The sequence below is a fragment of the Melitaea cinxia genome, chromosome 25, assembly GCF_905220565.1.
Source record: "Melitaea cinxia chromosome 25, ilMelCinx1.1, whole genome shotgun sequence".
Taxonomy (NCBI): Eukaryota; Metazoa; Arthropoda; class Insecta; order Lepidoptera; family Nymphalidae; genus Melitaea; species Melitaea cinxia.
The window spans coordinates 2,845,223-3,092,694 of NC_059418.1; the positions used below are offsets into that span (position 1 = coordinate 2,845,223).

The 247,472-nt window shown below is 35.4% G+C and overlaps 21 protein-coding genes, 3 long non-coding RNA genes and 1 pseudogene across 25 annotated transcripts; 14 read left to right on the top strand and 11 right to left on the bottom strand.

The window, feature by feature from the left end:
• The first annotated feature begins 27,433 nt into the window (after positions 1–27,433).
• Positions 27,434–27,842, top strand: LOC123665893. Its single transcript, XM_045600124.1, has one exon. It carries the CDS (start codon positions 27,434–27,436, stop codon positions 27,836–27,838), a length of 405 nt encoding a protein of 134 aa, XP_045456080.1. The 3' UTR covers positions 27,839–27,842.
• Positions 27,843–36,516: 8,674 nt separating this feature from the next.
• On the top strand, positions 36,517–45,625 carry LOC123666208. Its single transcript, XM_045600403.1, has 6 exons — positions 36,517–36,717; positions 36,794–37,009; positions 37,140–37,223; positions 39,860–39,939; positions 40,228–40,310; positions 44,753–45,625. The coding sequence occupies exons 1-5, from the start codon at positions 36,675–36,677 to the stop codon at positions 40,294–40,296; spliced, it is 492 nt and encodes a 163-aa protein (XP_045456359.1). The 5' UTR covers positions 36,517–36,674; the 3' UTR covers positions 40,297–40,310; positions 44,753–45,625.
• Positions 40,849–44,524, bottom strand: LOC123666182. Its single transcript, XM_045600380.1, has 2 exons — positions 44,465–44,524; positions 40,849–43,953 (listed from the first exon to the last, which is right to left on the bottom strand). The coding sequence occupies exon 2, from the start codon at positions 43,947–43,949 to the stop codon at positions 41,649–41,651; it is 2,301 nt and encodes a 766-aa protein (XP_045456336.1). The 5' UTR covers positions 43,950–43,953; positions 44,465–44,524; the 3' UTR covers positions 40,849–41,648.
• A 20,373-nt stretch (positions 45,626–65,998) lies between the features above and the next one.
• On the bottom strand, positions 65,999–67,232 carry LOC123666193. The gene has a single exon (XM_045600390.1). It carries the CDS (start codon positions 67,043–67,045, stop codon positions 66,293–66,295), a length of 753 nt encoding a protein of 250 aa, XP_045456346.1. The 5' UTR covers positions 67,046–67,232; the 3' UTR covers positions 65,999–66,292.
• Positions 67,233–75,139: 7,907 nt separating this feature from the next.
• LOC123666184 lies at positions 75,140–77,360 on the bottom strand. The gene is made up of 2 exons (XM_045600383.1): positions 77,191–77,360; positions 75,140–77,085 (listed from the first exon to the last, which is right to left on the bottom strand). The coding sequence occupies exons 1-2, from the start codon at positions 77,280–77,282 to the stop codon at positions 75,345–75,347; spliced, it is 1,833 nt and encodes a 610-aa protein (XP_045456339.1). The 5' UTR covers positions 77,283–77,360; the 3' UTR covers positions 75,140–75,344.
• A 2,727-nt stretch (positions 77,361–80,087) lies between these two features.
• Positions 80,088–89,706, top strand: LOC123666197 (putative nuclease HARBI1). 2 transcript variants are annotated; one of them, XM_045600394.1, is made up of 4 exons: positions 80,088–80,263; positions 80,388–80,669; positions 80,824–81,117; positions 89,551–89,706. In XM_045600394.1, exons 1-4 carry the CDS (start codon positions 80,150–80,152, stop codon positions 89,620–89,622), a joined length of 762 nt encoding a protein of 253 aa, XP_045456350.1. In that variant the 5' UTR covers positions 80,088–80,149; the 3' UTR covers positions 89,623–89,706. The 2 variants fall into 2 exon arrangements, 1 of the variants encoding a protein (XP_045456350.1); XR_006745167.1 differs by lacking the exons at positions 80,088–80,263; positions 80,388–80,669; positions 80,824–81,117 and adding an exon at positions 88,873–89,359.
• Positions 89,707–104,730: 15,024 nt separating this feature from the next.
• LOC123665894 lies at positions 104,731–105,825 on the bottom strand. Its single transcript, XM_045600125.1, has one exon. It carries the CDS (start codon positions 105,823–105,825, stop codon positions 104,731–104,733), a length of 1,095 nt encoding a protein of 364 aa, XP_045456081.1.
• A 1,823-nt stretch (positions 105,826–107,648) lies between these two features.
• On the top strand, positions 107,649–108,659 carry LOC123666198. The gene is made up of 2 exons (XM_045600395.1): positions 107,649–107,954; positions 108,075–108,659. The coding sequence occupies exons 1-2, from the start codon at positions 107,789–107,791 to the stop codon at positions 108,623–108,625; spliced, it is 717 nt and encodes a 238-aa protein (XP_045456351.1). The 5' UTR covers positions 107,649–107,788; the 3' UTR covers positions 108,626–108,659.
• A 19,928-nt stretch (positions 108,660–128,587) lies between these two features.
• LOC123666188 lies at positions 128,588–130,993 on the bottom strand. The gene is made up of 6 exons (XM_045600387.1): positions 130,318–130,993; positions 129,982–130,151; positions 129,694–129,904; positions 129,327–129,610; positions 128,913–129,150; positions 128,588–128,836 (listed from the first exon to the last, which is right to left on the bottom strand). The coding sequence occupies exons 1-6, from the start codon at positions 130,472–130,474 to the stop codon at positions 128,703–128,705; spliced, it is 1,194 nt and encodes a 397-aa protein (XP_045456343.1). The 5' UTR covers positions 130,475–130,993; the 3' UTR covers positions 128,588–128,702.
• A 3,496-nt stretch (positions 130,994–134,489) lies between these two features.
• Positions 134,490–136,445, top strand: LOC123665896. Its single transcript, XM_045600127.1, has 2 exons — positions 134,490–134,756; positions 134,961–136,445. The coding sequence occupies exon 2, from the start codon at positions 134,970–134,972 to the stop codon at positions 136,443–136,445; it is 1,476 nt and encodes a 491-aa protein (XP_045456083.1). The 5' UTR covers positions 134,490–134,756; positions 134,961–134,969.
• Positions 136,446–136,687: 242 nt separating this feature from the next.
• On the top strand, positions 136,688–140,007 carry LOC123665897 (histone-lysine N-methyltransferase SETD1B-like). Its single transcript, XM_045600128.1, has 3 exons — positions 136,688–136,953; positions 138,104–138,509; positions 139,708–140,007. Exons 1-3 carry the CDS (start codon positions 136,688–136,690, stop codon positions 140,005–140,007), a joined length of 972 nt encoding a protein of 323 aa, XP_045456084.1.
• A 4,495-nt stretch (positions 140,008–144,502) lies between these two features.
• On the top strand, positions 144,503–145,282 carry LOC123666224. The gene is made up of 2 exons (XR_006745178.1): positions 144,503–145,000; positions 145,069–145,282. It is a non-coding gene; the product is annotated as an uncharacterized LOC123666224 (long non-coding RNA).
• LOC123666227 lies at positions 145,165–146,069 on the bottom strand. Its single transcript, XR_006745181.1, has 2 exons — positions 145,360–146,069; positions 145,165–145,194 (listed from the first exon to the last, which is right to left on the bottom strand). It is a non-coding gene; the product is annotated as an uncharacterized LOC123666227 (long non-coding RNA).
• A 6,881-nt stretch (positions 146,070–152,950) lies between these two features.
• LOC123666181 lies at positions 152,951–158,205 on the bottom strand. Its single transcript, XM_045600379.1, has 6 exons — positions 157,757–158,205; positions 157,160–157,343; positions 155,159–156,031; positions 154,576–154,822; positions 154,294–154,482; positions 152,951–154,182 (listed from the first exon to the last, which is right to left on the bottom strand). The coding sequence occupies exons 1-6, from the start codon at positions 157,876–157,878 to the stop codon at positions 153,101–153,103; spliced, it is 2,697 nt and encodes an 898-aa protein (XP_045456335.1). The 5' UTR covers positions 157,879–158,205; the 3' UTR covers positions 152,951–153,100.
• A 7,912-nt stretch (positions 158,206–166,117) lies between these two features.
• LOC123666211 (protein ALP1-like) lies at positions 166,118–167,269 on the bottom strand. Its single transcript, XM_045600406.1, has one exon. The coding sequence runs from the start codon at positions 167,141–167,143 to the stop codon at positions 166,370–166,372; it is 774 nt and encodes a 257-aa protein (XP_045456362.1). The 5' UTR covers positions 167,144–167,269; the 3' UTR covers positions 166,118–166,369.
• A 2,205-nt stretch (positions 167,270–169,474) lies between these two features.
• LOC123665899 (putative nuclease HARBI1) lies at positions 169,475–170,108 on the top strand. The gene is given in 2 exon segments (XM_045600129.1): positions 169,475–169,792; positions 169,872–170,108. Coding segments are annotated over 2 exon segments (555 nt in total).
• A 9,028-nt stretch (positions 170,109–179,136) lies between these two features.
• LOC123665900 lies at positions 179,137–188,047 on the top strand. Its single transcript, XM_045600130.1, has 6 exons — positions 179,137–179,544; positions 179,821–179,937; positions 180,379–183,815; positions 184,965–185,125; positions 185,418–185,986; positions 187,832–188,047. The coding sequence occupies exons 1-6, from the start codon at positions 179,137–179,139 to the stop codon at positions 188,045–188,047; spliced, it is 4,908 nt and encodes a 1,635-aa protein (XP_045456086.1).
• A 7,479-nt stretch (positions 188,048–195,526) lies between these two features.
• Positions 195,527–196,990, top strand: LOC123665901. The gene is made up of 2 exons (XM_045600131.1): positions 195,527–195,586; positions 195,671–196,990. The coding sequence occupies exons 1-2, from the start codon at positions 195,527–195,529 to the stop codon at positions 196,988–196,990; spliced, it is 1,380 nt and encodes a 459-aa protein (XP_045456087.1).
• Positions 196,991–201,772: 4,782 nt separating this feature from the next.
• LOC123665902 (piggyBac transposable element-derived protein 3-like) lies at positions 201,773–204,747 on the top strand. Its single transcript, XM_045600133.1, has 5 exons — positions 201,773–201,986; positions 202,065–202,761; positions 203,441–203,445; positions 204,296–204,369; positions 204,610–204,747. The coding sequence occupies exons 1-5, from the start codon at positions 201,773–201,775 to the stop codon at positions 204,745–204,747; spliced, it is 1,128 nt and encodes a 375-aa protein (XP_045456089.1).
• An 11,519-nt stretch (positions 204,748–216,266) lies between these two features.
• Positions 216,267–219,910, top strand: LOC123665903. The gene is made up of 2 exons (XM_045600134.1): positions 216,267–216,634; positions 219,780–219,910. The coding sequence occupies exons 1-2, from the start codon at positions 216,367–216,369 to the stop codon at positions 219,908–219,910; spliced, it is 399 nt and encodes a 132-aa protein (XP_045456090.1). The 5' UTR covers positions 216,267–216,366.
• On the bottom strand, positions 218,416–219,668 carry LOC123666201. The gene is made up of 2 exons (XM_045600398.1): positions 219,194–219,668; positions 218,416–218,929 (listed from the first exon to the last, which is right to left on the bottom strand). Exons 1-2 carry the CDS (start codon positions 219,375–219,377, stop codon positions 218,520–218,522), a joined length of 594 nt encoding a protein of 197 aa, XP_045456354.1. The 5' UTR covers positions 219,378–219,668; the 3' UTR covers positions 218,416–218,519.
• Positions 219,911–224,950: 5,040 nt separating the features above from the next.
• On the top strand, positions 224,951–226,114 carry LOC123665904 (annotated as a pseudogene).
• Positions 226,115–231,489: 5,375 nt separating this feature from the next.
• Positions 231,490–232,758, bottom strand: LOC123666228. Its single transcript, XR_006745182.1, has 2 exons — positions 232,246–232,758; positions 231,490–232,016 (listed from the first exon to the last, which is right to left on the bottom strand). It is a non-coding gene; the product is annotated as an uncharacterized LOC123666228 (long non-coding RNA).
• A 941-nt stretch (positions 232,759–233,699) lies between these two features.
• LOC123666192 lies at positions 233,700–241,686 on the top strand. The gene is made up of 4 exons (XM_045600389.1): positions 233,700–233,711; positions 238,010–238,012; positions 239,406–239,933; positions 240,895–241,686. The coding sequence occupies exons 3-4, from the start codon at positions 239,604–239,606 to the stop codon at positions 241,528–241,530; spliced, it is 966 nt and encodes a 321-aa protein (XP_045456345.1). The 5' UTR covers positions 233,700–233,711; positions 238,010–238,012; positions 239,406–239,603; the 3' UTR covers positions 241,531–241,686.
• A 46-nt stretch (positions 241,687–241,732) lies between these two features.
• LOC123665905 lies at positions 241,733–243,343 on the bottom strand. The gene is made up of 2 exons (XM_045600135.1): positions 242,665–243,343; positions 241,733–242,530 (listed from the first exon to the last, which is right to left on the bottom strand). The coding sequence occupies exons 1-2, from the start codon at positions 243,100–243,102 to the stop codon at positions 241,733–241,735; spliced, it is 1,236 nt and encodes a 411-aa protein (XP_045456091.1). The 5' UTR covers positions 243,103–243,343.
• Positions 243,344–247,472: the final 4,129 nt, after the last annotated feature.

The following is a 247,472-nucleotide window of genomic DNA, read 5'->3' on the forward strand; positions in this document are numbered from 1 at the left end:
CTGATAAATGGAGATCTATAGAAAGCGAAAAACTCCGCGTAAAATTGGAAAAAGAAGAAGATATAAAAAAAAAGAAAAGAAGAAAGAGAAAAAGAGAAATTAGAAGCAAAAACTAAACAGACAGAACGAAAGGTACCAGCGGTTAAATTGAAAATTAAGAAGCAACACGAAAGAATAAATGCAGATGTGAAGAAATTTGCGCCACCTGAAAAGTTGGATACCGTAGATATCTCATTGATACCACCTATAAATGTAGATTGTACACCGGTTGAAAAACAATAAGATAAGGAAAATTAGATCGACGATATTAAGATTAATAAATAAAACAAATTAATATACACTGATGCTGAAAGAAGAGAAGTTTTAACTAAATTTGATACCTCTGACATTTAAGTTATTGTGTAAGATAAGGATGCCTATTATGAGATAGGCGCTTAATATGAGATAGCAAGGTATTGGTCAAACTATTCACGTCAGCCATTTGGCGCTAGTGTCGCTCGAATCAAAACAGCACCGCCGCTAAACGTCTGCCAGTACGCGCCGGCCACCAGCGATCGAAGAACGTGTACGTGTAGGTTTATTACATTATCGTTAAAACCAAATATTTTTCGTCAAATGTTGGCAAGGTACAGTATTGTTCGAATTAATGTGAACACATCAACATTTTTCACAATTTAACTTTTTTTCACAGTTGGCAATACTTTTATGTCAAAGGAGCGGCCATTTTGTTTTACTGTTTTGTCAGTCAGTAATTGGTCAGTAAGTAATAGCATATAACAAGGTACAGACGCGTTGCATTTGTTGTTTTTGCGAATTATTGTATTTTGAGTGAACTAAGGCTTTATTTGCTTTTTATTTGTGAAGATGGATATTACTCCCAAAAAGCGTACTAAAATTGTGACTTTGAATGAACACACCTCCATGACTCAAAGAGATATTGCCAAGGAGTGTGGTGTAAGTTTAGGAGCTGTCAACAAAATTTTGCAACAGAAAAGGGACACTGGGACGATTGAAGTAAACAGAAAAGGGAAATGTGGAAGGAAAAGAAAGACAACAGCAAGGGACGAAGTTTTTTTAATTAGAGAAAGTAAATTAAACCCTAGGAAAACCAGCCAAGACCTTCAGCAAGACTTAGCACACGCTGGAGTTATTATTCATGACTCCACCGTACGAAAACGACTCATTGAAGGGGGAAGAAAAACAATTAGACCTCAAAAAAAACAGTTACTGACTGCTGCTATGATGAAAAAACGATATGATTGGGCAAAGAAATATGTGAGCTGGACTGTTGAAGATTGGAGAAAAGTGTTGTTCTCAGATGAGAGCCATTTTTTGGTACAAGGACAGCGATCTCGTTTCGTTAGAAAAAGTGACAACGAAAAGATTACGGCAGCTCATATTGATCAAGCTGTTAAACATCCATTAAAGAAGATGTTTTGGGGCTGCTTTTCTTATAAAGGTACCGGATGCCTTGTGCCAATTGAAGGGATGATGAACTCGCAAAAATACAGAGACTTGCTAGAACAAAGATTGGAAGTTGAACTAAGAAAAGTTGATGCTAACGGTCAAGAAGTTTTTCAACAAGATTCGGCTCCATGCCACGTGTCCAAGATCATGAAGAAATATTTCAAGGACAACAATATATCATGCCTTGAATGGCCAGGGAACTCGCCGGACCTTAATCCCATTGAAAATCTGTGGGCTATTGTAAAAGCTAGACTTCGTAAAATGGATTGCACAACAAAAACAAAACTAATTGAGGCTGTAATCCATACATGGTTTCGAGACCAGCAAATAAAAGAAAACTGTAAAAAACTTGTCGATTCCATGCCAAAACGTGTTGAAGAAGTTATAAAAGCCAAAGGGGGACACATTTTCTATTAAAACAATTTAAATTGTATTCATTTCTCTATTTTTTTTGTCTTATGACTAATAAATGTTGATTTTTTCAAATTATCATTTGTGTTCACATTAATTCGAACAATACTGTATGTAACAACTTTATTATTACGTTAAAAGCTCTTAATATATATTTAGTTTGTAACTTATATGATCAGTTTTAAGGTGTAAATGCAGTTTCATTGTGTTTTCTTTTGAAACAAAAAAAAGCATCCATTTTGTAAAATTGTGTTCTTCCTAATATGAGATATGCTGGGGTTCCCAAAATGAGATATCTCATATTGTGGTACTTAAAAAGAGCAATTATTATAGGTATTGGGTTAAACCCTATATTTTTTGTTTTAGATGCCTCCCATCAAAAGGAAAACCTGGGACAACAATGCCATGATACAAGCTGTGGATGTAGTTCGAAGAAACGAAATGGGATACTTAAGAGTTGCAAAACGATTTGGTGTTCCTAAAGGTACCCTTGAGCGCTATGTAAAAAAGGATATCCGTGCAGAAGATCTTGTCCAGGTTCGTATGGGTAGACGACCAGCCTTACCCATAGATTTAGAAGCTGGAAAGTTATTGCAAAGAAATAGATCGACGATTTTATGGCTTACGCCTACAGGATATCAAATACATGGCGTTTCAATTGGCTATTAAAAACAATCTAAGGCATCCTTTCAGTGTGACTAAAGCCTCTGCTGGTAAAAAATGGTTACGTGGATTTTTGATGAGACATCCTACATTATCAATTAGGACACCTGAAGCAGTTTCTGCCGCCAGAGTGAAAGGATTTAATCAGGTTGCGGTCGTCAACTTTTTTGATTTATATGAACCTGAACTTAAGCTAAGATAAAATCCTCTCCACACAGGATCTACAACGTTGATGAGACAGGAATAACAGTAGTTCAATATAAACGTTCCAAAGTTGTCAGTATGAAAGGCAAAAAACAGGTTGGTGCGTTGACATCCCTGGAAAGAGGAAAACTCATGACCATAGTGACCTGTATGAACACTTGTGGTACCTACGTGCCTCCATTAATAGTTTTCCCAAGGAAAAATATGGCTCAAGAACTAATGGATGGTGCACCAGCAGGATCAATTGGCGATCCCTCAGGCTCATCCCTCAGGCTGGATCCAGTCACATTTATTCACAAAGTGGTTTCAGCATTTTATCAACTTTACAAAACCAAGTAAAGATGATCCAATTTTATTGGTTTTAGATGGTTACTACACACATACACGAAACATCGATGTGATAAATTTAGCTCGAGAGAATAACGTGATAATTATTTGCTTGCCACCACATTGCATATAATGCAGCCAATGGATGTCGCATTTATGAAGCCACTAAAAGCTTATTACTCACAAGAAATTGAGACGTGGCTGCGTAATAATCCGGGACGGACACTATCAAACAAATATGTGGCAAGATTATTTGGTATGCCTTATGAAAAAGCTGCTACCATGACCAACTCTGTAAATGGTTTTCGCAAAACTGGCTTGTTTCCCTGCAATCGACACATTTTTACAGACAAAGACTTTTCAATATTTGATGAAGAGGCTCTAGAGCAAGAGATATTCAATGACGGGAACACAAATCCGGAGAATACAAGTTGTGTGCCTCCTTCGATTGAAAACCAATTAGAGCCAACTGAAGTGTTAAACCAATAGCGGAAATTCAGATGAAAATCAGAGAAAGCAAAGCGGCTTAGTAGATGAAAATTTTCCTGATGAGCCTTAAGGATTGGCATCTTCTAAGGCATTACCAAGAGTTAGTGTTTATGATAATCCAATACCTAGTACATCATCATGTGTCTCGCCTTTCGTTCTTAACCCAGTGCCTAGGCTACATAAAAATAATTCTTCTTCTAAGAAAACTGGAGCAGCTTCTATAATTACGGGTTCTCCATATAAGAACTCACTAGTAGAATCCCTTAATAAAAAGCAAGTAAAAGAAAATAAGAAAACACAGAAGAAACGGTCAAATAAAAAACTGCAGACAAGAAAAAGAAAAACGTTGCAGAAGTTAGTTCCAGTTCCGAAGACGATGACATGCCTGAGCTCGCAGATAGCAGTGGGGATGAATATGATGCTGAATGTCCCTTCTGCAACGGAAACTTTTCACAAGATACAAGAGAAGAAAAATGGGCTAAGTGTCAAGTCTGTTTTCGATGGGCTCATGAGGATTGTGGAGAAGTAGCATCGGATAGTTTTTTGTGTTCTTTATGCTTAGATATGTAAGACATGATAAGACTTAGAATATTTTAAAAGAGATTTTGATTTTTATTACTACTTTTGTAACTTTTCTTTCGATATTTGTATTAAAAATGCTAAATAAGATTATAATAAGTGAGCAAAGCTCGAATCTTTGTTTTAAAGACTGATGCTAGTCTATAGTTTTACTATAGCTTTATGATTAAAGTAACAAAATATAAAGACTAATGTTTGTCTATATTATTTCATTAATAAGTAAAAATAAAAATGTGATTATAATGACATTAATATTGTTTATTTTGTTTGTTTACCCCTAAAATTTTAAGGAACCTAATATGAGGAACCTGATATGATCTTATATTAGAAACCCCTAATATCTCATGATAGGAGACCATTTGCCTTGGGCTTGTTTTCTGATATTTTTCACTTTTTACAGCATAGCCAGAAAAATGTTGTATTTAGCCCTAAATAGCTATTACACATTTAAAGTACATTAAATTTCTAAATCTAAAATTATATCTCAGAATGCTTCAAATGTGACAGTTTTGTTTTTACAGTCAAAAATAGAAATGGTATCTCATAATTGGCATCCTTACCCTAATTATAGCGATAATTTTATATTGCTTTTTCTTTTTCTAAAAGTTAACGTTGTCCTCTATAGACAATTTTCCTTTATTTACTGATTAATCCAAAATGCCAATAAACGGACTAGGCCCATGCAGATAATTGGCCACAGTATGCCAGTAATTGGGAAAATCGTGTTATTTGGCATACATATAAAAATAAAATATAAAAGCGCTGAAATAGTTGACGTTTCGTTTATTGAAAACGAAAAAGAACTCTTATTCTTTAATTTTGATACAATTATTTTATTGGCAATTCTCCATACAGATAGTTTTCACGATTTAAGTGAAAAGTGAAGTGCCAATAATTGGGTTAACAGTGTTGCTCGATGCACTGTAATTTACAGTGGATCTACTGTATTTTCAAGCTGTCTAATGTACACTGTATTGTTATAAATACAGTGTATGGAGAGCACTGTATTTTTTAGGAAACAAGTTTCATTAATTTCTTTAAAATGAACGCCACTGTAATTGAAAATTTTAAAATTATGAACGCGTCATCGCAAAAGTACGAGAAGGTATGTAATGTAGGGGAACCCCCATTCAGTCATTCTTAGTCGTTCTTCTTGAAGGAAAGAACACCTTAGCAACTACAGTTTGATGTAAATAGTGTATCTTTCAAATTAGTTACGTTTTAGAGGATCGGCGAGGGCAGTATTATTTTTAGTTGTTATACGTACGTTCAAGCGTGTAAAAAAAAAGATTTAAGTTATTAATCTGATTAAAACTTCTAAATTAACCATGAGTTCTTTGGAAGACAATAATAGTGGACCGTCAACCCCCAACAAAAGTTAAGAAACGGCACTATACACAAAAATTCCGAGTTGAGTGACCCCCCCCCCCCCCCCCCTTATCGTGCAATTTGTGTGTTATACAAAAATATTAACTGACAGAATTGCTATAAAAAAGGCATGGTGAAGGAAATAAGCATTAAAAAAATCTAGACCATTGTAATCACAGCCATCAATTGCTACAGTGTTTGAAAAGGAGGTATTAAAATCGGAAGATAAACGAAAAACGGCTGAAATCAAATTGGCGGCATTCATGGCGGAATACAAAGTCTCATTCTACGTAATGGATCATTTGGTTGATTCAATATCTGAAAATATTCCCGATTCGGAAGTTGCCAAAAACTTAAAAATTACGAGGACGAAACTTCAAGCCCTTATAAATAATGTGATAGGCTCAGCTGAAAAAGAAGTTGTGTGGATTTAAAGAAACAAAAATTTTATATCATGATTGACGAAAGTACTGACAGAGGAACTATTAAAGCCATATGTGTGGTAGTTAGATATTATTGCTTACCTAAAGGCAGAATTGTGAGTAGGTTTTGGGACTTGATTCAGTTATACGGAGAGGATAAAAGTAGTGACATTAATGCGTCTTCAGCTACAGCTGAACAACTTTTTGAAGCGGTATTGAAATCATTTGAAGACAATTCAAACAATAGCGACACTGATTAATTTACTTTGTGAGGTTGATTTAGAATAACCTACTTGTTTCGTTGTATTGCTTGTTGTTGTTTGTATTTATTGTTGTTTGAAAAGTTGGAGATAAATGAAAGATTTGAGAGAATAGATTACTGTATTACAAAATTACATTGTTTAGCAAACACTTCGCACGACGAGAAGAAATATGGGAAAGAGAGTTTAAATGTCAAATTATTGTCTTATATAGCTAACGTTCTGTCACACCACTGATTGTCTATTGCACTCACAGTTTATAAACACTTCACACCGATGACCGGTAAATTAAGTGCGGACCACACGATGTGAACCAAGAGTTGCAACGCAAGATGTGAGACGTTCCTTAACATACTCCCCCCGTTGAAGAATCCAGATTCTTCAACTCTGTGTCTTCATCGTTGTATGATTTGCTTGAGACGTGCGTAGCGTTTTAATTGTGGTTCCCTCATGTTTCGTTGTATTGCTTGTTGCTTGTATTTTTAATATGATGTTTTACCGGTCACACCGGCCTCCCATATGTCGCCGAAGTGAGGAGCGTAAGACAGAATGAATTTAAATTTTGATGCTTTGCTGAGCTGTAAATTCAGTTAACGCGATGTTTTGTATATCGGTGAATTTACTGAGCTCTCTTGCCGCTCCTACAAAATTGCGTTTGCTACCGGAATAGATCTCTGCTGGCCTAAACTTTGATATTCTCTTATGAAATGTATGTATTGAGATTTTAATGAAGTATATTTTTTGAAACGTTTTTCTAAATTGAATAATCGCCTTTTTGCTAAGTTATATGTTTCACCTAGACAATCAGGTGAATTGCGTAGTGGAAGTCTGACACTAGACCTGCCAGAAGGAAGCCGTGAAGTGTGAGACCGAAAGTGGTTCTCACAGGCTAATTCCTTTTCGCTTAGAATAGTTTTTTGGTGAAGCTCTTCTAGCTTCCTAAATTTTGCTAGTAAATTGTTAATTTTGTTTTTCTTTGGGAGGTTATCATTGATAACTGAATGATTGCAAATTACTTGTTTAGCTTGATATGAAATAGGACCACCAATCAACCAACCGAAACTGGAATATTGTAATGTAGGCTTGTTTGCACCTAAAGAAATACGTTCGTTTTTTAAGAGTTGCCAGAAAAGATCGGCTCCTATTAGTATATCAATAGGAGCTGGCTGATTGAAATCGGGGTCAGCTAAATGCAAGTGCGATGGTATGTTTAATTGTTGTATATTTATAGGTGCCTTAGGCAGATTCCCAATCAGCCTATCAAGCACAAGACAATTTAATTTAGTCTTATAATTATTGTGAATGGATTTTAATTGGATCACACAGCTTTCTTTTGTTTGGTTATCTGAGTGACCGATACCAATAACATTAGTAGAAATTGGATTTGAATGAATTGCAAGTTTCTGTTGAAGAGATTTTGAAATGAAGGATGACTGACTGCCTGAATCCAACAAGGCCCGTACCTTAAGAGGCTCTTTAGTGATTGGATTCAAAATGTATACTTAGGCAGTAGACAATAAAACTTGATTTGAATTTTTGTTTGAAAAGTTTACTACAGTTTCAGAGACCTCGCCAGAGGCACTGTTGACCTTTGGTGCGTCAACTGGATGCAATAGAGTATTGTGTCGTTTCTTACACATTTTGCATGGCCCTAATCGACATTCGACTAAAGAGTGACCCTGCCTTAAACAATTAATACATAATTTGTACTTTGAAATATCGTTTAGTTTGTCCTTTCTGGACTTTGATTTGAATAATTGGCAATCATAAATCCTATGATTTTGATTGCAGACAACACACCTAGACAAAGTGCTATTGTCGTTTTGATTAGTAGTAATAAATGAATTTGAAATTGGTCGATCACGCTTAATATGATGATTATAATGATAATTGACAGGCCTTGAATGTTGCATTTTGCTATTGTTATTTGTTGATATGTTATTATGGAAACTAGAACCTTGATCATTCTTATTGTGACGCGTACATTCAAGAACATAAGCCCTATCAATCAAAAATTTATTGAATTCAGTTAAACTAGGGATTTCACCTAAACTATTGCGTTGCTCTTCCCATTTAACCAGTGTTTGCGTATCGAGTTTAGATGAAACCAAATGTATAATTAACGTGTCCCAGTGATCAGTAGGTTGACCTAGGTTAGCCAAAGCGCGTAAATTTTTTGAAACATGATCGACTAAAGAGCGTAATGAAGTGTCCGATTCGCGGTTTATTTTTTCAATATTGAATAATGATTTAATATGATAATTTACAAGTAATCTTTTATTATTGTAACGTTCATAAAGTAACTGATAAGCGCTATTATAGTTGGCTGCGGAAACCTCAATGTTTGAAATTACCCGAGCTGCATCGCCTTCCAAATAAGAAATTAAATAATGAAACTTTTGAATTAATGAAATGCGGCTATTGTTGTGAACTAAATTATTAAAAGTATCTCGAAATTCTAACCAACGGAAGAACGAACCATCAAACTTAGCAATTTGTATTTGCGGCAAGGTTATACAATTTTCATTATTATGATCGCGACCACATTGAGCATCCTGGAATAAGGACTCACGGCGTCTCTTATCCTGTTCTAAATTCTTTAATTCATTTTGTTCTTCAATGATATTTTTTGCCATCGCGGTACATAATATGAAATCTTGCTCAATGCGTTCACGCTCATCGAGCTCTTCGTCTAAATTGTCAGAATTTATTAGTTCAATTTGAGTTTGCAGCTCATCGTATTTAGCGGACAGATTCTCAAAGCGACTGAGCTTCAGTGAAAGCTCAGCGACTTCGATACCCGTCAGTTGAGATTGCCTTGTAATCTTGTCTAAATAGTTTTTGAATTTAGTAATTTGTCCCTTTATGGAACTGCGCTTTACAATTAAAACCTTTATCCCGGATTCTTTGTTCATAGTTGATACTGAAGGTTCGGACATTGTGAAAAATATAGATAGAAAATATTTTATGTAATTATTGAAAATAGAAAACTGTATGAACTAGAATAATACTAAAATTATTTGTATATGAATAATATTAAAGTTATTTGTATTTGTATATGAATATGAACTGGATTAATACTAAAGTAATTTGAATTTGAATATGAATATGAACTAGAATAATATAAACTACAATTGAATTTAAGTGAATTAATTACAAGACACCTCAAAAAAGAAAGAAAATAAAATAAAATGAAATGATGCAAATGTCTTAGCTGAAGCTCCTCAATCGACGACACATAGAAGACCGGCGCGGAGCGGCAAGACAAGATGGCAGAAGCCCCAACCACGTTGGTGCGCTTCATGTACCGCAACGCTGAAATAGTCGGCCAAATCGTCTAAGCATCGCACAATAAATAGGATTGAGGCTCAATATTGCCTTTAGAATTGAATTAATTTTGAAATGAATTGAACCAACTTTGAAATGAATTGAATTATGTTGATAAGTTAATGTTGTATCAAGTAAGGGAATTTAGATAAAGTTAAATGTAATTAAATTGAATTAAGTGTTGTATAAACATTTGTATTATTGTAGTTGTATAAAAAATTTGATGCTGTTGACTCGAAATCTAATATAATAAAATATTAAGTTTAATTTGTATTAAGTAATGGAATTTAAAAAAAGTTAAACGTAATTAAATTGAATGAAGTATTGAATAAACATTTGTATTAATGTATGGAAAACATTTGTATTAGGTTTGACACCTTGAAGTAAAGAAATAAAAATTTGAAGCGGTTAAACTAGCAATATAAAACATTAAATTTAATTTATTAAGTAAATTTGGAAAGTAATATGCAAGTAAATTAAAAACTACTGTTATAAAATATTAAATTTAATGTCTTAATGAAAGAAATTTGGAATAAGAAGTTATTGTGAATATTAATTTTAATGCATTGATGAAAGAAATTTAGAGGTTAAGTTGAAAAATATTATTGTAAATTTGTATTAAATGAAGAAATTCGAACAAGAAAATTGAATATAAGAACACATGTTTGTTTAATGTAGTACGGCAATTAAGAAATTAAACCAAAAATCATTGTAAATTTGCAATAGCAGAATGCTAATTTTGAAATATAAATGGTAATAGGAAAAAAGGAATATAAATTTAAGAGATTAGGATGGATTAGGATTTAGGATTGGTAATCATGATTATTAAAAATAAGATTGATTAGGATTGGGAATCATGGGTTTGGATGAATATAGGGCACTTATCTTATCATGCTGCGAGGTGAGGCTTTAGCTGCGTCACTGCTCGGCACAAGACGTCGGCCAAGTGTTCCTTGGATCTTGTTTTGAAGTCTTTTGTTCGGGCGCCAAATGTTATGAAAATTTAAATAGTATGAAAATTTTAAAAATATTCAATTATGAAGAAGAAAAAAAAAACCTTAAAGTATATGTCGGTCATGATGGACCTGTAAATGCCAAATTTCAAAAATAGTGGAACATGTGAGCTACAGAAGATGTCATACGAGTGGATGCGCCAAGGGATAAACCAGCAGGCCTTCAGAGGTATGAGATTTTCTCAACATCGTCGGAGCGAGGTGCGACCAAAACCTGTTGAGTGCTTGCCAAAGTGTGTAATAGTGAAGTAAATTTTAAAAGTGAAATTAAGTGTGTGTCATAATTAAGGACTGTATTTTTTTTCTCAGTTTTAAGTGACATTTAAAGTTAAGACTACATGGCTAAAAAGCTAAATAATATATACAGTGATTTACGTAAAATACGTCAATATTTAATAAAAATTGATCCTTGACGTAGATGTGAAACTAATATATGGAATATAAAATGAAGTGAATGTAACTCGAAATATTTGTCTTATAAAAGTTTAATAAATGATACCTATGGAAAACAAAATTAAATAATATGAAAGTGAAGAGCTAAAAATAATCAATGAATTTCGCATAAAGATGGAAGACTGTATTTTAAAAAAAAAAATTGTTTTAATTTAGAACGACAAAAAACCTCAAAACTGCGCTAAGCCTAGTGCCTATTATGATTAGTAACGATGAATCTAGTATTAAGCAAATAATTGATAGTGTAGACTATTACAGCTCTATCTTAGATGTAGAATCTCAAAAACAATTAATTTTTATTGTTATAAAGAGTCGACTGTCTCAGGTGGGAAAATTAAAGCTGTCTACACACTATGTTTCTGTTAATGAATTATTACAAGAAATGCGGGTGCAACTGTTGCCGAAAAAATATTTTACTGCGATACATAGTAAATTGCATTCTTGTGCTAAAATAACCTTTCTATTAATGAATACGGGAAACTTATTACCGAGTTGTTCGTAGATTTCGCAATCCGACGGAAAGTCTGAAAATTATAAAGTTTTAAGACCTATTAATGAGAAACAGGCTATAAGACGATTTGCCAAAGGATTGCGGAACCGTCGGTTAAGTACCATTATTAGAGCCCGAAATTTCAATTATTTAAAGGATACAATTTCAGTGGCAACAGCTTTCATTTATAACTTTATTTCACGCTATGGAATTCCAAGAAACATTATATCTGATCGGGGCACGGAGTTCATTTCGAACGTAATGAATGAAGTGTGTAAAATTCTTAAAATCAATCAAATATCTTCGACAGCGTATCATCATCAGTCAATAGAAGCTTAGAAAATACTCATAAAAATTTAATGTCATTCCTTCGCATACAAACAGATAATGAACCACAAAATTGGAGTTCATGGTTACCATATTGGTGCTTCGCTTTTAACACGACCGTACACCCGTCAACTAAATATACTCCATACGAACTTGTTTTCGGAAAAATATGTAATTTACTTAGTAATTTAACATCAGATGTTGCGACTTTGTATAATCCAGAAGACTATCCGCAACAACTTAGATATTGACTTAAAAAATCACAGTATGATGCAAGAAAAAATTTAATTAGCTGTAAACAAATTAGAAAATGTAAATATGATTCCTATACTAATCCTACAACATAAAGCTTTTTTTTGGGCGGTAGGTGTCAAAAAGTTAACAAGTATTCGAATTTGCTCTTGGTTAATTTAATTATTACTTGTTTTGTCTATTAGTTTTTGATAAATTTTGAGTGATAAATTTTCTTATTTAAAGTGTAAAGGGTTGTTATAAATATAGGTTTCTCACCCTTAATGCGCTATTTGCCTTAAAACTTGCACAAACCTGCTGGCTCTTATACAACTGAATTCAACTTATTCCATTCTTCACTTAACAACACAATGGCTAAGATAGAAGATGTTTGGAAATTCATATAAACATTGTTGACTCCCTGGACAGGCGCATGAGAGACTTTGAACTGCAGTTGAGGTCTTCCTCTTCCACTGACTCAAGTAAGCCTAATCTTGAAAAACTGCACAACTTCTATAAAGTATTTAAATCATCTGTGTGGAATATCCTCGGTCTATTAAAGTCGTTAATCTTAAATTTGACTTTACAAATAGATGAGGTGGACAATCAATCCCGGAGAAATGCTTTGTTGTTTGGCGGAATTGAAGAATTCAATGGGGAAAATTTGACTTCCAAGATACGGAGTACAATCCAAGTACTAAAGGGTTTTTCTGACATACAACCCTCTGCTATTCAACACTGTCACAGGTTGGGTGTAAAGTCTGATAACAGATTTCGGCCTATACTGGTAAGATTTACCAATTTGGATGTCAGAAACAGCACTTGGGAAATAAGAAAAAGCTGAAGTCGTCTTCCGTGTTGCTTAATGAATTTTCGACTAAGCCACGTCAGACTATGTTTCTCTAGGCCAGAAAACACTTTGGAGTTAAGAATTGTTGGACGCTTGATGGTGCTATTTACATAAAACTTGACAATAACGAGAGACTGCGTATCACAAGTTCGGAACAACTCGACAATTTAATAATTAAGCATCCAACAGCACACCCTTCTTCAACGATCGGAATTGAGCCCGACAGAGAAGTATATTTTTTGGGGGTAGTTTTTTATACCAACCTAAAGTGACACCTAACAAAAAAATATATCTTATTTGTTAATAAGTTAGCTATTACATGTTAAAGTTACAAAAGGGTCGAATTGGTGAAACATAGCTTAAAAAAATATAAATCAATTACGGATACGTGCGTGCATATATATATATATATATATATATATATATATATATATATATATATATTTATATATGCTATATATATCCTTGTATATCAATTTTTACCAAAAAAATGTTTGAACACTTGTGCGTTATCTTTATATCTACCATCAAAAATACGTTCTTATAACTTTTTAATGTCAACAAATATGTATACCTACAAAGAAAACTATGAAAAAATCAACGATAAATAATATTCGATTTGATGACTTTCAACTGCACGAATTTCGAACACCGTGTTGTAGACTCGGAAAAATATTATTTTATATTGCGTAACAAAGAACCTTTAGTGACCTGTTCATTTTCATGCAAGTTTTGTCAAGTTATAAGAAGTTAACTAGCGAGTCAAAACATAATTGATAGGGGACGCATACGTTTGCGGGAGTTTCGAATTTTAATCTTGTATTAAGTGTGGCTCAGTTTTTCACTGTAAAATTTGCAATCAGAAATAATGGAGAAAACAAGTAAACGTCGTAGAGATGATAAATGTGTTAATTGTAAAATAAGTGTCAGAAAAACCAGTGAAAAGTTGAAACGTATCATGACAAATGAAGATTTAAATAGATATCAACCTTATTGTAGAAATACTTTCCATATTGGATCCGTGTTTTGTCATAAATGTAGACTGATAGTATATAGAGTTGCGCAGCCGACGACGTCTACTGGCTGTGGTGATAGTGTTGAAAATGACAGTTACGACAGTGATTTGGATGATCCGGACTTTCAAGTGTTTGTCGCAATAATTCACGTCAAGAATACGTCGAGTTTCAAATCAAAAGAGTTAAAACAACACATATTTACTGTACTGTATGTGAATCTAAACAAAAACTTACTATTGTGCCTTTAGATGCTCGCCTTCAAGCATTTACTAAATGAAGAATTTTTATTCCAAAAGGAAACAGATGTTGCCCAAACCATTTGATAAAAAAACGATTCTTTGACGACGATTTACAGCGATTACGAGTTTACTCTAATCATAGTTTCTTGGAAAAAGGTGAAGTTTTCCAGTTTTAAAAAAAAAATAGCTGATAATGCTGGTCTAACACTACACAATAGAGTTGGTGGATTTTGTGTTTCTGAAGAAGAATTATTTACATACACCGGTCTTAAATGGTAAAATATTATTCAATTAGCCGGAATGCTTACTAGCATGAGAGATAGTGATGAATGGTCAGTAATACAAGCATTGGTAGTGTTTTTAGTTAAATTCAGAACTGGTAATTCAATCGACATAATTAAAAAAAAATTGGATTGAAATATCCTCAACAAGTCTCAGATTATTTCCATCAGGTAATTGAAGGTTTCGAGAAAAATATTTTGCCAGCTTATTTTGGAATAAATGCGAAAAGTAGACAAGATCTTATTAATAATGAAATATCTTATCTCGCAAAACATCTACTCGGATTTGGAGACACTTCTCTTGGTTTAATTTTTGACGGAACTTACATTAGGCATGAAAAAAGTAGGAACAATGTTTACCAAAGAAAATCTTACAGTGGACAGAAGAAAACACCACTCTGTAAACCTTTTACCATTTGTACAACAAATGGCTATGTAGTTGACATAGTAGGTCCTTTTAATGGAAAGATGAACGACGCATGTATAATGAAAAGTATATTAGAGGAACCTAACGGACTCAAAACGCTTCTACGACCTGGTGACATCTGCATTGTTGATCGCGGTTTCCGTGACGTGGTTGATTTTTAAAAGAGCAAGGTTACCGGGCATTCATTTATGCCGGCAGATAGACAGTTTGGTATAAACGAAAAAAAAAAACTAAAAAAGCACGAAGTATTCCTGCACCCCGATGAAATAAGAAATATTATAAGTGAAAATTCTACATTAGTTAAGTTAGGGGTAGACTGTTTAGTCAGTGATTGGAAACAAGCTGTTAAGAATATTGTTAAACCAACAACAGCTTGGCCGATGGCATTTAAAGAGTGCAAACGATTTGTTTTGCAGCGGTCTAAGAATCTTAATAATGTCCTTATTAGTGGAGAACCATGGTGACTTAGCAACTATTGCTATATATTGGGTTGATAAATTCAAGCCCAAACGCAATGTTGCAGTCAACAAAAATAAACTAATTGATATTAATAAGTTACTCGGAAAGCATTTTGGAGCTGACTGGCGTGAATTGCCTTTATACCAATAATGACATGATCGTAGAAGAGTAAAGATGGAAGTTTAAAACAACAGTGTTATTATTTGGATAAACACGGCTGCAAGTCACAAAAAGTTATTTTTTTTTAATTGGTATAGTTTTAATTTGTTAGACACAGTTTTCGTGTGATAAAATTACAAAAGACGGTATTCAGACTGAAGAACTTGATTGCTCTTAGTTAACAGGAAAAACCCCATGCAACAGTGAAGCTTTAGACGAAATGACTTGATTAAGAAATAGTTCGTTCGTAAGGCATTTCAATACTATCACATGTCCGCAAATAATTAATTGAAAAATTGTACAAAAAATAAAAAATAAATTATCGTTTAAAAAAAAAAAAAACTAAAAAACCACGCTTTTATAACTAATCGAACTAAAAAGTAGAAAATAATTTTTAATTACAAAGAGTTTATATTACAGTAGTAGAAAATCGAACAATCAATCATAATTACTTCAATATACAGGGTGGGCCATAAATTTTTGCAAATGGCAACACTCGATTTCTCAAAAACCGTTACAGGGAGGGGCGCGCGGGGTACGGGGAATGATGCGCCGCTTTATGCAATTTTAGTCACGATGGAGCGCTTCACGGGAAAACAGCGTGCTTTCTGTGTAAAAATGTTTTACAAAAACAACGACTCCTACGTTATTGTACGACGGCTATTTAGAATTGAATACGGATTACAGCGTATAAGTGAGTGTCCAAGTGTTAATTTAATTAAAGCTTGGGTCAACAAGTTCGAGGAAACAGGATCGACAACCAATATTAAACAAACAGGGCGGCCACGTTCAAGAAGAAGCGAAGAGAACATTCGGGAAGTTGAAATTTCCGTACGGAACGATCCAGAATCATCTTCGCGTAAGCGTTCGGCGGCTCTAGCAATACCAAGAACTAGTCTGCGGCGAATTTTGCATTTGGACCTTAAACTACACCCGTATAAGGTTCAAATTGTGCAGGATATGAAGCCAAACGATTACATTCAACGTAAGTTATTGGCTGACACTATGCTGGAGCGATTCTCTAGCCTTGAGAATGTATTGTTTACAGACGAGGCCCATTTTCACATCAATGGGCACGTAAATAAGCACAATTGCCGGTACTGGAGCACGGAAAACCCTCGCCTTAAACACCAAAAGCCCCTTCATTCACCTAAAACGACTGTATGGGCTGCCATATCGGCTTCAGGCATAATCGGTCCGTATTTCTTTGAAAACAGTCAGGGAAATAACGTAACTGTAAACTCAGTGGAATACGTGAAGATGTTGCGAGAGTTTTTGACACCACAGTTACATGAATTTGAAGGATACAACAGCAGGACTTGGATGCAACAAGATGGAGCAACATGCCATACGTCAAATGTGACTTTACCGGTGATCAAAGAAATGTTTCCCAACAAATTAATTTCTCGCAGAGGTGATATTCCATGGCCTCCAAGAATCCCAGACCTTACACCTTGCGATTTTTTCTTGTGGGGATATCTGAAGAGTCGAGTTTACCATAATAAACCAACGACCATATCCCAATTGAAAGAAAACATCCACGCGGAGGTAGCTGCGATTCCTCGCAGCATGTGTCAACGAGTTTTCCAAAGTTTACGTAGTCGATTGCAGGAGTGCCAGCGACGAGACGGAGCACATCTCGATGATGTCATTTTTAAAAAATAAATTGCTTTAAATGTTTATTACGTTAAATAAATCATCAATAAAATAATATTAGTAGTTTTATTTTTATTCATGTTTCAAATGTGCAAAAATTTATGGCCCATCCTTTATATAATCATTCAATATAAATAGAATAATTCAATTCAGAGTAGAAAGCGTTTTTTCTACTTTTAGTTCGATTAGCTAGAAAAGCGCGTTTTTTTGTTTTTTGTTTTTTTAAACTATAATTTATTCTAACTTAAATTCTTCATATTTTTAAGACCCCACCATCAAGACATTCTGCGCCTACGGTCTGTCCGTCCCAAATTTCGCCACAGATGGAATTGTGTTGGATTTTATTCCTTCTGATTTTCTACAAGGTACCTTTTATTTTTTTAAGTTACAATGTTTTGGCTAAATAATTCATTTGAGCACATTTTAATATGTGACTGTATGTAATTATTTATTCTCAGCAACACCAGCATCTACCACCCGTGCCTCACTGCCACCTACTCCCTCTGGAGAACTTCCACGCCATCCTCCACCACCTGTGCCTACGATGCCGCCCGATACTGCGTCCACGCCGATGCCGTCAGCGACGTAACCTATCATGTCCACGTCGCGGGGGCCTCTGAAGCGGCGGCGGCATCAGGCAGTTTCGAGCGCGCACACGGCGAACACAAACGCCTTTTGAACGAGCCACAAGCGAGTTCGTGACAGTCGAGCATCGCCGGCTACAATTAGAGACAGGCCGGGAAAAAAAATTCCACGAAAGAGAAACGGAAAGGTTGCGACTAGAACTGTCTTCCGAACTCCCGGCAAAAATAAAAAAATCAAACTAAAACCAATAACGACAAAACGAGCCAGACCCAAGGGCGGATTCGGCAAGAGAAGAAAAGTTTAAAAACATCAGGGTCGAGATTCAGAAACTCCATACCACCATGAACTCGGTATCAAACCAGATAGACTGCCTTAGACGCACTATTGAAATAACCTCTCCTAAAAACAGACCGCCCCCCGACAGCACTGATGACCAGCTAGCGCATATAGAGGAGGCCCTGGATACAAGGATGGATATCCTCTTGAGAGAGTTTGACTCCCTAAGGAAGGTGGTCCAGGAAGGCGGAGCACCATCGTCCGCGCGGACCCCTACCCATGGCGCATTGGCGGACCTGGAGCCTATCAAGGCTGAAATAAGAGCAGGCATTAGTAAAATAGACTCCAGCGTTCAGCAGATATTGGAACCATGTCTGATAACCGGGGCGGGTGTGGAGGAAGTTAGAAGAGATTCGGAAATCTGTGGACATGGTGGCTGAGATTGCTGCACCCATCCGAGTGGCGGTCGAAAACATAACGCATGACCTCACAGCATCAAACCAGCTGATCCAAAAACTAGACCTCCCAGGTACAGGGGATGCCTACGCCACCAAACACACTTATACAGGGAAACCATCCTTCGACTATCCCGGTCGGCAGGGTACAAATCAGCAACAAGCCGAGGCACCTACATACGCGAGGGTGGCGGCCACACCCCGATACTCTCTGGTGGTCGAATCTAAGGACCCAAGACATACCAGCGCAGAAGTTATAAAAGAAATAAAATCCACAATAAATGTCATAGACCTGGGGATAGGGATAAACCAGATGAGAGGAACCAGAAATAAGAAGGTGGTCATCGGGTGTGACAATGAACCGGACCGAAAAATCCTAGGGACCGCACTCAAAGAACACACTGAATCCCTGACAATCACCCAACCAAAACCAAAGAACCCCCAACTGAGGCTGCACGGGGTCATTAACGACCTCTCAAACGACCAAATAGAGAAGGCAATTATCAATCAAAACTCTAAAGCCCTCCAAAACATCCCAGAGGAATCCAAAAGAGTAAAGGTACTCAGAAGAACCAAAACCAGAAAGCCCGAAACCTGCGGGGTCATTCTGGAGGTGGATCCATCAATATGGAAGCTACTCGTTGACCAAAAGGTAAAGATCGGTTTTCAGAGCGTTGTTGTCACAGACCAGTCCCTGGTGGTGCAATGCTTCAAATGCCTGAAATTTGGTCACCTGGCTCGCGACTGTAACGCAGAGTCCACTTGCGCCTACTGCGGAGGAAAGCACGATACCCGCCAGTGCAAAAGGGAGAACACCGAACCTACATGTAGCAACTGCGCTTCAGCGCGAGGAACCCCCACGAATCACCCCGGATACAGCTCCGACTGCCCAGAATGGCGCAAGTGGGACCGGATTGCTAGGTCATCTATAAACTACGCTTGCTAAAGAACCAGGCCCACTTGCCATCAAAATAGTCCAGGTCAACCTGGGAAGGGGCTATGCAGCCACAAAGGAATAAAGAATTAAAGGTCGACATTGACAGCTTTAACCTGGGTGTTATAAAAAGAATCATCCATAATTTCCACGTCAATGAAATAGAATTGCCTACCATAGGCAAATTGCAAACCAAGTTACAAGATGACCTGCATTTCCAAGGACCTGCAGCAAGTCTCAGGCGAATATTAAAGAAGAGGGTTTTAAGTGGAAAAAAAATGGAAACCAATAGAAAAATTTTGATTGAGCAATCACAAATTCAATTTCAAAGCATTGAATATCTGAGAAAGTTAAACAAGTATAGAGAGGAAGGAAGAGCAATAATTTACACTGAGAAATCATACGTCACTAGTTCCCATGCGTCTCACCATTCTTGGACAGACGGTTCCACAAAAGTCATTAAAAAACCTCTATCTAAAGGTAATCGCTTGGTTATGACCACTCGTGCACACGGGAAGTGAAGCAGGTTTTGAGTCGAATGCCTTGCTGACATTCAAAGCCGGTACAAAAAGCGGTGACTACCATGACAACATGAACTCGGAGAATTAAGAGCGGTGATCCGATGATATGATGATTACGAGCGGCAATAAGAGCTAAAAGACTTCGTAATAGTGGTCAGCAATATGAATTATATTGCTGTCCACTATTTACGAAGTCTTGTGCTGTGTCAAAGTTTAAAAAAATCGTGTCAAAGAAGCATATACGACCACCATGTGGGGAAAGATGTAGACTTATGCTATTTTCACTTGGTTTGTTTTTAGTCTAAACTATTTTTAAATGTTATAAGATAGTTAATAGTAGACAGTAAGATACCGTAAATGATATAAATAATTTCGATTTTATTTATTTATTTAGTAATACCATAACACCACATCAATGCCAACTTTATAATTTATAGTTTAAACGTATAATAATAATATTGAATTATGAAATTTCAAGTTTTCTATTTAGTAACATTAGTTGCTATCGATCGATCGATCTAACACGATTCAGCCCACATTCAGCCTGTAACATACCCCTGCTAGGCTTAAGCCTCTTTCTCCATGTAAGAGAAAGATTGGAGTACACCAACACTGCTGCTGTCATTATAATTCTTTACTTTGTGGTCAATTCCGTCATGTTAGACAGGAAGACAGGTTACGTTAACCGTCAGTGTTAGTGTCACTTTTTAGTAAGATGGCCGCGGTCGGGTCGTCCGGCTAACACGAGGTAAGGTTATCTATTGATATCAATTAAATCATTTGTTTTTTCTATTGTTTTTTACATGAAATAGTGCTTTTAAATTATGAATATGGTTCGTGATCAGTCAAAATAATTTGTACTTGACATGGTACGTTAGGCGTTTGTTACATAAATAACTGTTTATAATTAGTACTTGAGATGGTACATTCGGTCTATATAACTACTGTTTTTTTTTTTTTTTTTCATATTCTAGCTTTCGACGAAATACAAATAGCAGAACTTCTTAATAATTCGGAGTTCGGAGACTCGGATGATGAAGATGTACTTATACCTGAACTTGTCTTCGGAATCTGAAGCTGAAGAAATAAAATCGCTGTAAGTGGAGGTGGATCTACTCGTCGTGCTCAAAGTGCTCGTTTTAAATATTCACAACCATTATCACTTCTTAAGCTCTTTATTTTCTTATTAGTCTGTTTCTCAACTTCTGCTTTATATTCTATAAAACATTTCATTGCTTCGCTTTTATCTTTAATAAAATATATATGGATCATACGACTATAGTCATCAATAAAAAGTATGAAATACATTGAACCACCTAATGATTCATGGTCCATGGGTCCACAAATGTCAGTGTGTACTAATTGAAGTAATTCCTTACTTCTAGAACCCTTTGGCAATGTACCTTATTCATCTGAAGATTGGATCTGAAGATTCACCTGGCATAACTCTTACTGTGGATAGTAGATTATTAAAACCGGTATCCATATCGACACATAAATCTAATTCTATTATTTCGGGGGACACTGCAACTGTTAGCATTAGTAATCATACCCAGGAAGATGAGCTTACAAACGATGACGATGTTATAATACCAAAGAAACTACCTAAATGTAACCGTGTTATCCGAGGTAAGGACTACTGTTTTTTGTGTGAATGTTTTGTTTTAAATTTTTCCAGACATTTAACTAGACATCATGTTTATGAATCTGAAGTCCAAAAAATTTTATCGGTGTCCAAAAAAGTCAAGAGAGAAAAAACCTTATCATGGCACTACGAAAAAAAGTAAATTTTATTCAAAATTCAGTAGAAGTTACTAAACCCATGCGAAAACAAAAATTTACAGATTATTTGCCCTGTACAAACTGTCTGGGTTTCTACTCAAAGAAACTTTTGTGGAAACACAAGAAAAAGTGTACACAAAATTCGAATAAAACTACTGTAAATGTTCAATCTGAAGCCCAAAACCTATCATTAAGACATTTAAAAATAGATGAAAAACTTAAGGATACTGTATTTCTGCGAATGAGAGACGATATAACATCACTTGTTGCCAAATCAGATGCCCTAATATGTGCTTTTGAAACCCAGTACATGAAAACCCACAGGTAAAAACATTTTGCTAGCGTAATTTCTCGAAAAATGAGGGAATAGGCGAAATTATTGCAAGAAATGAAAAATATTAATCCTTCCATAAAAGATTTATTTGACGCACATAGACCGATACACTACGACACCATTGTGGCAGCTACAAAAAATAGTGGGAAAGTATGACTCTGAAAAAGATAGATTTGAATCACCTACATTTGCTATGAACATTTCTACTAGTATAAAACAATACTGCAATATAGCAATTTTATTTGCATTAAAAAAAAAACAAGGACCTTACATGGAAACAAACACGGCAGAAATAGAGGCAAACCTAAAAACTTTAATTCAAATCATTGACTCTAATTGGAAATTTGATATACCTAGTCAAGCAGCATCTGATCTTAACACAAATAAGTGGAATAAAGTAACTATAGTCCCGTTAGCAAATGACTAAAAAATCCTTAAAGAATACCTCCTAAAAAAATCAGAAGAAGCTGCGAACAAAATCAAAGAATATTCAAAAATGTTTAAAATCAAAGAATGTTTATTTAATGTTTCGACTTATATTCAGCTATTAGAGACTGTATATTGTAGGGTTTTGTTACTGAACAGACGCAGGCCTGGAGAGCTTCAGAGAATCAAAGTTCAAGATTATTTAGAATCTGATAATAATGCTGCTCATAAATACGAAGAATTTGACCGGGCTCTTACTGTATCGGAAAGAGTCTTGGTACAGAAATTTAAAAGAGTTGTCATTAGGGGCAAGCGTGGGCGTGGGGTACCTGTTTTATTTAGTAAGAAGGTTCAAGAGGACTTTAAATTATTGCTCTCGATCTCTGATCACACATTTGTTTCAACATCAAATCGTTTTTTATTTAGTAATCCAGGTTTTGAAAATACAATATATGGTTACAAAGTACTAGAAAGGGGTGCGAGGCTATCTGGAGCAAAAAAACCGAAAGCAATTTCATCTACAAGGCTTAAGAAACATTTAGCCACGTTATCACAAATATTTAGTATGTCTGAAAATGACATGGAACAGCTAGCTACATTTATGGGCCATACAAATGATGTACACAAAAAATCATATCGGCTACCGGATGATGTCTACCAAACTGCCAAGATATCTAAGCTGCTCATCCTTATGGAAGATGGGAAAGCAGAGGCTTTCAGAGGCAAATCCCTGGATGAGATTGAACTTGATTTAAATGAACAATTAGATGAAGGGATGACTGAAAATGAAGTTATTTTAGATTATGATGTCGAGTCACCTGGACGAGCACAAGATATAACAGACGGAAATACGTCACGACTACTGCGATCACCATCACCACCACCTCAGCCAGGACCACCTGGTCTTCAAACAAATACTTTGGAGTCTGATCATCACGTCAAGAAAGGCGAAAAGAGGACTCTGATACCATGGACTGTAGAACAAAATAAAGTGTTGTAGCATATATTTTTAATAGCACGTAGTTTCGTTCCTGCTGATGTATAATAGCACAGTTATGCATTAGCGTTGCTATTTACTCTTTTTCTAGGCGACTGATTTAATTTTTGGAATACCCTCGTATGGTATTACGTCGCGGTTCACCTTAGGGGGTAGTAGTGTCGCGACGCGCTGGGTTTGCTGTATATAAGCCTCAGGGCGAGGGTTTTGCGGTCTCATTGTTGGATTCGCTCGCCGACTTAAGATCTGGGTGCAATTTATTGTGATTTAGAAAGGCAGGCATTTTTCCCTTTAATAAAGAAGCTATTTGCCTTGAAGCTATTGCACCTTCCACATTATCAGATCAAATGCAAGTTGTGCCCGAAGTTGTAAATCTTAAAGCACATTATGATATTGAAATTGCTCGATCCGAAATCCATAAGACTGATATTGATCCGTTTAAGGAGACAGAAGTAGCAGAGATAGTCAGTCCTCTAGAGATCGAATCTCCCATTCCATGCACTAGTTTTAGCAATCAACCACACCCAATAGAAGTTGCACCCTCTGATATATTACAAATGGAATGTGAGTCAGAGCAAATTACTGAAACCAATAATTTGGCAAGTTCTTCCCCCTCAAATTTACAGAAAATTTTGATCAACGATATTTTAGTATTACCTAAATGGAAGCCCAGCAACAAAACACGTCAGAACCGAACTGTCCCTAAAGCTCAGTGTTTGACACCGATTGTTTCTACCTCCAGCACAGATCTAACTGATGCCAAACTTACTAATACCAAACTAACTGATACCAAACCAACTATAACCAAAGAAAAAAGCCTCTCATACCAAAAAAGTGCATCTGGATCACAAAAGCGAAACAGAAAATCTGTCGTCAAACAGACTTCAAAAATATCAAAGCCATTAAAAACGTCCTCCACCGACGAAGATTGGTTCTGCAGTATTTGTAATGGTTGGTACTCACACGATGTTAAGATGAAAAATGGAGCTGACTGGATTACATGCTCATTTTGTACTCATCCTTATCACACACATTGCCAAAATCAGGATGTTAATGACGATCAGCACGTTTTTATGTACGATAATTGCAGTTTTGACAATTCTAGCGGTGAAGAGTAACAATAAAATCACAAGGTTAATTAAGCTATTCTGTGTGTTCTGTAATATTAATTACTGTTATGTTTGAAAAAAAAACCATAAATACTTATTTCTAGTCCTACTTAGTTAAGTCTAATTATAATTATGTGATAAAAAATATAAAAGACTCATCTAATTGTGTTATATCAGTATTATGATAATGCTGTCACCGAATTTAAGTGATTATCACAAAAGTACGTAAGTGAACGTGTGATTTATAAAGCCATGTTAGAACAAGTTCTTTGTTGTAAAACTAAGAGTTTATTAGCTTAAATAGTAAGTAAAAGACTGAAGAAAGTTCCTACAAAAAATAAAACATTTTGATTACGATTGTCCTGGGTTTTATTGCTATTATCCAAATTATCACAGAATTAGGTGAGAATACCCTATGCCAACATAACCTTTTCTGAAAAACTATTTGCTTTTTTCTCTTCTCTCCACGCAATAAATTCGTCATATGTAGATATGTAGCGGACTTTTTGACTTTTCCGGTAAAATGTTCTCCGAAGCATTTTGTGCAATTATTCTGAGTCCCGGTGGTATTAATTCAAAAAAACGGGTCGAAATTACTCATTTTGTGCAACAAACAACCAAACTCGAAAAGAAAATTTCTGAAAAATGGCGCCAACCGTAGAATATAAGCCGTTTTTTTTTTCTTCACCCATTCTGGTAGGCAAAGGGAACTATGCCCATACAGCCAAGTCTTCAGTAGTAATTAAAAAGTAATTTAATGAGATGAAATGAAATGAAACCTAACCAAACTCATTCAATCAAATCATTAAATCCGATATTAAAACAAAATAGTAGCTTCTTTTTAGAAATATACGTATTTGCATGAATCATAAAAACTTCTATGCATTTTTTTAGTAAAAACTTCATGGTTGGATTTTCTTTTTAATAGACATTATTTTGACAGTTGGGAAAGAGAACGCACGAGTTCGGGAAAGGTAAAAAATAAGCACGAGTATGTAGAATGCGTTTCAACGAATAGTTCCTATGGCGTTATGTTGGCCCCACTGAACTCCACTCTCTGTCAAATTCATTGCCACGAGAAGACGCCCCTGCAGATTTTTTATTTTCATTTGATTTTTGACTGAAATCATGCCCAAAACTTTGAAAAGTGGTGAAAGAATGATGGTGTTAAAGGTGAAGGACATTTTGTGAAAGTGAAAAACGTAATAATGCCCCATTAGTTCCTTTAAGATGTGTTCAGGCTCGTGTCGCCGCCATGACAGGTTAGTCAAATAGGGTTACCAGTAGCAGATAATAATTTCCTCACTTAAACTAACATTTTTTTTAACGGTAATTATTTTTAAGACCTAGGCAAGCATGTGTACTTGTGACTTATGTTGGTTTACGTATTACTTTGACAATAGACAAACCGAATATTTAAAAAAAAAATTAATAAACCGAAATATTTTTTTTAGGTATATCCGAAAAAACCGTGTCTAAAATCACCAAAGAAGGTGAGGTCGCACTTCGACCAAGGTTTCAACACCACGCAAAACCGGCCCCCGGCCTAAAAGAATCGAACTGGATGACTTCGACCGGTGTGTTATAAGGCATAAAATACATGAATTTTATTCCGTAAAAAAGGAGTTGCCCACTCTAACAAAGTTTTTGCATGAAATGCGAAGCGAGATAAATTTCAAAGGAAGTCGTACTCGAAGGAAGTACACTTTGTGGAGAATAATGAAAGATATGGGATTTTATTTTAAAAAATGTAGATCCAAAAGTAAAGTCCTAATGGAGATATACGATATTGTCGCCTGGCGTTATCGATACCTGGAAGAATTGCGAAATAATCGTCTCGGAAACCAGCGCCCAGTTGTATATTTGGACGAGACATATATACATTCAACATATTGCGCCGGAAAATGTTGGCAAAGCGAGCAAGAAGAAGGTGTATTATCATCAGACTCCAAAGGGCCACGTTGGATTATCGTCCACGCGGGTGGTGCTATGGGTTTCATACCCAATGCTCAACTGATCTTCAGATCTCAGTCACAAGCGGCCGACTATCACGACGATATGAATAAGACGAATTTTAATAAGTGACTTAATGAAAAGCTTATACCAAATCTGCCTCCTCAATCAATTGTGGTGATGGATAACGCCTCCTACCACACAGTGCAGCTTAACAAAGCACCAACAATGTCAAGCAGAAAGGCAGAAATGCAAAACTTGATAACAAGTAATGGTCTTTCTTACTTGCCAAGTATGGTAAAAGCTCGGCAGCGGCCGCCTTCCTCCACAACGGTTATTGACCAACAGTGTGTGTGTAGTGCGATTGATAAGTGCGTTAGTGGTGTTCCGCGGTATATAACTAATGAAATCGATAGCTGTAGAGTTCCGTGCAAACATTCTAACGTAGCTAAGCAAAACAAATTTACGTCACCGACCTTCCGCTCGGTTTATGTAATCGGTGACGATAGTGTTAAATTTAATTCTATTTAGATCATTAGTTTGTATTTTTCTTACTAACAAGTGTAGGTTAAGAACAAATTGGAATCACCTTATATCATCATCTCATCACTACTAACTTTTCAACTTTTCGGTGTTGGAGCATGTACGAACCAAGTCGTACATTAACCTATTTGCGAATCAGCGAATTTATTAACTAAATTGGTTATTAAATATAATAATTATTCAGTACGTGTCGATCTATCAAGGCAATCGCGCGTACTCGTACACCGGGTCATTTGATCATAATCAAGAGATCAATAAATTAATTTATTTAATTAATTGTGATTCGGTTTTATTTCCTATTAACAAGTAAAAAGTGTGTAGAGTCAATCAAGGACGCTACACCCAGCTATTTCAAATAATAAAGGAGCACAAACAACCGCCTGTTGATGAAGCCGATGTAATGTTGGAGGCGCATGGGCATAAAGTGGTAAGGCTTCCACCTTATCACTACGATTTAAACCCCATCGAGCTGATATGCAGTGTCTTAAAAAGACGAATTGCTGAAAAAAACCTAGGTCAGGAAGCAAATAAAATCGTCCAAATCACAGAAGAAGCATTTGCAACGATCACCGAAGTAGAATGGAGAAAAGAATGTGAGCACGTGAAAAAATTAGAAGAAAAATATTACGCTGATGGCCAAGTTATTGACAGCGAGATGGACAGGTTCATAATTGAAGTGGGAGACGATAGCGACACTTCTGATGTCGAAGATGATATGGCAGATGAAGATGACGACGATCTCTTGGGTATAAGTCCGTTAGATGAGCATCTTTTGCCTGATCATAATTATAATAAAAATTATTAAATTATTTATGCTTTTCATTACCGTCCTGATTTTTAAAATTACAACAATCGAATAATTTGTAAATATATAATCAGTAATAAGACCTTTGCACTTTATTTAGTATGTTTTATTTTTTTGTTTTTAGTGTGCAAAAAAAAATTAATAAATATATTAGAATAACTAAAAAGCGTGTATAAAATTACCCTTACTTTGAGGTAAGTTATTATAGATAATGTGGGAACACTGGAAAACATCACTGCCACATTAACGCCATAGGAACTATTCGATGAACACATCCCGAATGCTATACGTCCCTGCAATACGCCACTTTTTGAGGAACTGTATTAAAAATTCTTTTTTTTATCATTTTTATATAGGCATTATCTTTTTAAAAAATATTAATAACTGATGCACATAGCTCTATACATGAAATAAAATCTTTGTGTGCATAATTCAAAGCTTGAGAATCAGTTTCATATTCTCGATTTGATACAAAAAGGTGAATTATTTCTATGCCATCACTTACAAACATTTTTCTACATATTTCACAATATTAACTGGTAATTTTTTAAGTATAAATCCCGCGATATAGGCACATGCCTGTATTTCAGGATGGTTTGTATTTATTGCTTCATCAACATCAAAATACAGATCTGATGTTGAAGTTGATGAAGCACTAACAACTGAGTCATTATTTGTTTGCTGTTTTGGCTGCGAAACTGAGAGGAAGGTATTAAAATTGTTAATTATAACATTATTATCAGTTTCGCAGTTCCCAGCGGTCCCCATGTGGGACAAATTACTTAAAATAGCAGTTTTAAGCCCTGCAACAAATTGCCCACATGTAGGGTTTGTATTTGAACCACAGTTCCCACGAATGCATCCAAAAAAGGTTTACGAGTGCCTCCTGTTGGAGCCTCCTTGTAGCCACTCTTAATATTGTGCCTTTGGACTAAATTTCTCCATAGGCTTTCAACAGCATTTATAGTCCATATCCAGCCTTCTTGCGATGGAGGTTTGCGTGGGCTAAGAATTAATTTCAAAGTGGAAAAAAAAATTATCATGTCTTGAAAAAAAAATTAGATGAGGGCTTATTGCAGTTAAATTGGTAGCGTGACGCTTTCCTTTTCTCAAATCTGATGATTCACTGGTTAAGCAGTCAAATAATTTGTCCATGTTGGCAATGACATTGGCTGTAGTCGTAGCTGCTGCAGTAAGGCTTCCTGTAAGAGAAAATGGATACATCAGGATGGAAATAAGGCCTTATATATAATTTAGTGAAATGAGGTTTTAAGGCAGGATGGAAATATTCTGAACTATTTATGATATATAGAAAAACTAACCTAACCTAACCTCCAAAAATAGTGAAAAACATTGATATTATATATTGAGGTGTTTAACGTACCATCCGATATTTTAGAAAACATTCCAGCTGCAACAGAGTGGCTTAACAACCTGAGCAGCTAGATTCACTTTCATTTTTTGCTTGTTATTGGGGTCCAAGAGATCCTTTCTCAGACAGGGGGCAAAAACGAAATTTGGGTTTTCATTGTCAATTTCATGAAATTTTATGATGTGTTCCCATTTAGTAACACCTGTAAATAAGAAATTATAAGTCAATACCATGAATCATCTAAGGCTTCTTTTAGTTGGTAGGGAGATCTTTCACCATACCTTAAGAGTTTTCAAATTTCGTTCTTGAAAAGAACGTCCATCATTATCATTACAGCCTATACAGTCCACTGCTGGACATAGGCCTCCACAAGTTTACGCCAAAAATAACATTAACTCATGTGTTTTGCCCATAGTCACCAACGCTGGGCAGGCGGGTTGGTGACCGCAGTACTGGCTTTGTCGCACCGAAGACGCTGCTGCCCGTCTTCGGCCTGTGTATTTCAAAGCCAGTAGTTAGATGGTTGTCCCTTACTGTGTTATCCCTTAGTCGCCTCTTACGACACCCACGGGAAGAGAGGGGGTGGCTATATTCTTTAGTACCGTAGCCACACAGTACTAGAAGAGAACGTTCAGTAAGTTAATATTAATGTTTAAAATCATAACTCACCTCTACCTGTCTGTAGGTTGGAGTTTATGTTCGTATTGCATTCAATATTATATTTTAGAAACACGTTTCTAAAACATTTTAATAAATGTGGTGTGTCAAACATAACTACAATTTCCCTATTTTCCATAGTTATATATGGGTGTTCTGTAGATGCCATGATAGTAAGAGCTCTCCCGTTGACACCATCCATATCACATACTGTGGCTGCAATGTTCACTCCAGCTTTATAACACTGATGTAGAACCTGAAATGACATTTAGAATACATTATTGTAACAACTTGTAAAAAGATAAGGTAAAAACAATTATTGATCCCATTTGATATTTCAGTCAATATTCAAGTGTGTATCAAATATTTTATTTACGTCTGTAATTAAAACTGCTAGTCTATCTGCTGTAGCAAAACCACTTGAAAAATAATGTGCTATAGGTTGCTTAACCTTCTTCCTTATTCCTCCAATCATGAAAACAAGGGTTTGCTGGCAATCAGTCCTGATCTTCCCTGTGTACTGTGATCTTGAAAACCCTCTACTAAGTCACTTTTGCACTCATAATTAAGGTTTTTTTTTAATGACATCTCATTAAACATGAGTATATATTCATTATCACGGCGTTTTTGTATTTTTACAAAGTTTTTCAAAATTTTGAAAACTGGTTCATTTAGTCCCACATCAAAAGGTATTCTGTTTAAAAGATTCTTTAAGGCGCTTGGTGAGGGTAAAGTGAATAGCCTCCGCAGCAAACGGTAACATGTCGGGGATCTTTTAAATATTCTTAAGGCAGTTATTTTTTCTTCTTTTGACCACCTTCTACCTCTTAGATGGCATTTACTATTCTTTATATGCTCTTGCAGAAGTAATGCAAATGCCGGACTTATTTTTTTATTATAGTTTTTGAACTATCTTGTCTTCTTCATTCATCATCTTGTCTTCTTCATCGTCATTTCTTTAAGAATTACCATCTTAGACTTCATAGTCTTCAGACAGTTTTGCAACTGACATATTTTTGTTATATGTTTGCTGCATTTTTGAAATAGGTCTTTCTCCCGTTCTGTTGACTTTGTTCTACAGATGGGCTGAATATCACCAACATCATGTGTCAGTCAGTGATTCCCGAACTTGAGAGGGTCCAGGTTGGTCGAAACATAATGGAGCAGGCAACTCATGACTGCAAGAGAAATATTAAATATTAAGTAAAAAAACTTATTGATAAATATTGACAAACATAACATAAATGAAAAGTTTGTTGATGGGTGACTGCTAGTAGCTTTAGTTTCAGGGTACTCTGTCCTCTAGAGGGTATGTGAAATAAGAAGTCCGACAAGTCTTTTCTCTTTTTTGAAATTAGTCTATACTCATGTTACTTTTGTACGTAGAAGAAGAATAAAGCACCAAATAATTAACTGAGATGCCACAGTACCAGTAAAGAACAACATTTACCTTAGGACTGTTCATTAAATAAATAAAATTTGTCATTAGTTACAGATAATACTAACACCGAATTGAATTGTAACTATTGAAAAATAAAAATAAATGACTTTTTTTCCTTATTATATTACTAGCCGACTGCCCACTTTGTTGGGTGTTAATAATTTTTGTAATGTAAATATATAGTAAAATTGTCATCTCGCTCGCATTTCTCAGACTTGATTTACATTATACTATTATTTTTCACTAAATTTTTTGTTCAATAACAATAAAATATAGCCTATATCACTCCTGAATAGTGTAGCTTTCTGTTAGTGAATGAATTTTAAACATTTTTGAATATCATATCAAAAATTGACCGCTCCAGCGGGATTCGAACCCGCGTCTCCGACTGACCATGTCGGCGCTCTAGCCAATTAAGCTATGGAACGATGTACCCGCTAGAGCGAAATTTTTGATATGATGATTTTTATGTTCGGTTTAAGCGAACCGTGAATGAATTTTCATGATTGATTAATATATGCGAAGATTACCTCTTACAAACAAACAGAGTTAGAAACTTTACCTTTTTTGGAATATTAGTATAGATAGGTAAGGTTATTATAGGTTAGGTAAGTATGATAAGTGAGTATTAAACAGGTCCTATGAATAAAAACTTTCATCACATGGGATAGCAGTCCTTAATAAGCACTTTTTGTCACAATCTGCAAAGTCTTCATCTTTGAAATGCCTCTGACACAGCATCCTATGCTCACTGTACAGTTTTTTCTGTAATTCTATTGTACAGTTTCTGTCAGGAAATACATATCTAGCCCAAGACTCGCAACTGAAAAATATAGGATGTATTATATAATATACATTAAATAAAACAAATTAGTTATTACTTGCTCGCTAACATTGAGATGCGGCTTTCAATTTGAATGGATTCCCATCAAAGTGAATAGATAGCGCAGCCCAAGGCACTCATATTGGAGACAAGATGTACTTTGGGTCTCTGAGCCAACAGAGTACTTACTTTACTAATCCATAAGTTAAACCTTTGTCTGATTGCCTATTGGTAGGCATCTTTCTTGATTAAAGCTTTTGTAATTTAATTGTGAAAACATGTAATTGGTGTATAGTTTTAATTTGGATATGTTTTTTTTTTGTAATGAAACACTGGGATATTATGTACAATCGAGGAGTGTAATTTATGGATAGGTTAGGGTTATTTTTTTTTTTTTGTATAACGAAACTGTCGTTAAACATTGTACTTTTTAAGTTAGATAGGTTAGGGTTAAATTACACTCCTCGATTGTACATAATTACCAAACACTGTTTGTTTTTCGAATAAATAAAAATAAAATAATTAAAATGGGGTTGGTTACTAACTATAAAGTGATATATTATAAATACTTAGGCGTTACATATATACATACATAGATACGTACCGAAATAGGTTTCTTGTTCCAGGGCTAGGAAAACGAAACAATTTAACGCCGTCTTCAACAGGTGAAGAGGAGCATTTGAAGCATTTCCTTCTATTTTCTTTGTCAGCCATTTTCACAAAGAAACACCGAGTCAATATCTCACTACACAGTTTTGAAATAGATGCAATTAGTAAAAATCGAACGGAGGAACGGCGGCTCAACTCAACGCTTTAATCACAAAATACATCAAGAAACAACAAACAACACGTCTTTCGTTAAGCGCAAAACAAAACGAACGCCATTTTGTTGTTGTTGTTTTAAAATTTATCCCCAATAGGGAAAGGCAAAGGACTATAATCCATACAGCCTTGTTTGAATTTGTAAGTTTCGTTCTGATATATCAAAAGGCCGGAGCCAAGTCTGAAGTAACTTTATTTTTCTTCTGATTCGATGACTGGTAAAATAAGGCCAAAGCCAAGTCTGTAATTTCATATTTTCCTCTACTCTTCTTTGTCTATAAATGATAGGCGAGGTCGAAACCAAGTCTATAATAGTCAGGCCGAAGCCTGAAATATCAAAATAAAATTTCACATCCGATGAATGAAGGTCCTGATCCTGTTTCAAATATCATTGATAGTATTGCAAATAAATTCAAATATACTACTAGTATAGTTATCCAGATTAGTCAATAAATCTTGTGTATTGCGCGGGACATTTTTTGATCCAGAAGTTGATAACAAGTTGGCTATAAATAAAAGGCGTTCCAAATTAAAAGCGAAGCATTCAAAAAATATGTGATCTAAAGACTATGTAGAGTTGTTGGTGCAATGTGGGCAAACGGGCGATGAGATGATACGCATACGATTCAAATGTGCATTAAATCTGCAATGTCCAAATCTCAAGCGGCATAGTATTATATAATATTTTCTGCTACTATGTTGATGCGATTTAGTAAACCAAGGACTTTTTCCAATATCTTGATTTATATGAGCATACCAAGATCCTTTTCTTAACAAGGTTTGTCGCTAAAGATCACGCCAATCAGATAGGATTTTTGATTTAATAACAATTAATAGATCAGTGTATGGTACGGCAACATTCTCATCAACAGGGCTGCCGCTGTCACTGTCGACAATTGAACGTACCAGAAAGTCCACATGTTCATTTCCCTTTACTCCTATATAGGAAGGTGTCCACAATAATTTGATGTTGTACCTAGTTTCTTCTGGATAGTTGATAAAGGAGATGTCTTATTTCTAAAATGATGAAATTTGTATTAGCACTGAATTGATAATTATCTAAAGCCTTTAGAACGCTCATACTGTCAGTAATGATCAGCCAATATTGATTAGTTTGTTTTTTAATGAATTCTAGGGCAGCAGTAATTGCTAGAGCTTCAGCTGTAAATATTGATATCTCTTTTTTCAATCTGACGCCTTGGCCAAACTTCAGATGAGGTACATAATAGGCCATGGAAACATTTGTGTCATTTTTTGATCCATATGTGTAAACTTGTTTGAAGTTATCAGAGTATTGTGCTATGAGGTTGTAAACTTCCTGCCGCTCTTTTAGCTTATGGTCAATAATAATATTTAATATGCGAACGCCATTTTATTATTTTGACCGATGACTACTTATATACTCTTTGCCGATGACATGCGGTTTTTTTTTATTACGTGATACCAGTTGAAGGAAATGAAGTTACCTACAATATTTGTTTTTTACAAATCTGGTAAAGCTTTAGATTAGGTAAAACCGAATTTCGGGACCGTGGGGGGATGGGGGGGGAGAGGGTGGGGAACGCTACCCCTGGTACCACTGTCACACCTCGGAACCCCATGGTTATGGAGATATCCATGGTTAAAGTTTTGAGGTTAGAAGAAGAATTTCGAAAGTTAGAGGAACGCTTGGCTCCGGCGCTGCAGGAAGTGCAGCCCTTCCGCCCTTGCGTGCGAAAGCACGCTCACTCATGCTCCGTTCCGCAGCGGAGGCTGGTCGCCGAAGGCGACCAGCCTCAGCCGCTCCTCTACGCATTCGTTCGCGCGCTTTCGCACGGCGGGCGAGGGCTGCCCTCCCTCCGCGCCTCCGCGGCACAAAAAAAAACACTCTAGGGGTAGGACAGACCAAGACCACGTGGACAGTGGGGTGCTCCGATTCGGTTTTGGGTATTTTTCGAATTTTTAAACCTATATTCTAGCACGCAATGTTACTAATTTTATTAGAATATTATGTCTGACGCGTTATTTTGTTTAAAAATGTCGATTTGTCAGTCGTTAAGCGTCAGTTCGTATCGTTTGTTGATCTTGCAATCGAGATCGTTTTTACGTAAATTTGTTAGAAAATAAAATGTGAAAGTTGGTGAATGGAGCATATGAGTGCACTTCCCGCTGCACCGGAATTAAGGTGGAGTCAGACACGGAGCTCTAAGGTATTGTAATATCTCTGAATCACGTAAAGTTAACCCCAAAACTTCAAACACGATATCTTCGAAACCACGGGGTTTACGCGAAACGCACACTACGGGGGGCTAAAAAACCCACCCTCCCCACCACCCTTTACCCTCCCACCCTCATTTCACCCCATAAATTGGAGGCCACTTAACTAACGCATGACCAACTCTTCTTCTAACCTCAAAACTTTAACCATCGATATCTCCATAACCATGGGGTTCCGAGGTGTGATAGTGGTACCAGGGGTAGTGTTCCCCACCCTCCCCTCCCCCATCCCCCCACGATCCCGAAATTCGGTTTTACCTAATCTAGATGTTAGCCAAATCTTATTTTTATGTGCAGTTTAAGCACGGCAAAGATTTTGAAATTATAAATAATTATATTTATCTAAATTAAACGCAACAATTATTTTTTGTTTATTAACAAATACACAAATAAATTTACGATTCGGTTACCCACAAAAATGGATGTATTTTTCAATTGGTCGCACAACTCTGTCCCCGTAGGTATTTTTTATCTGCTCTGTAAAGTTGACCACCCCGGTCCTATCACTTAGTACTTTTTTTTTCTTTATTGATTTTAGGGACTTTTGTCCTACAAGGACACGCCAATGCGCCAGTCCTATTATAACTTTTACAAAATAATCGGAACACGCACAAAAAACTTAAACAAAATACCTCAATTACTAAAATCTAGTTACATAAATCAAACAATGGATAATTTATAAAAATCAAAAATCATTCTAGCAGATTCTGATAAGGGATCCGCTAGAATACTTTGCACTGCCCCAACATCGAACGAACAAAGTCTTAAGTTCCTAAACAATACTTGTCTCTGAGTCTGCAATTTGATACATTCCATCAAAAGTGATATAAATCTTTAGTTCCACATGTATCACAATTAATCACTTAGTACTTAGTAGAAAGGAAACTAAAGAAGAGTGGCTGATGAGCGAGAAATAGTTAGTGACACTATCAATAGATGGCGTTATTTAAAAAAATAATTGGCATTTGTTTTTTTACACTGGTAGCACTAAATCAGTGTGTCTGATGATCATTTCTCTCTACGCAAAATATTATCTCTCGATTAACTGTGCACGTTTATTTTAATTCTAATACAAAATTACAAATTTAAAAAATTATAAAAATAAATTAATAAAAAAGACTAAGATCCTAACATTTATTTTACTCTCTATGGTATTAATAATAAGCTCGGTGCTGTTATAATAAGTATTATAACCACGGAGTACTTTGTATATATAAGAAAATTATAACGGAACGCAATGCGCCGGCGCCATGACAATTGTATTTTTTTACTGCTGTTTGTTTGTGATCTTGCGACGGTTTGTGTTTTGTGCTTTTCTAGCGATTCTCTTGATTATTTCGACAACTTTGGCTTCTGTTTTGCACTCTGGAATCTCTGTTATATTTGTTGACTACCGCACACCAATTTGGGCTTCGATTTGCTTTTCGTTTTGGATTTTTGACTTGGCCTGAGTGGCTGTGCCACTATGGCGCAGAAAAGGTGCTGTGTTCGTGATTGTTTTGCTGCACGTACGTATAATACAATATAAACGCTGTTTATACCTCTAAAGGAGACTAAATACATTTATGTATATTTTTGTTTTAGGTGCAGACAACGTTATATTACATTCTTTCCCCAATCCCGATACGGATGCGGAAAGATTCCGAACGTGGTGCTTCGCAATTGGAGGAAATGTACTAGTTTTAGATGATCAGTTTATACACGCAAACCGAAAAGTGTGCCATAAACATTTTGAAACAAAGTACCACACTAGGAGCTCAAGATTAAGTGCAAATGCCGTCCCCACTTTACAATTAAAACGTAAGTTTATTCAGCTGTATCCTTGTAGGATTAATAAATATTGTAACATATAAAAGTCTAAAATGTATATGTAACAACTATAATGTTTTAATTTATTTGTAAAGTTAAAATTATGTGTTTTATTTTACAGCAGCTGTGTCATCCCGTGAAAGACATATGTCAGATATTACTAATATAATTAGTAATAATTCAACATCTGCCGAACTTTCCACAGGTATGAGCAAGTCAGTTATATGGGAGGCAAAAATTAAATAAGTTATTTATCGTTGTGTCCATTTGTTATAAGTATTCTTTGACGGTTCGCAGGAAAGCTTGGATTACAATAACTGTAGTTTTCAATCTGTAGTTAGTACACTGGTAGTATGCAGTTTTTGTTCTTGTACAATGCAACGTGTTTGTTTATGTCTCAAATATAATTTGTTGTTGTAGACACGATAATAGAAGAAATTTGAGATCATGATGTAAATATAACAATTAATGATTATAAAAAAGAAATTGTAATGTAATAAAAAATTTTAACTAGCTAATTTTGAATGACATATTTTTATAAGAAATGACTTATTTTTTAAAGCTTAACAATTGAAATGATTAATAATGAAAAATGATATATAACATTGAAGAAAAATACATGTGGGTAGAAAAAATAAAAAAATCAAAATAGGAAGAAAGAAATTATAAATTAAAAAAAAAAATATGTAAAGGTAATATAAAATTCTGGTTGTGATCGTTGTGTAGACATTGTCAGTCTTTGATAGTTTTGTGTGTACATATATGATTGATGTTTTAGATGCAGTTCAATAGTCAAGTTCGGAGAATTTGATGCCTTGAAATTGTAAAAACCAAAAAAAAAAAGAAAACTTAATAACTTAAAATTGTGCATATTGTTACCTATTAAATTTAAATGTTTTGGTATAAATTTTCAAAATTCATATAATACAGCTTAAAACATAACTTAAAAATAATATATAATGTATTTGGATTTAGAATCTTAGATAATGAAAGAACTTTAATAAGGAGATGTCTGTTGACTGCTACATGTAAAGGTACTGATGGTTTGGTTCTCTTTGTTTTGTTCTTGTATGGATTAATTAGTTGTACAGCTTTCTTCAATGTTTGTATGTATTTTAGATGCCTGATGATGGTCCAATAAAGTATCGAAACGTCGCATGAATTTGCAATTAGTGGTTTGATTGGCACCTTATGTCCACTTTCCTGCGAACCGTCAAAGAATATTAAATAAGTTGTTATTAGGGCTCTGTGCCGAAGGGTGCAAAGGAGATCCCATTACTAAGCCTACATTGATCGAGCTTTGTACATACCTTGTCTATGTGCTCTTTCCAAGTTTAAAGATAATCAACTGTTAAACCAAGAAATGAAACTTACATTTATTCACATTATTAACCCTTAATTACTCGCATGGGGTCAAACAATTTTTGGATTAAAAAATGAAGCACTTCGCGCGGCCCGATTTCCCCCGCGCCCTCGCTAGCTTCATAACGCGCTTCTAAGTTTGTATTTTACTAGCGACCAAGTCACAGGAGTGGAAGGATGCGTCGCTGCACTCTTCAGCGGTGACCCCGTGCGAGTAATTACGTTACTTTTTTGAGAGAGGTAAGTTTTTTATTTTATGTATTTTTTGTGTATTATGAATTATATTTGTGTTATTGTATGTTCAGTGAATAAATGTTTGTTATAAATATGTTTTTTTCATCTTTATACAATGAAATTACCAAATAATTCCGTTTTACTACGAGTTTTGTCTTTTTGTCAGAGTTAGTCATGGATAGGAGAGAACAGCAAATTGCGCAATGTTGGTGGTTCTGATGAAGAAGAAGTGGGAGGGTCAGGTTTTTTATGTTCAAAAACCAAATAAAGCTGTTGTGTTGTTATCTTCCATGCATCATGTAGCTCATATCGACCCAGCCTCAACTGACAAGCAAAAACCAGAAATAATAACATTTTACAACAGCACTAATGGAGGAATGGACACCGATGATCACTTGTGTAGTACATTCAATGTAGGGAGGTGAACCAAACGGTGGCCGTTAGCCATTTCCTTCCATCTGATAAATGTTTCAGGCATAAATGCACTCATTGTACATCGAGTAAATACCGAAAAATCACGTACTCACATGAGGCGTAATTTCTTGCGGCAATTGTCTGTTAAACTTATTCATAATAACCAAAAACGACAACTTAAAGTCAGAGCAACTCCTAAGGAGGTAAAAAAACGTCTGATGGAAGTGCATGAGTTGGAAAATCGCGTCCCGCCAACCACTGCAAAACGCGGACGTTGCAACAGCTGCCCGAGGAAATGTGATCGCAAAGTACCAACAAAATGCAAGAAATGTACAAGATTTGTGTGCTATGATCATTCTGAGATATACTTTCAACAGTGTTACAAGAGTGATTGGGAGAGTCCCTAAAAAATACGAGTATTTACTATGATCTCAGTATACCTAAGTACAAATTGTTGATTATTGATAATAATTTTAGTTTAACTTGTTTTTGTATAATTAGTTAGTAATTCATGTTATTACTTATAGATATTATAGAATAAACAAAGCACTTTAATAATAAAATAGTTTCATTTACTTGTATATTTCAAAATATATTAAAAACTACTTATACTGTTTGGGGTCATCTGTGACCCCATGCGAGCAGTAATGTAATATTCTTTGTGCGAGTAATTAAGGGTTAAGATAATTACTCTATTTATCACGGATTTGCATTCAATTGTGAAATTGACAAAAAATGAGTTCAATTCTTCAGATATATTATTAGGGTGAGTTAGAAAATTTTGTGTAGTAGTATAGTAATTATTTTAATAATTGTATCTTGCTTCAACAGGACCATCTGCTGTAGAACCATCATCCACCATTGACTATCGGATATTTGCAAAAGCTTCCACATCAAAAAAAAAAAAATTGGTATGTCCATCAATTTCTATGCAATACTCTGGCAAAAATCTGCCAAAATCTCAAAAACCTGGCTGTAAGGCGTGCAATTGTTATGATTAACTACCCACTCATAGTTATGTCTAAGTTCAATTTCAATTAATTAATACTACTGGCTTCCTTATGATGTTTTCCTTTCAGTAGAGAGATTTTAAATCTTCATATTTACATTGTTTTTTTTATGTAGCTTACAACAATCCTACAACAGGGCACAGGCCTCTTCTCTTAAATTTTTAATAAGCATTGTTTATGTCATTTCAGATTCTACTCTGCCGGAACATGTCAGCATCAGAAAGCGTCTCAAAAACCGAGAACTGCAAAGACCAGTAAAGGTACATTGCACAGTATATTGCATGTAATATTTATGTTTATGTATTCCATGTATAAGTATTCAAAGCAAACTGGTATGATTTGACAATGAAAAAAATTTCAAAATATTTATAGAGGGAAGCAAACAATAATTTTTTATAAGTTTGTGCTAGTCAATAATATTATAGTCCTTTTTTATTCAGCCTACCAGTTGTACTGGAAAGTATTAATAAGAAATATTTTGATATACATATCGCTCATCCAGAACGACAGTGTCATAATTACATTTTTGTAACTTTACAGTATTAGTATTTGAAAGTTTGGGACTAAAAATTTAGGGAAGTTCTTCATATTATCGAATTATGTTTTACATACTTGTCCAGGTTAGTTAATAAGGTAAGTTTATACATATTTATTTATTATATAAATTTGAAAAAACATACATTAAATACTGAATAAAAGAAGCACGACCTACACTTATGACATTTTGTTGAAAAAAAAAACTTAAGTATGTAATTATGACAATGTCAATGAAGAAATAAATAGGGAATAATCGATAATAAAACATCAAAATTTAATACAAATTATTGTATTCAAGCAATATTAGAACACAAGCATAATATGCTTGCTATCAGAATTATTTATTACACAATTTCTTGTAAAAACTTTTATTAAATCTTTTCTTTTTACCATAAAAATTTTATTTATAAACTTAACAAAATTAAGAGATCAAACAAAATTACTTATCAATGAAATTAAACTTTCCTCTTCAAAAGAATACAATATAATAGTTAAATATTATTAATACAACACTTGCTTACAAGTCAGTTATTAAAAAGTTTCACGTAAATCTTTATTTTTTACAATCACAAAAATATTTATTTAAACTTAACAAAATTAAGTACAGAGATAAAAAAGGTACAGTCTAATAATACCTATCAAATGAACGAAATTACACTCTTCAGAACCATATAGGAGATAGAATAGTTAAAACATGATTAAAACAGCATAACAGTTTTTTTTTTGGAGTGTCAGATAAATCTTTTTTTGTTAGTATATTTTTCTTTTCTAAAATTAACAAAATTAAGTAAGAGATCAAAATTACGTACAATATTAATAGTATTGTAATTTCTTTAAAACAGTCTAAACAATTTTACCTTAAATGAAATAAACATTAAAAAGAAAAATAAAATATTTTAAATTATAGCAAAATAACTTAAACCTCCTTATTCATAAAAACAGTAACAGTTTAAATAGTATATAAATATATATATAAATAATCTTTTCTCTTTGCGCATATTTGATGGCGTTACAGTCTAAAATATTGTTTTATTATTTTTAGGAGTTTAAAAGATTTGGAATCTGTAGCTGTATTAAAAAATAGATTGATAAAATGCCTCATAGTATTTAGGTATTATATTAGTGTTAATCAAATGCCTCAAATCTTCTTTTTTGCGTTCGGAAATACAAATGCGAGCATTATACGCTTTTTTCAGAGTAATATTGCTGGATGGGTGTCTTTGGTTGCGTCTTTTAGATGAATGAATATCGCATTGGGACCATTGTGCTTCTTTGTCGTAAGATGTTTTGTATATATAAACATTAGATCCTTTCTCAAATTTAATGACTCGGATTTCTGACAGTTTGATGATATCGCCATCCAGGTTTTTATTAAAATTTACACCTAAATCATCAGTTAATGCTTTCCAGTCGTAAAAGTCCGTGTAATCCATTTCGTGAACGAGGTAAGGATTTCCCTTTTTTCTAGCATTTCTAATTATTTGTACGTATTGATCGGGTACGTAAATTGGACCAGATTTTTTTGCACTTTTTATAGCCCTTTCTATGATAGAATGTGCATTATCCCCTTCGTTTTGAGTATGTCCCCGGACTAAGAATTTGTGGGTTATTGATTTTATTGGCAACGTTTTTACTGCATATGCATACATGCTAAATATGAAACGGTTCTTTTGTTGGCCGCAGCAGTTGTCCGAATAAAACACAATATCCATGCTAGGACTTTCCAGAGCGATCTTTTCTAAAAATTTAAAAATACAAGTCCCAATTTCTACTGCGCCGCGGTTACCGAGTCCTTCGTGCCAAAAATAACAATCAGTACTTTTACTCTTCACATCCGTCACAGTGAAGTTCAAACAATTTAATTTTGATTTGTAAAAAAATGCAGATGATTCTCCTAATGGCACCGGCATTACTGCTTGCAAGTCATATATAGCAACTAAAGTGTTACTGTCAGGTTCTTTGCAGATCTTTATATCCTTTGACTTTTCTTCGCGACTTAGTTGTTTTTCTTTTTGATGAGAATTATATTCTGGAAGTAGTTTGTCTTTTTCTTCACCAACAGCATTTTGAAAGGACATACAGAGATCGCACTGATCCTTTTTTGGCACGAAGAAAGAAATATTAAATTTTGTGTTAAAAACGTACGCGTAAGTATCGTAACTAGCAGCTTCTTTATTTAGCTGAACACGCTGTTCTACGTAATTGCGATGCATTTCAGCGATCGTTAAACCTCCATCTATGAATTCTCTAGAGGTATTTGCTCTTAAATAATGAGATTCAATTCGCGGAATTGAATTAATATGATTTTCAATAGATAGCAAAATTTCTGGGTCAGTTGTTTTACGATTCTTATGTTTACCTCTATTGTCTACTGGTGCCATGCTGGAACTAGACTGTAATGCCTCAATAACTGTTCGAAGAGTCCTTTCACTTATATCTAAAGTATTCACTAAGAACCTTTTACAAATTTTTATGCTTTGACCATTTTTGAGAAATGAAAATGAACAATTAGGTTTTCTGGGCTTTTCAACATTCTTAACGCGACGGCATGAAATATTTGAAAGTTGTACACATGACCACAAAAAATCTCTTTGCCGTTGAAGTGACGCCAAATTCCAGTAACTTTCAAATATTTCTTTTCTCATCTCATCACTAAATTTCGTACGACATTGCAATCTACAATTACATGGAGGTTTCATTACCTTTGCATCGACTTTTTTTCCTGATCGCGAAATATACTCCTTCCCTGAGTTTTTTATCCTTTTTAATACATTTTTTTTCCACTTCTGTGGATTTCTATTACGCTTCTTCCCCTTTTTTGGTCTTTCTGAACTCGAGGTAGAAGATGGTCTGTCAGAAGTTGAACTGAGAGATACAGAACGCGGTCGAGGTGGCTGGTATTCATCATCACTATTATCAGGTGAAAAGTCGACACCAGATATATGTTCGTTGTCAGAAAGAGGAGGATGGTTTTCTTTATCCACAAAGAGTTCATGAGTGACACCAAGCAAAGAAGGTGAGCTTGCGTTATCACGGTCATTTCCAACAGACATCATGCCTAAGGCAGTGTAATCGCTGTTCTGAACATGTCTTAATGCATCAACAGAGATAGGTAATGATTTTTTTATCGACGACTTATGGGTACTGTCACTTGATGTTGTAGATGACGAATCATTTCCAGTAGAAGACAATGATGAAGAACGTTTACGTTTAAGGGTTGAGTTGTCTTCTTTGGTCAGTTGGTCTGTTATAGGCTTCATAACATTACTATTTGTAACTGTTTGCACAATACCTTCATTATTTGAAAATGGTAAGGGTACTCGGCCTTCTTGACCTAATTTGACGATTTGCTGGATTCTATTTGACTTGGGCATTTTCCTGAAACAATATACATTATATAAGTAAATTAAAAATAAAGAATTTAATTAAAAAAAAATAAGCAGTTATTCTAAAGTTTTGTTAATCAAGTTACTTTTACAAAGAATTCATTTTATAAATAGTTAAATAATAAAGTTATATGAATTTTTCTATTTCAGCGCATGCGTCCGTATTGATTTATTTGTGTTTTTTCTTAAAAAAAAAAAAAATTAAATTAGGTGTTAATAATTTTGTTGTATTTAACTAAAATTTACGTTACCTTTATAGAAAAATTTACACTTAGAAAAGGAATTGCCAAATTAAGACGTATCAAAAATGAGTTTTTTTAAGAAAGATGTGGTTACTAATGAAAAACATAACAAAGTTTGCAATAATAAATTCAAAATAAAACGAAATTTTGCTATTAAGTCAAGCTGCGAACATTCTATAGAACCGACAAAGACACAATTCAATTGACGTCAATTGTGTCAATGTTGCACTAAAAATAAATGAAGTGATTGTCATAACTTACGATTGCGTCGTTGTAGACTCCAACACGTCTAAACACTGCGGGGCTCTCCGCGCGACTGTCAAATGCGTCAATTTTGCTACGGGATCGCACTCAAAAGAGCCGATTCACTAACGACATTAGCGACATCTATCAAAAACTATTGAAACAATAATTCTGACAATATTACACTAGAAAGTATGTACGAAATGAGATCGTTTGGAATGAAAAAGTCATTTTAGAGATTTTTGCAATTGTGACGATGTCGTTCTGGATGAGCGATATAAAACTTTATTATTATTTTTGTTTCAGTAAAATACATTGCAAACCTGAAAAAGACCATAAAAAATATTGAGAAATAAGAAAGATAACTATGCAACAAGGTTAAAGAAAGCCTTGAAAATGTCCGAAAATACAACTTTTCCGAAGTGCTTACAAAAATTTACGACACTTCCGGCATTGTTTACTGTTATGCAGTTTCGGGAGATATCTAAGGAAAAAATGGAAAGGAGGTTTACAAAAGAGGAGACGATTATGGCACTCAGCTTATATAAACAGGGGCCAAAAGCTTACAGATGGCTAAGTAAAATTTTCATTTTACCATCCCCTGTGACTTTAACCCTTTAACGGTCACCTTGACTTTTTTTTTAATATGCAATTTATTTTAAGTAATATATATTTTTTGGCCCGAATTAAAAAACACTGTCAAAGTAAAATAAATCTAGACTGCATATTTTTCGAGAAAATCCAAAAAAACAAGTGGCCAGTAGACTGGCCACTGACCGATCTGCACCACTCACTATCACGGCAAGTTCACTGGCCAGTAAACTGGACATGCACAAAAAAAGTACATTTAGAAGGAAATAGAATAAAAAAACAATACGTAGCCATCAGCCTTATATTTCAGGACATGAATAATCACATTTCCATAGTTTGAACTATGTTACGATAAAGTTTTCTTCTAAAAATAATCACATTTTAACAAAAAGTTCTTTTAAAAATATTCATCGTTTTAACTTTAGATACATATTATAAACGAAAAATTCTTCTTAAATTTAATAATTTTTTAAATCCTATAATTATAAAATCTTAATCGGTTTGTAAAATTGTCAAATACTCATTATGTTACCTTTAGGAATTACAAATCAAAATTTCTTCTTTCAAAAATATAAAACTAACAGAAAATTCTTCCTCTTAAATTTAATAAACTTTTTAATCCTATTTTTATAAAATCTTAATCAGTCATTAAAAAAATCTACAAATATTCATTGTTTTAGCTTTAGAAATAACAAAACAAAAACTCTTCTAAAAATATAACCTTGCAAAAAATTAGATTTTCTTTTTCATTCCTGAATTATGAAATGGTACAAAGCATTCTACACATAAGGCGACATTGCACTTAACACATTCATAGGTACTTCTCTTTGGCTTAGAAGCAGTACTGCAATATCTGCATCGTCTTAAATTTTTCTTGGTTGACTTTATTGGCCTGTGGTCATTCTCATCATCGTCATTTTGAATAGGTACAGAGGGTTTTTCATCTCCAATAAGTTCATCAGCTAATTTGCTCCTGAATATCAAATGAGTCATGGGTTTTGTACCCCCAGGGTAAGCCTTCGTCCAGGTATCCTTGTAAACAATGTAGGAGTTGACAATCGCAGATTCAATTAAATAAAACCAAATTTTCATCCACCAACGTCGTGATTTCCACGATATATTATAGGATGCCATGTGTTGATCAAATTTATCAACCCCTCCCATGTATTTATTATAATCGATAATAGGACTAGGACAGGCGACTTGTTCCTTATTACCCTGACTATTAGTACGGCGCACATATCCTTTTTTGCTTGGGTTATGCATATTTGAAGCAACACAAACTGCTTTTTTCCCTCGGTCTCTCCATTTACTAACAGAAATGTTGGATTTCGTCATTGCGCAAGCACTATCACCCAAAGCCATGGTCCGGTCAAGGGGAAGTTTATTAGACGGGAAGAATTTTCTTGTAGGCATAATAGTACCAACAGCGAAAATTTTTTTTTCGCAACAGCTTGACTAATAAAGGCAGAGAAGTAAAAAATCTATCAAAAAATATGCAATAACCCAGATGCTCAAACATTCCAGCTAATTTCATAACAACTGTTTCGCCCAGACTCATTTCCCTCTCAACTTGTAACTTTCCTTCGTAAACATCAAAGTTAATCATGTAACCCGTTACAGCGCAGCATATTACCCACACTTTGAAGCCACGCTTTATTGGCTTCAGTGGCATATATTGTTTTAATGTTGATCTACCTTTGAATGCTATCATACTTTCGTCTATTGAGAGTTGCTGATGCGGACTAAAAACAGAAGAAAAAATCTGTGAAAAATGGGTGAGCAGAGGTCTTATTTTGAATAGGCGATCGTAACTGCGTTGCCCCTGGGGATCATTTTTTCATTATCGTTCACATGCAAAAATCTCATTATTTTTAAAAATCGGCGCATGCTCATGACACTGCTAATTCTTGGCACATGAAAATTTGTATCTTGCGACCAATAAAGCCTTAGGGAGGGTAAACTGTGGAACCCCATAATTATCAAAATCCCTATGAACTTCTTCAGCTCCTCTTCCGTTAGGTTCAGAGCCTGATGGCACTGTGTGGCATATCTGTTACTTTCAGTAATCATGAGATTGAAAACAAAAGGTGTCAAGAAAAGGGTATTTGTAGTGGTGACTGTAAATTGACTTCTGTATTTATTCCAACATAATTTTTGAAAGTACTATTTTTGAAAATAGGTGGCTCACGAAAATGTTTATTGCTCCACTTATTTAGATCATCGTTTACCTCAATAGTACTTGGGGCTACTTGAGGATGGGGTGGTAGGGGCGAAGACGGGGGTGGGGGCGACGGCGACGGAGGTGGTGGCGGTGACGACGGGGGTGGTGGCGGCGGCAACGGGGGTGATAGTGGCGACTGCGGCAGCGACGATGAGGATGTTAAATTTAGTGAAGGTGATGATGTAGAGGGAGGAGGTTCTGACAAACGTGATGGTCCTGGCAGTTGGTCTCGGTTTCTCCTACGGGTACTACAGCTACTGGCATTATTGGTGATGATACTGTCGTTGAAACAGTCTTCACCATCAGAATCACCACCAACGTCAGAATGGACGGCCTGGTCATCTGTGATGCCCATAAAATCATTCCACTGGTCTTCATCAAGTGCTTCCAACTCCGAGTAAGTGTAGCTTTTTCTAAAGCAAAGAAAATTTCGTTTGTTAATATAAAATTAAAAGATTTTTATTAACGTTTCAACACTGGCACGAAAATGCACGAAAAAAGTACTAAAACTGGCGGGATTTTGGGTTATAACTACCGAACCAGAATGGTTGTGATTAATCTATTAATTAATATAAAAAAAAGCTTATTATTATATTGCAAATAATATTATTTCAAGTGATCACACCAAAACAAAAACTTTATGCAGTAGTTCAAAGTTACATATGTAATTTTTAGGTTATGTTTTTCTCAAAGACCGACTGGCATTCAATCGTTCATAAATCACATTTTTATTATAAAACTATATCATTATTGGGAATAACATTAAAGCTTAAACTATAATCAATAAGTTTTACTCACCTGTTAAAGCCAGACATATTTATTTTCACTTTAGCACATCAAAAAACATCCTGCACTCGCGCGGTGACAGTAAAAACTACGCTGCGGGCGCACAGTGGTCAGTATACTGGCCACCGTGAAAAATGGCGCGAAATTTCTTGAGCGCGCAACTAAAACGAACGCTGGCTAGCTTACAGGCCAGCGTGCTTCAACACAAGTCGGAAAAGTGCATAAGGTTGAACTTCGGAACAAAACTGTAACTTTAATTTCGACCTTAACGTAACAGTCCAGTTTACTGGCCACTTTGTATGAGCCGTCCTATAAGGGGTTAAGTCATGTTGTTTCCGGAGCAGGCATAAGACCCGGAATAAATAAGAAGATTTTTGCACAACTCAGGAAACAGACACAGAGTATGAAGGAAAGTGAAAAGTTGTGCATCATGGTCTTGTTTGATGAAATAGCAATAACACCACAATTTGACCATGACAGAAAAAGAGATTCAATTAGTGGATTTGTAACAAATGGAATATATACAAAACGGAATATAGCAGACCATGCCCTGGTTTTTATGTTGCGAGGTGTTATAAAAAATTACAAGCAATCAATTGCTTATACATTTTGTAGGGGGACAACACCTGAAGGAGAATCAAAAATGTTATTGAAAAACAATAACAGAACTGCAGGAATGTGGCTTTAAAGTAGTGGCAACGGTGTGTGACCAGGGTTGTACGAATGTGAGCACTATAAATAGCCTAATAGAAGAAACACAGTCGACTACATAAAAAGGATAAGGCTCTGAACAAACAAATATTTGAAATAAATGGAGACGAAGTGATTCCGCTCTTTGACCCGCCTCATCTATTAAAAGGCATTCGAAATAATTTATTAACAAAAAATTTGAAATGTATAATTGACAACAAGGAGAAATATGCAAAATGGGACCATGTTATAAATCTGCATGAGGAAAACCCAGCATACAAGGGGATTAAATTAATAAAAAATTTAACAGAGGCCCATGTAGACCCGAAAAAAAATTCCGAAAATGAAAGTTAAAATGTCAACACAAATCTTTAGTAAACTGTTGCAACTAATATGGGATACCTAGCTGGTGAGTCATATAAGGTTGGGTCGCCTAAGATCGGACGCATTAGCTGAAAATTTTAGACGTACTGCATTTTTATTTTATTTCTCATGATTCGATGTCGTTTTTCTGTTGCGGTCTACTGTAAATTGATGACAAAGAAATATTGTTTAACCCCTAATTTTTAGGTTTGCGTAAATACTATCTATCTAAGCAAATTAAGAGTTTAAAAAGCAGACTTTTTTTCAACTACGGTAAGTGAAGAAAATAACACTTCGGCCGAAGATCGGATTATGTGGTATCTTCACTTCTATACGTTTATTAACCCATTACTTCCCAAGCATCGAAAACATTGGAATTTTTTGATAAAATCTTTAAATTAAATTCATAATATATTAAGAGGAAAGGGTACCGAAGAGACTTTTCAAAAATAGGTATTTGAATAAAATGTTTCTGTCGCGCTGCATGCCGCTACCGCGCCCCGCGCCATCTCCGCCCCGTTTTTTCTGTGTGACTGTCGTGTTGTTAGTGTGCGTGCGCCGGCTATTCAGCTATTAATTGTTGACGATATTTTAGTATTCGCATCTTTCGTTTGTGATTGACTACGAGTACATATAGCGCATAGTGCTATTTTTCTGAATTTGGCTTGTTTTATTGAATTTGTTCTGCATCGTATTGCTGTGACTCGGCTTACTATTATTGAATTTCGTAAACTACTTATTATTTATGTTTTATTATTTTGAATTGGATACTCTTTGTGACTTGATACATGTCTATATTTTTGTGGGTAATTATCGAAATACTTAGGTACTTTATTTATGAATTAGGTATGTAATTACATGGTTGAGGTGTGTGTAAGAATGGGTAATGAAATACATACATAATTATAGTGTATACATGTAGTACATAGTATAAGTGTAAGTATAGTATATATATGTAATGTAGTACATACACAGTATAAAATGTTTGCCTTAGTACCTATATAATTTGTAATGTCTCATGTTTGTCGCAGTTATTAATACATAGGTATAGGTTATATATATTAATTAACATATAATTGCGGCGATATAACAATAGTTAAAAATAATATTATAATTAAAAAAAAAAACAAGAAAAGCCGCCTGCGTGAAGAACTTCCAGTTCTTGTTCCAGCTTTTTCAATTGACTTTCTAATAGTTGAAAGTCAATTGAAAAAGCTGGAACAAGATAAAAATTCAATAATTACACAAAGATAGCTAAATAAATCACACCAATTTCAAACATTATGTACTGTACACTTACAAAAATCATGAAGGTGACTTTTTCAATTATTATTTTATTTATGTTTTTTTAGTTAGGCAAATTACATAATCGATTGAATTTTTTTAAAGAGTGGTTGATTAACATGACATAACATAACAATACACTTTATTGAACACCAACAGAAAATAATAATACGTACCAGATTGATTTTTAACCGACTTCCAAAAAAGGAGGAGGTTCTTAATTCGACTGTATTTTTCTTTTTTTTTGTATATATGTTACTTCAGAACTTTTGAGTGGGTGGACCGAGTTCGACTTGTACGCAAAGGAAAAAAAGCCGACTTCAATTACATCGACATGTAATACAACAAAGGTAGACGAAAATATAGTCAAGTAAATACGCGTTATTAAAGATTACTCAAAAATTTGTTCTCAGATCTCGATGAAATTTAAATATGACTACACGATAAACATCAGCTTTCGATTAAATTAAAAATCATCAAAATCGGTACACCTAATAAAAAGTTATGCGGTATAATACAACGTAGGTCGACGAAAATAGTCAAGTAAAAACGTATTATTTATATTACTCGAAAAGTTTTTGTTAGATCTCAAATAAACTCAAGTGAGACCAAATGACACACACCACCTTTTGATTAAAAAAAAATTGTAGAAATCGGTCCACTCAGTCAAAAGTTCTGAAGTAACATACATAAAAAATACAGTTAAATTGAAGCTTCCTCCTTTTTTGGAAGTCGGTTAAAAATAGAAACCGATTTTACACGTCTATAGAATTCCTAAGTCGACAAGCTTGAACATTGAAAGATTTAGTATAAACGAAAGAGGAGTGAGAGGGAAATTCGAGAAGTAAGCTTTCCTCAGAACGAAAACTGCGTTCATTGGAATCACTAAGAAATTTAAATCGTCGTTTTAGATAAGCAGGTACAACAGGATTAAAAAGAATAGAGTAAAGTAAGTTGAGAATATACGTATTCCCGAAGTAGGGAATTGGGTGCCACTCAGGGCGTAACTACTGCCGTATCAGCCGTATCAATGATACGGGGCCCCCTATTTACAGGGCCCCTAAGGTGTGTAAGCAAAAATTAGTAAAATTTTATCCACAATGTCACTTAATCTTGTGCTTCCTGGAAAAAAGAATAAAAAACTGTCATACATACCTATAGAGTTTTAACTTCAGAAATGACTGAAGTCTGAAAAGCAGTCCCCTTTTATCCAAGTCAAGCGTGCGCCCAATTGTTGATAACATTCTGTATCGTTTATTTCGGGATTCAGTTAATCATTATGAACAATGAATTAATCTTTTTTATATAAGAATGGGGCCCACAAGCAGACGAAGCCATCTGATTTATAACGGCTACCGTCGCCCATGGCCTTTAGAGAAAAGATGTAGACACTAGACGCTTTAAAACCCCCAAATTTTAGCAAGGTCATTCCACACTTTGAATGTACGCGGAAACATTGCGCACGAAGCTCGCACATTGGTTGCAAACCACTGGTGGATACAATTAGCACCACTAGACATCTTGACATCGAAAGAATGCAGAACACGACAAACGACACTGCTCATAGTGCACATTACGCATCGCGTGTTCGCACCGTGGAATGCTCGGTAGTGCTTTTCCCTCATCGTCAAGAGTTGAATTCGACGCAAAAAGAGTGCAAAGAATTTCGCTTACTTTTTCGCATAATATGCCAGAGAGCCTTCAGGGTCGCGCAATGATGGAAGTGTAGACTAAAAAAAGTTACCTTCGACAGCTTTTGTCAGAAACAAAAGGCATGGGTTCCATTTGGAAAGCCCAATAGTCTCTCGCCAATTCTGCTGTGTTTGAACTTTTCCCTAGCGATTTACTACCTGTAAGACCTGGAGGCAGCGTTGAATCTCTTCTTCAGGTTATGCGCCTGTGAATCCCCCATATAGATGCGGAAGATTCATAGGAATTCACTAATAGTATTGGCCTCACAGGCTGAAGCGAACGATCCCCCGCATCTATTGCTGCAGGTCAAGGCTAATAACTCCCCAGCTTGGAACTACAAGCTCTTTAAATTAGCTTAAAATCCGAAATTCAAAACATTCATTCCATTAAAGAACTCATGGAATTATTACTGATAAAATTCAATAGCCTTGCATCCAATTTTCCGGAGGTATTAACTTGATGTTTTTCAAAACTAAAACTGATAAAAAATTACCTAAGGATTTCGATGGAACAGGAACAGCTACAGCAGACTACACTCACTATTGTCTATTCTAGGAGGAAGTTATAACTTATAATCAATAAATATTTATTTTAATTCAATGCAAGCATTTTTTGTGAGAAATCTTTACCCATCATTTGCCTGTCCCCCCACTAATTTTGATACAGGGCCCCAAGGTTCCCGGGGTTCCAAGGAATGCTACGCTAGTGGGGCCACTTGAGTTTTTTTACGCAATTCAGAAATATGATTCTATTTGCGAAGTCCAAATACGAATCGCATAGGTACATAGATTCGACCAAATTTAATAATCTGCTCCTCAGTAATGTCAAGATAACAGCTAAGCAATTTTTTACCGATGAAAAAAAACAGAGGAGGTTCTAAAGTCGCTACGTACCTATATTTATTTATGTTTGACCATGCATAGCTTTTTACAGAGTATTCCGAAATTGATAAAAAAATATATTGGAAAGAGTAAACCCCGAAGTTGTTTTTCGCCTAGCAGGCGAAGAAGAAGCGCGGCTCGCAGCTTGCTTGGCATAGGCATGGGAAAGAGCAGAGTCCTAATTTTTTAAACTTTCTTATTCTATTTTTTATTAGTATTTCGGTAATAATAATCATAATATACTTTTTTGAAATCCTTGTATTGAGCCCTCTAATTTGATACCAAAAACAAACAACACGGTTATTTACCATAATTATCATTGTTATTTGTTAGCGAAACCCTTCGTTAGCCCAGGTTTGCACAGTGTTACAATAAAAACCGCATATACAAATACGGTTTTATTGTAGTTATGAAAAGAGAAATTATTTAATTTTGTTAATACGAATTTTAGAAAATATCGACAAAAAATAACATCACTAGTGTATCGATATAATTGTCGACTATGAGGCATCACTTCGCTGGCGTATATACGTATTGCTTTGACCCTTCCCTCCCCCAGACCTATCCCCCAAAAAGCAAGAAAGGGACAACTGCAGCTCAGACCGTTTTAGGTATATAATTTTTGACCAAAACAGTGTTTCGTAGTCGACTGTTTTCTCCTCAAAACATGGCAATTTTTTTAAAAAATTTTTTTTAGAAAATAAAAGAAGACTTTGGCTATGCCCCTATGTTTTCATTTTTTTGAAAATATGCATATAATTTTTTTAATGAGTGTCTGAAAATGTACAAAAAATTATGCAATATTTCGAGTTTTTGAAGTCTCCTAATTACTATGATAATAAGAATATGAAAAAAATCAAAACATAGGGGCATGGTCATGGCAGCAAAGAGTTCTATGTCACAAAAATATTTGATCTAGTGTCATTATCCAGGGAGAAAACAGTCGACTACGTTTGTATGGAGAAAGACCCGGTACCCTTTCCTCTTAAGAAAAAATATTTTGACAAAAAATAAAATAAAAAAATTACCTTCCTTGCTGAGCCAGCCTGTCCTATAAATATGACAATGGGAACATGTGATCAGAAATAATGAAAGTGAACAATTATTAGAAAATCCGCTTTATTTGAAAACAATGACCACAAACTGTTTTTAAAAAAAAATTGATGGGCTTATTTTGTATGATAAGGTATAAAACAATCACTGCAAAGTGTTTTTTCACATTTAACACAAAAGGTTAGAGGTTTTTTTTTTACAGCCTTGTCCTTGGCAACGCCTCTGTTTGTCCCTCTTCGTCATGTAGTGACCAAAATTATCAAACCTGACAGGTTGTAAAAGAATTTTTGAAGAACCTGGTGTAGGTTTACTTGCCTTGCCTTCCAATTTTTTAATCCAAGAATAACAAACCCTTCGTCTAAAATCTAGCAGAGGGATGTTTTCATCTTTATTTACCTGGTTGTAAATAATCCATGCATTCACTAGGTACATGTCTAAAATACGGGTGACTAGAGGCCAATACCATTTTTTACCTCTAAAGCGGATTGGATATTTAGAAATCAGCCAATCATGTTTATCCACTCCTCCCATGTTTTTATTATAATTATGAATAAGCCTTGGCTGATTCACGGCTATTTTGGCCTTTTCTTTCTTTGAGTACCTATTAGTTTTTACAAAAGGTTCAACAGTATCAAAATTAGTCAAAAGACATACTACATTATTGTCATGCCATTTCACGCATAATATTTCATTATTTTTATCAAAACGATGATCGGAATAACCTCGGTCTTTCTTTTTCATCTCTTGTTTGGTCATAGGACATTTCTTAGTTCTATTGTCTCTGACTGTCCCTGTAGCTCTGAACCCTTGAGATTTCAAATCAATCAACAATTGCATGCTGCAGAAAAAGTTATCGAAATAGACTGCATGTGCTCTGGGATCTGTACATACAGAGAGCAACTTTTTTACAACTGCTGAACCCAAGCCGTCGCCAGTACTAGCAGGGATTTGAGCATCCTTGCCTGTATAAAGCGAAAAGTTATAACAATATCCGCTGACTCCACACAGTGCCCAAAACTTGTACCCAAACCTCACCTTACCTTTAATAAATTGTTTGATTCCATGGTGACCAAAGTATTTGACGATCATTTCATCAACAGCTAAATTGGATTCAAATATCCCAAACTTTCGGAATGATTCATTAGCTTTATCGATAAATGGACGAATTTTGAAAGCTTTGTCAGTATTATCAATTCTTGAGTTGTCATTGAAATGTAAAAAGGATTTAATTTTGTCAAAACGATTACGAGACATTGCTCGCTCAACAAATGGGATGTGTACATCATGATCTCTACACCAATATAGTTTACTTTGAGGCAAGTGGTGATACGAAGAGAAAAACAAAATTCCTATAAAGACTTTTAACTCATTTACAGTTATATTGAAGTTCAAATAATTTTTATAATGTTTGGCGTAGGTTACGGTTTCCTGTACAATATATTCTAGAATATCGTCACACAAAAAATTTCGAATATTTCTACCGCTGATTTCCCTTCCAACTCCGTTATCATATTTTCTAAACATTTTTGAGCAGTATTAGATTCCGGCTGTATATCAGAATATACTGGTTCACACTTACGCCAAGTGAATGTCTTGCTTGTCCGAGATGTGGTTTGAGTAGGATGATCTTCCTCGTCGTTATCAATTGTACACGAAAATTCCACTTGACCAGCTACATCTGACACTGACGAAACTCCCATGTCGTCTTCAGGACCTTCTTCTATGTCAGTCATTTCATCTACTTCATCCGGAGGCAATATGGCAACTTCAATGTCATTCAACTCATCATCACTACAACCTTCAATATCTTGAAGATAGTCTATGATTTCTGACACCTTCAAAGCTTTTTTAAATGTTTTTTTTACTGGATCCATGACCTATAAATAATAATAAAAAATATAGCTACACGTTTATCAATACGAACAGATATAATACACTCGCGTGCAACTGAATCCACTCAAGCCGTATATTGGTATATAAGTTTGATTTTTTGGAAAATGGCTTATCCGATTTTTGTAAAAGTTTTTTTATTCGAAAGAGATATATTTTTTTTCCATAAATATAGCAATTTTCAAATAAACAAGGACAAAACCTTTTTAATAACTACGGTCAAACATGAGCGTTACAGAAATTACTCGTTGCAGTACTCACGAGCTACGAGACTAAATCATGTATAAAAACTCACGTGACCCATATTTCTTATCATTCACTCGTTAGACGTTGACAGGTACACATTTCCTTAAGCTCCTAGTATTTTAATCGCGATCCAATCGACACTGCCTCAGAAGCAGCGGCCCAAGTTGTAGCTTTGTTGCAAGCGGGCCATAGTCACCGGCAAGTCGCTCGTGAAGTTAACATGAGCCAATTAGCTGTTTCACGAGTACACAGAAGGTTTCAAGAGACTGGTGGCTTCGTTCGGAGACCACAAACCAATAGACTCCGGAGCACATCTGTGACGGACGACCGCTTCATTGTCTCAACTTCGTTGAGAAATCGTCATCTCACGGGCGTTGATGTGCAACAGGAGGTCAGAAGGGAAGGGAGCAAGAAGGGAAGGGGAGCTTCCATTTCTGGGGAATCGCTTGTGATCTTCCTAGAGTTTTACTTTTTTAGTCCAGATTTTCCCAAAACTCGATCATTAAGAGTTGAGGTAGGTATGACGTACATTTTGGATGCTGCATAGTTTGTCAGTTCTTTGTTTCTTACCCTCTTAACTGCTTCTTTTAAGGCTTCTTCGGTGTAAAAGGTCGCCCGAAGCGAAGTCCTCTCGTATTTCGTAGGCATCTTTTATCTGTAAATATATTTTTTATGTTTATTTAAAGATTTTAAGGCGAAAAAAGTGAAAAAATGTGTCTGTGACTTCAAGAAATATAAGCTGGATATTTGAAACAAATCAATTGCATTTCAAACAAAATTTGCTTTAAGCCTCAAGACTAATTGAACTAATTTCAATAAACGAGTTAGTGGACTTGAACGTTTGAGAACAACTGATTATTTCGAACATAGTCCGATCTTCGTTTTTTTTTTTTTTTTCGGAAGGTAATCTATGATAAAACTCCTTCGCAATCCCAAAAAATGGTGGCCATGAGTTTGGAAGCCGATTTTTCCACCTTGAACTTCTTCGGCGGTCTTTCCTCCTTCTCTATCCACTGCATTGACTCCTGTTTTGATTCTGGGTCATATTGTCGGATCCACGTTTCATCAACGGTGACAATACGAGTGCAAATTTCTTCCAAATTATCCTTGCACAAGTCTAAAAACTCTTCAGAAGTTTCAACGCGCCGCTGCTTGTCAAGTGGCGTGAGCATTTTTGGCACCCAACGCGCACTGACTTTATTCATATGCAAATGATTGTGCATAATATCTGCAACTCGTTCCTTACTAAAGCCAAGCTCTTCTGCTATCTGCCAAAATTTTATTCGGCGATCGTCCAGTACAATTTTTTTTTACTTATTCGATGTTTTCATCGGTGACTGCGGTGTTCGGCCGACCCGAGCGGGGGTCATCTTCCAGAGTTTCCTGCCTTGTTGGAATAGACCTCTATAATATTAATAATAATAATAATAATAAATTGAGGGAAGAAATTTTTTGAATCTCTAGATTTTTTATTTTTAACTGGTGTCGGGATATTAATAATTGCTATCCGTCAACACTCAAGACGAAATAAAGAATCTCGCCTGTGAATACAGACAAAAAGTTAATAAAAACCGCAAATAATATTTCTGTATTTTATTCCTTCTACCTATAAGCCGGCTTTGTTCATCATGTTACTTGTTATAAAGGTTCATACATTTTGGTAAAGGAAACTCCAAAGCTTTTTTACAATAACATGTTACGTGGAGAATTTAAAACCACATTATTCATTATCATTTATCTAAATTCATCCACCTATATCGTTTAGGTGTAGTTATACGTATATATTAGAGTATACAATCTTAGTGCTCCCGCACACATACAATTAAGTTGGCCGAACGCCGTTACGACTAAATCGCAGAGTATACTAATAGGTATAGTGACATATGGAAGCCCGCACGTCTTCTCCAACTAAGTTGTCCAACTAATTAATTGGATACCGATCGAATCGAAATCAAAATTCACTTCCGATCGACGTACAATTAAAAAATTGGCCAACTGTTCATTAGCACGGTTACCTTATATAAGCTCGCTGACTATCCAACTTAGTTGGTCAGCCGCACGACAAGATGGAAGACGACTACACGCGTGCGCGTGATTTCCCTACGCCCAGATCTTCGTCGACGGGTACGTCTGCGTCCCGATCAGTTGTTGCAAACGAAAAAATAATAATAATAATAATTGTTTATTTGCAAGAACATGGTGTTGAAGTTGTACAGGATTAACATTAGTATAGTCCAAACATGTTCTACCTTACGGTGTACAAATATTAAATATTAATGTGGTTATTATACAATATTTTTAACATAAACTGTTGATTATTTATCTTTGAAATATTTATATATTATTAAATTATTTATAGATTATTAATATATGATTTACTTTCTTCCTAAAACTATACAACCAATATTAATATAATTGAGAAAGAAAAAGTATTAAATTATTTATACATTATTAATATATGTTATAATCTCTTCCTAAAACTATATAATTAATATACCATAATTGGAAAAAAAAACATTATCAATATGATTGTTATATAATTTCTTCCTAAAACGATATAATTAATACTACCATAATTGATGTTTCTTAGATGTAACGTTTAATTGACTATCTTTAAGGTCATTAAATTAATATCCTAAATTCTGTACACTAAAAAGTCATTAACATCGTAATACATTTTCTCCAACAGCAAATCAAATAAATTTTTCTCAAACATCGCAGTTGTAAGGTCTTTTAAGGTATCAGGCAATGTGTTATAAATTTTTATAGCCATACAGTATACATTTTTTTTTTATAAAGAGTTAGTTTTTGAAATGGTACATATAACTTTTGTGGATATCTTGTTGTTCGTGATATCATATCTGAATTAGCCTTGAAGAGATACAAATGCTTTTTTACGAAAGCATTTGTATAGTAGAAGAACTTATAGATGAACCTTAATTAAAAAAAATAGCATGTTTTAGAAATAAAAAAAGACATGGGTTTCAAAAGCCCGTGGATGTATATTAAGGTACTACGGGCAATTAACGCCCACTTAACTTTAAACTATTTTTTTTTTCTATAAATATAAATTCAATTAAAAAAATAATGCGATAAAAAAATAAATTATACTTTTCTGAACCCAAAAATATTGATTAAAAATATAATTTGTTAAAATTTTGATACTTATGGCACATTTTTAAAAACTTTGTCTTTGGGCGTTATTAAAAATACCACGTTCATTAACGCCCGTTTACTTAAATGTAATTCTAGACGCAGAAAACATGTTCCTGGAGGATAAATATATAATAAAACACATCAGTCACATATAAATTTCTTTATTAAAAAGTTAAAAATATATCATCATCTTCCTGCCCTTATCCCACTTATGTAGGGTCGGCACAACATGTTTTCCTCTTCCATTCCTCTCTATTATTCGTCACTTCAGTGCTTACTCCTTTCTTTCTCATATCCTCACTCACACAATCCATCCATCGCTTTTTCGGTCTGCCGATCGCTCTTCGTCCTTCGACATTCATCCCTAACATTCTTTTACCGACATACGGCCGAACCCAATATTCAATCTATCTCTGGTTATGTCCTACTAGAGACAGAAATATCTATCTATCATTCATTTTACTGACCCAATAAACTTGTCGACGATAGGCAATCCTATCCTTCAAAGCTGTCTATCGACGAGAGGGAGGATAGCTTACCAGAGATAACAGTTCGTATGAAAATGACAGTGTAAGCGTCCCAATAATAATAGAGTTCTATCTGTCAGTAGCGTTGGTTATCTTTAGTAACAACAATATCCGATCTATAGTTTTCGGGGGATAACTAAGATTTATTAATTGAAAAAGTATTTTCTTTGTTTAAAATAAAATTAATTTCGAGTGAAAAATAATGGCAGACTCAAGTTCAAGTAGCAGTTCAAGTGATATTGCTCTTTTGCAACAATTAATTGAATAAAAATAATAAGTTTCTTGTGAAATAATACTTACTTTACTCATCTTGTGAATAAAACAAAAAATTTGGTGAATGATTGTATAATTTGCAATGATTTGTATAATTTGAATTTTGATTTGTAAAAAAAAAAATACAAACGAAACGACGATTCAATAAAGCGTAATGGCGTCGTAGCGTCTTTTCGTGTCGTGTTAAAACGTTCCGTTACTAGATTTACCATGGATTCCATATTAAAATAATATCATTTATTATAAATTAAAAAGTCTATGTAAAAATTAATTTGTCCATATTTTTATAAAACAAGAATACTTTAATATGAATAAAATTTGTATGACAAATTTAAATACTACAAAATATCTGTGTAACATAACTGAGGCCGTCTGTGACGCTGCGTATACTGGAATGTAAGGAAGAGCTCAGGTAGCCGGTCTATCTACAGCTAACTGGAGATAGTAGTCCCCTATGCGAATTATTGGGACAACTACAAAGGATAGATAGTTAGTTATTAGCAGTCGATGATAACTACCTATCTCTATCTTTAGATTGAATATTGGGTTCGGCCGATAGCGGTCATCCCTCCTCATTACATGCCCATACCACGCTAACCTATTGCTCCTCATTTTCTCTGTCACGGGTGCTACTTTCAAACTTCCCCTTATATACTCATTTCTAATCCGATCTTTCCTCGTTACTCCACACATCCATCTTAACATTCTCATCTCGGCTGCGTGCACTCTTCTTTCATCCGTCACTTTTGTTGCCCAACATTCCGATCCATACATTACGACAGGTCTTATGATCGTTTTATAGATTTTCCCCTTAAGTTTAAGGGGCATTCGTGGATCACAAGCTGTTCCAGAGACCTGTCGCCATTTCATCCATCCCGCATTTATTCTATTTTTCACGTCACGGTCTATGTGGCCGTCATTTTGTATTAATGACCCAAGGTAGCGGAAGTCGGAGCAGACTGGTAACTGGGACAGCAGACTGGCAGACTGGGATACACCATCCAAAGCAATATGGGAAAAACCGGACGAACCGTTGAAATCGCAGAACAAGTGCTCGGTTTTAGACCTACTTATTCTCAATCCCGCGCCCTTCCGGTTTCCTGCCATTTTCCCAGTCTGCTCTGTACCTCAAGAACATTATCTCCGACAAGAACAACGTCGTCAGCAAACAGCATACACCAGGGTGCTTCCTCCTGTATGTCTGATGTTAGAACATCCATTACCAGAAGGAATAGATACGGGCTTAAAGCCGACCCCTGGTGTAAACCTACAGCCACACTGAACTTGCCAGTTACCCCGGCTTCGGACCGGACGTGGGTGCTCCATTCATTTTCTTCATTCATCAAGTTATTAAAGTATCTCTTCCAGCGTTCTTTTATTTCCTCATCGTCCGTCAAAATCTTCCCCGCTTCGTCTTTTATACATTTCATATGGTTTACATCTCTTGCATTCATCTCTCTCTCTCTTGATATTCTAAAAAGATTTTTTTGACCTTGTGGGCTCTCTAAAAAATGATACAACTTATCTTGAGCCTCGGCCCTTGCGATAGCGACTGCTTTCTTAGCCTTCTTTTTAATGTTTTGGTAATCTGATCTTTTTATTTTCTTTTCTCTGTCATTTCCATCTTCCACTCTTTTCCATTCTTTGAAAGCATTCTTCTTTTCTTTCAAAATCGTCTGTACTTCCTCATTCCACCACCATGTATCCTTCTCTATCTTCCTTTTCCCTTTCGTTTCCCCTAAGACATCCCTTGCTACACTTCGCACCCACGTTGCCATCTCACTCCAGCACTCGTTTACTCCCATCCCCACTATATCTCCAAGCTCTATCATTTTTCCAACCACTCTTTCCCGGAATTCTGCAGCCACCTCCCTATCATCCAATCTGTACCATGTCGTTCTAACTGGGGGCTTCGGGCTCTTATTTAAACTCTGAACTTTCAGAGTTAAGTCCAGGAGCAGTAGTCTATGCTGGGAGACGAGACTCTCACTCGGTATTACCTTGCAGTCCCTGGCCGATTTTAGCCTGTTTCTTCTTAAAAGAATGTAGTCAATTTGGGTAGAGTGTAGACCACTACGGTATATGATAAGGTGTTGTTCCCGTTTTTGATAGAATGTGTTGGCTATTGCTAAGTCAAAGGCCAAGGCTGCTTCAAGTAGAACCGTCTCGGTTCCTAACTCCGTAACCTCGGCCCCCATGCACCCTCTCATACCCGTCATTCATCCTTCCCACATGTCCATTAAAGTCCCCCCCAATGTATATTTCCTCACACTCTGGTACTTTCATTATTACCGCATCAAAATCCTCCCAAAATCTTTCTTTCATACTGTCATCGCATCCCGTTTGTGGCGCTTACACACTAACGACATTTAAAACCGAGTCTTCAATCAACAGTTTTACTACAATAACTCTATCATTCACTCTTTTCACATCCATTTTTACCTCTTACGAGTACATCTTTTTCTCGTGCTTTATTCGATTTGATCATAAGCGGTTTTTTCATTTTCTTTTGACTATTATTTTTATTATCAGTAAATAGATCTTTGGTAATTCTTTGTCCTTTATAGTTGATTGCTTTTTTACGTAGTCGTTTATTTTTAACTACGCCATAGTCCGGTGTAGGCAGAAATTCATGAAAAGGTGTTTTATTGGATTTTGTTTTAAATGTACTTAGTGGAACGTTGTCTTCACTTTCATCCGAACGAGAAGAGCTATTAGACTTTTTTGAATTCATTTTGCGTTGTTTAATTGGCGTACTATATATATCCCTCATAAATGTAATCCAGATTATCATTCTCGTCATCAGAAGATGAATAACCATATATTTCTGCAACTGTCAACTTGGTCTTATTTTGGCAATAGAGACTTGATACAGCAAGTGCACTATTTGATTTTTGTAATCCCGAAGAACTTGGTCCTAAAATAGATGGTAATAAATCACATTCTTCGGTATCTCCTTCCTCTCTTTCTTTTTCTGAACATTCAGTAGATGAACTGTACTCAACAAGACGAGATTTTACTTTTATATTGTCTTCCAAAGTTTCATCTTCCACCTGTTTAGAAGTTCGAAGGCGTTGAATGGGCGTACTAAATATGTTTTCTATTGTTCCCAAATTCTGGTTGAGTGGTTCATGAGATGACAGATATGAATTTTCAGATGAAAGCGACAGGTTATCAATTTCTGACACTGATTCATGTATGGGCTGCGCACTAGTTGAAGACCGTGGAATATATGATGGGTTTGATAGTATATCAGCGCTTCTATCAAATTCTGACTGTTGAATTGACTGTTCACGTGTTGGAACGCAAGGAATCTCTGATAAAACCGATGGGGCATATGCTTCTTCTGGAATCGCCTCAGGATTAAAAGGAAAGAGACCTGTTGCTTTAAAACCATTAACGATATTACTGTATGTTATTACTGTATGTACACTTGGGCCAGACTTTACTAAATATTTGATTAAATGTGGGTTTTGACAATTTTTTATCAGGATTGGCGTACAAGAAGCTCATAACAGCCTCATCCCAGTGGTGTTCGTAAGACTTGTTTACAGATTTGTCTAACGGTTGAAGCTCGTGTGTTGTATTTGAAGGGAGGCAATATAAAGTTATATCATTTTTATCGGCTTCATCAAGTGCCTCAATTGAAAGGTGACATTTTGCACCATCGAAAATCAATAAACATTTTCCAGCCACTTTGAATTTCCCTAGGTGTTGAATGAATTCTACAAATAGGTCACTATTCATGCTACCCTTCGGTGCCATTCTTACCAACGTTTCTACTGGTAAGTTTTCTTCTAAATCTGGTCTTTGTCTCTGTCCTTTAAATAAAATCATTGGTGGGATTGCTGTACCGATTACGTTGACACACATTGCTATTGTGACGTTTTCAGCGTGTTCAGGGGCAATTAGATGGACTCTTTTGGCTCCCTTTTCTGCCAACACTGTTTGCTGTTTATGCAGCGTTATACGACACCCTTTCTCGTCCATATATAATCGTGCAGGATATCGTATGATGTCTAGCTCATCATATAAATCTTTCACAGCCTGAAAATGTTGTTTAACTATCGGTTTAACTTCTGTGCTCTTGCTGGGTTCATTATTTGTGGTTTCCTTTTGCAGATCGAGGGATTACGTTTCAAAAAGCTTCCTAACCAATCTGAACCAGCTAACCTGTTAGTTTCATTAAAGTTGTTTTTTATATCATATCTCTCACAAAAAAGATAAGCCTGTTTTCTAATAAATTTTGGTGTGAGAGGTACTCCGATGTTTGCAAATCGTTTTATTCTTGCAGCCAAATCAGATTCTTGTATATCTGTGAAAACAGGTTTTCGTCCCAAACGTTTTTCAACACTCCCTATTTTTAAGTGATCCCTCAAAGTACGTCGGCGTATATTATGCCTTATACTTGCAGCTCTGAGTGAGTCGGCCACTTTGGACAGCTTTAATTGCAGCTCTGAGTCCATCTTCTGTCCAAGATTCCCCTCTTTTTCTTTTACTCACAGAAGTCAGCGGCGACATTACAAATCCTAAACAAAACAACAAAATTTACATATTTATTATATAATAAATTAAATACTTATACTAGGTGTAAGGTACAGTTCAACGAAACCCGAAACTATAGCTTTAGAACATTACCTTAAACTGAAAAATAGTGCAAATGGTACTAAGGAATTTAAAAAAAAAATTTGGTCTCTTAGAATGTTACGTGAAAGTATCGATACCCCACGAATAAAGTAAACATATTTTTTCGTTATCTTGGTTAAAATGCAATTTGGTTTAAACTCAGAATAAGAGTCTATAGCCCACAGTTGTAGGCTTCGTTAAAGCGTCTCTTACACCACCGGGTACATATCGATGTAGAAAATAAATTTAATACTATTTAGTTTCTAATTACAAAAGAAAGAATAAGTTAGTATTTTGTTGAGTTAAGTAAGTATGCTTATGTCCACATAATATATTATAAAATAGGGGTAATATCGCCCAACGGTCATTTGACAGGCTTATTAGCCGAGCGGGCGTTATTGTCTTTTTCGCGTTTGTTTACGAAATTATTTACGTTATCTAATGAATATTAGTGGAACATTAAGAATAGTCACTTACAACACTACGCACAACGTAAATATAATAGAAGAAATATAGGGGAATAATTAAAAACTTACAATTTCGTTGGAGCAGTTTTTATAACAGCAACGTCCGTGAGCGATAACCTTGAAGCTCGGCACTATACTGGTAAGATGGCGGCTCCAGAAACTTTATTTTACGCTAGACGCGTTCCTATTGGTGTTAACTATGAATGCGTGCGCTGTGACGCTGCTCATTTGAATTAAAGTGCGTTTTCTCAGTTTTGGGCGTTATTTGACAGAGGGCGTTAATTGCCATACCTACCTTATATTTTAAAAAATATTTCTTCAACGGCTATAACGAGTCGGAAAGGTGTGTCCTGTTTGATTATTGCTGGCCAAATTAGATATACGAGTTCATCAAAAGACGAAATACTCATTCTGTAGTATGAAAAAAATTTATCTGGATAACATCTGAGTTTAGAATGCAATGTACGATGCTTTAATAAAGCCTCTAGAAAAAAAGAGACAGCGACTTAGACCAGATGTTGCAAAACATCTTAATAGAGTTGGAAACTACAAGTACCATGTGCAAGTAAATTCAAATGATATAGAAGTATGTAAAAAAGCTTTTATATCCATCTATGCTCTGACAAACAAGAGAGTCCGCCGTTTAGCTGCTCTTAAAAGAGATGGAATCATACCAAAGGATAAGCGTGGTACTGCAATACAATCGAGGCGTGCTGTTGAACCAGAAGAAACTTTCTTTAAAAGTTAAAGAACACTGTATTTGATACATAATGGAGCCTTAATTTGTTAATTAAAACTCAATATAATTTTTACATTTAATTTTTGCTCTTAATACGATGTGACAGCGTGAGAAGTTGAATTAGGAAGGGCCGGAAAAAGTTATAGATAATACAAGACTATGCAAAAGACAATGAAATTCTACAAAGGAACTACAGATAATAATTTTACAAGAAATAATGCAAACTACAGATAACAACTAATTAATTAATATTAGATATACTACAATTATTCTACAATTAGGTACTACTATAAAAAAATATATGAACTAAATTGCCTTGCGCGGCAACATCCTCCCGCCTCGTTGAAAGGAAGCTCTTTCAACCTTGAAGATCTTCAGCAGTTGGTAGAGGACAGAGGCGCACAAGTGGCCGCCGTACGCAGCCTCTGGTGGTGGACAAGTCCGCGACCCTGGATACGCCGTCTGGACCCGGGAACAAACGCGTCACTCGCCCAAGCCTCCAACACAGCGGAGGCACGTGGTCTTCATGGATGAGAACCAAATCACCGACGTTCAGCTTGGCCTTGTTGGTTCTCCATTTGGTTCGCTGTTGTATTTCCGAAATGTATTCCCTCTGCCATCTTTGCCAAAAATGCTGATACATTTTTTCTATGCGTTCATATCGTTGCAGGGTGTTCTCGTTGTGGTTGTCAAATGCCTGTGTCGGCGGCGCAGTCAAAGGTCTTCCGATTAGGAAGTGTCCTGGGGAGAGGGAGAGGAGATCGTCAGGGGATGATGACATGGGACATAAAGGGCGACTGTTAAGTATCGCCTCCACTTGCGTAAACAAAGTTAAAAGTTCTTCGAATGTGACATGACTGTTGCCCATGACACGTTTTAAATGGTGTTTAGCGGACTTAATGCCACTTTCCCAGATCCCGCCGAAATGTGGCGCTCGACTTGGTGAGAATACAAATTTAATAGTTTCTTGAGTGGCAAAGTCAGACAGAGACTCCTGATTGGTTTTTAAAAATTGCCCTAACTCTTTGGCAGCGGCGACAAAATTTCTACCATTATCGCAAAATATTTCCGCTGGCTTACCTCTTCGTGCAATAAACCTTCTAAGCGTCATTATAAATGCATTTTTGGACAAATCACTTACGGCCTCTAAGTGGACGCATTTGAAACGTAAGCAGACAAATAAGCAAAGGTAACATTTTATGAGTTTACTGCCACGACCTTTACGGTTTAATATTTGAAAAGGACCGGCGAAGTCCAGACCGACGGAGATAAAAGGGAAATCTGGGTTAATTCTCTGAGCTGGGAGATTACCCATCAGAGGGCATAAAGTTTTGCCGCTAACGCGTCGGCAGCGCGTGCAGTTGTCTACCGTGCGCCGAGCGAGCCGCCTTCCATTTATAGGCCACACTCGTTCCTTGACTAGGGACAACAACAATTGAGGTGGCGCGTGCATATTTTTGTTGTGCTCGTGAACAAATATAAGTTTTGTAAGTCGATGGGATGCATGGAGTAAAATTGGGTGTTTCTTTTCATACGAGTAATTAGAGGCATCGATTCTGCCACCGACTCGGATCAACTTCTCGCTCATAAAAGGTGACAACGATAAAATTTTAGCTTTGGGACTTAACAATTTATTTTTACTAAGAGTTTCGTACTCTGTGGGAAAAGAATCGACCTGAGCTATTACACATAGTCCGCTGAATGACTGGCTCAGCTCATCTACGGTTAAATTTCCCAGCCGTTTATTTTTAGTGTTTCTCGAGTTATAAATGAATCTGTGAACATAAGCAAAGGAACGTTGAAGTCGATTGAGTGAAGAATAATTTTCAAAATTAATGAATGGTTCCGCAACAGTAGTAGTATTTGATTTTATTTCAGGAATTACAATGTTTTTATTGCATTTTAACACGGGCCAATGATTTTCATGTTCAACTAAAAATTTAGGTCCGCACCACCACAGATCCAGGGATTGCAGGCTAGAAGCATCTACGCCACGAGAGATCAAATCAGCCGGATTTTCAGCAGTGGGTACGTACCGCCAGGTTGATGGGTAAGTTATTTCTAATATTTCTGTGACACGATTTGCCACAAATGATTTTAACTGTGTTATATTATTTTTCAGCCAAGCCAGAACTATGCTCGAGTCAGACCAGTAAAGCACGCGATCAGGTTTGTAACGCAGCGAGTCCAGTACAGCTTTGCTGAGCCTCGCAGCCAGCAGTGCGGCACAGAGCTCGAGACGTACTATCGTCGTGGGCTTCACAGGTGAGATTTTAGACTTACTGCATAAAAGTTTTACAGTGACGTCACCGTTTGCAGCAACAGACCTCATATAAACGCAACTGCCGTAGGCGACTTGTGAGGCGTCGCTGAAAACATGCATTTCAATTGATTTAGGTGAGTCACATATAACTGGCCTGGTTATATTCAAACCTTGAATAAAAGGTAAGTTGTCAGCAAAACTATTCCACTCTTCTTTAATGATATCTGGGACTGGTTCGTCCCAGTCAAGTTTTTCTTTCCACAATTTTTGTAAAAGAATTTTAGCCTTTACTATGCAAGGGCTAATCAAACCTAAGGGATCAAAAATTTTAAATGAATTTGACATTATGTACCTTTTAGTAATTTTTTCAACGGAAGGAGGAGTTTTTGTAGGAAAATTAAACGTGTCATGTGTAGGACTCCACCCCAGTCCGAGAGTGCTCGAGGACTCACTTATAGTTAAATTTTCATGGATGTTTATACTTGAGTCCACGAACAAAGTAGGTAAGTTACTCTTATATTTTCGTAAGTTAAAACATCCTAATCTCAAAGCCTCCGCGACTGACCTTTGTATGTACCGCAGTTCGTTTTCGTCATTAGATCCTGTAATAAGGTCGTCTACATAAAAATCTTTTTGTATTATAGTTTTTATGAGCGGATCGTGCTGCTCCTCCCCGAGCTGCGACAGACATCGAGTGCTTAAATAACTCGCGCTTGCGGTGCCGTAAGTAAGAGTATTTAATCGTAGCGTTCTAAGGGGCTCGGACTCATCTCCTCTCCAAATAACAAGTTGCAAGTCCCGGTCTTCAGTATTCACTTGAACCTGGCGGTACATCTTTTCGATGTCGCCAGACAAGATAAACCGGTACTGCCTTGCTCTCACGAGTATGGAGAAGAGAGAATCCTGAACATTTGGCCCAGTCATTAAAATGTCGTTTAAGGACACTCCGGTGGAGGACGCAGCGGAACCGTCGAATACAACGCGGAGTGCAGTGGATTCGCTATTTTTAAACACGGCGTGGTGACATAAAAAATAACCTGGGGGTAGGTTTTAAAATTACTGACTCACTGAGATGCCCTAACTCGGCATATTCACGAATAAATTCCGAATATTTAGACTTTAACGCCGGATTACGCTTGAATTTGCGTTCTAAGTTTAGGAAACGTTTTTTCGCTAAATTATACGAATCCCCGAGACAACCAGGAGATTCGGTTAAAGGCAATTTGACTTCAAACCTGCCCTTACTCAAGCGTACAGTGTGAGCCATGAAATGTTTCTCGCATTCTTGCTCCTTTGGGGTAAGAAATGGTTTATTAGGAACCTGTTCAACCTCCCAAAATTTAACTAACAAATTCTCAATATTGTTTTCTTTATTACTATTTTTAGATATTGCATTAAAATTACAATGAATTCTCCTTTTGTTATTTATTACATTAATTGGACCTGATATTAACCAACCTAACCGTGAATTTCGCAAATGAGGATTTTTAGGCCCCAAGGAGTGGTGTTCACTACCCAAGAGGTCCCAGAAAATGTCTGCTCCAATTAAAACTTCAATTGAAGCAGGGTGATTAAATTCAGGATCTGCCAATGGTAAATGTTTAGGAATATTAAGATCTTTAATATCTATCGCGCATTTAGGTATATTACTTGTAAGCTCCTTTAGAACAAAGCATGATAACTTAATTTTAAATGAATCATTTAATGAATTTATTTGAGCGATACAGCTTTCAGTTACGTTATTGTTGTGATTATTACCGATACCTATGACCTTTAGACAGTCACTGGGGTATGATTTTAATGACAATCTTTCTTTTAAAGATTTCGTGATAAAGGAGGACTCGCTACCACAATCTAATAGGGCACGGACCTTTTCCTTTTCATTAGTGCTAGGGTTCACTACTTCGATAACCGCCGTGGAGAGAAGTACTTGATTGGACCCTAAATTGGAAACATTAGCCGCAGACGAGACTGAGCTTACAACAACTGAATTATTGACAACACTCTGTTTAGATTCATGCAACAAACTATTGTGTTTTTGCTTACACTCTCGGCACGGACCGAAGCGGCACTCGCTTACTGGGTGGCCTTGCCTGAGACAATTGGCACACAATTTGTATTTGGTCACGTCTGCTAACCTCTCTTGGATGCCCTTTTTAATAAAGATAGGACATTCAAAAACCTTATGATTTTCGCTGCATATAATACACACAGAAGTGAATGACTTGACTTGATTTGAATTTAAAGAGCCTTTTGTTTTTTGATTAATACCTACAAATGATTTTGTATGATTATTTCGTTCATGTTTATTATTACTGTTCTTACTAGAGGTAGGTGCAGAGGGCGCTGGCCGTGAGATCACCGGTAAGTATTTAACATTATTATCATATTTATTACGATTGAGTACCTCTAAGACATCAGCGCGATCAATTAAAAATTTATGAAATTGATCCAAAGTCGGGACATCATCGAGAGTGTTACGGTACTCCTCCCACTTCATCAGAGTCCGGCTGTCAAGCTTAGAGGACAACATAAAAATTATCAAGATATCCCATCTATCAGTCGGCTGGCCTAAGCTAGCCAAGGCACGTAAGTTTTTAGTCACGTGATCAACCAAAAATCGCAAAGAACTTTCAGACTCTCGGGTGTGAGCTTGTATATTAAACAAAGAACTTAAGTGATGGTTAATTAATAATCTTTTATTATTATAACGATCTCCGAGAAGCTGCCAGGCCTTCGCATAGTTAATCGAAGACACTTCCAGGTTAGATATAATCCGGGCTGCATCCCCTTCCAGATAGGATATAAGATAATGAAATTTGTGTATAGGTTTTATACGATCATTGTTGTGAATTAAATTTTCAAAGGTATCACGAAATTCAAGCCAGCGGAAATATGCACCATCAAATTTAGATATTTGAATTTGAGGTAATTTAAACCCTAGATCCTGATGGTCGTGAGAACACTGAGCCTCAACAGCGATTGAGTTACGTCGCTCGGTCTCGAGATTATTTTGCCTATCAAGTATGGACTTAGCCATTGCTATGTTTGAAATTATATTATTTTCAGAGGCCTCACGCTCATCAAGCTCCGTAGACAGATTTTCAGAATTAAGAATCTCAATCTCACTTTGTATTTCATCAAACTTCAACGATAAACTCTCAAATTTATTTAACTTTAAACTTAACTCGGCAAGGGATATATTTGAAATCTCCTCTTGCGCATTAATTGTAATTAAATAATTTTTAAATTTAGTAATCTGTCCCCTAATCGAACTTCTCATTGTAATTAAATTGGTTAATTTTTCTTGATGAGTGAGACTTGAATGCTTATCGGGCTTAGACATGTTTAAACAAAATAAGTTTTTAAAAAATAGTCGAGAAAATATAATTTAAAAAAGTAGGTATTCTCACGCTCCTCAATAGGTCACCGGGAAAGTGGCAGGACAGCTGATCGAGATCGTTAACTCGTAAACAACTTGTTTATCCTGGAATAATTCAAATATTTTATGTAGATATTTAATAACAATCTAAATATTTTAATATGATGCAATAAATTACTGTTAATCACAAACAAAAGGCTAATTTTATCTAACTATGCATTAAAAATCTTGTATTATTACTTATTATTGTTTAACAAAGAAATTTATATTATTAATTAACAAAGAAATGTAGCTTTATAACTTGTAATTTTATTTAAAAGAAAATGTATTATAATTTATAACTATTTAATTACTGTTTTAAACATGGGCCACCATTTATTTAAACAATTAGAAATAAGACTGTAAATTTAAGAGAAAAATAAGTTAGATGCTTGGTACTTGTTGGTTAAAGTACTTTATTGAAGCATCTTTTAATGTATTAACGCTAATTTTGTAAATTAATTTTAATAATTTACGCAAGCGGAGTGATATTAACACTAAATATGTAATTTTAAACCTTCCAAAAGAAAATTGTTTACAATTTTGACTAAAGGATAGGTAGGTGAATTGGTTAGGAAGAACAAAGGATGGACACTTATCTTTGCAGACTGCGCCGCACGAGTTGGTACTTTAGATATACCATGCCTCTAGCTTCATCGAAGTCCAGATCAGTTTTACTCCAGCCTTAATATTTGTTCTATTGTTCCATTTGTTCAATCTTCTTGCCTTTGTTGCATGCGCACCACGTGGTGGTGCCGGTACGATTTATGTTATTTTTGTTAAATTTATGCAATTAATGACGGATTCCCCTCATGGGCCACCAATTTATGTATTTGATACATAATGGAGCCTTAATTTGTTAATTAAAACTCAATATAATTTTTACATTTAATTTTTGCTCTTAATACGATGTGACAGCGTGAGAAGTTGAATTAGGAAGGGCCGGAAAAAGTTATAGATAATACAAGACTATGCAAAAGACAATGAAATTCTACAAAGGAATAATTTTACAAGAAATAATGCAAACTACAGATAACAACTAATTAATTAATATTAGATATACTACAATTATTCTACAATTAGGTACTACTATAAAAAAATATATGAACTAAATTGCCTTGCGCGGCAACAAACACATAGACTCATTTGATGTTAAGATTGTGCACTATGGTGATGTAAGTAAAAAATATTTGGATGCTTCACTAGACACAAAAAAAATGCATAAAATGTTTCTAGAAAAACATCCTGGTAGTAAAATAACATATGCCTTCTATAGACGTTTTTTTAAAGACAACTACAGTTTACGTTTTGGGCGACCACAGGTGTCTGCCATGTTGTGTATCTTCTTAAAAATACGCAAAGCTTGACTTCGAATGCTCCGCAAATCCGTGTTGATTAGTGAGTGTTTGGTGTAATCAAGATAGTAAGTTTAGCCCGACAATGTGTGCGCAATACCGATCTAATCTCATCTCATTTCGCGTCGAGCGCTCATAGGCATCACTCGAAAGTATCGATTCGTTAGCTAGTCTCTTTTTTATATTGTGTTCTTTGAATTTTATTGCTGCTTTATCATAACAATTATGAATATTATTTATTATAATTTTATAAATTTTTAAAGGACATATCATTTGTTTTACCGGTTGCCAATCTATATTTTAGCTGCTGGAGGCAGAAATGGACAGCAAATGGCATGAGTTATTTTCCTTGTTTTTATTGTTGATCCAGAAGTTGATGGAGATCCTGAACTTTCTCCCTGCTGCTCCTCATACTGTACTCCAGGTATGCTAAGGTACTGGACAGTTTCTTTCACTGATCTTTGGTGAAATAGTTTTACTGCTACAGTTGGCATGGTTCCAGCTACTCTTGGAAGAGTTATATCATTAGCAGACAATGAAGTTCCAGATGCTCTTACATCATCATTTATGTCATATTTCATTCTCAACATCTCTAAAATATCCTTAACTCCAGGTAGAGACTTGTCTATAGTCTTTCCTATATGATTACATCTCAGTAGGAAAGTGAATATTAACATGTGTGCAACCTTAGTCACACTCTCATGGTTGGTGAATGCATTAGCAGGTATAGAGTTGGCTGTCCATTTAAAATCATCATTAACATTGGATAGATCCCATTTAATCTCCTCTTTACGATCCCGATGGTATTGAGCATTTCTACGAATCATTTGTCTAAGAATTGTTTTAGGATCAAATCCCTGATACTGCAGAGCATTCTGCAGTAGATTAATGAAATCAGCATCTGGGTTAGAAAATCTGTCCTTATCTGCATCAGTGAGAGATTCAGCAATTTCTCGATCATCTGTGAAATAAGCAACTATATCCTCCAACTTCCAAAAGTCTGCCATGTTGTGTATCTTCTTAAAAATACGCAAAGCTTGACTTCGAATGCTCCGCAAATCCGTGTTGATTAGTGAGTGTTTGGTGTAATCAAGATAGTAAGTTTAGCCCGACAATGTGTGCGCAATACCGATCTAATCTCATCTCAGTTCGCGTCGAGCGCTCATAGGCATCACTCGAAAGTATCGATTCGTTAGCTAGTCTCTTTTTTATATTGTGTTCTTTGAATTTTATTGCTGCTTTATCATAACAATTATGAATATTATTTATTATAATTTTATAAATTTTTAAAGGACATATCATTTGTTTTACCGGTTTCAGGGAAGATTTAATTCTCTGTCGTGGATAAATCAAAGTATTACAATATAAATACAGTATTACTTACCTCTTTTCGAAAGTGCACGAAAAATTATAAGGAGTGTCGAAAAAAACATCTACAGCTCGTTGTATCTCCGTCGATGCGCGGACCGTAATGGCGGTGCGCAGGAAAGGATGTAGGCATGTCCGGCTTTGATGTATACGCACTGCATCGCAGAACTAGTGGATAGTTTTTGAATTACACTAACGCGCGGAATTATCAACCGCGCGGTATTATCCAACTCTTCCCTACATCAGCTCCAGCTAGGTTCCGTAGATGGCGAAGAAACTGGGATGGTTTCCGATCTCCTAACTCTTCATGAGTAAGCAAACGAAGATACAGCAGAAATGCAAGCTATTATTTATTAGTACATGCAAGGGTACATACAAGGTGAAAAGACTAATGTTCGGAGTGAAAATTGCACTAAATGTATGACACAGATATATGGATCAAAAACTTTAAGGAATGGAAGGTACAGGTTGTTTTTTTGACGACATGGCTTTACAAAGACGTACATTTATACAATTGACAAAAGAATGTGGACTACACTAACACAGAAAGAAATGTCATGAAAAAGAAAATAAAGTAAATGATATAAAGAATAGTTCACGTCCAACAGATGTCTCCTCACTACGTACATTTTTGGGAATGATAAATTACTACCAACAATTTATACCCAATTTAACATCAAAACTATAACTATATATGAGGAGCAACAGATCAAAGTGTTTTAACTCCGTTAATGTAACTTTTGAGATAAAAGCATAATCCATAATATTTTTAAGAGAGGACAAAAACAAACAACTTTGTATTGTAATAGGGTTTATTGGAAGTCAAATCAGCAAATAAAACTGAAATCCACATACTTCTTATTATTAATTATCAATAAAATTTTACATATTTTTTTGGATTTAATACATATTGATGCATTAACCATAAAATAATACTGTTTGATGTGGCACATTTGGGATTTAATACAGTTTGACATGGGTGTGAAGACTATTACACACTGAACTAAAATTTACTTATTTCATCCTCCTCTTCCAAACAGTCACACATTTCCTGCTGTTCTTGATCTGAATCGGTAACACCATCACCATCACTGTTTATAATTTTTTTGTAATATTCTAACTCCCCATTATCTTGCCATTCCTCTCCAAAACGTTTCTTCAGTAACATGTTTACATCATTTTTCTTTGCCTGATTTAGTAAATTATTATTGTTGATGATTGCAGGCTCTGGTATATTTTCAATTTTAAAACCCCTTTTCATAATTGGACCATAGTCTTTTCCAGTATCAGCATTGTAGAAATTTTCCATTTTGACATCTATTCTTGGTTTAAGTTGCCTTGTTGCTTTGTTTCTTACCATTGTCTTTTTTATATAAATCCTTTTAGCATCTCTGATTCCATCCATCTTTTTCATGAATTCTGATAGACTTTTTATATCCAGCGTATTCCATTCCTTTCCCAATTCATGGACTTTTCCTTTTTCAGAGTAAACTTGTGTATATTCTTTTCGTGTGATGATTTCTTCTCTCTTCTTCAATTCTTTTTCTACCACTCCAAAGACACGATCTGGAGGCATATAAGAATGCCCTCTTACAGGGTAGAACAAAACAACTTCCTCAATATGTACAGGAGCTTTAGTAAAAAGCCACCAACATAAACTATGAACGACATGCATGTTTTTGTTCTGCCCTCCGCAACCGTCACAGAACAGTCTCAATTTGGTCTTGGATTCGGCAAAATTGTATGTTTGTAGATATGATAGTATAGCAGAGGATATTTCCACTGAGCCTTTTCCGGCCTCCGTTTCTGTCCACGTAAAAAAATGTGAATCCTGCATATTCAGGTCAACAATACAAAAAGTATAAAAGTTTATTTGCCGAGCATAGTAAGCTTCACTAATATTCAGTTTAGGAAGAGGATGAATTTGTTGAAGATCGAAACAAAGTCTGACACTATCAGAATAGTCTGCTTTTAGTAACTTATGAAATGTCTTGGCACGTAACTTATGAGCTCCCAAATTGTGCATCAAACTGTTTTTCTTTTGTGTATCAGTTTCTGCTCTCATGGCAGACGCCATCCTTTTACAATAACTACAAACATCAACAGCAGGAGTTCCGAAGCCAATATTAAATTTTGTACAAAATATTGTGGCAAAGAAAGTTTTTTTAACTTTAAGATTTTCATTGGCTTGACTGTTGTAAATTTTGTAAAGCTTATTTATTGACAACGTGGATGGCAAATATATGCGCTTGCTTTTAAGGCGATTATAGTGACTTATACTACCCTCAAGTTTAGAAATGAATTCAATAACGGCCTGTTTTTTCTGGGCATACAGATGTGCCTTGTGATTTCCACCTCTCCGTTCATGAACTCCTTCACCACTAAAAACACCCTTTGCAATTGAGTTGATTCTGGTTTGAGAAACATTAAACAACTTTTGAAAAAACTTTGCACAAACAGGCATCATTTTCCCTTGTTTGACAGGAATGTAATACTTAACGGAGAATTTCTTAGCATTTCTGGACTTAGTTTTAGGCTTTGCTACTGGCCTAGATCGTTTAGTGCCTGAAACCCTTAACATGTATGACAATCGCCTATCCTGCTCAATTTTCGTATGGGCGTCATAAATTTTTTGTTTCGCATAAATCAGGTAATTCATAGAAATCAAACAGCAAGAATACCGTTTTGTCGTATGTGTACATGGTGGATTAAAGGCTAACAAAGCCGGATCACTATCACGGTATCTGAAACAATAAACATTATGACATAAACAAAAACAGGCAAATAACCCATTAAAATAAATTACTATAAATGCTGTGATAAAATACACAAGTGCGAACAACACTTACCTTGCTTCTTTACGCCGAGCTCTTAGGTTTTTATTACGTGGCCGTTTTCGTGAACCATCCGAATGTTCTCCAACAAATATTGATTCTTCCATCTTTACATACGATTATTACCATAAAATAATAACAAATCTATTTTATTATTCAAAAAACATTAACACAACAACAGTGACAACATAACCGCCAATGTTTCCTGTCATATTGACATCGAGTGACAAGTGACCACAAACAATATAGTTTGTTGCGTTCAGAAATGACTTGTACTTGATGTCTATGGATGTAACACACTTTGTTCTAGCGACAAAATTTAATACACTTGGATATGGCAACGAACCTGGATCTAATATCGTTTGAAACGGTGACTACTTTTGGTTCTTTTTTATAATAAAAAGTAATACAGTTTGATGCGTCATAATTTGACATGAGTTTCAAGGTTTGAAATAGATAAAAAATCCGTTCTGTATTAGAATAATTCGGTAGGTGGAGTTAATACACTTTGATCTGTTACTCCTCATATAATGTTTTATTTTATAATTATTCTTGTATATTACGGTGAACAGTAAAACAATAATTGTGTTGCTCTGAAAAGAGGAGTTTTTTATTTTAGCATATAAACTAATTTTACAAAATATTATTTAATATTAAATTATTTACAAACTTTACTTTTTGCACTTATTGCACTTTACGGTCGTTTTCCTGTCGCCTTTTCGTGGACAGATGTAGCACCTTCCTCTTTTTGCTGGGGGCAATCCTGTGTTGAAGGAGTCGCAGCCTCAGGTTCTGATAATCACTTTTTCAAAGCACTAGGCAGGGACGGAACTATTGCTCGCGCTAATCGATGTGCTTTTAATAATTCTGTTGATAGTAACTTTAGGAAAATTCGTCTGTTTATAGTAGCCTCATTGTTATTGAAATTATAAATAACAAATGCATATATAGCAGACACATTGATTAAATGAAAAAAGATAACCATAGGCCATCTCTTTGTCCGCCGAGCAACGTTATATGTGGAACACAGCTTGTCATTAGTGTCTACGCCACCCTTTGTTTTATTATATAATAAAATCATCTCAGGCTTCTTCAATTCTCCCTCGTCTATGATGTCACCATGATGCATAGACGACAATACTACAACAGCTTTAGATTTTTTTGAGACATAGGAGCACAAAGTCAGGTCGTCATGAAAACCAAATAACGTTGAGTGTACATCATGACGTCTGTCAGGTAAAAATGCTTGTGGTATTTCTTTTTTATTTTTTCTTAACGTACCCACTATTGTCAATTTGTCTTTTAGAAGGTCTTTACCTAAATCAATACTAGAGAAATAATTATCCATAGTAATATTTTGTCCTGTATTCTTGATTGTTTCGGTCAATCGTTTGACAATACTTTTTGTGTCATTAGGGATATTGTAGGGCCCGTCTGGTTGTTTCCCTACGTAAACTTCAAATTTCTGGAGATAGACAGTCTTAGCATCAACCATTGCATAATGCTTTATTCCATATTTATTCGGCTTACTCGGCATGTATACCAATCCTGAAAATCTTCCTCTAAACGCAGGCAGCTGTTCATCCACAGTGACATATTCCGACACTGTGTAGTGCTTTCTAAAATTTTCATTTAGAATGTCACAAAATTGACGAATCGGGGCCAGTTTGTCTACATTTAGTCTAGATTGCCGAGAACTAGCGTCGTCAAAACGCAAACAACGTAGGATAAATAAAAGACGTTTTGCTGACATTGTGTCTGAAAAAAAACTATCCCAGTCCCATCATTGGCCCACAAATCTAGGAAATTTAAATGCGACGAACGTAGAACTCCGGACATTGCCAACAATCCAAAAAAAGCCAACATTTCTTCATAAATTACGTCTTTGACATCACCTGTCCTTTGGAATTTATACCGAACTGAAGATATATACTCATTTGTATGTTTCATTATCAATTCTATAATACTTTTATCAAAAAATAACAAAAAACAATCAGTCTTACTTTTCGCATCTCTTGCTTCTCCTTTTGAGCCTGGCAAATGGGTAACAATATTATGAGATCTTTGTCTTACTCTTTGGCTGGGAATAGTTTTGTTCCATTTAGTGTTCTTATCTCTACCCAAAAAATACGTAGATGAATCGGATGGTGGTTGGGATGAGGTTGATGTGGATGGTTCTTCAGTATCACTTATTTCTGAGTTCGATTCATGCTCTGGCTCCCAAAATGTATCTGCGTCTCCTTCTAGGCCCAAGTCATCGTCAGTCTCATCGAAAGCTTCTTCTTCATCTTCAAGAATCGCACTTATTTGTTCAAGTCGAAGACTCTGCCTATTTTGGGCCATGTTGAAATAATTCTGTAAAAGATAAATAACTGTTAAAAAAAACTTGATAAACTAAAAAAAGTCATCGTAGTTTATACGCATAGAGAAAATTCAAAACGTAAAAGCGTTGTGTTTACCACACAAAAACATAAAAAATTACACAATTTCGTATTTTACACATATATCTATAATTATGTACAGAGCGGTGGTAAATAGTTAAATATTTTCGAAATTGACATTATAAGATGAAAAAATGTTTAAAATCATGATATATAAATATTTACTTACCTAAATTTAAACTACACTATTAGTCGCGCGGGGTCGCCGCGACCCCAAGCCCCTCCGTGCAGTGCGTGCGATCAACTCCGTGGCGCGGGCGACACTGATTCGAGTGCAGACTAAAGAGTTAGGAAGCTAGCAAAAAAATCGGGTTGCCAGCTTCAATAGCTAAAAAAATAACTTGAAAATCACTTTGGTCGCGGCGACCCCGCGCGCCTAATTAAAGGTTAAGCAGTCTCAGAGCTAGGAGGAGAAGAAGAATATGAAGAATTACAGAGGAGAGAAGATGAAGAATTACAGAGTTCGCTTTAATCCGCTACAAAGTTTATCGGATGAGGAATTTAAACTTAGATACCGATTTAGTAAAGATAACATGAGTCGTATCATAGAAATAGTGAGACCTGATATCCAGGGCGATACTCGAGGTGGCAGCATACCTGTAGAATTGCAAGTAATGGCAGTAATCAGATATTGGGGCCGTCATGAGGTAAATCGCCTAATTAGTATTTTTTCAAGTTTTCATATATTTTTGCTATAAAGGAGTAGATTATAATGAAGATATTGTACCTTACTAATGTTTACTATATGTATGTACCTAACTATATTTTCAGATTCAAGAGGACAACGCTGACATTCACGGCATGAGCCAGCAGATTCTGTCGCGCTTGTCCCGCAAAGTGGCGATAGCCTTGGCTTCGAAAAGCTCGCGTTATATCAAAATGCCGTCAAATATATCGGAAGAGATTAATGCGATCCGAAAATTTGAAGTCATTTGCGGGCTTCAGGAAATAACTGGTGCTATAGACTGCACTCATATTAAAATAAGGAGGGTTGGTGGAGATGTGGGCCAATACCATGTAAATAGAAAAGGCCATTATTCTATTAACACCCAAGTAAGTGTCCTCACTTAATATTTTATTTTCCACTTACATTACTTTCATATACTGAAACAGACGCGGTACATTTTAGTTTATTTTGAATTTTTTTAATTAAATACATGCTTACATAATACATACATGCATAAGCTTCAAACTTAATTATTCACAGGTTGTCTGTGATGCAGATATGAAGATCTGTGACATTGTATGTCATTGGAGGGGAAGTACACACGATGCCCGAATTTATAGGGAAAGCTCTATTAAGAGGAGGTTTGAAGAACAGGAGTTCATTGGGAAGCTCATAGGGGATAGTGGTTATCCACGTACCCCTCATCTTATCACTCCAGTACTGACACCTAGAACTGAAGCAGAGCGACAATTCAATCAACGCCATATCCCGACCCGTAACATTATTGGAAAATGTTTTGGAGTTTGGAAGCAACGATTTCGGATATTGTTGGAGGTAATGAGGGGTTCATATGAGAACATTATAATAATAATAATAATGCTTTATTCATAAAAATATTTACATATAAAATAATGAGTTCCCTGGTTCTTGTGATAGGCAAGGCCTGTGCCACAATGAACCAGTGTGCTCTTCCATTATTGATTTCTAAAGCAATCTTTAAATTAACTAATATACCTTTAAGCAAACTAGACATAATCAAAAAGTAAAAAGTAAAATATAGTACAGGATAAGGTGCATTTCTATGTGTGCATATGTGTATGTGTGTATGTGTTTGTGTGTGTGTGTGTGTGTGTGTGTGTGAGAGTGTGTGTGAGAGTGTGTGTGTGTGGGTGTGTGTATGAGTGGTGTGAGTATGAATGTTTTTATGTCTGCGCAATAAAATTGTTTAAGAAGTGCATACTAACTCCAGCATGCCTTGAGGAGATCTTCAGTTTTTTGGTAGTCCAGCGAGGACAGCCACTTGAACACAATCGCTTTAAGTTCTTTCAGGGATAGAGTATAGTAATTTAATATTCTATTAGCCCGATTGTACAAATAAATGGACAGATAATTGCTCTGTTTTCTAGCCAGAGCAGTGCGAACCTTGGGAAGTACAATAACATTCCTAACCACGCGCTTACCGCTGCTCACACTAGGTTCGTACGGCGTGTACTGATGTTGACGAACAATAGACTGCATTATGAACAGTTGCCTAACAGTTAATACTGAGCAATTGTTGCCCGAGAACTTCTTCGCTACGATGTAGATGTGGCAGCCCTCAGCGAGACACATTTAGCGGAAGAAGGGGAACTGGTGGAACACGGTGGCGGGTAGACTTTCTTCTGGAAAGGACTCGCTGCCTCAGAACCGAGACGGTCAGGCGTTGGATTTGCGATTAAAAACAGGCTTGTCAAGCAACTCGAAGAATGTCCTATTCACATCTCGGATCGCGTTACCACACTGCGTCTACATCTTGGAAATAACAAATATCTAAATGTCATCTGCGTCTATGCACCTACCTTAGACAAGTCTGATGATATTAAAGATAAGTTTTATGAGGAACTTGCAAAATGCATCAAAAGCGTAAGGCCTAGAGAGCAGATTCTTCTGTTGGGCGACTTTAATGCCAGAGTCGGACGGGACTACGATGCATGGCCCAAGGTTTTGGGTAGGCATGGGGTCGGGTGCATGAACAGCAACGGACAGCTATTACTGAGTCTTTGCGCACAATTCCAACTTGCCATCACTAGTACAATGTTCAGGCTTCCCGCTAAATATAAGAACACCTGGATGCACCCAAGGTCTAAACACTGGCATCTAATTGATTACGCTATCGTGCGGCAGCGAGATGTTTCCCAGGTCCAAGTCACCCGCGCAATGCGTGGTGCCCACTGCTGGACTGATCATAGGCTTGTTGTTACTAAGCTGCGTCTCCGACTCCAGCATCCTCGTCGATCTGGAAAACCTAAGCCTTATGCGAGTTTTAACGTGGACGGGCTGAAGGATCCTGTGACGAGGGAGAAGTATGCTCGCACTTTGGCCGCTGGATTACCATCTCTCAGCAAAGATGTTCGCCGAGTTGATTATGACTGGAATGCTCTGTCTTCTCATATTCTAGATACCGCTACATCTACTTTAGGTCAAAAAGTCCGAAAGTCCGAGGACTGGTTTGATGAGAATGACGGAGTCCTGATGGCGGCGATCGGCAAACACCGACGTCTTCTCCGACAACACCGTGGAGCAAACCGATGTGCGAGCACTAAGGAGATCAGACAAAGTGACCTGGAGCTTAGGCGACTATCTCGGGAAACAAAGGATAAATGGTGGCGGGAGAAGGCTTATCACATTCAGTGGCTCGCTGACACTAACCAGGTTGGAGAGTTTTATGGTGAGGTTCGAAAGCTAATAGGTAAGACCCCTTTTGCAAAAGTACCTATTAAGCCTGCTAGTGGCAAAGGTCTTCTCAAAAGCAAAGGGGAAATACTCGAACGTTGGGCGGCACACTTCAGCACTCTGCTGAATGTAGACAGGGCTGCTGACTTAGAACACATTCGTTCGTTACCTCAACTCCCAATATTTACTGAGCTGGATAAGCCATTATCGTGTGAGGAGATTGCTCTTGCCATTAATCAACAGCAAAATAGGCGTGCGGTGGGCATTGACTTTATACCAGGAGAACTGCTTAAGCACGGTGGTGATGAGCTGCAATTGGCTATCTGGGAACACTTTGATCGTATGTGGAAAGAAGAACAGGTCCCATCTACTTTTAAAGTATCACGCATAAGGGCCATATATAAGAACAAGGGTGACAGGTCCGATTGCGATTCGTACCGTGGTGTTTCACTTCTGTCGGTCCCCGGAAAGGTTTTTGCCCGTGTACTACTTAACCGTCTTATGAAGCTTTCTGAACAACTTTTGCCCGAGACCCAGTTTGGCTTCCGACCTGAACGAGGTACGTGTGAAGCCATTTTCTCTGTACGTCAACTGCAGGAGAAGAGCAGAGAGCAAGGTCGTAATTTATACCTCTGCTTCGTTGACCTTGAGAAGGCCTTTGACAGTGTGCCTCGAGAAGCCCTCTGGATTGTACTTGCGAAGATCGGGTGTACAGAGAAGTTTGTGAGGCTCCTGAGACTTCTACATGACGACATGGAGTGCTGTGTCGCTGTCAACGATGACCAGTCCGATTTTTTCACAGTTACCTGTGGGGTGAAACAGGGATGCGTCTTAGCACCCACACTGTTTGCGCTGTACTTTGCAGCTGTAGTACAGGAGGTCATACAATTAACCTCTGAAGGGGTCCGCATCCGTTTCCGTACGGACGGCGGTATATTTAATCTGACTCGACTGAAGGCCCGCACCAAAGTGTCGCATGCTCTGATCACCGAAATGATGTACGCCGATGACCTATGCTTTGTTGCAGAGTCCCCAGACGGCCTGCAGCTGCTGATGTCCGTTTTCGACGAGTCGTGCCGAAAATTCGGCTTAAAAATCAGTGTCAAAAAGACGGAAATAATGTCTTTAGATATACAAGGTCACGAGACACTGGTTATAAAACTCGGTGGGGAGGAGCTGAAGCAGGTCGACAAGTTCCGTTATCTGGGGAGCACAATTTCATCTAAATGTGACCTAGATGCGGAAATCAACAGCAGAATCGGCGCTGCTGCTGCATCGTTCGGCAAGTTGGATGCGAAAGCCTTCAGCTCCCATGATCTGAGGCTGGCGACTAAGATCTCCGTCTACATGGCTGTTGTGCTGCCCAATATCCTTTACGCTGCCGAAACATGGACCGTGTACCGCCGTCATATACAAACGCTCGACCGATTCCACCTCAATTGTCTTCGTAAAATACTCAATATTCGATGGTCTGATCGTGTACGGAACACTGAAGTGCTGCGAAGAGCCAATGTGGATGGCATTGAGGCTTATCTTATGCGGCGTCAGCTTCGGTGGTGCGGACACGTGTCGCGCATGGCGGAGCAAAGAGTCGCTAAGCGCATCTTCTACTCGGAACTTGAGGAAGGCAAGCGCAAGCATGGCGGTCAACTCCTCAGGTACAAAGATGTGCTCAAGCGACACATGAAAAATTGCAGCATCGACCCGCTGCAATGGGAGCAGCAGGCAGCCGGACGGCCAGAGTGGAGGGCGCTAGTTAAAGCTAGCGTCCAGAACTTTGAGGATAGGCGGCTCTATGAGCTGGACGCCAAGCGAGATGAACTAAAGGTTCGACCACCAGCGACTAGCTATAACTATGTTAACGGTGTGCTAGCGTGCCCGCTGTGTGCGAGGACTTTTACACACAAAATTGGCTACATAAGCCACGCGCGAGCACACCAAAGACAAAAACGGAGTTGAATGCAGTCGCCGTGGCCGTAATCGGCCGGGAGGAATATATGTATAACAGTTAATACTGAGCATTTCTTATACAATTCCACAGTAGGAAATCTGTAAGGGCTGTATGTCATAGTTTTAAGCAGTGACCTTTGAGCTCTCTCAACCAATATCATATGTGATTTAGAGGCACCCCCCCAGACAACCACGCAATAGCTTAAAATAGATTGAACTAAAGCATAATAAACGCTACGCAAAGTATCGAGGTCAACTACATCTCTGAGTTTCTTAAAAATCCAGATGAGCTTGCGAATACGCGTTGTTAATAATTCAATATGCTGCCGCCAGCCAAGCTTATCATCTATTAGAACACCCAAGTATTTGATCGTAGAGGATCTCAAAATAGACAAGCACGCACAAGAATCAGTCATAGACGGATGGCATGTATGGACCCTAAGTTCCACGTCAGGGGTACTAATTTTAGCAGTAGTAAATTGTAAAAACGTTGTCTTTTTAATATTTAATGTTAAGCGATTTGTCCGTAGCCAACTAGTAATCCTAAGTAACCCTTCCTGAGCCCTATCCCGTACATCCTCCCAAGTTGCTCCATGAAATACAACAGCTGTGTCATCAGCATAAGTAAAAACTTTGCCAGCAGTCAGAGTCATCTGGCACAAATCGTTAATATAAATCAAAAACAAAGTCGGGCCCAGAACACTACCTTGTGGTACTCCATATGTGACAGGTGCCTCATTGCTATTAATATTATCAATTTTGACTTGTTGTGTACGACCAGTAAGAAAACTAGTGTACATAGACAAAGCAGTACCCCTTATACCAATCCTTTCCAGTTTCTCCACCAGGGCTGGTGTCGAGAGAGTGTCAAAAGCCTTCGCTAAGTCGAGAAAGATACCGATACATTTATGCCCAGAGTCAATATGATTGGTAACATAGTCAGTTAAGTTGCGTACCGCATCTACAGTGCTTTTTTTGGGTCTAAATCCAAATTGATTATTAGACAGAATTTTGAATTTTTCTAAAAAGTTCATAAGTCTCTTATTTAGCATAATTTCCAATATTTTTGATAATGATGTGAGTACTGAAATCGGCCTGTAGTTTGTGACATCCTCTCGACTCCCACCCTTGTGGACCGGAGTTACTAGAGCCCTTTTGAAAACTTTGGGAAAAATTCCTTGTTCAAAACAAAGTTTCAATAGAATTGTAAGTGGAGGAACGATTATGTCCTTAGATAGCTTTAGCAATTTACTAGAAATCAGGTCGTAGCCAACAGCACAATTAGTTTTAAGGCTATTAATTATTGATCGAACCTCAGCTTCATCTGGCGGTAAGAAGGCCATAGAGTTAGGTAAGAATGGAGTTTTAGAAGTTAATAGGGTACTACTATAAGAGCGTTCGATGTTACTCGCTAAGTTACTGCCAATGTTTGCAAAATAATTATTTACAGCTGTCACGGCATTAAAAGGTTCATCGCCCTTATGTAAGAGTTCTTTAGGTGAAACTTTATTATTTGAGGTACCAACTATTTCTCTGAGAGCAGACCAAGTTTGTTTATTGTTACTAGCGTTTTGAATTAAGGATCTTTCGTATTGGATTTTTAGTTTTTTTATTAGTGAATTACAAAAATTTCTGTACCTTTTATAGCAAATTTTCATAACAGCATTATTAGGTTCTGCTCTGAGTTTTTTGTGCAACTTATCACGGTGGCGAATGCATCTAAGTATGCCAGGGGTGATCCAGGGCTTAATAATTCTTTTTCTACTAGGGATTTTGATCTCTTTTGAGGTACTAGTAATAGCAAAGGAAAGTTTTTCAACGAAAGAAGATGCAGCCAAATCGGCATCAGTGGATAGCGTAATAAATGAGAAATCGGTGTTTTTTATATAGTCTAAGGCAGCATCCAGATTAGTCCTAACATAGTAACCATCGCTAGGCAGTTTCGGGGTACCTAAAGATAAGCTAAAGCAAAACTGAGGCATGATCAGTAACAGTAGAATCCATTACAATGACAGTAGCATCAAATTTTGTTTTAATCAGTATATGGTCTAAACAATTATTAACTCTCGTTGGAAAGTAATGACCTGGAAGAAGTCCGAGTTCCGCCATTAGATTGAGATATGAAGAGCTATTTCTATCATTATTTCCGCGCTTGATGTCAATGTTCATGTCACCCAACAAAAATACGTTAGCAGAGCGAATGGGCCTAATAATACTGTCCAAAGAGTCAAGAAATGTATCTGCATTATAAAAAGAGGGGGATCGATATGTACATATAAGAACTATATCTGGATTTAGTTTTAAAACCGCAAAATTTCCACCATGTCCCTCCGGCTCCGAAAAAGCACAACGCAAACCATCCCTAACGTAGATAACGATAACATCATTCTGATTATGCAGAATTTTAGAAAAGTAATAAGTATAGCCATTCATAGCAGGCGGTGGTTTATGTTCACAAAGCCAACATTCTGTTAGGATAATGACGTCAGCCGTCACACTTAGTCTCGATAAGTGGACAATGAAATTGTCAATGTTCTTATAAATACTACGAATATTCTGAGTGATAATGTTTAAAGAATTATTAGTTGACGTATTAATAAGGTGGTTACATGACTCAGTATCACAGAAATGAGCTTCAGCTACAGTTAAATTATCAATGTCCTGAGAAATATTTTTCAAGACTGGATTAGGGAATGTATTGACTAATAGAACACATTTCACAATTCGTGGGAACCAAAACCGTACATAATTTATGAATATAAGCTGGGCTAGCAAAAACAAATGATGATATCAAAATAAAGCGATTCTTTATTTGAAAAACTGACCTCCAGAGTTTTATGAATTTTGTGTGTACATAAATTGAGGTATGTGTATGAGTGTGAGTGTTGTTTTGTTTATGTGGCGTTAAAATAAAACTAATTTTGCGCAAAACTATTGCTAAAACAAGTAAAAAAAATGTGCTTAAGTATATGTGTGCAAGTAAATGACAATTAGAGTTTATCACGAACAGTTTTGAAACCAGTGGTGCTATCAATACACAAATTAATACTAGTCACTTGTCCAGACGTAATTTTGACAGGTCTTCCTCAGAATCAACGCGAGTGTACCGTTCGTTTGTATCTCGGCGGAGGTATACTTTACCATAAGAGTTCCAGCAATATTTGTATGCATTATCATTCGCAAATTTGCGAGCGAGATGATACAAATGATGTCCTCGCGGCGTTAGACACTCGGATATATATATTGGTTTCTCAGGACCTTCTATTGAGAGGTGTTGAGTATTAAGTTTATTTGAGCTGTTATTACGGTTATACTCTCGGGTTTTCCTAATTATTTTATCTCTCTTTACAGCGCTCACAAGTTCAACAACAACTATGCCCGGTTTGTCCGATTTACTTTTCGTTCGAAAGATATCCTTTATATCTTGTTGCTGAACGAGAACGCCGACAACACTGCCAGTTTTTACTATAATATTGCAGAGATCGTCTTTGCCCTCTTTTTCTTTTTTGGGGATGTTTTTAAGCTCCAGTCTTGTTGAGTACATCGACCGTTCCAACGATTCAATCTTTGACTCCAGTTGTTGGATATATTGTCGATCAGCTTTTCGTTCCTTTGATGCCTCATCCAATTTTATTTGTAGCTCGTCGTACTTTTTAGACACAAACTCAATCGTAGACATAATAGTGTTGTTTTGGGTAATTAATTCCTCCAATTTTGATTCGAGTGTCGAAAACTTGCTACTATTTTCCCTATTCGATTCGGCAAGTAGACCGCGAATTTCCTCCATAAATACACTCACACAGGAAACTTCATCTCTTTTACGCTTTCTTATATTTACATTTTCCTGGTCAATGGTACGGTTCCAGAAAGTCCAGGTGCGGATCGGTGCGGATCCAGAAAGTCCAGGAGCCGAATCCACGCTCTGACTCAGGTTAGTTACGTCCAAGCGTGTAGGGGTCGCAGGTGGTGTGCGTTTAAGTGGCATGATGGAGGAGAAATAGCAGTGATGTAATTATACTTTTTGTCTATTAAAAAGTCACAGGCGCTATGAAAGAGTCCAATGTATTAAGGTCGTATATAGTCTTAGTAAATTTCAGCGGCAACAAATAAGTGACAGTGGTGTAGCGGCTATGACACCCGCCCCAAGCCAAAGCTCCAGCCACTCTCGGTTCAAACCCCGACCGCGTTAACAAAAAATTCAAATTTTTCTTACAACTTTGGGGCTCCAAAACGCAGCCAGGCACGTCTCCAACTTCACGAGGGGCGAAGTCCGGGGCTCCACACAAAATCAATTTAGAGAAAAATAAAATATAACAAGCGCTAGCAACACGTCCTCTCGGTTTCGAATTCAAAGCGGAAGTGAACATTAAAACAACCATCATCGATTTGGCTATTATATTTAATGAAGAACAAGGTGTGTATTTTTGTTACAATTAGTTTTTAACAACTTTTTTTCTTTTACATTTATTTTCTGATAAATTCTCTAAGCTATGGCCCCCAGTCAAACGTAAAACATTAATCCGCCATCAGTTCAGGCCATGATTTCAAACTGATGAAGTATGAAACGCTTACTCTTTTTTAATTAATCTGTTTTTTTTTCCTCAGATACAGCAAATCTTCAAAGTACAGATGAAGAATGATACTCGTCAATATCGGTCCAGCCGTTTCAGATATTAGATGGAACAAACAGAGAGACAGACAAAAATTATAAAAAAATGTTATGTTGGTATAAGTATCATGTATGCATACATGTGAATTTAGTAAAAAGCGGTTATTTTAATATTACAAACAGTCACACCAATTTTATTTAGTTGTATAGATGACAATTATTAGAATACAATAATAACAATAAAACTCATTAATTTTCTTTTAATTTTCTTATTTTAATTTTCCAATTATTTTAATATTACAACTCGTTTTATTTATTTGTATAGATGACAATTTAATTAAAATACAATAATCACACTAAAACTCAATAAAATGTTTACAAAAAATCTCATTCATTTTCTTTTAATTTTCTTATTTTAATTTTCCAATAATCCTCTATTAAAGCCATTAATGTCTTTCTTCTTTCATGCAGCTGTCATTTATACATAATCTTACATTCGTGCGCTTCTTTATCGCAAAGCATGGCTTCCTCCCTCGCTTTCCTTGCCACCATATAAATTTCATGTTCATGATTGGTCTTACAGCAGTTCGACTTTAATCTGTAAAAACAAAATTTATCTAAACATTTGTATAAAATGTATGACTGCTTTTTGCATCTTAATATAATTGCTAATTAATATATGCCCACAAAGGTCTCTTTATTAACCATAAAAAAATCTATCTTTATTCTTTTTAATGCATATAAATTTACGGGCAACAGCTTGTATATATAAAATATTTGTAATATAGAGCACTGAGATAAAAATTGTTGTAAATAAACATACTTATTTATTTTTCGTTTTTTTTTGCTGGAGTCGATCCTGAAGGACCTGGCCTGTCATGTATGGGAAGTGAGACCTGACTACTGGCTGGCTGGGATCATCAATTTTTTGTGGCTAAAAATATAATAAATCAGGTCAATACAGGTGCTACTTTCGTTGACAATAACTAGGTAGTAAAGAAATAAAAACAAATTTTAATCACGGATTGCTAATGTGTTGAATTATTATTTACTAGTGGAGTGCTGCTAGTAAATAATAATTTAACAAAACCTCCTCCCAAACTATCTTTTTAGCGGCATTCGAGTTCGTCGTTGTGTCTTTTTTTTTTCGATAATATGTGCTCTTTCGAGCACAAGCGTTCTTAGCAGTTACTAAAAAGAACACATTTGTTGTTAGCCTGTAAGCATTCAGGCATATATTAATGTTATTACAGGCACTACAGCATTTGTTTACAAATATAATAAGTATACAAATACCTTCTCCATATCACTCCAATTGGTAGATCGCATTCTTTTATTGGCTTGCTCGGGGGTGTCCATCACTGAATAATTCTACAACGACTAATAAGTACACGTGAACACATAACACACTAATAAGTACAAGTAAGTACAATATGCTTTTATTTTATGCAAGTACTCAATCCTTTGCATACGTATGTTCGAAGACTCTATAAGAACCTTACGGTTGTTTTCTGTTGGTTTCCAGCGGAATCCCAAATTCCTAACTATACGTCGAAGACTCCGCTCCGAACCTTTAAAGTTAATATCTTCTTCCAGTTTTTTCTTCAACTTCTCAACAGTAGGCAGTTCGTTGTTCACATTGTGAAAATTGTGTATAACTCTTTTTATAACACCTTGGTCAAAATTGTTTATGTTAGTGACAGGTTTCGTTCTTAAACTTTTTTGCCAGGTGTCCTAAACACAGTAAGTAAATCAGAATTATTAGCTTCAGTGGAGATTTTTATTACAGTAGCAACTGATACCTTTGTAGCCATTGCTGTCCGTTTTTGAATTTTTCTTAAATCAGTAATTAAAGTGTTTATTTTTATGGCAATGCCACCATCAACTTCGCTTTTTAATTGACTTAGAGAGTCAATAAATCCATCTGTCTCCATTTTAAGGTAACAATGCACATCATATATCATTTTTCGTGCCTGTCTTTTTAAAACTTTATTATGTTTAGGCATTTTTATCAACCGAGAAAAAATTCCACAAATAAAATAAACTTAAAAACCTAATACTATTTTAACGAAATAACAAACAAAACAAAGTTCAAACAAAAACACCAACTTAATAACGAAACACTCAACAGCGCGACTGTGCTTAAGAAGTAAGCGGGACGGACGATGATTCGGTGCGCGACGCAAGGAACGACTACCATATTTGGTACTTCTGAACAGTAACGGTCAGCGCTATACTTTCGTGCCGGGACCTATACTACTATTAAAAATAAAAGATAAAAAATTATTTAGATAGAAATTCCCGCTATAAAATATACCATAGAGTAGAATAAATATTAAAAGGAATAGAGAACCATCTCTACCCAAAAAAATGCCACCCTAATTGAAGCGACGCCACTGCCATCTGATATTTGGTTCAAGTAACTAATGAATGTCAAAAACCTATATATATAGGTATACATTATAGATAAATGACAATGGTCTAGTGGGTACGGGCTCGGCCTCTTTAGTGAGAGGTTTGGGTTCGATCCTAACCGGGTCAGGGGTCTGAAATAGGTTTTTCATTATGTAAAAATTAACAAAAAACAAACGATTTATTCTCTATTTTTATTATATTTTTTATGTTTCTTAAAATATAAATAAGCTAACAACTTAAGTTCATCATCACTGTTTCATCGTATCTTATTTTTCCCTTAAGTATGCGATTTATACACCAGCTATAAATTAAAACTTTAATAGTGATGTCCACAAAATAGGCTTTTAAATCTGCTTGATGTGTGGTACACGTAAATGGATATTTTATGAGTGTGTCACACATCATTTTTTGCAGGCCATATTTTGGTACATCTTTTTTTTGAAATGAACATGTAATACTTTGTATTTCCTTGAATACCTCTATCACATTTTTATTCGGATAGCATAACCATTTATTTCTTTTGTTAAACTCTTTTGCTCTTATTAACGCGTTTTCTTCAACTTCACATTTTTCATTTAAATTACTTTTACAAATTTTACATAATTTGGTTATTTTTCTAAAACATTTGGCAACAACCCAGCCACAAACATAATTACTTTGACCTTTGTCTTCTTCTGTTGTTGAATGTAAGGTTTCTAAGGTTAAATGTGAAGTTGTCGTTTTTGTCTTCGGGTGTATCAGAGCTAGGCTTTTCTGTGAGAAAGAAATCTATTGTCTGGAGACACTTATTTTTATCTTCCTCTCAGTTTGATCATATGGAATGTGGCGCATTGTAGTTATTTAAAAATAGAGATTTATATGCACCTTCAAAGGCGATAGTATTTGGCGCCACATTTCTTAACCCATAGCTTCTAATATTCCCGAAAAAAAAATTCTATTGGGTCCTGATTAAGGTTACGCGTTAACAACGCGTCAAAAGAGTATTTTTGATTGAGGATTTTCCAAACATTTTGAATTCCTTCTAACATCGTAATGAAATTTGTAACTGATGGTACATTTAACTCAATAAATCTCACCTCTTCTTTAAATTTTTTTTTCTTTTAGAAATTTTACTGTTTTGAACATTTTTATAGCTTCTTGCCAGAGCAAATGGTGAGGGGAATCCTTTTTACACTTCCCCTAAATGTCTTCCCATTGGGGATATGAAATGTGCTGCTGTTTAGTGAGTCAAAAACTTTATCCAACAACCAGGGGAATTAGGTCACGACATTCCGGTGTCAAATCACCTCTAGCAGTCGCCGCAGCTCCGCTTTGGCTGAACACTTGAGCTGTAGGCTTTACCTTCATTTTATTAATTTTTTCCTTAATAATATGTTCGTCGGTAAGTCGATGTGCGACCCTTAATTCCCCATATGGCTTGTCAGCAGCATACAATTTTTCAAAATACTCCCACTTAATATTTTTTTAAATATTGAATTTGTCTGTACATATCAAATCTTTGTTTAAAAAATTATTCCTTATGCCCTTTACTAAATGTGGGGGATCGTAAAGAGGAATTATCAATTCATTATTAATTTTAAAATGATTAAACCGATATTCACAACCCCTCCGCATGTACTCTGACTTTGTATCCTCCACCAGACTATTTATTGCACTTACATTAACTGTGCCTTGATCACACACTGTGCACAAAACATGCAAACCAGTGGCTTGAATATTTTTAATTACATCATATACCATATGTTTTAGCTCATCTTTTCTTAAACCATTTGTAAAATAATAAGCCACTGGTTACTTGTAATTGGCTTTAATGCCTTTAATCATCAAGACTAACACACACACATCTGCAACACACACACAACACACGATCTGCAAATTTTTTAGAATCATTATTTGCAAAACCTTTTAATTCATCCTGACTTGCATCATACTGAATTTCAGGGATAATCGACATTTCATCGAAAATCAGCGAGCATATCTTTTTATCATCGTTGATAAGAGGCTACTGTGTGTTTAATTTTATCAAAAATTATCTTATTAATTGCTGGTCCTAATTTTACACATGATAGAAGGAGTTTTAAAGACTTTTTTGATGGAAGTACAGATTGCTTTAAAAGCGAGGAGTAGCATTTTGCACTTCTTTTAAAAAATGATAGTGACATAATTTTCTCTTCAATCGTAAAACGACGCCCTTTTGGATTTTTTAAGCTTTCTCTAAATTGCATCATCGTAAAAACTTTTGCAGGATTTGTCATATTTTTCGTAATTTTCTGAAAAGCTCTATTCTGGCTAATTTTTTGTGCGTTTTTTAGCTTCAGTTTTCGAAGCCTCAAAATTTCCTGTTTTAAGTTCTTGATTTCTCTTGGGATTTCTTTATGTGCAAGTTTTTTACCTTAAAAAAATCTATTTAAAATAATGTCAATATTTATTACTTGACTCTTACTCAAGAAAATTGTTTCACCCAGACAACATCTATACAGGGTTACAGGAAAAGTCGACCTAGATCCGTTAAGGGCGTGTAGTACACACCATTTCTGAATGATTTTACTATGGAACCCCCCATCTTAAACTTAACCGTTTTCGAGATATTCGAGTTTTAATTTTTTTTTTTTAATGAAAATGCCCAATTTTTCGGCTATTGAATTGAATATTTTGAATTTTTTTGACTCTTATGATTATTTTTTTGGTTTTTTACATGAAGAATGAGATGCTTAATGACCTCAATGACTAAAATTGCACGTAAGTTAACTAAATGGGTCGTTGTAGACGATCGAAACTTAAGAAAATAAGTATAAATTATAAAAAAATATTTTCTCTTCTAGATATCTCAAAAAATTATTATGGCACTTGCTCTGCAGATGTGCTTAAAAACATCTACATTTTATCAGCTATCCAATGAGGTATAACACTCTAGGGTATTTATTAACCTTAAAGGTGAAACTTAGTTTCTAAAGCTACATGGCAGTCAGAATAAATAGCGCTTATTTAATCTAATTAATTTGACTTAAGTTCAGCATCATCACAGATCGTCGGTGATTGTAGTAAGCTAAATGAAACAATAAATCAGTTCAAAATAACATTTATTCACCTAATGTTTTTGAAGTTTATGTTCTACGTGTCCACCTCTATTTCGCACACATTTTCTCATTCTTTCATGTAGTCCACTTTTCACTCATCATTCATCATTACAGCCTATACAGTCCACTGCTGGACATAGGCCTCCACAAGTTTACGCCCAAAATAACGTAAACTCATGTGTTTTGCCCATAGTCACCACGCTGGGCAGGCGGGTTGGTAACCGCAGGACCACTTTTCACTACACCAGTGATTAATGTTCTTATGTCGTTAGCAGCATTAATTATCCTTTCTTTGAGAACTTCCACTGACAATATGGGGTTGGGCTCACTGTAAACAAGGCTCTTCACCATAATGCCACCACTCTGCCCCCATACACAAAAATCCATGGGGGTCAGGTCGGGACATCTGGCTGGCCAGGGTAAAGGCCCACCTCGTCCAATCCATTTGTTAGGATAGTTAGTGTCCAACCATTCCCTAACGCTGATGCACGATGTCGTCGGAATGGTAGGCATTGGAATTCCTACGTTCGATCTTCGTCTTGAGTTGTTGATACAGTTGTTGAATATTTGTATGCACCCTGACCTGGGCCGAAGGTCCGGTTGGCCTAGGTTTCGAGACCAGAGATGCCATGGACAGCATTTGTATAAAAGAAAAATAAGCATTGGTAAGCCTAGTGCTATAGCGGCGAAAGAGTATTTAGGACTGGAGAAATTATTGTTGAAGGAGTTCTGTTGTTCCTTCAGAAGTTGTTTCTGGACTTTGATTTGTTCTTTGATAACATTCAAGGAATCCAGGGGAACGTTTTTCACCATTATAGGGTGTAATTCAGGTGGGATTGGTTGTTTCAGTGCTTCAGGAGGACAGGCGTCTTTAATGTTCACTGTGATGATTGGATCAGTCAGGTTCGTCATTGTATGCTCTTCTGCGTTGAGGGTTACAAAAGCGGTGGAGAACTTGCATCCTGGTTTCAGGGAAATTATTCCGGAGCCGAAGATTTCTTCGTGTTTTATTTCGTTTCCGCATTCGACTACACATGGTGTCTTGAATCTTATCAAAAATATCCACTGGTTGTTTCCGATAGATTGAAAGGTGTCTACGTGTGCAGAGAAGGTGGTCAGCTCGCAATTAGTTGTTAGTTCCTTGCTGGACGATTGTAGAATGGAGATTTCGCATACGGGTCTGGAGTTGTAGTTATATACTGGTAGGTCCTTACAAACTCTTGTTTTTGTTGTAAACAGCTTGCAGGTTTTCAATAAACTTGTGCTGACGTAACGTTGTCGTGTAGTAGAAGCGGCAAGATATGTATGCTCAAGGAATAATAAGGTTGGATAATAGGAGGAGTTGTCATGTTTAATAGGTATAGAAAACGCGATAAAGATTAAATTTTTCTTTTTTAACTAAAGGGAATTCTAATATACAAGGTGTCCCAGAAATTGCACACCAGGCTGACACGGGAGGTAGATCGGCTTTAGATCTATCAAATAAAAGCAACGTGATCTCAGTAAAAGTTTTTTAGTTTTCGAGATATTGACACTTTAAGGTTTTTTTCGGAAAATCTCCACTTTTTGCCCTATTTTTGCCTGTTATGGGAATAAAAATACCTCTAACTTATCATTTTTTTTTCCTGGGCTACCACTACTAGTTGGTTGAGACAACCCAGTATTCGTTTTATTAAAAAGTAACACGACATTAAAAAAAATACAACTAAATCTTACTTTTTGTTTCAAAGCGAAAACCTTAACTAAAGTTTGGCTAGCGACTGTGAAAAAAAATGTACCAGATTGAGTCAGCAAATGTTCTTAAAAACTAACCTACTTAATGCTCTTTCAAAAATGGTATAACATTCTTAGTTTTTTTTTTACTAAAAATTGAATAATACCACGTTTTGTCATTGAAGTCGTACTACTTACGCAATACTTCAAATAAAAAATAATGCTTAATACAAAGTTAAGCCGACTTTTGTCTTTACTTACTACATTTATTTTTATTTGAGTAAAAAGGTATATTAATTTATATAAGTATATGAATTAAAACAAAATAATTAATAATTAAAAGATATTAAACATATTAATAGGATTACATTAGTATTACAATATTGATTACATTTTTTTTCTTTCTAAACATAGTTAATTTGAAATAAATTTACTTAACACATTTACTTAGGTATTAAATTACATAGGTACATTTTCAATGGCAAAAGAAAATAAAAAAATAAAACAAATCATTTGGTATCATATGGTCTTGTTCTATTTTTATGTACTATTAATTCTTTACCTTTATATTGTATTTTTACATTAGGATTACAATCTTCTATTACACTATATGGTCCAATGTACAAAGGATCCATTTTGTTTACATTTTGTTCATTCTTAAGTAGTATCATGTCACCTATATTATATGTTATAGGATTATTATAGGAATCATATTTACATTTTCTAATTTGTTTACTGCTAATTAAATTTTTTCTTGCATCATACTGTGATTTTTGAAGTCTATATCTAAGTTGTTGCGGATAGTCTTCTGGATTATACAAAGGCGCAACATCTGATGTTAAATTACTTGGTAAATTACATATTTTTCCGAAAACGAGTTCGTATGGAGTATATTTAGTTGATGTGTGTACGGTCGTGTTAAAAGCGAAGCACCAATATGGTAACCATGAACTCCAATTTTGTGGTTCATTGTCTGTTTTTATGCGAAGGAATGACATTAAATTTTTATGGGTATTTTCTAAGCTTCCTATTGACTGATGATGATACGCTGTCGAAGATATTTGATTGATTTTAAGAATTTTACACACTTCATTCATTACATTCGAAATGAACTCCGTGCCCCGATCAGATATAATGTTTTTCGGAATTCCATAGCGTAAAATAAAGTTATTAATGAAAGCTGTTGCCACTGAAATTGTATCCTTATTTCTTAACGGATAAGCTTCTACGTACTTACTAAGATCACACTGTAATGTGAGAATATATTTATAATTATCACTATCCTTACTAAAGGGCCCAACTAAATCTAAGTATATCCTATCGAAAGCCGAATATCCCGTATCGGTAAGGACCATTGGCTCTTTTATACAGGGTGTGGCGTAAATAGTGGTCCACCGTTAAGGGTTCGATAAACCAGGTAATTTACTATAACATATTATAATTTTATCCATTTTTACCCAAAGGTTCCGGAAATATTTTTATTTTTTTACGATATTTGTACCCCTTGTTACAAATTTGGTTGTAGTTTTAACAAATACCATTATTTTTTCATTTTGATTACTGGTAATTACTGCGGAAAACTAGAGCTATCGTTAAATAACATGTTTTTAATGTAAATTTAAGGCATTTGAAGAAAAAAATTGGTTTTACTCAACTTTAAACCCAAATTTTTAACATATCATGCTAATTCAAGAGCGATTTTTGTAAAAAAAATGTACTAAGCTGTCAGTGCCCATTCATTTAAAAACATGCCTACTAAATACCAATTTCAAAATGGTATCACAATAGCAGATCCTTTTGTTTAACAGAAAGATATCCAATTTTAATTGAAGAAAGGAAGATTTTCATTGAAATACATTTTAAAATTTAGTTGCATTAATACTTATGATTTTTGTAAAAAAAAGTAACCACACTGTCAGTGCATATTCATTTTAAAATATTCCTACTAAACACAGATTTTAAAACGATTTGCCATCCCATTAATAAAAAAAATATTGCAACTTTAATTGAAAAAGACTTAAAATTAAAATAAAAAATTACTACTGTTACAGAGTGATCTGGCCATGGCCATGCACATGAGTGAGTGGCCTAACCTGTAAATTAGGACAAGGTATTAAAAAAAAAACAAGTCATACTGTCATCGTTTATTATTATTCTTTGACATGATTACAGACACTCTAAAAATTACACCAAATGCTCGAAATGGCCCCCATTCGCAGCTATACATGCTCTGCAACGTCGAATATACAGTGTTTGTAATCATGTCAAAGAATAATAATAAACGATGACAGTATGACTTGTTTTTAACCGACTTCCAAAAAAGGAGGAGGTTCTCAATTCGACTGTATTTTTTTAAATGTATGTTACATCAGAACTTTTGACCGTGTGGACCGATTTCGAGAATTTTTGTTTTAATCGAAAGGTGGTGTGTGTCAACTGGTCCCATTTAAATTTATTTGAGATCTAACAACTACTTTTCGAATTATATCTAATAATGCGTTTTTATTTGACGCTTTTTTCGTCGACCTACGGTGTATTATACCGCATAACTTTCTATTGGATGTACCGATTTTGATAATTATTTTTTTGTTGGAAAGGGCATATCCCTAGTTTGGTACCATGATAAGAAAACTAGGATCTGATGATGGGATCCTAGAGAAATCGAGGGAAACTCCCGAAAATCCGCAATAACTTTTTACTGGATGTACCGATTTTGATAATTTTTAATTTAATCGAAAGCTAATGTTTATCATGTGGTCACATATAAATTTTATTGAGATCTGATAACTACTTTTTGAGTAATCTTTGATAACGCATAGTTACTTGACTATTTTTTCGTCGATCTACGTTGTATTACTCGTCGATGTAATTGAAGTCGGTTTTTTTTTTTCGTTTGTGAGCAAACACAATTATTTTTTAATGCCTTGTTCTAATTTACAAGTTAGGCCAAGATCACTCTGTAACAGTAGTAATTTTTTATTTTAATTTTAAGTCTTTTTCAATTAAAGTTGCAATATTTTTTTTATTAATGGGATGGCAAATCGTTTTAAAATCTGTGTTTAGTAGGAATATTTTAAAATGAATATGCACTGACAGTGTGGTTACTGTTTTTTACAAAAATCATAAGTATTAATGCAACTAAATTTTAAAATGTATTTCAATGAAAATCTTCCTTTCTTCAATTAAAATTGGATATCTTTCTGTTAAACAAAAGGATCTGCTATTGTGATACCATTTTGAAATTGGTATTTAGTAGGCATGTTTTTAAATGAATGGGCACTGACAGCTTAGTACATTTTTTTTACAAAAATCGCTCTTGAATTAGCATGATATGTTAAAAATTTGGGTTTAAAGTAGAGTAAAACCAATTTTTTTCTTCAAAAGCCTTAAATTTACATTAAAAACATGTTATTTAACGATAGCTCTAGTGTTCCGCAGTAATTACCAGTAATCAAAATGAAAAAATAATGGTATTTGTTAAAACTACAACCAAATTTGTAACAAGGGGTACAAATATCGTAAAAAAATAAAAATATTTCCGGAACCTTTGGGTAAAAATGGATAAAATTATAATATGTTATAGTAAATTACCTGGTTTATCGAACCCTTAACGGTGGACCACTATTTACGCCACACCCTGTATATTTAAAATGTTTCTGACGTTTACATTTATCGCAGCGATTTACGAAATCCGCGACATCTTTTTCCAATTTCGGCCAAAAGTAACGACGTTTTATATTACTTACCATACGACGTATACCGGCGTGACCACTACTCGGTAGTAAGTGGTAATCATTTAATATTACACGTTTCGTGTCGTGATCACTTATCACTTTTACACCTTTTAAAATATATAAACGCGGTCCGGACCAGTTAGGTGCAATGTCTATACTCTGACTTAAGTCTTTTATTAATGTGCTGTTCTCATCATTTTGTATTACATACACATTATCAATTTTTATTTTTCTACAGTAATCCGCCAACTTCCTTACAAAGGCATCTCGTGCGCATTGTAATCGGAAATATGGGTTTACTATTAAAATACCATTCGATGCATCATAATTAAATAAATTTTTATTTTGTCCTTTTAAGAACTTTAAACTTTTCCATTGTTTTTCATTTAAAAATCTTAGCTCAGTACACTCCTCTGGTTTTTTAAGCAACTCCATAACTCTTGGGTGATCAGTCCAATCGTTAGCAGTTCGCTCGGAAACCTCGGGGTTGTAATACGATAATAAACGCATGTCTCTAATAAGCGCGTCACAACTATCATACGAAGTAGACATTCGTAGTTTTGCATTTTCGTGTAATCTCGTCTTTAAAATAAATTTAATGAGCATTTGCTTACTTTCTATAGTGAGTGACGAGCTATACAACTCTATGGCATCTATCAAGGATTTGGTGACTTTTTCATCCCCGTTCATAATCGGTAATAAAGCGACAGCAGTTCGATAATCAAAAGACTCCATAGTTGCTTCGTTTTGAATTTCGACCGTACACTCAGCACTATAAGACTGAGAACTATATGACTTTGTACAAAATGTTTCTATCTCTATAAAAATATTTTGAATAAAATCACAGTATGATTGAATTTCTTGTAAAATATTACCACTAAATTGTTTATTTTCAATTTGTTCTGACAAAATGTTCATACATTCATCAAATTGACATTTTATTAAAGTAGCTTCATCTAACTTTCTTTTTAAAATATTTAACGTTCTTCTAGCATAACTAAGCTTTGTTAAATTTTCTTTAATATTTTTTAACTTATTATATATATCTTTAAGTTCATTTGCCATAACATATATTTATTTATTTATTTATTTATTTATGGACAGCCAGTAGCTAATACAACAAATCTTATATCTAATACTACACTAAATAACAAATAAGGTAGTTGTACAGCCTATGAAGGTGTCACAGCATGCTTAATTCTATGAAATTATTTCACTATTAACTAACTTTAACTATGCCTTAATCTATGAAATTAATTAAATAGGTATATTTTACTTACAATTTCTATTTTAACTTAATTTTTTATTAAACTCTCTTAAAAAGGTTAACACGCTCTTCCGGTAGCTCTGGACACTATCATTATAAATATCGACACTGCCACATAACTGGTTATAAGTCCTAATTAGTCTCACGGTTAAAGAGTGCTGCTTAAGTTTAGTTCTAGCAAAAGGCTGATAGAAAAGGCCAGAATCACGAGCCGCTCTCTTCAAAGCACCTCTTGGTACTCGCAGCTTAAAATCCTGTAACAGCACAGGACAATCGACAATGTTTCTGCAAATTTTAAAGAGGAACATCATGTCAAGCAATCCACGACGAACCAAGAGGCTATCCATTCCAAAATGTTTGAGGCGCTCAGTATAATTGTGAAGATTCTTATGGATCCCTTCAGAAAAAGCAAGATGTCTAAGGAACCTTTTTTGAACACGTTCAATTCGTAACTGATGTGTATTATAACCAGGTGTCCACACCACGCTAGAGTACTCGAGTATACTTCTTACATACGCATTATAAATAGCTATTTTAGTTTTTGAGTTTTTGAAAAATTTGCTATTCCTGATTATAAAACCTAACATTTTTGATGATTTCGTTACAATGGCATCTATGTGGGAATTAAACGTAAGTTTTGAATCAAAGAGGATACCCAAGTCTCTTATTGCATCTACCTCAACTATTGTACTGCCATCCAAATGATATTTAGATTGAATCTTAGCAATATTACGTGTAAATTTTATGTGATTACATTTTTTTATATTAAGTGACATATTATTTGTGGAGCACCAAGTAGAAATAGCATTGATATCCTCTTGTAGTAAGTCAATATCAGATAAAGCTTTTATGGTTTTACACAACTTTAAGTCGTCAGCAAATAAGAATGCACTACTATGTTTGACGTTATTAAGAATATCATTAACAAAAACGTTGAACAACCACGGGCCCAAATTCGAGCCCTGGGGTACTCCTGAAGTGACAGCGTAAGTTTGTGAGTGAAAACCTTTGACGACTACATACTGAGTTCTATTATGTAAGTAGGATTGAAACCAATTGTAAAGGGATCCCGTAACACCGTAATTAGTCAGTTTTGTAAGTAATAATCGTTGATTAACCCTATCGAAGGCTTTAGAAAAGTCCATGTACACTGCATCAACTTGTGAGCCGGCGTCAACAGCATTAACAAGTTCAGTGTGATATGTAGTCAGATTAGTCTTTGTAGAACGGTACTTCATAAATCCATGCTGTTGATTAACAAAAAACTGCTTTGAGTGGAACTTTAACTGTGGGAAAACTAATGCCTCAAATACCTTTGCAAAGGTTGACAAAATAGATATAGGCCTATAATTGGAAACATTACTTAAATCACCCGCCTTATGAATAGGCACTACCTTAGCTTCCTTCCATATAGTTGGAAAAATTCCACTCGATAGAGATTTATTAAAAATAATGAAAAGTGGTACACTGAGGGACTCATAACATCTGGATATAAAATAGGGAGATATTCCATCAGGGCCTGAGCCTTTGCTGTGGTCAAGATTTTTTAAATAATTTGTAATGGTGGGTAAAGATATATGTATACTGCTAATTGGAATTACATTGTCGTTTTTTACAATTAGTGCGTAGTTATAATTTTTAGTGTCAATAGAAAAAGTTGAGGAGAAAAAGGATGCAAATAAATTACATATATTAGAGCCATGCGATGCACTATTGCCATCCAGCGTCATTATTTCAGGAAATTCAACACTGCTGGAGCGTTTATTTTTCAAATATGTCCAAAAATACTTTGGATTTGCTTGAATGCTGCTCTCAATGTTGACAATGTAGTCCTCATAACAATTACGCGACAGTGTCTTACATCTTTTATCAAGAAGTTTTAAAGACAGTTGATCTAAAGGATTTCTGAAAACTTTATATTTGTGGCGGATTTTATTTTTTTCTTTTATGAGATTTATTAACTGCTTTGTGAACCATGGTGGATGTTTTCCTGTCTTTACTTTAATTTTAGGTACATGAATGTCTATTATTGTGGTTAATATTTCGTAAAATCTATTAGTTATATTTTCAACTGATTCGTATTCAGCAAACTCAACTGACCAATCTATTTTGTTTAGTTCGGTTAAAATAGGGTCATAATCTGCTTTATAAAAATTATTTTTCGTAATAGTACGATTAACCTTTAGATATGGACGTTCAGAAAAGTCTAAATATATATCAACTGGTACATATAATGGATCAACATTTGTTAAAATACTATTGGAAATCTCTACCCTGGTTTCAGTGATATTACTTAAAACTAAATCTAATATTTTACCCTTAAAATTAGTTACATTATTAAATTGAAATAGATTATTAAAGGATAAAAAATCAACCAGCAACTGTGCTAATGAGGAATTATTATATATTGTAGGAATACATACATTGCTAGTATCTGAATTACTCCAGCCTATGCAGCTTAAGTTAAAATCGCCCAGTAAACATACATTTTTAAAATTATGAGATACATTACAGAAATTTTCAAAAAAATGTTCGACCAGATTCTTATTAAGTGGGGGAGGAAGATATACTGCACATATTACTACACTTTCTCCATCGCTTAAATCTACTTGAACATAGAGATCTTCGCAATGGCTTTCAGATTTAGATAGTCGAGTGGAATGGAATCTATTCGAAACAGCCACAAGAACACCGCCGCCTTCTTTGTTAGGATGAAATCCGGTAGTTTCGCGATCTCTTCTGTAGACAGTATATCTATTATCAAATAATTCCACATCGTTTATTTTATCATTTAGCCACGTTTCACTAAGAACTAATATATCATAGTTAGTGCATGCAATATTACAAAGAAAATCATGTGTTTTTGTTCTTAGTCCCCTCACATTCTGGTAGTATACGATTAAGGAAAAAAATTCGAATTATAAAATGCTAAACACGTGCACATTAAATAAATTAGATTAACTTATTAAACTAGTTAGCCAAGTTTAGCCTATCCAAGACCTCCTGGTTTCTAACGTAGATGAATTGGGAGGATTCTGTCTTACGAATGAACACCTTTCCTTGCTTAATCCATACGAATTTGTAATCTTCTTTCTTGGCAAATTGCCTAGCCGCTGCGTGAAGTTTCTTGTTTTGGGGGGATAAATGTTCTAAGATATAGATGGGCTTTTTGTTTCCAGCGATTCCGATGTGACTGGTGTTGAGCTTGTCGTTCTGATGTTCCTTGTTGAATTTTATAGTGTTTGCCAGAAAGGTGTCTCGCAGTAAAGGAGTTCCGAGCTTAACAATAATGCTTCGCGGTCTTTGGTCCTCCCTGTTTAGTTTAGCAACTCTAGTGCAGTGGTGAATATCACTTTCTTTCAGATTAGCTGATACAACTTTTGAAATTTGCATTATTGTAGATATTAAATTTTCGTTTTTGTGCTCAGGAACACACTGGATCTCCAAGTTACTAGCACGATTATGTTGCTCCATTGCTTGTAAGCGTGTATTTAATTCATAAACTGTATTTGACAAGATCGTATTATCTTTCTGCACTTGTTTTAGTGATTCTTGGCATTTAATTAGCGCTGTCTTAGCAGTTTCATAGTTTTCATCTAAAAACTTTACACTGCTCTCAAGCGTGGAAATTTCACCTCTAATGGATTGAAATTCAGCTCGTACCATTTGTTGAAGGGATATTTCTAATTCACGCACCAATTCTGTCTTCATTAAAGAAAATTCCTCCTTAATAAGTGGTCTTATATTTTCCAATGTAATAGGCATGTCAGAGCTATCATCGTAATCCGTAGAAATAGCTTGCGAAAACTTCTTGCGAAGCGTTATATTGCTATCCACTTGGGGGGACACATCCTTGGCACTTGTTATTTCAGGAGAGTTTTGTTCCATTCCAGATCTTTCCGCCGGACGCAATGGGGTATTGCTATTATCAGTCTTAAGGCCGGCGCCCACTGACGGCGTGGCACGGCATGGCACGGCAGGTTGTGCAGAGGCAACCCGCGGCGTGCTGTAACATCCCGCGGCGTGCTGCGGCATCCCGTGGCGTTCCGTGGCATGCCGTGGCATCCTTCTGAAAGCCCAGTCACTCTGGCATCCATCAGTTTTGCTCCGCGCGTGTTCGATTTTGGTTGTGTCGTTATGGTTGACTGGGATTTAGTTTTAATAGCACTTCTAGCTGAAGATGAAGAGAGACAAATAAGAAGTGCTAATTTGACGAAAAGACAATTCTGGGTGCATAATTTATGGAGAACAAGATCTACAAATGGTGAATTCAGCAACTTGTTTAATGATTTGAGATACGACATGCGAAAATTCTATGATTATTACAGAATGGACTATGAAAAATTTGAAAAGTTAAGTCATTTGCTAAAATCGCATATAAAGAAAAACAAAACTAATTTTCGATCGCCTATACCTGTTACCGAGAGATTGTCTGTATGTTTAAGGTAAGTATATATTACATTACAATGATTCATATACCAACGCGTAATACATACAGCTTCCCAGCTAACTTGTTCTAGCTATTATATATTACAATCTAAGTTATGGTATGTGGATAGCTGTTTGTCATTAAGGTAATTGTATAAGGGTATTCTGTGTTCGCGCTCATGGAAGCAAGACATGCGCTCATGAGCGGCAGGTGACACCACGGAGCATTTACTAATATTAAATTAAAAGTCTTGATATATTTAGTAATTATTTATTTTTATAATCAGCTATCTACCACAACTGCTACATGGTGGCACTTGACCATCAATCCAGTTGTGTACCTACAGTACATTATGACAAAAATGAAAGTATTATAAAATTTTATGAATTTTCATAGTCCGCCAATTCACTATTGGAGTTATTGTCATGTATATCATTATTATTATGACGTCTGGATATAGCAGTAGGTATGTATTCTATATGTGTAGCACCATAGTTTGGTTCGGTGTTATATTGTTGTTCGGCCTTACTAAATGAACAAAAATTGTGTAAAGGATTTGATCTTTCGATTATTGTATTATGGGTTCTGGCAACAGAAGTTGGTACGTATTGCTGAGATGAATGTAATTCATTTGAAATATCGAATCCTGAACTTGATGTTGAAGGGCGACTTGGCTGCACAACTGAAGTTAACTCCACATTTTCCAAATGCTTTATTTCTGCATCAGTAACAATATGTAAAACATCGCGTTTTATTTCAGCTTGTAATTTTGGTGACAAAGTCTTCGCTGTTGCCGCCATTGCCTGAAAAAATATCTCCATAGGATGTTGTTCCTTTTTTTGGTTTTCAATGTATTTTTTTAATATTTCTGCTGTTGTTTCCGTATGCTGTGCTTCCGATGACATGTATGATCGCTGACGATCATGTCTAACTGGTCTAGAATCTGATGCCTGTGATAAAAACGACATTGGAGATATAGGTGATTGTGCTCCAGGAAAAGGAACAGTTGATGCTGTTTCGGGAGGTTGTGTATTTTCAATATGCTGCGTATCTTCGGAAAGCTGTGTATCTTCGGAAGAAGAGTCTAAATTTGAGAGCTGAGGTCTATCTTGAAAAAACTTTTGCAGAAATTCAAGTTCCTTTTCAAATTTAATTGGTCGTCTCTTTTTGGCAGCGTCACCGCTTTTGTACACCCTGTTTTTTAAGGCTTTTCTATAATTGTTACGAAGGCAGCTCCACGCCTTCTGGCATTCTTCATCTGTAACAAGAATGAAGTATTTCAAATAACACACGCTTTTTAAGTCGTTTACTAAAGCCGGGTCCAGACATGTATCATTTGCACGATCCGATCACCGTATTCGTATCCTCGATGCGTATCATGATCGCATATGTATGTATGTAATGATCATGATCATGATCGCATATGTGGACGGGTAATGACGCGTTTACCCGTCCACATATGCGATCATGATACGCGGATACGGTGATCGGATCGTGCAAATAATACATGTCTAGACCCGGCTTAATGATTTTTTTTTGTTTTGTTACAGGTATTTAATTACAGGAGCTTCTTTTAAGTCTTTAGCTTTTAGCTATCGTATGGGATTCACTACCGTGCGTAATATAGTCCACGAAACCTGTAAAGCAATATTTACTGTATTAAGGTCGACTGCATTGCCGAAACCCACGAGCCAACAATGGCAGTCAATTGCAACCGACTTTGATAAATTTTGGAATTTTCCTAACTGCATTGGGGCAATAGATGGTAAGCATTTCAAGATTAGAGCTCCTAATAACAGTGGAAGTATGTATATCAACTACAAGAAGTTTTTTAGCATCGTTTTATTAGCTGTCGTGGATGCAAAATACAAATTTGTGATTGTAGATGTCGGAGCATATGGTCGAAATAGCGATGGCGGTATACTCCAAAGCTCTAAATTTGGTTCGAAACTACGTAATGGGTTTTTATGCATACCACCGGAAAAGGCTTTACCACATTCAACTCAAAAATTACCCCACGTATTTGTCGCCGATGAAGCCTTTCCACTAACAGAAAATATTATGAGACCATACCCCTCACATCTTTTAAATGATGAAAAAAAAAGGATATTCAATTATCGCTTAAGTAGAGCACGGCGTATTGTAGAAAATGCTTTTGGGATGTTACAAGAAAGATTTGAATTATTTCAAAAAGGTATAAAAGTTCAACCAAAGTACATTAACAACATCATACTAGCAAGCACGTGTTTGCATAACTTTATCATTGATGGTCATTCTATGGAGGCGCTTAGCTCTAATACTAATAATGCAATCGATAGAACCAATGATACAGTGTTCAACAATCTCGAAGGGATGGTTGTAAGAGATTGTTTCACGGAATATTTTTCTAATGTTGGTAACGTGTACTGGCAAAATAAAATTGTTAATAGATGTTAGCTTCTATTTTTGACAATAAATAAGTAAAAAATAACTTACGGGTTTTATTCATTTCTTCTGCAATTTTCAGCCATGCGTTCCTTTTCATATGTTGATCCATGTAGAAACGGGAGGACACATTGTAGATACACTCATGCGAACGAACCAGATTAATAAGCTTTTCTTCATCCATTTTTCCGTATTTTACGTGAAAGTAATATTATTATATCGCGTACGCACGTGCTAATCACTTTTCATGCGCAGTCAGTGTTGTGAGAGACAGACATAAAATGGCGCGCGCCAGTGTGTTTTCTCCCTCCCTTGCCCCCGCGCACAGACCGGACTGCGCCCCACCGAAATGCTGCACAAGTTTCAACCTTATTTCAACTATCTAGCAATCATAATTCCTCGACCCCAAAGTGACCCACACGTCTCGCGGGATGCAATGGCGCGCCGCGTCATCCCGTGGAATGAAAAAGCAAGACACGTCATGCCGCCGCATTCTGTGGCGTGTCGTGTCATGCCGCAGTATCCTGCGGCACGTTGCGGCATCGTGGTACCAAAATAAAGTAACATAAATTCTAAACTCATTGAAATAAGGTTCAAAATAACTTAATTAGTGTTAAAATCCTTTGCTATGACGCACCGTGCCGTGCCGGCAATGGGCGCCGGCCTTTAGGTTGCTTAGCTCGACAATCAGGGCATTTCCAATTGGTTTTATTGGTGACGTTCATCAAATTAAATCCTTTTTCAGATATATTCGCGCAATTAAGGTCATATCTTAATTTGTAAAAGGCACAATTTAAGTAATTTTTATTTAGGATTTTACTGCGACATCCCGCGCAAACACCAGACGAAAAGGACATTTTCTTCAGAAGTAACAAAAATATATAAAAATAAAAAAAATAATAAAAAAAATATTTCCAATTATTATTATTGTTGTGCAGCAGAAATGCAGTGATGTAAGTGCTAAGTTGTAATGCGCCTTTCTATGTGTGCGTAGCGATAAGCAGCGAGTGCCGTGCGGGTTGCGCAGGTCAGTTATATGCAGGGCAGTAATATTCGTTGAGTAAAAAACTTAAAATATTTATCGCGAGTACTCACTCGTTTTGGAAAATTCCCTGTAGATCCAATAAGTATCTTGTAGTTCACTTAAATGCCTTTCCGATGATATATTATTTAAGTTGAAGAGGTTGTTATTTACACTGTTTAAGAATTATTTAGCCGGAGCAACGAAATGAACGAATAAAAAAAATATATTTATATAAAATTAAAATATTAATTAATTATAAAAATAAAAGTAAAATAAAAGCAGGCTAAAATTAGGTCCCCTCTTAATTAATTAATTTAACGACAGAACTCTCATCACTGCACTTTTCACTGAATGATTTTTGGTTTTTACGATAACAAATCACTCATCACTTACTGCTCGGGAGTCTCATACCGGCTTCCTGGCGGTGGTGCTCGGGCTCCTGGCGTTGCTGGCGGCACTCGTAGCAGACACGAGCCTCCGGCGTAAATCGTCGGAATGACCTTCTGAGGTTTTGGGCTAAAACCTCATTATGAATCCAGGAATAATGGCATCTTTGGTATAGCCGAAGCCGAATTTGAAGCGCCACTATTTTGAGTAATAAAAACGTCTTCTTTCTGAATATCTGACCGACACATCGCGAAAACTTAATAAAACTGTTAATTTTTTAAGAATTTAAAATTTCGCGACCGGACTAGGCAGCCCGTCTCGGATGGCAGGGTCGCCATGTAAGGTTATGTAATCGGAGATATGAAAACGACTCGATCTATTCTAATCTGATTTATTACTGAACTATCTCAAACATTACACATTATTATATAAGTACTTATTAAGGCACTCTTACGCTACTACTACATATAACATCTATATAACATTTACTTACACACTACAGGACATAGGCTACTTTTTAATGCGAAAAAAAGGGTGTAAGGGGTTGAAAGGTGGGGATGAAAATTTGTATGGAAGTATAATCTATAATGTTTGTGTGTTTCGTAACTGTCAAACATTTTCAAAAGTTTTCTTTCTTTCTTTCTTTTACAAATGAATCAAATACAAAAAATAAGGAAAAAAAATTTAATTGATTGGTCTCATTGAAACAAACATTCCAGATTATTCTGTCAATCCAATTAATATTTTCGTCACGAAAGTGTAAAAGATATGTTTTATATATCTTAATCTGTACTAGTCTATACTAATATTATTAACCTGAAAGTTGGTTTGTTTGTTTGTTTAAACGCGCTAATCTCAAGAACTAATGATTCGAATTGAAAAATTCCTCTGAGGTGGAAAGCCTATTTAAAGAAGAAGGTTATGCTTTAAGAAGAAGGAAGGCTATTTTTTGTCTCAAATCAACGCGGGTAAAACCGCGGGGCACAGCTAGTGTTATATAAATGAATTAAATACAGTAGTAGGTACATTAAATGAAACTAACATTCAAATAAATAAATAAAAATTGCATAATATTTTTGCTTTTTTTTTTCAGGAAAAGTAGTACAATAGCGGTGGAAAACATCAGAGCTTGTTTTTCAAGAGAACTGCGAGAGCAAAAAAGTACAAAGTCTGGCCAAGCCGACAAAAAACGTAAAACATATAGATATTATGAAAAACTTTTATTTCTCCTCCCGAGTATGGAAACGAGAGATTGTATGGGAAACTCTATACCTAATGCTGATAAAGACGATGAAGATAAATCAGAGGAAGAAGATGAAGCATCAGATATAAATAAGCCAGAACGTAAGAAGAAGAAAGGTGAAGGAAAGAAATCATATGAGGATCGACTCATAGATATTTTAGAACAGAAAAGGGCTAGCGATGTCAAACTTGTTGCAGCATTAGAAAAGAAAAATGAACCTGATAGTAACGATAGTGAAAAATGTTTTGCACTCTCTCTTGTCCCTTTATTGAAAGCTGTTCCTGAAAAAAACAAGATAAATGTTCAAATTAAAATATTACAAATTTTTTGCGATGTTCAAAATCAGCAAACTCGATGTCAAACGTCGCACTATTCACAACATCTTCAGGGAAGACAAGTTTTGAGACCAATTATAAATCAACCGTCAACATCACTTAACTATTCCGGTAGTAGCTATCAACGAATTCAAAGCATCACATGATCACACGGTCCAATAGTTCTCTGTCGTTACCGTCTTCAAGTCCTCGTCCTCAACAGCAATATGACCAGCATTCTGTATCATTACCACCTCCCAGCCCTCAAACCCCATCCTGCATTATATTATCATCTCCTGAAGTATCTCTGTCTAGTCTTCAAAATGCAAATACACCATCACCTGTATATAGTGAGAGTATTCAGTCACTGGTGTCAAACTTCACATATGAATCCGGAGATTCTGAAGAAATATACGACATTTGTAATGAATATGGCATTAATCAAACTAAATAACTTTTTTAAAATAAAAATTGTGATAATTGTTTTCCTTTTACCGCCTACTTCATTTCACTATTCACGCGGAGGATAAAAAGTATTGGATTCACCCACTTTGGAGTGATAGGCTGATAAGTGGAAAGTTCTACACCATGTTTGCTAACCTACGTACATATCCAGACAAATTTTTTCGGTACTTCCGAATGAGTGTCACAAGCTTTGATGAATTATTACTTTTGTTGAAGCCTACTATTACTTACAAAAACACAAGGATGAGATTATCCATCCCAGCTGAAGAGAGATTAGCTGTAACATTAAGGTGAGTAAAATAAAAAAAAAAATGTTTAAAAAAAGTTTTTGAGGTTTATTCTATACTTAATAGTACTGTGTGGTTATGGCAATAAAGAATATAGCCACCCCCTCTTTTCCCGTGTGTGTCGTAAGAGGCGACTAAGGGATAACACAGTTCCACTACCACCTTGGAACTTAAAAAGCCGACCGATGGCGGGATAACCATCCAACTGCTTGCTCTGAAGCCGGCTGTACACAAGGGCCAAGGTGTTGGGCCAAGGTGTTGGGCCAACGTGTTGGGCCAACGTGTAGAGAGCTACTTGGCGGTATGTTGGCTTAATTGGTCTAGTTGGCGCCAACATTGGTAGGCCATCCGAATAGTGTCGGTTTTTAGTGCACACATCAAAAGGATCTTGGCGCGCTCCGCAAACAGCGTTCACACGTTGGTGTCTTGTTCAGTTCGTTGTTACTCGTCAGCGGAGACAGTATCGTTGCGCGTGAGTGAAATTTACGTTCCCATGTTCCGATAGCGATGGCGGCGCCGGTGTGGACAAGTAATGAGGTTTTACAATTCATAGAATTGTATCGACATGAAGGAATAATTTGGAATCCACAGCATGATCTACATAAAAATAAAACCAAAGTAAGTTTTTAAACATATTTTTTATTAAAAAAATTCCATTAACAGTTACCTCCTATTTGTTTGACATTGTATTGTGTACAATGTAATCTGCTTGTTGTGGTGTTTCCAAAAATGTTTTATACTTTTTCTATAATGTAGGTATATGTAAAAGTTGTGTGGTTAACTTACAACTTGTCAATAGCGCCTGAATTATTTCTAAATGATTTTACTTATTGCGAACTGAAGGCTCTTCCAGATGATACAATTATGAAGCCTGTTTTTTTTGTGGGCAATTTCTTGTATTTGTATATATATCGACTCGCTTCTGGAAGGGCCCCAGGGGCAGGTCATTTAAACAATTTCTATTATTCATAATGAACTATTTTATATTTCAGGTTAATGATGCGTGGATTCGCATAGCGGATAAAAATAATATACCTGTTAATGAATTGAAGAAGAAAATAGAGTCATTAATGACAACATTCAGAATGCATCACAAAAAGAAAACTCAATCAATAAAATCAGGAATGGGTGAAGATGAACGATATGATTGTATTTGGCCGTATTTCGAGCCTCTCTAAGCTTTTTTTTAAAAGATGTCTATGTATGCTCCAGTGTGATTAACACTGAGGAAAAGATTATACAGGTAAACAATATTTTAATTTCACAAGATCTTAGTGGTCTCTATTTCTAAAAAAGTAATTCATAAAATCCAATCTTATTTGTGTCGCAGTATGCGGCGGTCTAAGCGGTACACTTAATAATGGTAAAAACGAACTATCTCCATTATTTCTCCATGAACCTGGCCGCACTAGATCTTCATTTTGATAAATATCGAATGAAACAGGAGGTGAATAAATATTCTGTGAAGAAGTACTTTTTCTCAAAAAATTATGTAGATATAGACATGTCATTGGTACAGGGTGGACCTCGCGATACAAGGTTCAACCGCACTAGATCTGGCTGGTTTGACTCCACTGTGTTTGAAGATTACTTCAAAACAATTGTTTTGAATTGGGCAACCTCTTCACCTGGTAAAAAAGTCATAGTATGTGACAATTTATTAAGCCATTTAAATGTGAGTGTCATCGAATTGTGCGAGCGTCACAACATACAATTTGTTTTTATTCCATCGAACTCCACACACATAACCCAGCCTCTCGATGTAGCTTTTTTTGCACCACTTAAAAAGATGTGGCGATCAATATTACTTCAGTACAAAATGGAAAACCCTAACCAAAATAGTTTAAATAAAAACCATTTTTCAAAATTATTAAAATCTCTAGTCGAAAAAATCCAGTTAAATCAATATAAAAATATTAAAAGCGGATTTAAGGCTACTAGGATCTGCCCATTCAACCCAAGGGAAGTACTAAAACGTTTACCAGAGTATCAAGAAGATCTGTCATCGTGTGGCATCGATAACGCATTACTTGAGTATCTGAAACGGATCAGACAGCCAAATCCAATGAATATAAGAAGAAACAAAAAAATTATAACAGAACCAGGGAAATCAGTTACAGTCAGTGATTTTATGCAGGCTCCTAATTCAAATGGCCTCCATCCTTCGAAATCTAGTGTGCGAGATCGTGTCAAACCTTCCAACAATAAAACGAGAGTAACAAAACAAAAACGTGACACACGTGACCAGTTCGATAATTTCAACGAAAATGTCAATTATGAGAAAGAATATATTTTAATAAATGAGAAAACAGGTCTTATGGAAATAACAGAAAATACTGACGTTGTTCATGAAGCTGAGTTATTAGTGATTGCGAACAGAGATCAAGACAGGCCAAAGAAGGTGGTCGTTCTGTCTGATATTAACCTTTCAAAGAAAAAAAAAACACTGCATTAATTTCTAAAAACAAACCTATAATTTTAAACGAAATTGATAAAAATTTCGACATTTTTTCGAATGTATGTAATTCAAAAAGCACCACAAATTTTCCGTTAAAAGAATATTTTAATGGAAGTTATAAAAATTTAAACATAAAGGAACAGTTTGATATTGGAGATAAAGTATTGGTTAGATACTAAATGTCACACATATGGAAATATTACGTAGGAATAATAGAAAATATTGATTTTGACAGAAAAACTTTTACTATAATATTCTACAAATGTGTCAGAAGAAAGGGTCATATAAAATTTATAATACCAAAACGTCAAGATCGGGATATTACCATACCTGAAGATTCTATCGTTAAAATCATTGAAATGTTACAAATTAATGAAATTCCTGAAGAATATATTTTGATGTCTGAGGAAGACGTTATTTACTTTTAGTTGAATACTTGTGTTAATTACTGTGCTTGAAGAAGACCTCTTAACAGCTGAGAGAGTCATATTTCATGCTAAAATTGTAATAATCGTAAGTGCTATATAAAGTTGTTGAAACTAAGATAATTAAAGTTGATTGATATAAAACATTTTTTTTTGTCAAAGGGCACCTATTTGATTTAAATTTTGGTCATACGTACCTAACCTAAGTCAATTTATTTTGACAATCCTAAATCTAAAAATTATTTGTATGAAAACCAGAAAAAATTATTGGGTAACATTGGCCAGTGCGCTGTACAGGTAAATTCGTAACTTTTTGTGATTAATATCTGTTAACCGTCATCTTTGGCCAGTTTCCTATTATAGTTCTTAATTATGCGACTGTAGAGGCGATAGTTCAAGAGTTATAAGCAGTGGCTAACGTTGGCAGAATGTAGAGGTAATTTTGGTTACCTATAAAAATTCTGTTTTGGCCATGAAAAATTATAAAATTTGCTGTGTTCGAGCTTAAAACTAAGAGATAAGGTTGCACTTGGTTTGCTTATCTAAAAAATTAGTCCTCGTCTCACATTATTTCGAAGTTATGGCCGATTATGTGCAAAAAGCGGCCAAAGATGGCGCATTACACGGTAGTAAAAGTACCCAGTAAAAACAAAGTCGAGTACACCTACTTAGGAGTAGCAAAAAGTTGTGTGGATGAAGATGGAGATGTTCAGGTAATGTTTTATAAAACTGTTGATGATACTGGAAAAATATTTAAATTAGTAAAATCAGATCTATCAGATGTGATGTTTGAAAACTTGATAAAAATAATTCCAAGTCCTAAAGAAGTCAAAAGAGGAAAGCGTGTTTATTACGAATTTGATAAACTAATAGAAGTATTTGAAAAGTAGAATAAGAGAAAAGAGAAAATTTGTCTGATTTTACGTGATCCAAAGAATGGTTCTACCAAGACATAATATATTATGTAGCATTATAAGAGAAGCATTATGTTTTGTTATCGTTTTAGAAACATTAAAAATGTTAAAAGATTAAGTTCAAATGTTGGCTTATTAATATCTACCACTCTATCACACTCTGTCACAATTTTGTCCCTCTTGTAACTAAACGTCAATGTAGCATATGATTCTATATATTGAAAACATATATACTAAAATAACGTATTATATTATTACATATTGACCATATAAGGTATTAACAGAATTTCGACTATGTTTATTTCAATTATTTGCAAAATATTTCAAAGTTTATTAACTTAACGAGCAAAAATGTGACAGAGTGGTATTAAATGTAATTTTTTATATATTTGTAGTAAAAAAATTTTATAAATCGAGTTACATGATAATAAATACTTGTATTCTAGCTAAGCAAAGTTAAAGAAAAACTGAAAATTTGATTTTACATAACTAATAAATATTTTTTTTTTGTAACTGAGGTGTTTATTTTTTCTTACTATTCCGATAGAACTTAAAATAAATAAAAGATATAAAATAAAACTTCGATGCATTATACATTCTGAAATCTTCGATAACTGGACAATGATTTAAAAATACATTTTATAAAGAAATACCTACACTTTTATTTATTTTTTTAAATCAAAAAATTTATCACTCAGATTGTCGGTAGAAAAGTAGAACGCCCCACTAACGTTTTAGTTAGAGTTCCTGAAGTTGATAGAGGACGTGCAGCACCCAGGAATGTTATGTATGTTGTTATGAGCATCTACCAGTTAGGAAACAAGGAAGGTACACTCGATAGACTTTATGCACGTAATGAATTTACACTTTCTGAAACCAACTTTATTAACATTTGTGATGTGCCCTCAACTTCATCGTTAACACTTCGCTCAGCATCTATGTTATCGTCAGGAAGTAAGCAAGGGTTTATAATGTGCCACTGCAAAAGATACTTTATTGATAAAAAGTGCAAGTGTCACTCCAAGAATATAAAATCAACTAAAAATGCCACAGTAATAGTTCATGTAAAAATAAATAGCAATCAAATACTTATTTTTCACAATTATAGTTATTTCTAATATAGATACATTGTTGTTGTTTATTGGTAATCAATAAACATTTGTGTTAAATATTTTTATTTCTTGAAAGAATTTTAATTGTCATGAAAAAATTAAAACCCTTATCATTTTATGTGAATTATGAGTAATTTACAAATGATATGAATATTTTGTGTTCAGTGGTTTATTACTTAATACATTGATTTTTTTAAATATAAAGTAATCTCAATAAATAATAAATATCGTTTCATTTTAATTTATATAATTATATACTTAATATATTTGATAATGAGAAACACATTATGCCGTGATTTTATAAAATGAAACATATTTCTTAAGGACATCTACCAAAACGTTTCCAGCCTAGGCTTAGTAGGATCTATATCGGAAAGTAGTGTGCGTTGTAATCAAATAGTATTCCATACACGTCATGGCTTTTCTTCATTGCCACAACGCGTTGGGTTGGAATAGCATGTAAGCCACGACACGAATTTCGCTATTTGGTCTTTCTTTGATTGCCACAACGCGTCGTGCGCGTTTTCATTAGAGCCATAACACGAATTTCGCTATGTGGACGTTTTACTGTGACCTCATCGCGTTGTGAGCTATTTTTCCGCTCAATGAGCGTTTTCGATCTTTGAGCATAACATATACACTATTTATTTTTTAATTGCAACCAATGAAAACTAATTGCGATATTTTTTTGTTCTTAAACGTGTCCGTCTATCGTTCAGTATAAGCCCTGCCTTTGAAAAAACACGCTCGCACGGCACCGATGTGACCGTGATGTTGAGATGTTTTAGCATATATTTATATAGACGCGGATACACCGCTTTTCTTTCATTCCACCATAGCAATGGGTTTTCTTTTCTATTTATTATTGGCTCCTGTATGTATTTGTCTAATTCTGCTATGCCAGCGGCAGTTGGATTTTGTGCCACGAGAGCAGAAATCGACGCAGTTGAAACTGACGGTGGCTGTGTTGAGACTGCACGTTCTTGCTCTTGATCGAGTTCCAAAGATCGATCTAAGCCTATTCTCAGTTTTAAATTTGATATAGCTCGGTCAAAATTATGAGGAGTACTAAATCCGTTTTTTTTAAATCTCGGATCCTAAGTATAGTAGCCTCGCAAAGAAGAACATTCTTTTCAACCTCGTCAAATCTTTGGTTCATATGTGATTTCAGTGACTGGTGAAGACGTTGAATATTTTCTGTACTATTTTCTAATATGTATTTGTTTAGCGCTTTATTTATAATTTTAGTGTAAACAATATATTTAGACGCAGAAACATATTCTTCACCATTAACTTTCACCGTTACGTCATAAAAAATCTTTAAGAGTATCGTTGACTCCTTTATTACTTCCCAGTCCTTTAGAAAGAGATTTAGGTCCGGGCGCATTATTGCCAAGGTGGAAATAAGAGCTTCTTTAATTTTTAAGACTCTCACCAACATGTCGTATGAGGAATTCCACCTAGTGACCATTTTTTATTTTAACGGTGTTAGAGACATATTTTGGTCCTGTATTTTCAAGTAATTTCTTTTTTGCGGGATTACTTCTGTTAAAATATTCCACAATGGCTTTCACTTTGTTTACTGTTTCCACTATTTCTTGAATACTAGATTGCACTACCAAATTTAGTGTGTGCACTGTAATGTATGTAGATTTCAGGTAGAAACACTTTTTCTATTTGTATAAATAGGGGGTATGTCGAACTTGCTTTTTGAGTCGCAATAAACTGTCAATCAAGTGCTAACGTGTGTTTCCTTTGTTCCTAATAATAAATATATTACGGCTAGATATTTCTCAGTGGCGACGAGGATGGGATATAGCATGGTATTGACCGCCAGCCTCCCAGACGAATAGCACTAAGCACATTTGGAGCATTGTCACTAACAATCACATTCACGTCTCGTTGTATGTTCCATTCTATAAATTTAGATAGAAAGTTTTTTAAATCTTCAATCGTATATCTCTCTACAAATTCTATATATCCCAGCACGGCAGTGCACAGCTTATAATTTTCTGTATCGATGAAGTGGGCGGTGATAGCGATGTATCTGTCATTTACAATGGAAGTCCAAGCGTCGCACAAAGGAGTATTTGCATTATAAAACCGGTCAAAAGTCAAAAGCAAAAAGTTACTCAAAATATTCTTTAAACCATTTTTTGTTCAAGTTAGATAACCAATCTAACAATTGGCCGCCATAAAACTGGTATTCGTACTTGCTTATTGTTGTAAAGTCAGTCCGAACTCAGTCATTGTGGCAATCGCACGTCTTTGTTCGCGACGCTTTTGTTAGTGGTGTTTAGTTCTCTTGCTATTGTGTTTTCGTGGGGTTGACAACAGATTTTTTTAAAATTTAATATGGAAGTGGAAGGTATGTACTATATTTAAAAATACTTTTTAACTGTTTTCTGTTTTCTATTAAACTTATACGAGCTATGTTTAACGTGTCTTATTTGAGTATTTATTTTTACTTATAATTTTATTATAATAGTGTTTTTGTTTAAGTGTCTGGTCTTGTCGAGCTAAATTTCTTTTATAGGCATGAAATTTAGGCTGTTGCCAATCATGTGTCACAACAAAATTGTCCGCCTCTATCCGCCATTTTGTTTTTTGTCCATTCGAAGTTAATTTACATAAAAGTTATCTAAAATTATCATATGTACTATTATTGTGTATTGTATTACATAGATAGGTATTTAAGTAAGTAGTATGTATGTATGTGTGTATGTATGTATGTATATATGTAAGCATGTATAAAATAGTATATAGCATATATTGTATTGTACATATAACATTTAAGTAACGATTTATTATTATTTGATAAAATGTATTATCATTATATGTATTATATACATCACTCTAACTGCAATAAAGCCTGCTTTATAACACTATTTCTCACAAGCTTAGGTTGGCTGGAAGAGATCTCTTCTAGAGATAAGTCCACCTTTGCAAACTAAAATTGTAACTAAATTACTGTTTGTATTTTTTCTAAGTGCAATAAAGAATATATATAAAGTTAAATTATTTCAATATTGTAATGATTTGTTTTTTTCTCTTGTAGATGCCTCTGAAACTGTCAGGAAGTTTACCAGAAGAGCATTGTATGACATCCTGAAAGAGTTTAAGGGGAAGAAAATGGAAGAAAAATTTTCTTTAATGGAAGAAAAACTTGTGGAAATGACTAAATGTCCAGCTGAGCAAAAAACTGCTTTAAATCGGGCCTTAAGGTGTTTCAAGAGTGATTTTAAGAAGAAATGGACAGCTAGTAGTTATAAGGATCAACGTTTCTTGAAGAACAATGAACAATGGCTCACATCTTCGATCGAATTGCCTTATTGGTCTGCAGAACCTACACAAAAACCAGGACGACCAACTAAAACATTCGAAGAGTCAAGTGACCGCAGCAAACGTCGAAAAACAAAAGAATTACGGGAGCAGGTACCTGTCGAGGAACTGACGTATGCGGCTAGCATGAGTCAGCGCACTTCAGGAAATAGTGACGCGTCAAAATTAATAAAAGAAATAACTTCCTCGCCAACCAGAGCGACTAAATTTCGAAAAGTTATTTCTTCTGCTCACAAGCAAATAGTTGTTAGGAAACATACACCGGAAGAGGCACTGGCAATTTTTGTCGAAGGCGATTTCAGTCGAAGACAGTGGGAAGTAATTCACGGGGCTAACAAGAGTATCTACCCTTGTTATTCACTCATAAAAAAGGCCAAAAACCAATGTTACCCCAATGCGCAATCGATTCGAGTGACTGAAACCTGCTCTGAGGTTGAACTACAAGCTTTACTTGACCACACTGCATTGCGCCTGTATAAATACGTAGCAGAGGTTATAGAAACTTGTTCACACGAAGAGAGGCAAAACATGGTTTTAATTTCAAAATGGGGCTGTGATGGAGCGCAGCAGTCGCAATACAAACAAAAATTTGAAAATAATATTGACAGTGACGCAAATATTTTTCAAAGCTCATTTGTACCTTTAAGACTAGTTATAATGGTCGATGGAGATCAAAAGAAAATCATATGGCAAAACCCAGTCCCATCCTCTGTCAGATTTTGCAGACCCATACGCATACGGTTTATAAATGAATCAAAAGATGTGACTAAAAATGAAATAGCGTACATCAAAAATCAAGCTGCAAATTTAAAAGAAACACAATTGTCTACACCTAATGGATTAGGTAAAATAACGCATAAAATGATGTTAACAATGATTGACGGAAAAGTATGCAATGCTGCAACTGATACTGCATCCACTATGAGATGTTACATTTGCGGACAGACTTCCAAAGATTTTAATAAATTAATTGTAGCAGAGGAAGTCAATGAAGAAGCACTGAAGTTTGGACTGTCAATCCTTCATGCTAGAATTCGTTTCTTCGAGTCACTGTTACATTTAGCTTATAAATTACCACTTAAAAAGTGGCAAGCGCGGACAGTCGAAGAAAAAAATATTGTTAAAGAAACGAAAAAAGTAATTCAAATGAAATTTAAAGAAAAAATGGGTCTACTCGTAGACATTCCCAAGCCAGGATTCGGGACCTCTAATGACGGTAATACGTCTAGAAGATTCTTTGCTGACGCGGAATGTTCTTCTGAAATCACTGGTATAAATGTAGGTTTAATAAAGCGATTTAAAGTAATTTTAGAAGTGATTTCGAGTGGGAACAGCATTGATGTAGATAAATTTGGAGCCTTTGCACATGAAACTGCAAAAATATACACAAATTTGTACGGTTGGCATCCTATGTCACCAACTATTCATAAAATTTTAATGCATGGTGCCAAAGTCATATCGACTGCAATCCTACCTATCGGTCAATTATCGGAAGAGGCAGCCGAGGCCCGCAACAAGCACATACGATATTACCGACTTAATTTTGCCAGAAAATTTTCACGACTTGATTGTAACAGGGATATATTAAACAGACTGTTACTGACTTCAGACCCATATTTAAGCTGTAATAGACCTAAGCAGCACAAAAAGAGTAAGCCGTTTTCAACGGAGGCAATCAATCTAATGGTCGCGAGCACACCAAATTTACCTCCAAATGAAAATGATAGTGACGAAAGTATAGAAGAAGACGAAGAACATGAAGACGAAGAGTTAGAGTCTGACTATTAATTTTTTTTTTTTAAATATTTTTAGTCAAAACATGTTTTAATCCCAAATATTATGTGAAGTTACTTTAAAATAAATATCTAATATTAATAAACTTTGTCTTTCATTCGATTACATTGCAAAAAACACGCAAAATAATTTTGACCGGTTTTATCACGCAAATACTCCTATGTGCGTCGGTTGAAATACATATTGCTGCTGCTTTTGTAATTTTTATTTTTACTGCTTCTAAAATCTTATTGTATACCTCAGGCAATAAACTTTCTGATAATGTTTTTCGAGTCCGAAGGGTATACCCAGGACTCAACATTGTAACGAATTTCCTAAATTCAATTTCTTCTACTATACGGAGGGCGTGATAGCCTTTAGCAATCATTTTTACTGATTGCTCGTCAAGCATTTGAATTTTATTCCATGGAAGTGGTTTTTTATTAACTATACAGTCCATAGAGGGACCCACAGGCCTGTTAGTTACTCGCACTGTATTGGTGGGTGCTTTTTTGTGTTCTAAACCACTGTTTGATGGACTCTGCTCTGTATCTGCGATGCTGACGGGAATTGATTCTGGTTGCTTTTGGCTATTTATTTCTATGGTTGAATGGTTAGATTTTAAATGCCGGCTCAAGCTTCCTATGGAACTAGATGAAATTGTAAGCACACGAAAGCAATACTACATTTCGCATTTTGCTTGGAACAACTTCGTCAAAGTGATTCCACAGGGGACTTACTTTCCGTTTAGTACCCATATTACTAAACAAACACTAATAAAAACCTACTCAAAAATACGAAAAACTTATTCTCTGTATATTCGAATATTTACACAGTCACAGAAGTACTTTAAAAACAACACTTAATTCACCGTTATTATTTAACTTCAGTAATCAATACTTCATTTATAATTTTATTATATGCAAAAGCAGAAATTTGAACTCGAATTATAGCGGCAGTTAAGTGCGTAATGCATTAATAAAAAGTATTACGTACAGTGTTGTGCTATAATATTAAGTGCCTTAGCTTTCTTAAATACGATTCATATTTCACTTAAAAAAAACGACGGAAACCCGCCACGGTTCAGTAGCTCGCTCTCACTCATACTAACGAAAATAATGAAGAGCTAGAGTGAGAGCATGACTGGTTGCAATAGTGCTCCGCGCATCACTGTATCTCACTCAGTAAGTGAAGTTTTTATTGTATTTCTGTGTGTTTATTTTCTGTGTGCAACCTAATCTGCGACGCGACGCCGCGTTGGCGCAACGGTTACAGCCATGGATTGTATCAGTTGCGCTGGCGGTTGCGGGTTCGATCCCCGCACATGACAAACATTTCTATTGGCCATACAGGTGTTTGCCGTGGTCTGGGTGTTTGTGCAGTCTTAGTGGGTCTCCCCACCGTGCCTCGGAGAGCACGTTAAGCCGTCGATCCCGGTTGCTATCATGTACACCTGATAGCGATCGTTACTCATAGTAGGGAATATATCCGCCAACCCGCATTGGAGCAGCGTGGTGGATTAAGCTCTGATCCTTCTCCTACGTGGGGAAAGAGGCCTATGCCCAGTAGTGGGATATTACAGGCTGAGGCGTTTAACCTAATCTGACAATATGAACAAAATAAACAATAGAAACAATCACAGAAAATTTTCGAAGTATGATAAAACGTGCGCTGAAGATACGTCGGTGACCTACCACAGGTTCTCAAAACCAGTAATTATAAATTATTATTAAAATGTTACAAAGTGAGTATTCAGCAAAGTAAATTAGCGGAATTCTAAGGGTTCTAGTACGAAGCGTGTAGGAGGTTATAATGTATACCAATGTTAGAAATGTGGAATCGACCAAAACACATCTAGGACGCTTACTTTTGAGTACTACTTGGGATCAAATTAGAGGTGTTCATTATTGTTAAAAACAGGGACTCGATCTGTGGAATAATGATTGGCTATCGACAAACGAATATTTTCTAGTTGAAGTTCTTGAATATGATTCAAATGTATGACAGTTGTTTGTCTATCTTTTACTCTATTTACAGCTGCTGAACTGAGAGCATGCCATGTCTTAGCAGATATATTTGTTTGTTATGATATGTTTATTTGTTTATCCACCCATACATTGTTTTTTTTGTCTGATTTATCTTTGTTTTCTTTTTTAAGGCTCGTGCTTAGGCCAAGTATTGTTGGCCAGTTAAAGTCAGGGAGGGTGTGTGGGGGTTGGTGGGAGTGGGGTTCGAGCTGTAGGTGGTCGGGGATCTATTTTGAGGGGGTATAGTTTAGAATTATGTTAAGCATGTTGGTGCCAATCTCTTCGCAAAACTGCAGTCGATTATTGCAAAGTGCATTTTGGGGGGTTTGGGGGGTTGTAGAGGGTCGTGGGTTGAACTTAGGGGTTTGTGCCTTGAGAACTTTGATCAGTATTTTGAAAACTACCCCTATGCAAATTTTCAGCCAATTTAGCCGAGAGCCATTTTCCATACAAATTGTGCGGGGTCCTTTATTGGTTTCTTGCAAAATTCTAAATTTTGTTACCAAAATGCCGAAAGTATTTTCAACTACTACTCGTGCTCCAGACAAAATCTGATTAAAATTTCGTTTTGAGGATCCCAAGTTGTGATTTCCCGAATAGGGTTTCATAATGTTTTCCGAAAGGGCAAAAGCGCCGTCTCCCAAAAAAATGTACGGCACGTCGATGTTTGAACCAGGCAGCGGATATGGTTGTGGTAAATTTAAATCATTTGTCTGCATTTTTGACCATAAAACTGTGTTAGTGAAAAGTCCGCCATCACTAATTCTGCCTTGACAGCCAATGTCTGCGAAAATAAAATTGTACTGACTATCAACCAACGCCATCAAAACTATACTGAATGTTCTATTATAGTTATAATATTCCGATCCGGAATTTATGGGCATTCTAAGACAATATGTTTTCCGTCGATTGATCCAACAGCAAGCGGGAATTTCAATGCAAAATCTTTTTCGATCTGTAGCCATTCTTCGGGGCACGATGGTAACTGCAAGAATAAAAATAATCATTTTAATTTATTTCTATTTTAGGAGGAGCAGTCTACTAGTAGCGGAGGAAATGAAGAACTTAAAGAAAATCAGAGTAATCAAAATCCGCAAGCTGATGATCAAAGTCAAACAGTTAATACAAATGCAACAGCAGTATCAACAATTCGTCGGCGAAAACACCCCACCGAACTCTTTGAAGTAGAAAAAGTTATGAAGGAAGCCTTGTCTACGTTTATAATGCAACTGTTAAAAGAAATACACCTCAACCAATTCCAAAAGAAGACGATGATTGTGATTTGTATGCAAAGCTTTTGGCTACAAAGTTGAGAAAATTACCGGAAGGAAAAAGATTAAGATTTAGCATGATATAGATGGCATGTATATGCAGTATGCAGTACATTCTGAATCCTCATCACCAGTACCAACACCGTCACTAGAGTCACAACATGCCAGTCAGTTTATTCTATCACGCAAATCATCTCACGATCAATATCAACAGAGACCTGGAACCTCGTCATCTTCACATTCCGAGCCGATCATTCATTACTCACCAGTACCAACACTGTCACCACAGTCACAACATGCCAGTCAATTTATTCTATCACGCAAATCATCTCACGATCAGTATCAACAGAGACCTGGAACCTCGTCATCCTCACATTCCAAGCCGATCATTCATAACTCACCAAATTCAAATATTAATATTCAGTCGAATGACGTCATTTACCCACCAGTTATTCACATTCCTAATTCAAACACTAGTGCAGAAATAGGTACTGTGACCTATGAAGGTTTAATTTCGCCAAATTCACTTATTCAGGAAAATAACAGGGCTGCATCTAATATCACCAATGAGGCCTTTCAATTGTGTGATAAATAAAACAATTTGTTTGATACTAGATTTAACACTTAAAAAAAATTGTAATTCGATCGTAAGTCCGCATCCGTTGGTAAATTTTAACTTGTATCATTTAAAAATTGTTGTAATACTTTAAATTTTATTTCAAATTACGTTGTAATTTAAAAACGAAAAGCTACTATTTCGTAGCTGTAGCCAAGGATTTTCAGTCCATTTATATTGTGTTTAGTTTGTTTTAGTGATATTTCAAGTTGGATTACTCTATAAAAATGTAAGTATTTAGTACCTACCTATGTTTCTTTAAAATCTATTTAGAACTCAGAACACATGAAGCAGTAATTTAAAAAAATATAGGTACATATTTATACTTAATTATTGTTTTTTTTTGTGATAACAGGGCCGCAAGAGTATTGTGTATGTTGTACCTTCTAGAAGAAGCTAAAAGGCTAGAGGATTTACACAAAAGACGTCAAACTCGCAGTATACGCAATCTTTATAAAATATCATCAGACAGAGATTACATACGCAACTACAGACTCACCAGGGATCTTATAGGAATATTGGAAGACGATCTCATGCCTTTTTTGCCCCAACAAGTACGGCGTGGTGGGCTCAGTCATCACACTAAGGCGATACTACCGGAACTACCTTATTTGTCTACTTATTAATTGATCTTTGTAGTTTAATATACAAAGCAGTGCAATATCTACTATTTATCTTTTGTGTTACAACATACACCTAGTTCGCACTGGGTTCATGTAGAAGCCTCAGTTTAAGTATGTACATAATTATATTGAGAGTTATCCAGTAACTATACCCGGGTAAAAAAAGTTATATATAATTAGATATAATTATATATAATACCGTGCTGTGTGGCTACGGCACTAAAGAATTTAGCCACCCCCTCTCTTCCTGTGGGTGTCGTAAGAGGCGACTAAGGGATAACAAGGTTCCACAACCATCTTGGAACTTAAGAAGCCGACCGATGGCGGGATAACCATCCAACTGCTGGCTTTGAAATACACAGGCCGAAGACGGGCAGCAGCGTCTTTTGTGCGACAAAGCCAGTACTGCGGTCACCAACCCGCCTGCCCAGCGTGGTGACTATGGGCAAAACACATGAGTTCACGTTATTTTTGGCGTAAACTTGTGGAGGCCTATGTCCAGCAGTGGACTGTATAGGCTGTAATGATATATAATACCATATATAATTATATATGAAAAATGGCCCTATATAATTATATATAACTATATATGACTATATATAATTGTATATTACCATATATAACTATATATAATTACATATAACTATATATAATTATATAAAGTTATATATAAATATATATATTTTGATATAATTAGGGATAAATATGCAGAAATCTATTCCATCAGGGTTTGCTGGTATTCAGAAAAAGTCTAATTTCAATCATATCCTCTTTATTTCGCATATATGCAGCACTTATTTTCACATTTCTAATTAATAAATATGTTAATGTATTGCTTCACAAGGAACTGTATTGCAAGTATTTCTGATAATACTGTAGGTAATCATAGGCCTGCTATTATAACACTTTTTTACCATTACAATTTTAAGTATTGTTACTAATAATTGCCTTTTTTATACCTAAATTAAACTTTATAAATTAAATTAAGCTGAATTTTTTAAGAAAAACTTATGCATATACATGACTATTTTGTACTAATGTATCAATTGGTATTAATACTACTAGTACTACTAGTACTGATACTCACTTTTTAAATAGTGATGATTTAACATTTTTAATTACGTATACATATTATCTTATGCCTAATGACAATCTTTTTTGTATCATAATATATTATAGAAGATTACAATTTAACGTTAGATAATAAAATACAAATATAATACCATATAAAATGAAATTAGAAAACGAACAAACATCAAACATTAAATATTTCTTAGAAATTAACTTAAACGTTCATATACTTTTAAGAACTAAATTTCTGTGTAATCACACATGTCTTGTCACTCAGATGCACATTATAAGTTAAAATACTTTTTTTCAAACGCTCAAGCATTATTCATTATATAATCTGAAGACTCATATTTAAATTACGAGTACTATTTTATGACTAACAACAGTTTATTTCATATCTTAACAATACTTAATAACTTAGTAATACTTTTTTATGATTAAATATCTTGGAAATCGAATACTTAGCAATATGATTAAATTTTAACAATACTCTCCTCTGTCGTAAAAGCATAAACTCTGATAAAAAATATTAAATTTCAGAAATGGATAATAATCAAAAATTTAATAATCAATAAATTCGATGGATGACAGCCATTAAACATGTACTAAAAATTGTTATCTTTTTCAATTTATCTTATTAAAGCTTAATGAACTTATTTATTATAGATTGACGTGTAACGTCATGCGAGATAAAGTATTTTTATCAAGTTAACAAAAAAAGAGTGTGACCAAACGAATTATGTGTTTCGTTTATTGAGATTTTTTTGATGTGTTCTTTTTAACTCACCGATCCATTGTGACATAGCTGCACGTAGATCACTCGGGTTGGATTTTGACCATCCTTTTTTAGTAGCATAATCATCACAATATTCTGTAATACAATTTTAATGCATCATCAATATCATGGATAGAATCAATTATAAGTAGAATGAAAAAAGATTATATACCCATGAGTGCTCTTTTGGCTAGTCGATCTAATGGTTCAACTTTCTTAAGCTGTTTGTCTTTTCCTTGTGCTGAAGGAGGCCGCCCACTGTACGTGCAGTTCAAGTTTAAAATAACATCAGGTCTAAATACTCCATCCATCAATCTTCGTAAAAGCGATGTAGCAGACTTCCTAGATAAATCTTCTGCATCGTCAAAAATCGCTTTTTTGCAGTAAATGTTGTTTTTCAACAAAACTACCTAAATTTAAAACAAAAAAAAATTAATAATTATTATTTTATATTTGTCGTAATTGAAATTTATATTATTATTGACACTATTTAATTTATAACAGGAGTATACTTTTTTAAACTACAATGCTTAAAAACTGAGAAGTTTTCTTTTCTCCACTTATAAAATCATTTTCAAATACTCACTGGCTCGCCGCAGTTTTTGCCCCACAATTGAGGATTCAAAGTTGTATCATCTTTCGGACTATTACTTTCCGTTTTAGATTCAGATTGATGACCGTCCTGATTGTCATTTTCTTCAAGTGTTTCTTTTTTTGATACTCTGAGGGGTTCCTTATAATCATCATTATCACTTGCAGAACTTGTTTCTGCACGTAACACTTCTTTATCACTGTCTTCGGAATCTGATTCGTTTCTTTTTTGCAATATTTTACTACTCAATGCTGAACTTTGACGTGATGGGCTTTGATCTAAGTAAAAAAATAGTTAAATCATAAATATTATAATCACAAACATTCTAATCACTAAATAAAAAATCATTAATTAAATTTACATAATTCGAGGAGCTTGTTCTGTCTTTCAAGCATCATTCTAAGCTCCTCTTTTGTGGGACTTATTGCTGGACGATCAGCGACTGGTTTATTGACTGCAGATTGTTGCTTGGAAGTCTCCGTTCTCGAGTCTTTATTCCCATCGTGAATTTTGGATTTAACTTGGTTTTGTAAGTTTTTAGTGTAGTTTTCTTGATTTTTTTTATCTGAATTCTAATTAGAAGAATTAATGATTAAATTAATGTCTAATATTAATAATTTAAAAAATTATTTTATTTATAATATTCTACTTTTTTCGGCTTCTTGACTTGACAGTCACTAATCTCATCAGTAAAAGAAAAGCTTTTCTTAGGCTTCCGGGATCTCTTGGGAGGTAATGGTGATGACTGAACAGGTGAACCAGAAGCTTTCCGTTTCCGTTTTAAATTTTTTGCCTTTTCGTTCAATAGATTAGCATCCTCTAAAATATTCCCGTAAAATATAATTATAATCGCATCATTATTATTGAAAAATGTGACAAGCTAGATAACCTCATACAGTTTATTTCAATTTTACATCCATGTTTTAAATTATATTTGAAAAATAAATCAAAATTTTAAACTGATCAATATTATATCAATATTTACCTGACATGCCAACAACAACCCCTTTGTACTTTTCTTTTCTATAAAAAAAATCAACATTTTCGTCTAATATTGGTGGTTGATTGGGATCGCACACGATTTCGAAGTCTTCTACAGTACACAAAGATTGATCTTTGTCACACTCAATTAAATAAAACATATTCAAATCTTTTTATTAAAACAATATAATATAACTATATTTGCTTAATTAGCACAATCTTTATTTTTAATTGACTTCACTTTCAAATAACGCAATTCAATATATGACGCCTTACAACATGAACACGTGTAGCGAGATACTATGACGCCATTTGCAAAAAATGTGCCTATCGTTAGTTTGCAGTTATTGCCACAGTGCAGCGCCGCAATCGATGTATTGGTATTTATCACTGTATGGGTATGGGTATAGGCTATGTTTATATAAATATAATATATATACATGTATGTACATACGTAATGCATGGATATATGCATTTGTTTACAATTAAAACACTCATTTTAAATAATCGTTAATTTCAAATCACGACATTATTTTTTCAACTTTATGTGAAATTAATTAAGTTTTATCTTGTTAAATAGATAAATTATAAATAATATGTCATCAGATAAGTCTTCTGGGGATGGGCCTCCAACTGGCAGGAAAAGAAAATATAAATTGTATAAAAAAAATCCCAATAAACAAGTAAGTTTGAAATAATATAAATATTTCTTTTATAAACGGAAAAAACATTTACAGGAAATATTAATTAGAAAATTTTGACATATTGTTTATTCATAATAATAAAGTTAGCCAACGTTTTTAATTTTATGATTTTTTTTTATTGAAAAAATTAGAACAAAAAAATATTTTTAAAAAATTGTACTTGCAGTTTTTCAAATTTTTTACAAGTGAAATTTTTTTTTTTAATGTTTTTGTAATGATTTTTTCAATAAAAAAAAATTCTAAAAATTTTTAGATGTCAGCTAATTTAATTTTCATTGTTTATTCATATAATAGTTCTTAAACGTCAAATAATTTATAAGTTTAACAGAAAGTAAAAATAAAATACAGCTTGAAGAAACTCGTCAACATCTATTATGTATTTTAAAAAATTATGCTTTTATACTAACAAAATTTTATAAATATTTTTGATTATATTTAACTCTATGTTTTATAATACAGGTACCATTAAGGACATTAGATAGATGGGCAGCCAAAAAGCTACTTAAAGCTGATAGACCCAGTACATCTGCGCTTGAAGAAGAATCAAACGTAAACTATGAGTCAAGTTATAGTGCTGAAGAAAATAGTGATGACAGTTCTTGTACAAGTCAAAGCTGTAATGATAATTATAACGAGGATAACCTTGATGCACAAATCAGTTATGATGACGGTTATGACAATACTATTAGTGATCATGAAATGCACAATATTGAGGACCAAGAAATATGTAACGAGAATTATGTGGTGATTCAAAATATTGATAATACTCCTAGTATTTTAATCCATGAAAATAGTACTGTGACTGTTGACCAGAGCGTATTTAATTTGCTTGACTTCTATATTCAACATAAACTGTCAAAATCAGCTTTAAAGAATGCTTTGAAGATTCAACTAGCCATCCTTCCTAGTGAAAATAGAATGCCTAAAACTGTATTCAAATTACTTCAGTATGTTGAAAACTTAGCACCTCGTAATGAAGTTTGGAAACATTATTATTGTAAAAATTGTTTATTCTACCTTGGGATTGCTTTTGAAAAAATTTTAAATTGTTCATCTTGTTATGCCGATAAAAAGAATTTCAATTTCTTTTTTGAATTTAATCTTGAAGATCAACTCAAATATTTTTTTGAAAAGAATAACCTTGCGAATAAGTTGAAACTATTACCGCCAAGACGTGATGATAGCAATGTAAATAGCAATATAACCGATGGTACAGAATACATAAGAGTAAATTCTCGTGAAGACAGAGGGAAATATGACTTGACTTTAATATTAAATACTGATGGATTATCCTTGGTTAAAAGTGCAAACAGCCACTGCTGGCCTTTGATGTATACGATTGCCGAGCTTCCGGAGAATATACGTGAATCATTTATAATAATTTTGGGTTTATGGTATGATTCAGAATGCAAACCAAATATGAACACTTTCCTTCAGCCATTTTGTACTAGATTAAAAGATCTATATTATAAAGGTTTTAAATGGATACACCCGCAAACTAACGAAGAATTTATTTCAAAAGTTGTAGCTCCGTTATTTATTGCAGATGCTCCAGCAAGAGCGAATTTACAGAACATTCTGTTGTATAATGGTACCTATGGATGCAACGTTTGTGAAATAATGACAAAAAAATGTAAAAAAATTGCAGGAAAAAAAACTACACGAATATATCCATTTGAAAAAAATGACTCACTATTGAGAACTAGCACAAGAATGATTAGACAAGCAGAAATGCGAGAGGTTTTTGCCAAAGCCCACTGTAAAGGAGTTAAAGGACTTTCAATATTATCAACGCTTCCATTACTAGATCTTGGATCTTGTGTTTTACCTGAGTATATGCACTCAGTACTGCTAGGAGTTGTTAAGCAGTATGCCAATTTGTTACTGGAAAAACCAGGTCCATGGAATATAAAAAAAGATAGTGATGAAATTAATCTATTTATGGAAAATATTGAACCTCCGCAATCATTCAACCGATTGCCTCGATCAATAACAGATTTTAAGTATTATAAAGCTTCAGAGTTCTATAATTGGATTTTATTTTATTCGTTACCAAGTTTAATTGGTTTTTTACCGGACAAATACATGCAACACTTGATGTTATTAGTTATGGCGTTATATGATTTACTCCAGGATCAAATTCTTATTCAACCGGATCTAGAACGTGCTCAAAACTTCCTTGATTTATTTGTTGAACAAATTCCAATATTGTATAGTGCCAGGGAAATGACCTACAATTCTCATCAGCTAAAACATCTTGGACTTTGTGTAAGACGGTGGGGTCCACTGCGGTCAACATCTGCTTTCCCGTGGGAGAATCAAAATGGATATATAGCTCAATCCGTTCACGGAACTAAAAATATAGGTCAAGAAATTGTTAATAACTTAAAAATTATTCAAGGTGTACAAATGCTTAAATGTAAGATAGAACAAACTAATCACAATGCAGAAGCTCGAGAGTTACAAAATTATTCGTTGTTGGGAAATCCGATTAATTATGAAGCCCACGAAAATGATCGCTTTTTGATTATATCCGAAGGTTTTATTGATGAAAACTTGAATATTTATGCTCGAGCAAATATTTTTGGAGAAGTATACACATCAACATCATACAAAACTATTAAAACAAATAGTTATACAATTGAAATAAGAAATTTTGATAATTCCTGTGTATATGGAATGATAAAAATTTTTTTGAAAAAGAAAATGAATTATATTTTATAATTGAACGGTTTAAAGTAGAAAATAATAGAATTATGATTCATTCAAAAATGCAAGTGACAGTAAAACATATTTTACCTATAATAGAATCAGGTGAATCATTATTAATTAAACTAAGAGATGTAAAAAGTATTTTCCAGCTAGTAAGAGTAGGTAACTATGTATGTAAAAGACCAGATAAATCGAAAAGAATTTGGTAAAATTGTTTTAAAATTAAATTCTACTAAAAACGAAAATTATTGTACTTTGTATAGAATGGCACAATAAAATTAAATTAAAATTTTATAATTCTGTATGTATGATAAATTAGGCTCTACCTTATTACACGACTATTTATTTATAACATTGTAATTATAGTACTCTATAAAAATCAGACGAAGTTAAGTACATAGTTAACCCCTTATAGGACGGCTCATACAAAGTGGCCAGTAAACTGGACTGTTACGTTAAGGTCGAAATTAAATACAGTTTTGTTCCGAAGTTCAACCTTATGCACTTTTCCGACTTGTGTTGAAGCACGCTGGCCTGTAAGCTAGCCAGCGTTCGTTTTAGTTGCGCGCTCAAGAAATTTCGCGCCATTTTTCACGGTGGCCAGTATACTGACCACTGTGCGCCCGCAGCGTAGTTTTTACTGTCACCGCGCGAGTGCAGGATGTTTTTTGATGTGCTAAAGTGAAAATAAATATGTCTGGCTTTAACAGGTGAGTAAAACTTATTGATTATAGTTTAAGCTTTAATGTTACAGTCAATCGGGGTAACTTTGGCTTTCAGTATAACATTGACTCATTTCTACAATTTTTGGTTTAAATTTTTTTCCTATAATTTGAACGCATCCTAGTGTACATAATGCATACTAAATAAAAGTTTACGTGTATCCGAATTTATTTTTGCCGCGAAATGTTGGTCTGCTGTCAAAAAGTTATATCTAATCTACGTCAAATATTGGAGTAAAAAAGTTCGTTCGTTACATTGTTGTTATAAAGTTGTCTGTAATTTAAAAAGAAGAGTGTATTTAGAGGTAAGTTATGCTTAAATTTATTAATTATAGCTTTTTTTACTATAAAAAACTAAAATCTATTGTAAAAATCGATGGATATTGTTAGAATTCGTTGTTTTTTCGAACCAGGAAAATTTCACGACAAGTTAGGGTAACTTTGGCCCGGGCTAAAGTTACCCGAATAGTTCTTATTTGTATGAAATTGTTGCCATTTATTTATTTCAGAATAAAAAAATGCCTAGAAAACGAGTATGTCCCGCACCGGGTACCCGAAAATATGGGAAAAAATCTCGCTACACGGAAGAGACATTAGAAAAGGCATTAGAAGAGGTAAAATGTTGCAAAATTTCCCAAAGAAAGGCCGCAGAACATTATAATATTCCACTCAGCACATTAAAATATAAACTAAAAGATCAACACACAGGGCAGATTGGAAAACCTACAGTTCTTTCTAAAGTTGAAGAGGAATCGATAGTCGCCCATATTATAGCATTATCAGATCTTGGAATTCCAATTGGTATGCAAGATGTAAGAGTCATTGTAAAAAAGTATTTAGATGATAATAAAAAAAAAGTAAAGCAGTTTAAAAATAACTTTCCGGGATGGGAGTGGGGCAAACTTTTCTTGGAAAGACATAAATGCATAAGACAAAAGGTAGCACATAACATCAGTAGAAAGAGGGCTCAAATAAACAAGGAAATGATAGAAAAATTCTTCGACAATTTAAGCCTTGAACTCGAAAATGTGCCCCCGGAAAACATATTTAATTTCGACGAAACTGGATTTCATGACGACCCAAAAAAACAAAAGCTTTTATTTCGAAGACTTTGCCGGAACCCAGAAATTATTAGAAACTCTACGAAGTCCTGCTTCACTGTTATGTTTTGCGGTAATGCGGCTGGTGAATTTGTGCCATTATATGTTATATATAAAGCACAGCAAAAGTGGTCTGACTGGATATTGGATGCTCCACGTGGCACTCGAATGGCAGTAACACCAACAGGTTGGATAGACGCTAATACGTTTGATGATTGGTGTGAGAGCACATTATTGCCTGTACTGAAAAAAAAGGAAGGGAAAAAAGTTGTACTTGGAGACAATTTAAGCTCGCATATCACTCCAAAATCGTTAAGGCTCTGTGCGGAAAATAACATTAAATTTATATGCCTTGTTCCCAATTCGACACATCTACTGCAACCATTAGATGTGTCATACTTTAGTGCTCTGAAAAGTGATTGGAGGTCAATTTTAAGAGACTGGCGAAACACTAAAAGGGGCAAAATAGTAAATGTTTTGCCGAAACCAATATTTGCTAAATTGCTTTCTAAAACTGTGGAAAAAGGTCAACAAACTGCTGGTCAAAACGTGATTGCTGGTTTCAAGGCCTGTGGGATATATCCTCTAGATCGGAGTATGGTACTGGAGAGACTGAAAGAATATTCTAAACCTGAAGTGTGTGACGAGGTGCGTGAGTCGATTGGCGAGAGCTTTAAAAATTACATAGCTGAAATTCGTGATAAGGACCTCCAAATGCAGCAGACTAGAAAATTTCAAATCCCGGTTGTAGCAGGCAAAAGTGTTTCTGTGGAAGAAGTCGAAAAATACTATGAAGAAAGAGAGAAGAAGAAATCTGAAAAAGGTCAAAAGAAACAAAAAGAAAAAATCCAGAATAATCTACTGCTCCTGTCAAAAAAAGAGGACGTCCATTAGGATCAAAATCTAAAGGTAAAACAGTACAAACATCACAACACAAACCTTCTTCGCCTGTTGCTAGCCCATCGGAATTACAGTCATTGCAAACTTTAGACACTTCTGCTACTACATCATCAGCTATTTCTCCCAAAGTCTGTAATGAACAGTCTCTTACTTCAGCGCCTGCAGAAACCTCCCTAAATCATAGATTGCTGCTCGATGCTTCAAAATCTCCAACTCCAGGGACAGAATATTCTTCGATGCCGTCTCATCCATCGCCTGTTGGTGATAGCCTGTTACTCGTTTCAAATCCTCCTTCACCCATAGACAAAGATATTGAGATAGAAGAAACAAATCAATCTCCAGCTCCAAGAACAGATTCTTCAATGCCGTCTCATCCATCGCCCGTTGATGATAACTCTGAAATAGAATTGGAAACTTTGAATGATGACTTAGTAGGGGAATACGAAGTACGTGAAAGTGTTTTATGTAAGACGGATAAAGCTAAACCTGCTCCTCTCATGAAGTTAGGCTATTGTGTTTTTACTTACGAAAGCATCCTTTTTCCTGGAAGGATCTTAACGGAAGATGGCCACACCGTTACCATATCTGTTATGCAGAAGACCGTAGATGGCTGGAAATGGCCATCCAAACCAGAGAGGGTAACCTGTTCCATTGATAGTGTCATTACTCGCTTAGAGGATACTAAAATTTCAAAATTAGGTAATTTTTATACTATAGACAATGATTTTCTGTCAATGGAATGGGGAGATTAAGACTTAAGTTCAAGATTTATTTTTATGAGTAAGTTTTGTTAGAAGTGATTTTTTTTAAGTTTGACTGATTATTTAAGATTGTTTTAGTTGTGTTTAACATATTTAATGAGAAAAAAATTGTTTTAGAACAAAAAATACGATTATTTAAAAATAAAGTTTCATTTCAACCTAGGCAGTTTTATTTGATCGATCTGGTAACACTGAACTGTGGTTCTTACATGAAAAAATGTTTTAGGACGCCATCTTAGAGATTAAAATTGTAGAAAAAGGCGTCTAAAGTTACACAGACACAATAAAAGATTTTAAATATTAGAAATTCGTGACCAATTCCCTCTATGTACAATGTTACCCTAATATCCGTCTTACTTTGACCCACTTAAAATTCAGTGTTTTTTTAATTTTTGTCTATAGATCATCAGTAAATGTCAACTGTTTTCTTAAAGAGGAGATTAGAAACCCACAGATAATATAATTTGTTAAATAAAATAAAAAACGTTGTCTCCATAAAACTAAAAAAATTCTTGGAAGTGAGTCAAAGTTACCCCGATTGACGTTATTCCCAATAATGATATAGTTTTATAATAAAAATGTGATTTATGAACGATTGAATGCCAGTCGGTCTTTGAGAAAAACATAACCTAAAAATTACATATGTAACTTTGAACTACTGCATAAAGTTTTTGTTTTGGTGTGATCACTTGAAATAATATTATTTGCAATATAATAATAAGCTTTTTTTTATATTAATTAATAGATTAATCACAACCATTCTGGTTCGGTAGTTATAACCCAAAATCCCGCCAGTTTTAGTACTTTTTTCGTGCATTTTCGTGCCAGTGTTGAAACGTTAATAAAAATCTTTTAATTTTATATTAACAAACGAAATTTTCTTTGCTTTAGAAAAAGCTACACTTACTCGGAGTTGGAAGCACTTGATGAAGACCAGTGGAATGATTTTATGGGCATCACAGATGACCAGGCCGTCCATTCTGACGTTGGTGGTGATTCTGATGGTGAAGACTGTTTCAACGACAGTATCATCACCAATAATGCCAGTAGCTGTAGTACCCGTAGGAGAAACCGAGACCAACTGCCAGGACCATCACGTTTGTCAGAACCTCCTCCCTCTACATCATCACCTTCACTAAATTTAACATCCTCATCGTCGCTGCCGCAGTCGCCACTATCACCCCCGTTGCCGCCGCCACCACCCCCGTCGTCACCGCCACCACCTCCGTCGCCGTCGCCCCCACCCCCGTCTTCGCCCCTACCACCCCATCCTCAAGTAGCCCCAAGTACTATTGAGGTAAACGATGATCTAAATAAGTGGAGCAATAAACATTTTCGTGAGCCACCTATTTTCAAAAATAGTACTTTCAAAAATTATGTTGGAATAAATACAGAAGTCAATTTACAGTCACCACTACAAATACTTACCCTTTTCTTGACACCTTTTTTTTTCAATCTCATGATTACTGAAAGTAACAGATATGCCACACAGTGCCATCAGACTCTGAACCTAACGGAAGAGGAGCTGAAGAAGTTCATAGGGATTTTGATAATTATGGGGTTCCACAGTTTACCCTCCCTAAGGCTTTATTGGTCGCAAGATACAAATTTTCATGTGCCAAGAATTAGCAGTGTCATGAGCATGCGCCGATTTTTAAAAATAATGAGATTTTTGCATGTGAACGATAATGAAAAAATGATCCCCAGGGGCAACGCAGGTTACGATCGCCTATTCAAAATAAGACCTCTGCTCACCCATTTTTCACAGATTTTTTCTTCTGTTTTTAGTCCGCATCAGCAACTCTCAATAGACGAAAGTATGATAGCATTCAAAGGTAGATCAACATTAAAACAATATATGCCACTGAAGCCAATAAAGCGTGGCTTCAAAGTGTGGGTAATATGCTGCGCTGTAACGGGTTACATGATTAACTTTGATGTTTACGAAGGAAAGTTACAAGTTGAGAGGGAAATGAGTCTGGGCGAAACAGTTGTTATGAAATTAGCTGGAATGTTTGAGCATCTGGGTTATTGCATATTTTTTGATAGATTTTTTACTTCTCTGCCTTTATTAGTCAAGCTGTTGCGAAAAAAAATTTTCGCTGTTGGTACTATTATGCCTACAAGAAAATTCTTCCCGTCTAATAAACTTCCCCTTGACCGGACCATGGCTTTGGGTGATAGTGCTTGCGCAATGACGAAATCCAACATTTCTGTTAGTAAATGGAGAGACCGAGGGAAAAAAGCAGTTTGTGTTGCTTCAAATATGCATAACCCAAGCAAAAAAGGATATGTGCGCCGTACTAATAGTCAGGGTAATAAGGAACAAGTCGCCTGTCGTACTCCTATTATCGATTATAATAAATACATGGGAGGGGTTGATAAATTTGATCAACACATGGCATCCTATAATATATCGTGGAAATCACGACGTTGGTGATGTTTGGTTTTATTTAATTGAATCTGCGATTGTCAACTCCTACATTGTTTACAAGGATACCTGGACGAAGGCTTACCCTGGGGGTACAAAACCCATGACTCATTTGATATTCAGGAGCAAATTAGCTGATGAACTTATTGGAGATGAAAAACCCTCTGTACCTATTCAAAATGACGATGATGAGAATGACCACAGGCCAATAAAGTCAACCAAGAAAAATTTAAGACGATGCAGATATTGCAGTACTGCTTCTAAGCCAAAGAGAAGTACCTATGAATGTGTTAAGTGCAATGTCGCCTTATGTGTAGAATGCTTTGTACCATTTCATAATTCAGGAATGAAAAAGAAAATCTAATTTTTTGCAAGGTTATATTTTTAGAAGAGTTTTTGTTTTGTTATTTCTAAAGCTAAAACAATGAATATTTGTAGATTTTTTTAATGACTGATTAAGATTTTATAAAAATAGGATTAAAAAGTTTATTAAATTTAAGAGGAAGAATTTTCTGTTAGTTTTATATTTTTGAAAGAAGAAATTTTGATTTGTAATTCCTAAAGGTAACATAATGAGTATTTGACAATTTTACAAACCGATTAAGATTTTATAATTATAGGATTTAAAAAATTATTAAATTTAAGAAGAATTTTTCGTTTATAATATGTATCTAAAGTTAAAACGATGAATATTTTTAAAAGAACTTTTTGTTAAAATGTGATTATTTTTAGAAGAAAACTTTATCGTAACATAGTTCAAACTATGGAAATGTGATTATTCTTGTCCTGAAATATAAGGCTGATGGCTACGTATTGTTTTTTTATTCTATTTCCTTCTAAATTACTTTTTTTGTGCATGTCCAGTTTACTGGCCAGTGAACTTGCCGTGATAGTGAGTGGTGCAGATCGGTCAGTGGCCAGTCTACTGGCCACTTGTTTTTTTGGATTTTCTCGAAAAATATGCAGTCTAGATTTATTTTACTTTGACAGTGTTTTTTAATTCGGGCCAAAAAATATATATTACTTAAAATAAATTGCATATTAAAAAAAAAGTCAAGGTGACCGTTAAAGGGTTAATAAATATGAATATAAGAATCATAAGTGAGTAACAATTCAATATAAATAATTCATGTCAAGTTATATATCTTTTTATATAATTATATATAATCTTAAAAACAAACAAATGTAAAGACATATACTTATGTATAAATTATATGTAATTCTATATAATTATATATAATTATATATAATCTTAAAAACGAACATATGTAAAGACATATAGTTATACAGGGTTATTTGTAAAACACCAGCATCCTTGCAGGAGAAGATAGCTAACATTATGTACAACAACATTTGTTCTACGACTTTTGACGTAACTCAATACATTAATTATAAATGATTTTTTAAGCTTTTATTGTACGGTCCTAACATTTGTAAGTCTATGTTTCATTGATTCATTCATTATCGAAAGGACGACGCGACACTCGCGCGCTTTTGCACTGCTAATAATAATAATAAATAACACTTTCTCTGCCCGATAATTCTAGTTAATGAAATAAATAAATTAATAATATAAATTGCTTGGTGGGTTTGTAGGCAGTATCACAGTATGTATGTCGCAGTGACTTAGGTAAATGTGTATGTAGATTAGCTATCTGAATTCTGAACATCCAAAATATGTGAAAATTATTAACTTAGCTAATTATTAGTCTTTAACGTTTACTAAAGTTTAATTAAACCAAACTAATATTAAATATTGGTAGCTGGGTATTATTCACTTTTCATTGTTTAATGCAGGCGAATTAAAAAAGTGGAATCAGCGTATTTACATTAATTAAATAATAAAAAATAATTGACAATAAAATTATATTTACAAACTAAATTTCTATTACCTCTACACCGCGCACATAGCGTTCAAAATAGTCACCATCACAATCAACACACACACCACACCTAAAAATCAGCTGTTCACTAACACTTCCGAATTCGTTTTAATTTGATAATAATCATCCTCACCATTTCCGTGTATTCGACATTAGAATAGCGGTACGCCATGGTTATAAAATTACTTTAGTATAGATACAATACATCGATCGATACGAGTAAAATAAATACGAGTAGCACACAAAATCATATGACGCGGGCGCATCAAAGTCGCCGCGCCGACTGCTTCGGCTAGCGAAATAGTTCAAGTTCAAGGGCGCTAGCGGCCCTTCCTTCCCCCCTCACATTCACACCCGCAAGTAGTAACTGTTTACCTAATATTTGGGATGCGCGTAGAGTTTATAACATTCAAACGGAAAATTAAATTAATATATTTTTTTGTATGAAAGTAAAATCTAACAAATTATGAAAAGTCGTAGAACAAATGTTGTTACTTATGATGTTAGCTATCTTGTCCTGCAAGGATGCTGGTGTTTTACAAGTAACCCTGTATATAAATTATATGTTATTATACAAGGTGGTCGTGACAATACGACAATAATTAATACTGAGTATAGCTAGTAACATTCTCAATTAGCCTGCAAAAATTAAATTAACTAATATCTCATAGTTTAGTCACAAAACACTTTTCTTTTTTTATAACTAAAACATCACCCCATATCTGTTATTAAGCTGTCATCATGGCCGACACAAGTTACGTATTTAAAACAATTTAAATAAAAGTTGTAAATAATGTAATTTCACTAATCGTGCTACAATTTAACGCAAAATAAACCTTATACCGTTGTTCATAAGACACTAGAATTAATATGTAGAGAGGTAATAATTGATTTGCGCTTTCTTTCTGAAATATTTCGACCGATTTCTTTCGTATTTCGCACATCGTAATTCGTAATCGTAAGTAGGTCAGTGTGTCGCCGACTGCCGTTAGCCTGTGACGTGTTAAGCTATTTGATACCTCAGCGCTCGCGCAACATTCGATCTAGTGACGCCATTGTTACTCAAGTATATTTTTTTGTTACTGTGAGATATTAGACGCTTGAATTAAGTGAAGTGAGATTAAGTGAAGACACATTATTTAGGATATTTATTAGGTAAACTGTGCGAAATTAGACGCTTATTTTGTGTGCAAATAGTAATATTTTTAATAAAAATGCCTCGCTATAATTATACGGCTTCAGAGTACACCGATATGATATTAATTTATGGAGAATGTGACACAAACGCTGCTTTAGCGATTCGTACATATCAAGAGAGGTATGGGCATACCCGTGTTTGTCCAACAAATGGTCGAACTATTGTCAAAGCTATCCAGAGGCTTCGGGAGAATCAACCCTTAATCCCACACTCAGATTGTGCTCCTCCGCAAGTCAGAGTGAACTTGGATGAACGGATTCTAAATCATTTTACTTTAAATCCAACTACGAGCTTACGTAGAGTAGCTCGCCATTTTCGTGTGCCCCACTCAAGTGTGCACAAAATTTTGAAACTCGACAAACGTAAGCCTTTTAAATACAAAAAAGTACAGGCATTGTTAACAAGAGATATGTCTACCAGAGAAGAATTCTGTAACTCAATGTTACGAAAAAATGAAGAAATCCCCGACTTCCTCTTCAACGTAATGTGGACGGATGAAAGTACTTTTACCAAGAACGGTTTATGGAACCGTCACAACTTAAGGCACTGGAGCACTGAAAATCCGCAACTGACAAGAGACAGCTCGCATCAGTACAGATTTGCAATCAATGTGTGGGCTGGTATACACAGAAATACAATAATTGGGCCCATTTTTATTGATGGTAATTTAAATGCGGAGAAATTTTTATTATTACTCAATGAAACAGTTTCAGAGTACATGGAAGAGCTTTCTCTCGATGTATATCGACAGACGTGGTACCAATTGGATGGTGCACCTGCACACTCGGTGACTTCTGCGAGAGCACGTTTAACCGAGATGTTTGGAGAGCGATGGATCGGCCGTTATGGCCCCACGAGGTGGCCACCGAGGTCACCAGACCTCACACCACTCGATTTTTTTTTATGGGGTTACGTTAAAAATGATGTTTACGCCACGGATGTAACTGATGTGGACGACTTAAAAAATCGTATAATACGATCTTTTGATAAATTAAAAAGTATGGCAGTTAATGGTGACCTGTTATCAAAAGTGAGAAATAATATTTTACGTAGATACATTTCGTGTGTTCGAGTTCATGGTGGACATATTGAGAATTTTAAAATTTAATATCTTTTAATGTATTTTGTATGTGTTAATTATTCTGACAATCAAAACAAATAATTGAATAATAATAGTGTCAAAGTATTGCGATGTATTGTGTTACAGCGGCGAGAGGCTACCTGCCCGCCCGCCTTTAGTCAGAGGTCAGTGAATCTAAATTACAAATGGCGTACTATGTATTTTATTAATTTGCGATATTAAGTTTGTTCGAAAATTTCATTTTTTCAAAAACGGTTCAAAATATTTTCTGATAGTTTTATGATATTTCTATATACCAATACGACCTGTGTTTTCATTTATTGTCGTATGGTCGTGTACACCTTGTATATAGTTTTATATAATTATATATAATCTTAATAACAAACAAATGTAAAGACATATACTTATGTATAAATTATATGTAATTCTATATAATTCTATATAATTATATCTAATCTTAAAAACGAACATATATCAAGACATATAGTTATATATAAATTATATGTAATTATAGATAGTTTTATATAATTATATATAATCTTAAAAACGAACATATGTAATGACATATAGTTATATATGAATTATATGCAATTATATATAGTTATATATAAATCATATATAAATATATATAGATTATATATGATTCTATAGAATTATATATAATTTTTTTTACCCGGGTAGTTAAGCGAATAGTTATTAGTATAGTAATATACATATAAAAATATTACTATGTGGTGATTCTGTTTTGCAATTTTGAACCTTAAAACGTAATCTCAATTAACTTTACGATTAAACAGTAGTTGCCAATATACATTTACGAAGGAAAGACTTGTTTCTCTTACTGATCCGCCGGCACAAGCCAAACTGAACCTTACGACCTCACCACTATGTATTTATACAATATTGATAATTTATAGTGAAACCTTGTTTTTCTATTACTAATTTATTATTATTATCTACGACTATACATGAAATGACAATAAACTTATTTCTTCCAGATTCTATGCACCCTATCTTTTTTAGCCACTGGAAGCTACCAGAACATAGTTGGAAAATCAATTTTTAATTATGTATCACAACCATCTGCCAGCCGAGCTATTAATACAATAGTAAATGCACTAAATCATCCTGACATAATTAAAAAGTATATAAGATTTCCACAAAATCTTAATTAAAGAGAAACTCTGAAACAAAGGTACTTAACGTAAATATATTTAAGTTCCCGTTGTCGACACTTCTGTTTGACTCTATCTTTTGTTGCAGATTTTTTGAGAAATTTAAAATTCCTGGTGTGATTGGCTGTGTTGATGGTCCTTTAGTGGCCATGATTCGTCCCAAAATACAAGAAGAAAGATATTACTGCAGAAAAACTGCTGATCCATAGTTAGGCTGTAAACAGAGAAAGTTATTTCATTAGCATGATTATTATAAAGTGTTGATCATTTTTGGTTTATGCATTAATAAATCATCAACGTGATCAAGGTTTTTTTAAAATAATCATGAGACATAAAAATTATAAAATAACAAGGTTATAGTCGTTCAAAAAGTACTTACCTTGTTCTATTACGATGAATACTTGTTATCCACCATCTTCTTTTTCGCCACTTCTTTTTAATAACTTTTTTCTCTTTAGCATACGCATAATTATAATATGCGAATGCGCATAACAATAAATTTGTCGCAGCGGTTGCTTCTGCGTCCATCGTCATCGAGCGCGAGAACTGTAGTGAGAACTATTTGAGAACTTTGAGAGTGTGTACCCAGAAGAAGTTCTCGCTACAGTTCTCGCTGAGAATCTCCGGAGATTCTCGCGTGAATGTCTCTTGAGAATGTGGAGCGCCCTTATGACAGTGAAAGGCAAAAACTGAGCTTTGCTGTTCCTGAATTTTCTGAAGAAGAAGAACTATTAAGGGCTAGAGAAATTAATTTTTTGACAGACGAACTCATAGATGAAATGTTAAAATACATAAATAATTACGCTGCTTTATTGAAAGCATCGCGAACTACAGTATTTAGTCGAATGAATAGATGGAAAGATGTGAGCAGAGCCGAAATGAAAATATTTCTTGGTGTTATAAGGGTATCAACCCAAAGTCATCTACTGAACACTATTGGAAATTGGATGTTTTATACTATGGTCCTCTAATGCATCGTATAAAATATCTTATAACCGGTTTACTACGATTCTAAGATGCTGACACTTTACCGAAATACAGTTAGGAGTAGTCGGACAGACAAGAACACACAAAACTGAAATTTTGGTAAATAAACTAGTAGATAATTTTGCAGCATTTATACACCTTCAGATGTGGTTGTCATTGATGAATCCATGGTAAAATTTTACAGTAAATTGATAATAAAGACATACAATCCCTCAAAAACGGATCGGTATGGAATGAAAATTTATAAAGCCTGAACTGTAAGTAAGTTATACTTGATCATATCAGATTTACGAGGGAATGTCAAGTCAATTAGAAGGTCTAGATAAACCCGGCTCTACTATAGTCAAACTCGCAGGACCTCTTCTAGACGAAGGTTGTGTAATTATAACCAACAATTATTATACAAGTGTTGCATTAGCCCGATACCTAAAAGATAGGCGAACTGATTTGTGTGGCACATTACGCAAAAATAAAAGAAACTTGCCAACAGAAGTTGTAAATGTAAAATTGCGGAGAGGGAATCACATTGCACGACAGAAGGACAACTATTTTATTTTGGGAGGTTGTAACATATACATATAAATGTTACTTGTTCACTGTTTAATTTAATTTAGAAATTTATATTTTTAGAAGTTGTCGGTTAAATTTATTTAATTCTCTCTAGTAATTACATTTAAACCGCGGTAAGGTTCTGATGATTCCCACATGTCATGGAGACTCCATGTCGAAAGTTAGTACAAGAAGAGATGTGATGAAGCCCGACGTCGTTATAGACTATAAATAATACAAAAAAAGGAATCGACTTTTTTGTATGGGTTTATTATAAAGAAATCGTGTATGCAAAAGAAGCAACAAATTTAGACGATTTGCGAAGAAAAATTAATGAAGCAGAAAGGAGAGTAAAAGATAATACAATGAATGGTATTGGACCGAGTTATTCCTTTCATATTTTCAGGAGATAAAAAACATCGCGTTAAAATAGTTTTCAAAAGGCACACTTTATCATTTTAGATCTTTTAAACGAGGAAGCCGATGATGTGGATATCGAGATTCAGGAGAATTTTGATGAAGTGTACTTTCAAGTCATTGCAATTGCATTGTGCACAGATCAATATGCGTTTACCGAAGATTTCAATTCCAGTCTTTTCGGGCGCTATCAAGGAATGGCCTGAGTTTATCGCGACTTATGATGCGTTGATTTATCAATCAATCATTTTAAGTGATATCGAGAAATTTTATTGCGTTATCGTTAATTAGAATGTTCCCGGTCGCGTGTGAACATTATTTAAGTGCATATGATGCTCTCTAGTCCCGCTATGAGGACAAGCGTGAATTAGCATTTGTGTGCTGGCGCGATATTCTGGATGTCAATTTCAAAACTACACACGCTCAAGATTTCCGACACGAGTTAAATACGATCGATGAAAACTTGACAATTTTAAAAAAAGTTGAAATTACCTACCGAGCACTGGTACTTCGTGCTTTGTTCCAACATTACGTCGAAACTCGATACTAAATTGAGACGTGAGTTTGAGGAAAGGACACATCGACATGCATTTTACCTAAAAAAATATAGATCTGCCTCCCACTTCAGCGATCCAAATGTAATAAACAACCGCTTCGTAAATGTTCCAGGCTTACCTTACACTCTGTTATCCTATATAACTTACTTTGAATTCCATAAATTTAGCAAAGCCACATTTCATTTGAAGACGGTTACAGTAAGCGAAATTATTTTATTAAATCATTGAGATCTAAAGCAAAGGGATGTGACTCAATAAATCTGGAGATGCTTTTGCTAACCATGCCGAATACTTTGGAAACCATCACTTCTATAGTGAATGCGTCTATTGTAATTTCAACCTATCTAGAGGTTTGGAAAACGGCAGTGGTGCGACCCCTCCCGAAAATTTCGAACCCCACAGATCTTAAGGATCTGAGGCCATAAGTATTCTGCCATGCCTATCGAAGATACTTGAAAAGTCAGTATCGAAGCAAATAACAGTTTACTTAGAAAAAAAGGTCAGGTTTTAGAAGGGGTCACAGTACTGTCACAGCACTGCTTGATGTGACTGACAATATTTTACAATCACAGGGCATGTGCACTCTCCTCGTACTGCTTGACTTCTCACGGGCTTTCGATTGATTTTAATTTTAATTCGATTTGAATATAAATCTCCTCCTGTCCAAATTGAGCTATTATGGTTTTGACCGTAATGCCATACAATGGTTTCATAGTTACCTCTGTGGACGCTATCAGTATGTCAAAATAACTAACCATGATGGTTCCTCGCTCATCTTAGGCGGCCCATAGACGATCAATTATATTGCGCAATATTGCGAATTGTGCAATAAAATTGATTAATTAGGTCTAATATTGAAGATTGCGCAATGATTGAACGAAAGTTTGAGCGAGTTTTATTTTTATTGCACCATATTTTTCTATTGCATCGTGTAGGGTCAGTATTGCGCAATAATTTTTAGTCTGTGTTTCGTCCGCGAGGAGAACATACACGTGCAAGCTTCTAGAAAATGGCAGAAAAGGAGAATACGAAAGTTAAGGAAAGAGAGTTTATCGTTGAATGTATCCAACTGTACAGAGAATTGTCGTCTTTGTGGAATGTCAAAAGCAAAGAATATCATGACCGTGATAAAAAAAATGCTGACTACGAAACATTGTTGTCTAAATATAAAGAGATGTTTCCACAGGCAAGCAAAGATGACGTGAAGAAGAAATTTAATTCTTTAAGAACTAAAACCGGAAGGAGCTCAAGAAATACCTTCAGTCGATGAAATCCGGATCTAGTACAGACGACATATACCAACCTACTTTATGGTATTTTAATGAAATGTTTTTCTTACAAGATCAGGAATCAGCATCGGATTCACAGTCTAGTATGGATACTCTGTCTACTTTACGTAGTCCGGGAGGAGAGAGTGAGGGTTCTAGTTTGGAGAATAATTTTACACAGGTAAATTTTAATTTATTTTATTTAAATGAATACATAGAGTAGTAGGTGTGTTTTACGAAACCATTTTCTCTTGCCAGGGAACTGCACCTTCGTTGTTACAGAATTCATTGTATTCGTCACGTGCTTGCTTGGCGATATTCAGTGAATTTTTTTATTGATATTTTTCAATTGTGGCAACTGAAATACTTCCAGTGATGGTGGGTGTATTATTCCTGATTCGTTATCTTCACGAAACATGAATGATGGAGATAAGAAGGAACGGGATTTTCTCAGAAAATTGTGTAGATAACAAGCCAAAACAATTTGCTCTTTGAAATACTCCAAAACGAGTAGCTAGTATGCCGAAAACACTTTCAACCATCCTTCTAGCTCGCGATATTCGATAGTTGTAAATTCTTTTTTCCTTTGTTAACCTAGTTTGGCTATATGGTTTCAGTAAATTTTGAGACATTGGAAAGGCATCATCCCCAACAAAAAAGTATGGGAGTTTGTTGTTTGGTTGTTGCTTGTTGGTTGGACCTCAAATCTTATTTAATCGAAAAGCTTTCTAACGTGAAAACTATCGCGCATCTTAATTTGGAGCTTCAGTCGATGTTTCAAAAACCTAGTGAAAGTTTAACTATTTCCATAGGGTAGATCTTTGTCGTAGTAAAATCTTTGAAAAACTTAATACTGAAATATCAGATATCAGTATAACTGGTAGAATCTTAACCACAGAAGAGACCGCCTTAAGCGTCTTCGTAAACGGTGTTAATACCGAAATAGGGACAATGCTTAGAACAAAAGGATTCTCCTGCCTGTCCGAAGCAGGGAGATTCGCGATGCAAGAGGATAAAATTAGAATGATGAACGCAGCTAGGCAAATGTTATTTAAAAACACGAATAACAACAAAATAAAAACGATTTCGCAAAGTAATTTTCCACAACAATTATCCAATTTTCGTCACAATGTTTCCACGTTGAATAGTAAAGTATGTAGCTATTCCAAAAATATAGGACATCTGATTTCTGAGTGTCGTAAAAGGTCATACAATAATAGCATACGTTCTAATCCTAGTCATACAACGCGTCCACCGTTACAACGTGCCTTACCAGCCCCTACACCAGCATCTCGTGTTAACAATTTAAACTCCGACGCGACCAAGGAGGAGAGCAGCTCCTTGGGAATCGCTACAGCCTCCTGCTCAACGACCCAACTACCAGCATCAATCGCGAACCTCCAACTCGACTAATAAATCCACACCAATCATTTTCAACATCTACAACACAGTCGAATCGTAGACATAGCTCGTCGAATCCAGTCCATCGGGGACAAAGAAAAGCTGCTAGCTACGAGATTAGATCGTCACCAGTCTATCGGAGACAATACAAAGACACATCTACTCAGACTGTACTACCAATCCCGTCACAATCGGTATCTTACGAACAGGGTAACCAGCCACAAAATCTTAGTACCGACAACGTCAATCTCGAAACTTCTAAATTTTCTAATTCTACCAATTCTACTAATCCTACTAGTTCTACGAGTTCAACTGATTCTACTATTTCAAACGACACCGTTTTAATTACTAAATCCACTGTTTCAACTAACCCTATTATATCTACAAAACCTACGAACACTACTAAGCCTACTATCTCTACTAAATCTCTAAAATATAACAAACGAAAACATTTCAAATTAAAAACTCAAACTACTACTACTAAAACTATTCCTTCCAAATCAAAATCTGAAATCCAAAATTATGCTATTTCCTCTTTGAACGATATCCCTCCTGAAAATCTACTCCATTGTACTTTCCAAATCGAAAATAATGCTGTGGCGCTCCTCATCGATACCGGTGCAGGAATTTCTATTATTAAACGCGATAAAATAGGTTCAGCGCAAATTAATACGTCTGATATAGTTTCTTTAATAGGTGTTTCGAGCTCTCAAACGTCAACAAATAGTTTCGGTTCCAAGGAAATATCATTAGATAATTTTCCTAAGTTTAAATTTCATGTAGCTAACCTCAACATAAAAGCAGACGGTATTCTAGGTAATGATTTTATGACAAACTTCAACGTAAATATATTTATGCAATCGGAAACAATGCGTATTTGTAACAAATCTTACAAGCTTCATTACCTAAACGAGTCAATTACTAATATTAAAAATAACAATACCGATAAACAAATTCTAGCGAATCGGTCTGAAACAATAATTAAATGTACGACAAATAGCCTTATCGAAGGCACAGCATTAGTCGACAAACAATTATTAGATAACGATGTTATAATTCCCAGCGCATTAGTTAATGTCACAAATAGCTCATTCACTATCACTTGTATAAACAAATCCAAAACAGATAAATTAATTACTACTCCTATTATTCACGTAGACACTTACGGTCTTATTCATAAAAAGTTATGGAACACCTGAAGTGTTCTATAAACTCGCTATAAGAACATTGGCAAAAAATTGTATTCATAACAGCATTATAACACTAAACAGTTCTATAAACCTATCACAAAGTTATAGAGGGCAGGACCCTACTATAAAACTGTTTTCACACGATACCGCGATGGCAGCGGTATCGCCGCCACTGCGGCGCCGCTGCATTAACAACCCTAGAATTTGTATTGGAGTCTTACACACGACGCCGCGGCGGCGAGTCTCTGTGCCGCGGCGGCAGCGGCGAGCGGTGCCGAAGTTCTCAAATATTAAACATTTTTGAATATCATATCAAAAATTGACCGCTCCAGCGGGATTCGAACCCGCGTCTCCGACTGACCGTGTCGGCGCTCTAGCCAATTAAGCTATGGAACGATGTACCCGCTAGAGCGAAATTTTTGATATGATGATTTTTACTTTCGGTTTAAGCGAACCGTGGCGCCGTCTATAGTGAGTTCTTTACAGAGACCCGTAACTATTCAAAGTTTCATATTACAATGAAAATCTTTGACAAGAGACGACACCATGCTATTTTTAATATGTACGATTTTATTTTTGTGTTACCCACACATTAGGAATTCTAAACATTTTTGAATATCATATCAAAAATTGACCGCTCCAGCGGGATTCGAACCCGCGTCTCCGACTGACCGTGTCGGCGCTCTAGCCAATTAAGCTATGGAACGATGTACCCGCTAGAGCGAAATTTTTGATATGATGATTTTTACTTTCGGTTTAAGCGAACTGTAAAGAACTCACTATAGACGGCGCCACGGTTCGCTTAAACCGAATATAAAAAGGAGGACAATTTTTGATATAATGTTCAAAAATGTTTAGAATTCCTAATGTGTGGGTAACACAAAAATAAAATCGTAGATATTAATGGATATCTGATCAATTTAAGGAGTCACATCATTTTGCTCTCCCATCGATACTGTCAAGTCACTGTTATTATTTTTCAACAATGCGTTCGTTAAGAATATAGATATGGATCTATTAATTTCACTGGTTCGTGAAAGACCAGTCGTGTGGGACAAAACTTTAGAAGAGTTTAAATATAAGAATATTACCAATGAAACTTGGAAAGATATTTGTGTAAAATTATATTCCGACTTCGACTCGCTCGATGACAAAGACAAAGATATTTTTGGTAAGATTTATTTATTTATTGTTTGTATAACTCGTTCGAGTTAACATGAGTCCTGGGCCCACAGAACATTAAATACTCTAGGAGAAGAATAACGACTTCCTAAATAAAAGGTTAAGACAGTATTGCTGCGCGCCATCTAGTGGTAGCCCAGAACAACTGCGTGAAGGACGTGAATAGGGCGGGAACTTTGAAATGCATAATGTGGCGGGAACTTTGAAATGCATAATCAAAACTATTTTTTTCTTTCAAGTGTACAATAGAATTGCTTATCTCAAATTAGCATTACAAAACAATATTAAAATTTAAAAATTAATGACCTATGTAACATATTATGCTAAATTGACATAACTTGATTTCTGTTGTACAACCAGAAAAAAATCGGTATTCATTAATTTCCTACTTTACTAAATATTAGAAAAAAACTCAGGAATTATGGTACTTTTTTATTTCAGTAATTTAAGTATGTATAACCAAATTAGTTACATAGTCCGATATAAAATTAAGTGCATTTATCCATGTTCGTAAAACGACTTTTAACTTGTAGGTATTCAGCAAAAGGAACTTCATTCCAAACGGTTTTTTATTTATGTTTTAAAATGTCAATTTTTCTTTTTAACGAAGCCTTTGAAGCTTCCTCTGAGAACTCACGATTTTTTAATGTACAGTACCTCTTTATGCAAATATATGAAATATTTTCTATAAAATAACTGCGATTTTTTTCCCAATGTACTGGACAAGCCTTTAAAAAATCGTGATCGACCGATTCTTGAACCTTATCTACTACTTTTTTAAGCACATGCTTTTCGTGTCCTATATCTTTAAGCATTCTGTTTATCACCAAAGCACAGGATTCCACATAATTTATAATATTTAAATGAGGATATTTTAAGCTCTGCTTTTCGGAATTGTATTCTTTAAATTGTAGGAATAAATGTTCTACTAAACACTTTTCCTTGGAAAATAAAATGTTATTACAGCTAGAGCAACTACAATCAAGTCTTTTAATTAAAAATCCACAAACATATGCACATGCCTGAGCTTCACCACTTGATGTTTCAGCATTACATATACTTTCAAGTTCCTCAGACAAATTTGAGGAATATGAAAAACTCTGTTGAGTGGAAGTTGTATAATTTGTGCATAAGTTTGTGGATCTGGTCAATACGTCTTTATAATTATCAATTATGGCTTCGCAGTAATCGCTCTCGCAATTCCCAGTGCTTAGGTGAGCTAGGTTGCTTAATATTGATGTTTTTAGTGCTGCAATAAATTGACCAGCGGTAGGATTGTAGTTTGCACCACAATTACTCCGAATGCAACCAAACAGATTTTCTAGTGGGTCCTGCTGTAGCCTGCGGGTGGCAAGACTTTGAATATTTGAATGCTTATTACGGAGTTTATTCCATAATAGTTCAATTGCATTCAGAGTCCACACCCATCCTTCTTTTGAAGGTGGTGTACGTGTGCTGCCTACAAATTTTGAAGTATTAAAAAATATTTTCATTTTCTTAAATAACGTGAGATGTGGTGTGGTTTGTTTCAAATTTGTAGCATGTATTTTCCCGCGGCGCAAATCTTTAGAGTCGCTGTTGACAGAATCAAAAAGTTGATCCATGTTTGATATGACACCTGCAGTTACAGCTGCTTCAGAAGTCAATACTCCTGAAAATATAGTGAAAATGTATTTAGAGTCTTAGATGTCTTTATTGCTTGATGAATAATAAAAAAACAAGGTTGTGATAATAGATTGAAATAATATTATCATAACAATACCTTCTGAAATTTTTGCCATCATCCCAGCAGCAACTGTATGACTCAACGTTTGTGCTGCCAGCTTAACCTTCATTTTTTGCCTGCTGTTCGGATTGAGGTGTTCTAATTTTAAGGCAGGAGCAAAAACAAAATTGGGGTTCTGGTTGTCCAGTTCATAAAAAGTTTTTATGTGGCTCCATTTTGCAACTCCTAAAATAAAGAATTTCATGTAATATATCTTCTAAATAGATAAGATATATAATGATAAATATTCTCACTTCTTATACTATTTTTAATTCTTACCTATTCCACTTTTGTTGCTAGATGTTATTTGTGTAGTGCACTGGATATCATATTTCAGAAATAAATTTCTGAAACACTTTAGAAGATGCGGTGGGTCATACATACTGATAATCTCTATATTATCTATATTAATTGAGGGTTTTTCGGTAGTGGCACCCAAGATGGACAAAGCTCGTCGATTTACCCCATCCATATCGCAAACCATCACCGGTATGTTAAGACCTGCCGCACGACATTCACGTATTATCTGCAAAAAAAAAACAACTGGCAATTAATACAATACATAACCTGCAGTTTACGCAGTCATCATCATTAGCCTTATTCCGTTTACTGTTGTACATAGGCCTCCTTCAATAAACGCCAAGACGGCCAATCCCCTGCCACTCCCATCCAGCCCAGACCGGCATAAATTAAGTTTTCACAGTATCTAAAATTATTATTTAACATCTATGTTTCAAATTAGTTTTGCTAAATATGTCACCCATGTGCTGTGCATCTGCTACTTCAGAAAGATAACACTGGAATATAGTTCTGAGTTGTATTTGTACAACTCAGAACTTGTAATTGTTGTGTAATAACATACCTCTTTTATCAAGACTGCTAATCGGTCTGCTGTAACATACTCGCTTGATAAGTAATAAGCCACAGGCTGCTTAATCCTCTTTCTAATGCCAGCTAACATAAATACAAGAGCGTGTGATGCTATTTGTGGTGATCTGCCTTGAAGTCCATGGTCTTGAAAACCTTCTATTATATCTGTCTTTCGGTTGTACATGATATTTTTTTTTATTGACATTTCATCAAACATGATAATGTATTCATTGTCTGATGCAGTTTGAAGTTCTGCTGTTCTTTTTAAAACAGAAAAAATACATTCGTTAACTCCAACTTTAAGGGAGAATTTGCTCAAAAGAAATTTTAGAGTAGATTCAGATGGTAGACAAAATAACCTTCTCAACAGTCTATAACACGTTGGTGATCTTTTATATAATCTGAGAGCTGTTACTTTTTCTTCAGTAGTCCATCTCCTTCCTTTAGTTTTTTTTTTTACGTTTTTGATCTGTGCTTGCAGCAACAAGGCAAATGTAGGAGTAATATTTTTCATCAACATATCAATAGACTTGTTTTTATGTAATACTTTTAACATGTCTTTATTTTTCAATGTTTTTATTCTATTTCGCAGTTGCCAAATATGTTTTAAATGTTTCCTGCATTTTGTCAACAGATATTGTTCTTTTGGGGTTTTAGGTTGCCGTGTTGGTGTCTGAGATAGATGGTTGATTTTACTCAAAACATTATTTTCTGCACATGAAGCATATGACACATGCGAAGTCCCAGGTTGAGGTTTAAGTCTAGGTTTTTTCATGGTGGGTACTGGTTTTGGTTCAGAATAGCAGTTGGTAATGTCATTCAATACTTTCAGATGACAATGTGATGGACCTGGTTGAGGTTCAGTCTGAAATTTAAATAAATAAATGTTGTAATAATAGTAATAATAATCATATAAACTTACTTACTTACTTACTACTACCACTGCAACAATAGTTGTAATAACAAAATAATCTAACATCGGGTCACCTTACTCACCAACAGGAACACAATACTGCTTTAAAACAGTATTATTTAGCTGTGGTCTTCACTGGCTGGCTAATCACAGAAAAATTCATAAATCCATTTTAGCATTATTGAGTAACAAGTTTTCAAACATTGTCATAAACTTTTGCATTTGTAAAATTAGTATGATTCACGATTCAGACTGTAATATCCCACTGTTGGGCATAGGCCTCTTCCCCATGTAGGATAAGGATTGGAGCTTAATCCACCATGCTGCTCCAATGCAGGTTGGCGGATATATTCCCTACTATACTATGAGTAACGATTGCTATCAGGTGTACATGATAACAACCGGGACCGACGGCTTAACGTGCTCTCCGAGGCACCAGAAAACCCAGACCACGGCAAACATCTGTATGGCCAATACAAATGTTGTCGTGTGTGGGATCGAACCCGCAACCTCCCGCGCAATAGCCAATCACAATCCAGTGCTGTGACCGCTGCGCCAACGCGACGGCAGCATTATTTATTTAAAAATTTAGTAGGATATCCCTTAAACTAGCTTAAGTTCTGAACCAACAGACAGAAAGTCTATTGCTTTCCATACTCCAAACATTTTGACATGAAACTACTACAAACAAACCTACTATGTGAAATTTCAAATGACTTTATATTGTTTATGTTAAATATTATAATAACACTAGCTTCTGCGCGCGACTTCGTCCCTGTGGAATAGGATCAAATCTGTCATATATACTTATGATTTGTGCGAAACTAACCTTTTACGCAGCGGAAGCTCTCAAAAGGATAAAAAAACCGATTTTGAAACATTCTTCATTGGTGCTACGCTTCTAATGGTCCTAGCGTGATTATATATAGCCTATAGCCTTCCTCGATAAATAGGCTATCTAACACTGAAAGAATTTTTCAAATAGGACAGTAGATCCTGAGATTAGCGCGTTCAAACAAGCAAACAAACAAACAAACAAACTCTTCAGCTTTATAATATTAGTATAGATTAATTATATACCTCTTTGATGTCATCTGGAACAGCAAATCTGTGAAGCTTCTTTGAAGTTTCAGGGTAATCACTAAATGATGTCCTTGAAAAATGTCTATTACAGAGCATTAAATGTCGTGTATGAAGTTTTTGCTGAAATTCTGGAGACCAGTGCTCTTTATCAGGAAAGCAGTACTTTGCCCATAATTCACAGCTGAAATAAAATTATAACTATATCAAAATAACAAACTGACTGGGATAGTTGATTGTGAAGTAGAATCAACCTAATATAATAAAACACTGCTCTACTTATGAGAGTAGTGATACATAAAGATAAAATTGCATCAACGCTGCCATCCCCGGTGTGCATTGGACTTTACAGAACAAAATGTTATGACAAATGGCTGATTTCATTTTGTTGTTTGGGGCTGTAGTGCTACTCACAAAAATTAAATTGGAAGATTGGGTGGAAGGCTTCATAGCTGTAGTTTAGTAGCTTTGTTGTTGTAACACATACATCTAGTTCTAGAGTCTAGACTAGATATCACTTGTTCGAAGTCCTGGTACAACTCATACAATGTTCTATATATAATTAGATAATTTATCATAAATTTTATAAATACATACCGTAATGTGTTCGTTATACCGGGTTTAGGAAAGCGAAACAATTTAGTCAGCGAGTCCTCAGCCGGTGAACGTCCGCACTTATAACATCGGCGTTGATTTTCCGCGTTATTTACCGAAGACATAGTCACGTCTTAGTCACTTTTTCGAAATAGGTTCATAAAAATCGTAAAGATAACTCAAACCACACACAAGAGTCACTATCTCAAAATATTTCAATCCCACCGAGTCGAAACAAAAATAAAATTAATATAATAAAATAAAAATTCAATTCTTATAACCTTTTATGACAATAAACCAAAGCAATAAACAAAACAACACATTACACAACGATGGACGCTGGATAAACAAATCCGCCATTTTGATGCTCTGTGTTGCCGTCATCAGTGAATTTTTAATTTCTCGCATTAGGTCCCGATTTTTTTTTACTCTAGCCTCACTTGAAATAGCCCTTGAAGGTATGTCGTTGATTTGACGCACATTTGACGTATAGAGTCGACACCCCCTGCCTGGGCCGATGACGTCACATTCAATGTACGGTGTGCAAAATAATGCGTCGTAGTATTTTTATTTGAATTTTTTGTTTAGTTTTGGGATAAACAATAATAATTGATATATACTTGTTACGAAACGCTCTATGTCGGGATTTGCTGACCGGAGTTTTCTTCGAAACATTCCCACGTCTCGCATCGGTAGCCGGAGGTTGTTACAAAACTTTCCTACCGTGGCATCGCACCTGAGCATCGCACCTGGGCACCGTGTGTGGCGACCCAACACGAAGAAACCAAAACAACCCGATGCTCCGACTGAGCGATCTTTAATTTTAAGTCACTCTTGTTTCTCACATCGAACAATTGTCACGTGTAAATAATTAATTATAATTTAGTAGTAATAAATTTAATTTTAAATAAATCTTTGCTTTTTTTTGCAACCTTCGGCTGTCGCTTTTATAATTGGCGCAGTCGGTAGGATCGCTGTAAAGTAGAGTCAGTGAATCGATCACGTTCTAACGGCGGTCCAGAATCTACAGAAGCTGCAGTCCGGAGGAGATCAAGAAATCGATCTACGCAAAGAAACCAAAGATGCATATGTGAGTACCTAGATCTTACTAGAGTTGCTCTCCTTTCTTATTCCTAGTGTTTCCACAATTACTTACCAAGATTTTCCATTCACGGCAATCTCGGTCACCTAGGTTAAAAAATACGAATAGGTTTTTAGTATTAGATTTGCATAGAGGGTTAGATACGATCATGGAGTCGCAAACACCCGAAAATATTCACAGTGCTAGAGTGTCCGACACCCACGTAGAACAAATCTATAAGGTTCTCAGACTCATTCCCGACTTCGACGGGAATTCCGCCGTGCTTACGCGATTTATTAATCTTTGCGATGCAATAGTAGCGCAGTATATGAAAGCTGAACCCGGATACGAGCTCGGTAATATAGCTATAATTAACGGTATTTTAAATAAAATAATAGGCCCCGCGGCCCGTACAATAAACTCCAATGGAGTTCCGGTAAACTGGTCAGGAATACGAAGTGCTCTTGTGAATAATTTTGCAGACCAGCGCGATGAGGCTTCGCTTTATAACGACCTGTCACTTCTTACACAAGGTTCAGCAACACCTCAAGAGTTTTACGAACAATGCCAAAATCTTTTTAGTGTTATAATGACTTACGTTAGCTTACACGAAACCATACCAACTACTATTGAAGCAAAACGAACCTTGTATAAAAAGTTAACCCTTAGATCGTACCTTCGCGGTCTCCGCGACCCTCTAGGAGCTCGCATAAGATGTATGCGACCTGAAACTATCGAAGATGCCCTTGAATACGTCAACGACGAGATGAATACGTTGTATTTACAGCAGCGCAACGATCACCTTCCTGAGAGAAAGTTGCAGTCTACGTCTTCATTTAATCATCAACCAAAATTTTCTAATAGCTTTCTACCGCAAATGCCTATAGCACCCCCGCGCACTTTCGGTTTTAATCCTTCAAAGCCTTTTAGTATGCCCGGTCCGTCAAGGCAATTTAATACCCCCGCTGGACCCTCTCGAACTTTTAACGTACAACAGCCACCGAGGCCAATGCCGAGTTGGAAGCCCCAACCGCCTCATTTCAGTGGTCCTACGCGCACTCAACAAATTTTCGCTGCACCCCCGCCTAACTATAGACCACAAAGTAACGTATTTAGATTACCACCTAAAAATCCAGGGTATAACTATAATAACGCGAACACCAAGGCTACTCCTATGAGTGGCGTTAGCCACTACGTATCTAAGCCGTTCCCCTCACAGACACCTTACAACTGGACTAGAAACGGAAATCCACCCCCATCTAACTATTTTAAGTCTCGCGAGGTAAATTTCAATGAATTTTACGATCCGGCTGAACAATACCAACCTTACTATGACTGCTACGACTATTATCAATACGAACCAGACTTTTATGATCAACCTGAATTTACCGACAGTTCTTACTATCCTTGCTACCCCGAAGAGCTACCCCCGCAAGACGAACCTAATGACAAAAACGCTACAAACAATAATGAGGATTTTCAGATTATTACAAAATCAGAAAAACCAAAATAGAAATTAATCTACATACGCAACGTCAATTACCCTACATTCAAATAGCTAATCCACCCCTTAAATTTCTTATCGATACCGGTGCCAACCAGTCTTTTATCAGTCCGCTAGCCGTAGAAAAGTATTTTTCTCATTTACCGTGCAACTACGATCCTTTCGAAGTAACTAATATTCATGCCACTACGCGAAATGATTATTCAATAACTGTACCTTGTTTTACGGAATTTAACGAAAGCAACGATATTACTTTATTCATTTATAAATTCCATGATTATTTTGACGGATTAATTGGTTATGATTTATTAGAGAAATTAGAATCTAGTATTGATTTAAAAAATAAAATGCTCGTTACAAGACAGTCTAAAATTCCGTTACTCATGTACGACTCACGTAATTGTAATCTATACGAGGAAATAATACCCGCAAACTCGTCTAAGCTAATTAGAATACCGGTAAATTTTCAAGATGGTGATGCGTATATTCCGGAGCAAATTATTTCTAATTGTCATATTAATTATTGTGTAACCACGGTTACTAATAATCGTTGCTTTGTAGAAGTTAGTAACCCGACTAAACATGACGTAATTTTTTCAATGGACAAGCCCGTCAGTGCGGAAATATTTAATATCAAGTGCACGCGCACCGAACAATCACGCGATCGCGTATCGGAAGTTTTATCTCGCCTTCGTACCGACCATTTAAATCCTGAAGAACGCGTAAATTTAGAGTCCCTTTGCGCTCGTTATGCAGATGTTTTCTATATCGAAGGTGAACCCTTGACTTTCACTAACAAAATTAAACATAGTATACGTACAACCGATGAGGTTCCGGTTTACACTAAATCTTATCGATATCCATTCATTCATAGACAAGAGGTACAAGATCAAATAACTAAGACGCTAGATCAGGGTATAATACGACCGTCACAATCAGCTTGGAGCTCACCTATCTGGGTGGTTCCTAAGAAGGCCGATGCGTCGGGAAAAACTAAATGGCGCATAGTCGTAGACTTTAGAAAAATCAACGAAAAAACCATTGACGATAAATACCCTATTCCTAATATATCCGATGTCCTTGATAAGCTTGGTAACTGTCATTACTTTACCACTTTAGATCTTGCTAGCGGCTTTTACCAAGTCGAGATGAACCCTGACGACATTCCGAAAACGGCATTTAACGTAGAACATGGGCATTTTGAATTTTTAAGAATGCCTATGGGACTTAAAAATTCTCCGTCCACATTCCAACGAGTTATGGATAATGTCCTTAGAGATCTCCAAAACGTAATATGTCTTGTTTATCTTGACGATATCATAGTATTTAGCGTTTCATTGCAAGAGCATATGGTGAATTTGGAAAAGGTTTTTAAAAGGTTACGAGAATCTAACTTCAAGATTCAATTAGATAAGTCGGAATTTTTAAAACTAGAAACTGCATATTTAGGCCATATAATCAGTAAAGATGGAATTAAACCAAACCCTGACAAGATCGCGGCTATCAAAAAGTTTCCCTTGCCAAAAACAGCCACTGAAATAAAACGATTTCTAGGATTATTAGGCTATTATAGAAAATTTATTCCTGATTTCGCCAAAATAACAAAGCCTATGACTCAATGCTTAAAGAAAGGCTCAAAGATAACACCTAATGATATAAATTATGTAGACTGTTTCGAGACTTGTAAAAAACTCTTGACAAATGACCCTATATTGCAATACCCCGACTTTGACAAAGACTTCATACTGACTACAGATGCCTCGAATTTTGCGATTGGTGCTGTACTTTCCCAGGGCACTATAGGCAGTGATAAGCCAATCGCCTACGCGTCACGTACCTTAAACTCTAGTGAAATTAACTACAGTACCATTGAGAAAGAACTTTTAGCAATAGTATGGGCTACGAAATATTTTCGGCCTTACTTATTCGGAAGAAAATTTAAGATAGTTACAGATCATAAGCCATTGCAATGGGTTATGAATTTAAAAGAACCAAATTCTAGATTAACGCGTTGGAGGCTAAAATTAAGCGAATATAATTTCACTACAGTTTATAAGCAAGGCAAGTATAACGTTAACGCCGATGCTTTATCCCGTATCGAAATTAACAACGAAGATACCAGTTCTATTATGGTTAATCCTTCCGAGAGACCACCATCATTAAGTGGATCTAGTACAGCAACAGCCCACACTAGTAATGAAAACCCAATACTCGAGATCCCCATCTCAGACGACCCACTGAATAAATTTAATAGACAGATATGTTTTATTTTAGTAGGAGACATTAAAAAGCGACCGACGGTGACAAAACCTTTTGAGACACACACAAAAACGACTATTCAACTATCAGAGTCAAACCTTGAGGAAGATGTTGTCAATGCCATTAAGGAATATGTAAACCCGAAAGTCCAGACTGGTTTGATCATTCATCCTCCTTTAGCTATGTATAAAATAATTCCTATCATTCAAAGTAAATTCAAAAGCTCCGCTATGAAATTAGTATTAACTAAAGTTGAATTAGAAAATATCAAAGATTATTTAAACCAACAAGAAATCATACAAAAATATCACGAAGGTAAAACTAACCATCGTGGCATTAATGAATGTTTCTTAGCTCTATCGTCCAAGTTCTACTGGCCTAAGATGAAAGAACATATTACAAAATATATTAATGAATGCAATGTCTGCGGATGTGCAAAATACGATCGTCACCCTATTAAGCAAAGATTTTCCATAGTACCCCCTCCTAGTAAACCATTCGAGATACTTCATCTCGATCTCTTTACTGTTCAAAATGAAAAATACCTTTCTCTAGTTGATGCTTTTTCGAAATATGCTCAAGCGTACTATCTTAGAGATAGCACAGCCTTAAGTGTAGTTCAGTCGTTACTTAAGTTTTGTACCCATCATGGCGTCCCCTTAACAATAGTTACGGATCAAGGTCCAGAATTCTCAAACCAGCTATTTTCCGAATTCACACGTCTCCATAAAATCCAGCATCACAAAATTCTTGCTCACACTCCGAATGATAATGGAATAGTAGAAAGATTCCACTCAACCATTCTGGAGCATCTTAGGATTCTGAAAATTGAGAAAACTAATGAACCGATTATAAATCTAATGCCCTACGCAATACTTGCATACAATAGCTCCATTCACAGCTTCACTAAATGTAGACCTATAGACTTAATAACAGGACATTTTGACCCACGTGACCCACTAGACATCGACTTGACAGAACACCTCCTACAACAATACTTGTTAGAACATAGAAAACGAATGACTAATGTATACGAAATAATTAATGAAACAGCCTTACATAATAGGACCGAATTAACTGAGAATAGAAACAAAGACCGCGAGCCTGAAAAAGAGTATCACCCCGACCAACAAGTTTTTATTCGAAACCCATTAGCTAACCGACAAAAACTGGCACCACGCTATACTCAGGACACTGTTCTTGCCGACCTTCCCATCCATATTTTTACTAAAAAGAAACGTGGCGCCGTCGCTAAATCTCGCCTGAAAAGAAGTCCTAAAGACTCGAAATTGTTACAGGACACTATTTCTACCGATCCTGCTTCAACTGACCAAAGGACAAGACATAACGATTGACTCCTTGGACGACGGACCTGGAATCCTTCCTTTTAGATTAGGATCCACGAAAATCGTAGCTCATTATCACTCCTTCTTAAACAATATTGATCTGAATAATATTTCCATACAAATTAAGTTAGTTAAAATTCAATTACTTGAAATTAGGCCTCAATTAAATAATATAACGCAATCTTTATATGATCCACATATTGATCATTTACACACTAAATTAAATGAGATATACGAGCAATTATTAAGCTTTAAGCCAAATCGTAATAAAAGAGGTCTCATCGATGGACTCGGATCTGTAATTAAATCGATTTCCGGCAATCTCGATTATACTGACGCTATTAAATATAATAATGCAATTAAAGTACTACAAAATAACGAACAAAAATTAGAATCTGAAATCAATAACCATATAACACTTGATAAGGATTGGATCCTTCATAGTTCCAAGGCAATTGATAATTTAGCGAAAAATCAAGAGAAAATAAATTTGGTTCTTAAGGACATTATGACTAAATATACGAATAGGGACAACAACTCAATTAAATACGCTCATTTGGCGCAACATCTTATTATTTTAGGAGATAACGTCGATGATTTATCTCAAGAATTATATAGGTTAGAAAATATATTAGCTTTTATTCGTACATCGGGTACGCCACATTCCGTATTGAATGTTAGAGAAGTAAAAAGTATATTAAGTAAGTTGAAGGCCTTGTATCCTAAAGATGAGGTCATTAACGTAGATTTTAGAGATTTCTATGATATAATTAAATTAGGTTATTTTTACGCAGATAATCAGATAATTATAGTTATTAAGGTGCCGATTACCTACCCATCCAATTTTGATCTATACAAATTAGCTATTATCCCTAATAAAAATAATAAAGTCCTTGTACCACCCTTACCTTACATAGCAACTTCTGGAACAGATTATATGTACATGGAGGCTGAATGCCCGAAGGTAAACTCATGGTTTCTCTGTGAAGCACAATCAAAGTATAAAATCAAAAGTGATCCCGACTGTATCCAGCATCTGATCAACAAACAGCAACTGCACGAATTCTGCAATCCAACTTCAGTATCATTGAAGAAAGAAGCCCTTGAACAACTAGACGACAAACACTATACACTATGTTTCCCGAAGCCAACCAAAGTCAAAATAACCTGCGGCCAAGAATTGTACAGGACGCTACAAGGAAGTTACTTAGCTACCATCCCATTTAACTGTTATCTAAAAACACCAGAATTTACTATAGCTAACACTAACGAGCACATCGAAGGACATCCTGTGAAGATCATGGAAATGCCTCAGTATAAAGAGCCGAAGAATCAAGAATACCCACGTTTCATCTTAAACTCCGTTGATCTGAAAAATCTTCATGCAATCCACACGAAGATCTCCACACAGACTCCAATTCATCTGGAACAAGCCATTGACCCATCACTATATCATACTACGATTCCAGTCTACATAATACTACTATTGAGTATCGTAGCACTCTTCGCCGTCGTAGCAAGCCGACGACTACGAATACGAAATGTCAATACCAGAAGTAATTCCAAAAGAAGTAAGGGTAATGTTCCTGATGCAGCATATGCGATGTCGGACCTAAGATCCGTAGACCAACGAGTAGTAAAAGTGGATCCTAGAACCATCTCAGCGACCATCTCAACCGAAGGTTTTCAATAGTCACTGAACTACGGGGGGAGGTGTTACGAAACGCTCTATGTCGGGATTTGCTGACCGGAGTTTTCTTCGAAACATTCCCACGTCTCGCATCGGTAGCCGGAGGTTGTTACAAAACTTTCCTACCGTGGCATCGCACCTGAGCATCGCACCTGGGCACCGTGTGTGGCGACCCAACACGAAGAAACCAAAACAACCCGATGCTCCGACTGAGCGATCTTTAATTTTAAGTCACTCTTGTTTCTCACATCGAACAATTGTCACGTGTAAATAATTAATTATAATTTAGTAGTAATAAATTTAATTTTAAATAAATCTTTGCTTTTTTTTGCAACCTTCGGCTGTCGCTTTTATAATTTACTGTTGCCTTTTCAAATAAATAAAATAATTGAATATAATTCCAACCAAGTAACAGTTTTATTTACTTTCTACAATAGGTTATAACATTATTTTTTTGCAACATTTAAAAAAATCGAAAAAGGTATTTCATAAAAACAAAGATAATAAAAACAAACAAAATAAACAAAACAACAAACAATTATCAAAATTATCAAACGAGAATTGGGGCGCGTATCCGTAACAAAGATGCTATCGGTACTAAGCTGGCAAGGCGAGAGCGGGACGCGGTGCGGGGACTCGGGACGGGGGTCGCATTCCAGCGGAGTCTCATGTTAACTCGTACGCGCTATAGTTGTCGATTTTCTATCACAAAATACCAACTTATTACAGGTAGTGATTAAATTACATGTAATTGCCAAGGCAGTGCCCCTTCTTCGCTCATAAAATAGTCGGGGAACATATCACGTATCATATTGGCTGCTGAAACTCTCGTTATAGCTTGTGATTGTGTAATGTCGATGATCACGTCTTCATAATCTACCACCGCTATTGATTCACTAGCATTACCTCCATCTCTGGCTCTGACGAAATTATGCAAAATGCAGCAACACTTTACAATGTCGATTGCTAAGTCTGTATTCACGTTTAAAGGACGATGAAAAATTCTCCATTTATTGGACAATATGCCAAAGGCACATTCTACGTACCGCCTGGCTCTTGAGAGGCGATAATTAAAAACACGTTTTGGCGTCGGCAAATTTCTTCCACTATAAGGACGCATGATATATGGACTCAAACCAAAAGCCTCGTCGGCAACAAAAACAAAAAGCATATCTCCACTTCGAGTGCTTGATAATGGTTCTGGGTGCGGTAGTTTTATTTGTTCGTGTTGTGGATGACCATATAATGTAGAATTTTGAAAAATCGTTGAGTCACACTCTTTTCCATATGAGCCCACATCTATATAAGTAAACATGTAGCTTGCATCCACTACAGCAAATAATACTATAGAGAAAAACTCTTTGTAGTTGAAAAAAAGTGACCCACTACGGTTAGGTTTAATCATTCGGATATGTTTGCCGTCCATAGCGCCAACGCAATGAGGAAAGTTAGCTTTAAATTCGTACTCTCTTGCGATTTTTTTCAATCGCTGTGTTGTTAATTCTGGCATAGATTCTTGTAAAAGTTCATTCCAAATCGCTTTGCATGTGCATCTTATTATTACACCAACAGTAGATATTCCAAGCTTGAAATTTTCGTGCAGGTGAACAAATGTATGTCCCTTGGCCAAATATCTGAAAAACAAAAAAAATTATAAGTTGTGTCACTTTATTTTTTTTTTTTTTTTTTTTTTCAGGTAAATCAGTCTTTAAGAAATGGAAAAATGTGAAGGACAATTTTTTTAAATACCTAACAAAGATAAAAACAAAGAAATCTGGATCTGCTGCAAGTGCAATAAAAAAATATCATTTTTTTGAACAATTAAAATTTTTGATAAAAATTGCTCCTGCTGAGACACATTCAAGTATTGCCACAAACAGTGTAACTCAGAATCAAGAAGAACCAGCACCCGAAGAATCTCCTAATGAAAATCGCCTTTCAACGGAAATTAATGAACCCAGCTCTTCGAAAACATCGCGTCGCAAACTCAAACCTGATGAGTTTGAAACGGAAGTTCTAAATATTTTGAAAAAAGATAAAAAAGAGCAGGATAACAGACACTTATCTTTTTTTAAAAGTCTATTGCCAAGCCTCGAAAAATTTAATGACCAACAAGTGTTGCAGTTTCAGTCTAGAGTACTACAAATTATAACAGAAATTCAGTACCCGAACTCTGTATGGCAAGACATCTTGAATTACGGCTATCAGTCTGGATATAATACTTCGACATACGATAGTTACCAAAGTACGCCTTCTACAAGTTCTCTGACACAGGTCACATCACCGATTAGTGATGTGTCACAAATGTCCGATGAAACAATGCCAAAGTTCAATTAATGTAGGCTCAGGGATAGCCATGCGAAGTTTATATCACTGAAAAGAAAAGAGAGATATATATCATTTTGATCTTAGGATATATATCACTCATTTAGCTCTTCAGCTCATTTAGCTCAGTGAAATAATTTTATAAAGCAACCAAAATGCAAATATCACTCATTTAGCTCTTCAGCTCATTTAGCTCAGTGAAATAATTTTATAAAGCAACCAAAATGCAACCTTATGTGGTTGTAAAAAAATACTTTTTCGCTTGTTCAAAGCAAGACGATTGAGTCTATGACCTTGTGAAATATGAGTCGAATAGATACAGAGCCATAACTAACTATCTCTCTCTTTCGCATGATAAACGCCATCGTCCGATCGAGTGGCTCACTAGCTCAGTCTCGTTTACTCCCGCTCAGTACGTCAGTTTCTCGAAAATGAATCATAAAACTAGTGAGCTGGAGATATATTTGAAACGTAAGTGAGCTGATGAAAGACTAGCTCACTTGAAAAGATATGTTTCATTTGTATCACTCACTCATGAGTTACCCAAGTCTACTCAGGGACTATCTAATACTTAACCTTATTGCCTTACTTTGTGCCTTAACTTACTAAATAAAACTTAATTTCATATTATATTCTATTTTTTATTACTTACGTTAATGTCACCATTAACATTTCCGGAGGTGACAATGAAATACATTCCCTCATATTTGTATCGTTCTTCTGCAAACTGTTGTGGAGGCGTTCTAATAATTGATCAAATGTATCAATGCTCATACGAAAATAAGTACGCATTTTCTTAGGATTTTTTCTCAAGCTCTCATAATCACAATAAAACTTTCCGTTACTTTTCCTTGCAGATAAAAAGGGATCGATCCAAATAGTTCGTGTTTTTCTCTTTTTACGACGACGACGTGCAAGCACAAAACAAATCGTCGCAACAACCTAGCTGTTGTCCATTCTGTCGAACTGATCGAGCGAGACTGTTCTACAGTCCTGCCCCGTAAGCCGCGTTTGCGTCGCTGGCGCTGCGGTGAAACACCGCTGCTCCTGCGGCACCGCGGCGGCGAAAAACGTTGCCGCCGCGTTGTCATGTGAAAGTGCCCTAACAGTACTATAAGATGCAAGATGGCCGAACTCACAACAGCTGATTAATAAGAAACTGGCGTTTGACATACAAATTGTTTGTCAATGTTATTTTGTAAAGTTGTTTCTTGTAATAAATAAATAACTTTAAAAATTGCATTATTCGAAGAAAAGTGTACAAAAGCAGGAGTGATCCGTTTTCTTTGAATGACGAAGACTTTCGGAAGCGTTATCGCTTTAAGAAATCTACTGCGGCTTCCATAATTAACTTAGTACGTGATGATCTCAACTTAGATAGAAGAGGTTCTGGTACATCACCTGAAATCCAAGTTTTAACGGCAATAAGATGTTGGGGTCGTCGAGAGGTAAGTTTTTACATTCTGAACAATATATTATGTTACAAAACCATAAACGAAATTATTGTAGGTACGACATGAATCCTTGTGTAAATCCTATATTGCCATTACAGGTCCAAGAAGATGCTGGAGACCACCATGGATTGTCGCAAGCAACCACCAGTCGGATTTGTACCCGAGTTGCACGTGCACTTGCACGACACTCAGCTTCTTTTATTAAAATGCCCAGTACTTTTGCTGAAGAAGAGCGTATGATGGGAGAATTATATAGAATTCGAAGCTTCCCAACTGTAATTGGTTGTATTGACTGTACTCATATCAAAATCCGCAAATGTGGAGGTGATGCAGTCCAATATTATATAAATAGAAAAGGATTTTATTCACTCAATGTTCAGGTATTTTTTCATCCTATTACTTTTTTTATAGAACACTATAATATTTTCCTATCAAATTGTAATGTTTTGTTTATCACAGGTAACTTGTGATGCACATCTCCGCATCCGAGATATTGTTGCCAGATGGAGAGGTAGCACTCATGATTCCCGAATTTTTAATGAATCATCACTCAAAGAGCGTTTTGAGACAGGGTCATTTAGAGGACGAATTTTAGGTGACTCTGGATACAAATAAGAACATTATCTGTTCACTCCCATTCTAAGGCCTCGGAACCGAAGTGAGGAAAAATATAATGAAGCACATATTGCTACATGAAATACTGTAGAACATTGCTTTGGAGTCTGGAAGCAACGTTTTCAATGCCTTCTATTTGGCATGACCTACAAGCTACAAAATGTGAATACCACAATAGTTGCTTTAGCTGTGCTTCACAATATTGCAGTGGACCATGGCGATGTGCAGTTAGAGAGTGGGGTCGAATATAACAGAGAAGTGTCTAGAGAAGTTCCAAGGAGTAATGCTAGTGCTAATGCTGCATTACAAACTTTTATTAGGAGACATTTTAGTGAATAGTTGATAATAAAAAATACTGTACGATGCAATCAATTTATTTATTTTTATAATATTCTAATTTACTTTTTATTAATTGTTCTTTTAATAGTAATTTTTTTAATTTTTGTTTTTCGACTGCCATCTGCGCCTCGTCGAGTTCCTTTCTGCAGACAATTTCATTTTCTGCTATTTGTAGTGCTGCACTTGAACTGCCCTTGTTGTATCTAAAATAAGAAATGTTAAATTACATCAAAACAACAATGTATGTATCATAAATAATAATTGATTCTACTATATTGTACTAAGTTCACTAACATCAGTTTATTAAATTCATTTTTAGTTTGTATATATATAATTGATTATTCAGATTACATGTCTATACTAAATCTTGATTTAAGTGCCACAAACAGATATAAATATTATTTACTATAGGTATGTATTAGGATAAAAAAAAATAATAAAGATAAAAATAATATACCAGTTTATGTTTTAATTTACAATTCGGACTCTTTACTTTTTTCTTTGTTGGTGTGGTGGTGATCTGTTGTATGTCTAGTTGTTTAGAGGTAATTGCTGGTGTCACCTGCAAGAATATTATTAAAATTATTTAGGTACTTGCAGTTTAATGCACGCAATAGGATGCAAATGAAGTATAAAAACGTGTCATATTTACGAATAAGGTACTTGTTGGTGTGTTGTGTGTGGTCTTCGTAGATGTGCCTGGTTGTGACATCTAAAATAATCAAGTTAAAATTATTTATTTTGCATTACATTACAATGTATAAGATCATAATTGGTAACAGAATTTGGCTACAACTTATTGCCAACTGTATAATACACATACCATGTCTATTTCTGGTTCAGGATTCTCACAGAGAAGTGGTGATTTAGGGACTAGAATTGGGTGTTCCATTTTATTGGCAGTTAATAGCTGAAACAAGAATTAATATAGTTATATACATATTTCTTTACAGCAGATGGAATACTTATTGAACAAGTATGTGTATGTTGATGTACCTGGTTATCCGAATCAAACTCATTTGAGTCTACAGTAAACTCATGAGGGAGCCACACTGCTATGTCATCACCAGTTGGTGGGTCAGTAGCAGGTGGTGGACCACCCCCAGTTTGGAATGTTTGTTTCCGTTCCAGGCACTTCTTTTTTTTTCTCACACATTTTTATTATGGCCGGGCGTAGGATCGGTACAGTCGACTGTGAACGCCAAGACAGTATACTACTACCACATCATAACCAGGGCAGACATCGAGGAGGAACTTAAAAGTAAGCAAATATATCCCGTTGTTCACTTTAAAAATGAAGCGTGTTTTAACAAATGCGGACTCGGACGACGAGAACCAACACTCTCAACTGACGAGGAAGCCAATACCGAAGGGTCAAGACGAGACGGGTATATACAATTGGCAGAAACTGAGAGATGAGAAAGCTCTGAACTATGTGCTGGAGCAGAAGGGATTGGGGTCACTGAAGGCGATGGCCGATATAGAGTCAGATGGGGAAATGGACGAACCAGAAGATACTCTGTCGGGGGAGGCAGCACAGAAAGGCCTGGAGACAACACTGAAGACATGGGAGGGGGAGTATATCCAGTCGGTACGTATATCGCAAAGTCTCAAAACGAAGTGTCAGCAGTTTATAACGGACCTTATAAACTCATCGCTTACCATCAGGGAACAAGAAGACGGCATTTGCACCTCGTCTACATTAGTCACAATAAGCAGTGGGGTTTTAACTCTAGATTGGGACGAATTATTCGAGAAAGAACCTACAAGACAACAAGCATTAATTGCCTGTCTTGTCTACGCGAGTATATTTATTCCGGGAATGGTCGTCAAGTACTACAAGACATTCTCGGCGACGAACATGTTGAAGCTTGTAAATGCGCCGGTCATTCGTGTGGAATGGTCGGGTACGATAGGTGGTCGGCTGAGAACTACGAGGTCGACTGTTCCGAAAGGGGAGATTCAATACTTCGAGATGAAAGCCCAACACTATCGGAAGAACAGTCAGGACTAGTGGATGCAGTTGGTGAAACCGATGAGCATAACCTACGAAAACGACTTCGGCACGGAGATAAAGTATCACGCAAAAACGGGGAAATTTTATACGGACGGCAAAACAATACAAACAACAATGTCAATAGAAAAAAATCGCAATTCTTATGACAGAAATACAGATATTATATTACTTTTATGCGAAAACAGTGCTTTCTCAGAATCAGAGGCTATGGAAGTGCTTGCAAGAACGCCTGAGGGGATTGAGTTTATCTGCTCTAAACAGTATCAAGAGAGGATCAAAAACTACATCCACATTAGCAGAATTTTGGTATTTCAGGAACCGATAAAACAAAGATTCGAAAGAGCCAAGGCAAAATTTAAAAAAATGCACACAGAACTGATGACAGACGAATATCAAGACACGTCATTCAAAACTTTACTTAACATTTTAAAAAATAATGACATTGAGATAGGAAAATTTGCAAGTTTAACATTTAACCACTTAACTGGTAAGACTGGTAAAAAGAATTCTGCATTCTGCAGTCAGTAAAAAGAATAATTTATTTTTCTTTGGAGTACCATCGACGGGCAAAACGATGATAATGTCCTCTTTGATAGAATGTCAGTTTAACTTTTGTAGACTGACGGGTTTGACGCCAAACTCGAGTTTCAACTTTAGTATCCTGTTACAGGCACTTCTTTTTTTTCTCACACATTTTTATTATGGCCGGGCGTAGGATCGGTACAGTCGACTGTGAACACCAAGACAGTATACTACTACCACATCATAACCAGGGCAGACATCGAGGAGGAACTTAAAAGTAAGCAAATATATCCCGTTGTTCACTTTAAAAATGAAGCGTGTTTTAACAAATGCGGACTCGGACGACGAGAACCAACACTCTCAACTGACGAGAAAGCAAATACCGAAGGGTCGTGACGAGACGGGGATATACAATTGGCAGAAACCGAGAGAGGAGAAAGCTCTGAACTATGTGCTGGAGCAGAAGGGATTGGGGTCACTGAAGGCGATGGCGGATATAGAGTCAGATGGGGAAATGGACGAACCAGAAGATACTCTGTCGGGGGAGGCAGCACAGAAAGGCCTGGAGACAACACTGAAGACATGGGAGGGGGAGTATATCCAGTCGGTACGTATATCGCAAAGTCTCAAAACGAAGTGTCAGCAGTTTATAACGGACCTTATAAACTCATCGCTTACCATCAGGGAACAAGAAGACGGCATTTGCACCTCGTCTACATTAGTCACAATAAGCAGTGGGGTTTTAACTCTAGATTGGGACGAATTATTCGAGAAAGAACCTACAAGACAACAAGCATTAATTGCCTGTCTTGTCTACGCGAGTATATTTATTCCGGGAATGGTCGTCAAGTACTACAAGACATTCTCGGCGACGAACATGTTGAAGCTTGTAAATGCGCCGGTCATTCGTGTGGAATGGTCGGGTACGATAGGTGGTCGGCTGAGAACTACGAGGTTGACTGTTCCGAAAGGGGAGATTCAATACTTCGAGATGAAAGCCCAACACTATCGGAAGAACAGTCAGGACTAGTGGATGCAGTTGGTGAAACCGATGAGCATAACCTACGAAAACGACTTCGGCACGGAGATAAAGTATCACGCAAAAACGGGGAAATTTTATACGGACGGCAAAACAATACAAACAACAATGTCAATAGAAAAAAATCGCAATTCTTATGACAGAAATACAGATATTATATTACTTTTATGCGAAAACAGTGCTTTCTCAGAATCAGAGGCTATGGAAGTGCTTGCAAGAACGCCTGAGGGGATTGAGTTTATCTGCTCTAAACAGTATCAAGAGAGGATCAAAAACTACATCCACATTAGCAGAATTTTGGTATTTCAGGAACCGATAAAACAAAGATTCGAAAGAGCCAAGGCAAAATTTAAAAAAATGCACACAGAACTGATGACAGACGAATATCAAGACACGTCATTCAAAACTTTACTTAACATTTTAAAAAATAATGACATTGAGATAGGAAAATTTGCAAGTTTAACATTTAACCACTTAACTGGTAAGACTGGTAAAAAGAATTCTGCATTCTGCAGTCAGTAAAAAGAATAATTTATTTTTCTTTGGAGTACCATCGACGGGCAAAACGATGATAATGTCCTCTTTGATAGAATGTCAGTTTAACTTTTGTAGACTGACGGGTTTGACGCCAAACTCGAGTTTCAACTTTAGTATCCTGTTACAGGCACTTCTTTTTTTTCTCACACATTTTTATTATGGCCGGGCGTAGGATCGGTACAGTCGACTGTGAACACCAAGACAGTATACTACTACCACATCATAACCAGGGCAGACATCGAGGAGGAACTTAAAAGTAAGCAAATATATCCCGTTGTTCACTTTAAAAATGAAGCGTGTTTTAACAAATGCGGACTCGGACGACGAGAACCAACACTCTCAACTGACGAGAAAGCAAATACCGAAGGGTCGTGACGAGACGGGGATATACAATTGGCAGAAACCGAGAGAGGAGAAAGCTCTGAACTATGTGCTGGAGCAGAAGGGATTGGGGTCACTGAAGGCGATGGCGGATATAGAGTCAGATGGGGAAATGGACGAACCAGAAGATACTCTGTCGGGGGAGGCAGCACAGAAAGGCCTGGAGACAACACTGAAGACATGGGAGGGGGAGTATATCCAGTCGGTACGTATATCGCAAAGTCTCAAAACGAAGTGTCAGCAGTTTATAACGGACCTTATAAACTCATCGCTTACCATCAGGGAACAAGAAGACGACATTTGCACCTCGTCTACATTAGTCACAATAAACAGTGGGGTTTTAACTCTAGATTGGGACGAATTATTCGAGAAAGAACCTACAAGACAACAAGCATTAATTGCCTGTCTTGTCTACGCGAGTATATTTATTCCGGGAATGGTCGTCAAGTACTACAAGACATTCTCGGCGACGAACATGTTGAAGCTTGTAAATGCGCCGGTCATTCGTGTGGAATGGTCGGGTACGATAGGTGGTCGGCTGAGAACTACGAGGTTGACTGTTCCGAAAGGGGAGATTCAATACTTCGAGATGAAAGCCCAACACTATCGGAAGAACAGTCAGGACTAGTGGATGCAGTTGGTGAAACCGATGAGCATAACCTACGAAAACGACTTCGGCACGGAGATAAAGTATCACGCAAAAACGGGGAAATTTTATACGGACGGCAAAACAATACAAACAACAATGTCAATAGAAAAAAATCGCAATTCTTATGACAGAAATACAGATATTATATTACTTTTATGCGAAAACAGTGCTTTCTCAGAATCAGAGGCTATGGAAGTGCTTGCAAGAACGCCTGAGGGGATTGAGTTTATCTGCTCTAAACAGTATCAAGAGAGGATCAAAAACTACATCCACATTAGCAGAATTTTGGTATTTCAGGAACCGATAAAACAAAGATTCGAAAGAGCCAAGGCAAAATTTAAAAAAATGCACACAGAACTGATGACAGACGAATATCAAGACACGTCATTCAAAACTTTACTTAACATTTTAAAAAATAATGACATTGAGATAGGAAAATTTGCAAGTTTAACATTTAACCACTTAACTGGTAAGACTGGTAAAAAGAATTCTGCATTCTGCAGTCAGTAAAAAGAATAATTTATTTTTCTTTGGAGTACCATCGACGGGCAAAACGATGATAATGTCCTCTTTGATAGAATGTCAGTTTAACTTTTGTAGACTGACGGGTTTGACGCCAAACTCGAGTTTCAACTTTAGTATCCTGTTACAGGCACTTCTTTTTTTTCTCACACATTTTTATTATGGCCGGGCGTAGGATCGGTACAGTCGACTGTGAACACCAAGACAGTATACTACTACCACATCATAACCAGGGCAGACATCGAGGAGGAACTTAAAAGTAAGCAAATATATCCCGTTGTTCACTTTAAAAATGAAGCGTGTTTTAACAAATGCGGACTCGGACGACGAGAACCAACACTCTCAACTGACGAGAAAGCAAATACCGAAGGGTCGTGACGAGACGGGGATATACAATTGGCAGAAACCGAGAGAGGAGAAAGCTCTGAACTATGTGCTGGAGCAGAAGGCATTGGGGTCACTGAAGGCGATGGCGGATATAGAGTCAGATGGGGAAATGGACGAACCAGAAGATACTCTGTCGGGGGAGGCAGCACAGAAAGGCCTGGAGACAACACTGAAGACATGGGAGGGGGAGTATATCCAGTCGGTACGTATATCGCAAAGTCTCAAAACGAAGTGTCAGCAGTTTATAACGGACCTTATAAACTCATCGCTTACCATCAGGGAACAAGAAGACGGCATTTGCACCTCGTCTACATTAGTCACAATAAGCAGTGGGGTTTTAACTCTAGATTGGGACGAATTATTCGAGAAAGAACCTACAAGACAACAAGCATTAATTGCCTGTCTTGTCTACGCGAGTATATTTATTCCGGGAATGGTCGTCAAGTACTACAAGACATTCTCGGCGACGAACATGTTGAAGCTTGTAAATGCGCCGGTCATTCGTGTGGAATGGTCGGGTACGATAGGTGGTCGGCTGAGAACTACGAGGTTGACTGTTCCGAAAGGGGAGATTCAATACTTCGAGATGAAAGCCCAACACTATCGGAAGAACAGTCAGGACTAGTGGATGCAGTTGGTGAAACCGATGAGCATAACCTACGAAAACGACTTCGGCACGGAGATAAAGTATCACGCAAAAACCGGGAAATTTTTTACGGATGGCAAAACAATACAAACAACAATGTCAATAGAAAAATCGCAATTCTTATGACAGAAATACAGATATTATATTACTTTTATGCGAAAACAGTGCTTTCTCAGAATCAGAGGTTATGGAAGTGCTTGCAAGAACGCCTGAGGGGATTGAGTTTATCTGCTCTAAACAGTATCAAGAGAGGATCAAAAAGTACATCCACATTAGCAGAATTTTGGTATTTCAGAAACCGATAAAACAAAGATTCGAAAGAGCCAAGGCAAAATTTAAAAAAATGCACACAGAACTGATGACAGACGAATATCAAGACACGTCATTCAAAACTTTACTTAACATTTTAAAAAATAATGACATTGAGATAGGAAAATTTGCAAGTTTAACATTTAACCACTTAACTGGCAAGACTGGTAAAAAGAATTCTGCATTCTGCAGTCAGTAAAAAGAATAATTTATTTTTCTTTGGAGTACCATCGACGGGCAAAACGATGATAATGTCCTCTTTGATAGAATGTCAGTTTAACTTTTGTAGACTGACGGGTTTGACGCCAAACTCGAGTTTCAACTTTAGTATCCTGTTACACAGCAATGCGTGCTTCATGGACGAATGTAAATTAACAGAAAACCAGTTTGAGCAGTGGAAATTGTTGGCGTCTGGAATGCCGATATCGACAGACGTTAAGTATAAAGACAGGTGCGACATTAAGAAATGCATCTTGTATACATGTAGTAATTATCCAATCGAAATGTATTGTAAAGTTCCAAGCGCAAAAGAGGCAATAAACGAAAGGACAATAACACCTACGGTTCAATGATAAAGCATGTTTATTACAATTGAATCTATGTATTTGTTATTTTTCATTTGTCAATAATAAAGGGAGAGTTAATTAAAAAATGGTTAATTATTTTAACATTTATTTATTCATTATCATAAATTATTAGAACGTTATCAAAAAATTGTGCAGGTAGTATTAGATTTTCTTGATGTCTTGCCCAGCCTAGATACCATATTACGGACATTAATGGCAACAGCAACCTACTGTTCGTCTACCTAAGACACAATCTATACAAATATTATAAAGAGGAAAGGTTTGATTTTTTGTTTGTTTGTTTGTATGAATTGAATAGGCTCCGAAACTACTCGGCAGATTTGAAAAATTCTTTCACTGTTGGAAAGCTACATCATTTCTGAGTGACATAGGCTATATTTCATTTTCAAAAAAAATAGGCATCCTTACTAAAATTACGATAACGTAATCCAAGGTGTGAAAAAAATATCAAAAAACTACCTTACATCGCGTGCGCTGCGAAAACTATTGATGATAGAACAAAATGATATACCACATTTTTTTAGAACACACCATTATCTACAAAAAATCAGCGGCAGCATATCTCTAACTATTACAGTCATGTCACAATAAGCGTTTTTTTATTGAAAAAATGAAATTAAAATACCACCGCTACAAAAAGCTCTTTATTTGTACCTTGGTATTAACCCTTATCAAAATAAATGATGTATTATTTAAGACTGCTTCAATATCTTTATATTACTTTTTGAATTATTCGATTCTGACAATCCATTCAAAAGATATCACGAGTTAAAAAAAAATTAAAAAATAAACTGTATTCGGCTAGCTATGCGTTGTAGGCGTCACTCGGTCAGGGGTACGGGAGGGGGGTTAACATCACGAAATAAACTTGCCGCGCGGCTTACTCGCGCGGTCGGCTCCCTACGTGATGGACGTGTGCGGAATTTACGCTTGATAATAATTCGTTTAGTAAGTAACTAAACCGATTTAAAAAGTTCTTTTCAGAACTAAACCCATTTATATAAAATATTGTTCACTTAGTTATTAACCTAATAAATTACTTGAATATTTTTCATGATTTTCAATTTAATTTTAATAAATAGTAGGTAGTTGTGTACGTTGTCATATAGTAGCATATATAGCTTACAGTTATGCTAATTTAGTTCAAAGGCATTTTTTCTTTTGTCATTTTGAAATGCCTAAAAGATCAAGATCTCAACTTTCTAGAAATAGTTCCCAGGCCAGGGCATCAAAAATACGTCGAAATGAAGAATCTTCATCAGAAACTGAAAATCGTCTTTCAATTCATAGACAATATGTGGCACAATCGCGTGCTAGAGAGTCGAGTACCGAGCGTTCGCAACGGCTCGCTGAACAAAATATGAGAACCACTCAAATACGCGCGCGAGAATCCAGTTTGCAGCGTTCTCAACGGCTCGCTGAACAAAATGTGAGGACTTCTCGAGTCCGCGCGCGAGAGTCCAGTCTTGAGCGTTCAGAGCGACTAGCTGATCAAAATTTGAGAACCTCTCAAGCACGCGCGCGAGAATCGAGTCTTGAGCGTTTACAGCGTCTAGCTCAACAAAATTTGAGAACCTCTCAGGTACGCGCGCGAGAGTCCAGTCTTGAGCGTTCGCAGCGCCTTACTGAACAAAATCTAAGAACCTCTCATGTGCATGCGCGAGAGTCAAGTACTCAGCGTTTGCAGCGGCTTGAAGAGCAAAATATCAGAAATATTCAATCTCGCACTAGGGAATCAAGCTCTGAGCGTTTCCAACGCCTTCAAGATCAGAGAGAACGACAACAGACGTCAAGAGCGAGAAGTCGCAATCAAGTTTTAGCCCACAGTAAAAGATCGGCTTTTAGATACGATCCACAGATTGATTATGCTCAACAGTCTTCCGTCCAAATCGGCGACATGAATAAGATCTGCCCTAAGTGTTCAGCCAAAAAATGGGTCGATGAAACTAATGGCATGTGCTGTGCTTCTGGAAAAGTTAGTCTCCCCAGTATTCAGGAACCACCACAGCCAATAAAAAATCTTTTGACAAATAATCATTCGCTATCTAGACATTTCATAACCAACATCCGTAAGTACAATAGCCTATTTCAAATGACTTCGTTTGGCGCCAAAGAAATAAGAGAGGGTAATTTTATGCCAACTTTTAAAATAGAGGGACAGGTATATCATCTTATTGGTAGCCTTTTACCACCACCAGGCCAAAATCCACAATACTTGCAGGTATATTTCATTTCAGACGCAGATCAGCTATCATTGAGGTCAAACATAGCTCCAACGCTGAAAATAGATTTAATTAACGAACTACAGACCGCACTGAATAGCCACAATGTATATATACGAAGCTTTAAACAAAACATAGAACGCAATTCTTCGGATAATTTAAAATTAATTATTCATTCCGACCGCCCACCACAGACAGCACACCCGGGTAGATACAATGCTCCAGCTGTAAACGAGGTAGCCGTTCTCTTGGTTGACGAAGAAAAAGGCCCCAGAGATATAGTGCTCCACGGAAGAGACGGCCAACTTAAAAGGGTCTCTGAGTTACACCGATCGTATGATCCACTACAGTATCCCTTAATGTTCGTGAAAGGAGAAGACGGTTATTATTTAACCATTCCGCAGGAAGGTACAGCGCGTAACAAAACTGTGACGTGCATGCAATTTTATGCATTTAGGTTGATGGTTAGAGCTAACTGTTTTAATGCATTACATTATTACAGGGACTTATTTAGTCAATATATTGTCGATATGATGGCAAAAATGATATCGGAACGATTGAATTACATATGTCGTAACCAACAGAGACTAAGGGCTGAAGAATACATTCATCTCAGAGATGCTTTAAATCAAGACGGAAATGTTGACCCATCAAATATCGGTCAACGCGTAATCTTGCCATCTTCATTTACAGGTTCTCCGCGTTACCTGCATGAAAAAACCCAAGACGCGATGACTTATGTCCGAAATTACGGGAGACCAGACTTATTTGTCACATTTACGTGCAACCCCGAATGGCCTGAAATTAAAGCGGAACTACTACCTGATCAGCGATCTTTCGATCGTCATGACATCATTTCAAGGGTGTTTCATTTGAAAATGAAGAAATTCTTAAATTTATTCGTTAAAAATGAAATATTCGGCAAAGTGAAATGTTACATGGCAAGTGTAGAATGGCAGAAGCGAGGTTTACCACACTGTCATTTGCTGTTTTGGCTAGAAACAAAAATCCAACCAGACGAAATTGATAGCGTCATAGTTGCGGAACTGCCCAACCAACAAAACGATCCGATATTGTACGATATCGTAACAAAAAATATGGTGCACGGACCATGCGGAGAACATAACTTATCAGCACCATGTATGAAAAACGGTATTTGCACAAAAAAATACCCACGACGTTTAGTCAACGAAACTCAGACTGGAGAGGACGGATATCCAGTTTATCGTCGTCGTGATGCCGCAAATGGAGGACTGAGCGCTTCGCTAAATATCAGAGGCAGAAATTTCACTATAGATAATAGTTGGATTGTCCCATATTCTCCACTTTTGTGCAGGACGTTTAATGCTCACATAAATGTAGAGTACTGTCACTCAGTTCAAGCCATCAAATACATTTGTAAATACATAAATAAAGGATCGGACCAAGCTACATTTGGCGTCAGAAACCCAAATGATGAAGTGGAAAACTACGTAAATGGCCGTTACATAAGTACTTCCGAAGCTGCTTGGCGAATATTCGAATTCCCGATCCATGAGCGGCATCCTACAGTTTTGCAGTTAGCTGTCCACTTAGAAAATGGCCAAAGGGTGTATTTTACCACAGAAACGGCTGTACAAGTGGCCCAAAATCCACGTAAAACAACATTGCTGGCTTTTTTTGAGCTCTGTAATGAAGATGAATTCGCAAAAACACTTCTTTACCACGAAGTCCCGCAATACTACACATGGGCCAATAATAAGTTCACCAGAAGGAAGCGTGGTGAGAATGTAGTTGGCTATCCAGGCATAAAAAAAGATTCCGCTTTAGGTAGAGTCTACGGTGTCCATCCTTCTCAATCCGAGTGTTTCTATCTTAGGATGTTGCTGCACCACGTACGCGGTCCAACTTCATTCCAGTACTTGAAAACCGTTGACGGAGTTCTGAAAGAAACGTATCAAGCTGCTTGCCGTGCTAGAGGTTTGCTAGAAAACGATGACCATTGGGAAAATACTCTCAGAGAAGCTTCGCTTTCTCAATGTCCATTACAATTGAGAGAATTGTTTGTGGTCATACTTTTATTTTGTCAGCCATCGGAACCATTAAAATTATGGAACATTTTCAAAGACGATTTATGTGAAGATATTAGACACAGAATCAGACAGCAAAATCAAGACATCACCTTACCATACAATGAGGACATTTATAACGAAGGTTTGATACAAATAGAAAATAAACTGTTGCAATTAAATGACAAAAGCCTAAGTGATTTCGGATTACCATCATCAGTTCGTACAGAAAGCAATGCAGCAGAGACTATGACTCATCGCTATGACACAAATAATTTGACCGCTTTTGTCAATGAAAACCTGCCAAAGTTAGTCCCAGATCAAAGACATGCTTTTGAAACTATAGTCGATAGCGTCATTCATGACAAAAGAAAAGTTTTCTTTTTGGATGCACCTGGTGGAACGGGAAAGACGTTTCTTGCAAATTTGATACTTGCTAAGATAAGACAATCAGGGAAGATAGCAATAGCAGTTGCTTCCTCAGGAATTGCTGCAACTCTCTTGAAGGATGGCAAAACTGCTCATTCTACTTTTAAACTTCCACTATCCGTCAATCTTGAACAACAATCTACATGTTCCATCCGCAAAAATGGACCTATTGGTAAATTACTACAAGACGCCTCATTGATTATGTGGGACGAATGCACGATGAGCCATAGAGCACATATAGAGGCCGTGAACAGAACCTTACAGGATCTAAGGAACTCCTCTGCAGTCATGGGCGGGATTACTTTTGTATTTGCTGGAGATTTTCGACAGACTCTCCCCGTTATTAACAGAGGCACGCGAGCAGATATCATCAAGGCATGCTTGAAATCGTCTCCCTTATGGACTACGATTGAAACATTAAAATTAAGGACAAATATGAGAGCTCATCTTCATGGAATCACTGATAGCGATTTCCCACAGCAACTGCTAAAACTTGGGGAAGGAATTTTTCCAACTCCAAATTTAAGCGGTCATTGTGACATTCTTCTGGATGAGTCTCTAGGCCAAATACTCCATAATTTGGAAAATTTAATAGATTCTGTATACCCTGATATCGAGAATTTGCACGAAAGAGACTTCCATTGGCTGTGTTCTCGGGCTATAGTATCACCTAAGAATGATACTGTCAATGAAATAAACAATCTGATTGTTCAAAAAGTCCCCGGCCAAACAAAAACATACAAATCGATCGACACTGTAACGAATATTGAAGATGCAGTCCATTATCCACAGGAATTTTTAAATTCGTTGAACCCTTCTGGACTGCCACCCCATGAATTGACGTTAAAAATCGGAATCCCAATCATGCTTTTAAGAAATTTAAACCCTCCGAGCATGTGTAATGGGACGAGGCTGCTTATTAAGGAGTTAGAGGACAATTTAATAGTAGCAACTATTATCACTGGCCCAGCAGGTGGTCAACTAGCTCATATACCGAGGATACCGATGATCCCAACTGATCTGCCAATCCCATTTAAACGGCTTCAATTTCCGGTAAAAACATCTTTCGCATTAACAATTAACAAGTCCCAAGGCCAAACCTTCGAATTAGTAGGGATCGATCTGCGAAAGAAATGTTTTACTCATGGTCAACTGTATGTTGGTCTATCGCGAGTCGGAGCCCCTGAAAATCAATTTATTTTGCTGCCACAAAATAAAACAACATCAAATATTGTTTACAGAGAAGCTCTAACAAAATAAATGTATTTTCTTTTAGGGTTATGACCTCAATAATTGAAAAAAAAAAAAACAAAAAATTAAAAAAATATATCAAAAAAAAGAAAAAAACCCCAAAAATATACAAAAAAAAAAACACATAAATACAAAAAAATCATTAAATAATATCTGAATTTAATTATTCTTATTTTTTTTTATTTACTCTTTTTTAGGAGCTCGACGCAAAAAGGGATGAAAATGTGTCATATTATTATTATTATTATGAATGTGTTAAAATTAACAAATCTAAATGTAATGTTTAATGCCCGTGCGAAGCCGGGACGGGCCGCTAGTTACAATAATAAACTCGGATGGCGTTCCTTCCTCTGCGAGAATTGTCAACTAATATGTAAAAAACGTCGTTGTGTGTTGTTGTTATACGTAGCGAAAGTCGTGAAAGAAAACCAAAAGATCAAACGAAATGCACAAAACACAAAAATATTCACTGCCGCAAGCTGAGAACAAAACGAGCGAATGGCTTTGACACTTGACTTACACCTGACTTAATGTTTTTACACCTTTGATTGCCACCTTAAAAAATAAAGGTAGTCGTTTTTTATACTAATCTCTTTTTTTAGAACCAACCATTATAACCATTGCAAATCACGATAGCATTGAATACTCTTATTATGCAACATAAGTACATAATAAAAAACCTTAAAAATAAAGAGAAATGAAATGAATCAGCAATCCAATAATTCGTTTTTCTCAACTAGCAACATTTGAAGTGTCTCTATAGGACAGAAAAATATACTAGGACACAGGAAAATAAAAGTGTTTCAATTTATTAATCAATTTACTATCACATGGTAAAATAACGAATCGTTTCGCCATTGGGAATGAAAAAACTTGAAACGAATATTGATAAATATTTCAATGATGTAACGGACAGTAAAGTTCAGGCCCATTTTCGCCCGTGGCCTTTATACTATACATACTTCTATACAAATTATACAAATTCCTTAAAAGTCTATATCAATAAATTAAGTAAAAACGCGTACTAAGTCGAATTTCTTATCCCTTTCCAGGTACTCCACAATAATAAACGTTGATGGAAGTACACTTATGACTGTAGACGAACTACCATCTAAGTCTGGCTTATTCTACCAGCCCCTAGGAGACATCCTTATCTCAGAAAGCTTCTGGAAACTAGTTATATTTAGAAATCTAGAACCACTTTTTCTCTCACGTGATTCTTTAAAACGATTGATCGCTAATTACGAAACTGTCATAAATTCTAATAAATATATTACCCCTAGCATTTATACAACAAAATCTTTCTTCAAAGTTAGTTTAGATAAAATAGATACTAGATTAAATGAACTTAGCTACTACACAAATAACTACAATCGTGTAAAGCGCGAATTAATAGACGGTCTTAGTACGGTTTTAAAATGGTTATTAGGCACTCCTGACGCGAAAGACGCACAAATAAATCCCACCTGAATTACACCCTATAATGGTGAAAAACGTTCCCCTAGATTCCTTGAATGTTATCAAAGAACAAGTCAAAGTCCAGAAACAACTTCTGAAGGAACAACAGAACTCCTTCAACAATAATTTCTCCAGTCCTAAATACTCTTTCGCCGCTATAGCACTGGGCTTACCAATGCTTATTTTTCTTTTATACAAATGCTGTCCATGGCATCTCTGGTCTCGAAACCTAGGCCAACCGGACCTTCGGCCCAGGTCAGGGTGCATACAAATATTCAACAACTGTATCAACAACTCAAGACGAAGATCGAACGTAGGAATTCCAATGCCTACCATTCCGACGACATCGTGCATCAGCGTTAGGGAATGGTTGGACACTAACTATCCTAACAAATGGATTGGACGAGGTGGGCCTTTACCCTGGCCAGCCAGATGTCCCGACCTGACCCCCATGGATTTTTGTGTATGGGGGCAGAGTGGTGGCATTATGGTGAAGAGCCTTGTTTACAGTGAGCCCAACCCCATATTGTCAGTGGAAGTTCTCAAAGAAAGGATAATTAATGCTGCTAACGACATAAGAACATTAATCACTGGTGTAGTGAAAAGTGGTCCTGCGGTTACCAACCCGCCTGCCCAGCGTGGTGACTATGGGCAAAACACATGAGTTTACGTTATTTTGGGCGTAAACTTGTGGAGGCCTATGTCCAGCAGTGGACTGTATAGGCTGTAATGATGAATGATGAGTGAAAAGTGGACTACATGAAAGAATGAGAAAATGTGTGCGAAATAGAGGTGGACACGTAGAACATAAACTTCAAAAACATTAGGTGAATAAATGTTATTTTGAACTGATTTATTGTTTCATTTAGCTTACTACAATCACCGACGATCTGTGATGATGCTGAACTTAAGTCAAATTAATTAGATTAAATAAGCGCTATTTATTCTGACTGCCATGTAGCTTTAGAAACTAAGTTTCACCTTTAAGGTTAATAAATAACCTAGAGTGTTATACCTCATTGGATAGCTGATAAAATGTAGATGTTTTTAAGCACATCTGCAGAGCAAGTGCCATAATAATTTTTTGAGATATCTAGAAGAGAAAATATTTTTTTATAATTTGTACTTATTTTCTTAAGTTTCGATCGTCTACAACGACCCATTTAGTTAACTTACGTGCAATTTTAGTCATTGAGGTCATTAAGCATCTCATTCTTCATGTAAAAAACCAAAAAAATAATCATAAGAGTCAAAAAAATTCAAAATATTCAATCAATAGCCGAAAAATTGGGCATTTTCATTAAAAAAAAAAATTAAAACTCGAATATCTCGAAAACGGTTAAGTTTAAGATGGGGGGTTCCATAGTAAAATCATTCAGAAATGGTGTGTACTACACGCCCTTAACGGATCTAGGTCGACTTTTCCTGTAACCCTGTATAGATGTTGTCTGGGTGAAACAATTTTCTTGAGTAAGAGTCAAGTAATAAATATTGACATTATTTTAAATAGATTTTTTTAAGGTAAAAAACTTGCACATAAAGAAATCCCAAGAGAAATCAAGAACTTAAAACAGGAAATTTTGAGGCTTCGAAAACTGAAGCTAAAAAACGCACAAAAAATTAGCCAGAATAGAGCTTTTCAGAAAATTACGAAAAATATGACAAATCCTGCAAAAGTTTTTACGATGATGCAATTTAGAGAAAGCTTAAAAAATCCAAAAGGGCGTCGTTTTACGATTGAAGAGAAAATTATGTCACTATCATTTTTTAAAAGAAGTGCAAAATGCTACTCCTCGCTTTTAAAGCAATCTGTACTTCCATCAAAAAAGTCTTTAAAACTCCTTCTATCATGTGTAAAATTAGGACCAGCAATTAATAAGATAATTTTTGATAAAATTAAACACACAGTAGCCTCTTATCAACGATGATAAAAAGATATGCTCGCTGATTTTCGATGAAATGTCGATTATCCCTGAAATTCAGTATGATGCAAGTCAGGATGAATTAAAAGGTTTTGCAAATAATGATTCTAAAAAATTTGCAGATCGTGTGTTGTGTGTGTGTTGCAGATGTGTGTGTGTTAGTCTTGATGATTAAAGGCATTAAAGCCAATTACAAGTAACCAGTGGCTTATTATTTTACAAATGGTTTAAGAAAAGATGAGCTAAAACATATGGTATATGATGTAATTAAAAATATTCAAGCCACTGGTTTGCATGTTTTGTGCACAGTGTGTGATCAAGGCACAGTTAATGTAAGTGCAATAAATAGTCTGGTGGAGGATACAAAGTCAGAGTACATGCGGAGGGGTTGTGAATATCGGTTTAATCATTTTAAAATTAATAATGAATTGATAATTCCTCTTTACGATCCCCCACATTTAGTAAAGGGCATAAGGAATAATTTTTTAAACAAAGATTTGATATGTACAGACAAATTCAATATTTAAAAAAATATTAAGTGGGAGTATTTTGAAAAATTGTATGCTGCTGACAAGCCATATGGGGAATTAAGGGTCGCACATCGACTTACCGACGAACATATTATTAAGGAAAAAATTAATAAAATGAAGGTAAAGCCTACAGCTCAAGTGTTCAGCCAAAGCGGAGCTGCGGCGACTGCTAGAGGTGATTTGACACCGGAATGTCGTGACCTAATTCCCCTGGTTGTTGGATAAAGTTTTTGACTCACTAAACAGCAGCACATTTCATATCCCCAATGGGAAGACATTTAGGGGAAGTGTAAAAAGGATTCCCCTCACCATTTGCTCTGGCAAGAAGCTATAAAAATGTTCAAAACAGTAAAATTTCTAAAAGAAAAAAAAATTTAAAGAAGAGGTGAGATTTATTGAGTTAAATGTACCATCAGTTACAAATTTCATTACGATGTTAGAAGGAATTCAAAATGTTTGGAAAATCCTCAATCAAAAATACTCTTTTGACGCGTTGTTAACGCGTAACCTTAATCAGGACCCAATAGAATTTTTTTTTCGGGAATATTAGAAGCTATGGGTTAAGAAATGTGGCGTCAAATACTATCGCCTTTGAAGGTGCATATAAATCTCTATTTTTAAATAACTACAATGCGCCACATTCCATATGATCAAACTGAGAGGAAGATAAAAATAAGTGTCTCCAGACAATAGATTTCTTTCTCACAGAAAAACCTAGCTCTGATACACCCGAAGACAAAAACGACAACTTCACATTTAACCTTAGAAACCTTACATTCAACAACAGAAGAAGACAAAGGTCAAAGTAATTATGTTTGTGGCTGGGTTGTTGCCAAATGTTTTAGAAAAATAACCAAATTATGTAAAATTTGTAAAAGTAATTTAAATGAAAAATGTGAAGTTGAAGAAAACGCGCTAATAAGAGCAAAAGAGTTTAACAAAAGAAATAAATGGTTATGCTATCCGAATAAAAATGTGATAGAGGTATTCAAGGAAATACAAAGTATTACATGTTCATTTCAAAAAAAAGATGTACCAAAATATGGCCTGCAAAAAATGATGTGTGACACACTCATAAAATATCCATTTACGTGTACCACACATCAAGCAGATTTAAAAGCCTATTTTGTGGACATCACTATTAAAGTTTTAATTTATAGCTGGTGTATAAATCGCATACTTAAGGGAAAAATAAGATACGATGAAACAGTGATGATGAACTTAAGTTGTTAGCTTATTTATATTTTAAGAAACATAAAAAATATAATAAAAATAGAGAATAAATCGTTTGTTTTTTGTTAATTTTTACATAATGAAAAACCTATTTCAGACCCCTGACCCGGTTAGGATCGAACCCAAACCTCTCACTAAAGAGGCCGAGCCCGTACCCACTAGACCATTGTCATTTATCTATAATGTATACCTATATATATAGGTTTTTGACATTCATTAGTTACTTGAACCAAATATCAGATGGCAGTGGCGTCGCTTCAATTAGGGTGGCATTTTTTTGGGTAGAGATGGTTCTCTATTCCTTTTAATATTTATTCTACTCTATGGTATATTTTATAGCGGGAATTTCTATCTAAATAATTTTTTATCTTTTATTTTTAATAGTAGTATAGGTCCCGGCACGAAAGTATAGCGCTGACCGTTACTGTTCAGAAGTACCAAATATGGTAGTCGTTCCTTGCGTCGCGCACCGAATCATCGTCCGTCCCGCTTACTTCTTAAGCACAGTCGCGCTGTTGAGTGTTTCGTTATTAAGTTGGTGTTTTTGTTTGAACTTTGTTTTGTTTGTTATTTCGTTAAAATAGTATTAGGTTTTTAAGTTTATTTTATTTGTGGAATTTTTTCTCGGTTGATAAAAATGCCTAAACATAATAAAGTTTTAAAAAGACAGGCACGAAAAATGATATATGATGTGCATTGTTACCTTAAAATGGAGACAGATGGATTTATTGACTCTCTAAGTCAATTAAAAAGCGAAGTTGATGGTGGCATTGCCATAAAAATAAACACTTTAATTACTGATTTAAGAAAAATTCAAAAACGGACAGCAATGGCTACAAAGGTATCAGTTGCTACTGTAATAAAAATCTCCACTGAAGCTAATAATTCTGATTTACTTACTGTGTTTAGGACACCTGGCAAAAAAGTTTAAGAACGAAACCTGTCACTAACATAAACAATTTTGACCAAGGTGTTATAAAAAGAGTTATACACAATTTTCACAATGTGAACAACGAACTGCCTACTGTTGAGAAGTTGAAGAAAAAACTGGAAGAAGATATTAACTTTAAAGGTTCGGAGCGGAGTCTTCGACGTATAGTTAGGAATTTGGGATTCCGCTGGAAACCAACAGAAAACAACCGTAAGGTTCTTATAGAGTCTTCGAACATACGTATGCAAAGGATTGAGTACTTGCATAAAATAAAAGCATATTGTACTTACTTGTACTTATTAGTGTGTTATGTGTTCACGTGTACTTATTAGTCGTTGTAGAATTATTCAGTGATGGACACCCCCGAGCAAGCCAATAAAAGAATGCGATCCACCAATTGGAGTGATATGGAGAAGGTATTTGTATACTTATTATATTTGTAAACAAATGCTGTAGTGCCTGTAATAACATTAATATATGCCTGAATGCTTACAGGCTAACAACAAATGTGTTCTTTTTAGTAACTGCTAAGAACGCTTGTGCTCGAAAGAGCACATATTATCGAAAAAAAAAGACACAACGACGAACTCGAATGCCGCTAAAAAGATAGTTTGGGAGGAGGTTTTGTTAAATTGTTATTTACTAGCAGCACTCCACTAGTAAATAATAATTCAACACATTAGCAATCCGTGATTAATATTTGTTTTTATTTCTGTTGGAAAAGTTAAATAATTAAAGACTTGTAAACTTTTTATATTTCTATATTAATGCACACCATTTTAACCATTACATTTTTAGGACACAGAGAGAATAGACAGGAGGAGGACAATCGAACAAAGACAATTGACAAACCTTGTTTTACTAAAATAGTTACTAGATGGCGCCACAAGTATTCTTATTTAAAAGATTATAATATTTGCATATTACAACACGCCTCCTCAAATTTATAATCTTACACAATATTTTAATCTGAACTTAGATATACTAAATTAATCTTAACTCTAACCTGTTTTTCAAAAATTTTGTTTTATCTAAACTTTTAGTTAACATGTCTGCTAAGTTAAATTTTGAATCAATTTTTAAAATATCAATTATTCCCTTTTCATAGTTCTCGTTTATATAATGATACTGCACTTCAATGTGTTTTGAATTTTTTGTAAAGTTACCGTATTTAGCTATTGCAATCGCACCAGAATTATCTTCATACAATTTAATCGGTTCAGAAAAATTTAAATTAAATGACTCACTCAACAAGTTTCTAATAAAAAGTATCTCTGTCACTGCCTCTGACATAGCAATATACTCTGCAAAAGTTGAACATTTAGTAACCGTATTTTGTTTATGTGTTTTCCAAAAAATTAAGTTTCCAAACAATCTAATTACAAAACCTGACGTGGATTTTCGATCTACATTATCTCCTGCATAGTCAGAATCTACCATACAATCTAAAATTTCAGTATCTACATTAGCATAGTATGTTAACTTTAAATCCTTTGTTTTATACAGATATTTTAAGACTCTCATTGCATATTTGTAATGTGTTCGACTGTAACAATTTTGATACCTACTCAAATAATTAACTCTATAAGCTACATCTGGCCTCGTGCCTGTACTAATATACAATAATTCACCTATTATATTTCTGTACTTTATACTTTCATCAATTTCCTTAGCTTGTTCTAATCTTAAATTAGTTTCCATTGGAGTATCATATAACTTAGTATTTTCCAGATTATATTTTGCAGCCAAAGATTCAATATATTTTGTTTGATTTAGAGTTAATATCTTTTTATCATTACTATAATCAATATCTATGCCGATATAGCTTTTAATTTTCCCGAGGTCTTTCATTGCAAATTTTTTCATCAAGTTAGTTTTTATTTCTTCAATTTTATCTTTATTTTTACAACAAATTAAGAGATCATCAACAAATATTAATATATATATATTGGATCTTTGCTTGCTCTATTTACATATAAACAGTAATCATAGTTACTCCTAATAAAATTTAACTTTTTGATAAACTTATCGAAACAATCATACCATACTCTAGGACTTTCTTTGAGACCGTAGAGAGCCTTTTGCAATTTATAAACTTTATTGTCTCCAGTTTCATAACCTTTCGGTTGATTTATTTATACTTCTGACTTTACATAACCATTTAAAAATGCTGTCTCGACATCCATTTGTTCAATAAACAAATTATTTTTACAACTATATGACAATAAAATTTTTAATGTTTGCATTTTTCCTACAGGTGAATAAACATTTTCAACATATTCCGTTTGCTGGAAACCTCTTACAACTAATCTAGCTTTATAAACATTACTACTTTTCTTTTTAAAAACCCATTTAACATCAATAGTCTTTTTATCTTTTGGCCTTTCAACAATTTGCCAAGTATTATTTTTATTTAAGCTATTCATTTCCGAGTCCATTGCTCTTTTCCATAGTTCATGATCATGGGAGTTCATCGCCTCCTCAAAGGTATTTGGTACACTCGCATCAACATAGTTTACATATATAAAATGAGAAACTGGATTACCATATCTAGAAACTAGAGTTCTTTTTCTTTTTGATTTTTCTAATCCTACATGCATATCATCGTCATCATCATTATTTAGATTATCATTGTTTACAAGATCTTTCATAGTATTATTACAATTTTCATTCTCACCTACATTTACATAATTTTCATGACTTTTGTATTCAGTTTCACATTCTTTATTAAGGATATTTAAAGTGAAATCAGTTTCCGAATCATTATCCTTTACTCTTTGATCATCAAGTTTTTCTAAGCAAATTAAATTAATATTTTCTTCGACTACCTGTACATGCCTAGCACTAACTATCTTATTATTTAATAGAACTCTGTAACTATTTTCATTATACCCCACTAAAATTCCTAGTTGGGCTTTATCATCCCATTTACTGTTTCTTAAAGCTTCAGGAACTCTGACAAAGACTCTACTTCCATATATTTTTAAATGCTTTACATTTGGTTTTATCCCAAAAAATATCTCATACGGAGTTTTATTTTCTAATGTATTTGCAATTGTTCGATTTTTTAAATAAGCTACTGTTTTTATTACTTCTGGCCAATATTTTCTATGAATTTTAGCTTCTCTCATTAAACACCTACCTATATCCATAGCAGATCTGTTATATCTTTCCGCTACTCCATTTAATTCGTGAACGTAGGGTGGACATGTTAATAACTGTATACCCTTTTTGCTTTATAAAATTATAAATATCCTTATTTAAATATTCTTTTCCATTATCACACTGTAATTTCTTAATTCTTTTGTTAAATTTATTTTCTACTAGATTTACAAATTCTATAAAACAATTAGCAGTTTCAGCTTTACTTTTAATACAAAAAATCCTAGTACACTTGCTATAATCATCAATAAATGTCAGAAAATATTTTTCTCCACCATAACCAGTTGTATAATGTGGACCGTTCAAATCAGTATGAATTAATTCTAAAATTTCTTTTGTCTTTGTTCTACTATTTTCAAAAGGTACATTAGCCATTTTACTTTTAATACAATTTGAACATTTCATTTCTATGCTTTCAATCTTATCTGGCAAACCATCTACTAATTTATCATTAATTAACTTATTTAGATATTGAAAATTTACATGACCAAGTGCCCTATGCCATTTCTCTTTATGAGTTAATTTTACAGAGTGCGCATACATTTCATTTTTATAATCATTCAATACAAAACCTTTCATATGATACAAATCATTTATTTTATCTGCAACAGCTATCAGTTCTCTAGACTGGTTATAAATTTTCGCATTCGCATCTTTAGCTACTATTGTGCAATTTTTAGTTATCTTTGAAAAACTTAACAAATTTTGCTTGATACCTTTTACAAAATAAACATTTTTTAAATCTACATGTTTATGACTATAATAGTTTTTGAAACAAATTTTAACATTGCCTACTTTGGTAGCTTTTAATATTTTGTCGTCGGGTAATTTTACATTTACGGGTATTTTTAAATCTACATAATTATAAAAGTGGGTATCATTATTTATTATGTAGTGTGTACACCCACTATCTAAAAGTAAGTTAATTTTATTGTTATTAATACATTCTTCATTTTCAGTACACCCGAATACCTGATTGACTACTGGATTACATACTTGAGTTGTCCATGACTCCACTGGAAAATTGTTTGACGTTTCACCTCTGGAACGATCTTGACCTCTGCCTCGGCTACGGCCTCTGTAGAATCCTCTCTGTAGTCCTCGATGACCATGACTGGGTTGATATTTGCCTTGATAATTTTCTTGTCCTTGAAATCTTCTCTGTCTATGCCAGCAGTCCTTCTTGAGATGGCCAGTCTTTCCGCAGACAAAGCATTGGGGTTTAGTTTTGGCTGTAAATGTACTCACATTGTTTTTCTCATCCGAGTCGCTTGTAGTAATATTTTTTTCTTTTATTTTTGAACGTACATAATCTACTGTTCTTTGTTCTTCTGGAATTACATCAAGAAAATCTCCAATATAACTATAACTTGGTGGAAGCGCTCTGAGAAGGTATCTCAACTTCTCAGATTCATCAATCTTTCCTCCAGCAACTTTAAAGGCATTTATTGTTTTCTCAAAATCAACAAAAAAATCTTCCAATGTACTATAATTATTTAATTTAATTTCTTCAATTTTTCCCCTACATATAATTTGCATAGCAGTAGACTGTGTTAAATACATTTTGTCAAACTTTCTAATCATTTCATAAGCTGTTTTACATTCACTAATATATTCTAATTGTTTATCTGAAATTGTACTCATTATTATGGTTCTTGCTTTTAAATCCCTTTTTTTCCAATCCGCCTCAGCCTTTTCGTCCTTGCCCGGAATGAAGGTCATCGTAATGGCGGGCTCGTTACATTCTTTATATTCCAATAAGGTTAGCAACCTTAACTTCCAATTTGAATAATTTGCACCGTCAAAAATAGGTATTGTTATATCTTCTACTCTTGCCTGCTTAGCCATTTTGTTGATAATTATTTTCAAGATAATTTTTCTTTGATGCGTATGCGCCTTGCGTTGCGTTGCGTTTTCACCTCAATCGTATTATTATTTTGTAATCGTATCTTATTAATCCACATATCACAATGAGTTTTACTTGTTAACCACGCTCTGCTACCATGTTGGAAAAGTTAAATAATTAAAGACTTGTAAACTTTTTATATTTCTATATTAATGCACACCATTTTAACCATTACATTTTTAGGACACAGAGAGAATAGACAGGAGGAGGACAATCGAACAAAGACAATTGACAAACCTTGTTTTACTAAAATAGTTACTAGATGGCGCCACAAGTATTCTTATTTAAAAGATTATAATATTTGCATATTACAACAATTTCTTTACTATAGATATTCTATTTCACGATGAAGGTTTGACTTTGCTTGTTGTTAACCGTGCACATACACATCGTGTTAGTGTGCGTAGGCCTCTGAGTGGTCAGTCACGATCGCAACGCGGTCCGTGTCACTAGTGTTTTGGGTCCGCGCAAGATGTCTACACAAAGTACTGTCAGCAAGGCAACTAAACACAGAAAAGTTGTTAAAAGTGAGGTAACATTAATTCATTTTTTTTTTGTTTGTATTTAATGTAGTAGAGTTAGTTGACAGTACTAATTTAGTTTGGTTTGATTTTAGGGTCGAAGCATAATAGCTAGCGTTTACCATTTCCTAAAAGAGGAGTATGAATTTACGAAATCAGTTATAGAGCCTAACTGTGATCTATCTCATTTACGAAATATTACTCAGCGTACAGCTGAGGCAACAGGTGTTTCTCTTTCAACTGTCCAACGGATCTTAAAAGAAAAGAAGGAATTGCCATCCACTTCCTCAAAGTTTACTTCTCCTATGAAGAAAAGAATAAAACGAGATAACAAGATAGACGTAGATAATTTCACAGCCGATGTTATACGAAGTACGGTACAAAATTTTCATGTCGTTCATAAAGTGATCCCAACGTTGGCGAACTTAAGAAGAGTTTTAAATGAAAAGATTGGCTTTGAAGGTTGTCTCGAAACGCTTCGACGGCTATTACTCAAATTAGGATACAAGTGGCGCAAAACAGAAAATAACCGAAAAGTTTTGACAGAACGTCATGACATACAGATGTGGCGACTAAAATATTTAAAAAAGATATCTGAATATCGCTCTCAAGGACGACCTATTGTCTACACTGATGAAAGTTATGTTCTTTCAACACACGTGCGCAACAACACCTGGGCACAAAAAAAAGAAAGCACGCCATTTTTGAAAAAGTTAAGCACAGGTAGCAGATTTATATTAGTGCACGCGGGAACAGAGAATGGATTTATTGAAAATGCGTCATTGGTTTATAAGGCTAATTCTACAGTTGGCGATTATCATTCGAATATGAGCTATGATAATTATATAAAATGGCTCAACGAAAAACTTTTACCAAATTTACCGGAACGCTCTGTCATTGTCTTAGACAATGCTTCTTATCATAATACACAGGCTGAAAAAATGCCAACATCGACAACAAATAAAGCAGACATGCAGCAATGGCTCAGAGACAAGGGCATAGCATATGAACAATCTCTTCTTAAATTGGAATTATATGACATAATTAAAAAACACAAAGATCAACACATAAAATACAAAATCGATGATTTTATCAAGAGCAAAGGTTTTGATGTTCTACGCCTCCCTCCTTATCACCCGGAATTGAATGCGATTGAAAACATTTGGGGAATTGTGAAAAATGATATCGCTTCAAAAAATATTGAACAAAATATGACTAACATGGAAACACTAATAAATGAAAGCTTGAACAAAGTTACTAGCGAAACGTGGTGTAAAACCTGTACTCATGTTAAAAAAATAGAAAAAGAATACTTGAAATACTTTGACTTAGATTTTGAGTTCGTGATTGATTTGCAAAATGATTCCGACGACAGTGAACCAGAATTTGAAAATTATGTATCTGACAGTGATTAACAATATCGAATTTTGTCAATTTTTTTCATTTCTTTACTGAATAAAAATGCATAAAACCCTATATCTACTTACTTTTTTCCATCAAGCAAGTTTTTTCTAACAATAAAATATATGTAATATAGGTATATAAAAGACAAATATTTATAATATATATATTAATAATAATAATAATAAATGAACATTTATCAAATATTCATCATTAAAAAAATAATTATTTAATATAAAAATGCGTTTCTGATTTCTTTGCTAACGCTCCTTCAGTTTACACACACAAATGCGCCTGTCGGTACACGTCACTACTACAATAAAGGCAAAACCTTCATCGTGAAATAGAATAACTATACCTAGTTATTGTCAACGAAAGTAGCACCTGTATTGACCTGCAGGCCTAGCATGCGCGCCACGACAAAATTTTGTCTACCCCTTTTCTCGTATTATCTCTCTATGTCTACAGTAGCTAACATGCGTGGACGCGATACTCTTCTCGTTACGTCAATAGAAGAGATAATCATTAAATTTTAGTGATCTGTGATATTGATCTCTACGGAAGCTAACATGACATCGTAATTTTGTCGAATTTTGTCGTTTTAGGAAGAGAAACTTCTCGTTTTCAATATTATCGACGAGAAAGACGATAAATAAAAAATAAATAAAACCGGGTGCCTATTTTTTGTATACCATGGCGTTTTCCTATTATAATTATATAATTTCGGTATACGAAGAGCGGGAAATGCGAAAAGTCGAGTGAAGTGTGCCATATAATGACACAAAAAACGTATTTGCGCCCTGTTGCTTCTTATTCTAAATAATAATAATACTTTATTTCAGACCAAAGTATAAGTCCATATTGGGTTATTACAACAAGACAAGACAACATTCAGAATAAAAAATAAAACAAAATTATATTAAAAAAATCAATAAGTAAAAATAAAATTAAATAGAATAAAATTAAAATCAATAATAAAAAAAAAATCAAAAATTCAAAAAATTTTAAAAATTAAAAAAAAAAAAAAAACAATGCGTGATAGAATTACAATTATCTAATGTGCGACAAGATATAAAGCACAACACGAGCATATTGTTTTACATATATAATTAAATTCATTTACTTACGCCGTTTTATTTTCCATATTAGATTTTTTAAAATTAGATATACACTTTTTATCTTAGCCAAAAGGCCGAGAACATTGTTAAATAAAACATGTGTCACTCGTTTGAAATTATACAAACGTTGGCTCATCCCGGTTTGGCACGATTGGTCAATAACCTTGTAAATTCAACTTTACGACATAAGAAATAAGAATGATATTCAGTTGTGATTATGGTTGATAATGTTTCTCTACTCGACAAGGCGAAGTCTTCGGAAGAGAATTTTGTCTCTCGTAGTGCGCATGTTAGGGTAATCGAGAAAATACTCGATGTAGACATTATCTCTCTCTCTCGTCAAGAGATATCTCGTTGTATGCATGCTAGGCCGGTAGATTTATTATATTTTTAGCCACAAAAAATTGATGATCCCAGCCAGCCAGTAGTCAGGTCTCACTTCCCATACATGACAGGCCAGGTCCTTCAGGATCGACTCCAGCAAAAAAAACGAAAAATAAATAACTATGTTTGTTTACAACATTTTTTATCTCAGTGCTCTATATTACAAATATATATATACAAGCTGTTGCCCGTGAATTTATATGCATTAAAAAGAATAAAGATAGATTTTTTTATACTTAATAAAGAGACTTTTCTGGGCATATATTAATTAGCAATTATATTAAGATGCAAAAAGCAGACATACATTTTATACAAATGTTTAGATAAATTTTGTTTTTACAGATTAAAGTCGAACTGCTGTAAGACCAATCATGAACATGAAATTTATATGGTGGCAAGGAAAGCGAGGGAGGAAGCCATGCTTAGCGATAAAGAAGCGCACGAATGTAAGATGATGTATGAAAGAGAGCTGCATGAAAGAAGAATGACATTAATGGCTTTGGAAGAGGATTGGAGAGAAAATGAATGAGTTTTATTGTAAATATTCTATTAAGTTTTACAGTCCGGCCGCTCTAAGAATGCGTTTCTGATTCATCATTACTAGTGATGTAAAATAAATAACATTAATAATATTTCTTAACATTATTTATTGCGTTTGTTATGCATATTTATTCATTTTAATCTATATGTTGTTATTTTTTATAGGAATTATGTTTCAATATATTCAATAAATATTCACATTTTAAATAATTTTTTAATGAATCAGTTAAGTAAATAAATTTAGCAATAAATACGATAAAAAAGAATGACAACTGAAAATGTTTCGAGACGAAAATTTACAAAACGAAATATTACTTACTTTTGCCTGCGAATGATACCATCTACGAGTCTCGGCAAGTTTGTTTTAGAATGTTCTGTGGTACTTTTGCTATTACCAATCAAACCATTCGAACAGCACATAGCAAATTAGATGCTTGTGCAATTACTAGCAGTGACAATAGAGGAAAACATGTGAATCACCCAAAAAAGGTAGATGACGAGATGATAAGATGTGTTTGTAATCACGTTAACTCTTCTCAACCCGTCGAATCCACTACACCAGAAAAAATACCAGTAAAGTGTATTTGGATAACAACTTGAGTTTCAATAAGATGTTTTCAATGTATAAAGATTGGTCATAATAATCTAAATATTAAATAGAATAAAGCAGAGACTGAGAAACATTGAACATTGCATTCTTTATTCCTAAAAATTATTATATTATGATTGAAGGTGATTAAATAGAAATTAGAATTAAACTAATTCTGTTTTATATTTTTTTGAATTATTTTTGTTTAATTATTGTTGTTTTGGATTATTTTGGTTTATATGACAATATTTTTTGGATTGTTTATTTTGATTGGTAATATTAAGTGTTTGTTATATATATTTTTTTGTTATAGCACGTTTTTTTTTGTTTTTTTGTTTAATTTTGATAATTATAATTATCTAACTTCAAGGATTTAATTCACGAGACTGATTATAATTGTGATACATAGGTATGTAAGGTTAGATGATAAAAAAAAATAATTTACGTAATAAGACTTAAGGATCTCAGGTTATATAAAAAATCAGGTTATATATAAAGTATATTTAATTTAAATATATATGTAGTTGGATAAAATATATATTGTGTGATTTAATAATTCTGTGATGCACAATTTGATTAGTTTTGCATAATAATTAGGTGCTGTTTTGTTACTCGTAACGGATCTCATGCTGGGATGGCTATTTTTGTCTTTCATTATAAATAAATATGAGTACTTTAAATAAGAAAACCAGTATTTCATTTTGGTACCCCTTCCTCTTTGCTTCAGAAGGCAACTACATATATAAACAAATTCTCAACTATTGAAATGCTCACATTTTATTGTTTCTTACAAAAATTGCCAAAGAATAGTATCTAAACTGGTAGATTGAACATTTCCTATAATTTTTTTAACCCATTCCTCCCCAGTGTCCTATTTTTAAGACACTATTTTCATATATTTTTTTTTTACATGTTAGGCCTTTTATTTTTATTATTTTTGATGAAAATCATATTTTTACAATATTTTTCTAATAAAATAATTTTTCTTCACTATAAAAAATGTTTACGCAATTTTACTGTATTTTTTTTAAACTGATCTTTTTTGTTACCTCAAGAAGAGCATTATGTTCCGATTTTAAATACCATAAAAGAAAAAGGTTACCGACTTCAAAGTACATAAAACTGATTTTTAGATCTCTATCAAATATATAACAAATAAAAACAAAAACAAAATATGATTTGGGAACTTGTGGTATACATTAAAAATAAGCCGTACTATAAATATGACACTGGGAACATGTCTGTACAATTTGCCGCGAAAGCGCGTTCGATCCTGTTACGCTACGTACAGGTTCAAACGTGTCAATTGTTTGTTTCTTGCGGGTCTTGCTTGTTTTTACATTAGTCGATAAGTCTACGCCGAACACATTATATCTCGTGACACGATTGTGATTATTTCTTTTATCGAACTAGAGTTAAAAAATTGAATTGTTCATAAGGTTGAAAAAGGTAAGTAAAAATATTTTTATTTTGTTCTTTATCAAATATTATACCTATTCGTATTGATAAACGTGTAGCTATATTTTTTATTATTATTTATAGGTCATGGATCCAGTAAAAAAAACATTTAAAAAAGCTTTGAAGGTGTCAGAAATCATAGACTATCTTCAAGATATTGAAGGTTGTAGTGATGATGAGTTGAATGACATTGAAGTTGCCATATTGCCTCCGGATGAAGTAGATGAAATGACTGACATAGAAGAAGGTCCTGAAGACGACATGGGAGTTTCGTCAGTGTCAGATGTAGCTGGTCAAGTGGAATTTTCGTGTACAATTGATAACGACGAGGAAGATCATCCTACTCAAACCACATCTCGGACAAGCAAGACATTCACTTGGCGTAAGTGTGAACCAGTATATTCTGATATACAGCCGGAATCTAATACTGCTCAAAAATGTTTAGAAAATATGATAACGGAGTTGGAAGGGAAATCAGCGGTAGAAATATTCGAAATTTTTTGTGTGACGATATTCTAGAATATATTGTACAGGAAACCGTAACCTACGCCAAACATTATAAAAATTATTTGAACTTCAATATAACTGTAAATGAGTTAAAAGTCTTTATAGGAATTTTGTTTTTCTCTTCGTATCACCACTTGCCTCAAAGTAAACTATATTGGTGTAGAGATCATGATGTACACATCCCATTTGTTGAGCGAGCAATGTCTCGTAATCGTTTTGACAAAATTAAATCCTTTTTACATTTCAATGACAACTCAAGAATTGATAATACTGACAAAGCTTTCAAAATTCGTCCATTTATCGATAAAGCTAATGAATCATTCCGAAAGTTTGGGATATTTGAATCCAATTTAGCTGTTGATGAAATGATCGTCAAATACTTTGGTCACCATGGAATCAAACAATTTATTAAAGGTAAGGTGAGGTTTGGGTACAAGTTTTGGGCACTGTGTGGAGTCAGCGGATATTGTTATAACTTTTCGCTTTATACAGGCAAGGATGCTCAAATCCCTGCTAGTACTGGCGACGGCTTGGGTTCAGCAGTTGTAAAAAAGTTGCTCTCTGTATGTACAGATCCCAGAGCACATGCAGTCTATTTCGATAACTTTTTCTGCAGCATGCAATTGTTGATTGATTTGAAATCTCAAGGGTTCAGAGCTACAGGGACAGTCAGAGACAATAGAACTAAGAAATGTCCTATGACCAAACAAGAGATGAAAAAGAAAGACCGAGGTTATTCCGATCATCGTTTTGATAAAAATAATGAAATATTATGCGTGAAATGGCATGACAATAATGTAGTATGTCTTTTGACTAATTTTGATACTGTTGAACCTTTTGTAAAAACTAATAGGTACTCAAAGAAAGAAAAGGCCAAAATAGCCGTGAATCAGCCAAGGCTTATTCATAATTATAATAAAAACATGGGAGGAGTGGATAAACATGATTGGCTGATTTCTAAATATCCAATCCGCTTTAGAGGTAAAAAATGGTATTGGCCTCTAGTCACCCGTATTTTAGACATGTACCTAGTGAATGCATGGATTATTTACAACCAGGTAAATAAAGATGAAAACATCCCTCTGCTAGATTTTAGACGAAGGGTTTGTTATTCTTGGATTAAAAAATTGGAAGGCAAGGCAAGTAAACCTACACCAGGTTCTTCAGAAATTCTTTTACAACCTGTCAGGTTTGATAATTTTGGTCACTACATGACGAAGAGGGACAAACAGAGGCGTTGCCAAGGACAAGGCTGTAAAAAAAAACCTCTAACCTTTTGTGTTAAATGTGAAAAAACACTTTGCAGTGATTGTTTTATACCTTATCATACAAAATAAGCCCATCAATTTTTTTTTAAAAAACAGTTTGTGGTCATTGTTTTCAAATAAAGCGGATTTCCTAATAATTGTTCACTTTTATTATTTCTGATCACATGTCCCCATTGTCATATTTATAGGACAGGCTGACTCAGCAAGGAAGGTAAATTTTTTATTTTATTTTTTGTCAAAATATTTTTTCTTAATATATTATGAATTTTATTTAAAGATTTTATCAAAAAATTCCAATGTTTTCGATGCTTGGGAAGTAATGGGTTAAACCTAAATACTATCGAACCACTTTTAATTTTCATTCGAAATTAAAATACAACTTTAAACTACTTTACTGTAAAGTATGTGATGTGTAGGTTCGATATATGTTTATTGCAGCAGTCGAAATGTTATCTTAAATCTTAAAGAAATCTTATATTGACTTAAGTTTTCAGTAATAACACTGCTGAGCATTGAAATTAAATTATTGATCAAATTTACTCGTTATTCGTAAACTCTCCTTTACGGTAATAAAAATGCTCTACCTTTTTTACTTTTCAGAATAGGTACGATTCTTATACTTTTCTAAATTCCCAATAAAACAGGTAAGTAATTTATTGGTAAAATAGTAGCAGTCTAGTACATTTTTTTTTCAGGGCTGGAGACCAAAGTTGAGTAAATCAAAACATTTTTGAATATCATATCAAAAATTGATCGCTCCAGCGGGGTTCGAACCCGCGTCTCCGACGTACCGTGTCGGCGCTCTAGCCAATTAAGCTATGGAACGATACACCCGCTCGAGCGAAATTTTCGATATGATAATTTTTAAATTACGGTTTAAGCGAACCGTACGCGGTTAAGGTTTAACACAAAAATAAAAATCTTAGATATTAAAAATAGCACGGTGTCGTCTCCTGTCAAAGATTTTCATTGTAATATGAAACTTTGAATAGTTACGGGTTTCTGTAAAGAGCTCACTATAGACGGCGCCACGGTTCGCTTAAACCGTAATTTAAAAATTATCATATCGAAAATTTCGCTCGAGCGGGTGTATCGTTCCATAGCTTAATTGGCTAGAGCGCCGACACGGTACGTCGGAGACGCGGGTTCGAACCCCGCTGGAGCGGTCAATTTTTGATATGATATTCAAAAATGTTTAGAATTCCTAATGTGGGTAACACAAAAATAAAAATCTTAGATATTGAGTACATCAATTTTCAAAAAATAAAATACAAAGTATTAATTCTTTTTGTCGACGTTCCTTATGGAATTATTTGAAATAATAAATCAACCGCTTGAGAGTATTTGACATAAAAATACAAACAATATGTAATTTTTCTACGCACAGCAACAAAAAATAGATAAGGAAATATATTTTTGCAAATTTAATTAAAATATGGATAAAGCGTTTTGCAGAGACCGGTTCCGCGTTTAAACCATCAGCAAAAGGTCGTCCAAGAATATCTAGGACCTCAGACAATATTGAGAGGGTAAAGGAGTCAGTACGAAAAAATCCGAGAGTGTCTACGGAAGCGATTGTCGGCTTTAAACTTGTCGCGACGAAGTTTATAGCGAATTATGAATTAAGATCTTAAACTGCATCTTTATAAGCTCCAGTTAACACAGGAATTAAAAGAGGCCGACTTCGGAGCAAGGTTGGCATTTAACGAAAGTAACGCTATGGGCAGCAATCTCAAGCAAAGGAATTATTGGCCCTTTTTTCTATGAAGATTCATGAGAACGAAACATCAGCGTTAACACCGATCACATGTTGCGATGTTAGAGGGATATTTGATTCCAGAACTTGCGAGATCAAGAACAGCGAATACGAGGACTTGGTTCCAACAAGACGGAGCGACCTGTCATAAATCAAATGACTCTATGGCAGTCGTGAGACGGATGTTTCCTGCAAGGCTAATTTCCAAAAGAGGCGATATCCCTTGGCTCCCACGTAGCCCTGACTTGATGCCTCCTGACTTTTTTTGTGAGTATACCTCAAACATAAAGTCTACATGAACAATCCGAAGAACATCAGTCAGGTAAAGGAAAATTTCCGTGGGGAAATGGCAGCAATCACCCCAGATTTATTGACAAAAGTTTTCAAAAATTTGCGTTCGTGTTTAGAGGAGTGCCGTCTTCGAGAGAGCCGTCATATAGATGATGTTATTTTTAAATAGTAAACTACATTTAATTACCTAATCATCCTATCTTTTATTTCAACTATACCTTTAGTATTTTTTTTTTAGCCTATACTTAATAAATGCACGTTCTATTGCGTCATCCTGTAATTATCCATTTTTAATATGGAGTCAAATACCTACTCTCACTAATAATTATTATTAATTATTGTTTGATTCATAATATTGACACATTGAACAAGGTAGTATTATTATTTTTATTTTAACATTCATTTAATTTTTTAGTTCTATTAGACTTTAGTGATAACTTAATCAGATAATATTCAATATGTTTAGATTCTTCAAGCTGTAAATGATGACCCAGAACTCCCGTCACTGTCTCGAAGTACTTTGTATAAAGTATTAAAGCATCTGAACTTTAAATATATGACTAGAAAACGATGCAGTGCATTAATCGATCGTGAAGACATAATTTTATGGCGTCATCGGTACCTGAACCAAATAAAACAATACCGCAGAGAAGGTCGGTCTATACATTATCCGGATGAAACATGGATTACTGAAGGTACGTATATTCTATTTTTTTGGAACAGTCTTATTTAGTAAACAAATATGGCGTATTTCTGACCACGGACAGTAATATTATAATTGTCAGTTTAGTAAAGTGACAGAAAGAGCAAATGAATGAACAATATTAATAAGCCATAGACGAAAGTAAAATTCATTTTATATTCAAATATTTAACGATACCATATAGCTAAAAGTACTTCAAAACCTAATAATATATTGAATATTTTTCCCAAGAATTAGTAGAGGTACAGAATTACGAAAAAAATAAAATAAATTATTTAGTTCATGTGCATGATATTGAAAAAATGTTAATAATTTTAGGCCAATCCGAGAGTAAACAACTGAGTGGATACTAATATAAAATCAAAACAACAGGCTTTCTTGGAGGGTTTAACCACTGGGTTGAAAGGGCCTTCAGGCAAAGGGAGAAGACTTGTAGTGTCAAATGTAGGAAATGATCTTACATGCAAAAAAGGGACTAGAAGATTATCATAAGGAAATGAATAGCGACGAATATGAAAAATGGTTAAAAAATATTCTCCCTAAATTAAAATAAATTCAGTACAGACAATGCTCTGTACCACACCATAAAATTGGAATCGAGAAGAATGGCTTAAGTAAAGAATATAGACTTTGATAACAAAATGTTAAAAGCTGAACTAATGGAAATTGCACGGCACCATAAAAAAGCCCATGAGAGATATGTCGTCGATGAAATGGCCGCTGAACGAGAAGGCACCATTTTGTGACTGCCTCCATACCATTGCGAGCTAAACACAATTGAATTGATGTGGGCTCAGGTAAAGGGGCATGTCGCAAAAAACAATAAAACGTTTAAAATGACCAAAGTACGAAGTCTTTTCGAGGAAGGGCTTCGTCTAGTGACTCCCCAGCGCTGGAAAGATTGTATTAGACATGTAATTGGAGTTGAAGACAAAATGAGTACTGTAGGTCATAGTGTCGACAACATTACCGACAGATTTATTATTGAAGTAGGTGACGACTCGGACAATTCGGCACATTCAGGTACGGAGTCATTGCCTGATTTTGATTATTAATTTAGGTTAAGAACCACCGAATTTTAGGATTTTGGGGGAAGGAGGGGAGGGAGGGTGGATGGGCGCTACCTCCAGTACTACTGCTACCCTTTGGAACCCCATAGTTATGGAGATATGGATATCCATGGTTAGTTTTGAGATTAGAAGATGGATTCCGCAGCTTTCACACGTTTATTTCACATTTCACATGTTATTTTCGAACAGGAGTACGTGAAACCGATCTCGACTGCAAGATCAACAAACGATACGAACTGACATAAATGACATAGACAACATAGACTGAGATAGATAGATCTGCATAATATCTCCATAACCATTGCTTTCCGAATGATGGCAGTGTTACCTAGTGTAGTTCCCCCTCCACCCTCTACCCTCCGACCCCGAAAACCCCATAATTTGATGGTTCTTAATCTAAAGGATAGCATTAATTTGCATGTGATTACTAAAATTATTAAATACTTAAGAAAATAAGTGTGTTTCATTTATCATATCTATACATTAGCCATACAGGTACATTACGGTTGTCGCCACATTCTAAAATTCTAAAGACACAATTTTGTAATTATTACCGAAAAACGATATGAGATTCTAAATTAAGTTAAGTTACGGTAGCGGCATATCACTATTAATTATTCACAAAAAATTAGCAACACGGCTTATGTCAATTTAGTCCGTAGCGAAAATAAACAGACTATAGATAGTTACGTAGATTGCTCAACATACCGTAATAAATACTATTATTAATTAACTTCATTGAACTTTAACGTTTTAAGTAAAATTCTTGTCGCGTCGTATTACCGATATTAACGTTAACTATATAAAGTAAAACTAAAACTTACACCTACTGACCAGTTTATAAAAAATAATTTTATTTCTAATCTATAGCAAACCGTTCTGCGTTCTAATAAGGTTAATTTTAGTAATAACCCTTTGTAACGTGTTCAACAGTTGTCGCTTTAATTACGAACATCGATGGTTGTTACGTACCTACAACCACGGATAGCGTGATTGTTGTTATTTGTATAATATTTACGAATAAACAAAGTTGAAGTGTCTGTTTCGTGTACAAAATTACTGTATTGGAGTGGCTGCTTTTTACTAAATGTTTATGGATGTAGACACGGTACATATACCAAATAATAATAATTCAATATAATCTCTTAAACGGCTGGACCGATTTTAATGGGATTTTCCCCGATAGATAGCTAATGTAATAAGGAGTAACTTAGGCTGCTTTTACTTTAGGAACTTCTTTATTTGGTAACTTTGCGAACTGAACAATATATGCGAACAAAGTTGCGGGCTCAGCTTGTATCATATAATATTCTTAATAAACGTTTAGCTTTAATAAATAGCGTTTTAACGATGCACAGAGCATTAAAATCACCTAAAATGTGGTCATAAATGAATTTTGTCAACTCGATTACCTGGAAGTAATAATTGATCATAAAGCAGGTAGATAATAGGCGAACCTTTTTACGCTCCTTCTACCTGCGCATATCGTTCACATTTTGCACCTGAGCAGTCGAAACCAAGCGTTTGTTGACAACGCACGTATCTGTTTAGGACAACTTGTGAAATACGATATTTTCGCCGCCGAATATTTTATTTTTATGCGACTTTGGTGTACAAAATTACTATGCAAACTGCCAGTCCAGGTATGTAGAGCCTGTCAAAAAAGTGTAGAAGTGGAACTAATTTTTTTATAGCGGCAATATTCTGACGAAAGTGACATTTCCTGAAATTTTATGTAAACAAAAGTTTCAATTTCGTTTCCATAAAAATTAAAGTCTAAAAACCATGATAAATTTGGTCTAAAGTAAGGAAAATGAATAGAATAATTCGTAGTTCTGCTCGGGAAATAATTTATAGAGTGCACAGAAGATGTATTTGGGAGTATGAAGCCAAAAGTATACTTTCTGATCTGAACAATGTTTATAAAAGAACCGCTGAAATGACAGGTATTTGTGAGTTTTAATGTGTTATATCAAATAATAATTCATCCACCCAAAGCTATTATAAGTCACTACCAAGCTTAATAATAGGTATATTTAGAAAAATCATTTTTCACTTAGGTTATGTTTACAAATGACAACGTATTTAGGCTGTGTTATAGACCGCATAAATTGTTTGATACTTTGACACTTGACTTTTATTAGTCATAATAATTTAGATTAGATTTCGTATTTTGTTTTCTAAATCTCGTAAACTCCGCGTCGTAGTTTCTTTGAAGGTAGCACTTCAACCCCGGGGGCATGGACGCGCCAGCGCGTTAACTTTGATAAATCTAGAAATAAATAATGCTCGATCCACAATCCATTTGAAAATTCCGCCCGCTGTCTTTCCCCTGACCTATAGTGAACATTGCAAGTGCAACTTCATGACTGTGCATCAATTCGTAAACTCATCGAGTGACGTCGTGGATCTTCGTTTTTTTTCGGACTTTTGCTGTCAATAAAAACGCGTCGAATGCACCGCGCTGCGCCCACTAATTTGTTTTGTAAAACCTACGTAATTTTGTGCCGTCTGATTAAGATTACCTACCTATAGTGAATCTATAACTATCCGCTTTGGAAGTTGTGTGAGTGAAGAGAAGAAGACTGTATCAGCCCTGGACAAGGTGTTACTGCGCTCGTCTTGTGCCCGAAGGACAGCGGCTGCGGCCATTTAAGAAGAAGCTTGCAAAGGTCAGTGTCCCTTTCTCTATAATTCCAAAGTCCCTACGTCCCATTTACCTGTGGGATCGAGCAAACAAACAGATATACAGTCCACTAAATCGCCGCTTAGAATTTCGTATAACCCGCGCCACCATACAGTATTGTTCGAATTAATGTGAACACATCAACATTTTTCACAATTTAACTTTTTTTCACAGTTGGCAATACTTTTATGTCAAAGGAGCGGCCATTTTGTTTTACTGTTTTGTCAGTCAGTAATTGGTCAGTAAGTAATAGCATATAACAAGGTACAGACGCGTTGCATTTGTTGTTTTTGCGAATTATTGTATTTTGAGTGAACTAAGGCTTTATTTGCTTTTTATTTGTGAAGATGGATATTACTCCCAAAAAGCGTACTAAAATTGTGACTTTGAATGAACACACCTCCATGACTCAAAGAGATATTGCCAAGGAGTGTGGTGTAAGTTTAGGAGCTGTCAACAAAATTTTGCAACAGAAAAGGGACACTGGGACGATTGAAGTAAACAGAAAAGGGAAATGTGGAAGGAAAAGAAAGACAACAGCAAGGGACGAAGTTTTTTTAATTAGAGAAAGTAAATTAAACCCTAGGAAAACCAGCCAAGACCTTCAGCAAGACTTAGCACACGCTGGAGTTATTATTCATGACTCCACCGTACGAAAACGACTCATTGAAGGGGGAAGAAAAACAATTAGACCTCAAAAAAAACAGTTACTGACTGCTGCTATGATGAAAAAACGATATGATTGGGCAAAGAAATATGTGAGCTGGACTGTTGAAGATTGGAGAAAAGTGTTGTTCTCAGATGAGAGCCATTTTTTGGTACAAGGACAGCGATCTCGTTTCGTTAGAAAAAGTGACAACGAAAAGATTACGGCAGCTCATATTGATCAAGCTGTTAAACATCCATTAAAGAAGATGTTTTGGGGCTGCTTTTCTTATAAAGGTACCGGATGCCTTGTGCCAATTGAAGGGATGATGAACTCGCAAAAATACAGAGACTTGCTAGAACAAAGATTGGAAGTTGAACTAAGAAAAGTTGATGCTAACGGTCAAGAAGTTTTTCAACAAGATTCGGCTCCATGCCACGTGTCCAAGATCATGAAGAAATATTTCAAGGACAACAATATATCATGCCTTGAATGGCCAGGGAACTCGCCGGACCTTAATCCCATTGAAAATCTGTGGGCTATTGTAAAAGCTAGACTTCGTAAAATGGATTGCACAACAAAAACAAAACTAATTGAGGCTGTAATCCATACATGGTTTCGAGACCAGCAAATAAAAGAAAACTGTAAAAAACTTGTCGATTCCATGCCAAAACGTGTTGAAGAAGTTATAAAAGCCAAAGGGGGACACATTTTCTATTAAAACAATTTAAATTGTATTCATTTCTCTATTTTTTTTGTCTTATGACTAATAAATGTTGATTTTTTCAAATTATCATTTGTGTTCACATTAATTCGAACAATACTGTACCTTATGTTTGTATGTATTGTAGCCTGTAGGTCATAAACTCATAACACATTAAATTAAGTCCTATTTCAAATAAAGTATAATTAAGGCTTATAAAATCAAAGGCAGCTAACTTAACGTCTGTCGACATCGGCATTCCAGACGCCAACAATTTCCACTGCTCAAACTGGTTTTCTGTTAATTTACATTCGTCCATGAAGCACGCATTGCTGTGTAACAGGTTACTACAGTTGAAACTCGAGTTTGGCGTCAAACCCGTCAGTCTACAAAAGTTAAACTGACATTCTATCAAAGAGGACATTATCATCGTTTTGCCCGTCGATGGTACTCCAAAGAAAAATAAATTATTCTTTTTACCAGTCTTACCAGTTAAGTGGTTTAATGTTAAACTTGCAAATTTTCCTATCTCAATGTCATTATTTTTTAAAATGTTAAGTAAAGTTTTGCATGACGTGTCTTGATATTCGTCTGTCATCAGTTCTGTGTGCATTTTTTTAAATTTTGCCTTGGCTCTTTCGAATCTTTGTTTTATCGGTTCCTGAAATACCAAAATTCTGCTAATGTGGATGTAGTTTTTGATCCTCTCTTGATACTGTTTAGAGCAGATAAACTCAATCCCCTCAGGCGTTCTTGCAAGCACTTCCATAACCTCTGATTCTGAGAAAGCACTGTTTTCGCATAAAAGTAATATAATATCTGTATTTCTGTCATAAGAATTGCGATTTTTCTATTGACATTGTTGTTTGTATTGTTTTGCCATCCGTATAAAATTTCCCGGTTTTTGCGTGATACTTTATCTCCGTGCCGAAGTCGTTTTCGTAGGTTATGCTCATCGGTTTCACCAACTGCATCCACTAGTCCTGACTGTTCTTCCGATAGTGTTGGGCTTTCATCTCGAAGTATTGAATCTCCCCTTTCGGAACAGTCAACCTCGTAGTTCTCAGCCGACCACCTATCGTACCCGATCATTCCACACGAATGACCGGCGCATTTACAAGCTTCAACATGTTCGTCGCCGAGAATGTCTTGTAGTACTTGACGACCATTCCCGGAATAAGTATACTCGCGTAGACAAGACAGGCAATTAATGCTTGTTGTCTTGTAGGTTCTTTCTCGAATAATTCGTCCCAATCTAGAGTTAAAACCCCACTGTTTATTGTGACTAATGTAGACGAGGTGCCAATGCCGTCTTCTTGTTCCCTGATGGTAAGCGATGAGTTTATAAGGTCCGTTATAAACTGCTGACACTTCGTTTTGAGACTTTGCGATATACGTACCGACTGGATATACTCCCCCTCCCATGTCTTCAGTGTTGTCTCCAGGCCTTTCTGTGCTGCCTCCCCCGACAGAGTATCTTCTGGTTCGTCCATTTCCCCATCTGACTCTATATCCGCCATCGCCTTCAGTGACCCCAATCCCTTCTGCTCCAACACATAGTTCAGAGCTTTCTCCTCTCTCAGTTTCTGCCAATTGTATATCCCCGTCTCGTCTTGACCCTTCGGTATTGGCTTCCTCGTCAGTTGAGAGTGTTGGTTCTCGTCGTCCGAGTCCGCATTTGTTAAAACACGCTTCATTTTTAAAGTGAACAACGGGATATATTTGCTTACTTTTAAGTTTCTCCTCGATGTCTGCCCTGGTTATGATGTGGTAGTAGTATACTGTCTTGGTGTTCATAGTCGACAGTACCGATCCTACGCCCGGCCATAATAAAAATGTGTGAGAAAAAAAGAAGTGCCTGGAACGGAAACAAACATTCCAAACTGGGGGTGGTCCACCACCTGCTACTGACCCACCAACTGGTGATGACATAGCAGTGTGGCTCCCTCATGAGTTTACTGTAGACTCAAATGAGTTTGATTCGGATAACCAGGTACATCAAAGATACACATACTTGTTCAATAAGTATTCCATCTGCTGTAAAGAAATATGTATATAACTATATTAATTCTTGTTTCAGCTATTAACTGACAATAAAATGGAACACCCAATTCTAGTCCCTAAATCACCACTTCTCTGTGAGAATCCTGAACCAGAAATAGACATGGTATGTGTATTATACAGTTGGCAATAAGTTGTAGCCAAATTCTGTTACCAATTATGATCTTATACATTGTAATGTAATGCAAAATAAATAATTTAACTTGATTATTTTAGATGTCGCAACCAGGCACATCTACGAAGACCACACACAACACACCAACAAGTACCTTATTCGTAAATATGACACGTTTTTATACTTCATTTGCATCCTATTGCGTGCATTAAACTGCAAGTACCGAAATAATTTTAAAAATATTCTTTCAGGTGACACCAGCAATTACCTCTAAACAACTAGACATACAACAGATCACCACCACACCAACAAAGAAAAAAGTAAAGAGTCCGAATTGTAAATTAAAACATAAACTGGTATATTATTTTTATCTTTATTATTTTTTTTATCCTAATACATACCTATAGTAAATAATATTTATATCTGTTTGTGGCACTTAAATCAAGATTTAGTATAGACATGTAATCTGAATAATCAATTGAGGCTTATAAAATCAAAGGCAGCTAAGCGCCATACATTCGTAAAATGAGTTAGCTATGGCGCCATCTGCTTTAGTTAGTTACGCACGTTTTGATATCTTCATTTTAATAATAAATGCAGCTAAACTCCCTATAAATTCAATTCGATAACTTATGTTGGCATCAAAAACAGCTACGTTTTAACCAAAAAGGATCAAATATAGCTAGGAGTCACGCCGGCCAATCAGAGCACAGGATTTATAAGATTCATCATGACCGCCGCCATACATTTCGTGTGCACGTTAAGTCCAGTTTTTGGCTAATATCTTGTGGATTTATTTAAATAGCGTGATTAATTCTGCATTAAAACACGAGTTTTGATACCCATGGAGGTCCTAGTAACACCAGCAAGTGCGGGCAAGGCTCGTAAAAGGACAAAAAACCCCGAGAAATGGAAGGCTAACATAGATAAGAAAATGAGGTTAGTGATGTGACTGATTCGATACATACTATTCCGATATTATAATATTAAATTTACTAAACGTTGCAAAGACAAAGTATTTTCTTGGATTCTTACAACCTATTAGAAAACTATTGATAGGGAAAACGCACGTAATAGTGTACATGCTGCCGAGCATGTTCGTCGGACGGTACATAGACAATGGTTATTGAGTACAATATGATTGGAGCCACTGTACCAAAGCTTCAACATCTTTGCATGATAGTCTTCTCTTCTGAGTATGAAAATGTCATTCTAGCCTTCCCTCGAGATGCTTCTCTTTGAAGTTGTAGACCGTACGCTCTTGAGCCGTTGACTGTATATTATATTCTAATACCAATATCATTTACAGGCACCAACGTTAAGAAATTTAATTCCCATATTAAGAGAAGATTTGGGGTACGATGGGAGTCATGAGCATTTGCGACAATTACTTAAAGTATTAGGTTTCAAGTATATGAAATGCCAGCTGGCCAGCTCATCTGGGGTATCGCAAAACGTAAGATTGCTGCCCAAAACGTAGGGTCGATTGATATAAAGGTATGACAGTGTAGAATAATTTATATTTCTTTGAATATTCATAAACATATAGTATAACGTATTATATACGTTTTATCTTTAAAGGAAAATATAACTACAATAAAATGTTGAAACACTATAAAGTATTGTCATTGTCTACACGAAGAGATGTTTTGGATCTTTGCTTTTTAAATAAAATTATTAGAGGAGATATTGACTGTCCTGATTTGGTCCGAAGATTAAAACTGGCAATCCCTAGAAAACCTATGAGGACTACCAGATCAAAACAAACATTCGTGAGCAGATTTGCTAGAACCAATTTGGGCATGAATACATGCTTAAATAGAATCATAAACTTATATAATTCAATTTTAAAAGAGGATGCAGATATTGATATTTTTAGATATTCTGGGAAAGCATTCAAGAGAAAAGTTAAGATGCTTTTTTTACATTTGAACTCAAATTAGTTACCTACTGTATGAAGTTATGAACATTCTTTCCATATTATACTTTAAATTAGCTGATTTCTTGTACCTCAAACCGTTTACCTATAGATATATTATATTTATAATTTTTATATTTATTCATAGAATTCCCGATGTATTATCATATTAATTGTTGTATTTCGTTGTTTTTTTTTTTTTTACATATACCTACATATTTTAACTTTTTTCTTTTAAATATTTTTTACTGTTTTAGCACGGGTTTTAATTGTTGTAATTTTTTTTTTTGATAGTTGGTTTTATACTTTTATTGATGAGTTAATTTTTCATAAGATAGATATTTATTGTTAGTATAAGTTTCGAAGCAACTGTTTAAAGTGTATTGCATGCTGAGTTAGCCTATAAGTGTGGTGTATAGTGTAAGATATTCTGTTTAACTATATAATTATGATAGAAACCACTGTATACTACGTTGGCTTCCTATGTAAATAAATAAATAAATAAATAAATAAAGGAAGCAGCAGAACGTGCTTTCGAAGGTATAACAGAAAGCGACTGGAGAAAATCTTGCGAGAGCATTTGGTGGAGATAGAGAAGTCTTATTATCAGCGAGTATTAACTCTTTACCACGACATAGAGCAAGTAGTAATTAATTTAGAGGATAGCAGCAGCACTACCTCTGATTCTGAGTTCGAGGAAGTAAACATGGAGCGAGTAGCAGACTTAAATGAAGGAACTGATTTTGAGGCCGCCGGCTGTAGCCATGAAAACATGGAAGTCGAGGGAGTAGAATACCTAGATGAAAAATGAAATTTGAATAGATTTATACTAATTACTTAATATACCTTCTAAAATTATATAAGGCATCAACACTAAACAAAATTTATTTTTTACAGAAAAGGCTTTAAGAAAAAAATGGAAGAATATTCGAGACCAATTTATGAAAGAGTTTAAAAAAATTCCGGTTTCTCGTTCTGGTGATGCTGGAACTGATCAAAACACTTCAGTGTGGCCATATTTTCAAATGATGCAGTTTGTAAAGATGACGTTACCCCAGAATCAAATGAAGGCAATTTAGATGAAACTACTGATGGAAACTGTAGTGATAATAACGAGCGGTCCCCAACTCCCCAGTCAATAGCTGGTTCATCTACAAGTACACTATGTACGAGCACCAAACGTAAATGTGCACAAGATGTAAGAGAGGAATTTATGGAATTGGAGAAGAAAAAGTTGGAATTATTACAAATTAAACTGTCGCAAAGCAGCGAAAGGCAAGAACAAGATTGCGAAGACCTGTTATTTTTTAAAAGTTTGTTGCCGTACATGAAGGAGTTAACTCCTATACAAAAATTACATACTAGAAACAAAATTACACAAGTTGTTATGAATGAAATGAATAGTGTCACGACCCAGGCTTACCATGGTTACAATACTTACGAATATAACACATCAAATTATGGAAATTAAACTTTAAGGGCCGAAACACATAAGCGCGTTGCGGCGCCGCGCCGCTGAAATCGGCAGTGCGCTATAGCGGTGCGGCGCCGCAACGCACGACGTGAATTCCAGCGTTATGACGTCATACTTGTTGACAAGGATGCAGTTTGTTTCTAACACTCTTGCAAACAACACGTGTCAACCGAGAAGCAGTTTTAAAATTAAAATGTCTGACGTTGACGTCGATCTGTTTATATCTTCGGTTCAGGAACACCGTTGTTTGTGGGATACTAGTGACGAAACCTATAAAGACAAATTTATAAAACAAGAAGCATGGAAAAGCATTTGTGAGATCGTTTATGTTGATTACAAGGAAAAAAACTCAACCGAAAAATCAAAACTGGGTAAGTAGTAACATATAGTCTTAGGCAATGATATTTTAAACTAAAGATAAGTTACGTTCATAGTAATTTACGTTTTAAATCTGTTCCTGTGTTTAAATCATTACCTCCCAGCAATCCAAAACTGCACACATTTGCAAGTTTTACTGATAAGCAAACCAAAAGATATGAAATAAAACGCAATTGAAAGAGATAGCTATAATTTTAATGGTTGCACTTCAAACGTTTCTTGTGCATAGAGTAACATTTATAGTCGTAGAGTGGACACTTGATTCAAAACTATTCAAAAGTACATAGATAAGAAATAAAACATCTTACAAAAGTAAATCACATTTATTGAAAATTTTAACAGTGAAATAATTAATAATGAAAGAAAAGAAATAAAGTACACATTTTTAACCGACTTCAAAAAAGGAAGAGGTTACTCAGTTCGACCGTATATATGCTTTTTTTATGTTTGTTCGCGGACATCTTCGTTGTTTATGAACCGATTTTGATATTATTTTTTTGGTCGAAAGTTTATACTTCCGAGGTGGTCCCATTGTCACCAAGTCAAGATCTGATGATGATCCCAGGGAAATCGAGGGAAACTCTGGTTAGGAGGTGAGAGAAAATTCTTTCGAAAAATGACATATTATTGAAGTAGATTGTACCTATGCTGAACAAACAAATTAAACGTGAATGAAAATGCAGGCCACAGCTGCTAAATACTTACTACTTTATAGAATGATGTATTACCTCTATAAATGGAACATCATTTTTTTGAGTAGTGTTCGTCCTTTTTTCGAAACATATTTGTTAGTAGTTTTGAAGTGATTGCTACAAATTCTGCTGATTTTTGATGGTATCCAGCCTGATTCGCTTCTTTGTCACGAACAATTGCTATCCAAACTTGTAGTCTGACCGGATCAGTCGGAAACCTAATTCATTAAAAGAAAAAACAATAATAATCCTAAATTAGCAGTATAATGTATACTTTAATAGTAAAGAAAAGAACAAAGTGAAATTATTTTTATGTTGATTACATTAGTCCATTACATACAATAGATAGTTATTATAAAAACGAAGTAAACATAAAGAACAACTGAACTTTAACTGTAGGCATTTAAGCTAACATCAATATTTCATTCTGCACTAACTAATCTATGTCGCAGCGCACGCATCCTTATCGCTCTAGCGTCAAAACTAGATCGCTTTCTCTTTCTTCACCTGAACATGGCGTCTTGCGTTAGTTACTAGATAATTTGCAAAAATAATTGAAATATACTAAAATATTCTAAGTTTCTTTGCATATTCACATGTGGTAAGAGATCCCTTGTATTTTGTTTACTTTAGAGTCATAATTGGTACACTTCCGAAACACAAACGATGGCATTTTTTATTTATTTTTGGTAAGTACACAGAGACCTACAATGCGGTACGCTTGTGATAGAGCTCAATGCAGACTAATTACAAGACGTCCCAATTGGGACGTATTTGAATCTTCACAGCGCGCGCGCTTATAACATATCTGCTACTTGTTTTATTTAATATCATTGGTCTTATGTTTACGCGATCACTATTCACAATAAAACTACAATTTTTACTGTAGTAAAAACGTAAAAATCTGATCCGCGGTTTAAATTGTAGTTTAATGTAAGTAGCATGTATCTTTTTTTTTTAATCATATGAAATACACCATTTATTTTAATGCCCTATGCAAAAGATTTTCTCTAAGTTAAAATTATATTTTTTTCTCGCGCTCTTATTCAAAAAGGTAAACAAATACTATAAATAAAACCAAATTGCCATTTAAATTGTTTACTCGCAGTTCACAACATGTTAAATAGTTTGAATCAAATGTATTAAGGTATTATTTGTATTTTGAACTGAGTAGGTATACGAACATTCATATTTTGTTTAATTGCCAACTTAGGGCGCCAACATCACTGGAAAAGTAATTACAAAAATCATTCCGTATTAGATGTGGGCTTAAATTATTTTCATTTGCTGTGGGCAAATGCAACATTTGCAGATCAGAATCATCAAAGATAATGTCATCGGTCGCTTGTACTCCATCTCGATTCAAAACAAAGTTGTGCATTACACAACATGCCTTGATAATGTCTGTCGCAAATTCGTATTGCACATTCATAGATCGATGAAATATGCGCCATTTATTGGCTAGGATGCCAAAAGCGCACTCGACATATCTTCGGGCACGACTCAGTCGATAATTGTAAACTCTTTGTTGTACCGACAAATGTTTTCCTGAGTAAGGGCGCATGACGTTATTCGAAATTGAGAATGCTTCATCTCCTACAAAAACAAATGGAGTTTCATTTTGAGAACCTGGTAAAGGCTTTGGTACAGGAATAGGTAATTTGCGTGTCATAATCAAATCATAAAGTTTAGAGTTCTGGAAAACGGTGGAGTCACTTTCCTTGCCATACGCTCCTATATCGACAAAAATGAATCTATATCTAGAATCTACAAGAGCTAATAAAACTATTGAATTATAGCCCTTATAATTGTAAAACAGTGATCCACTGTGCGCAGGACATGTAATACGGACATGTTTACCATCAAGAGCTCCTATGCAGTTAGGAAAATTTGCTTTCTTGTCAAACTCAATAGCGACATCTTCTAGAACCTGTTTTGTTATAGGAGGTATATTTTGACTTGATAGATGTTTCCATATGGCGCGACAAACTGTCCTTACAATTTTTGCTATTGTACTTGCTCCTCGGAAGTAATTCGTATGCATGGTTTTAAAGTCACTGCCGGTTGCTAGAAATCTAAAATGAAATAATAATTAGTAGGCAAATAATAAAATAATACAAATGTAGGTATAATCAAACTCAAACCGCGCAGGTAATAGTGTTGCTAAAGGAATAGATTTTCAAAGATAGACAGGTAGTTTTTCAAAGAAGTACTCAATAAATATTTTACATTATGGTTGTTCTAGGCAAAGTCAATCAGTTTTTAACTTGCCTAAGTCAAGAAAAAGCAGAAAATTATTCTTTTTCGGCGGCCAGCCATTTATATGAAATTGGATGGACCGAAAGTACTTATGAAAGTTATATCAAATTTTATATGTAGTATAAATGGAATCTAGGGAATTTTAGTCTTTATTACTATTTTTCACTTGTGAAGTTTTTTGTTGCAGGTAATGATTTAGTCAAGAAGTGGAAGGCCATAAAAGATAATTTTGCTAAATATCAAAAAAAACTAAAAGATGCCAATCGATCAGGAGCTGGAGCTGCAAAAATTAAAGAATATCACTTGAATAAACAATGACAGTTTTTGAAAAAGGTTTCACAAAATGCAACTGATTCCAGTTTATGCGTAGCGGAAGGAGATATTGAGAATGAAATAACGGCATTGCCTCGTTATAAAAGTCAACCACGAAAACGAAAGGCAGATGATAAGGATGATATTGAAGAAGATTTATTGGCAATATTAAAAACACCGGAGAATAGACATTTGCATTTTTTCAAGGGGATTTTACCATCTCTACAATCGTTAAATGAGAATCAAACATTGATATTTCAAAGTCGGGTGCTTCATATATTAACCGACATTCTTCAACCTTCAATTCATCAAAATACACATCACGGCTATAATCAAGAATATCAGCATCAGGGTTACAATCAAGGATATTCAACTATGAGATACGATAATACGGTTCAGAGTGGCTACCACACTTCTACTCCTGGAAGTTCGATTACTGAACAGAGGACTACCTCATCATCAAACCAACAACGTCCAATAAATTCACCATTTTTACTGGACGAAACGTCAGCTACTTCCTATGTTTCACAAGATGAGGAGTTTGATTTTTCTTAAATTGATCATTACATTTTTTAAGGCCTATTAAAGTATTCTTAAAGTAAGAAAATTGTATAATGCAAAAAGCTTAATTTGATTCTGTCTTGTTTCATTTCAACCTGGCTTTGTACCACTAGGTACCCCCAAACCATGAACACTAGTGATGCAAAATTTTTATCGACACCCCGCTAGTACCACAGGTGTATAAAGCCAGGGGTACAAATAAAACTAAACATTTGATTCCGAGTGCCATAAACATCAATAAAAAAAAATAAGAAACCTATTTGTTTTACCTTAAAGTTAAGCCCAGCATTTCCAAAGCAGTAACTGGTTTTCTTCCTTTATTTTTTTTCTTCTGTATATATTTTGATAACTCGCTTAATAGCTCTTCAAATGATGATATACTCATTCTAAAGTAGGCAACAAATTTTTTTTCGTCTATCTTTAATGCTTCGTATTTTTTAGAAAAGAACTCGCCATTTGGATTCATACCCTTACTTAATGGATGTATCCAGTATCTTCTTTGCCGTATTTTTAAGATAGAATAATGTCTTCTTAATAACAAATAAGCAATAAGTTTATTACGATCCATCGCAGAGAGACGTCTATCCACACTCAAAAATCACGAGAAAATGGTTGCCCTACCATAATGCCCTGTTTCGCGACGCCGCAACGCGGCAACGCAACTGCCGATTTTGGCGTTGCGGCGCCGCAAAAATAAGCAGTTTGCGTTATGTGTTTCGGCCCTTAATATAATTAACTACGAAAATACTTTTTTTTTTAAACTCACCTTATAGTTAAAAATAGTCTTTCTGCGGGTTTTATGCTTTTATGAAAATTTGTGTCTTGTTTTGAAATCTCATTCCTTATTGAATCCAATATGTAATCGAAACAGTTGACAGTCATCCTGGTATATCCAAAAAAATCTTGAAGGATGTTCTCTCAAATTACTATATAAAGTATGAAATTCACCGTACCGTTCTCTTTCTTTATTAATTTCGTGCACACCAATTCTAATTTTTATCATCTCCCACTTTAGGTATGAATTTTCGGTTCGGTAAAAATAAAAGATCGTCGTCCATGGTTACAATCTCTGATAACACGTCACACCCGCGCAAACGCCTGGCGGCCAATGTGAACACGAACCCGCCACGTCTTCGCGACCGCACCCGCCACCGCGCCCGCGCGTTCCTACGTGAACAAGTACTAAGATTTTTGGTTTTTTTTTGCACCTTTCATTTAAATTAAGCGCAAAAGTACATAAAAATAGAATCAGTGATAAAAATGACAAAGAAAAAATTCAGATGGCAAAAGTAAACATTCAAAAAGAATTTAAAGACAATTTGGGATTATTGGTAGACATTCCCAAGGTTAGCTACGGAAATACCAATGATGGTAATACATCACGACGATTTTTTCAAAACGAAGACGTAGCAGCTTCAATCACGGGCATTAATATAGAACTGATAAAAAAGTTTAAAACAATACTTCTTCTTATACAATACTTCTTCTTCTGGTTCTATCTTCTGGCTTCGAAATTGATTTAGGAAAGTTTTCAAGCTTTACCATGAGTACAGCTAAAATATACGTAAACTTGTACTACTCATGGCAACCTATGTCACCCACAGTACATAAAATATTGGTGTACTCATCAAGCGTAATAGCTCACGCTCTGTTGCCAATTGGTCAGTTATCAGAAGAAGCTGCAGAAGTGCGAAACAAACATTTTCGACAGTATAGAGAGAGCTACCCTAGAAAGTTTTCTAGAAGAGAATGCGACGAAGATGTGCTAAAACCGACTTTTGCTAACTTCTGACCCTTATTTAAGTAGCATAAAGTTAAAAAAAATAATAAAAATAAGCCACCATATAGTAAGGAAGCTCTTGAATTTTTTAAGCCAGATGACAGCCTTTGTTAATGAAAAAGAGCTAATTTATCTACCTATAGATGAAAAGGCAAATACTAATTTATATTTTTGGGACCTTTAAACATTATATTTTACTTTTATACTTAAAATATCTTACAAATCATATTTTGTAGTATTTTATAATAAACACTTATTTTTTTGTTTTATTACCTATATTGTCACTGTTAAAGAACGTCTGACATTATTATTGCGTGGCAACTCTGCAACGGCTCACATCGTGTGGTCCATTCCTAATTCGTCGGTCGTCGATGTGAAGTGTTTGTGTAAACTGTGAGTTCAATAGACAATAGAGTGAATTGAAAGAACGTTTAACACAGGGATTTGACATAATCACCCTCATTCCCATTTTTCTTCTCGTCGTGCGCAGCAATTGATAAATCATTGTGATTTTGCAATATAGTATAATTCAGTTTGACATATTTTATCTTCAATCTCCATTCTTCAAGTAATCAAGTATCAAATTGCAAGTAGATAATGAATCGATCATCTGGCGCCCGAACAGGGACTTCCAAGCAACAAGCAATCCAAAAACACCAGAACGTGTGGCCGCCATCTTATGCCGAGCAGTGACGTAACCAAAGCCTTACCTCGCAGCATGAAAAGATAAGTGCCCTATATCCATCCAAACCATGATTCCCAATCCTAATTAATCCTAATCGATCCTAACCTTTTTCTAAATTCTTTTTCCCTATTTTTAATAACCATGATTCCCAATCCTAAATCCTAATCCATCCTATTCGTTTTTTTCTTATTTCCATTTGTATTTCAAAATTAGCATTCCGCTATTGCAAAATTTACAATGATTTTTCGTTTAACTTTTTTTATTGCCGTACAACATTGGACAAACCAAAAAACCAAAGTGTACCTATATTCAATTTTTCTTGTTCGAATTTCTTCATTTAATACAATTTTATATTAATGTTTTTCAACTTTTAGTTACTTATCGTTCGGGAATTCTAATTTATTTTCTGTTAGTTGTAGTACGTTCAGTGCAAAAGATTTTGACAAACGGAATCTAGTTTTAAATCAATCCTCATTGTATTCTCCGTAATAATTATGACCCATTTGAAAAATTCAAATACTCTCGGTCGCATTGTTTTTGTCTCTATATCTTCTAGATTTTCAAGAAGGCCTAAGTAGTGATCTTGATAGTTATCAATTAATACATTGAAATTGAACACCGACTGCATGTTTATCTATTATCAAAAACTCTTTAAACTAATAACGTAATGTTGCAACTGTTGTAAAGTTACAGAATAATCTGCTGAGCAGATGTCAAAATATAGCATTAATGAACGGTTAAACAATGCCGCTCGGTTATAGTAATCGGCTGTTTAAGGTCTGTGAACACTGGTTAACGTGTGGTAAAGATTAAAAATTTACTTAATCGGTTGTTTAAATGATAAACAGCCGTTTTAAAAGTCGGTGAACTCTGCCTTTATTCATTTAGGCCCGTATTTATAAATCGCTCTCAGATACAATCTCAAGAGCGATCTCAGCTGATAAGCTCTCAGGATTTAATCACGATCTCAAGACCATTACTAATTAATAAATCCTCACCAAGAGCGTATCACCTGATACCGATCTCAAGATATCGAACTCAAGATGTTGTTTAGTTTTGAATGAATGATTGACCAAATGATGCCGCGTTTTGTATGCGCCCTGTTATTGAATTTTTAGTTTTTGATTTACCGTCAAATTATATAAAAATGATAAAATATTGATGTTTTCACAAAATATCCACAATATTATTTATTTACTTTGTCAACACTAGCGCTGTCATACGCAATTAGAAAGGAATTTATAAACAACAGATGCAACGATCGCGCCACCTAGCACATCGTTCGATAGTCATCTACCCTCATTTATTATATTACTCGAGTTATTCCGACGTGTACGAAACGAACGGTGCAACCGCCGCTAAGGCAGTCTTGGCTCTGGCTTGGCACGATACCCTAGTTGTATCCTGCTAGTAGCTTAACCTAGACTCATTCGATAATTAATTTGTGCATACGAATTAATTGTTACATATTATGGCGGATAACATGAGCAGTGAAGGTGAGCGTTGATACGTATCTCAAAGTGGATCTCCTTAAACCTACACCTGGGTCGCAAGTCCTAGGCACTGCTCTGAGTTATTCTCTCCGCCACACGATAGACTCGATCGGAGCGCTGAAGAGCGCGCACGCATCCACGTGTTCGGTGGACGATACAATTTTGTTCTAATCTTTTTAAGTACTACCTACATAATATTGTAAAGAGTGCGAGTATAAACTACGCCCGCGCCCTGCAAATATAGAAAAGGAGCTTCCAAGAGTCGAAAGACTACAACTTTTTAAAAAGTGAATATGATTAAATTTTAAGTAAATATAAAGAATTTTTTTTTGTTTGTTTTTGTTTATGATTTATAACAAAGCAAAAATAAAACGCAAGCAATCTGAGAACTGTCATACAAAAAAAAAACCAACAAAACAAAAAAAAAATAACAAAAAAGACCACTTTTTGCAAGTTGTATTACGTTGTTGAGTGTTACGCTATTTTTTTATTGATATAATACTTGTCTACTTCTGTCTGTATCTGAAATGACATCCAAACATATTTTTACTCCAATGGAGAAGAAAGTGTTCTTGGACGTTTTAAAATCTCAAGCGACAGTAATTGAGAACAAAAACACGGACGGCTCAACATTGCGCGAGAAAAATGTGGCATAAATACAAGTCCTCATGTAACAGCGGAGGTAAATAGTCCAGTCGTGTTTGTCAATAATTTTATTTATATACTATACTATAATGATAAACTAACCTATTATTTATTATTAGGTCTCAATTAAACAACTGAGACGACTGTGGATGAACCTGAAGCAGCGCCAACGGACAGCAATAACGAAAGAACTAACAAAGAGCAATCCTGTATTACCAGGGAATTCATTTGCCCTAAAGAAGTTTTAACAAGAGGCTAAGAAGAGCAAGGTTGTAGATTGTGAGCTTTTAAAATATCAACCCACATATTGTCTAAGTGAAATAGAAGCTGTCTCAATGCATAAACTTGTATGTAATCTTAAAGAAAGACATGGGGAAGATTTTTTGGGGAACATACAAATAGCGGAGTCTGTAATACAAAAAGTAGAAGAATTAACTAGAGAACAATCAAATAGTGCTCTTTGGTTTGAATTAAGGTACGGTCGAATAACTGCTTCTAGAGCTTTCGAAGTAAGCAGATGCAAAACAAGTGATGGCACACTTATAGCTCTCATACTTGGTGGCAAAATTCCCGACACTCAATCTATGAAGCGTGGCCGCACCTTAGAAGATGATGTGAGAAAAACTGTGGAGGGACAATTAAGAAAAACAATCAATAAATGTGGTCTCTTTTTAAGCTACAGAAATCCTATGATTGCGGGGTCCCCAGATGAAGTTTTTGAAGATGGTATAATAGAAATCACATGTCCTCTTAATGAAAAGACCTACAAGAATTTTGTAAAGAATGAAGAGCCTACTGGAAAATACAATACCCAAATGCAGCTTCAAATGTTTTTATCACAAAAGAAAAACTGTTATTATTATGTAGCTGACCCAGAATATCATAAAAATAAAAAAGTAGATATAATAAATATATCATTAAACCTTACATATGTTGAAGATTTAATTAACAATAAGTTATTGAACTTTTGGAAAACAAATATATTTTTATTCAAATTTCCCTTTATTATATCAAAGTGTACAGTAAGTGTACTTATGTATAAATGAGTATTTATTTAAATAAAAACCCTTTTTTGAAATTAAAGAATAGTTTTATTTTATTAAAGAGTCTGGCAAATTAACTAGGGCACATGCTATGATAACCGGGATAACCATCCAACTGCTGGCTTTGAAATACACAGGCCGAAGACGGGCAGCAGCGTCTTTGGTGCGACAAAGCCAGTACTGCGGTCACCAACCCGCCTGCCCAGTGTGGTGACTATGGGAAAAACACATGAGTTCACGTTATTTTTGGCGTAAACTTGTGGAGGCCTATGTCCAGCAGTGGACTGTATAAGCTGTAATGATTGATGCTATGATAATTATATCATCCAGTATTTTAACAAATTTAAAATTAACATATGCATGTGGCTTAAGCATGTAAAATTCACGTAAGTGCCGAATAACTCTTTCTATGTGAATTCTTAAGCTTGCAATCTGTTTAGTAACTCTTACTTGGTTCTTCGACATTTTCACTCTTGTTTCTACACTAGGAGGTCTTACCAGAGTTATATTGGCTTTCTGTAAAAATTTATCTACATGTTTAAACCCCCTATCTGCCATTACTACCATGCCACTTTTTAATGTTTTTATAAAATCACACCATTCAACTACAATGTGTCAGTTGTTCTTCCTCCAAATCCAGGAGAAATATAATTAACAAGTCCATTTGGTGTGTATGATATTAAATACTTTATAGTATTTGCTTTTTTATAATCGGACCATGTCATGCATGGCCTGGTTGATAGCCTTAGATGGCTTTTGCACCTCTACCTCTAGGCAGTCTATAATGCAACTGACATTATTATACCTATGTCTAAATGCCATATGTAAGTCTGCAGCGAACGCTCGCCCCGTGAGCATCGTTTCCGCGTCGCTCCGTGCCAAAAATTCCCAAAAATAGCGAAACTGTGCTCTAAAAATCCGTATAATATCTCAAAAGTTGCGCGCTGCCGCCAGCTATCCGCTGGTGGTTTTATAATTCAAATCAGTGAAAAACTCAATTTTCTACAGCCATTTTTGTGTTTTTTCTATAATAAAACTGTCGAAATTTTCATAGTGTTGATTTATAAAATTCATAACTTCGTCAGATATCAATATCTTTTAAAACTATTAGTGTCAGTGCATTCACCACATCCTCCCCTACAAATTGATGTATTACACTTGATAATTCTGTTACATTTAATATAGGTAGTTTAAAAGTATTACAAACTTAAGTGCGCGATAAAACGCCCTTTTCACAAGACTCAAGTGCGAACGCTGACGAATTTAAAGCGACGACCTATATTTTTTTTCTCATCAAAAAGTGCTCCATAGAGATCTCTTAGTGTGTGCAAATTTTAAAAATTTTTCCTCTACTGTAAGTATTTTTTCTGGACTAAAAACCTTAACTTGGTAAAGGTAGCCGTTGCCGCTATTTCCGAGGGTGTTGGTGCCACGGTTACCTACCATACATCAAAAGACTCGTAGTGACTCCCTTAATCACCCTAAACAAAAAAATCGAAGAATTTTGGAACAATTTAGCTAAAATAGTGCTTGCAAACTTAGCGTCAAATTACAAAACTATATTATTAACTTTATCAGTGATCTAGTTTAAAATTACAAGCGAGGACACATAGTTTTTATTACATTTAGTGTTACAGTGTAACTATAAGAACAGAACTAAATAAAATCCAGATTTTTTTAATAATAAATTTCGAAGATATTCACCTCCACTCAAAAGTTACGACCGCAGTACTAAGTTTGTGAGCAAAAAAAACGCCACGCCCTAACTTTATATCCTTAATAACTCCCTAGTTCTTAATCCTAGTTACACCCCCTTCTGGGGCAAATCATTTTAGACCTCCCTTCTCCTTTTCTGCTACTTTTTTTCCCGGAATTCCCACGGGAAAAAAACTCAATATTTACGATTACGTAATTATTTGAGCAAAAGTAAAGAAACTTTTAAAATTCTATAACTCCTGATCCTCCCAACCGATTTTGAAGCGGTTTTCACCTAAATTCTTTATTTTTTATTATCTACCCGGCCCCACCCAGAACTCACCCCTTTTCAACCCCTAACCACTTTTTACCCCCCACTCCCAAAATTTTTTCGTTTTAAAAATCTTAAAAAATTACTCCCGAACCGCCTCGTTTTACTCTTTAAAACGAGGTACCCCCCACCCCCCTCACTTTTTTAATTTCCAAATAAACAGCTTTTTGCAGAAATTGTTTTTTTTTCCCGTCACTTCCGTCCCTTACTACTCCGAAACTTGCCCCCACACCCCCTCTTTTTTTTAACCCCAATAGGTGCTCTACCTCTTAGAGCACACATTTCAAAAAATTCCATCCTACTCCATCCTTTAACTTTCCTACACTCCTTCTTCTTGCCTCAAAGGGGTCTCCGACGCCATTACCGATTAAGTTGGTAGGCCACATGGCGCCTAAGCGGTGCGTCGGAGCCCGATTCTAACCGAATTTTCGTTCAGTCGTCTGAACCGATCTTTGGGGCAACCCATCTATAGCCCTCACCAACTTCTCCAAAACCTGAAATTTTCGCACTTCGAGGGGAATATCTTTTTCCCTCGAAGTGCTGTCCTAAAATTCATCGGGCATCTCCATAGTAGAGTAGGGGGGGCTTCTCCTCCCCTACCTTTCCCCCTTCCCCTTCGCCGTTTCGCAGAAAACGGCATCCCAACCTCCTAAATTAAGTCATATCACCCCTCCCATCCTTGATTTACATCGCCACCCCCCCAACCCCCCCATTGTAACCCCCCCTCCTCTTACTGTTCCGCTCAAATTCACGAACCAATTTCATAGTACTCTCTAAATATGCCACCACCATCACCCCCCTGTCCTTCCGACAGGGCCGCCGCTACCACTAAACCCAAGCCAAAAACTACTAAACCCCCATCCGAACCCCTAACCCTACCCGTGCGAGCAGCTGAGATCGCTGACACCCCCTCTTTTGAGAAGACGGTGCTCACCCTCGCCGACGTCATTAAAAAGTGCCTCACGCCGACCGAGAAACAAAAAAGTGTCTCGGCACTCAACATGGACCTCGCTATAAAGGCCGCCGATGAAATCTGTGACGCCCTGAAGATCCACGGCAGAATTAAAGAGTGCCCCCGCCCCACCCCAACTCCCTCTACACTTCCCACAGATCCTACCAGCCAAACCCTCCTCCTGGCGCTTAGCCGTATCGAGGGCAAAATTGACTCCCTCGACACCAATCTCAAGACAAATACCGAACAGACGACCAAAAAAATCACCGACTCATATGCGTCCATCACGAAGAAGATAAATTCTAAGACCACGCCCAGCTCCGCCGTCAAGTCTACTACGGCTACCAAAGTCGTGGTAGCCACACCCCCCACCACCAGGCCAGCCCTGGTGATCACTACAAAAAACAAGAGCGCCAACCCGCAAGAGACCATCACTGCCTTCAAAGAGACTGTCCCCTTCAGGGAATTGGGGTACAATCCGGCAAGGGTAGTCCCACTTAAAGGAGCCATCAGGGTCGAGTTCGACTCCGAAAGGGAGCGTGACGACACCCTTAACCGCACAAAGTCTGCTCCCAACTCCAAGGTCTCTGCGGAGATCGCCCACCGACTGAAACCCATGGTCATTATCAAGGGCATCTCCAAGGAAATACCCAGCGAAGAGCTCATCGATGTCATCTTGGCACAAAACCCCGAACTCGGTGAGTTTAAAAACAATGACACAAACCAACACCTCTCACTCAAATTCAAACGCAATAACCGTAACGAATCTCTTTATAACGCCATACTCATCACCTCTCCCGGTGCCTTCCGTGCCCTCAACGCAATGGGCAGAGTGCGAATTGACATTTACCGTGTCCATGTCGAGGAGCACTCTCCCTTTTTACAGTGCCGTAAGTGTCTGCAGTTCGGACACACCGCTAAAAACTACAAAAACCCCTCCGACCGCTGCGCACACTGCGCCGAGGAGGGGCACCTTTCTCAAAACTGCTCAGCCAAGGACAAAACACCTAAATGCTTTAACTGCACCAGACATAAAGCCCGATTCCCGAATAGCAAGCACGATACTACACATTCATCCACCTCTCACACGTGTCCTATCGTAAGGGCGATGCGAACCAAGACAGACAATAATATTGATTATGGATCTGCGCAATAAATTAAGTTTTACCCAAATCAATCTCAATAGATCACACTTCTCAAATCCACACACATCACATTCACACTCACTCAAACACACACCGGACACGCCTTCAATAAAACATATCTACACAAATTTAAACTCGCCGAGGACGAGGTCTGTCCCTGCCACGGAGCTACTCCTCAATCCCTGGACCATCTCCTGAGGAGCTGCCCTGAGTTTTCGGTCTTCAGGCACAAACACGAAGAAACCTGCGGATACCTTGGAGTGGACCCTTACAACCTAGTAGGGCTTCTACCTCACAGAGCCGGTATCCGTTCCTACTTTCGCTTGTCGGACTCGATCCTGAGGGTGCTCAAGGAGTATAATGCTAGTTAATAAGTCTCAATTTACTACTGTTAATTTTATCTACTTCATTGTCACTTTTTTTTACTTATTATTTTACCATGTACCCTAGGATAAGCACAAAAAAAAAAACAAACAAAATCAACCATCATGTATATATAAAAAACAACATTACATTTTACTATATTATATTCATAAAAAAAAAAAAAAAAAAAATACATAAAAATACCATTTTACGATACTACAATTAATACTATTTTAAGTCTTTATAATTATATTCCTTTTACTTAAAAAATCATATGTACTAGTTTAAGATATCATTTCACCCCCATCAAATCAGCGAGAAGGGCGGCTGCTGGGACGATGTCATAACCAGCCCCTCCCTTATCTTAGCTCTTCACCCCCATTATCCATCAACATCATTTTCATCTCTCAATTTGGTTGACTGTTCTGAATGGGCGGGACCAACTGTATCAAATCGCAGGCCACCCCGCCCACCAGACAGTCACCAATTCATTAAAAAGACTCCAGCTGGGACTACCCTAACTTTTTTTGTATATACTTTTACTCTCAATGTCTCAACTATGATTAAACCCTTAATATTCTTCTTTACCTTTGCCGGAGCGTACCCAAATACTTCTCATTTCATTTTTGTATACTCATCAAACCATCTTATTTTTTTTTACAATTAAACCCTCATTGCGACTCAATTTATTTTAATAAAAAAAAAATGCCATAGGTAAAGTCCTTTTAATCATATCTTTGTCAAGTTCCAAAATAAAAGGACGCATTATACTAGCAATAAGGGGTATATTTTTAAGAATATCTTGCTTAAATTTGCTGAAGTCATTCCATAATCATCTGCAAGCTGATTAAATTTAACATCTAATCTTATCTTATGTAAACATAATAATAAGTGATGTTTTGGAATCTTTAATTCATCTTTTAAAATATCAATTACTTGGAATACCAAGTAATAACAATTACTTGGAATACCAAGATACAAGCTAGGCTTCTTTTGAATTTTTTCAAGTGTGTTCACTAACATCAAATCAGCTTCTAGTTTTCTTTCTTCAGCAATCAATTCACTGTCTGAAGAAGATGACTTAACTTACAATGAATGTATGGATGGTAAACGACTGTAGGTGGCTTCACATGGTATATAAAGGGAAACATCACTATCTGAGTGCTCTTCCTCAATCAATAATTTTTTTGTAATTTTGCGTAGGTTGGAGACAGGACATAATTTTTTAATAATCTCAGTTTTAAATGGGAACGTGAAACTCGATGTCACTGATGGTTTCCAGGGTGACAATGCCTGGTTTACAGTTTTTATTTTGGTCTGACTTGCTTTACTTCTGAACTTGTGTGTTAGAAATACTTGAACTGATTTATTTACTTTCTGTTCACATAAAGGTTCTGACTCATTCGTCTGTTTGAAAATCTGCAAAATAAATGAGAGTAATTAACTTCAATCTGCAAAATAAATGAGGGAAATTATAATTATAATTTGTAAAATGTACAGATCGCCTCAGACGGACATCGCGAGCATATATGAAACGATTTATGAATTAATGATGTATGGATGTCAATAAAGCAAAAGAAGTAAACCCAGGATCGTGTCTCTGTCTGTTATGTAATGATAATTTCTCTTCTTTATTATTAAAATCTACCTGAGCTTGTATGGGGAATATCTTTGAGATGTACACTTTTCGAACAACTTTCTTCTGGTTTTTCCAAACACTTGATAGTATTTGTATTATCTTTAAGACTAGTTGCTATTATCTCCATTCTTTGTTTTTTTAACATGTACGGTCGTTCTGCGCTGCTGCATGTCCGCTTTCTTCTGTCTTCTTGACATTCAAATTTACTTGGAGTACATCCTGGTTTCAAGCGCACTTGTGATACTTTTCCCATAATATGATAGATACTCAGTATAACTGAGCATATCATTTGTTAACTAAAAAGAAACAAAAAAAGTGCTTATTATTAAATAAGTACAATAAGTTATTCGAATACGGAACTAAATAACAAAACTTTAACAAAGATCTAACCTCAAACAATATTTACAATAATAAAGCAAAATTCATCAGTTTTGTTATAATAATGTATTCGCTAAATTACATTTTTTTACATACTTACATCGAAATGATCTTCACAAAAATACATTTTTGAATTTGTTGAAAAATAAAATGTGCATTATTTTTCCTTGCAAGTGTTAGCCACTTTATCTGTATTTCTTGTTTGCTTGGGACATATATAAATAATTTGTTTGGCGTTTTAATGCTTGTGCTTTTACACTGGGGCATCTTACAGTATTTGTAATACGAAGGATTCATTTTTAATTACAAAACATTTACAATATCCATATAAAAGCCGCTGTGTTTCGCACGGAGTGACGTTACACAAGACGCCATGACAGTTTTGAGTGTTTTCGAGGGAAATTTAATGTCATTTCTTTAAATGCGAAATACAAATTAAAATCGATATGTTTTTAAAAATATTATTTTTCTCATGTATAATAGATATTAAGGTATATTGTCTAACAATCAATCAAATTTAGACAACTAGCCTATTATGGGTGTTAAGGGATCAATGATTTTTGTTGAAATTTTGCCTCACTTTGATAGTGTTTGGGGGTTTCCAGTAGACTACATGCATGGTTGTTTGTTAGGAGTTACGCACCAGCTATTGGAATTATTAAAAATACCCGGAGTAAAGTTCAAACTAACTAAACAACAGAGTGCGACTGTTGATAAACGTTCGATATCTATAAAACCACCTAGTGAAATATACAGATTACCCCGACCAACTGCTGACATGGGTAAGTGGAAAGCGTCTGAATTTGAATCTTTGTTATTATATTGGAGTCTTCTGTGTTTGGATGGTATTGCAGATCAAGAATTTTTAGAAATGTACGCTCTTTTCGTTCGAAGTCTTTTTAACCGAATTCGAAAAAAGGAGAAGGTTACTCAACTCGACCGGTTTTTTTTTTCAATTTACTGAAAAGAAAAATCGCTGACGAAAAGATTGCAAGGACTAAATATGATATGAAGAAAGAACATGGAACAAAACGTACCCACCTTGTAGCAAATTTAAATTGGTACCATTAGAAAGGTCTTTAAAAATATATATATTTGTTGTATGGGGGCAATTTTGTAGCTTGCGGGGGAAAAAAGATATTCAATTTTGAAAATATCGATAATCCTTAGTAAAATCCCCACGCAGATTTGACGTTTGTGTGATTTTATCTGTTAGGTACTTTGATCTAATATGCGCTAGCATCGGTGTGTCCTATTTAGCATTTACTATATAACCGTATAGCCACAATCATCGAATGAGTAGTACAGTAGAGCCGACGTACACATAAGTGCGAGTGAAACAGAAAGCGTGTAGTCGCCGACGCCGCGCCACGCCGCCTCGATAGTTAGTACCTGTTTGGAACTGTCTTTGAGCGCACGCATTTATCATCTTAGTTTATTTTATTCATCTACAACCTCGGCCTTCACAACGGAATTCAGTGTATTGCTTAGCGATTGGATTAAATATTACTCTCCTGCTTCGACGAAATGGAAGATCAACGCCGTGTATTGTGTATTACGTGTACAAGATCGGTACTTCGTGACCGAAACCGGCATGTAGTAACGCGAGCCTATTTGGAAGACAATCCAGGCTTCACCGAATACGTCATGGAACGGATTAACATAAATGAGGTAAATATAAACTATACACATAACTTTAGTTCATCGTGTTTGTGTCTTTGTCTTCACTCACATCTTTCGTGTATTTTTGTTTTTTTTTTTAAACATTAAGTTCTTTATTGTTTTTGTTACGTAACTTGAGTTTTTTTCTTTTCTTTTAGATAGCCCTTAATCAACTTCAGTATATGTGTCATCGTTGTTGGGTAGCGGGAAGACGACAGCAAGCCAGGTTCGAACAAGAACAAAACCAAGAACCAGCAAATCCAGAGCACTTGCAACCAACGTCTGTTCCAACTTATAGGAGGGTTGCAAATACGGCGCGTCACTGTTTATTCCGCGGGTGCATCAATCAAGAACTTCATAGAGTGTCCAGGTTTATAAAAGTATTTTTATTGGTTAACCATAGCGTGTATGTTCCTGAAAATGTACGCATTTGTACAACACACATCAACACAAGTGATTGGAGCTCCCTGTATGATAATGGAGAAACAATATTCACACCAGACCATCTCAAAGATATAATCGATACGTTACGAGATGCATATAAAGATAAGAATAATATCGATTTTGACAATATAAACAACATTTCACCTGAGGATCTACATTACCTAACTGGCTTAACACACCAACAATTCGAGATCGTTTTGAATGAAACACCGTCTCTTTTAGATCAATGTAGAAGGCCAAAAACTGCACTGGGGGTCTATTTATTAAAACAAAGGTCTGGTGAACCAAATACACGTATAGCCTCTCAAATAGGTGTATCGCGTAAAACGATCGGTATTTTACTTGAAACTGCAAGAAACTGCTTGGCCCAAGACTTTGTTGTTCGCCATTTAGGTTTCAACCATATAAGCCGTGATGAAATTATAGCTCATAGCCTTGCAGTGCCGGCATCAATATATTCCAACCCTACAAACCCCGTAGCTATAGCTATTTGTGATGGTTCGTATATATACGTACAGAAAAGCAAAAACTTTTTATTCCAAAAAAGGACTTACAGCTTACACAAGTATAAAAACTTGTTAAAACCCTTTTTAATTACTTGCCCAGACGGCTATATTATAGATATATGTGGACCATACGCTGCAACAAAAACCGATGCTCAAATCATGAGTGAGATAATCAATGATCAAACGTCCCCAGTGCATATAATATTACAAACAGATGACGTTTTTATATTAGATCGAGGTTTTAGAGACTCTATACCAGATATAGAAAGTGCTGGTTATGTTGCCCATATGCCGCCAAGCAAAGATAGGCACGCCACACAGCTCACAGATATTCAAGCAAATAAATCTCGACAAATCACAATGGTGCGATGGGTCATTGAAGTCATAAACGGATGGTTCAAAAGGGACTACAAGATATTCAGACATACAGTTATTAACAAAACACTCCCTCACATATTTGAAGACTTTCGCATTGCGGGAGCCCTTATAAATGCATTTAGGCAGCGTCTGACAGACAACGAGCATGCCCACGCTTTTATCAATATAATAGCTCAAAGAATTACCGAACCTAATAGACTGGGCAATTATGTAGTCGCAGAAAACATGAATAGACAACGGGCGGTGTTCTCTTCAATGACGGCTACATCAATACCATTTCCACAATTGACAAAAGAAGACATCATTTTATTCAGTTTGGGAACATACCACTTAAAGCTCGCCAGATCATATGTTGCCGAACATTTGCGAGGTCGAGATGGTATATATAATATTGAACTATCTTCTAGCCCTAGCCCTAGTATGTCGCAGTATGGGCTAGTAACTGAAAACTGCTCGTTAGTAAGAGGCCGCATATTATCGAGGCACGTATCGAATAAAATTTATTACACGTATATTTTGATCAAATTGAATGTCCAGGGCAGACAAGCCATCGAGGCCTATTATTGCTCTTGCATGACGGGCATGAGAACTCTAGGTGCTTGTGCCCACACTGTTAGTATACTATGGTATTTAGGTGTTGGCAGACACCAAGATAACTTCATAGGTCCGGCAAGTGCCTGGGATGATATAATCATTGAGAGTGACAACACAATTTAAAAATGATGTTGCTGTGTTTTAAAATAAAACTGCTTTTTAAGATTGATGTTTTTTTTTATTATTCTTCTATATCGAAAACGAATGCTAGGAAGGAAGCTAAGTCGGTTTCTCCTTAAACAGAAAAGCCGACCGGTGTTTTATCTGGTCTACAGAACGGAAAAAGGTGCCATTGTTATAACCATTGGAAATTAAAATGTGTATGATAACTTCGGTCTCCCATTCATTCATTCAGTCATTCTTTCATTTTTGAGTTAGTCAATTAAGCTTCTTCTAAATGACACCTAGTCTAAGATGCTACAACGTGGGTACGGGTTCCATACAAAATTACCCATTGTTCTTTGTTGGGTTATTTCAAATCGAATTTTCGGAGGCAGCTATGATTTTAATGTACACTTGTAACGTATATTTTTATTCTTCGTTCATTCTCTTAACAATTATTTCGTTTCGTCGAATTGCTATTCTTCATTGCTGGGCGTTTCGCTATTAGCGTATTTCGTGTGACGTAGGGCTGCGTAAGCAACCACTGGTGGGATTTGCGGTGTAGATAGGCTCAGCACTATACCGGGTGTCCCAAAATTCGTGACTCAAACGTTACAATGAGATAGAGTAGGTCAATACCTATCCAAATAAAATAACATTAGTTCCGCGAAAATGTATGGATCTGGAGATATTTGTAATTTAGTGAATATATCAACAAAATGAATTTGTCGGCGGGAAACGCGTTAATTTTACCTTACTTACGGTACGGTACGGTTTACGGGTTATGAATCTCGCTGCAAAGCTGCTGTAGTATCATTCAATACTAAGCGCCCACTTATCATCTACACAGGGCTATTTTAGGAAAAAGTCCCAGGGCACTTGTTAAAAAGCTCGAAGAGAAAAGGTCAAAACAACGAGAACAGAGAGCTAATTATGCGAGAAAAGGGAAAAAATACTTTTCAATACCAAAGACAGCGAAAAGGACTATTGTGCAAATTGTCAAAAGCCCGATATTACCACTTCAGAATACAACAGAGTCAAAACAGATTTTTTAAAAGGCTTACCATCTTCAGAAGAAGAAAGAAAAACAATTGAAAGAGCAACTGTTTTGCAGCGAGATTCAAGTGAATGGTTAGAACTAAGAAGAAAACTTCTAACTGCTTCAAATTTTGCAAAAGTTATCAATAAACGTCAGAATACAAAACTCAATTTAAAAATAGAGCCATGCGTTCTTTTTATCAATAGGGAGTTTCCATTTCTTGGTGCGACTCCCGATGGAGTTGAGGGAGAAGACACATCGTTGAAATTAAGTGCCCCATAACGGCCTTTAAAACAAGCTTGGAAGAAGCTAAAGATAAAAAGAGATAAAATTTTGGAAAAAAACGGCAAATTGTTGTATTATTAATAAAAAACATGGTACATCCAAGTCCAAGGACAATTACAGATAACTGATCAGTAGCAATGCATTTTTGGCGTTTGGTCTGGGTGCAATAATCCAATGAGTTGAAATCATAAAAAAAGATAACCAATATTGGAAGGAAATCGAAAATAAATTAATATTATTCTATGAAAAATTCATGTTGCCAGAGATTATTCTAGACATGCACGAAATATGCCGATTAGAGATATAACAGAATGTTACTAAATATAGTTTAGTTTTTACTTTTATGCCCACCTTCAATTGCGAGCAAAACGGGCTCCGTACAGAGTCCGTTTAACTGCGGTAAATACAGTCTACCCACCTATACCTAGGTACCTACTCGTCCGGCATCGACCAGCATAGTAGTTTATGTGTGTAGTAGGTACAAACGAGCGAGCGCACGTGTACTGTCTACTACTTATCTGTGGAATCGTAGATGTAACGACCGGCATAATAGCTATGTGTGTTAGGTACACGTCGTAGTAAGTAGTAAGAGCGAGAGAGCGCGCCGAAAAGCCGCGCGCTCCCCGCGAGCGGGTTGCGGTTGTGACGAAGTGCGGGGGACATCTGAATTCGAGCTGAGGTAATGTAGCCCCTTAATCAAAAACGTATATTTTCGGTCCATAGTATAGATTTAAAATAATTTCGGGTTGTGTTAAACACGTTCGTTTAATCCATAAAAGGAAGATAAAGGTGTTAATTCAAATTTGTATTAAGCTTAAAATTGTGTTTACTTGTATTAAATTACTTTCTACATTAGTCTAATTTAATTTTGTTCTCCCGTCCAATCTGCTGTGCAATTCTCTAAGCGTAAATATCGTTACAGCTTAGATGACAGCCGCTGTTACAGCGACGAGGGCTATAAGGGTATTCCCTAAGATTAATTTCTACGCTGTTCGTTACTAGCGCTGCATGGCTGTAGACGGCGTGATTTGAAAACAAATATTTGTATGTTCTTATTATTACATCGGTATTCTCCAAGCCAAACAGCCACAAATTTCAACCACAGCTTCGGCGTACGCTTACAACTTTTAGTGTGAAACGAAAAGCTACTATTTCGTGGCTCTAGCCAAGGATTTTCAGTCCATTTATATTATGTTTAGTTTGTTTTAGTGATATTTTAAGTTGGATTACTCTATAAAAATGTAAGTATTTAGTACCTACCTAATATGTTTCTTTAAAATCTATTTAGAACTCAGAACACATGAAGCAGTAATTTAAAAAAATATAGGTACATATTTATACTTAATTATTGTTTTTTTTTTGTGATAACAGGGCCGCAAGAGTATTGTGTATGTTGTACCTTCTAGAAGAAGCTAAAAGGCTAGACGATTTACACAAAAGACATCAAAGTCGCAGTATACGCAATCTTTATAAAATATCATCAGACAGAGATTACATACGCAACTACAGACTCACCAGGGATCTTATAGGAATATTGAAAGACGATCTCAAGCCTTTTTTGCCCCAACAAGTACGGCGTGGTGGGCTCAGTCATCACACTAAGGTGATACTACTGGAACTACCTTATTTGTCTACTTAGTATCTACTATTTATCTTTTGTGTTACAACATACACCTAGTTCGCACTGGGTTTATGTAGAAGCCTCAGTTTAAGTATCTACATAATTATATTGAGAGTTATCCAATAACTATAGTTAAGCGAATAGTTATTTATTAGTATAGTAAAGCGCAATACACATTGAGCCCGCCGGGCCGCCGACAAAGCCCGGCGACACAACCCGGCGGCCTGTATGAAAAGAATCATGTCGGCAACATGCGCCCGCGCGTGTTACCCGCCGACATGTTGGCGGCTTGGGTACGCCTGCGCTCAGTTGCCCGGCGACGCTCGACCTGTAGTGACGTGCTTGTATTTTTTACGACATGGAGTGGGACGACGAAAAATGTCTTACGTTAATTAATCTTTATCATGAGAAGGAGGTATTGTGGAATTCAAAACACCCAGATCATAAAAGTCGACCAAAGCGTTTCGACTCATTGAATGAAATAGCAAACCATTTTAATACAAATGTATCAGAAATAGAAAGAAAAATTAAAAACTTGACAAGTCAGTATTATAGAGAGAAAAAAAAAGTGACTGACTCAAAAAAGTCGGGTATCGGTACAGATTGTGTTTATCAGAGCAAGTGGTTTGCATATAAATCATTTAGTTTTTTGCAAAACAAGAATACTACTACTGCCACGATCGATTCTGTAAGTAAAAATGCATTTATAATTTTTATCCAAAATTTTTTATTGTACAGAAGAGAACAAGTTCAAAAGTGCTGACCCACCATAGTGTTATACAGGGTTATTCGAATGTACATATTGTTCATCGAATTTAAGACAAAACGTGTTTTTTAGTTCCCATTAAGCCGGGTCCGCTGCGCCATTTTATCGTGTTTTGCTAACACAAACATTAAATTATAACCAAGGTCATGCTATTTGGGGGCGTGGCCTAACTGTTTTGAAAGTGTTTTTGTTTGCAGAGTCGGATGGATAACATCCCCGCGTTCGCCTGCGGGGGGGCCGGGGGGACATTTTAATTCATTTCGGATTTGTGCTCGCCAGAGACAACTCGTCAAATTTTTTTGTTTAGTCTATCGGTTTAATGGATTTGATTATGGAGAATACTTTTTATTTTATACAATTAATACGGGAAAGACCCGTTATTTGGGACGCTCTTTCTATGAGCATAAAAATTCACTAGAACTAAAGAATTAAATCCACTATTGCCAAAACTGTGAACACGTCTTCCTCGTCGGAACTCATTTTAAAAATATATGTTACTAACTAAAATTGTCTATACTCGAAAATCGCAGTGGACGGTTTAACTAACATGTTAGCAAAACAATATATTGTTCGTAACAATGCGCAGTGGACCCGGCTTTAGGGTTTTTACTTTGTTACAAATGTCCTTGTTTGTTACTTCCACAAGGTCACCGTGCTTTAAGATATTTTAAAGGGAATAAAATAAAAATATCATTGAAAAAAAAATGTTTTTTTTCGCTTCATATGTTCCATTATCGACACACATACACATGATACAATATTTTACGTATGCTCACTGTTCATAAAATAACCCTGTATACATCCGATTTAAATCTTGACTAAATTATTTATCTTTACTTTCTATGTAACACAATACAACAGATTAAAAATATTTTAATTTCAGGAGACATCAAACGAGAGCAGTGTTGTACAACCCCAGCAAAATGATTCATCTCATTCATTTGCCGATGACACGATTAAACGTCCCAGAAAAAATCTAAACAATGAAATGATTTCACAAGCTCTGAATATTATGAAATCTGTCTCCGATCGACAAAATCAAACACAAGAAAAAGATGAAGACACTCTTTTTGGAGAATATATTGCAGCAAAACTGAGAAAAATGGATAAAGCAACAAATGCAATAGTAAAACATCGAATTAATAACATTATTTTTGAAACCGAAATTGGATATCACACAGATATGTATGCAGATTACGCAAGACCCTCTAGCTCCCGTAGTCATCCAGGTTACTATACAGGTTCTCCAAATGATCAGCCAAATGCATATCCTTCTAACCGCTCATCATCTGTATATTCTACTATAACGAGCCCGAATCATCAGCATTCTACCACCACAAATCCTGATAATCAGCCAAATACAAACCCTTCATCTCTATATCCCATCAACATAAGCCCTCATCCGCAACTTCCTGGAGTTGAATCTTCAGTACCAGTAGCGCTTGATGAAAGTTCTAATAGTGAACGTATAAGCAGCCAAGATTTAGAGAACGTTTTTAAATCCCTACATGAAAAATAATTTTCTTTCTTTAAGATCTTTATTATATTGTTATAATTTGAAATAAATATAGCTTAGCATGAGAAAAGTAATCATGAAATAAATCTGTCTTTTGAAATGTTATGATTAAGTAAGAGTCACTAATTGTAAACACAAATTAAAATATAACTATCATTATTATGTTTTTTATTAAATCTTTAAATTTAGATGTTGATTAAATTGATCATTGATCATACTGCCATTCTAAGCTTCCGACATCGGAGAGAAAATATTCAACCAACTCGTTCCTTCTATCTTCAGGACACAGATTTGTATTGACCTCTCTTGGCAAGGCAACAAAACAATTATTTTCAGGAATTACTGTGCGCCATTCACCTGGTATGATTTCTCCGTTATCATTTTCAGAATCATATTCGTTTCGCTGTATATTTTTTTTTATATAATTGAACAAATGTACACAGGCCAATGTCACAATAGCAGTTTTTTGTGGACATAGCTGGATAGGTCTTTTGAATATTTGAAATTTGCTGGTTAACTGCCCAAACACATTTTCAACTACTCTTCGTCCTCGACATATACGATAGTTGAAAACTCTTTTGGGAGATCTTTTTGTGTGATTACCATTGTAAGGTTTTATAATGTGGGTTTGTAATGCAAAAGCATCATCACCCAAAAAAAAATATGGCACTGGTACATTTCTCCCAGGTAGAGGTTTGTTGTCCGGCAAATTTAAAGAATTGTTATTTAACATTCTGCATAACGCAGAGTTATTAAAAACACCGCCATCTGAAATACGACCCTGACATCCCACATTAGCGTATAAAAACTTGTAATCTGCATCCACTAATGCAAATAGTACAATACTGAAATAAGTTTTATAGTTAAAATATTCACTTCCACTTCTTGGTGGACATTGAATTTTTACGTGTTTTCCGTCCATTGATCCAAGGCAATTAGGAACATTCCATCTATTCAGATATCTATCTGCAACTTTTTTCCATTCGTTTGAAGTTCTCGGAACCTAAAATAAGAACATTAACTAAATTATACTTCGAACTAAATCAAACAGCACAAAAAATATACATCTATTTAAAATTTACATTTATATTTATTAATATTTATATTTATTTAAAAAAGATAAACATTTAACTTTACCTTTACATACTCCGAAAGGCCATCGATTATAGCTTGGCATACTTCTGGGATAATGTATGAAATAATTTGAGGAGATACTTTGAACACGTCACATAGGCTAATGAATGATTCGCCCGTAGTCAGGTATTTTAATGTTATTGCTAATCTGTCTTGTGGAGAAATTGCAATTCTGCAATTTGTATCTTTTTTAACTATTCTCGGCCCAACAATATTCAATAAATATTCAAAGTCGCTATTGGTTAATTTCATGAATGTTTTGAAATGTATGGGATTTTGTACAATCAAGTCATCTGCTTTCAAATCTTTTAATCTGTCATGATTGCTATAACAATTGCGACTCAGTAAACTAGGTCTAACCCAACAGCTTCGTTCCCTTTGGAGCGATCCAGCAATAAACATTCCACAAGCTGCTATCAACAGATCACTGCCATCGTCCATTTTTAAGATTATTTCTATTTACTGAATTATCGAAGATACACCACCAAAATTATATGACACAACCACACAACCTTTTATCGACACACGGCAATCACTGACTGCCAAATAAATTTCTCATCTCAAGCCGCCGACATGCCGCCGACCAAATTTTCCGACTTGTAATAAGTGAAGCCGCCAACTAGACCACCGACAAAAAGTTGCCGACATATGTCGGCGGCCCGGCGGGCTCAATGTGTATTGCGCTTAATATACATATAAAAATATTACTGTGTGGTGATTCTGTTTTGCAATTTTGAACCTTAAAACGTAGTCTCAATTAACTTTACGATTAAACAGTAGTTGCCAATATAGATTTACGAAGGAAAGACGTGTTTCTCTTACTGATCCGCCGGCACAAGCCAAACTGAACCTTACGACCTCACCACTATGTATTTATACAATATTGATAATTTATAGTGAAACCTTGTTTTTCTATTACTAATTTATTATTATTATCTACGACTATACATGAAATGACAATAAACTTATTTCTTCCAGATTCTATGCACCCTATCTTTTTTGGCCACTGGAAGCTACCAGAACATAGTTGGAAAATCAATTTTTAATTATGTATCACAACCATCTGCCAGCCGAGCTATTAATACAATAGTAAATGCACTAAATCATCCTAACATAATTAAAAAGTATATAAGATTTCCACAAAATCTTAATGAAAGAGAAACTCTGAAACAAAGGTACTTAACCCTAGAAAGATAACGTGCGCCTCGGAGGCGCCAGCAAAATAGATTTGTGAGTATATTTTTTAAACGGATACTCCTGTAAGTTCGTGCTCCCGAACCAACTCATTCGTTGGTCAACACTGCCGAGTGACGGCCGCATCTGTTTAGTAAGTACCATAGTTTTTTTTTTTGCTAGGCACGTAGCAAACTTTTGTACATTTCTTTGTAATTTTGATTGTGTTATTTTTTGCTTATTTACGATAAATGTAAAAGAAAGTTATTGTTATTAATTGATTTTACTTGTTTTAAGGAACGTTTTTAATGAAATATCATGGCGAGCAGACGAGTGTTGGAAGAAAGAGAAATAGTTTCTTTATTGAATGAAGAAGACGTAAGTGTGGATGATGGCAGTGACAGCGAGTTGGAAGACCACGTAAGTGAAGACAATGTTCAAAGCGATACTGATGACGAGTACATAGACGAAGTAATCGACGAAAACTTGGATGACACCTCAACACCTCCTGAAAATCTTGGACATGACCACCGCATAGTCGTTCCTCCTCATAGAGTAATCAGAGGTAAGAATAGACACGTTTGGGCTACTTTTAAAGGCCAAAGTAGTGGAAGGGCATCTGCAATCAATATAATTCGCTCTAATAGAGGTCCTAGTCGCATGTGTCGAAATATTTTCGATCCACTTCTTTGCTTTCAACTATTTATCACGGAAGAAATCATTCAAGAGCTCGTTCAGTGGACAAATGTGGAGATGTCCAAAAAACGTACTGGTAGTATGACTTGTACGACATTTAAAGACACAAATCCTACTGAAATCAAAGCCTTCATTGGTATACTTACCCTCAGTGCAGCAATGAAAGATAATCATTTATCGACCGTTATTTGACAGTTCATTTACGGGCACAAGATACGTGGCAGCAATGAGCAGAGATCGATTTGATTTTATAATCAGGTGCCTAAGGTTGGATGATAAGACTCTACGCCCTACTCGTCGCCAACAAGATCCGTTTATTCCAGTTCGAAAAGTTTGGGATCTATTTATAGCACAATGCAAAATGAATTACTCCCCAGGAAGCAATGTCACCATTGACGAACAATTACTTGGGTTCCAAGGTAGATGCCCCTTTCGAATGTACATACCCAATAAACCGAAAAAGTACGGCATAAAAATACCAATGATGTGCGATACTGGGACTAATTATATGATAAATGCTATTCCATATATTGGAAAAGCTAAAAATACCAATGGTTTGCCGCAGGGACAATATTATTTGACGGAGCTATCACGGCCAATTCATGGCACGAACCGCAATATAACATGTGATAATTGGTTCACGTCCATTCCTGCTGCAAAGTCACTGCTTCTTGAACCATACAAATTGACAATTGTCGGCACGATAAGATTTAATAAACGGGAAATCCCTGAAGAATTAAAAAACACCCGTTCCCGACAAGTGGGTACGTCTATGTTTTGTTTCGATGGATATTTAACCCTAGTATCATACAAACCGAAGCCGTCGAAGATGGTGTATTTATTGTCCTCATGCGATGAAGACGCCGTTGTAAATTCTACATCTGGCAAACCTGAAACAATAATGTTCTACAGCCAGACAAAAGGCGGCGTCGACACGTTAGACCAAATGTGTTCTTCAATGTCATGTTCTAGAAAGACTAACAAGTGGCCAATGGCAATTTTTTATGGCATTTTGAATATAGCATTTGTCAACTCGTATATAATTTACACTCACAATGTGTTATCAAAAGAGGAAAAACCATTGAATCGTAGACAGTATATGAAGAAACTGAGCACAGACCTGTCTACACCGTGGATGAAATGTAGATTAGAAATCCCTACTTTGTCAAGACGTTTGAAAGAAAATATTGAGGATATACTGCCACAAACTAAACAAGATGTTTTTGAAGAAGCTAATGAGGAAACTCCAGCTATTATGGTATATGAGACTGATTATGGTAATTTATTAACTAGTAAGACAAAATACTACAAATGTCCCTACCTATTTTTAATTTACCTATTTATTAATTTTATTATACCTATTTTTAATTTTTTTTTTTACTTATATAATGACTTTTAATTTTTCTTGAGGATTTATATAATCCTACATATTTTGTCATAATTAAAGAATAATTATATTTGTTTGTGTTTTATTTACTTATTAAATCTGTAAAACTTCATTGAAAGTATGTACAAAAAATGAATAATAATTTTAATTTGTAAAATAAATCGATTTTTAAAATCGTGCGCCTCTCAGGCGCATGCTTATCTTTTTAATGCTAAAAAATAAGGTTATTTTTCTAGGGTTAAAGTAAATATATTTAAGTCCCCTTTTTCGACACTTCTGTTTGACTCTATCTTTTGTTGCAGATTTTTTGAGAAATTTAAAATTCGTGTGATTGGCTGTGTTGATGGTACTTTGGTGGCCATGATTCGTCCCAAAATACAAGAAGAAAGATATTACTGCAGAAAAGGTTACCATGTTAGAAATGTTTTAATTTGAGTGTTGTACTATAGAATATAAACACCCATTGGTTTATTAAAAGATAAAAATACATTACCTATAAATAAAAATATTTAATTTATCTTGAAAACTGATTTTTCTTGATTTATTAAAATGGATTATTCCGTTTGGTCTGTGCTTTTGAGAATAGAGATTATATTATATTATAATTATGTATAGAGATTAGTATTAATTATATCATAATTTAGAAATAATAAATATTATAATATATATTAATGTTTAAAAATGAATATTAGTATTAACTATATAATGATGTTTGCATTGCAGATAAATGACTGTGATCTGAACATATTACATGTGGATGCTACATTTAGAGGGGCTACACACGACAGCTTCATTTTTAATAATTCAGTCATACAGCATCACCTGGAGCAACTAAACAATGCGTGAGAGACAGCATATTTGTTAAGCATGAAAAAAATAACATTGTTTACAGTTGACATTGAATAGCGGAAAGGCAGTTGGTAATTTATTTAATATAATATTAATTGTTCACAGGTGATTCTGCTTATGGGCAGAGATCCTACTTGATGACTCCATGTGCCAATCCTGAGCCTGGTTCTCCAGAGGAGCACTACAATACACTGCATAGTACAGCAAGGAATAGTGTCGAAAGGACAATCGGAATTTTAAAGGGCAGATTTAGATGTCTTCTGGTTCATAGACTTTTACACTATGATCCAGAAATGGTATCTAAAATCATTATATAGGTTATTACTGATGGATACTATTCCTACTATTCGTGATGGATCAGGAATTTTCTAAAAACATAATTTAAGACACTGCTAGTGTATGGAAATTGCACCTGAGCGGTGGCGGAGTCACATACATAAAGTGTTAACCATGTTCACGACAAGCAGCACAAACGAAGTACAATGTATAACGTACCTGGGTCTGCAACTGCACGATGATCCAGCCTTTCTCGGGGGCAGCAATTCTAATAATCTTGACGCACGTTGGTGAATTATAAGCGATTAACGGTTATTAGCGAATTTTAAAAGGCAACGGTTTTACAAGCAGAGAGAATCTGTCGAGCGCGTTTGACTGCCGGCGGCTGTCACCGATTCATGCATTGCTCCACAGATAACAAATACGTCAT

Bases quoted from the DNA above. Each gene is read 5' to 3' on its own strand.
- LOC123666193 (XM_045600390.1), bottom strand. From the start codon at position 67,045: ATGACGCTTAGAAGGTTTATTGCACGAAGAGGTAAGCCAGCGGAAATA.
- LOC123665900 (XM_045600130.1), top strand. From the start codon at position 179,137: ATGCCTAAAAGATCAAGATCTCAACTTTCTAGAAATAGTTCCCAGGCC. The intron at 179,545-179,820 runs GTACGCGCGCGA...TACGATCCACAG, and splicing joins AAAATTTGAGAACCTCTCAG to ATTGATTATGCTCAACAGTC. The intron at 185,987-187,831 runs GTTACCAACCCG...AAAAATATTAAG, and splicing joins TAGTGAAAAGTGGTCCTGCG to TGGGAGTATTTTGAAAAATT.
- LOC123666181 (XM_045600379.1), bottom strand. From the start codon at position 157,878: ATGTCTTCGGTAAATAACGCGGAAAATCAACGCCGATGTTATAAGTGC. The intron at 156,032-157,159 runs GTATATAATTAA...TTTAAATTTCAG, and splicing joins TTCCAGATGACATCAAAGAG to ACTGAACCTCAACCAGGTCC. The intron at 154,483-154,575 runs GTAAGAATTAAA...TCTTTATTTTAG, and splicing joins TAGCAACAAAAGTGGAATAG to GAGTTGCAAAATGGAGCCAC.
- LOC123666198 (XM_045600395.1), top strand. From the start codon at position 107,789: ATGGGATTCACTACCGTGCGTAATATAGTCCACGAAACCTGTAAAGCA. The intron at 107,955-108,074 runs GTAAGCATTTCA...TTGTGATTGTAG, and splicing joins CTGCATTGGGGCAATAGATG to ATGTCGGAGCATATGGTCGA.
- LOC123665901 (XM_045600131.1), top strand. From the start codon at position 195,527: ATGTCTACACAAAGTACTGTCAGCAAGGCAACTAAACACAGAAAAGTT. The intron at 195,587-195,670 runs GTAACATTAATT...GTTTGATTTTAG, and splicing joins GAAAAGTTGTTAAAAGTGAG to GGTCGAAGCATAATAGCTAG.
- LOC123665903 (XM_045600134.1), top strand. From the start codon at position 216,367: ATGACGTCATACTTGTTGACAAGGATGCAGTTTGTTTCTAACACTCTT. The intron at 216,635-219,779 runs GTAAGTAGTAAC...TTTTTGTTGCAG, and splicing joins AACCGAAAAATCAAAACTGG to GTAATGATTTAGTCAAGAAG.
- LOC123666184 (XM_045600383.1), bottom strand. From the start codon at position 77,282: ATGGAAGAATCAATATTTGTTGGAGAACATTCGGATGGTTCACGAAAA. The intron at 77,086-77,190 runs GTAAGTGTTGTT...TTATTGTTTCAG, and splicing joins GCTCGGCGTAAAGAAGCAAG to ATACCGTGATAGTGATCCGG.
- LOC123666208 (XM_045600403.1), top strand. From the start codon at position 36,675: ATGGCGCAGAAAAGGTGCTGTGTTCGTGATTGTTTTGCTGCAC. The intron at 37,010-37,139 runs GTAAGTTTATTC...TTTATTTTACAG, and splicing joins CCCCACTTTACAATTAAAAC to CAGCTGTGTCATCCCGTGAA. The intron at 37,224-39,859 runs GTATGAGCAAGT...TTGCTTCAACAG, and splicing joins ATCTGCCGAACTTTCCACAG to GACCATCTGCTGTAGAACCA.
- LOC123665905 (XM_045600135.1), bottom strand. From the start codon at position 243,102: ATGGACGATGGCAGTGATCTGTTGATAGCAGCTTGTGGAATGTTTATT. The intron at 242,531-242,664 runs GTAAAGTTAAAT...TTCTTATTTTAG, and splicing joins GCCTTTCGGAGTATGTAAAG to GTTCCGAGAACTTCAAACGA.
- LOC123666182 (XM_045600380.1), bottom strand. From the start codon at position 43,949: ATGCCCAAGTCAAATAGAATCCAGCAAATCGTCAAATTAGGTCAAGAA.
- LOC123665894 (XM_045600125.1), bottom strand. From the start codon at position 105,825: ATGCCACGGCATGCCACGGAACGCCACGGGATGCCGCAGCACGCCGCG.
- LOC123666211 (XM_045600406.1), bottom strand. From the start codon at position 167,143: ATGCCAGAATTAACAACACAGCGATTGAAAAAAATCGCAAGAGAGTAC.
- LOC123666188 (XM_045600387.1), bottom strand. From the start codon at position 130,474: ATGTTTTATTTAATTGAGTGTGACAAAGATCAATCTTTGTGTACTGTA. The intron at 129,905-129,981 runs GTAGAATATTAT...TCTTCTAATTAG, and splicing joins AAGTCAAGAAGCCGAAAAAA to AATTCAGATAAAAAAAATCA. The intron at 129,151-129,326 runs GTGAGTATTTGA...TTTTAAATTTAG, and splicing joins GCAAAAACTGCGGCGAGCCA to GTAGTTTTGTTGAAAAACAA.
- LOC123665893 (XM_045600124.1), top strand. From the start codon at position 27,434: ATGTTGGAGGCGCATGGGCATAAAGTGGTAAGGCTTCCACCTTATCAC.
- LOC123666192 (XM_045600389.1), top strand. From the start codon at position 239,604: ATGGAGTGGGACGACGAAAAATGTCTTACGTTAATTAATCTTTATCAT. The intron at 239,934-240,894 runs GTAAGTAAAAAT...TTTTAATTTCAG, and splicing joins CTACTGCCACGATCGATTCT to GAGACATCAAACGAGAGCAG.
- LOC123665902 (XM_045600133.1), top strand. From the start codon at position 201,773: ATGTCTCGTAATCGTTTTGACAAAATTAAATCCTTTTTACATTTCAAT. The intron at 201,987-202,064 runs GTAAGGTGAGGT...CGCTTTATACAG, and splicing joins AATCAAACAATTTATTAAAG to GCAAGGATGCTCAAATCCCT. The intron at 204,370-204,609 runs GTAAAGGAGTCA...TTTTCTATGAAG, and splicing joins CCTCAGACAATATTGAGAGG to ATTCATGAGAACGAAACATC.
- LOC123666197 (XM_045600394.1), top strand. From the start codon at position 80,150: ATGAGTCGTATCATAGAAATAGTGAGACCTGATATCCAGGGCGATACT. The intron at 80,264-80,387 runs GTAAATCGCCTA...CTATATTTTCAG, and splicing joins GATATTGGGGCCGTCATGAG to ATTCAAGAGGACAACGCTGA. The intron at 81,118-89,550 runs GTAATGAGGGGT...TTTTTTCCTCAG, and splicing joins GATTTCGGATATTGTTGGAG to ATACAGCAAATCTTCAAAGT.
- LOC123665897 (XM_045600128.1), top strand. From the start codon at position 136,688: ATGCCGTCTCATCCATCGCCTGTTGGTGATAGCCTGTTACTCGTTTCA. The intron at 136,954-138,103 runs GTTAGGCTATTG...TCTTTGCTTTAG, and splicing joins AAACCTGCTCCTCTCATGAA to AAAAAGCTACACTTACTCGG. The intron at 138,510-139,707 runs GTAAACGATGAT...ATTGTTTACAAG, and splicing joins TAGCCCCAAGTACTATTGAG to GATACCTGGACGAAGGCTTA.
- LOC123666201 (XM_045600398.1), bottom strand. From the start codon at position 219,377: ATGCATACGAATTACTTCCGAGGAGCAAGTACAATAGCAAAAATTGTA. The intron at 218,930-219,193 runs GTAAACATGTCC...TTGTTTTTGTAG, and splicing joins CTGCATAGGAGCTCTTGATG to GAGATGAAGCATTCTCAATT.
- LOC123665896 (XM_045600127.1), top strand. From the start codon at position 134,970: ATGCCTAGAAAACGAGTATGTCCCGCACCGGGTACCCGAAAATATGGG.